This window comes from Triturus cristatus, chromosome 9 (assembly GCF_964204655.1).
Source record: "Triturus cristatus chromosome 9, aTriCri1.1, whole genome shotgun sequence".
NCBI classification, from domain to species: Eukaryota; Metazoa; Chordata; class Amphibia; order Caudata; family Salamandridae; genus Triturus; species Triturus cristatus.
In genome coordinates, this window is record NC_140592.1 from 148,267,296 (window position 1) to 148,555,653 (window position 288,358).

Consider the following 288,358-nt stretch of genomic DNA (forward strand, 5'->3'; position numbering starts at 1 on the left):
CAATTTAAACTTACCATCTCCTCCAGTCCTGTGTCTCCTCTCTCCTCTCCATACAGGAAGCAGCCAGTCTCCCTCCCCTCCCCTAATCCAATCACAGTGCTGCAATGGCAACATTGTGATTGGCTAGGACGCCAACCCCACAGGTATCTATGGTGAGGCCATTTTCTCTATGTAGGCTGCATGCAGCCTACATAGAGAAAATGCAGATCATGCATGACTGATTTAGTTGGCCCTGGGGCTGACCAAACAGTCAGTGCCCACAACAGGGAATTAGCCACTCCTCCCATGCCTGGGGCAGGACCGCCCACTGACCGCCCCCCAACCAAACCCTGCCTTCTGCTTTCTCAAAGTGTGAGAAGCAGAACCATAAAATGGTATTTAAAATACCATTTAATGTTTCTGCTTCTCGCACTGCAAGCAAGCAGTGGGGCAACACTCCTCTGCCCACATGGAGGAGCCACCCCTGAAGACCCCACAGCAAAGCATAAACAGGTAGCAGCGAACAAGACTTCATCATACCACAGAAGGTGTTGCAAGACAAAAAACTCAACAGTAGAGTGCTAAGCACAGGGGACTCAACAGCAGAATCTGGTAAAAAGCCCAAGCCTGCTCAGGTCTACACTTGCTGTGAGAGAGGAGCTTCTGCTCACTGCCCACAATCAGCAAAAAAGAGCATTACATCCCCCCTCCTCCAGTGAATGAGCAGGACATCCTTGATGTTCAGTGCCATCACCTTTGGGTCCAAGTGCTTCACAACCCGGACTGTGGACAGTTTTGAGGAACAAAAATGTCAAGCTTCCGAGGTGTCTATTCTCAGCACGTTTAATTGTGGTCTTGGAGTTATTGCACAGTCACTTGGTAATATGGTTAAATGCTGCCAAGCACCCTGCACTCTTTTCATTCATTTTGTGTTTAAAATAGGGCATCGAGTAGTTCCCTTTATCATTTCCTCAGTATGAGGTATACAAAAGTCGCATGCAAGTCTTGTTCTTAGATATGGCATGAATAGCTTCAGTCCATTTCCCCGTTTACTACCCTCTTTGAGTGAGTTTTGGAGGCAGGGGTGGGTTGCCTGGTCATCAAGTCCAGTTTGAGGATATGTCTTACCATGCATTCACTCACTCTACATCTGTGCATTCCCTCATTTGTTAGTAGTGCAAGCTTGCATGAGTGGTCGGTGCCTGCCTGCATTCATGCATTCATACACTGTATTTACTAAATAAGCACGCCCAGCCTGCCAACATTGACTCACTCATCTGACTTTCCAACTGACAACTTTTCTTTGCAGTTCTCAAGTAGCTCCTGAGGCTGCCCTGATAATGCCCCTCAAGGATGCACTGCTATGATGGGGGGAGGGGATGGGTACAAAGAAACATTTGTTCCCAGGAAGAGGAGAGTGCAGGCTACCCCTGCACTGTGCTGTCCCAGAGGATGATGGGTAGACTCGTGGACCTAGCAACTCGGTGGCTTGTGTGAAAAACAAGAGGACCTCTGTGCGCCAAGCGTACAGGGTGAGTACTCATGTAGCATTTGATTGCACACAGGACATCGGTATGTGCACACTATACAAAGTTACATCTCTGATTATAATACCTCTATCGGCTTCATCCCAATTATTTTCAGGGAGAAAAATTGAGGTATTCCTGATGCTGGGCTTACATCCCCCCACTCACCAAAAAAAGTAACATAATGGGGAGCTGCGGCCAACGGCCAATAGTTTAAGAGACCATCGGGCCGAAAATGTTTGGGAAACCACGGGCGTATAATAAATTTGCTTCAGCTAAAAGGTTTGCAGTTGGATTTTGGGATCAAGCTGGTGGTCTAACATGTGACAAGCTACCTCCTGTCCCAGTCCCTGTATTTTGGCACACCCCTGAATACTCTTGATAGGATGTGCTGGGGGTCCAAAGTGTTTACTTTGCAAAAATGACAGTCTGCAAATCTGAAACTTAATGGAATTGACTAAGGGAAACCACCAGCAGTGGAACCTTCGGTTTAATTTGACTCCAATATAAACCTCAACTTGTCCAGACATGGAAAGGATTGGCAGATTGGTAGCTCTTTCTCGATTCTGGAGGTGGTGGTACATGGCTGCTCCTAATTGGTGGAGCAATTAATCTGGTTAATTTTGATAATAATTGAGACTGCTCTGTGCTAACTACATATGTGACACCCAGGGGTAGGAGTTTAACTTCTTAGTGGGATAAGTGGCATTCAGTGAACAAGGGGGTGTGCAGTTCCTTGAGAGTTCAAAGGGAGAAAGAGACAGTGGAGTTTTTTCTTTGTGTTCCAGTATGGAGGGAATGCTCCATGTAGGAGCAGGTGCCCTCACACACCCCGGATGGTGTCATGCTACATCATTGGGTTTGCTCCTCATCAGGCCAGCGCTGCAATGCCTGATGGCCACTCACAAAGGGGCTCTTTGCCGGAGATCTTTTAAGAAGCCTTCTAATGAAGTGGGGGTGTGAGGGTTTTTGTTCATAGTGTGTGTAAAGTGATGTTTTTTACAAAACGTTAAATAAAATAGGTTAAGGGATGTTCCTGATCTAGTAGGTTTATTGATTGAGCTCACTAACCTAAATAAATAATGTGGTGCCCAGTTAAGGTGCAATGGTCCTAATAAGCCTCATAAATATTTCATTTAAAAGTAAATGGGGAACATGTTTCTCGCCTTTAACTGTCCACTCAGATCAGGCGGCGATTTTTCAGGACCTAATGATGAAAACTGCACTACTCAACGACTGGATTCCTCAATATTTGCATTGTGATTATGGTAATCAGTCATGCAACAGGTCACACAGGTAATACATTGTACCTTGACCTGGATCAGAAGAACTGGAACACAAGAGGACAAAACATTACACAGAAGATACATGTGGAGGCCAACTCCCAGAGTTGAAGCCTGAATGGGTGCTGAGTCGTCTCGTTGTGTGGGTGGTGGCGAGGCAGCGTTGCCTTCTTCCCCTCTCTCCTACACCAGCAGGTGGGTGAATGTTGAAAAAGTTGCCTGTGGCTCTTTGCAGTGGATCACCAAGCTTGAGTGCCAATGAAGAACACAGATAGTTGAGAGAACTAGCGTGAATTTCAGAACACATTGATCAGTGACACTTTAAATGTACCTTGCGGCCCCATATTCCTCCCGGGGATTCACCTGTCTGAGGGTCACTTGAACGCCAATCACTCTGGGGCTCTCCCAGGGTACAGATGTCACAGTGGGCTCCTCTCCCTTCATCCCCACCAAGGTCAGACCCTTATTGGCTATTGTAGGACACCCCAGCCCTGGCACTGAGGTACGCTGCCAGTGCACCTGGTCTTCCCGCCTTGGTGAGTCGGGCAGGTGATCGGTCTGTTACAGGCATAAAAAATCTGGGTGCCTAGCTGCATGCTATGCATGTTTTGTTGTAATGTCCCCAATTATCTGTGTGTGCTTCCTCAGGCACCCACTTCTATGGATAGGGCTGGGACGGCTTCCTGCCTGCCTGGATGTGCCAGCTTTGAAGCTAGCCAACCAGTACCGTAAGGGAAATTTGAAAATAACTTTAAAAAGAAGGTTCAAGAGGCTGTGAAACCATCCAGATGTAAACATATGGGGTCCATGCAGTTCACCCTGAGGCGATGGTGCACTCTACCCATTTCCCTACACTGGGAGTGGGGCCAGTGCTCTGCCTCAGCTGGTGCCTAGCAGCTGATGTAGAATTGGTGTGGAACAGGGAAATCTAACTGTTTAATCAAAAGAATGCATTGTGAAGGTCCGAGGTGAGTGTTGAGACAATGGGATGTCTGCCCAGTGCTCTGAATGTCAAAGTGAAGAAATTGAGGGAAGTGCAGGCAGATGGCTGGAATAACTATGACTCAATTGCCTTGTCATCTAATTAGTGACACACATGAATGGATGAATGATATTTCTGCTGTCCCCACCTTATATCTAGCGAAATCACAGCCAATTTAATGGGTGTGGCAGAATTTGCAGGAAGAGAATACCCTTTTGAGCTTGGCTCCAGTCCAGCAGTGTGAAGAGACATGAGAGATGTATGATAAGTGGCAGGCCCCGGGGCCGTCTGTGAAATACCATTACTCTTACTTTTTACTTACCCGGTGAGGAAGAGGGGCCATTCCCATGGGATTCTTGCTTCTGGCTCCAAACACCCATCGCCCACTGGGCATGACCCGCTCTGAGTAGTGGCCGGTGGGGAGTTGAACTGAGGTGGTACACCTATCAAATGATAATGCAGGTGTCCCAAGATGAACTCGGGGGAGAGAAACCTCAACTGGAGCAAAAGGGCAAAGTTTGCTTGACTTTCAGTATGTATACAGATCGTGAAAGCTGAACCTCAAGATCCTTCTGGCTTTTTGGACTCAAGCAGGAGGTGTCAGGAAAGTTACCATAGGGATAACTGGCTTGTGGTGGCCAGGTGTTCATAGCAGCGTCACTTTTTGATTCTTTAATGTAAGCTCTTCCTGTCATTGTGAAGCAGAATTCACCAAGCATTAGATTGTTCACCTACTAGTAGGGAACATGAGCTGGGTTTAGACCATCATAAGACAGGTTAGTTTTACTCTACTGATGATGTTTTGTTGCAATAGTAATCCTGCTCAATATGAGATGAACTGCAGGTTCAGACATTTGGTATATGTACTTGTCTGAGGAACCAATGGGGTGAAGCTTTAGGATTATGACTGAACGACTCTAAGTCAGAATCCCACCTAAACCTTAACAGTACCTCAGTGCTGTGGAGCCTCAGTTGGCCTGGGATATCTGGCCACTGGTCCAGTGTGTAGAATGAGTGCTTGAGAACCGCAGCATGCATTGAATGTGGCTGCCTCCATCACCTTTAGAGCACTACATGTTCATGCAGCACCCAGTGCTAAATCATTTGTAGAAAACCTGATTCTGGATTAGGGTTTCCTATGTTTGCTGTGATCTACTAAAAGTCATTGTCTGAGCCAAGCTTTTGTCTCTATCTGGTGGCCTGTGGGAGGGATGGATCGCTGCCCACTGGAGACTGCTTCCACCACATGCTGTGCGGTATGGGGCTTCCATCTCCCACCCTGCAGCACCGGGTGCAGGGTCGAGGGCATGCTCCTTTGCAGGTCAGCAGGATGACCAGATGGTCAAATCAGACAACAGTGGAGTCGCCGGGAGGTTAGCTGGAGGGTGACTCTCTGAACGGCCTCCTGAGCATTGTTCTTCACTTGCATGACTACTCTAGTCGTGTCTGCCATGGGCCCGGGGCACTCTGGTTGCCCAGTGGGCCTGGGCCATCTGGTCAGTGACTGGCCTAACAAATGGCTAGAGGGCCGGCCAGTGAGGCTAACTCTGACTTGTGTCTCCGCCCAGTTTCTGTAAATTCACACTTTATGGTGGTTTAATACTCCAGTGAAAACCACTTTCTGGGCAGGCCAAAGGGGAGAGTAGGGTTGGCTGGGGGCTTAACCTCCACTGCACCTCAGGCCTGGGCCCTAGGAAGGTTGAAGGCATCAACCCTGGGCACCCTGAGCTGATTGACTGGGGTGACAGTCCCTGGCCAGCGCAGGGTGGCTGCAGACTGCGGGTAACTCTCATGTCACTTTAAGGCGTGAGTAGAGACTGGACCTCTGTGAAAGGCCCTATCACTGGGCAGATCCACCTAACTTGACTAGTGCAGGTTGGAATCAGACCAGGGAGGAGTTTGGGGGTCCGGTGGGCTGAACAGTCCCAGTAATTCCAAGTGAGAGGTATGCAAAGCCAGGGCTTTTACTTGGGAGGCCTGATTCCCACAGGCCAGGATTCCATTCACCAGGCATGGCCACTTTCCCTACTCGGGGCTGGGTGGTGTTGGACCCTGGAGGAGTCCCAGTCTCTGGCGATCTGAACAGTTCCAGTAATCCCCAATGAGAGGCAGGTGAAGCCATGTCTTTCACCTGGAAGGCCAGGTCCCCACAGGACATACGCCAGCCAGCATGCAGATCCTATTAGCCTGCAACAGCAGGGTGGCATCAGACTGGAGAGGAGTCCAGAGACTTCATTGCAAAGTAATCAGCAAGTGTTTCTCTTAGTAGTTCCGAAAGGGACAGTGCTTGGTTCTCGATCTCTGAAATTATCCTCAACAGTTCAATGGTAGTCAGGATGTCAATGAGTGACTCTTGGGATAGTGGAATCCAGCATCCCTTACACTTTGCATGTAGGGCTGTTTACACGTTAGATACATTACCTGATTGGAGGACCAGAAGTTCAGTTTGGCATTTTAAGCAATGCCAACTCATCGTCATGCCTTGTGCAGGCTCTCTGGTCCTCAGAGGAGAGAATGTCTTCTTCTTCATAAGCTGCAATGACCTTGCGTTTCTCAGAGAGCCCCTTGTAAAAGGTACAGGCAGAAAAGTATAGGTGTGCAAACCTTTATTGGGGAGATGTAGCGTCGACGAGGACTTAAAGGTGGGGTCTCTATGTTCTTCTAAATATGTCTTTAGTGAAGGGAGAGTGTTCTATGGATGGGCCTGTGGTGAGCAGGGAGTATGATGCTGAAGGTGATGGTGTGCTGGTTGCTCCAAGCAAGAAGAAAGTGGGCCTCAGAAACATCAAGAATTCCATTTTGTTCAAAGTTGTTATCATTAGCCTGGAGTCTAGAGTGTGTAGGTTTCAGATTGATGACGTAATGATGATTGCAAGTTCCTGAACTACATTTCATCAACACCGTTCTGACAAACTACCAGAGTAAAATAGGAGGAAATGTATACAATGATGCACTTAGCAAAAGTAGGTCTACATTTGTACATTTCTTCCAATGAAAGGTATGTATGTCTCTTTTATTGCGTGCTTACAGAAGTGTTTACTTAACAGCTTCTTCAGTTTGGCATTTCAGTTTAATATGTGCTCAAGATACTCGCGTCTGGAAGGGCCTCTTTCCACAAGAAACCGCCCTGCAGAACAATGTTGCAAATTGATTTTGTAAGTGGTACACCAGGAGGCACTTGGCAAACACCATTTTAACAAAATCTACTTAATGGCAATAGTTTTCCATCTTTAATATATATATTTTGGTAATACAGAAATAAAGTCGCAACATAGCTACATAACAATGTCACGGAATGGACCTCATAAGTTGCGTTTATTCGCATAAACCGCAATATTAGTTGCTTTCGCTTGCTGCATAACATAATAAACCCTGCACATAAAGTGGTTATCTATTGTCAGACAAAAGTTCCAATGCCTCTCTTGATAAGATCTGAGCTGTCACTATTGCCCCAGGTTGTTATATGTAATATCCAGGTATGAAATAGTTATTAACTTTTGTGAATTGCGGTATATATATTTATGTTTGTGATGTGCCTATATTTTGCATTCACATGCACAACAGTGAGAATATATAAAGCATTTAACAAAATCAAAAAATGAACTGCAAACTTCATACATCATTTTTTTGTTCTCTGTACTGACCTTTTTTCCTTCATCAGTGTACAGTGCAGTACCCTCATTGAGACAATAGGTGGCGCGGACGTTCTGTGTATGAGATACAGCCATTCTTCCAGGATGCACATGTTGTTATGAAGAAGCGAGCATATTTCGATTATGTAAAAACTAAACCTGCATCAACAAAGCAAAATGGAGACAACTTTATCCTCGATAATAAGGAACGGCTGGACCCCAGGCCACAGCACCCTTTGCCGTTTGGCTTCTTGTACAGTTGTGTTGTGAAACAAATTAATAATCATTATGTTTAGCATGGTGTTCATTAGCAGTTCATACCCGAGCAGGTGTCGCCCTGCCTTGGAGATGGGCAGACCCGACGAGCAAAGTCTGCACGAGGAGAAAACATGTCGGCTGCTAGCTACAATAATTCAGTATTAATATTTGGCATTTAGACAAAATTTACCACAAAATACAACTATAATGTATGCCATAAAGGGGAAGCCACAATGTTTGTAACTGCCAGCACGCACGACATAGAGGACAAAACAAGGGACATTTACCTGACGGTATTATATTATTTGTTTTGAGGTTTTCTACGGCGGAAGCATAGGAGCGCGGTCAAATGAACAACTATTACATACAACATCAGAGGAAACATCCGCTTTCAGCAGATAAGACACACCCAAAGAGTAATCATGTCAATGGAATGAGCAAAATGCTGCAAACGGCCGGATTGGCCACTCTGGCACTCTGGCATTTGCCCAGTGGGTAGCAGGCTAAGGGGCTGCTTTCAGAGCCGGATGGGTTTCCATGAAGCAGACATTAGAGCCGTTATAGACCCTTTCAGGACACATCGTGCAATAAACCACACTCTAAGCCATGTAAGCGTAAAAGGCCATTTATTAGGACAAGGTTGCACATAACTAAATAAACGTATTACTGTTAAACACAATTCAAGTTGACATCTTAACATAAACCGTTACTATCTCAGTCTCCCCATGCCATTCGCATCTCACCATCTCGTCATCATCACCCCTCTTCATTTCACACTGACCTTGTTCCATATAACCCAAACTCTCCTTTAACCGTCCTCCAATTGTCCAATCATTCACCCTTGAAGCTCCTTCCATTGCTCATTGCATCCCCCCATCATTCACCTGTGCACTCACCCCCCCCCCCCCAGGGGTGGATCTGCCCGTCTGTGATTCACCACCCCTCCAAAGTACTGCCTAACCTGCAACATTTCCTAAACTGGCACACTATAACCGACCTTACCCATATCCCCACTCCTGCAGTCTGTAGGGTGGGTGGGAGGACTAACTTTTTTCTACCCCAGACACAGCCCATCACAGTGCTGTTCGGTGTCAGTAAGAGGCCGGATCCTCCTCTCTTGCCACATATATAGCCTACCTTAAACCCTCCCCTTCCGCTAACTAGCCCTATCCCTGCCTTGTCCTTCCGGCCCTTGCATAAGGCACCCCAAGGGAAAGACTGGTCTGCGACCTTCACTTCCCCCGGGTGCCAACAGTCTCCTTCAGTGCGTGGCTGGTGTGAACATATTTGCTCTGGTAGATTTTGGTTTCCTTTTGGGCTCTGGTTATGATTGGAAAGATATAATCTGAACAGCAGCGGCGGCCAATACAATGAAGAGGTGGTGAGGTGGTTGGAGGGGGTGCGGAAGAGTGCGGGTGGTTAATAATAAAAAAAATCACTTACCTGGAGCTGCCAGCTGCCTCCCGCCTCCCACATTGCGCCTCGGTCTTCCTGGTCCCAGCAGGCCCTGTGGCACCATCAGACTCCCTGTGCAATCCCCGTGCCACTCTCATACTATTAGAGCAGTGCAGGGATTGGCCTGAGTGGGCTAAAAAAAATGGTCCGCTCAGGACAGGAAGTCTGTGCGGTATCTCCAGACTGGCTGCTCAATACAGCCAGGCTGGAGAAACCTAAGAGCGCATAGAACTCCTGCTCCCCCTCCCATGCCCCGACCTGCACACGTTGGCTCAGAGCTGACAAATTATTATAGTATATGTTTTTATTTTTCACCTGCTGGCTCTGAGCCAGTGGGGCGACCCTCCTCCTGCATTGAGGAGGAGCCGCCTCTGCTGAACAGTTGGGTCTTTAACTATCAAGAGATGGGGCCAAGGAAAAGACAATAAATTGGGCGGTTCAATCTCAGGCCACTAGGAAAAGAGTTACAGAAGGTGGTGAGAGGGTGGCCACCAGTGCTTAATTTGAGCTGGTGGTTAATTGTCGCACCAGCACTGCCACACGTTGCCGGTGTCTGGCTAATTTAGAGATGACCAAAATTAATTCAACATACATTAAAACTGACTATTACCTGCCATCCAAGCCATTCTCATAGCTTTGGGGCATGAAATAGTCTGAATTGTCACACTTGTATCAGTGGCATAACACAGGCCCCCGCAGCCCCTGTGCTAAGGGCCCCCCCCCCCCCCAAGTTCCAGGGGGAAGCCTCAGCACAGTAATCTGGCAGGAGAGCACCCGATTGAGTCCAGAGGGGGCCCCTCCACCTACTGTGCAGGGGGGCCACCTCAAGTCAGTGACTTGTAGGAGTGTGATGGTTAGTAGTTGTGTTGTCACTATCATTGGCAGCATGACAGGGGCAATGTGTGGTGCAAGCTGCAGTGGCCTCCTAATGAGAGCCCTGGCACTTATGTATTTTTTTACAAATTAAGCACTGGTGCCACTCACCTGTAGATTTCATGGCCCATCAGTTATTTATGACTTAAGTCCATTACCTGTGATTATCCCTTTTACAGATGCCTTTTGTCCACAATTATAGATAATTGCAGTGAGCAGTGGTAGGCCTGGCACCCGTCAGACCTTTGAACAACCACGCAGTGCCCACTGCTTAGAGGAGAAAAGGGGCATGCATGCAGTGTCCTGCTGGACATGTTTGAGTGTCTCAGCAGAACTAGTCTTCCAGCCACTCCCGTAAACGCTGGCCATACACACACCCCACACCCATCCACCACAGGTGTCACGAGTGACGTGGGCCTGTTAATTAAATGGCCCGAGTGCATGTGCTTGTGGCCAGTTCCATGTACCATACACACGGTGTCTGTGTCCTTATTTATAAAGTATGTGAGCCCAGGGCATGCCCGAGTGCAGCTGCTCCTGTGCAACAAGCTTTGGAGCTGCGCCATGATCAACAGCGTTTTTCTGCTGCAAGACTAGCATTCAAACGCATGGGAACTATAAACAGAATTGAGGTGAGGGTTGGGGTCAGAGTAGGGCTCAAATGATCAAGATACATGAAACAGTTTGGACATTCATCTAAATACAATACAAACAGCTTAAATGAAAAGTAAATATGTTAAATTAATCTCTCGGAAATGCTTTCTACTAGTATTAATTAGGGGCCGACTGCAAGTTTGGTGGCTATAGTACTCCATTGCAATGGCAGAGGAGTACTTTCTTCAGAAAACTTAAGGTCATTTATAGATAGGCGGACCTTTTTTATGTTGACAGCGGTTACTACTCTGTCTCTGCCCCTGACAAACCTGCAATGGCCTAAAAGAGTAGGTGCCATGTGTCTGCCTACCCGATTTAGAGTGGGCGAACATATGGCCAGTTTTCACGGTCTGTCACTGCCATATAATATCTAGCGGTGCAGGCAGTAAAATCCCCTTCATTATGGATGAAAACTCTCATGGTGAGGGGGGCATTGTGTTTTTTTATTTCCCAAAACCAAATCCCACTTTGGGTTTTGTTTTGGAAACTAAAAAAAATGTTTAGTACGCCAGTGGTCTGTCAAACTTACAATGCATTGACAGGAGCCGGTATGACGGGGGTTCCTGCTAATGTTGGAGATGTTTGCTGGGCTGGCGGACATCTCAGAATTTGGCAGACAGGGACTCATTCAGGGGGAAAAGAGGACATATGTACAAGGAAATGGTACAGTGCAGTACTGCTGCGAATTTCGCACCGACGCTCCATTTCCAAAACGTAGGGATGTGCGCATTTACAAGAACGCAGCGCACCCCTGTGTTTTCCCTAGTGCTGTCGCTAAAAATAGCTGCCTAGTGCCAACTCAGACACCCTAGCACCATAGTGCAAGGTTGCCTGCATTGCAGGGATGATTGTTTAAGTGACACCTTCATACACAAAAACAATCATTAATGGCATTATGCTGTTTCTATGTGTGCTGCAGATTGCAACACACATAGAAAAAGCAAAAACGAGGAGAAATTAAAGTATGTCTCTTTTTTGCGCCAATCTAGCGCCTGCTCTTGCATGGTGTTAGTTTATGGTGCTGCCTCAGGTTTACAGATCAACATCAATACCTGTTGCACGCCCCTTTCATGCAGATACCTACCTTCAAGGGTACCATATTTACAAAGGGGCGTTAAGCCACAAAAAGTGGCTTATCACCACTTTGTAAATATGGAGCATGGCATTGTGCAACAAAACGTTGGTAAAAGTGACATTCCGGAGGTGCAATCCCTTCTACATATGCCCCAAAACACATTTCTCTGTTGCCCTGATGGAGTCCATACCCATCAGACAAACTCTAAATCAGGCTACTAATTGGTTGAAGCAATCACTTCAGATGTTTGTGTGTTAAACCCGAGGGTCACTGATTGAAATCCTGCTTGGTGCACTGAAGAATAAAGACTTGAACATAGTGCTATTAAGGACCAATATGTGACAAAAACCACAGGAATGTGCATATAAATAATGGGGCAGATTTATGAGGCCCGTTGCGCCATCGGAACGTCACTTTTTGTGACGTTCCGTGGTGCAGAATCCTGCGTGATATTTATCAGGCAGCACTGAGCCACTTTTTGTGGCTTAATGCTGCCTCATAAATGTCAGTCCCTTCAACGCAGTGTTCTGCGTTAAAGGGGCGTGCAATGGGTGTTGCTGGGGGCGTTCCCAGCAACATCCATGGCCTTTTGACACTGCCCCAGATTTACGAGAAATCGTAAATCTGAGGCAGCGCCAAAAGCTTCCGCCTCCCCAGGGGAGGCGTAAGGGAGACGCAACGGGGAGAAATATCTTTATTTCTCCTCGTTTTTCCTTTTTCTATGTGTGCTGCATTCTGCAGCACCCATACAAAGAGGAAAAACCTCTTGTGATTATTTTTGTACAGAAAGGTTTCCCTTCCTATACAAAAATATTCATCCCCGCAACGCAGGCACCCTTGCACCATGGTGCAGTGGTGCCTGCGTTGGCGCAGGCAGCCCATTGTGCGCTGGCGCAGGGGAAAAGGACAGGAATGCGCCGCATTTTATAGATACGGCGCATCCCTGCCCTTTTCTTTTGCCGTAGGGAAGCGCAGCAGGAAGGCCTGCTGCGCTTCCCTACGGCAAAACCTCATAAATCTGCCCTAATGTTTTTTAGTTTTCAAAGAATTACACTCAATATGAGTTAGTCAGTTGCAGTATAATAAAAATGAAGAAAAAAAACATTTATTACACGCTCTCTCCCTTCTCCCCGTCTCCTTCTCCCTCTCTCCCCTCTGTTTCACACACAGTCTTCCTGTGCCCTTCTAGCACTTTCGTTCACTTTCTCTCTGTCTGAATATGCTCTCCATCCCTCAGTCCCAGGTGGTAGGTGTAGCTGGAACAACCTCTGGTGATGCTAAAGTGCCCTCTTGTCCATCAGCCACTCACCTATCACAGTCCTCTGTGCACATCTTATCTTGGACATATCCACAGATTGGATGAAAAAACGAGGTGCTCTTTTGTTTTTGTTTTCTAGTGTTTTATATAGCATGAACTCGACCCGAAGATATCAGGTATCGGAGTGCTTTACATGAGCACCAGTTTTGTTTCAGATGGACACATTCATTAGGTCTTGCCTAGGCATCGCATGTGTTGTCTCTCCGAGACATCAAGTATTCTATATGTTGGGTGAAACTCCTCCTATTGCCGGGTAATATCTCCTGCTGCTCGCCATTTGTTTAACATTGGCATACCTCTTGTTAGCTGGGTTTTTACTGGCTGTTGATCTGATACTAACTACTGTTTTTGGCCGCTTTTGTGTTTGATGTGTGTTTGAGGGGAACTTTCTTTTACGTGTCCTTAATGCTTTTCACCCTTGGCGGAGCCCTCTCACTCCCACAGCGCAGCATTAGCTTTACACACAGCTGTACATATTAATTGCTTAGCTGCTTTTAAAGGCCACCACTTTCCCTAAGTCCCAGTTATTTCCTATAATTGCCTCGGGTGTCCCGCCGCTCATCAGTGCTTATTTGTTTGTTTAATAACACTGCGCACCCTTAACAATGGCACCTTCCACACGCAGCCCCCTCCGGCGTTGTGCTTTTATGCTTGCCCGTGACTTGAGTTCCTCGGTCTATATAAGGATAACATGCTTCGTAATTGTTGCTGGATGTTACACGCTGCTACCTTGGGGCACGGGTTAGCAGTTTTCCCCGTTAGTCTTGAAAAGTGGTGGTTTCAGGGCTTTTCTTAATGGTATGTAAGCAAATTGTTTGCAACTTCAGAGGCGATGCAAATGTTTCACACATTTCATTTGTTATTTTGTCTGAATTATGTATACGAAGGATTGAGGCATTACATACCCCAGAATTCCTTTCCATGGTTGCTGTGATTGGTGGATTATTCCCAGGATTTCAGTCATGTGCCTCGGGCGTCCCGCCGCTCATTAGTGCTTATTTGTTTAATAACACTGTGCACCCTTAACAATGGTGCCTGCCGTATGCACCCCCCTCCGGCACTGTGCTTTTATGCTTGCCCGTAACTTGAGTTCTTCTGTCTATATGAGGATAACATGCTTCGGAATGGTTGCTGGATGTTACACGCTCCTATCTCGGTGCACGGGTTAGGAGTTTTAAACTTCAGAGGCGATGCAAATATTTCACACATTATATTTGTTATTTGGTCTGAATTATGTATACGTAGTATTGAGGCATTACATACCCCAGGATTCCTTTCCATGGTTGCCGAGATTGGTGGATTAGTCCAAGGATTTCAGTCATGTATATAAAGTATGGAGGCACTACAATTCCCATAATTTCCCACCATAATTGCTGCAATTGGTTGATTAGCTTGACCGAGTCCGTTACCTGGTTACTTAAATAGGCCTGTGTTTTTTAGATGCTGTTTGGACGGGTGGACTTGCGGGATATTTCACCAACTGTGACCATTTATTTGGGTTCTCAAGTAAGGAACACATATGTAAATTTGAATGTGGTGTGGCTCACTGGTTAGAGGCGGCAGACCCGGAAGCAGAGGTCGGTCAGGGACCAGGGTTCGATTCCCGATGCGGCAGGGTCTTGGGCCAAGGTCAGCGGACTCGATAATTCTCGCCTCGGTGCCTACTCTAATCATGGATCACACTCCGCAACTCTGGGCAATAGCTTGCTTAATCTCCACTAACAGCCCCATCAGCGCCGGGGATGCTTGGTCTTCACCTTGGAGATGCCCAGTAAGGGACCATCTCACAGGGAAAGCCAGGATGGGTTCCCCAGCAGTACACAGCGCTGGGACACTCTGCTCGAGTAGCTGAGCGCTCAATAAAACACCAGATAACATAACATAATGTGTTTGTTGCTTTCCTATTTTTATAGGAACTCCGAGGATATATTCCTCACCTTTTGGGTCAGCCATAGTTTTCTATTTCCATATCGTAACTGTTTTGGCGCATTTACTGCAATGTTTGTTTTAATTACTATTCACTAAAGGATTGTACTTTTTGCTTCCTCCTTCCACTTCATCATAAGCCTCCCTATCCTCTAAGGACAAGCGCACCGCTTCCCTACATTAGAATGCTCTGCTTCCCTCAAAAAAATTAGGGCCGCTTATTTTGACTTTCACATACACAGGACGGCACCATGTGAACTGCAGTCCACATGAAAGGGGTGTACTGTGCGTAAGCATAAAGAGGGAGGACTAGCCTAATGTCTAAACCCTCTCATCTTACCGGAGTGTTGGAGCTGATGCACCTTGAAATGTCACAGGATTATGGCAGCTTAAAGGTACCAGTTCCACAAAACTCATTTACGCGACTTTACGCTATTGGCGTTGTAAATGACAATGCGTTTTATTTGTTGGTTTTGAAAACAGATAAATGAAAGGCGCTGTCATTTACAATGCCAATAGCTTAAAATTTCGCAAATGCGAGACCTATTGCATTGCAAATGCTTGTTTTTGTTAGGCACGGGGAGATTAAGTGATTTTCCCAGAATCACAGGATGTTGAGCATCATTGCTGAGACTCGAACCTGGTTCCCCAGCTTCGAGGTCGACCACTCTAACCTTAAGGCCACATCCTATGTGCTCTGAATACTGAGTTTCAGCATTCCACCTAGCAGGCTGGGCATGATTGTGTGAGTATTTTAATGCCGAGGGAAAGGGCCAACAGGTTTATGTTCTCCAGCACACTTACAAGTATACAATCAAACCTGCACTCTCACACCAAGCAGCCCCGGCCTCATGCAGCTAAGAGCGGTGGGGCCAGGTGGGGGGGATTTCAACATATGAACGCAAGGGAAAATTAAATAAATAATTAATTTCCCCACATGGTCGTATGTCGAAATACCCCCCTGCCCCCCACCGGTCCCCACCGCTCTTACCTGCACAGGAAATACTTTGCTATACGCATGAGGATCTAATGATCATTGGTAAGCAACCCATTCTTAGACGGGAATGTACTATTGAGAACCGTAATGGCAAGACATCCCCAAAGGCCAGACTAACCTGTGGTCTGCTGAATGGTAGATCTCTTCCTAAACACGTGGAAGAATTCAACATATTGCTTGATACTGGGAAGTTTCATGTATTGTTCATTACAGAATCTTGGCCTACAGGGGACTCTCTCTCTGACCTCAATAAGGCATGTCCAGATGGGTTCAAGGGGTTCCACAAGCCACGAGTTGGCAAAAAGGGGGGGGGGGGGGAGGGATTAGGCATTCTCAATAGAGACAGTTGGGACTTTGATATTTTTCCCATAGATGAAGTAGAGGGTTTAGAAATGCTAGAATTTCAGTTAAAGGCCCAAAAGGAAAACATGGCCACAGGGATTCCATGTTATAAGCCACCCACAACTGGAAGTTCTTACCTTCCCGCTTTCCTAGATAATAGCTCTAACCTGTGGATCACACACAATCATTTTTTTCTGTTGGCAGATTTTAATTTCTGGGCAGAAGAAGGCCTAGCGACAGCATATAAGGAGCTGCGTAGTACCTGTGAAACAATTGGCCTTAAGCAGCAAGTCCATGGCCCCACACACATAGAGGGCCACACCTTGGACCTCATTTTCTACCCAGAAAACCTAACTTCAGTAGAGGAAATTACCCCTCTCTACTGGACCGACCACTCATTGATTACCTTTTACCTGCAGCTGGTTAAGAGTTGTTCCCCTGTCGAGCCAGTAGCATATCCACCAGAAGGCAGAGCATGGAAAAAGCTCCCTAAAGCTAAATTCAAACGTTTCATCAATAACATATTTCTCTCCAGCAGATTCTGCAGAGGTGAATTACAATGGATTTGAAAGGGAAATTTAAAGAATTTTAGATTAAACTATACCCCGGACTACCCTGAAGAATCAAAAAAGGTCTCAGCTCCTTGGTACGACCTCACGCTGAGAAATGCCAAACTAAAATGTAGGCAACTGGAGAGTAAATGGAGGTGCCATTACCATGAAGCAGATAAGTTCAACTTAAAAAACGCGTTAAGTGAATATAAAAACAAGTTAAGGAAAGTGAGAGCTAACTACTATTACGAGCAGATCACACCAGCTCCTAACAAAACAAGCAGAATATTTGAAATTCTTAAAGAATCTACCAACCCATCTCGCTTTGAGCGAGAGATCAAACCATCACAGGCATTATGTGACAATCTGTCGGAATACTTCGACAGTAATATCAAAACAATTTTGGAGGGGATTGACAAATCTACCACAGTTAAACACTCTAGCACACACTCTAACAGCCCCGCTCAATCTGGACTGCCTCCCCTCTCAGATCTCTTCCCTTTAGACCTTTCCCCCGTGACACTTACTTCGTTGGATCCTATCTCTGGCGAGGCCGTCAAAACCTTGTAAAGGGCCATAAAATCAGAGTCGCCATTGGACCCTATGCCACCAAAGCAATGGCTAATATGGGAAGATGAGCTTACAGGCCCTTTCGGACAACTTTGCAATCACTCTCTTGAAACCGAGAAGGTGCCTGACTGCTGGAAGAAAGACATAGGTAAGCCATTGCTAAAAAAAAGCACTGTCTGACCCCACCGATCTAGCCAACTTTATACCTATTTCCCTTCTCCCTTTTCTAATAAAAATTTTAGAACGCCACATAAGTTCATTATTGTCGCACTATCTAGAGGATTCCGCATGGCTTGGGGAAGAGCAATTTGGATTCCGTCCTGGCCATGGAACTGAGACCGCCCTTATTTGCGCTACCGATGAATTGCGAAGGACTATTGACAATAGACAATCGATTTTACATGTCCTCTTAGATTTATCGGCTGCGTTTGACACGGTGGACCACCACACTCTTCTGTCCAGAGTTATGGCAGTGGGTGTGGGGGGGGCCGATGTTAAACTGACTAAAATCCTACCTGTCTGGTCGCAGTCAGGCCGTATCGCTCCCCCCTTTTCTATCCAAATTTAGAAAGACAACAAATGGTGTCCCTTAGGGCTCTTCCCTTAGCCCAATCTTATTTAATATCTATATCAAACCCCTTATGTTACTTATACAAACTCACAATATTAAGTTAATCAACTATGCAGATGACACTCAATGAATTCTGTCACTGAACAATAATCAGGAGGACACCATAGGTAACTTCCACGCATGCATTCTTGACAACTTTGACTGGATGAATGCAAAATCACTTAAGATGAATGGAAACAAAACTGAACTCCTCTGTTGCCCTTGCAACAAAAGTCCGGTATCCTTATCACCTAACTTCTGGCCACTACCCATGGAAAGCCACTGGGCAACCCTGCGGCGGTACGAAACTTAGGCGTGATCACTGACCAAGGTTTGTCTCTGGAAAATCAAGTCAATGGACTTACCAGGACCTGTTTTGCACTGATCCGGGCCCTTAGGAAGCTATATCCTCTGCTTGATCTACCAGCCATATCACTGATTTCCAGGGGGGTAATACTAAGTGGGCTAGACTATTGCAACGCCCTGTTGCTAGGAGCCCCTAACTACTTGCTAAAGAAGCTAGAACGCATCCAGACAATCACTGCTAAACTAACACTGAACAAGCCTCGATATTCATCTGCTGCAGAGGCCTTGAAGGGGCTCCACTGGCTGCCTATCAAGCCGAGAATAATCTTTAAAACTCTCTGTATTGTCGATAAGGGATTAAAAACAAAAAGGACCAAAACTCATCCAAAACAAACTAAAAGAATATACTCCTGGCAGAAACCTCCGATCTACTACAGACAACTATGTCCAAGAACTTAGATTTCAAAAAGTCAGACAAGGAGGATGTACCTTTACTGTCAATGCAGCCCGGATATGGAATAAACTACCAGCTCCCTTAGTTACGATCTCCTTCTGACTTACTAAAATTCAGGAAAGCAAGGAAAAAACCTGGTTATTTCCCCACTAGCGACTTGCTTCTCGGTTTCTTTGATCTGCTGTTTCCTTACATTGTGGTTTTAGCGTCAGGATACCATTTTTGGTCACAGTGCGCTCTACAAACAACCCTTACATTACATTACATTACATTACGGACCGCGGCAGACACCAAGCACACTCCCACAGTGAGAGACACTCTGGATGTAAGTGCTTTAAATGTTGCATATTGTGCTGGGCACTCTCACACCCAACAATGTCACACAAAGTACTGTTACAGCAACAGCATGTTCGACCATACACTACTTTCAGACCACTAGAGCGCTCCGGCGCCCAACACTCTTGCCACACCTAAAACGCATGCACTTTTTTGCATTCAACAAGCTCAAAACAGCTGCACTTTCCCAACACCATCAATCTATTGCAACGACCACGCTCAAAACACCTGAACTCTCTGCCACACAACTTCTCTTGGGAGCAAAGAATGTGTTATTCTGTCAACTATGATAAATTAAAATTAAAGCTAGTAGTGCTAATGCCTTTCATTCATGGCATGAGGGTGGAATTGGGCCAACTGATGTCGACTGCTAAGTTCTGCTTGGAGTGTGTATTTTTGCTTGTTTTTTCATTGTTAAATAAGGCAAGCTATATGTGAATATTCACTTAATACTCCTATGTAATATACAAAACAAAAAACATAAACCTATTTTGTTTTGTACTTCAGTTGGATGTCGAAATTAGAATTGGGAAGCCTACTTAGATGTGTCCAGTAAATTGGCGCTTTCTTCTGAATTTGTGTCCTCAGTTTTGTCCTTCTGTCCTGAATTTTTACACTAACTTCCCAAAATGTGCCTTCTTGACAGATAGTGACCCTAAGTGTAATGCAGAGAGGATGGTGAAGATGCTATCATACTTTTTCAATGTGGATAGTAGTCTGGCTGAGCATGGAAGGCGGCTTTCAATGGAATGAGTGAGAATTGTGGCAGGAATGCGTTGCCAAATTCCATTTTCAATACTATCAGTGTGTGCAGCAGATTTGAGCTGAGCCAGTGCCACAATAGGTTTCATTTTCTTTCGCACCTGCAGCTGGAAGTTCGCATCTGTTGAGATTCTATTTATATGAGGAACCCTGGAGAGTGAAATTTCAGGAGTGAATCACAAAGAATTTGTAGAGGGAGCGAGAACAAGAATGAAGTCTGTTCATGTTAGATCCTTGACGTTCAGAATCAAAGCAGTTTTTGAAAGTAGATGAGAACATAATAAACTCTTTTGAGATCGAGTTGTAGGTAGTTGTTTGCCGTCCATGTATGCAGCTTGGTAAGGACTAAGGGGCATATTTATCATATCGGACATGTTGCATCAGAATTAATCGTGCCGTGCTGCGGCAGATTCCTGCGCCATGGATGCACCATATTTATCATACGGCACGCCATGGCACAGGGTCCCGAGATGCATCACGCATCGTGATTAAGGGTGGGCGTAGTGGGCGTAGTGGGGCTACGTGAAGCAGCACGTAGTGTGCCCAAATCTACGCACACTACGCGCTTCGCGTAGCCCCACTACGTGCCACCCACCTCCCGCCCGCCCTTCTTTTAAATAATATAAGCATTGAAAAATAAATTAAAATAAGTCGACTTACCCGTAAGCGCGGCGTCTCCGGGGCTCCCTCTTTCTGTTTCTAATTTCTTCTGGCAAATGCGCATGCGCGGACGCCCGCGCATGCGCATTTCTCGCGAGAAATGCGCATGCGCGGGTGTCCGCGCATGCGCATTTGCCAGAAGAAATTAGAAACAGAAAGAAGGAGCCCCGGAGACGCCGCGCTTACGGGTAAGTCGACTTATTTTAATTTATTTTTCAATGCTTATATTATTTAAAAGAAGGGCGGGCGGGAGGTGGGTGGCGGGTGGCAAGCAGCTACGCTTCGCCCTCGGCGTGTGCGTAGCGCTGCCCTGCTTCGCCTACTTCGGAAAGTGCGAAGCAGGCAGCGCTACGTACACTACGTGGGCGAAGCGTAGTGCTACGCCCGGGGTTAATCGTGATGCAAAATAGTTGATTTATGCCGCAAAGTGCCATAACGCAACTACTACCTATGTGACGCAAAGTTGAATTGCATGACGTAAAACACCTTTACGTGCCACAAATCTGCATTGTATCACGCAGGAGGGCATTGCATTCTGGGAACGCTTGAAAAGAGTAAAATGTGCAATGCAATTCCCACTACTAACACCCGCAACTGTCTACAAACATGGAAGGTGCCTCAGGAAGCCAGGAGGGCAACAACCCTAACTATGAAGAATTGCCAACAACCCAGGGGAAGAGGAAGTCAAAATTATCTGAGGAGGAAAATCAAATACTGATCAATGAGGTGAACAAGAATGGGCATCTTTTACTTGTCACCTCCAAGTTGCCATTAGCAAAGAAGGATGTTATAATCTATATTGGACAAGATCCACTACATTGCTCAAACCGGAAAAACTGAAGTGAAGTGTAAGAAGAGGTGGTTCAACTACAAACACCGGACAAAACAAAAACTAGCCAGGAACCTATTTCAGCCATGAGGGCTGGAGAAGGACCTGATGTTCAGAAGGATTTGGACCCATTGGAGGAGCAAGTGGCATCCCTCATTGCAACAGTTGGTAGCCGGAGTGGAACAATACTGACATAGAGGACCAGCAAGGAGTACAAGGTGTGTAATGCCATAGAGAAGTGTACAAGGACAATCTTATCAATTATCAAATGAGGGGCAGATAATTAGAAATTCCATTGGACTGCTGGGACAACAACCTGGGGGGCAAATATACACAAATAGCATGCAAGACAGTGTGGCAAGACATCTTGCTGCAGTGTGCGGCGTGAAAGGTAGAGGGCAGGAATGTGGGGTTATCTAACATTATAGAGCACATTCCTACAGTCTACATGCACTGGTGCTCACACTGCTGCCTAGTGCCAATGAAGGCACCGTGCATCATAGTGCAAGGGTGCAGGTGTAGTATGTAGGATTTTGTTTTGAGGAAGGGACACATTTCTGCACAAAAACAATCCTAAAAGGCATTTTTGCTCTTTATACGTATGATGCACAATGCAGCACACTTAGAAAGAGGAAAACATGAGGAGAGAGAAATATTTTTATCCTCGTTGCCCCTTTGGTGGAGATGTGTAAAGTTTTGACGTGTTCCCAGGGCTACCAGCGTTGGTAAATCAGGGAATGTGTCAGAATGTATGTGTGGGTGCATGGGAACAGCGACGCTCCAACCATGGCTCGCCTCACTGCCACAGAGTAATGCAAGGCAGAGATTAGTGCTACCTTGTGTTATTCTTGATTTATCAAACCATGCCGGCACATGCAAGTTGGCCTCGGTTTTTGCGTCACCCTTGCATCCCCTTGTATGGTGCAGGGGTTTTGAAAAACCTTAATAAATATGGGCTTTAATTAGTTTATTTGTTAATGTAATTGTGTCTGAATGTGTGAATACTACTCTATCACTTATAAACATCAATACGCTCTTTAACTGTAATTCCCTACCTAACCCTGGGTATAGTGGATGTAGCGGGTCTACGTGGAGGTCCACGGAGTTGCAAACAAACTCCGCTCCCCTCTGCCACCCGCCTCCACCCCCCTATATTAGCAAGTAATTCTAGATTACAAAAAAGTAAATTAAAATCACTTACCTGCACTGCGGCGTCCCCGGGTTGCTCTCCTCCTCTTCCCCGCTGCCTGGATTAACCTTGAGAAAACTGTGCATGCGCACACGCCCGTGCATGTGCATTTCTCGCAAGAAGCTCCCGTCCAGCCATAACCAACCTGCTCTGCTTCAGCTAGCGAGAGATGAAAATGCTCTTGCTTGCTGAAAGCAGAGCAGTGTCTTTTTCCCTGCTCGCTGTGAAGAGAACAGGTAAACAGACATTGCTTTGGGATCTGATCCCAAAGCAAGGGAGAGATGCCAGGGACCGCAGGGGTGTTCAGGCTCCCCCTGCGGTCCTCAATGGAGATGCCCAGGCCCCAGGGGATGGGGTTCCCAGGGCCAAAGTTGACACAGGAAGGAGGGCCGGCCCCCTTCTGCTTTTTTTAGTTAAATAAATGTAAAAACGGCAGGCCCAGGGGGATTGGGTCACCTGGGCTCAAAATGGTTCAGGGATGGGGGCCAAACATGGACCCCCTTTCAGAAAAAAGAAAAAAGAAAAAAAAAGCCGGCAGCTTACCAAAGGCCCGCCCCCTTTCTCCATCACTCTGCAAGCACGCCTCTTGGTACACTGTTGGTTGGGGGACTTCATCCCCCAACTAGTAGTGTGCCAGGAGGCGTGCTTGCAGAGTGGTGGAGAAAGGGAGCTTGGCCACAGAAAATCTCTCAGCAAACCCACTGTCTGGGACATGCTGGAGGTAACAGGAGGGGCAGTTGGCCCCCAAGGACCCACAACAGCCAAGGGGACCTCATCCCCCTACTAGTAGTGCACCAGGAGGCTTGTTTACAGAATGGTGGAGAAAAGCGCATGGCCTCTTATCAGGTCCAGGCAATTCTGCTGTGTGGGACTTACTGGAGGTAATAGGAGAGGTAGTTGGCCCCCAATCTCAGCTAACAATAACTGCTGAATTTCTCTGGTTTTGTATGAATGAAACCTGAGCCTAACGTTAACGTCTCTGTAACCTTTGGATTTTTCAGTGAATTTCTAAGGTTTTTTAAATTCCATTTCCTAACTATAACGTCCCTGTAACCTTTGTCTTTTTTCAGTGCCACTGTCCACCTACAGCATGCAAACGCTTACATGCTAGTGATTATAGCAGGAGCATACTGAAAGTAGAAATACTCACATTTCTTCTTTATACTCTTAGAGTATTTAGGTCAACATTGCGCTATACTTATGATAACTACTACTTTGCTCACATTTCCGCATTGGCATAACATAGGCCACAGCAGCGGCACAGCCCTCAGCTCCAGGGGCCCCCTCAGTGCACAGTACACCACACTGTCAGCAGGGTCCGCTGAGATGTAGTTTTAAAATTACGCTTAAGTCCCCTCATAATAAAGTAAATAGTAGGTGGTGCGCCATGTGCGGCGCGCAGCTTCGTGGTCTTCAGCCAGGGTGGGGCCTACATAGGGTTAGGCAGAGCTGGACTGGAATTTTCATGCGCAGTGTAAACTACACATGAGACTGCAGTTTGCCTTGGTCAAATTTGATGTAGCCGAACCTGTTGATAAAGTGGGTGATGGTTAAAGTGTGGCCTGTGTGGGAAGTATTCGGTTTATGTGTACGGTTTTGAGAGGAGCTCCAAATTTGTTACTTCGACCTATTGCTGCACAAATGCATGCTTACATCGCAAGTAGGAGAAACGTAGATAGAACTGGCCATTTCTTTATTTAATACATAGCCCAATCGATCCAAAATTGCATGGGATGTGGCACTGGGTAGCGCGAGACCCAACTCGATGCTCTCACTCCCATACACTAACTAAAGATGATCTTGTCATTATCAACTCTCTCAGTACCATGTGTATGAGGCAAACCCCTCCCTACCATCTCCCACCCAAACCATTTCTCTCAATGCTTTCTTTCAATCAAAAGAACCCAAAAAGAAAAAAACGACATTGGCAAAGAAAATAGGTCTGGTATTTGCTGTCAGCCTTTTGGATTTGTCAATGATTTGTCGGCGAACCAACAAATTAACGGGGGCAGCCGAGACAGTGACGAGCCAAGGATCTAGATTGGATCCTTGGGACCCGGCGTGAGTTGGGCCCTGGAAATGTTTGCTGTGTAAATCACGAGCCAAACAGCACTTAAAATATGCTTCAGTGGCGTAACATAAGCACAAAAGCCCCCGTGGTGCAGGGGGTTGAGCTCCTGGTGGCCCCCTCTGGCACTGTGCATGGGTGGGCGCCTCCGGCCTGAGCTCTCCTGACTGGGTCCGGAGGGAGGGGGGCCCCCTCCATGTACTTTGCAGGGGGGCCCCCTCAAGTTTCGTTATGCCAGTGACACAGAAACTAAGTGATGATACTGTGCTGTTTTTCAGTATCATAGAGCTAAAATGTGTAAACCTGTTTTTTTTGCAGTAGATTGAAAAGATATGAGTAGATGATCTAAACCACAGAACTTCATCCTAGTTTCAGGAGGCCCACAGTCATACTACATATTTAGAATAAGCAATACATAAAAAATTTCCATTTAGATTAATTGTATGTAAAATAATCTTACGTGGTTGTACTGGAAATTTGAAATAAGTCCCTCCCTCCTGGACCTATGTAGGACACTACAGATCTTAGAAACAATTAAAAAATAAATACTGTAAAAAAGAGGGTCCTTCTGTTGTAAACTATTTGCCATTAAATTAATGAGCATCATCAATTTCTGGAGCATCTCAAGTACTACCATGGATACAAGCATTCAAGGGAAGAGACCAAAATCCGCCATTTTGAAAAGATATGCTTTGAACATCAGCCTGAGGGTCAGTACATCATTTTGTGCTCAGCAACTATTTGGTAAATCATTCCACCTCTTAGTAAATTGCAAAAGGCTCTGCCCCACTCCTCTATCCCTTCTGATTTTGGGACCAGGAGCAAGACATACTGCATAAGGAGGAAACATCCTCCTATTTTCTGGAAGAGGTAGAAAGACTCCTTGCCTCACCTGGACATCTGGAGCATGCTGTCAAAGTGTGGGATGTCAATAGGCTGATGCTGGGTGTTAGTATGCTGATCACAGCAAGCAGCCTGATGACATTACTGCACCACAGCAGCCACATACATTTCATTTACGATGGCCAGAAATGTGCTCTTTTGGACTGGGGTGGAGGAACATATCAGAAGCCTCCGACCATCCTCTAAAACGGTCAGTTTGGGGATAGCAAGGGCGACCCTCAGATTTCGTTGTGGCCAAGAAGTCAGTAACAGTTGAGTCACCTGGTAGCATCAACTCTGCTGGGATATGAAAAACACATTTTTGCCACTATCTTCAACTTTTGAATGTTATGAATATTCTGTAATTTCGAGGCCGAGACACACTAGGTCCTACACATCTGGGTTGATCATTCAAGAAGTTATCATTGCTAGCTTCATCTTGATCTATGGTCAAGTTCAGGAGCTGCCGATGCTGACTTCAATCACATGCAATTGTGAACAGTAACCAGTTGCTCGCGGCAAATTGCTTTAAATGGCTTTAAGCAAGGAAGAATATTAGCCTGTACTGGCTCAGCTATATATGTATGGCTGAGACAAGTTTCAAACCCATGTTTTGAATACGTGTGCCTTTATGTCCCATTTCCAAGATATTTTTTACAAATTTTAGGGGAGCATTTCAATGAATATGTATTACATTTAGCACCGTGGTACTCTTGTGGGAGTTTGTTATTGCACTTTATAAACGCTTTTAACATAACATAACATACAATAAGTACAGCCAGGAAGTGCAACAAGGCCCAGTAGGAGGAACATGTCTCTTAGTCTCATGCAATGTATTACACTGAGACTGGCCTACTCTCTACCTCTTCAGTATGAGGATTAATTTATGGATAATGTCCATTCTACAATAACATAATAAAGCAATAGGGTCCTCGTGTACAAAAGGAAAAGGCACCTATAGTAAGTGCAAATTACACACTGACATTTTGAGACCTGTCTTTCATTATATGATGTGAGTTATACATTAATAGATCACTTCGCAAAATGTCAAGCCACAGGAGTTTGCAGAATAACCTGCCTAATGAATGTTTCGTGGATAGGTCGCTATTTGCGACCACCTTTGTTTGGCTATAAACACATGTAAGGTGGCTTGCAAGGAACCTGTTTTAGCAGCCCGTGTTCCATGAAAAAACCTGTGCTGCTTTTAAAAAAATGTATCCTGTTTGGGAAGATATTAGAACGAGCAGGCAGTAGTCCAGTGGCCTACCTGGACAGGATTGATTTGATTTGATTTGTCAACTTCTAGAGCGCACGAATGCCCGTGGGCGTCTTGGCGCTATGACAGATCCTCATCTCATAGGAACGGTTTCTAGAGTTATGCAGAGAAAAGCCAGGTTTTTACTTCCTTTCTGAAGGATTTCAGAGATGGGCAAGTTTTTATGGCAAGAGGCAGCTGATTCCAGGTTCGTGCTGCATGTACAAGGAAGCTTCTTCCACCCCAGTTAGCTCGCCTGAATCTGGGGACACTAATTAGTTTTAATTGGCCGGATCTGAGATGTCTCGTTGGTTCATATATTTTTAAATGAGAACTTAGAAATTTTGATCCTGTTCCCTGAAGTAACTTGTAGGTCAGGCAGAGTGATTTAAATTTCACCCTTTTTTCAATTGGCAGCCAATGCAGGGTTTTTAGTTTGTGACTGATTGGTTCAAACTTAGGTATGCCTAAAACCAATCTGGCTGCTGCGTTTTGTAGGCGTTGTAGTTTAGCTATGATTTTATTCGTAGCTCAGGCATATAAACCATTTCCGTAATCCAGTCTTGACAGAGCTAAGGCTGTCACTGCTGTCTTACGCGAATCCTGTGGTAGATAAGGCAGTATCTTTTTTATCATTTTAAAAATATACCAGAGTGTTGATGACAGCTTGCTGGCTTGGGCTTCAAAAGATAGATTGGTGTCAAGGGTGACGCCCAGATTCTTCACTTTTTCTGATGAGCTTGGGCATCTACCCAAGTCATTAGGCCACCAAGCGGGCGACCAGATGTTTGTGTCACCCCCTAATATCATCACCTCACTTTTGTCTCCATTAAGCTTCAGACAATTTCTTTCCATCCATTGGCTCACCTGTATCATACATAATTGAAATTTTTCTGCTGTGTCCTCCACATCCTTGCTGATGGACACCACAATTTGGGTGTCGTCAGCATAGGATATTGGAGTGAAACCACAGCTTCTTATGATTTCTGCAAGGGGGGCCACGTACAAGTTAAAAAGGGTGGGACTCAGCGAGGACCCTTGTGGGACCCCGCATGGTGAATTAAAGGATTTAGATTTTGCTTCTCCTACTTCTACCGAAAAAGTTCTGTTTACTAGGTAGGATGCAATGAGGGTGCATGCTGAATCGTGTATTTTTGCATTTTTCAAACGAGTTAGGAGAATCTCGTGACTGACCGTATCGAAGGCCGCCGATAGGTCGAGTAATATCAAGCCGGCCTTCGTTCCGTTATCCAGCAGTTTCCTAAGCTCTTCCACAGCTGTAATTAAGGCGGTTTCTGTTCCATGTCCTTCACGGAAACCAAACTGAGAGTGGTCTAACCAGTTTCCATCCATCAGATAACGGGATAGCTGTTTGTTTAAAAGTTTCTCTAAAATCTTTGCAGAAAAAGGTATTCTAGCTATAGGTCTGTAATTACTTGGTTCTTCACAGTCCAGATTTGATTTTTTTTAAAGTGGTCTGATTGATATCTTTTTCCAGTCGTCTGGAAAGGTATTAGTTCCAAGTATTTGAGCGAATAATTTTTCTAATAGCAGGCTCAATTGTTCTGCACAGATTTGCATTATTTTGGGTGGACAAGGGTCCAATGGGCTACCTGAGTTAGTGGTGAGTAATTCCTTCTGGATTTGATCTACTGTTGGATTACTAAATTGGAACAATGTAGATTGAGCTGATTGTTCCCCTGATTTTATAAGTTGTGAGGTAGCCTGATCAGCCTGATCTGCCATGTCTGTGTTATGGCTTTTGAAAGATTCGTAAACTGAAGATACTTTGTTTACAAAGAAATCACCTAGTGTGTTACAGAAATCTGATGACATTTCTTGTAACGTACTGTTTTCAATTTTTGAAAGTTTTTTAACAGTAGAGAAGAGGGTTTTACTGGAGTTTTTTGACTCGTTAATTTTTTGGACCAAGTATTTGCTTTTCTCTGTTTTTATTAATTTTCTATAGCTGGTTAGGGCTGCTTTATAATAATTTTTTTGCCGGGCGTCGTAGTTGGATCTCCACTTTTTTTCTGCTCTTCTACACGACTGTTTTTGTTCCTTCAGAACTTCAGAGTACCATGGTTGTGAGGGGGTCTTTCTTTTAAACGTGACTTTCTTTTGTGGGACAGTAAGACGGACTGCGCCCTCCAACCACTCGTTGAATTGTTTACAGGCTTTGTTGCTGTCTGCATCGAGAGTTGGATAGGATGAGCAGAGGGTGTCAATAAAGGCTTGGGGTTGAACCTTGGACCAGTCCGGATATGTTTTTTTTTTTATGGCTTCGATGGGTCTTCCTGTCTCTTGTGCGACTTCTAATGAAAAGGAGACCATCTTGAGATCTGACCATGGGATCATGAGCGTATAAATGTTATTTAGGTTCTGAAATGATGTAAAGATCCCGTCTAAGGTATGGCCTGCACAGTATGTATTTAAATGTACTTTTTGTTCTAAATCAAAGTTTGCCATTTCATCTTTAAATGAGATTACCTTGGGGTCGTAACTTTTCTCCAAGTGTATATTGAAGTCTCCTAAAATTGTATAGTCAAGGTTCGAGACGCTTGATTCTAAAAATGGGCTTAATAGCTCAATTAAAGGCGTCTTGGCATTAGGTGGTCTATATATTAGTAGGCCGTTAAACGTATAATTGTTCGTAATCTTAATTTGAAAGGTCAATGTTTCACAATCCGGGTTGCTTCCTTTATCGGAACTTTTAATTTTGAATTCTTCTTTAGCTATGATTGCTAATCCTCCCCCGCGCTTCATTTTTCTGTCGGCTCTAAAGATGGAAAAGCCCTCGGGAATCGCAAGGGTCAGATCAGCGTCAGACGCTTCGTCTGCCCACGTCTCGGTGACAAATAGAAGATCGATATTTTGGCTTTCAATTAACTCAGCTGTGTGGATATTGTGTTTGACCATAGACCTGACATTAATTAGACCTGCTTTAATAGAGGAGTTTCTATAGCTTGGTATCTTAGGTTGGTTTAGGGGCATATTAAAAGCTCTAATCCGTAAAAAAGCGAAAACATGTGAGCAAGATGGACAATTTTTACCTTCCTTATGTAGATCGATCGGAGTACATGTGACGCAAGGTCTTAGTTATAGGAGTTCCTGGCTGGTGTAGGTCCGATTTCTTCTATCAGTATGATTCTGGACAAGGGGTATGGCCCTGGGCCCGGTCCCGGCGCGGACGGGTTTGCCTAAGGCGCGCAGACGGCGCGCCCGCTGCGCTCGTCTGCTGCGCATCCTGGTTATGCACATAGTTTATAGGAAAGGGGGAGCGTGGGGAGGGGGCGTGGCCTCAGGTAGTGGGCGTGGCCTGACGGCTCACTGGAAATGGCGGCAACAAGTTTTGTATCCCGTGGCAGCGCTAAAATCCGCTGCTCGGGGATGTCTACTTCGTGATTTCAAAAAGTAAATGCCCTGGGAAAGGAATCGGGTAAGTAAAATCACAGTATCACATTAAATTGTTAAAAAGTTAAAACGAGCGTCTCCCGGCTTCCGCCTCAGGAGATGAGTGTCTTCTGACTGGCACTTGTAATCAGTGCGTCTTTAAATACCTTCGGCGGGGGGGCGTGGCCTCAGGTAGTGGGCGTGGCCTGAGGGCTCACTGGAAATGGCGGCAACAAGTTTTGTATCCTGCGGCAGCGCTAAAATCCGCTGCGCGGGGATGTCTACTTCGTGATTTCAAAGAGTAAATGCCCTGGGAGAGGAATCGGGTAAGTAAAATCACAGTATCACATTAAATTGTTAAAAAGTTAAAACGAGCGTCTCCCGGCTTCCGCCTCAGGAGATGAGTGTCTTCTGAAAGGATTCCCTTTCCAAATGGATTTCCACCTACTTTGAGGTGTTTGTAACTGTTAAATGGCTTTCAAAGTTAGTTGCTGTGGCAATCCATGGGGAAAGCTCATTTAAATGCACAATTCGGAGGGCACAACCCCTTTCACATCCCTTCCTAATGGGAATTCAGAATGAGTCACAAAACCCGTTTTTCTATTTGGAAAAGCATTTGCGAATCAAAAAATGGCAATGGCACAGTAAGAATTGTCATTCTGCAGCCGCAAACCCTGCGATTTTACAAAATCTGTAACTGCAGAATAATTTCCTACACCAGCCCCATGGTAATAAACAATCAGTACTTTAAGTGGCTCTGAGTTTAGTCTTCATTTTAAGGAAATTGTGGTTACTTGGTGAGCTGTTTGAAATGTCAAGCCCTCTGAAAACACAGGAGATTTTTCTCTCATTTTCATGGATCTGTTGAAGTATTTTAACCAAATCTGGCCGGTGTTAAACTTTTTTGTTCATTTACATTTGTATGCATTATTAACAACGTGTAGAATGTTAATTTACCCTCAATTATATATACATATATATATTTATATATACACACACACACACACCTATATATATACACACACACACACACACCTATATATATATATACACACACACACACTAAAATAGTACTGTTCCGTTTGAAACAGAATTCCTATGACTAATAGAACTGTTTTGTTAGTCCTTCAGTAGCGGCCGGTGGTGGAAGTGATGCGGGGCGGTGGGCAGGGCGGGGGTGGAGCAGGGTGGGGGGTAGTAAACTATGGAATATGGCCCAACGGAGATAAGTAAACAAATAAGTAAATAAAACAAATTTCTTTGCGCACGCTGCATTGCCAAATGCGATGCAGCGCGCGCAACAAAATTTCTTTTAGTTATATATTTATTTATTTACTTACCTCACTTGGGCCGTATTCCATAGTTTACTACCCCCCACCCTGCTCCACCCCTGATCCGGCTCACCGCCCACAGCACTCCCACCACCGGCCGCTACTGTCCTTGTTAACCAGGCCTCCATTTAGGCCCGGTCGCCATTTTTTCAAAATGGGTGTCTCCAATGCTTTTGCCCTAGAATATTTCATTGCTTATGTTTTCTGCAGTACACAGTAAAGCTGATCTGTGTTTGTTTATTTCAATTGATGTTGTTTTTTAATGAAAAACATTCCAGTATTATCACAGTAATGTAACATTTCATGGAGCTTCCACTAGCTCTCTGTTCTGTAGTCATTCATCATAGTTTGCTGTTCTGCATGTAATTAGTTTGAACATAACAAAGGAAAACCCTCTAATCCCCTATACTTTAATGATAACAGTAGGTTAAAGAAAATTATTCAATACGTAAAAAATGTGTAAAGCCCAAAAGGAAACCTCCAAATTGAGAACGTAATGCATTTATTAAATCACCATTCCAAATTTACATATATATAAACAAGATATTAGTACATGTATTTTGAAGCAGATTCCCTGCCACCCCTGGGTAAGGTGGGCGGTGGGTGGCAGGGAATCTATTTCAAAATTCTGTACTAATATATGTTCTTTATATCATGACACTGAGAGAATGTATATGATTTGATTTATTTGTTTATATAGCGCATTAAATCACCCTCGGAAGGGTATCTCAGCGCCCTGGAGTTGCAGTGAAGCATTCAGGCTAGAAACAGGGCAGTTTTCAGGGTTTTCCTGAACTTCCAGTGGTCAGGGCATTGTCTTAAGGCGAGCGGGAGTTGATTCCATATGAATATGATATGATATGAATATATTTGTAGGAAAGTCAATATTAAATTTGCAGTGACAATTTATTAAATGCATTATGTTTTGAATTTGGAGGTTTCGTTTTGGGCTTCATATATTCTTTGTTTTAGGGGGGAAAATTGTCCTTAAACTACAGGTATCATAGGGGGTTGGTGGGTTTTCCTTAACTTTGTTTTCCCCATCCCGCACCCCATATTAGTTATCAGGGGCCCTCTGTGTTTGCTTGCTCCTGTTACTAGATTGTCCTGCCATCTGCAGATGATATTAGAATAGAGTTTGCAGTATCAATATCGAGGTACTGGGATGGTGCTGAGGCAATATCATGTTAAACAAAACTGTGCTCTAATTTGCCAATAATGTGATACGTTTGCTCACGCCCTGCTGAATCTTCACCTTCTATTGTTTTCAATGAGAAGATTTACTATATAAACTCTTGATTTGGAGGATGTGCCAGAAGACTTTCCGATGCTACAATGGACGCAGTCTGTTTCTCCATTGATTTTGCTCTTCACTTGGGAATTAGAATAATTTTAATTTTCCACTACCTTGAAATACTTTATTTGCTAAGAGCCTTTATGGTAGTCTTATGCAGATTTTTAAATCTTATCTTTTGAATGTTTGTAATAAATGTTCTAAATTTACTCGCCCAATGTAGAACTCAATCATTGACTGGGACTTTACTCAATTTTTTTTTTTTTGATGTGGTAGGAGGTACTTTACCTTGAAGACCCATTGCCTCATGAAATTCAGGTTTAACACCATCTCTGGTGTTTCAATCCATGGATTGAGGTACATTTTGAGGTGTTCAAATGGAGAGGTTCCCCTGCACCCACAAAGGGATCATTTACAGCAATTAGATATGCAAATAAAATAATTTTTTTCTTTTACAAAATGTAATCGGATAGAAGCGTAGAACTATACATAAGAAAACTTTATTGTAATTCTCTCATGTTCCAGTGTACAAAAATATGTTTTCCTCATTTTAAAAATATTAACATATGCTGAACAGAATCTTTAATTGTCAGTTACAGTACATTCACGTGTTTCTTAAATCTTTGATTTTACATCAAGCAAATAGATCAATGGCTATTTTTCAATATATATACAATATTTGTTCATACATAATTCTCTGAGATCACCATTCCGAGCACAGATTATATAATAATTTCATTTAAATGCCAATGTCAAATATTTTACATAAAATCTGCAAGCATTGTTTCAGTTACAATCTTCTGATAACAAAAAAGTTTGATGACCTACTCAAAGAATAATTTCTTTATGTATCACATTGAAGGCACTTCTCTTTCAGCGTCATTGTTCCATTTTGGTCCTTTCGGAGGTTGGTTGTGGTTTTCACACAACATATGACTAGCCAGGCAGATATAAGTCATAAGCCTGTGGGGCACCTCTACGTTGCCCATAGACCTCTACCACATGAATGCCGCTCACTGTGGGTACTGTGCTCGGACATGTTGGCATTCGTTGTTTGTCAACTGGTCCAGTGTTTTGGCTTGGTTTGACTTGATGGTTATTGTGCCTGGCACAAGAAACGGTGTTTTCCACTGACCTGCAAATGATAGAAAATAGGTAATTTGTATGTATTCTGTGGCATTGAATTGTAAATATTTCATTTCATGTATCCATCAATGACCAGTTATCTCTGTATTAAGTGTAAGTGGTTGCTTTTCTTGGTGGCACTATGTTATCTAACAGAACTATAAAAGTTTATTTTTCTCAGTGGCGGCCGGCATGGCTCGCGGGTTGCGGGCGGGCGCGGGGGTCGCGTGGGGGGAGTCACTATTGCAGGAGGGTATGCATAATAAAAAAAATAAAAAAAATATGAACTTACCTTGCTACCAGGTCCCATGTCTCTGCTCGTGCTCTCCTTGAGGAACAGGAAGCACAGCTAGGCACCACTGACCAATCACAACACGTTGTGATTGGTAGGCACCCCGGCTCCCCTAACCCTGCAGGGTGTAATGCAGCCTGAATGGAGAACAGGAGAAATGTGCATGACTGGATTGGATGGCCCGAGAGGGCCGTCCAAACTGTCATTACGCACTGAGGAGTGGGCAAAGCACTTCTCCCCTGCCCTGCTCCTGGAGCAGAGCAGAACCGCCCACCCGCCCGACCGCAAGGCAGCACAAACATAAAATGATAATAACTGAAAGTTATGATCATTTTATGTCTCTACTTCTCACACTGCTTGAAACCAGTGCGGTGACACTCCTCTGCCATAGCTGAGGAACCGCCACTGATTTTTCTTGCATATGGAGTTATAATGTTCATAATTCCTGCCAAGCATACGACCAATATTTTAATGATTTTAACAATGCTATTTACATTAGTTACATCGCCTTTAAAAAGTCATAACTGCATTCCAGTGTTTTAACTTTATAAAGCTTACATCCATTTAAGACTTTGACAGTAACCTGCAATAAGATGATCTGAATTTCAGCAGAATGAAGGGGTCTCAAGACCAATGGCGACTCCTCCGCTATGGCGGAGGAGAGTCGCCCCACTGCTTTCAAGCAGTGCGAGAAGTAGTTATTGTAATTTAATATTTGTGCTGCTTTGCGGGCGGGTGGGCAGGGCAGCCCTGCTCTCGGATAGGGGAGGAGTGGTTTGCATAATGGCTGCATTACAGCCTGCGTGGAGAATATGCCCAGGCCCCAATTCCATGATTGAGTGTTGAACCAGGACACTCAAAACCAATTGCAATGCTGCATTGCAGAGTAATGATAGGTTAGGGGAGCATGGGTGCCTACCAATCACATTGCTGCTTTGCAGCATTGTGATTGATCAATGGGGCCTGGCTGTGCTTCCTGTTCCTCGAGAAGAGCAGGAGCAGAAACGTGGGGCCCAGTGGCAAGGTAAGTTAATGTTTGTTTTACTTTTTTTATCGTGTGACCCTCCCGTAAACACGACCCCCGTGAACTCTGCGACCTCCGCACCTGCCCCCACCCCGCAACCTGCGAGTTATGCCAGTGTTACCAGTGATTCACTTCGAGGAAAACATTGGCTTCTAGAGTAGGGCAAGATATTGATTTGGCCATGTTTGTTCCGGTGCTGCTCAATTCTGCCAGTTGTACTGCTCAATGTTGCCAAGTACAATACCCAACTAGACAACTTTTTCAAATCAATTGAGCCTCGAGCGAAGCTTTATTATGCCTGTTTTGCAATTCAGCTATGCCAGTAGTGCTTCTTAATTATGTCTGCGGATCAGCTCACTTTTGGGCTTAGTACTACTCCAATACACCCTATTTCTGCATATGTGGCATACGTGCACCCTTCTCTGCAAACATTTTCAGTGGTTTTTTTCACAAATGCCTTGATCCTGCAAACATACTGGTCATTGGTAAAGCATGATGGTCCATAACAAACATTAGTGTACAAAAATGTTTTCCTTCATTTAAAAATATTAACGTATGTTGAACTGAGTCTTCAGTTATAATTGTACGTTCACATGTTTCTTAAATCTTTGGCTTTACATCAAGCAAATATATCTATGACTATTATTTCAATATGTATAAAATATTTTTTGATAGTTTACTGTGATCACAATTCCGAGCAAGATTATATAATAATTTCATTTCATTGTCAAATATTTATTCATTGAGTCTGGGAGCATTTTTTCTGCAATTGCAAACTTCTGCTAAAAATGTTCAAAGGCCTACTAACAGTAATATATTATAGCCTTATAGCCCGCCGTAGCGGGCTATACCGGCTATTAAAGGCCCGCTGCAGCGTTAAAGGCCCGAGCCGAAGGCCTTTAACAAAGCAGAGGGTCTTTAAAAGCCGGTATAGCCCTGCTACGAAGGGCTATAAGGCTATTAGAACATTCTGCCACTAGAGGGCAGAATGTTCTAACAAATAAAACAAAGCCTTCAGGGAGCGCGAGGGGATTGAAATCCCCTCAGGCTCCCTGAAGCCTTTGTTCACAGCCACAGCTGTGAACAAAGACACATTGGAATTTTAGAGCTCCGGGCCATTATAAGCCTGGAGCACTCCATTGTTTTCAATGGAGCTTCCAACATTCCAAAGTTCTATTTTTTTATATATTTCACAATAAAGGCACTCTGCTTTTGCCATCAATGTTCCATTTTGGTTCTTTTAAAGGCTGGTTGCAATTGTCACACAACATATGGCTACTCGTGTAGATACAATTCATATGTCTTTGGGGCAACTATAGTTGAAGGGATCAACTTATTTATGAGTATCAAGAGGGGGCTTGAAAAGGATATTCCTGCTTAACTGCAACATTAGTAAGTTATTATCTTTAAAAGAATTACATACTAAATTTAAAATAGATTATTATTGCTGAAGCATTTTTTTTTCTACATTAATACAAATTAATATATACAATTCATTTCCAACATTTAACATAAAAATATTTGTACATACTTTTGATGTTTAATAGACTGTTTTACTTTTTTGTATACTTTACCACAGGGGGATCTGTGCACCGACGGGCTAAGATATAAGGTGGACGGGATATATGTATCATTTATGATGGAGTAATCCATCGACCAAACTCTAAATCAAGCCTTTTGTCACAAGCTCGTCTTCGAGGAAATGTGACATTGTCAATACAGCAAAAATAGCACTTTGCAGCTAGCAGGGCTTTAAGAGGGATAACAAATCAGGGACTGTCCAAACCGAAGCCTGGACAAAGAGCCTTCATCAGGAGTCCTTTACAAGGGGTAAGAACCATGTAATTAAGGGCACGGCCTAGGTCAAGTGAAGCTGTGCCTCACAAATTGTTTAAGTCTGCATGTTGCCTGAGAGACTGGAAGATGCAAGGAGACCAGGGCACATGACATCAAATGAACACAAGGCTGAAAGATAATCTGGGTGCCAAATGCTTTGCAGGCAGTAGCAGTGTACTTGTCTTTCACATATCCTTAGCTGAGCACAAATATCTATGTTTGTATGCCTGGCGGTTGCATGTTATTCAAAAAGAACAAGATGAACCCCACTCTCCTATTTCTTCCTTGTCTCTTTTTCTTTGTTGTTCTGACCTGTCAGATGGGAATATGTGAGATTTGTTGTCAAAGGATACAGTTTTACGCTAATCGAGCAAAGTTCAATAGGGCGGTGCTATGGTTTCCCTTTTCTCTGCTAAGGTACAATTTCAATTCTTCAAAAAACAGGTCCAGAAGGTCTGGCGTGTAAAAATGTGTGAAGGTGTTCCATTTTTAAATTCACAAGCTTTGTAAACTTTGAAAAAACTGCAAAATCACAAAGAAAACACAACAGTGGGAGAAAACTCCTCCTCGTTGTAGGTTTGCGAGAGAAAAAGGTCTGCAAGATTGTTCTTTCCCCAAATGGTTTTTGAAAGAATATTCTCTCACAAAATGTCTCCGGCAAGCAGCGATTGAAGAAAGGTATGGGTACTGTGATCTTGAGTGCAATGGGGGCGTGGCCAGTGAGTGAGGGAGTGGGGTTAGAGATGTGCCCTTTGACATAAAAGGTAACTGCATCTAAAATATAATGCACACACCTAAATGAAAAAATAATGCATCTTAAAATCTTCCATGAGAAATGCATTTTTCTAGTAGGACAGGCCAGTTGGTTAATGTAAATATCTGTGGGTATACCTAGATGGTCACTGATTTGAATCCTATTCGGTGCCCTGTGGGAAACAGTAATGTGTATATATATTATGCTAAAAGGTCCAAGCCTGTGACAGAAAGCACAGTGAACTACGTAAGTCATTAGTGTGAAACATGTATTGCACACCATATAAAATACACAGGCTGTCGCAAAATGTGCAAAAATGGTTTTCTCTAAATGTTGATAGTGCTTTTAAAAGTTATGTTCTTACTAATGTGCTGATTGTAGCTAGTGTAGTTTTTTGTTTTATTATTGGTGTACTTTAAAAGGACAAATTCTATCAATCAATTAAAACATATATTGGGCCCCAAGCAACCTTCAGATTTGCCAATGAACCAATTGCACACATTTACATTTCTTTCAGGTACTGGGCACCCTAGAGAGATGGCTTGTTTCTTCTCTAACTGCCTCTCCATTCACTCACTGAAAGTAGACTGTTCTTCTCCACTTTCATCTTGCGGGTGATCAAATTGATAAGCTTACGAACGTCGTTTGCGGCAGCTCCTCCGCTAAGGCAGAGTAGCATCGCCCCACTGCTTTTTTGCAGTGACACAACAGGAAAATAAAAGGATATAACTGGTGTTATTATCATTTTATTTTCTCCTGCTTTCGCCCGATTGGCGCTAGGGGGCAGGGGAGGACTGGCAGCACCCTTCGAATGTTCGCAGTGACAGCTTGGCCGGCAGTCTCGGGCCACCCAAAACAGTCTTGAGCACTTCGCATGTTCACCATGCAGGCTGCATCGCAGCCTACGTGGAGAACATGCCCAGGCCTCCAGTCAGCATCTGAGCGCTGAAACACGGTGCTCATACCAATCACCATGCTGCTAAGGCAGAGTTGTAACTGGCTGACTGGTCACCTGTGCGCGCTTCCGGTAAGGCCGAGTGAGGGAGGACTACAGAGGCGAGGAAGCGGCGAGAAGGTACGTTTTTATTTATTTTTTTACTCCGGCTTCCCCCATGTCCTCCACCCCCTCCCACCCCTGCCCTTCTACCTCCCTCTTCCTCTCGCCCTCCCGCCCCCTACCCATAGCTGCCAAGGTTTCAGATTGCTGTGTGTGACATTTTCATAAAATCAGTGTAATTATGTGTGACATTTCAACAACTATGAGTGACACTTTGTCACAACCAAAATCAAGCAATGAAAACCAGGAAAACATATAAATATGAGCAGTTAAACCCGTTTGAGCAACAAGACATTCTAAGAAGATGATACAACTGCTGGAAAGCAAAGCACCAGAAACTGAAGCACCTAGTTCTCTTCTAAGCTGATCAACAAAACGAGGACTCAGGTCTGCCCCGGTCATTTACAGTGTGCGCCGAGCCACTGCAAACAAAAGAATGTTTCTGTAAATTTAGATGTCAGGTATTGTAATAGAGTTAGATTATTAGGGGATGCCTGGTTTCACCTTGGAGATACCCTGGAGGGACCATCTCACAGGGATAGCCAGGACGGGTTCCCCAGCGGTCTACAGCGCCAGGACGCCTCAGGGCAGCAGTGCGCTTTACAAGACACATACATTTACATTTACATTTACATTATGTTTTTCAAAAAACGGCGCAGTTTGCTTGCCACATGCTCACCTCAAGTACAGAGAACAACATGACTGCTGTAGTGGGGGATAAATAAAAAGAGAGGGAGGCGGATACGGACTGTATCCCATGGGTCTCCTCACTTGAAAGCACACATCAATGTTCGCTGGGGTATGGAATCTAGCCACGGTGCACTGCTGACTCCACCACCGACATTTTGAGCAGGTTTTCTTCTTTAATTTCTGACTAACGGCAAAATAACAAGCTTTACCTAATTGCTTTCTCGACTGCTCGGACGTTATAAATCTGGCCTAATCAAATGAGTAAAGGGACATCCGTTTTATTTAAGAACACTGATAGTTTTACGAGTTCAGAGTTTTCACTTACTTCAAATCGAGGCAGGCGACGAGCGAAGACCGTGCCATGGCAATAGGTGCCTTCCCCCGGGCTGGGACATGCTCTCACAGCTGCAGGCAGCAGCCCCCCAGCAGGCTCCGGTCGGGCCCGAGTTGGTTGACCTCTAGTCCAGGGGATCATGATTTTACTGATTGTACGGGCCGAAAGTGGCGAGCAGCAGTTATCTCTGCTACAGGGCGGCAGCAGGCTCACAACTGAGTCAGCTGCCGCCAACGCTGGTGGGGCCTGGTGAGCCTCAGGAGACCGAGGCAAGCCTGCGGTGGTGAGAGCGTTCACGGCGTGGGTCACGGTGGCTTGCGTATAACCTCAGCTGCCTCTACCAAGACTCAGCGTGAACCCATCACACTGTCCAGTGAACGCCGGCGCCAATTATGGAGGAGACACCAAAAGAATTATTGCGTCGTGGCGGGCAGCAAACTAAAAAAACCATAACTGCTGCACACTCAGAGAGATTATGGATACACTGTTGCAATCACGTGACCACGTCACATGACTGCCATGCCCCCCCCCCCCCAGAGCACCCCTCCTTGCCCCCCCTGTGGACACCCATGCTTTTACGGATGCCTTTTGCCTGTAATTTTGGACGCTGCAGGGAGCAGAGCTGTTCCCTGCCAGAGGCCTCAACTATCTGATGGGGCGCCTTGCACACCTCCTCGCAGCCCATTGTCATTCTGTCTGTGGCTGATTATCACATACAGAATGAAAATTGCCAGTTTGAGCTGCGAAAGCATACATCCCACCCTGAACCAATGAGGCAGCTCAGCAGGTTGGGTATGCGCTGCCGAGACCAGTGGACACAGAGCAGTGTTGTGTGTGCCATGATCGGGTTTTTCTCCCTAAGGCCATGAAACGGAACAGGGTCTGCCTCGAGTGCCACTTGACATCACCACAGCTAGAGGTGGTGCGGAAATACACCCACCCCCTTCAAACTCGTGCTCAATGGCATTCTGGCTCGTGCAGTCCTTTCCTTAATCAGCCATAAGTGAAAGTGCAGGCTGCATCCTAAGGGGAAGTGGCAAACTAGGTCTGGACACCAAGACATCCTTTTAACACTGTGTAGCCTGAGAGCAAGGGGTCTTCTGAATGAAGTTCGGGGGTGGGGGTCGATGCATTATCCTCCCAAGTCAAAAATTGAGGTTTCAGCATAGCCCGGATTTCAGATCCCACTAAAACGTACACAGTCACGTGTCAATAACATATCTATCTGCCAGTCTGCACCCTATCATGTCTGGCAGGACGTCCCGACCCTGTGTTTCACTGCCTTTTATCCTTCTGTACCCCACTCCCGGCGCTCACTGCCTAAAATCACTCTTACCCCACACCTCTCGCTCACTGCCTTATATCCCTCTGTACCCCACACCTCCCACTCACTGCCACAACATATCCCTCTGTACCCCACACCTCGCGCTCACTGCCACAACATATCCCTCTTTACCCCACACCTCTCGCTCACTGCCTTATATCCCTCTGTACCCCACACCTTGCGCTCACTGCCTTATATCCCTCTGTACCCCACACCTCGTACTCACTGCCACAACATATCCCTCTGTACCCCACACCTCGCGCTCACTGCAACAACATATCCCTCTGTACCCAACACCTCTCGCTCACTGCCTTATATCCCTCTGTACCCCACACCTCGCGCTCACTGCCTTATATCCCTCTGTACCCCACATCTTGCGCTCACTGCCACATATCCCTCTGTATCACACTCCTCACACTCACTGCCTGATCGCTCACTTTACCCTGCCATTCATCTTCTACGTGTTCTCTCCCCTTTCACTCGTTCTACCTCTGTTCACCCCCTTACTTCTTTTAGTACCTTACTCCTTTCTCAATACCTCTACTTCTTTTCCTCTTCAGTAACATCTCTCGGACACATCTCTGCACTTCCTTTATATCAACGCACCCCTCTACCTCACCTGTCTACCTCAGTCTTTATTATTCCCTCTTCCTCGGCTGTCTCTACCTGTCTCTGACACACCTCACCCTCTCTCTACCTGGCCCTCTCACGTTCTACGACTGCATTATTCTTCCCTCTCCAACTTTGATTTACCTGTCTCTGCTCCTGAATCTTTTTCTTCTACACCTCACTTCTTTGTCTACCCTTCACCCCTCGCTACCCTTCTGTTTGCCTCACTACGGTCTTTACCCGACCCACCTTTCAGTGCCTCTTCCCATTTCGCCTCCCTCCCTCACAGCGCTCTCCTAGCATGCATCTGTTTCTCCCCTCACCACCATGCCTGCCTCTACTCCTCCTTGCCTTTCTAACCAGCCTAACTTTCTAGCTTCCTGTTATTCATGGTAGTGAACCTTTCATTTCACGCCTCTGGTTGTATTACCTACGCATTCAAATTGAGTAGGCCATTGCTGTGCTCCCAACCCGACATCGAGACCCAGTCCCCTAGCCTCTCAGCATGCCCAGATATAACAACAAGCATTGGCATAGCCAATAGGTCCCGCCTTTGGGACCTGCTGCATAACTAGATACTTATAAGGTCCCAAAGGCGAGACCTATTGGCTATGCCAGTGCTTGTTTTACTCAGCTTGGCCTGAGCATTACCCGATCCTGATTGTCTGCCATTTTAGCCCCGCCCCTATTGATTAACATTAGCCACGCCCCTTCATTTGCTAGGTTAGCTCCCCCCCCGCCCCCCCCTCATCCCCCCCACCACCCGAAAAATTTCTGCGGACGCCCATGCTTGGTGAACTTTGTAAATTGTGCAAAGTGCGCGCTTGCGAAAACTGCAAAGATGATTACTTTGCCACCCCCGTGAAAAGTGAATCATTCATGGGGTCCTTAAGCCGCCACCGAAAAAAACTACACGTGCGTCATCACGGCAGCGGTTCTGCTCCGAGGGTTCGCTCAGTGACAGGAAGCGCTGCGTCTCAGATATGTACGTGGAAAACAGTGCGCAGTCACGCGCGAGAACAATCAAAGTTGAAGCGAAGCCTGTTTCTCTGAACTCCAGCAGCAGAAATTAGAATGAAACCCAACTTATTCAATTTCTGTATTTCTGAAACTGATCTCTCCATGAAATCACTGCACGTCAGCAGAATGCTGGGAGGCTGGGAGTTCATTTGCTCCGTGTTCAATGCTGCAGAAACGCTGACTTTGCAGTACCTCTTAACTTAGTTTATGGCGGCTTTTTCCTGACCTTTATTTCAGTCAAAAGTGTAATAGCGAACTACTTGTTTGCACACCATCCAAGCATGACACCAATGCAATTGTGCTCATTGTGATAAAGGTTAACATGCCCTTCCTGACACACAAGTTTGCATTTTACTGAATGAAAATTAACTTACTTTCTGCCACTCCTGGAACTCCACTGCAAGCAAGCACGTGCCACCCACCAACCCGCCGTGCTTGCTCTCGGTTGCACCTGGGGTTATTTGTATTGATTCAAGTTCCTTCCCCCTGGTTTTCCCCCATATTCACAGGGGCGGCTGGTGACATTTGGAAATGGTAGGGCGTAAAATAATTGTCATACTTCACCGCAGCGAGCGAGCGCAGCGAACGAGCTGGACCAACCTATGGGGGATTCGGGGGAAAAGTTTGAAAAAAGAGTGGACAAATGGTGCATTTTCAAGCAAATTTGAGAAAGCAGGAAGGTCCATCTGGATTTCCTAATTCTATCAGCAGCTAGGTCGCAAAGCAGTAGTAAGGAGCTTTTAACAACTTAAGCATTTTTCATGCTTTTTTTTAAATTCAAATTAGAGAGTTTCAATATGATTTAAAAAGAAGACTCCTAAAAAACACTGTTGCTGCACCCTGTAAGAGACAAGGTAGTATAGAAACTTACACTACTTGCTATGAGTAGTACCTGAGAGGACGTGAAGAAAGAGATATGACATGAAATAGGCAAACACGTTTTAGTGATTGACCGTCACTAGAACAAAGGTCCTTAAATGCACTTAAAAGGGGTGGTGCAGGCTCCGGAGTAACATTAAGAAATATTTTTCTGGCTGACGTTTCAAGTCTCCCCGAACTTGCAGTCTTTCTATAATATGCCAACAACCGACCTCCCTGATGATGCTTTTACACCTTAGTTTCACGAAATGGCAAATGAACTTTAGAATGAGAAACACGTGTGATATTGAATAGATGCTTATGTTTTGTGCCTAAACCTACATCTGCATATTTTTTTCACCTTGCCATCGCCGAACAAACTAACGTAGAGCAGTAATGGGATTATCCAGCCAAACCTGTCAGTATGCAATTACTTTAGAAACACCCATGGCTTCACCTGCATTATGTATTTGGATGCGCTATACCCTGAATTAAAGCGAACACTGTACATAAAGTACAGGTTAGGTATCCTGCCAACCAGGGATTACCTAACCCAAAGATTCAGGCTCACTGCGGGATTCGAGTGCTTTGATTGTCAACAAATATGAGTTTGGTTCATTTATAGCCTAAAAGTTACGCTTGTTTACTAATCGCCAGATTCCAAATTTGAAGCAAGAGCAGGACATGTAACTAACAGATCGAACTAATTCTTTTCTTTTTTGCATTTTATACAAAGTCAGAAATTCATTTTCTCTACGTTTGAATCATAAACGAATTGCAGTATAGCCCATGCCGGATAAAATATCAGTCAGAGCAGCATATCCGGTATCAATGTCCGATGCATAAATTTAGAGGTGGGTTCCCGTCATGATGTTTAAATTTCTATTTGTAAATCATGACACCGTCTATTGCAAATGTCACCCTCCTCTACAGATATGCTCAGTGTAGTTCCTCCCGTGGGAACATCAATATGTTCAGTGCAAATCTTTTACTTTGAATAACCTTCCCCCCTTATGTCATCAGACCGCCTTCGACCTGTGGTTCCTTAACCTGACCAACCCCAACCCAGCCAAACCACCCTAAAATTAAAAAACACTTACCTGACCGGTGACTGCCTCTTCTCCTGGCCCGCGTTGGCGCCTCTCTGCCCCTTCAAACGGTCCGGAACACCACGTCCACGTGACGTGACGCAAGTGACTGCAACCCGGCCCTCAGCCAATCCTGGCGCTGCAGCAGCGCCAGGATTGGCTGACGGCACAGCCTACTCCTCGCCCGCCGCCCGCCCATTAGGAGACCGAGGGGCTCCTAATGGGCATGCGCAAGGCAGCAAAAACACAAGTACGCATGACTGGGCACGGAGTAAAATAATAAGCTCCATGCCCACTCATGCGCACTTGTGCTGCCTTTCCCAACGGCGTCTGACAATGATGTCAGTCAACATGACGCCGGTCCGACGTCATGCTGACTGACATTCACAGAGGAGGGACTCGGGAGCTGCGGACATTCACAGAGGAGAGAGCTGCGGGGGCGGGCGCGGGCGGGGGGGCTACGCCCCCACGCCCCAATGGACGCACCGCGCCTGCATATTCAGTCGCCTGTTGTGATCGCTCCATTCCACTCCCTGTTTCTAACACTGCCCCTGCTGTCCATTCGTCTGTCCTCATCACCCACTCCCAGCGTTTTCTTTTCAGTAGCCCTCAAGATGGCTAATGGGCTCATTCTGGGTCCCGTTGTAATGCCAATTTGGTTGGAATCAGAAGTTTCCAGCCAAGTTGGGATCACAAATTGTGCATAAAAAATACATGAACCGTGCAAATTTCCCCATTTGGATTTCAACAGGCGAAAAGTCAGTGGACACAGAAAACTGAGCAGAAAGAGGAGAAATGTGGAAATTGGTGCAGAATTCATAGTATTTGGATGTGCGTCTTAATTCCAAATTTAAAAAGTCATAATGAAACAGTAGTGCAACAGCTTGTAAATGGAACAACCCATGATATTAGTAATGCATCATTGTACCAGGTGGCCTGTCTGTCCAGTATGGGTGCCGCAGATGGAGAGCTGCAGATTGCACGCACCTCAATATCAGGCAATGAATGGTGCACCCCAAAAAGCAGGGGAGGCTGTTGGTACACATCCCAGCATGGGGGCTGCAGATTATGGCAGCCCATTATGAGGATGCTGCAGATTATGCAGAGCACAGTATGGGTGCTGCGGATGTAGGCAGCCAAGTGTGGGCGGAAGTGCTGCAGATCGCAACACTCCAGTATGAGATTTGCAGATGACATACAGCCAGAGATGGGGGTGCAGATAGCACCTAGCAGAGTACAGGAGTGGCAGATCATACAGGCAGCAGACTGTGAAAGCGAGGATAAAGGGGCTCCCACTACGTGATACACATTTATTTATTTACAACGTTTTCTATAGCGCGAACATGACCCCGAAGGGTATCAGAGCGCTTCACAGTAATGGAAGGGGAAGCAAAGTAGAGGAACGTTGAGGTAAGAGAGGCTAACATGTTTAGCTCATAAAATTGTACAGAAATGCAAGCAAAATATACCTTAATAAGGGAACTCAAAACGTTACTTCATAGGTAAGGCAAAGAATCATAGACATTAACAGTTGATAGGAAAAAATAAATAAATACATAAAACCGGACATTTCGAAAACAGACGAGCCATGAACCAGTTAAGGCAGGAACTTGTTCATTAGGATTGTTTTTACTTCCTGTTTGAAAGCCACCGTGTAGGGGATTCTGCGAAATTCCGGCGGGAGAGAGTTCCAGATCTTGGGTGCCGCCCCCAAAAAGGCTCTGAGTCTTGTTTTCTTTTTGCGAAAAGTCTGCGGTTTGAGTAGCAATGAGTTAGCACTTCTGGAAGGTCTGCTACCACCTGATAATTCCAGTTTTTGAGCCAGGTATCCACGTGTTTTGAAGTGGAGGGCTTTGTGCCTCAGACAAGCAATCTTTAATTGTATTCTTGCTTCGTAGGGTAACCACTTTAGAGATCTTAAGGCTGGGAAATGTGCTCATTTCTTTTAGTGTCAGTGATCAGTCTAGCAGCGGCATTCAATGATGCCCTCAGTGGGGCTAAGGTAAATTTGAGGAGTCCACAGAGCGTTTTATGGAGCCACAGTATGCGATTGCACAGCATGGGACCTGCAGACTGTGCCCATCACAGTGTAGCTTCTCCAGATTGGCAAGGGCAGTATGAGCCAGTAGATTGTGCAAGTCCGTCACGGAGAATTAGTGCTTAATTTGAGCCAGTGCTTAATTGTGTCAGTTGCTCTGCACCGGCACTTTAATGTCAGCATTAGCTGCCATATAGTGGTGTTGTCTGCCTAACTAGGGATGAGAACAGCAACAGCTGTTTATTAATTTAATACACATTAACAATGACTAATGACTGCTACCCATGCCATTCTTATAGCTTTGGAGGCCTGGAATACTTGTTAGAGTGTGATGATTAGTTGTTGAGTTGGTATTATAATAGGCAGCGCTGGCATGGACAATGGATGGTGCAAGCTGCAGTGGCCTCCTGACAAGGGCCCTGGCTCTTAATTCTTTACAAGTTAAGTACTGCGGAGAATGGATAAGGAACGAGATAGTGGAATGCCCTACAGTGTCGGACAGGTCTTTCATTCCACTGGACATTTCCATGGTGGGCTGGTGACATTGGAAGCCTGTTTTAAAAGTCCAGAGCTGCTGGTGGTGCTTTTATCACTTTCCCCAGATCCGAAAAAGTTAACTGCAGAAGTTTCAGGGGGGCTGAGAGAAAGAGAGAGAGAGAGAGAGAGAGAGAGAGAGAGAGAGAGAGAGAAAGAGACAAGGGAGGCGGAGAGAAACTTCAGAAAGGGAGAAGAGATAGACGAGTGAAGTAGAGCAAGAGAGAAAGAATGGATGGATTGACGGCTAGAGAAAAAGCAAGGGAAGTAAGAGGGTGGGGCTGTTTTGAACATTTTTGCCAGGGTTGTTTTTGGTTCCTCAGTTCAGGCCTGATGCCTTATTCATATATGGTTTTTATATTTAACACTTCCCAAGCCAGCTTCATATCCAGTATTTTCAAAAAAATTGTAATTACTTTTTATCAAAGAGGACAATGTGTATCAATAGACTTTAAGATACACACCTGTACATTGAAAACATTTTTACATCCAGGATATGCCTGAAGGCAATCTGTGTAGAGTGTTCTGTTCATAAAAATTGTTCAATTTGCTGCATTTGCTATTTATCTATATCTGTATTAATCTAATGCTGTCTCATAAAAGAACTTGTTTTCAATACAGCTCAAAAATAACTACCTACAGGGTAATAAAAACAAATTGTTAATTCCATTTTATGGTCAATCATACGGGGAGACGAAGGCGCTAGGGGGCGCGTGACCAAGATGGCCGCTCGTAGCTGAGGCTCTGGCAGTCCAGACCGCAAACAATTGACTAATATGCAGTATCACTAATAAATAGTGTCCCTAGTACGCCGGAACCAGTGTCGGAACAACACAGAATCCTTCCGACGCTCTGCAAAGTATTGGCAGTTGCAGTGGGATGGGGAAAAGACTACTGCAAGTACGAGCGTATGCAGCAGTGTGCAATATGGAAGTTCGAGGCGGGCGCTCCGACTAATTAAGCCCGCGGTTGTACACGAGGAGCAGGCTGAGTTCACCACGAGTCCTCCACTCCGCGATCTGCAGGAGGTGCCCACGGGCCGCGAGACCCTGACTGAGTGGATCGGGCCTTGGTGTGCCCCCCCCTGCTGCTAAACAAGGTGAGGGGGAGTTTTTTTGAGGCTCAGGAGGGAAGACCTGTAGACCACAAGGCAGCAGTTCGTGGCGGACAGCACTCCCCCCCTCTGGGCCGGGAGATTGGGTACTGCCATGAGACTGGCTCGGCTCCCTCAGCTCCTGCAATACAACTGGCGTGCACACTAGTGAGCCCCCCCCTATAAGTTGAACCAGCAGAGAAACTGCCACTCGGGGATCTAGCCACGAGTAACAGCAGTGCCTACTGTGTCTCCTTGGGACCACTTGCAGAGTCAGGAGGATAGCGGTTGGTCACCACTGACCCTCTGGGGGAAAAGCAGAGCGATGGGAGGTGGGGACTGGTGTGCCGAATCATGGCTGGACTGGGTATCCAGGGCCTGAAGCCGACCATGCGGCAGACCTGAAAAGAAGGCCACAACTTATTGCCACAACAGAACATTCCCGCCTGACCCAGATCTGCGCAAATAAGATATTGAGGTGCTGTGCCCCCACATATTGGGGCGAACGCGGTCAGGTGGAATGAGCCTCACCCACAGACCATAGTTGGAAGGTGGTCTAGTGCTGCCCTCCCTACAATGGGGCCCCCCAGGATCGTGGCAGCCCCCATAATGCTACTGTGGCTGCAAAGGCACAGCCAGAAATTAACTTAATTGGCATAGAGCTACACCACGGAGAAACAGAATCAATTCTCAGAAGAGTATATTGCACGAATAGTGGATCCCCGATGTTGGACTGGGTAGTCACTTGGTAGGCACCGCTGAAAGGACTTATCACCTTGCGTGTTGGGCTAACACAGAGAGGATGGGGTGAACAGATGGCAAACAGTCGAAGTTGCCATTCGAGGCCCGCAAAACAGCACATTTGCAGCAAGAGGAGCAGTCCTAAGCAGGGCCCCCTCCTGATGATTAGAAAGATGACTGGAAAGCAATACTCCTCACCATGAGGAGTAGCTTGACCTCCATTGAATCCAAAATGAATACAATCGTCCAGAAGATCAAAAAACATGACCACAGGATCAAGGAAGCAGAGACCAGAATCTCAGACCTGGAAGACAACACGACCAGTCAGATCTCTCAGATGGATCGACTGCTGAGGGTAATTGACTCTAAACATTAAGCCTTAGAGGCGCGTTCATGCCGAAACAATGTACGTGTGCTAGGCCTGCCTGAATCGACAAACACAGGTCGTATGCAGGAATACATAGAGGGGCTACACTGCGACGTGTTTCATACAGAAGCTTTCTCTAAACACTTGGTGGTTAAAAGGGCGCACAGAACATTGGGGACGAGACCGCCCCCGGGAGCACCACCAAGGCCCATCGTTGTAAGATTCCTCAACTAACACGACAGAGACACAGTGCTGAGGCTGGCCCATGAAAAAAGAAGGTAGAATACGAGAACAACACCCTCAGCTTCTATCCGGATTTCACCCAAGCTGTTCAAGAAGCACGAAGGAAATTCACAGTGGTCAAAAAATCTTCAGCAGGACCACTTAGAGGACACCCAGCGCGACTGCGTGTTGGTCACAAGGGGAAACAACATTTCTTCCAGAACCCACAGCAGATTGAGGACTTTCTGAAACAGAATCACCGCTCTATGCCTAGCGATGCCCACAGCCGATCCAGGTCCCGATCTTCATCACCATTAGCTAAACTCGAATGAACTCAAGGATGGCCTATAGAGCAAAGACGATATGTACTGCACTATTCCTCACTTTACCCTAATCGCGAGTTGTTGTAAACTCCAGACCAACATGGGACTTCTAAATATAATAGAGGGGATCCAGCTGGCGTGGCCTGACAGACGGCAAAGGGCATGGAACTCTCTGAATTGAGCAGAGTGCCCCTGCTCTCTCCCTCTCTTTTTGCTATATTCTTACTGTAATATGTTTTTTTTATTCCTTTGTCATTAAGTGGTACAAATTTGTACTAATGGTCCGGATGCCCCTCCCTCACTCCCACATACCTCCACTAGCTGGAGGTTACTCTCCCTGGTCCTCGGGCATACTGAGATAGAGGGCTATCGCAACCCTCCTAGTGGCACCTCTGCGGGAGATCCCCCTGAACAACCTCTTCGTTATCAGCACAGTCAGTAACGAAGACTGAGCATAAGAAGTTAGGTTTCAAATTTTATTTTCAGATTGGGAATGGATGGGGCATGCATACCCGACAAGTTGGGGATATTGGTGTGGGACGGGGTGGGAAGGAGAACACAGTCACTGCAGATCAGTACCCCTCGATAGAGGTCCAGACCAGGGCATGTTTTTCAAACTGCATAGTGAGATAAAAACACACCCATCCTTTCTCGCCAACATTAAGGGACAATGAGTAACGCTAGAACACCGGTCAAAATCCACTGCATTTCCTGACATGTAAGGGGGTTAAATAACCTTCGTAAAAGGCGGCACATTTTAGCATATCTGGATAAACACCAAATTCAAATAACACTTTTACAGGAGACCCATTTTGAACCAGCTACGCAGCCAAGCTTCGCTGGGAATCGTACCGCTACTTTTCATCATATTCTACATATGCACTTGGGGTGGTGATCCTCATTCGGAAAAACACATTATTTTTACCCGGGGGATCAATAACGGACCAACAGAGCCGATACTGTATGGTGTTGGTGTAGGGCCGCCTAGGTTCACATGTAGTTATCATCGCCGACTGTAACGGCCCTAACGTAGATGGCCCCCATTTTTTTTCAACCACGTGGGGAAAAGTGTTCTCCATAGGAACAACTTATGTTCTTTGGGGAGGCGATTTCAACAGAGCACTCTCGCCCCCCATGGATAGATCACACCCAACTGCGCAGCACCACACTGCTGCACAGTGTTAACTAGCAGGGATCATCACAGATAATTACCTTCTTGATGCATGGAGCTACCTATACCCCACCAAGAAGGAAGGGACTCACTTCTCAGCAGTGCACTCAACATAGTCGAGAATCGACTACTGGTTAATCACAAGAGGAATGGGTCGCTGGGTAGAACAGATTGAACACCTAGCGAGAACACATTCCGATCATTCCCCAGTGAAAATGACACTTTCTGTCCCAGGGTGCAAACCTCCATATAGTAAATTGTATCTAAGCCGGGCGATTCTATTAGACCCAGTTTTTAAAGAAGAAATAGGACAAGAGACACAAGAATTTGTTTAGCGCAATATTGACACTGTCCCCAAAATCACCACGGTGTGGGAAGCATTTAAATTCACCATACAAGGACTCTGTATTACGAAGGGAGGGGGGATACTAAGAGATATCCGTACACAACTCAACAAACTGGAGAAGGACATACAAGAACTAGAACCAAAAGCAAGTGAACCAAATAGTGGGGGACACATGAAAGAAACTTTGCGAGACAACCTTGAAGAGTACAAGGACACAGCTGACTGAGAGTGTGGATTTAGAAGTAAATACCATAGAGCCAGGGCTTATGGAGAAGTGGATCACCCAAGAAAGGTCATTGCTGACTGCATAAGACAATCTAGGTTTTCCAACTTTGTCACAGAACTATACGACCCTGAAGGAAACATTCACAGGGAAGCCGCTGACTTATTAAATATATTTGCAACATATTACTCCACTCTATACACATCACAGAGGGGGCGCAACCTCTAGACCTTTCGCACTACCTCGCAGACACCGCACTGGCATGGCTGGGGAACTCCCAAAGGGACTTTCTCGCAGCCGAGCTTGAAGAGGACGAAATCACGACAGCTATCATGCAGACGGGGGGCGGTCCCCCGGATCAGATGGGCTGCTGGTTGAATTTTACAGGACATACAATACACAATTAGCCCCCATGCCCAAGAAGGTTTTCGAGGAAGCGGATTAAGATGGGCTACTTCCATTGACAATGAGGGAGGCGATGATCACATCTCTGCTCAAGCCGGGTAAGCCGACTGAGCATTGTGAATCATTCAAATCACTCTCGTTGATAAACTGCAATACCAAAATTCTTGCTAAGGTCCTATAAAACAGGCTGAACCTACTGATGGACAGACTGGTTCTGCCCGATCAGGTTGGGTTTACACCAGGTACAGCGACATCACACAACCTTAGAACGCTGTTTGCGGTCTTGCAGGATATAGACCCAGACATTGCTGCGGTGGCAGTATTTCTTGACGCCACAAAACCATTTGACTCTGTGGAGTGGGACTTTCTCAGCTGAATACTGCAGCACAAGGGAATGCTACTGGGTTTTTAAGATGGGTAGAGCTTCTATATTGGAAACCTCTGTCCACAAATGGTGGGCTCTCCCCTGTAGGCCTCTCCAATTATGGCTATACTGGGATATTCAGATGAGGCTGAAACTCCGCACAAGAAGTTTCTAGCACTAGGTCTACTGATTGCAAAACGCAAAATTTCCTGCAAGTGGGGCGGGGTAGAGCCCCTAAATTCAAAGATTGGCTTTCAGATATGACAACATGGCACGAACAAGCCCTCATATATGCAGAATTGCTTCCACTCACGTCGAAACCTAAAGACATATGGGAACCCCTTAAAACCTATCTTCTCTCTATTTCAGAAACCGTATCAAACACTCCAGAGAGGCAAGAGACGGAAGGGCAGAAAGGGATACAACAAAGGGCGTAGGCAGATCAATATTCTATGGGGCCACTGTAGAGGTTGAGTCCTTCTCGGACTTAGCAAGAGTAGATAGAGTTGATGCAGGGCGCTGCTCGACCACGCCATAGGTAGCCTCACAAGGATATTATGTACCCGCATCTACTGTACAAAGTGCAGACCTTTACATAAATAACCAGGATATGACCAACAATCAAGGCCGTTGCTTATACTTCATTTTTCTTTCTCGTCTACTCCTTTTCCTTGTGATGAAAATATAACACATCTATGCTAACATGCACTGAATGTAAGATGTAGTGCAAAGACTGAAGTAATTTCTCTTCATATTATGTTATTACTTGATGCACCGGTTTCGACATAAGCTGTACTGATTATACTAAAATATCCCAAAAATAAAGTTTTAAAACAAAGGTTCTAAAAAAATCATGGGGGAGACATTAACCTTACACTGAATGCTACAAATTCGATACTTTTTGTGTAGCAGTCTCAAGGCACTGAATCAACTCTTGATAGCTGAGAAATGCTGGTCAAAAGTATGAAGCCCAACAAAACGCATGTTGGAATTCTGCACCTGTAGAATTTGGAGCTTCAATAGGTGCAGATTTGGGACTTTTTGGAGCTCACACAGGCTTCCAAAGGTATACAGGGAATCTGCAGCAGTTGCTGTAAACTTTTTTGTATCCCTAATTTTTTCCATGTGCTCATATACGGAGACATTTTCACATGCTCATTTGCACATAGAATAGAAACGTGAATGGAAGAATATCTGTCCTTGAGTATGAGTGCATTTATTCCTCTTTTCACAGAAAACAATTTTTCCAGTGGAAAATCCCCTTCCCCCAAACCCTTCAATAGTTTTAGGGATGTTCAATCTCCATTCCCACCCAAGAACAGGATGTACCCCTGCCCTTGACTGAAATAAATGTATCCTTTCCATGCACCCATTCTCACTCTGACAAAGGATATACTGTCGCCGTTTTATAGCAGTAAATCTCCAACCTTTTCCAGAGTGGGAGTAGGTCACAAAGAAGTGTGTAAATACAACAAAATGTGTCATTTTGTTGGTGTGCGCAGGATTCCACATTCAGGGCCAGATTTGCTATTCTCTGATGCAATGCAAAGCTGCACCAAAGTTGCTGCGATGCCCTCTGTCACAGGGAAAGAGATAAAAATGTGCCAAATCTAATAAGATTTGGTGCATTTCTCCCCCCCCCAACGCTGTCACACTTTTGACATGAATGCATAAATGCACACACCCTTGTGCCATAGTGCAAAGGTGTGTGTGTTCTCTGAAGCATAGGTTTTGTACTGTAAAGGGTCGATTCCAGAACATAAACAATGCTTGAAGTCTTTTCCCACTTTTTTATGTGTGCTGTACAATGCAACATACAAAGTTGGAAAAACGAGGAGAAATAAAAACATTTCTCCTCATTCCACCTGCCTCGAGGAGGTTATGATTTTGGCATGAATCTCTGTCTTCAAGAGGATCACCAATATTAGAGATAAACTGGTTCATACTAGACCAAGAACCAAGAACCAAGAAACCACCCGCCCAAGATACACTGTTGGGCTTTCCAGCAATCAGGGGACATTTTCCATGTGGCACATGCGCTGTTCGTCCACAAACTAGTCCCACTACCTCCATAGGTAACCATGGATATTATCTCGCCAAACTAATTGTAACAGAGACCGCCTTATCTATTTGGTGACATGCCCGTGTGGTCTCCGGTATGTGGGTATGACCACACGCGAAATAAAAATAAGAACAATGGAGCATAAAAGTACCATCCGGTGCAGGAAACAAGCATCTAAGCTCACAAATCACTTCCTTGAGAATAATCATGCAGCAGAAGAATTGTCCTGGACAGTTCTTGAACAACCCTTCATCCCTGCCCATATATCTAATGTAGCCAACTATCTGTTTATCAAAGAACAACGATGGGTAAACAAATTAGCAGGGTCTCAATGAAGACATTCCATGGACTGCTTTGTGATCTACAGTCGCACGTGAACTCACAATAGCCCTCCGCTTACTTGTCCAGACAACAATGGAGACACACACTTCATTGCGAAATCACTTCAAAATAGAACTCTAACTTGAGGGCTTCTTTGCTACTGTTACTGAAGTGGCAATCACAAGTAGCATTACTCTTAAATTTGTTCACCTCTGATGACTCACCACTCCCCAGTTTTTGCTGTGTCCTTCTAGCAGTAGTTTTGATCCAGGAATGGGTGAACAGTGTTTTCTAGCTTACATCATCAGATTTGTCTGGCAAATAATACTAAGTGACTTGTCCCTCAATCGGTCATCACTTGTCATTGTTTTTTCAATTCCTTTTTTTCAACTTTTCATTTTTGTATGTTGAACGAAGGATGAGTGTTCTGGGCAATATTACCAGCTTACTATAAATCGCCCAATGAGATTAATCAGGCTGATCACTCATTTTCCTATCATTAAAACATATACAGAAAGCAGTTTTCCACCAAAGAGCATTTTGCTGCTTTTGGAGGACTACATATCCCAACATTCCTTCCTGCCTCCAACATCCTGTGAGGGAGCGTGACGCGATCGCGTCACATGACACAGGTGATTGTGATAAAAATCACCCGCTTGGGACCGGCAAGCACCTCCAGGTTCCAGCTCCGTGAGAAGTCTGGGGTACCGACGGAAAGGTAAGCGGCCCAATTGTGTTCCGTATTACTTCGATACATTCAGTCTGATACTTGCAAAAAATATACGTGCTAAGTTACACACATAGACCGACTGACTAAATGTGCCTATGTTCGCATGTTTGTCCGGACCAGTTTCGCATTAACATGCCTCTTTTTAAGTGATTTTTAATCGTCTTTAAAGCAATAGCACACTGAAGCTTAGATATAAAAAAATTTCTTTGCTCAGCTGAGCCATTTTTGAGCTGCACCCCCTCCGTGCTGAGTTACACGCATAGCCCAATTGACTAAATGTGCCTATGTTCGCATGCTTGTCCAGACTAGTTTCGGAGGAACATACCTGGCGGACGGACGCTCTGCTGCGCACCTCTGCATACCTGGGGAGTGGAAGCGCTGTGGTCTCCCTCGCCGCCATTTCTCTTGCTGGCCGCCGTGTGGGGGGACTACAGCCCCCAGAGTTCCAAGCGCCACCTCCCGCTTCCGCTTCCTGCTCGCCCGGAGGCGCTTAAAACTGCGAGGCTCCCTCGGTGGAGCGGGGGGCATTTCGGAGGAACATACCTGGCGGACGGACGCTCTGCTGCGCACCTCTGCATACCTGGGGAGTGGAAGCGCTGTGGTCTCCCTCGCCGCCATTTCTCTTGCTGGCCGCCGTGTGGGGGGACTACAGCCCCCAGAGTTCCAAGCGCCACCTCCCGCTTCCGCTTCCTGCGCGCCCGGAGGCGCTTAAAACTGCGAGGCTCCCTCGGTGGAGCGGGGGGCATTTCGGAGGAACATACCTGGTGGACGGACGCTCTGCTGCGCACCTCTGCATACCTGGGGAGTGGAAGCGCTGTGGTCTCCCTCGCCACCATTTCTCTTGCTGGCCGCCGTGTGGGGGGACTACAGCCCCCAGAGTTCCAAGCGCCACCTCCCGCTTCCGCTTCCTGCGCGCCCGGAGGCGCTTAAAACTGCGAGGCTCCCTCGGTGGAGCGGGGGGCATTTCGGAGGAACATACCTGGCGGACGGACGCTCTGCTGCGCACCTCTGCATACCTGGGGAGTGGAAGCGCTGTGGTCTCCCTCGCCGCCATTTCTCTTGCTGGCCGCCGTGTGGGGGGACTACAGCCCCCAGAGTTCCAAGCGCCACCTCCCGCTTCCGCTTCCTGCACGCCCGGAGGCGCTTAAAACTGCGAGGCTCCCTCGGTGGAGCAGGGGGCATTTCGGAGGAACATACCTGGCGGACGGACGCTCTGCTGCGCACCTCTGCATACCTGGGGAGTGGAAGCGCTGTGGTCTCCCTCGCCGCCATTTCTCTTGCTGGCCGCCGTGTGGGGGGACTACAGCCCCCAGAGTTCCAAGCGCCACCTCCCGCTTCCTGCGCGCCAGGAGGCGCTTAAAACTGCGAGGCTCCCTCGGTGGAGCGAGGGGCATTTCGGAGGAACATACCTGGCGGACGGACGCTCTGCTGCGCACCTCTGCATACCTGGGGAGTGGAAGCGCTGTGGTCTCCCTCGCCGCCATTTCTCTTGCTGGCCGCCGTGTGGGGGGACTACAGCCCCCAGAGTTCCAAGCGCCACCTCCCGCTTCCGCTTCCTGCGCGCCCGGAGGCGCTTAAAACTGCGAGGCTCCCTCCGCGTCGCGGGACGCGCGCGGGCGGCGCCGGGCTAAGCCCGGGCAAAGGGCGGGCCCTCTGTGGCCCTCAGAGGCCAGAAGAGACTGGGCTGGGCCAGAGACGCTGTTTATGAACATATTTGGTATATAAAGTACCGGGTGTGACATTTAGTAGGTTGCCAAGACTTGGCTATTGTTTTAAAGTTTTTGTTTTATTTTATAGTACAAATAGAAGACGGGCAAAACGTTATAACAATTCAATAGGCTTTAGAAGGGGCTGTGCCTGTTTATAATATGTCGAGATCTAAGCCCCCTTCTGGGCCACGCACTATGGATAATTATTTGGTCCAGAAGGTTAGTAAGATAAACTCTGAAAGGCGACAGTCGCTAGGGAAAATTAGTACCCCGCAATCAGAGAGCCCTGTAAGGGGTTCATCAGCTTCTAGTATAGAGGATGCGAACAATCATTCTGACATTATTATTCCGGAAGTGGTAGAGATGGTAGAGATGGGACAGCTCGAGTCTGAACAAACCACCCCCAATGAGTTAGGAACAGGAGACTGTCCTGATATGGTAGAACAATGTTTACCGACTCCGAAAGCACGGGCAGTTAGAACCTGTAGGAAATTCCCTATTAAGAAGGGGGCATTGTGTAGTGTGCGGAAACGAGCAGCCTCACCAGATAAAGTCCTTGAAACGAATGTAATGAGTAAATCTAAAAAGGTTGGAGTAGAGGATGATATAGTAACTAACCTAGAGGAGATTATTGGTTTAAAGATTAGAGGCATTATAGATCCTTTGGTTTCAAAAATTGAGGAATTAACAAAAGAGGTTGTTAGATTGGGTGGTTTGCTTAGTAAGGCCTTGGACAAACCAGGAGAGGTATCTACTGTCACTACTGTCACAGCTGCTGCAACTGACACAACTAGCAATCAATGTAAGCAGTATGTACAGGGAGACCCTTCTAAGGAAGCCATAGGAAATAAAGGAAATGATAGTGTTAACCCCATAACACCCCAAAGGAGCATGCACTTAAGCAGCAAGGCTTTGCCTGCCATAGAAAATATAAATGGATGGGAGGAAACTAACAAAAAGTATGCTATTAATCTCCCACCTGAGTGTGCTCCTTATGTGGTGGTACTAACAAATGTACCGCCGCTTGATAATAGGGGTCATCAAGAAACCCACGATTCCTTAAAAAATAAATGTCTATCCTGGCTAAATAGACAGTGTGGTTTCCCATTGAATTTCTCTGATAATGTTTTGACTACCAGGAGAGTTAATTGGATAGGGAGTGCTAGGAAAAGCTCAAAGGGGGACTGTGTAATCATAAATTTCAAACATCCACAGCATGTTACTACTGTCCTCCTAAGAGCTGCATCTCTCCCAATTTCCGATGGCAATGTATGCGCCCGAGCACTAGGTTACTTTTATAATCACCTTAATGCCAACCGAAGGGACAATACTAGAATCTCTACTTACCCGCCCACCTCTAAACCTTATTTTGATATCGCTACACAGAATAGATTTCATGCACTTAGCTCCCTGGACTCTAATGATTGACGCATACAAGAGACGGAGATATGTTCAGAAAGGGAAGAGGGTCCCGATAGGGATGAACATATGTACGACTGTGTACCTGAAATAACATCTATGGGCTCAGGATATGCGCCTAATCAGAACGAGGCAGAGAATATTCATGAGGGAAGTGTGAATATATGCGATATGGGCCAAACAAGTGGGGCTGGCAACGTGGAGGGAAATTTCCGAGGCTCTGCCATTGGGATTACCGCCAGAATAGGTACATGTTCCAGACTGGTGTGCTGGAATGTAGCTGGTCTGAAATCTAAAAGCAGAGACCCTGGCTGGGAAACTTTTATTAATAGGTACGATATTTTATGTTTCCAGGAAACCTGGTGCAAAAGTAATATTGACTATGAGGGATTTGTTTCATATAATTTACCAGCATATGGAGAGGGTCCGGGAAGAGCTAAGGGGGGCTTACTCACCCTTGTATCGGTCCACCGCCAAATGCTGGTGATAAAATATGTGCCGGTGGGTGATGTAGTACAGATGATCTGGATTCGTGAAGGCAAAAGCCGTAACATCCTTCTGATCAATTATTATAACAATATTTTTGATAGCACCAGGGGCAGAATAATAACCGATTTGGCCAATGCTATTGATACCCTAAGTCTGGATTCCAATGTAGTATTTGATATTATCTGGTGTGGGGATTTTAATACCTCATTATGTGAATTATTATCTACAAAGGCCTGTGGGGTCACGAATAATGCCGGATGGGAGGTCCCACACTTTGGTCACGATTTGTATGGGGAAAATGTGAATGCATTAATGGGGTGCCTTGACCTGGAAATTATGGATTGCTGTAGGGACAGTAATGGTTCACCTGTCCCCACATTCAGGAATTGGCGCTCTAAATCCGTGATTGATCATGTGTTGGTATCCTCTAGTATTGTCGACTGTTTTGGCCCACTGGAAATGGAAATAATGGACACTAGTGATCATAACTGTATTATTGTGACCATGACTCTGTGGGAGGAGAATGATAGAGAGATAGGGACCACAGTTGAAAATATCGAAGCCCACCGGGCTAATGGGGTAAGGCTGAGGTGGATAGGTGCAAAAGCATCCGAACTGACTGCATCCATTATTATGAAGAATTTAGCAGACATTGTTTTTATTTTAGAAAATAGATTGGATCATGAGCGGGTCTTATCTAGTTTTATAGGAATCAACAATGCCATTAACGCAAAGTTCACAAGTGGTAGCAGGGGTGGTACAAAACCTGGTTTTGTCTGGTTTGATAAAACCTGTTCTGCTGCTCTGACTGATCTTAAGCAGGCCCTAGCAATAAGGCCTAGGGATAAAAAATTAGTAACAAATCTGAGGCTAGAATATAAAAATGCCATTAAAGCTAGGAAGATGGTTTTACAGCATCAGGCCTGGGATTCTCTTAACCAAGCGGCAGAACTCACTAATGCCACGTTATTTTGGGCAACAGTCAACTCCCCATTCCTTAAGGAGACAAATACACCTGAGTTAACAGCAAATGTCTCCTGTGAAGGTTGGATTACCCATTTTTCAACTATCTTTGATTCTGGTAAAAATATTAATGTTGGATCAGATAGATGGCCTATATTACCACTTGAAATCACTGTGGAAGAAGTTGAAAGGGGGATTAGGGCAAGTAAGGGAGGAAAGGCCCAAGGCCCGGACGGGGTTCCAAGTGATGTGTACAAGGAAGCACCGGAAGTATGGGGCCCCTTGTTGGCTGCTGTTTTCAATGCCGCGGTTTGTACAGATCCTCCGCCGACCTGGGAGGAGTCTATTATTGTACCAATATACAAGAAAGGATCCAGGTCTGATGCTAAAAACTACCGACCAGTTTCATTACTGGATGCTTCCGTAAAAGTTATGAGCAGGATTATGCTGGTAAGATTGGAAGAATGGGCAGAACAGGATGGAATTTTGGCAGATAGCCAATATGGTTTTAGGAAAGGTAGGGGTACGCTCGATCAATGCATTAATTTAGAATTATTGATCGGGAAGTATAGTGAAGCCAAACCTGGCCATATATACTTGTGCTTTGCTGATTTAAGCAGCGCTTTCGACATGGTTGACCACTCTATTTTGTGGTCAACCCTGTTGAAATTGGGTGCGCCAGAGGGCATAATTTATTTTCTTGCCAGGATGTATGAGAGATTAAAAACATGTGTACGTTTCGGTAGGAAGGGAGAATGTACCCCGAACTTTAGCGTAAAACGAGGTATAAGGCAGGGTTGTGTTTTAGCTCCTCTTTTATTTATTTTATTTATAAATGGTATTGATGCAATTTTAAAGGAAGTACCCGCAGATGCTCCCATGATCAATGGTGTTTCAGTACCGGTGTTACTATACGCCGATGATGCTGTGTTGTTGTCAAGAACTCCGATAGGGTTGCAACGATTGATGGATAGCTTTGCCTCCTTTATAACGACAAAAAATTAGTCATTAACAAAAGTAAAACGTACACTATGATCTGTGGCCCAAAAAAATCTAAACATGCAGTGAAAGGGTTTTTTATTGACAAGTCAAAAGTACAGCAAGTGGACAAATTCTGTTATTTAGGTATAACTTTTTCTAATGACAAAAAGTGGACACATGAATTTAATAACATACGCAATAAAATGGCTAGAAATGCCCATGGAATTTTTAGATTTGCTCAGAAAATTGGGGATCGTAGGACCAGAGATATGATAAAAATTTATCAGGCTAGATGTGTATCAATTGCATTGTATGGGGCAGGAATCTGGGGTTATTGCTGCGCATATGAATTGCAACTGGAAGAGAATTTTTTCCTTAAAAAACTTTTATGTTTACCCACATCGGCCTCTAATGCTCTATGTCATCAGGAACTATCTGTGAACTACCTACTTGACCTTTTGTCACTTAGACCTCTGATGGTTTGGCGGTCTATTTGGTTGAATGAGGAGAAGTCCTTTACCAGGTCTATCATCCAGGATTGTTTGCGATTAGATAAAGCCATAGCAATACCCTGGATTAAATACATTATTGTGTGTTTTTCAGATATTTTTAACCTGAATATTGTAACTGATCCGAACGCTGTTTTACTGATCCCCAAGGTTGAGTTAAAAAGGGTCTTCCTAACTTTTGTTGAGAGGAAGAGAACTGTTATTGCTGGTACTTTGTCCACTGTTATGTTTTATAACAGATATTTGGCCATGGATGGATTTCCTGTCTATTTAACCCTTGTCACCAGGCCGACACATAAATTTGTGCTGACCAGACTGAGATTTGGAATAGTGCACCACTTGGTGGCCCATCCGATAATGAAAAAACATCCATTAGGACCTTGTAGATGTGACGGGATTTCCAAGCAGAGCACAATGCATTTTTTATTATTCTGTAAGCTGTACTCTAATTTTCGTATTGCCCTGCTTAAACCCATGTTTGTTAAATACGGAACACGTACGGTTGAGCACGCAATGAAATTGATTTTTAACTTACAATCTGCGGATATTTGTTTTTATACTGCTACTTTTTTAAACAAATGCATCAATTCTAGGAAAAGCATGTGTTTTTAGATGTTGAAATGTAATTTTTAAATGTGTAAATTAATTCATTGTTTTAACTAATCATAGTGTTTTTTAAATGTATGATTATGTCTGCTATAAGTCGTTCATATTTTGTATATTTTGATTTTGTGATTGTGTATGCTTTTATGGTCATTAATTTGTACCGAATAAAGCTGAATTGAATTGAATTGACATGCCCTTCCTCTTTAGCGACTTAATTGTTTTTAAAGCAATAGCACACTGAAACCTAGATGTAACAATTGTTCTTTGCTCAGCTGAGCTATTTTTGAGCTGCACCCCCTCCGGTAACAAATACAAGTAGACGTGCTGCCTGCACATGATCTTGAGACATGCTTGTAACGCTGCTAATGCTTTGTAAATAACCTAGCCCAGTTGCAATATGTGCAGTGTATCGGAAACTGTTTCGAGCAGTGGTTTCCGTGATCCCAGTTGCAATTGTTTGCCCTTCCGGAATACTATCCAGGGAAAAGCTTGTTACGCTGTGTATGTTCTTGATAGATCTGCTAAGCATACGCCTAGTTGTCAATGCTCATGTAACTAGGTTGCGCAATCTTTGCAACATCTAATGCAAATATATTATGTGCACAGTCCACACTGTAATCATATTTTCGAAATCTAACAGGTAATCATTGGGGAACTATGTCTTCACTCCCGGCCTGGTTGCTGATTGACTTGTGAACAGTTTAATATTTAATTTCTAATTTTTTAATTTCTATTTTTTGGAGCTGTGTTGAAATAATTACTATGAATGTATTACACTTTCTGACACAGTTATCACCCCCACTCTTTTCAGAGTGGTGCCTCTCCCCTATGCTGTTGCCACGTTGAGGTGAAGTGTCTTATCCGTACATGACGGGAAAGCTACTATTCTACTTTACTTTGCCTCTGTTGATTCTAACATGTTCAAACCAAGGATGGGAACAGAGTCCTACATGGTTGCGTTAACATTCCTTCTTGCCTGTTTCAAGAGGCATATGCATTATTGATTTCCTCTGTTGTTTCTGTCATTCACTGGTACTACCAGTAAATTGAATACACCAAGCGTGGGATTACTGGTTTTGTATTTTGTATTTGTTTTCACATTTTTTTACAAAATCTTTTATCGCAGTAGCACTAATATTCTTTGGTCCTGACGAAAGCCGCGATACCTTGTAGGGTCCCTGAGGCTGAAACATGTAGACCCTTTCACGTCCACCACATGCAGTTATTATTTCAAACTGCAGGTACTCTGTTTTTAATCCTGACACTAGGGATGAACCAATAAAGTCTGTTTCGCTCCTGGTAGTTAGTTTTAACATCACTTCTTTCACATTATAATTTTGGTTTTGCACTGCGCCCGTTACCCAATCAGTTAAGTGACTTCTTCTCTGAAGGATTTATTATGTCCTCAACAACGTAGGAATAAAAACATCCCTAAGCTCCTCCCTCACAGAGAAGGGGTTGTAGCCGTTGGCGGGGCTAGGGGTCACCATCAAGAGGAGAATCCCAGATGAAGAAGCATGACACCTTGGTGGGTGATGGGATTACATCCTAATTAAGAGACTCCTCTACTAACATAGTGAAATCATTCTTTGCCGTCTCCTTTTCCGGCACACGTGTTTTCTTAGACCAGAGAATTTCATGTGTTTGATGAATCTCTGTCCAGCAGTGTTTGTAGATCGAGTTTAGCGTTAAAAGCCAGGGGTTATTCCATGTAAATGCCTATGCACCATCCATGGAATACCCCCTTGACACAAAGTACTGCAAAGCAGCGCATATCAAAAGCTTGCAACGCTTTGCAATACTATCTGCGTTGGATAGTTAATCCCAGCCTACCACTATGCACCGGGTTTGCATCACAAAAGTCGCAACGCATTAGAAAATCTGGGCTCCAATCCGTACTTCTGGGAGTAAATTTTCTCAAGCAAAAATCTTCATCTGAGTAAATCCTTTTATCAGATTAAACCCAAATTTTGCACATTTCAAAGTACTTTTACATTCTTCAAAAAGGCTTTTGTGCATGTAAGATAAATTTACACATGCATATCATAACTCCTACTGTACTATATTTGTCATGGAAGCAGAGTCCAAGAAGACCAATGCAACCTATACTGTGCCCATTTGTTAATCTCTGTTGGGTACTGTTGGCTAATGATATTGTGCCCTCATGTGCACCTGCCATTACAAACTAATAGGGTAACCCAGTGCACCTCAGGCCTGGGTAGCAATTAATACAAAAAGAAAGCCCTGTCCATACCAACAAAACATTTTCTGGGGGACCTATATTTCTTTATGGGACCCAAGAGCATAGTACAATAACTTTTCCAAACAAACAAAAACAAATAAATAAGACACATAACCCGGATGAACATTACTGTTCACAGCATGTATTAGGTTAAAAGTACATGGAATCAATGTAGATGTAAATGATTGGTTGCTGCAGACTGTGCATATGTGTGACAAGAGTGCTTGTGCAGAATGACTTGTGACAAAAGGAAGTGACTGAGGATAGTAGTAGTAGTCAAACTTTATTTTTGTTTACCAAGGCAAACATAAAAGTACAATACAAGAGTTAAAACACAATGTTAAAACATTAATACACAGGATTAAAAAGCACCACAAGCAACAAAACATAGGGCCTGCTAGACAAATGTTCATTCACCATTGAGTCGTCAAGCAAATATATCGACCCGCATCGAGAGGCACCTACACACTGCTATGCTGCTGAACATATAAAGTGCAATTGATAGATTTAAAACACCATTAGATTCCTTCGATTGACAGCGCATTTAAAAAAAGAACATATTTTAACACAGATGGAGTATCCGGCATCTGCAGATATTACATTGCCTTCTTCGACATATGATGCCACGTTTCCTTAAAATTGGGCGTAAAAACTGATTGCTAAAATCACAATACAAGTTACAAAAGAACGTGAAATGAAACAGACTCTGGGGAGAGGATTCATCACAAGGACACAACATCGTTTTTGAGGGGGAGAATTGGCCCAAGGGAAACCCATGGTGCCATCGCGCAAAACCCAATCTGAAACGGGTGAGTAACATTATGTCCCAAGAGCGATTAAACCACTTCAGATACAATTCCACACAGGGGGTGCACTATAGCGAGGCATCTTCCCTGAAAGAGATGTTAGTAAATTCAATGGTCTCACTTTGGTGAAGACTGTATGATCTAAAAGAGGTTTTTACCCGTGCCATGTCTTGTTTAGTCATGGACATCTACAACGTATTCAACCCCGAGCTCTTGATGCAAGATAAAGGTTGAGCTCGCTGGTGGAACACCCAACCATCTCCTCTGCACTCTATTTTGTTCTCCTTTAAACAGGTTTGGATTGATATAACCCCAAATACCTGAATGATTCAGTAAGGTGGGGAGGCATCTTCTATAAATCTCCAACATAGGACCCACAGATTGTTTGCCAATGCGTCTACCAAGATTAAAGATATATCCAACCGAGCTGGTGAATTTCTGGCACACTTTAGCAGTGCAAGGGCCCCAGTTGCCCTTAGCATCAAAAACAACACCCAAATAGGGAAAATCCTGCGCAAGGGCAACAGGGTGGCCAAGGTCATCACTGGGTGGGCAAGGGGACAACCGCTCCCTTCCCTCGATCAGGGGTCTTGGCTTATGTGAAGGTCTAGAAAACCTATTCTCACAACGGCATGGCACAGTTTACTGTCCATGGATTTTGACTTACCCTCAATACAACCCCAGGAGGTGATATAACCCTGATAACTTGAATTCAATGAGGTCCACGATCTCCTTGCAAAATTTGTAAGCAGTCCCAGAATGACCTTGTTACATTTTAGATGATCATGAAGTAAAGGGGACTCTATTGGCTCAGACCTGCTTAAATCAACAGATTTCTTTGAGGGCAGACCCTCTTTTACTTTTGTTTTGCGGGGCAAGCCTCGGTTGACTGGTTGAATAGAAGGGGGGACACACTTTTATCAGGCTGGGTTCTGCCCACTCATTCCTATCCAGTAGCATTAGTTACACATTCAGTTTGTGGTGAGGGCAGGGAGAGCAGTCTCTCAGTGACAAGAATTTCTTCATCTTATGCGCCCACTGCCTTTTCAATATATCCGTCAAGAGTGCCCATGTTCTTGGTGGCAGCCCTTTCCAAGTTAGAACCAAGCTTGCATTTAGCCATCTAAAATAATTCACAGTTCACAAAACCCAACAACAAACAATAAAAGGGTAAATCAGGAAATAAACAGATAAAAATCAGCTATACGTTTAATGTATTGGACACAGGAAGAAGTTGGGGCAACAATTGCAGTGAGGTAGTGCAATATCTCTGCAGATCGAAATCATGGAGAAGAGTTGGAACCCAGTCTCAATCCACTGAACACAGGGCAAACCAAGATCTTATGCACGCTATGTGCACTGTGTCCTCTTCACAAGGTCTGAAAGCACTAGAAGGTAGATAGTCACCCCAACAGATGGTTAACTAAGCTTTTTGGGCTGGCACAATTGTATGGTAATGCCAAATATGGCAAGTCTCGATATCCTTAGGAGTGCCTGGCAGCTTCTCCTCACCACTCAGGTAGGTAAGGGTACAAGCTACCATCCTATGGCAGGCCGTGTGGAGAATGTGGAATAGGACTAGGAAGGCCACACAGTCAGTAAGAGGCCAAACCTCAAGAGTATTTCCCAAGGCACCCGATTGACCTTCCTCTTAGGTGCAAGGCTCAGAGATAGCGGACAAACCAGCAGAGGTGCAGGCAAACATTGCAGGAAAAGCCTGAGAGTGTTTACAGATCTTACCACTGATGACCAAAGTTGCCAGGCCATGGAGCCAAGGGAGGTGGCCCTGCCCTGCCTCTTCCTGGTGCTGACGGGTGCAGGACAGGCTCATCGTTGGCATGGGCTTTGCCGGGTGTGTCCCCTGTGCGTCCTGTGCAGCAGGGCTGCATCGCCGCTATGTAGCGTGATGTGTAGGCATGGCCTGTTGGGTGTCTGGGACTCGTAGTCCTCTGGGACTTACTCAGCGGTCAAAATGACTCATCCAATAAAGGGAAAGGAGGGAACAAAGATGATTTTTAAAAGTGTAAGGCAAAAAGGGTCATGAGAAAGTAAAGTGCCAATTAGTAAGTACTGTTCATGGTTAACCGGGATCATAGCGCAATTTCAAGCCGTCTGCGAGTATAGATTGGATGCAGCAAGCAGGTCGTCAAAGGACAAAGTTTTTACCTTCTGACTTAGTGTTTTTTTCATGGAAGTTGAAACCCGCTAGCAGGGAAAGTTTGCCACTGAATGAGCGCTTTTTGAACCTGTTCGTTTTTGCAAAGAAAAGCTCAGAGTAGGAAACATTACAATTTGCACCCACAGGGCAGTTACTATTCACACCTTCACCCAGTCAAAAGTTTTATCTATGGACTTAGTCTCTTTTTTGAATCTCAAAATGTTCTAGTGTGTCAAGCATGAAACTGTATCTGATGAAGTTTTTCTGAAATTGGGAACCTTTGAGCAAAGTCCACATTTTTCAGACATTCTGGGGCAGTTACTCTTAGCCACTTCTAAGGTTCCCTGGATATTAAGGAAAACACTTCAGGCCAGAACCTACTCCAACAGAGGTCATCCTCAAAGCCCAGCCCAATTCCAGTTGTAACTGGTAAACTGGTTACACAGGAAAGAGGTATTTTGCAGCTTTTGATGCCCCTTTAGCCACAAAGGAAGTCAGTAAACTGACCCTTGAAGTTCAGTTCTTAGTCCTGGTACAAGTGGGAGCAGATCCATCCTTTCAGGACTTCATACATGGTTATATTCAGTAGGCTCGATTCTTTTCTGTTCTCTCATAGGTCCAGTCAGTGCTCTGAGGGTTTGGCTGGGATGCTATGTTTGTTACATTCTCCAGCCAGTAGTGGGCTTGCAGTGTCCTTGTATTGCAAAAGGATTCAAGGCAACAAGCCTTTAACTGGAAGTTACCAAGCCACGCAAAGTCACCTTGCTTGGCTCTGCATAGTTTAGTAAATCCAAAGAAACGCAAGGCAGCGTATTTCCCTGCCTTGCGTTACTTTGTGGCAAGAAGGCGATCCATAGGTGAAGTGTAGCCAATCTCATGCATCCTTCACAGGTTTTTCACACAATCCAAGATGTACAAAGGTCTGTACACCTGGTATTGCACCAAAATAGTGCACCTCCCTGAACTTGGCATAACGAGTAGAGATATCTTTCATTGCAATCAGAAACACACACACACAAAGAGGGTTCAGGGTTGTTTCAGGATTGTTTTTGTGCAGGAAGGTGCTCCTTCCTCTGCTTAAACATTTCTGATTGAAATACAGGCACCCTTGGGCATGGCGCAAGGGTGCATGCATTTGCACGAGGCAGCCATAGCATACAGAAGAAATGTGCCATATCTTACTAAATATGGTGAATTTATGCTCTCGCCCTTTCCCCCATGCAGCACAGCAAGTTGCCTTACTGCGTTGCATTGCATAAAATATTGGTAAATCTGCTTCGGCTGACCAATTGGCAAAGAGTTCCCAAGGGCAAACCTTCCCACTTTTGCAATACATCCTTTTGCCTCACTGAAAAGTAAAATTCATCATGTCAGAATCGTTCTGCCCCTGTAGGGAGCATGTGAGACTCTAAGGGGCGTAATTAAGTTAATGAACAGTCCCTTCTCTTTCAGACACCGCAAACTGGTTGTGGGGACAGCTTCCTCCTCCCCTCGGGCTAAAGCCAGGAGGCTAAAGTTCATTTTAAGATCGAAATACCCCTCTTACCCATGGTTTCCTTATCACTAAACTTTATAAGTATAGGTCTACCACTGGGTTCTTATAACTTAGTGAAGCTTTGGAACACTGCTAAACTGCAATGTTTAGATTAAGTGGGATCACATTCTTCCTCAGAGCCATTCTGTCAGAGCCAGGGAAAGTATAACTTTTTAAACATTACTTATTTGAAACCAAATATATGCGGTTAACACATTAACTGTACTGAATCAGCTACAGCCCAAACAGTAAAAATAGGTTTTGGAGGCTACTCAGTGCAGGAACATATAAACATTGAAGTCTTACATGTTCCGTGTTTAAAATTCACACACTGTAATGCAGGAACTTAGTAGGGAACATATGTTTAAAGCAGTTGCTTATCACCTATCCTAACTCTGTATTCAATGTGTCACCAAAAGTGTGATGTTTATGTGTAAGTGTGTTAGAAATGGGATTCTTGGTTCAATGAGGTATGCACCCAGACCAGACAGGAACCACCACTCTGTCAGGGTAAGCTAGATACACACTAAAAGATAACCTGTGCTCTCCCTCAGATAGCTTGGCACAGAGCAGTCAGGCTTATCTAAAGAAGCAATGTGTAAAGTATTTGTGCAACACACACATATACAGTAACACAATGTATACTCCACGAAAAGACTCCACACAAGTGTATGAAAATAGATTATTGTATTATAAACAAAAGAAGACCAAAATGACAAAAATCCAATGTATAGAGGTTGAGATATCGAATTTTAAAGGAATGAATGCAGTTAAGCACTTAGAAGCAAGTAGCTCTAAAAAGGTTACTTTAGGTCGCACTGGGCTGGGGCAAAGTCAAAGTTTGGGGCGACCATGATTGAGTGTCGGCTGTCAACAGGACTCACATAGGCCCCAGTGAACAAAGTACCTTTCCTGGTCGCAAACAATGAGATGCGTCAATCTTCTCCTCGCAGTGTAGGTGATGAGTCAGTTCTGAGGACAGGTGCCGAAGTCAAGAGGCGTCCCAGAGTCGAGAGGTGTTGAGAGACGTTCCGGATTCTGCCAAGCAGTCAATGGGATGCGTTGATCTCACCAAGCTGCAGCAGTGGTGATACACTGGCCATTACATCAATCTCGGGAGGCAAAGCACTGGCTCCGATGCACTGATTTTACTCCTGCAACCAGGTCAAGGAACCGGTTCTGCTACACCGAGACAGAAGATGGGTCAACATCTGTGTTGCAAGTATCTGGGCCACTTCAAGTGAGCCAAGCACAGGAGCAGGGGTAGAGACTTTGATAGCCCTGAGCTCAAGCAACAGGTGGCAAGCCAACAAGCCCTTTGAGATCATTTGGAGTAAGAGCAGAGTCCAGCTCTTCTTCAACACAGAGATTCAGAGAGCAGCAGGCAGCAAGCAAACACAAGAGAAAAGCAGGCCTTCGAAGTCTGCAGCCCAAAGACAGGTCCTTTAAGCAGCACAGTAGCCCTTCTGACAGAGGTTTAGTTCAAGATCCAAAAGTGCCTGATTTTAGGGGGTCAGAGACCCACTACTTATACCCAAAAGTGCCTTTGATGTGGGGGTGACTTCAAAGCAATTCTCTGAAATGCACAAGTATCCCTTTCAACCCAGTCCTGTCTGCCAGGCTATCTGTGGGGAGTTATCAGTCCTTTGTGTGGACACAGCCTATTCAAGTGGAGGCTTAGCCCCTCCCTCCCTTCCATCCTGCACAGGCAAGGCAAATAGAATGCAGATGTATGTAGATGGGTACGCAGACACACCTACTACACATATGTTGCGGCTGTCTAGAGGGAATGAACAAAGTGTAATTGTCACCCACCCCAGATGTTTATTGGAGACAGGTTGTCAGGCACACAGAGCAGTAAGTGCAGAGAAATGTCCACTCCATTTTTTAAAAGTGGTATTTATAAAACAATAATGTTAAATTCAACTTCACACGTAAGGATCATTTATCATTACCATTCCAAACATTTGAAACATGAAAAAGCTACTCCACTCTGATCAGGAATTACAGCTTAAAAGTATATTAGGGAATTCCCAATGCTAACCTATGAGAGGGGTATGCCTCACAGTAGTGAAAAACGAATGTGGGTGTTTGTCACTATCAGGATATGTAAAGAATAAACAGACATGTCCTTCCTTTTACTTACATGGCACCCTGCCCTTTAGGGTTACTTAGGGCCTACCTTAGGGCTGACTTATATGTCATAAAAGGGGAGTCTGAGGCTTGGCAAGTAGTTTTAAATGCCAAGCTGAAGTGGCAGTAAACTGCACACACAGGCCATGCAGTGGCAAGCCAGAGACAGGTTTCAAAGGCTACTTGTGTGGGTGGCACAATCAGTGTTGTAAGGCCCACTAGTAGCATTTTAATTACTGGCCCTGGGTATATGTTATACCACTTTACAAGGGACTTCTCTGTAAATCAAATATGCCAATCAGGTATACACCAATGTCACCATGTTTAGGGGAGAAGCACATGCACTTTAGCACTGGTTAGCAGTGGTAAAGTGCTCTGACTCCTATGGCCAACAAAAAGAATCAGCAAAAACAGAATGTAAAGGGCAAAAAGTCTGGGGAAAGACCACCCTAAGGATGACAGGTCTAACAAAATGGAATGTATTTTGCTGTAAAAACATGTTCAGCAGACCGAACTCAAGCCTTATTTGTGCAAGGGGCAGACACTTAGGACGAAAAATATGTTTAAGGCAGTTGCTCATTGCTTTTTCTAACACTATATTCAAAGTGCCCTCAAAAATGGTATGTAACTGTGTTCCAGACGAGGTGTTCAATGGCTCTTATAAAGGTTTCTGGAATGCCCATTTGGTGAGTTTCCACGACAGCAGCCCACAATTTACCATATCAAATGCTGAAGTAAAATATAAAAACATGCATAGAATGTGCCTTGAAGGTTCCAAACCGCCCTCTGGGCTAATATGTTTATGAAAAATATGTTGGTTTCAGACCCATTCCTAAATCCTACATAGTAGATTGACAACGATTTGGGTGCTCACTTCTCAACATAGTGGCACAGCAGTGCAAAGGGAATAGATCTGATCTAGTGGTTGAGCTACTGCTTTTAAACATGGGGGACTAGACTCTAATTCTGGCTTTGGATCTTGATTGAAAATTTTGTCATCAAGGCCAAAGTACTTTGGGGCATATTTATCATACTTTCACACACCGCAACGCAGCAACCCACCTTGCTGTGCAGCGTGAAAGAGCAGGAATGCGCTGTATTTAACATCATTAGGCGCATTCCTGTCCTTTCTTTGCGCTGGCACACCTCAGTCAACGAATCGCCAATGCAGGCACCCTTTCATTATGGTGCAAGGGGGCCTACGTTTCAAGGAGAACTGTTTTTGTGCAGGAAAGGAAGCCTTCCTGCACAAAAGCAATCATTTTCCTCTTTCTATGTATGCAGAGAGATTGCAGCACACATGGAAAGAGGAAATAACGAGGAGAAAAAAATATTTTTCTCTTTATGTCATTCTCTGCAAGGCGTAGCAATTTCATGCATTTCCAGGCTGGAAACCTTTGTGAATCAGGGATTGCGTGAAATCCATGGGTGGATGCATAGGAACACCCATGTTTCACCCATGGAACACAGAATAAAATGTAACACAATGCAGTGCAAGCCGCCGCATTGTGTTATTTTTTTAAAAAGGCACACAAGATGGCGCTAATCACCAATTGCCTGGCTTTGTAAATATATACTAGCATTTCACGTCACGGATGCGCCACAAAAGTGCTACAACCACGACACAAAATGTTAGTAAATATGGCCCTTACTTTCCCTCTGTCTAATATTGTACATTTATGAAAATGGAATGCATCTCTAAAAGGGTAACATAACTATGCAATTAAAATATCTCATACCCTATTGCACATGACCTTGCAACATCTTCCCATACCCAGTGTTTAATTTGAGCCAGTGATTTCCGGTGCTCAGCACTGGCACTTAATCATCAACACTGGTGCTTATTGAGCGAACTCGACCCAAAACGCTTTTCAAGAGCACCAGTTAAGGACACATTAATTTTTGGTAGGCACAGGGAGATTAATTGATTGCCCAGAGTCACAGGATGTTGAGCTGCTGCCAACACTCAAAGCTGGTTGCCCAGCTTCGAAGTCAGAAGCTCTGGCCATTACGGCATATCCTCTCCCCACTTGTAGGGTTTCATGGTTAGTAAGTTGGTTCTGTTTTAGGCAGCGCCAACAGGAGAAATGAGCTGGTGCAAAATCCCTCCTGACAAGAGCCCTGGCACATATTTACAAATTAACCATTGTCCACACCACTGATAATGTCCAGCACTGCGCTCCCCCTAGTTTGGTTCATGCTATACAAGTACCACTATATACGTCCATAGACTCGAGAGATTTGCCTACCATAGATGTTCCTGGCATAAAGCACCCAACCCATGACCTCCTGAAATATATGTCACTGAAATTGTCTATCAAGTTTACTACAGCCTCAGCCATTGGGATATTATTCTCCATGTTACATATACACTCATTTCCAAAACCCTGTCTTTTTACAGGGGTATCCAACTTCAGTATTCGGAGTCCATATCACTCTACGTTTGGATTATAACCACTATGTACAGTATTCATTTTTTGAATCTTAGTATATAAATCTATCTTGTGTTAGGATCCCAAACATCTGGCACGGCACCAGGCCTCAAGCTCTAGATTTGGACTCTCCTGTTCTAAATAAAAGAATCAGAGACCTAGAAAGTTTAATATGAGCCTAAATTGCATGGGCTGTCAATCAGATTGATTGCTTAGAAGTGATCATCCCAAGTGTGTGATCTTCTAAGGAATACTAGAACTCGGCTAAATTATATATAATATTAAAAACAAAAGTGTGCAATCACACTATTGCTGTTTACTTCTTCAATATCATTTATATGTGAAAAATAACAGGTTCATAGTATTAAGATGTGTATTGTATAAAATAACATCATTTTTTATGTGGTCCCCCAACAAATTTCTATATAGATTTAGTGGCACCAGGATTCTGTGTGCTATGATGGTGCTAAATAGAGTTACTGAGTGTGAGCTTTTCCACTTAAACGTTTTCCTATGCACTGATTTCACCTAACTGGCTTATTTATCTTTCCAGTAAGGCCATGGTATATGGTGCAAGAAGCGCATCAGTGAAGGTTAAATGCCATATTTGGACTGCTGTGTGCATTACACCACCGACATTTATCACAAGATATCATCTTTGTGCTCTCACTGGGCTGCAGTTTAAAAGTACTATAGTGTCACTTGGCAAGGGGAAGTGCTTGTGTCATGTAGAAAATCCTACATTCACATTTTAACTAAGAGATCCACTAATGTATTCCCAGTATGCCCCAAGAGGGTGAGGACCTATATATATATATATATAAAAGAGGATATTCTATTTATTTGAAAAAGTTTGCCTCACAAAGTATGCCTTCCAAAAACAGTTTGACACTGTATATGTAAGGCTCTATTATAAAAGGATAGGCCTGGTTATAGATAAAGCAATTATTTCCTACGACAGAGCAGTATTTTCCTCTTAGTTTTCAAAATGTAATTCCATGATGAAATGTATTTTTGCTAACTTTATAAACTTGTACTCTCTGCTGATTGAGATAGGCCCTAGTTTGCCTTACAGCCTAGCTCCAGAACCTGAATACACAGTTAATGACACCCCCTCCAGGAAGATAATGGATTGGTCTCTGCCAGCAGGAAGGTAGTGGTGATGTTCACCATAAGCACATAGCAGGAATTAACCTGAGCGGGTTGTTTGGCCTGTCAAACCTCTGGTCCATGGTAGTCAGCCTGGAATTGTACCTAGGTCCCGGTCAACTATGTACAATAACTTCTGATCGGAGCTTTGTTTTTTATAGACACTTTTTTGCCTTGAAACTTCGAAAAATCATATATTTGGTTCCCTTTTTCTGATGTTGATCCTTTTCACACCCTTTTGGCTTATTAAATTATTTTTCTTTATTTTTCCACATTGGTTTGGGAATTTTAGTCTGTTGTTTTCTTGGCTTTAACATTCTTTGTTTCTCCTTGAACTTAACATGTATTCCTGCCAAATTAATAACTGAATATCTAAAACACACAACTTCTTATTGTGCTGAACATGGCTTTGTGGTTGGCATTTGTATTTTGGGGCCATGGGTGTTGGTTGTGGAGAGGCTACTCCCGCATGGAGCATACTTTTCGAGCTACCTATTTACTAAACTTGTTTTCACATCAATGTTGATTTCCTAGTTATAAAGTGTAACAAACGCTAGCCACATTTCGGACAAACAATGCAATCCTTTCTCAAATGTAATGCTTAGGCGTTCAATGTGAGTAAGTTTCTCTAAATCATCAAACTTTTATGACACCAATTAATTTATACTGCCAAAGTGTTATTCTAAACACATTCATCAACTCTAATATCGTGTCCTTTTATTGAAGCCAACTTAAATTCTGACACAAAAATAAAAATGGTTGTTTTTCTTGTTACTGTGAGTTGCAGAAGACAGCTCTGGTATCCAGAGTGGGGTTACTTTGCCGCGGACATACCTGCAGAAACCTTCATTATCGTATGCCATATTCTCCCATTCATCAAATGGTAGTTTATTCCTGAGTTGCTTGTTATTATTATTGTTCCTGCTTTTGTAACCATAATAGGCAGCTTGCATGGTTTCCAATTCTTCAAATTCTCGTTGATGCCAAAATTGAGTTTCCCTGCAGAAAAAGATTGAGAGAAATTGACATTCAAAGTAAACAGGAAATTGTTAAAGTTTTAAACTTTTGTAGTGTGGAATGAAATGTTTATTGACACCTCAAAACACTGTCAGCTGACCACCCCTATGTCTCTGGGCTACCTTGTGCGTCCCTATGAGATCTTTGTCCGACCAAGTACTATACTGTAAATATGTGCACGCTTGTGAACATGCTCTGCATGTACTATGGACATGTATTAATAAAGCTATGCATTAATAGGTACTGAGTGACTGTATATGTATAACTATAGTTATGAAGAATGTTCCACTGAGTGCTCGACAGTCTATGAGATATAAATGCCTACAACTATTATTATGTGTCAGCCAGGCATCAGTGAATGGGCATGCAACCCAAATCTAAGACATTTATGACAAAAAGGTGTTACAGTATCCCGGAGAGAGGCAATAAAGCTACAACTTTGCGGCAAACACTCATTACGTCGTCAGGTTTTTAGCTCTCCCACAGATTCATGAAACCCTATGGGCCAGATGCACAAAGTAATTTATTGCCATACACCTCCACTTACAGACAGCAATTGCTTCATTTATTATACATGACATTTATTCACAAACGGATACCTATCAAGCGTAAAGGATTTTACTGTTGCTCCCATTGAAATCAATGGAGGCAGCACATAACACTAACAAATAGAGAAACATAAAATGCATTACATTCAATGGCATTTTCAATTAATATTTATTCAAATCATTAATGTTATTCATTTTTTATTTTTTTTAATGTAAACTCTTTAACCATATAGCATACGTGGAAGAAATTGTGTGGTATGTTGACTGGGGTGTGAGCACTGGTCAAGTAGCAACGACAATCTTTTTCAGAGTGAGGTACAAGCCAACTCTAAATTAACCTGTGCTAAACCCTCCGGTACCTTTGCACAGAGCAGTCAGGCTTCACTTGACAATGTGTAAAAAATTTGTGCAACACTTCAAACAGTAATAAAGTTAAAAACACTACACAAAAAAGATCCCACAATAAATTAGAAAAATAGAGATTTCTTTAATAAGTATAACAAGACCAAAATGACAAAATCCAATCAGTAGAACCGGGGGAAGTATACAGCCTATTTAAGTGTAAGTGGGGCTGTGCCCAGCTCCTCCTTACCATCCTGCCAATGGTGGCCCATCCAGAAACACTTAGTCCCTAATTGTGTGTGACTGTCTCGGAGAAATAATTAAAGCTCAAGTGTCAACTACACCCTGGCATGTGACCCAGAGGTAGGGTGCAGGCTCCAAACGGCTAAGGCATAAAATGACAACTTTCTAAAAGAGGCATTTTCAAAATTTTAATGTAAAATCCAATTTCACCATCAATTAAAATTTGTCATTTCAATTCTAAAGAAACCAAACATGAAAAGTTACATGCTCCCATTTGGAATTTACAGTTTATTAAAGGTAGTTATGTAACCCCAATATCGGCCTATGCGAGAGGTATGCCTTGCAATAGTGAAAAACACCTCTTTCAGTTTTTCACTACCAGGACATGTAAAACTAAAGGGTACATGTCCAGCGTTTTAAATACACTGCACTCTGCCCTCTGGGCTGTCCAGGCGTACCCTAGGGGTGACTTACATGTATTAAATGAAAGGTTTGGGCCTGGCAAAAGGTTTATTTTGCCAGGTCAAAATTGCAGTTTGAAACTGTACACACAGACTGCAATGGCAGGCCTGAGACATGCTACTTAAGTAGGTGGTGCAATCAGTGCTGAAGGCCCACTAGTAGCATTTAATTTATAGGCCCTAGAGACAGGTATTAGACTGTACCAGAGACTTACAAGTAAATAAAAAATGCCTATTGGGTATAAGCCAATTCTACCCTGTTTGGTACTGCTTAGTAGTGGTGAAGTGTGCAGAGTCCTAAGGCCAGCAAAAACAAAGTCAGCCAACTAGGATGAAGGTAAAACGTTAAGCTGGTCTGAGAATATGTTTTCAATGAATTACATTTCAAACGATAGTTTCTTTAATTTAAATTTAAATCACAATAAAGCAATTCAGAACTTTCATCCAAGATTGTGATACATTTAACACAAATCATACTGGTACGAGTGGATGGAGGAAAATTGACATCTTATTTTAATGGAAAAACACTTTTAACAAAAATTTCAAAAACGTTATTTAAAATTGAATATTATTCAAAATTCCACTGGTGATGTATTGTCCCCTGCTGCTGTGGTAGTCCTAGGTGATTGGGAGTTCTGGAAATGTGTTATATTTTTAAGTATAGAAATTTACAATTATTTCCCTTGAAGTTCCCTCTTACATTTTGTAGGGAGATCTCTGCCTCACCACTGGATAGCTTTATAAACAGCGGGAAGGTTACTATTACTTTCTTTTCTGTCGTAAATTCAGTTGTAGGCATTCTGCCCCCTCAGCTGAGAGGGTGGAGACTCGCACGTCTACATCTAGGTGTAAATTTACACATGTAAATAGTAAATTCCATCCTTGGGGAGATTTACACCTAGGTGTAGGTGTGCACCTGAGGAGATCTACACATGCAAAGTTACCTTTATGAATGGTGTCTAATGCAGTAAGATTTAATATTCCCTTTGTGAATCGAACCCAATATGTCAAGCTGAGTAATACGGAGTCCTGATTGCTTCCTCTTCGGTTGTAAATTAGTTATAATTCTGGTTCAAGAAGGATTACGAAATTCCCAAGGTAAAAGTGATGTGCAGCTGTATTAGGGGATCAAAATGCCATAGGAGCCGGAAGCCATGTATGCGAGTCATCCTTGGCATTTAAGGGCCTCAACCCAACAGCCTCTTCAGCTTTTTTCTACACACCATGGGCTCTAGATAAAGTGTCAGGAGAATACCACATATATATGTGCACAATAGAATCCCTTGTACTCTTTAACATTATATTTTATCTGTACCATGAGCAGCTATGCTTTTTAGTTACCTATTGAATGACAGGTATTTGGTCCTCACAGTCGCTATGTATGTTATTACTCATCCCCTTTCCATTTTTCTTAAGTCTCTTTCCTCTGGCTACCACACAGGTCGGAAACGTATCTGCCCCTTGAGCACCCATGCTCAGGACAGCGGAGGTATGACACCCGACTGCGGATAAGTGTCTATTTCAGATAACTAATATAGTGGTCTGATGACTGGGATTCACTTTTTGTGTTTCTCTATTGCCAAAGTTTGACTTGGTGGTATTGATTATCTACATATAAAGAATTACATTTTGTGACGATTCAGTTTGATCGCACGCTTGAATAATAGGCTTGTGTTGATATCTAATCACCACTCTCCTTAAAACTCTACACAATTTGCTGTCTGATTTTCATGTCTTCTCACAGGTACTACCAGTGAATCCACTACTTCCAGAAATCTATAGATCACTGGTTTTGTATATAGAAATGTAAATATCACAGCAGTAGCACCTTTTAGATCCTGAAGAAGGCCACAACGGGGTCATTGGCCGAAACATGATGATCTTTAAGACACACGAGCAGGTCTAATGTCTCCCGCCATGTTTTATGCTTTAAATCCTAGCACAGGGTTGCTTGAAAAAAGGAATGTGGCGAACCCTGTAGCTAGTCTTAATTCACTTCACTGTTTGAACTGCTTCCCTCACCACACTCTCAGACTCTTATTGGGTAGTTAGTATATACCCTTTTAGTATACAAAACATCCCTGATCTCCTCCCTCTCAGTGAGGGGGCTGTAGTTCCATCATGACTAGGCTTTGTGGTATGAGGAGGTTCCCCAATGATGAAGCAATGCACCTCTGGTGGGTGAGAGAAATCGTCCTTTAAAGGGATGCCTTTTGAGACTGGTGTTGATTCCTTTAGCCACATTACAATGTTTTGACCTGAGGGCACATTTTGTTTGAATGTGAACAAGTAGTAAACATAAACACATGACAAGAATCTCAGCAGGAATTTCAATATTTTAGATTGTGAGAAAAACATCCTGCCTTCCACCCTGCTCCTAGGCAACCATTATCTGTTCAATATATTACAAATATGCTGAGCTTCAAAGCAGTGATGCTTTCCACATTCAATAGATCTGACTAGGAGCTCTATTTAAACACTCATTCTGGAGCAAATGAATGGCTTCATAAAAACCTATAAAAAGTATGCAATTAAATCACTTGGAATATGGGCTTATTGTAAATATTTGCAGTTCTTGAAAGGAGAATTGGTTGCATACTCTGGCAAAATACTAGACACATGACCGTGGAAAGATCAACCTTGACCAGTGATTGTCGTGCAGTCATAAACTTACAGTTTTGGGAAACAGTGTTCGTTTTCAAAGGGCAATCACAGAGTAAAAATCTGTCCTTCCTTACCCTAGATCCAGCAGCGTCTGTGCAGGTAAGAGGGGTTGGGTGGTGGGGCCGGGTGGGGGTGGGAGGGATTTAGACAGACAAGGGGAAATATATTATTTATTTAATGTTCCCTCGTGGTCATCTGTCCGGCCCCACTGCTCTTACCTGCACAGGCTGCTCCTGGCCTAGATCCCTACTGTTGTAATATGAAAAAGAAGATCTCAGTGGGATAAAAGGCTGAGTGGAGCCACTGGGATTTGAACCTGTAACCTTCATGTCAAACACAGATCTTTGCAGTGACTCCGTTAGCCCCAGCTGGATGCCTGCACATTTATCACCCTTACCTGATTTACTCATAAACAATATATTGTGACTGTAACATACAACCCAAAAACCACAGGAAATGATGGACGGAGTGTTGAACATTGCAAGCACTCACCCCCAGTCAACTGATCTGGGTTTAATCCATCACCGTTCTTTAGCCCACTCTGCCACCCCAGTTCAGACATGGCCATATGCAAATCAGTCTGACCCTGTGCCTCATGGGAACAGTGCAGCCCGAACTGCCAAGCCATGTCTTCCCTGGACCGGAAACAAGCTTCCTAGGACCGGTTTCTGGCATTTCAGCCGTCTTCAGCCAGGCTTGCTTGAATAGAGTGGCAAAGTGAGCAAGACCACGATGGAGCACTGGTCAGATACAGGGACCAGATTCGTCCCACTTGAAAGTGTACCATTATGACTTTAAAATGTTTATGAAGATAAAGAGGCCATTGACAAGTCAGCAGTGGTGAAAGTTGCTGACTGGATCCAAAGTAGAGTTTTAGGCCTATGTCCACTGTTTGTGAGTAATACACATCTCATCACAAGGGAGCCATCAGCGGTCAGGTGCAAGCTGACACTGGCGGGAAAACCCTTTGGTTTAAGGAAGGAAAATTAAAACTTTCTAAAAGAATAGGTTCCAAAATAGTAATATAAAATCCGACTTGACCATTAAGTTGGACTTTAAATCATTATTAACATAAATCCTTAAACTATTTTTCTAGCTGCTCCAAAACTGAACTTATCACTTATTAAATATAAACACAGTGTTAACCTATGGAAGAGTCAGTCTTGCCACAGTGAAAAACTAGTTTGGAGGCTTTTTACTGCCGGACATGTAAAACATGTAATATACATTTCCTACTTTTTAATACCATGCACCTTGCCCTATGGACTTTTAAGGCCTACCTTAGCAGTGACTAATTATTAGACAGGAACGTTCAGGCCTGCCCAAAAGTTTATTTTGCCAGGTCGAAGTGGCAGTCTAAAACTCCACACCCAGGCTGCAGTGGCAGGCCCAGAGGCATGTTGTACAATGCTAGAGTAGTGGGCCGCACACGAGTGCTGCAGCCACCAGTAGCACTTAATTTGTTGTCTCTGGTTACAGATAGTACAAGATACTAGGGAGTTCCAAGCTAAGTAAATGTTCCATTCAGGTGTATACCAATTGTGACAGGTCTGAAAGGGAGGGCACAAGCATAGAGTCCTGAGGCCATCAAAAATGGATTCAGTAGCATAAGGCACAAATCTGGGGGAATATCATGCAAAAGATGGTAATTTCCACCACCAAGGCTTTCTAGTCTTGATTTCAACTCTTCCACCACCCTACACTTCCCGTCGCTGTAATTCATTCAGGTTCTTTTTCACCCTGCTTTTACTCCCTTAATCACTGTTTTGCATCCATTCTCTTCCTGCTTTCTATATTGGCTGTCTCTCTCTTGCGTACAATCTAGATCCGATGATGAAAAATAAGTCCTGGTCCCCAGAAAAAAGTGATGAAACTCATCATCTTCAACCACTAGCACAAACTAAGCAACCACCAGCACAAGTTAAGCACTGATTATTGTATCTAATTGAAAGCTCAAGGTAATATCAATTCAAACAGCTAAACCAAGGCTCTGCATGACGTTCTAAAATAAACTCTAGGTTCAGCTGTCTCCACCACTGAAAGACGTATGTCCACGTATCTAGTTGGCTTAATTGTGTCAAGCTTATCAGATTTCTAATTGATTCCAGAATCTCCATGGAAACTAAATAACAGGATCGAAAGACGAAGGACAAAGCAGACCTAGCAGCCTTTGGGTTTTTTTGTGTGATGCTACATGTTGCACAAGAGTTCTGCAGCATATCTGAACAATGTGCTGGAAATACTAAACATGTTTTGGAAGACAAATAAGCGCACATGTTGATGAACCTTCATGGGTTCACAGATGTCTCAGCAGCAGAAGCCACTGGCATAGGGCATGGAGTGCAGTAGGATGAGGTAACAGAGCCTGCAAAAGTAAAGTGGGAAGGAGAAGGGCCTATTAGCCTTTTATCAAACAGTTTGCCTCATTGACGATAGAGGGCTACAAGAGCTTTCCTTTTACCCTCAGAGGAAGGCTGGTCCTTGCAGTTGTTTCCTTCATTCGTAACGTCTCCGAAATGAAGCAGCCAAGCTCCCATAGAGCTCTGGTACCAATAACAGCTGTTCCTACTACTGGAAATAATCAGCATGCACCAAATGCAACCCTGAGCCACCTACTACTTGATGTGTGATAGTTGGATGATGCTCATCGAGTACAAAGAGTCTCAGCTTCCATTACACTGCTTCAAATCAGGGCAACAGATACCTCTGACAGGCCAAGGCACATCCTGCCCCTGCTACACCTGGTTGTATCAGGTTGGGGGCAAATAGCAGCTGTTCTGTGAAGGAGAGGAAGAAGAGGCAGCTAAGAATGGGACATATGATCCCTCTTCTAACTGACTCTTGATGACCAAAGCCATAGAGCTGGCAAGGTGCTTGGGTGCTTCAGCATGCACCATATGGTTTAAGCGCTGGGGATCTTTTTGATAGGAGTTTTGCTTACCAGTCTTTGGAGAAAACCAGTCAGATTGTCATAAACCTGCCTAGTTCTGGGCAAACCAGGGGATGGGAAGGAGTCAACCCCGTATACTTGTAATAAATTCCTAGGCAGCATGTCATGACCAGACCGGGCTGGAAAGGATAGAGTCTACGGCTGAAGTACTTTGTAGCAGCCACTGCCCATGCAGGTAAGCGCGATGGTGCGGTGGGGCTGGGTGGGGGTTATTTCGAGAGACGATGACGAGGGAACATTCATTATTTATTTAATTTTCCCACATTGTTCTCTGTTGAATCCCTCCCCAACCAAGGACCACCGCCCACCGCTCTTACCTGCACAGGCCGTGGCTGCTTTGTAGACCTTGGGCCTGTCAGGCAGGCCATTGTACAGAGCATTTTTTGCTGTCAAAAATTACATTAACTCCGCATATTCTTTCAGAACTTTTCACATAGCTCGTAAACAGTGCTATGGCATTTTCAGTTAATGATTCAAAAACTACTTTAAATATTACATATTTTTTTTCAAAAGAAAACTAGTGAACAAACCTATACCAAACTAAAAAAGAGCCTGAGCTCTGCTAAAACCATCTTCCTTCAAATTCTGACGTATACTTGGCAACAAGTTTTTGCTCAGCAAAATGCCAGCGAAAATTCCTATGGGATTTTGATTGGCAGATGCTAGTTATATAGCCCGATGCTCAAGCTACAATAAACCCTGTAGGAAAGTTGCAAGATGTAAATACTGCTCTGGAGAAATGATCACAGTCTTATCAAGCAGGCTAACAATATAAGTTATTAGAGAGACATTTCCTTTTAAATTTTAATTAATAACTACATCTGCACTACCCATGTCTGTGTAATACACAACCACACAAAAATGCGCTCACATATATATTACATGCTGTAAAATATGAAAAATATTTCATAATTCCCTGTGAAATATGGATTATATCATAATAATGACAGCCACTAAACTGCAGAGCTTTACCATCGGCAGGGCTACTGGGATTATGCAGTTTGGATGACCAAATGATAATTTTGCATCACGGTCATGTAAATTATATGGCAAAAATGAATTACACAGCAGTATTTTTATCCAGTTGAGATAGATATTTTTTGTGATATTTGAAAATGATGTAAATTATGTGGCAAATGACATAAATACTTAATTATGTAGTAAATGCTGCTGATACAGAAACACACAAATCTACTGTCCCTCACCACTTTCTACAATGTATTGAAAGTTAAACAAATCCTAAGCATTCTAATTCCAATCAGTTCTCATTATTAGTTATAATTTGATGAAAACATCTTTTTCAAGTGAACTACCTAACCTGTTATTATGTCCAGTATGGGAAGGGTTCTGACCTCCTGGTTTATGATGTAACCAGAAACCCTCAGTAGAAATATTGGACCATCTTACATGGTGACCCATCCTTGCGCATATATATATATATATAAGCGTAAGAAGAATAAACCCAAGCTGGATAGCGAAAGCATTCTCCTGTGTCGGTGTCCGATTTTTATTGAAGTCAGGATTGGATGCAATATATATATATATATATATATATATATATATATATATATATATATATATATATAAGCAGTTTTGCCGAAGCAGAAAAGGATCGCACTCACTCAGGATTCCAGTTTATGGCGATTTATTAGTGCAAGAAGGCTATTGGGCATGGCAATAGCCCTCTTGCACTAATAGATCGCCATAAACTGGAATCGTGAGTGAGTGCGATCCTTTTCTGCTTCGCCAAAACTGCATGCATTGTCACCGATGTGGCCCTGCCGGATAAAAACGCACCGCCCCCCAACAAGCAGCGCCGGCGTCCAATCTTGGGCTGCACACGGATATATATATATATATTATATATATATATATATATATATATGTATGTATGTGTATGTATATATATATATATATATAATTCACTGAAAAAACCATAGGTTTCACACATGTTATAGTTAGCTGTACATTTTACTGATAAAAAACCAATGAAATTCCCCCGTTATAGTTACTGTAGGCAACTATAACTCACGCGACCGTAATCCTCTGCTGATGCTAATACTGTATTTAGACACTTATTTGCCCATGTCTTCTTCCATTAAATCTTAGCTATACATATATTACAAATATTTTTTTTTCATAAAGACACATATGTCATCAGCAGAGGATTACGGTCGCGTGAGTTATAGTTGCCTACAGTAACTATAACGGGGGAATTTCATTGTTTTTTTATCAGTAAAATGTACAGCTAACTATAACATGTGTGAAACCTATGGTTTTTTCTGTGAATTTGCAAGGTTTTTTAAATGCTAATTCCTAACTATAACGTGTGTGAAACCTATGGTTTTTTCAGTGAATTTGTACGGTTTTTTAAATGCTAACTTACTTTACGCCCAGTTAACGCAGTTCGTTCCGTGCGCGCACGGTGGTCACGCGGTGCGCTGCGCGCACCGCGTGCCCACATTATGCGAGATGGGCCACCGTGCGCACATGGGGGACATATTATGCGCATCGTTGTGAAATGTTTTGTTTATTGTTTTCAGTAATTTGATAAGCCATGCACAAATGGTGCCCTTCGGGCTACATTTGCACATGGGGTGGTGACAGTGTGGATACTTTTTAAAAAAAAAAAAAATGTTACCGTACGCGTACGGTAAGCGTAATCGGCGATTTTTCGAAAAAAAAAAAATTTTTTTTTTGGCCTTGTGGGTTGTTTGGGGGCCCGTATATCATTGCTGGGTGATTATTATCTCAATATACTGCCCCTTTACACATTTTTGGGCTTCATTTATGCTGCCCCACTCAGAGTGCGAGAGAGAAAATGGCGGCCGCCGCTTCCTGGTTTCGGCCGATTCGAATGTTTACTAAGATCTAAGAGCCAATCAGAATCGCGCTCGCGCACGTCACCGTACGCGTACGGTAAGCGCACCGTAAGCGCACCGTAAGCTGGCTCAGATATATATATTGATTTAAAGGCTATTTTCTCAGAATCTACTGAACAGATTTACACCAAACCTACAAAAGGCACTTCCTTGACCTGAGGACTACCTCTCTGCCAAATTTCAAGTAATTCTGTTCAGCCGTTCGGGCTGTAGCTGTGTCTAAAGGTCCTATGGAAAAATGCATGGGAAAAACGCGTTTTGGGACCCCCCTTTTATCTTAGCCCCCGCTTGAAGAAACCCCCCGAGACTTTCAGGGTAGGAGCGGAGCGTAGCGCCCCACCTATTTTGAAAAATTCGCGAGGATTCATCGACCGGCGCAAAAGTTATTCAAAATAGAATGTTGCGGATTTCCTATGGAAACGTGGTCCTAACTATAACTACCTACTGGCGACCGCCAGTAGGTAATATATATATATATATATATATATATATATATATATATATATATATATATATATATATGTATGTGTATATATATTATCTACTGGCGGTCGCCAGTAGATAGTTATAGTTAGGACCGAGTTCCCATAGGAAATCTGAAAATTCTATTTTGAATAACTTTGGCGCCGGTTGACAAATCCTCGCGAAATTTCCAAAACTAATGGGGCACTCCGCTCAGCTCCTACCCTGAAAGTCTCGGGGTGATTGGTCAAGCGGGGGCTGAGAAAAAAGGGGGTCCCAAAACGCATTTTCCCATAGGACCTTTAGTCGAAGGTACAGCCCGAACGGCTGAACAGAATTACTTGAAATTTCGCAAAGAGGTAGTCCTCAGGTCAGGCATGTGCCTTTTGCATATATGGTGTCAATCTGTTCAGTAGTTCCTGAGAAAATTGCAGTTAAAAGTACATAAATATCTATATGCGTGCACGGTGCGCGCACCAAATGTCCGCGAGCGTAATTCTGATGATGATGTCAGTCAACATTCCAATCGGTCGAAATCAGGAAGTGTCGGACGCCATTTTGTGTGTGACAGTGAAAAAGAAAGGTGGAGAACGTGAAAAGGGGGCAGGGTAGAGAGTTCCTGACCCCCTAGCCTTCTTTAGGAGGTCCCTGAAGGACCCCGAAGGGTGAAAAAAACATTTTATTTGTTTTCAAAAAATCGCAAGGTGCGCGCACGGTGCGTGCACCGTGAAAAACCCTTAAAAAAAAATAAAACATTTTAAAATGTTTATAAGTTTATAGAAGATATTAACTATGCTGTTCAACTTTATCCAAATTAAAAAAAAAAGAGCTGAGCCATTCCATATTACAGGATACAGTCAATCTATAACTATATACATAGGTAGTTTATTGTAAAATAAATATATAAAAAATATAATAATACATACATAAATTAGCATTTAAAAAACCTTACAAATTCACAAAAAAAAACATAGGTTTCACACACGTTATAGTTAGAAATTAGCATTTAAAAAAACCTTGCAAATTCACTTAAAAAACCATAGGTTTCACACACGTTATAGTTAGGAATTAGCATTTAAAAAACCTTGCAAATTCACTGAAAAAAACATAGGTTTCATACACGTTATAGTTAGGAATTAACATTTAAAAAACCTTGCAAATTCACTGAAAAAACCATAGGTTTCACACACGTTATAGTTAGGAATTAGCATTTAAAAAACCTTGCAAATTCACTGAAAAAACCATAGGTTTCACACATGTTATAGTTAGCTGGACATTTCACTCGTAAAAAACCATTGAATTTCCCCGTTATAGTTAGTTCAGCTAACTATAACTCGCGCGACCGCAATCCACTGCTGATGACGTCACATATTACATTACAACACTGTATTCACTAAGATACTGTTAATAAGTCAGTTATACAATTAATTTTACCAAAAAAAAATCCATTTAGACACTTATTTACCCATTTATTCTTCCATTAACCCTTAGATATACATATATAAAAAATATTTATTTTTCAGAAAGACACATATTCACTGGATGATGTCATCAGTGATGTCACTGACCATGTCATGAGTGATGTAATATGTGACGTCATCAGCAGTGGATTGCGGTCGCGCGAGTTATAGTTAGCTGAACTAATTATAACGGGGGAATTTCAATGGTTTTTTACGAGTGAAATGTCCAGCTAACTATAACATGCGTGAAACCTATGGTTTTTTCAGTATATATATATATATATATATATATATATATATATATATATATATATATATATATTCTTGGTATGCGTGCATGGACTGCACAACGCGGCGCCCCCCCGACCTGGACTCTGCTTAAGGTATCGGGGAGAGGGAGCAGATTCACTGCTAAATGGGCTAACCAACAACGATGTAGTCCCCCAGGACGTTCCCCACATTTTTAGGAGCTGGCTGACCAAGACGCATTATCGTATGCGAGAGCGGGTCACTGTACCTGGCTTTGGATCATGGACTGTCCTGTTTCCTTAAGGGGGACGCTCTGCACGGCGAACGAGGATCTTTGGTTGGAAAGAGGCTGGTACTAACTATGAGGAACTTTCCCTGTCCTCTTTCTGTGTTTACACTCTACAGCCAATGGGAACTCTCGGAATGGCCTTTTAACAAACCCCCGCGAAAACCTACCATTTTGAACTTTCAGCTAAACGCCCGGCATTGAGAAAGGCATCCGCCGAAACGCGTCTGCCAGGGGCTGATGGCGTGGACATCGCGTTGATTTTATGTGCATCCTGGAGGCATTAAATTGTGTTGGCCAGCCCAAGCATGTGTCAGACCCGTTTTTACAGAAAGCGGGATTGGAGGTATATATATATATATATATATATATATATATATATATATATATATTACCTACTGGCGGTCGCCAGTAGGTAGTTATTGTTAGGACCCTGTTTCCATAGGAAAACTGCAACATTCTATTTTGAATAACTTTAGCGCCGGTCGACGAATCCTTGCAAAATTTTCAAAATAGGTGGGGCGCTACGCTACGCTCCTACCCTGAAAGTCTCGGGGGGATTCGTCAAGCGGGGGCTGAGATAAAAGGGGGGTCCCAAAACGCGTTTTTCCCATGCATTTTTCCATAGGACCTTTAGACACAGCTACAGCCCGAACGGCTGAACAGAGTTACTTGAAATTTGGCAGAGAGGTAGTCCTCAGGTCAAGGAAGTGCCTTTTGTAGGTTTGGTGTAAATCTGTTCAGTAGATTCTGAGAAAATAGCCTTTAAATCAATATATATATCTGAGCCAGCTTACGGTGCGCTTACGGTGCGCTTACCGTACGCGTACGGTGACGTGCGCGAGCGCGATTCTGATTGGCTGTTAGATCTTAGTAAACATTTGAATCGTCCGAAACCAGGAAGCGGCGGCCGCCATTTTCTCTCTCGCACTCTTAAGCGGAGAGGGAAAACAAAGGCAAAAAACATCTAAAGGGACTATTTAGACAGCTCCTTACCACCTAGCCTTGACTAATGGGTCCCCACAATTACCCCAAGGTCAAAAATTCATTTTATTTTTTTTACGAAAAATCGCCGATTACGCTTACTGTACGCGTACGCTTACTGTACGCGTGCACGGAACGAACTGCGTTAAGTGTGCGCCACCCCGTGTGCAAATGGTCCCCGAAGGGCACCATTTGTGCTTGGCATATTAATGTTGTAGACAATGTAAAAGCTTACCTTTCACAGCGAAGCGCATAATATGTCCTCCATGTGCGCACGGTGCGCGAAGCGCATCGTGCATACATGGCCCATCCACGGCACTAACTGCGTAAAGTGGGCGCGCGGTGCGCGAAGCGCACCGCGTGCTCACTGTGCGCGCACGGTGCGCGCACGGAACGAACTGCGTTAAGTGGGCGCGCACGCCACGAATGGCGTAAAGTAACTTAGCATTTAAAAAAACGTACAAATTCACTGAAAAAACCATAGGTTTCACACACGTTATAGTTAGGAATTAGCATTTAAAAAACCTTGCAAATTCACTGAAAAAACCATAGGTTTCACACATGTTATAGTTAGCTGGACATTTTACTGATAAAAAACCAATGAAATTCCCCCGTTATAGTTAGTGCAGGCAACTATAACTCACGCGACCGCAATCCTCTGCTGATGACATATGTGTCTTTATGAAAAAAAAATATTTGTAATATATGTATAGCTAAAATTTAATGGAAGAAGACATGGGCAAATAAGTGTCTAAATACAGTATTAGCATCAGCAGAGGATTGCGGTCGCGTGAGTTATAGTTGCCTGCACTAACTATAACGGGGGAATTTCATTGGTTTTTTATCAGTAAAATGTCCAGCTAACTATAACATGTGTGAAACCTATGGTTTTTTCAGTGAATATATATATATATGTGATTGACATCAGCTAGTGAAAGGTATGTCCGGTACAAAATAGAGAACTTTCCAAAGACACCTTCAAGACCTATGGCTAACTCTTCCCATGCATGCGAACCTATGAGTATAGGAAGTAGGCTAGTGTAGGAGTTTTGTGACTTGAATTTGAGTATTGCTACTGTGATTGTTGACTATGTTTTTTAGGATGCCGTATACAAATTAAAAAAAATATACAACCTCCGTGCCCAAAAAGGACTCTGTGGTCAGAGTCTGTTACACATGGGAGTTGACCTTACTCAGGTCTTCGGGGCCAGCATTGCTGGGCATGGGGCACGACTAAAGACCATGACGTGCCATTTATAGCCACGATATTGAGGTCATTAATATTGACCTGCACATATACCGACCCCATAATACTGGTTAGCCTTCTTTTGTCAAGGAAAGCATATATAGAGAGCTATAGATTTACTATTCTAACTCCACATCTACTTACCTTATCGATATGGTGCAAGTAAATACTGTTGAGTCAATTTGTCTGGAGACTGATCAGGGCCAATGGAAGTATATGATTCTGCAGCCATTTCCCGATAATTGTGGATATGGCACATTTACCACAAAATCCATTATCTACTGCATGATCATTAGACTTTAACAAAAAAACACATCGTTTCTGGCTCAAACAGTGTGAATGTTGTTAAAACATGGCAACATGTGCTCTATCACAGTGGAAGGCCACTTAAAATTTTTGACTGCTCGTCTTTCAGTTGCCTATTGCTCTAGCTGGTTGTTAAAATGCTACTAATGAGGTGAAATCTTCGCCCAGACAGTGCTACAGCAGGTCAAAATGTCAAAATAATAAAGTAAAACAATCATAAAATGTGCTTGCTTCTACTGCATTAGTTTGCCTTTCCTTGTCACATAATTTGGTACTGCCAACCGCATAATTTCATCCACTCCTGCGCATTATTCCGGTGGCCTGAGATTGATATTAAAACTAAAATTAATGTGGCCCCATGACCATATGTACATAGCCTGCTGTGCATGGTGAAATGCTACGCATTTAGGATCAGGGGCAGAGTAATAGCACTATTCAACTAATGACGTACACAATAAAAGGCAAATTTGTTGGCTTTATCAATGCTAGTTCGGTACTATATGACCCCATTCTAATAAAACATCCATATAAGTACTTTTTAGAATATTATTATCCTCAATTATTCTACGTGAAATATATACCCGATGATTCATGTTTATAACTTTCCACGACCTTAAGTTGGAAACAGGGCTCTACTGAAATGAAGTACGTGTCGCTCCAGACACATAAATGGAAATTATTTGAACATATTATCGGAAACACAGATATCGTGGGACAGAATATTGTGTCAAAAGTATCAACAACAAGAATATTGTTTAGGTTATTTTCTTTGGGTGAGTAAAGTTTTACTATATATATAACTCCATATATAAATGTACCTTGACAATATATACATCTTGAAGGTAAGTAGATCTGAGGCCATATTATGGTATGGGTGCATTTTCGTGGTTTGCACTGGGTGCACCTTTAAAAAGGTGCGCCCAGTGCTAAACCTGGAAAATGCAGTGCATTATAGTGAATGCGCTGCCACCAGGGTAGCCACGAGCTTGTGGTGCCCTGGGGGCAGCGCATTCAGGTGAAAATGGAGCGGCTGTTTTGAAGCCGCTCCTAGTTTCACAGTGGAGGCGGCAACCCGCTTGCACTTTGAAGGGGTATTAGAGATCACCTTGTAAGGGGGTATAGTGAGTGACTGCACACGCCTGCAAGGGGATGTCTGGAGGGTCCCTGGGACCCCCTTCCCTCCTCCAGAGGGCTGCTTACTGGGCTTACTGTGTACTGACAGTGCGCCACCTTTTAGGTGGCACACTCTCACTGAGCCTCCCGTCAGCTTCTTTGCCTCTGTGCCCACATATGGTGCGGGCGCAGTGGCAAAGGGATTCCCTCATTTGCATGGGCCCACGACACCATGTAAATGAGGCAAAGCCCTCTGATGATAGCGCTGCTGCTATATGTACTGCAGCGCTATCTGTATTACAGAAGGGGACACACAAGTGTCTATAGCCCCTTCATAATACCAAAGAGCCCTGGGGTTGCGCAAAGCGGGCGCAAACGCCCCTTGCGCACCCAGGGCTCTTGGGTAATACGGCCCCTGGAGTTAAGGATAGTAAATTTATACTTTCTATTTGCACTTACCTTCTCAGTAGTCTTCTCTTCGATATTTTTGACATGATATTCTGTCCATACGATATTTGCGTTTCTGATATCCTGTCACTTATCCAAATGTAAATGTGTGTATAAACTAAAGTAAAGTCATGTACACATAAGACTCACATAGTTCTAAAAAAAAACTGAATTAGCCACGTTACAAAATGTAAGAAAGCATTTCAATATCTCATCTCATTCAGGACTCTTGAAATCTTGCATTTAGCTGTGGAATAATGTGGCATATTTTAAGAGATGTAGATTCAATCCGGACTGCTTACCTTTCGGGACGCCGTCTGCCATTCTTTTTAACAATTTTCATAAGGCAACAGGTTAAAAAAGCCATCGACATCAATAGAATTATGGCACTGCTGATGATGGAAGCGATCACAGCCACCTTAAATCCGAAAGTCTCATATTTCGACATAGCTACAATAAAAGAATAAATATGGAGACACTTACAAGATTGAATGAACAATGTGATGTTTAACGCATATTCTAAAGGCTGTCTTCCAGAGGTCCACCAGGGCCAGTTGCATGCAAAACAGATTTAAATAGGATTGGTAGGTTTTCACCTGAAAGTTTACTCCTAACTTCAAATTACACATTTCAAATGTTTGGAATTAAAAGTGATCCTGGATATCTGTCAGTCGCTCTTTTCCAGCAGTACTGCTAAAAAGTATTTGTGAATATACATATTTCCTGATTTGTAACTATACTTTATGAACAATTGTCCATGTGAATTTCTTACATGTTTGTAATTGCATGCCACAGCTTTTTCCATTTAGAGAAATTCCTTCCCTACAAATCCACCAATTTGTGAAGTTGCTCCCTTCCCATTTCCACCCTAGGAAAAGATTTCTCATGCACCTGCAAACATGTCTGTGGGTGTTCCCAAACTTTCTGGTCACTGCGCGGACACCGCACAGCAACCAAAGATGCTGCTCTGTGTTGCGGAAGAGGTTTAGAGCAGCGCAGAGCATATTTATTAACTAGGGCCTGCTGATGCTCTCTTCCACTGCACTGGTGCGCTAGAGGCTGCCTTACGACACACAAACACCTTTACACTATAGTGCACAAGTGGTGGTGTACTGAAAGAGTACATAGTTTTTGTATTGAAAGAATATCCTTCCAGTTCAAAATCCTATCCCTAGAAAACAATTTAAACATTTCGGCCCAGACTTACCAAGGCTTTGCATTGCTCTTGTGTCGCCACGGTGAAGCAGGGCAATGCAAAGGATTTAATAAGATTTACAAAGCCAAGCAAGGGGCTATTTGCACTGCCATGCGCAACCTTGTAAAGAAATGTAATGCAATGGAGTGGCCTGCGCCGTGCTGTGTTACAATTTATTGTAGTAGGCATTCCATGGGTGGAGCACTGGCATTTCTATGCATCCACCCATGGAATTTGACGCAACCCAGATTTACTAAAGGCAGTAAACATAGAATTGCACCAAATTCCTGCACCCTGCAGAGAAACGAGTGACATGGAAAAATCTCTTTATATCTCCTATTTACTTCCTCTCTCTGTGTGATGCATTCTGCATCATGCATAAACAAGCATTGGCATAGCTAATAAGTCTCGCTTTTTGGACCTTATAAGTATTTAGGTATGCAGCAGAATATCTTTGGGGCAACAACATTAACTTGTGCATGGTTAAACACTTATAAGGTCCCAAAGGCGAGACCTATTGGCTATGCCAATGCTTGTTGTGACTTGAGGGGCAGCTTATGCTCAAGACAGAAGGACTGATTTTTGTGACTTGAGGGGCAGCTTATGCTCAAGACAGAAGGACTGCTTTTTGTGACTTGAGGGGCAGCTTATGCTCAACACAGAGGGACAGATTTGACTATGACGACAAGCCACTGATAAAGGCTATAGGCCTGATATGCTTATTTTGAAAAGTCATGATTAAGGCAGTAGGACTGACTTAGTTATTGTGAGAATGACATTCTAAAGCCAAGTGGTGTTTTGATGAATTGTCATTACCTTTTCTTAAGGCACGTAGGCAGATATTGTGTTACTGGGAACCTCAGACTACCATAGTAGTAGGAAAGTACTTTGCTGCAAACAAAAAATCTATTTAAAAAATGATCATTTATAATGCCAATTGCTCTACCTTTTACAAATGCGAGACCCACTGCGTTGCAAATGCTTGTTACATTTTGGACACGCACTGCTATCACTGTCTGCTTTTGAGCTCACGGACAGCGTGGCTGCCTGTTTCCTTGATTCAGCGCCTGTTTTCCGCTACACATCTCTGGTTTCAGAAAGATTTATAGGGTACCAGAAAGACAGAGGGCCCTCACCCAACAGGGGCGTCATGTGGGGCCGCTACTTGGACTTTACATTCCGGGACAATAACACTGCAAATTAGAAATATGATACATATTCACCAACACTCCGCCCGGTGAGATTGAACAACCAATGAATAATTGACTCCCAGACGGACATCAAATATTTAGTCGCTGCTACAACTTTTATCGAAGCACCAGAATAGGACAACTGTCCAAAATCGTGTGGTTGCCGCACGTGAGAGAGTCGCGGGGCATGCTGGGCTGTTTGATGGCTAATAATGCTCTTACAATAAAAGGACACAGGGAGGCGGTGCCTGCGGGCCTCCGGGTTCACAAGAAATTCACAGGTCTTAGAAGGGGTCACCTCCTTTAGTGCGAGTCCCTTTCCTGTTATGTCAAACGCATAAAGTATGGCCTTCCAAGCTACCGTACTCGGTACTTTTTAATTATTTACCTGAGAAGGACGCCGAGAGTTGCCTCTCTCATCCCGAGTTCCACCACACCCTTCTCCCCGTCTAGATTTACATTTCAAGTTAGCACGCAGCTGAAATAATTTCTAAATGGCACCATTTGGTTTGAGATCTCTCTCTTTTTGTTTCATTTGGTGTATTCGCTTTTTTTGTTCATACCCCACTGAGGAATCGGAAAGTTTAACGTTTTGTATCCAAGTATTGTAACGACGACTCTGCAAATGTCGACAAATTATTATCATTTGCGACGACTAGCAGTCAAAACTTACAAATCATTGTCCTGTCTCGTAATCAGGCACTTGCCGTTATTCCACTCCGTTGAACAGAATGAACAAGATAAGCCCGGCGGAGCGTGGCGCGCGCGCTTGGCGGGGGAGCGCATTCCAGGCGGGGGAGCGGACCCTTTGAAGTGCGATGCCAAACGGATTGCATGGCGGCACGATGCGTGTGATTGTGCACGTGCTCGCCATGCAATCCGCTTTTCGGAGCACTTTTGGGAGCCCCTTACAATAGTCTCGCTTTGCAATCGCTTACGCGATAGCAAGGCGAGACCTAAAAAGGCAATTGCCCCTAAGAATTGCTTTTGTGTAGGAAGGTATGCCTTCCTGCAGAAAAAGAATCCTGCCAGTAATGATGATACCTTTGCAGCGTACTGCAAGGATGCCTGCATTGGCACTAGGCAATCACAAGTGCGCCAGCGCAGGAAGAGGGCTGAAGAGTGCCATATCTTTGTAAATATGCTGTGGTTCAGATCTCTCCCATTCACGTAACACAGGGTAGCAGCTTTCCTTGCTCCGATGTGTGCGTGAAATATTCGTAAATATGCCCCTGCACTCACTGGATGTGTGCCACACAGTGCAGGACACGTGCAATCTGTGATCTTTTTCAAAAAATAAATGTATTTCTCTAGCTTTGCGCCGTCTTCAAGGAAGCATTATTTTTTTCCTGCAAAGCCCGGCATTTGTAGTAGACAGGGCTTTATGGCAAATACAAGGGGGCTTCTGCTGGAATGCGCAAGTACTACTCATGGAACGCCCCTTGGTGGAAAGTGAAGCAAAGTAACACAACCCAGCACAAACTGCTATTTATGATGAAAAAGGTCACTTTTCCAATACATAAAAAGAGTTTTGCACTGGGAAAGTGAATACATGTTCAAGTCTCTGTGCCACTTTGCGTCACTTTGCCTTACATTGCAGCAGTGCATAAATCGGCCCCAACCATTTAACATTTCAGAAAATCTTTTTTTTTTAAATGTAAACCTGAATTGAAACCAATACCTGCTTTTTCATTGGATTTTCTATAAAACTCAATAAAAATGTATGAAGAAAATTTAAACCGCAGCAGGCGAATAACAAAAGTGGATTTAGATTTGTAAAAACACACATTATTTGCACATGTAAGTTCAACTTACTAGAATAACAGGGCCACTCAGAAGTAAATGGGAATTATTTCCACAGTCAGTGGTTCACATGAAACTCTGGGCTGGATCTTGCCCTCCTAAGCAGGATTGGGTGCCCATGCTCCAAAGCGTATGTTCATTGAGAGATAATAACCTCTTGCTTGCATTAATGGAAGTAATGCTATTACCTAGTTTGCAAAATGGCACTTTTGAAATGTTGGGCTTGTTCCAAGACTACAATATCTTCAAGTGGGCTATTAACCATTCTTGCATTTATAATGCATTAGTGAATGACTCGCTGGTTACTTGTCAAAGCAATTCATCAGAAACCGCAGCTTCAAGTGAAGCAATAAGGGGAAAGCGGCGACCATGCTGATATTCAGTCACAGCAGCCATGGCAAACACATCTCAGGGCCAGGAAAATACACGGGAAGGCGAGGCAGAGATTGGGAAGGGCGTGTAGGCTTGTGTTCTAACAGAAGGGACTTTTGACATTGATATTAACAGCGCTCTAGGGAGCATACTGTCAATCCATAACGCTAGGAAATAGTTATCTTGATTTATAACCTTGACCTAGACGGTGGAAATATATTGTAGGATTCCTGAAGAGTGAGTGATCACTTGGTAGTAAGCGAGGTACTTGTATATCCTTTTTCAAAAGGACTGACAGAGTTAATAGATTTGTCTTTGTGTGATGCATGCACGTAGAAGCACACAGCACACGGTAGTCACACAAAGGTTCACACACACTCACAGAGACCACCTCACCTTCAGACACCCATTTTCACAAAGTAAAACATACACAGATGAACCCATGCACGAGGTCCAACAAACATACAAGTATCGATGCACACAGATCAGCAGTCACAGATGACTGCTCAGCTGGGAGAACAACGGGGTGTGCATCAGCTGAGCACAGGGTGAAACAGAGCAGTGGGCACAAGATGATGGGCATCAAGGGGCACATACAGCATAATGTATGAGGTATGATGGAAGCACATGCTGTTATTCACCAAGGGACCACGATGCACATCAGGGGAGTACTGTTTGATGTGCACCTAGGGAGCTTTAATTGCTGTGCCTCATACGAGTAATGGCTGACGTGCCATACAGAGCACACAATGGTGTATTTCATTAAGACACTAGGTACTGTTCGCGGGGAGAAGGATTTGGGACATTCCTCATAGGCACAGTTAATATTTTCAAATGAAGTTTGCAACCTCTGGGCAATTCCGTATTGCAGAAGAGGTGAGTGCAGCTTGTGTGACACCTACTGTAACATGCACTGCATGGGCACATATTTAGCCACTTTGGGATTTCTCACCATATTATAACTGGCATATAGTTTGTGTGGCCCCTTGATGGGTGCTTTTTAGAGAGGAGGCATGAGAGTCTGCAGGGCCACCCTGGCAAGCCATTGCAGGCAGGTGCAGTCACATACTGCACTTGCCTGGTAGACAGCAGCAGCTGGCGCAGGTAAGTGCTGTGGGGCGGGGTTGAGTGTGAGCGGTAAGTTGGCAGACACAGAATAGGTAAAATTAAATAAATAAATACAATCTATTTCATTGTCTGTCGACTTATGCCCCGCTCCACCTACCCACCGCGCTTACCTTCACTGGCTGCGACTGCTGGTAGGGGTAGGTACTGACTATTCCCAGTTGTCAGGCTGGTTCACCTGCTGGGAAGTCAGAGTTATGGTCGACAGAGTTCACGCCTGTGCTGGAGAGAGCACATTTTCATTGTAATTGGGCAGAGTATCCTGGTTTGCACATATTCCCTCAGTCTATCCTTAGGGAGTAGGGGATAGCCTTGCAACTAGGTTTGTGTCTGAATGGATGTCATCTTAAAATAACTTCAAAATGCTGGGGTATAAAGAAAGGAAAATGAGCAAAGCAAAAACAGTACACAAGAAAAGAAATAGGCCATTATAGTCTGGCATTCTTTGATCAAGGACCTACAGAAGACTTCAGGAAAATTATTTATTGAAAAAATATGTTGGAATCAGAGATAGTCTGTGTAAGCTCTGCATTGCTCATAAGGGCATTCCCTAATTTAGAATTCATCCCTCCCAACAAGCATCCATCATATTTCTTCCATTTAAAGGATGCACAGGGATCAGATACACAGTTGCTGATTGAGGGTTCTTAGGAGGGATGTAGTCTGGCGCTAGCTGTTGCAAATCTGCTGCCCCTTTTTTATGTATAAAGAACAATGGTTCCCTTGGTAGAAACAATGCGTATTGCGGTTAGCCGTAGTTACTTCAGCATAACATATGATACATTTTTGAAAGCCAGAACATTTCTTAAGCAAATGGGGGAAGGAACAAGAACACAGGAAAAGGGTTTTTCATTAATTTATGTATCAGAATTGATAGCATTCGTTATGCGAACCAAATTACATACAACAAAAATACATTGAAGAATTTTTGCACTTCAAAATTCATACAGTGATACACAATGGTGAGATAGTAGTGCTCAGTGGTGATATAGATACACAGTGCAGTGAGGTGGTAGTGGGGGGATGCGGTTTGTTTTGGAGGGCCAAATTCAAGAAGCAGTGACAAGTACGTTAAGCAAATTATATAGTTGATAGCGACTATGTCCTGCAATCTGTGCCAAAATAGATCGTCGACGTTTCAACCCTATGGGCGCTTGGTGGAGTGTCACAAGCGGGTCTTCATCAGGACTGTGGAGGAGGAGAGGCCGCCCTAGAATTTCAAGGGCGGTCAAGGCAATTGATTGAAGGGTTTGGTTTATTCTAGCAACATGTCAACTGTGATATGAATTTCACAGAAGATCAAAAAATGATTGTATTCTGGTAAAACAGAGTCCTCACGAAACACTGCTTACAGAAAGCAGTGTTTCGAGAGGACTCCGATCAATTGCCTTGACCGCCCTTGAAATTCAGCAGAATAAACACAATTAATGAGGAACAACTCAGTCCTGAAGGATAGAGAAAAATAAAACCTAATCTACTGCAGAAAATCATTGGTAAGTACCACAATTCCTCTGTATTGTTGTGTCTAGGGGAGTGATTCTGAAACTAGATGGTACAGATAAGAAATTATGTGAAGCACCCTGATACCTTCGGCTCTAGCTAGCCCTATATAAAAATAAAAATAATAATTGGAATTTCTTGCCATTTTAATAAAAGTATCCCTAATCTGAGTTTGGGGTAACCTAGCAGCATCAATCAAGGCACTCACTTACTCATTTGTCTACTAATCCATACATGCACTGACATATTTAACCATTTGTCCATGCACACACCTGTCAATTTTTGCACTCAACCATAAATTATCCATGCACACAGTCCCTCACCCATTGATCATTCAATGCACTTACTAATTCATTCAATCACTGATTCTTTCTCGCATTCGTCCATCCACCTTTCCACACACACACACACACACACACACACAAGCAATCCCATGTCTAGCACAAATGGACGTTTACACACAACATGGGGTTGTAACTTGGATGTTAACGTGCACCTGCGGGTCTTTTTCTGTTTGGTTTTCATCAGGTGAAATTTACAGGAAAATATTGCACCTTTCGGTTTTGTGCTGCTCCGAAGAGGAGAAACATGCAAAATTAGAGCTTTATCCCCCAAAGGTCAAAAACATAGAAATGTTCCAGAAATTGCACACCTGTTGAATCTCATACCTGCCTGTAATGGTATTTCCCGGGTGCGTAATTTCTACCATGATTTTTGCCGCCTTCAGAACGAGACTCTTATTTGCGGTTCAGTGAAAAAGCAGTGTCACTTTCAAAACAGCCAGTGCTACTGGCTTTGCCAGTGCTTGTCTTGCTTGCTAAGTATATCCATCCCGAAGGCATGATTCTCACCCAGAGAAGGTAATTGATAAGTTCGAAGCACCTGAGGACGGAAGCAGGTGGCGGTCTGCTGTTTCCTTGGAGTGGGGATCCTATGATTACACGGTAGTAAATTATAGTCCAATGGCGTTTGGTTCTTGTGGTGACAAATTGTGCTGCACCTTGAAAAGGCCTCCACTGGGTGATCGCTCAGAAATGTGCAGGCGGCTATCTTTGCAACGAAAGGAAGCATGGATGATTTACACCCAGCAGGCTGCAGATCTTATCCTTCACATCCTCGCGCCTCCGCGCGAGACATTCTGTAGATGACACGCGCATACCAGATGTGCTGGCACAGCAATGCCCGTCTTTACAGTTGCAGAATATACACTTTCATTGCCTTACATCCATCCTCTCCGCATGGAAGCCGTGTACACCTAGGAAGTTAGGTTAAGGGATGCAGTGGAATTTCTTTTTTGAAATGACACTTGTGGGAATGAATTTAGGCCCTATCGTTTCTATTATTTAATTTTGAAATTGGCCATATATAAAACATGGTCGAGAAAATGAATACTGATAAAATATACGAATGAGCTATTGTTTTCCTACATGACCTAATCTCAGGTGTGGTAATGGAGAAATTATGAGCCCCCTAGCAGGTAAGTGCAGCTTGTGTTTATTTCATTTGTTTTCTATTTCAAGCACATACGGATTTTTTAGCACTAATGTATACAGCTGTCATATTTTGAAAAAAGAAAAAGGGTCACCTGCTCTGTTTTCTTATACCTCAATCCATCAGCGTAGCCAGTGAATCATGGACCCTGGTGCAAGGTAGTAAATGCCCCCCCGGCTACTATTAGAATTATACAATACAGCAATAAGAAAGATTCGGTGGGCACTTAGGCCTCTGTACTAGGGTGTCACTGTAGCTGCTCCACCAATGGACGCGAGCCCCCTGCCTCAACCACGTTGAAAAAGCTGATGGATCTCGGGTAAAGTTTGGAATTATTCTAAGGCGTAGGAAATAAAGTTGACTTTCTACTTCCTCAACCAATGAGCTGGATCACAAGTAAAGACTTATTGCCCATCATCAGCAGGTGTAAGTTTCCTATAATTATAGTGGAGAAGAAACATTCAAAGTACAAACGAACTAGTAACTTTCACGTCCCCGCCTACCAGACAGCACAGCTGGTATGTCAAAGACATCTTGGAAACGTTTCGAAAGTTGACCTGAGAATGCATTCTGCCAATGGCTTGATATTATCTTTGTGGTATGTAACTCATGTTTTCTGGCTTTTGATTCGCTGGCTTTATTTGGTTTAGGCTGTGCAGTTTGAGTTCGCACCTCCGCATGCTAAAGCCGTGTTTACAGCATTCTTCCAAGAACTTCTTTTCTGTAATAAACAGGCCTTTAAATCTTGTTCTTATCTCGACACATTTGCTGGGCATTCAAAGACTGAGTCACATGTCAAGCTGTGTTTTCGGGGAAGCCTGGTGTTTATTTTGCTTTCGGCTGACTTCAAAGTGAGAGTATTTATAGGAAAGAGGAATGCAGCGTACTTTCTTCATGGAACCTGCGTGAACCCTTTATTAACATTTTATTTTAGTCATAGCCATCTCAAAAGATATCTCGCTCTTCTTCTGCACAAAACATTTGCACATTTTTTGCAAAATTCCTCTTCTTTGCTGAGATTTGTGAAACTGTCTTTTTAGGAACAAAGTAAAAAAATGCATTTCTATTTCAGCGTCAGTCTAATACATGGTTATCTTGGTCAAATTACTCTGTATATGGCCCATTCACTGTCAAGCACAGGATAAGATCTTTTCACAGGAAAGAACCAGCCACATTGTAAAAGAATTTAACTATGCCTGGTTTTCACTATGATATGCTTTATTTATGACATCTGTGGCAACTCGTTTTTGGAGAGTTGGATAAGTTTAAATGCACTTTTTATGAAATCTTTGGTGTTTATGTTTAGCTACACAATAATGATGTATTCCATCGACAATTGTGCCTTTTCAGAACACATATTATAAACGATTTCCTCATTTGTCCTTGCAGGCACTATGGTCATGATATCAATGGTGCAGCAGGTGCGCGGACAACTCTGGCTGTAGTATACAGCTTTTTTACATTACTTTCAGCCACTTTCAACACAGCCAAAAAACATTAGCAAAACCAATACATCTCACATAGGCAAGATCTATTGGCTTTGCCAATGCTTTTTTCCTGATCCTCATATGAGACAAGGGGCGAGGAAGCTACTGTAAGAAATCACCAGGCCCCCACCCTATTGTGGGCACCAACTCCTAAACACAGCCTTGTGGCTTTGCCAATGCTTGTTATGACTAGAGCTTACCCCAACAGGAAATGTGTATTGGTGAACAGGAAGGGGTCCTTGGCAAACCACTACATATTGGCTTGAGGCAGGTGGGGGTTCGAGGTGAAGTAAATGACCGCTATGTGGTCTCGTTCATCCTTCTATGTCAGAGGTGGTTACAACCCTTTGCTGACAACCCTCATCACTAGAATTGGTAACTTACTTTGCAACAATAATGTCTCTAGTAGAACTTCTATTCCTTACTGGCTCCTTGCGTTGCCTCTACTGTCAGTACAGTGCATTACACGGCTCTCTAGAAGTTAATGCAATAAAAAATATCAATAACGTGAACAGTTTCAGCTTCGGTACGGTTAAACCCTTTGGCGCTGCGTGAATTCTCCCACTGTGCGAGCGAATTAATAAGTGGGCGGGATTTGGACATGCTCAGCACATGCGCACCGTGACATCGGATGGCCGGGGGCCGTCTTGAGCACTGAAGAGGTTAAGAAGCACCACATTTGCCATTAATGGTCAGGAGCAATGCACAAAACGTTTGCCCTGTCAAACTACTCCAAAAGGGCATAACAATGAGTGAAAAAACACTAGAAGTAAAATACAAATTTGGGTTGAGGTGGGGATAGAAGTAGCAGTGGCTGAATGCCAAGTACTGAAAAGAATTATAAATAGAAGACGAAAGAAGATTGAGAGTAGAGAATGAATGGATCTATCACAGTCGAGAAAATAAGGTGAGGTTTATTCCTAACCTCTTCAGAGATTGTCAGTCACAGTCTTGGCTTCCATATAAAGGTTAAAGGCACTCACATAAAAGTGAGTATCCACTGACCTAGTGCTCATCTGTACATCATGGAATTAGTATCTGGACGATCAGAAGTGAATGCACCAACAGTTCCTGTATCCCAATGCCTCAAACATGCATAAACCCCTCCCGGTCAAGTGTCTGTTCTCCATTGGCTTCTTTCAAAATTAACTATCATTGGACACAGACTAATCTCTCATCCCTCAGGTCAACAATGTCACCTAGAACACCTGCTACTACCATTGCACAGTCCTTGTAATGTTGCACCCTGCTCACACTGCCTCAAAACACCATGCCTCTCCTCACAATGGTAATTTGCTGCATGGACAAGTTGAATTAAAGACTTTCTGCCTAGTGAACCAAGATGTTCATGGCCAGATGTTCAGTTATGTCACCACCTCGCTACCTCCCCAAAGCTATACCAACTAACCAGATGCCCATTGTCAGCTGCCAAGATCAGACTCTTCATCTAGCTAGCAAGACAAAAATGCTTTGGTCACAGCGGTCTTTATATACAAGACCCCACTCTTCACAAAGAAAGAAACTCTAACACGTGCACAGACTATACCCCATACATACTAATCATTTGAAGCATTATGTGATGTAGACAATCACCCTCACCTATCCATCAATCTTCTACCCTAGACTACAGCTAGACTGTTTGTTTCCTAAATGTAAGCATGTTATTTTGTGAACGATTGGCCTTGCATCTCTCGCTTTTCCCACCTCGTCCCAAAAAGGAGCACGGCAGTGGTCACACGTTAGCACTGAGTGCTAGACAAAAACAATACAATTAAAAAACGACCTACAACATGTCATATTCAGGATTCATCCTACAGTATGTTGCTTTACTGAAAAGTAATGCTCAGTAACACCGTGGTGACTTAGCCTTTCACCCTCAAGGCCACTGGAATTAAGGGACTCTGTGGTTGGGAAATTTTTCTCATAATTATGGATTTGCCGTATTCGCCACATAATCCATCATTTGCTGTAGAGTTTAACAAAAAAAATTCTAGGTCAAACGGATCAAAAGTTACTAAAAAAAAAAGTGCCAACGTGTTCCCGCAGAGTAAAATAAGACCCTTTGGAAAGGTAAACTGGTCATCTTTCAGTTTCTTATTTCTGTATTTGGTTGCTAAACTGGTAGTAATGAGGGGAAATCTTTGCCCAGGCAGTATTACCATGTGTAAAAATTGCTAAATAATGAAGTAATACTATCAGAAAATGTGCTGCATTATGCCACATAATTTGCCTTTTCTTGCCCCATAATTTGCTGCTGCCCTTCCACGTAATTCCAGTGGCCCTGCCTATAACATGGGCCCCACTGAGAAGGGTAACAAGAAACAGGGCTGTCACCATCCCCAACAGGCTGGCTCGTGGTGTAAAGTCTCTCCATAAAACAGGTTTCCCTGGTATATAGATCCCATCCAAGCATACACCTTACGTTTACAGGTCGGTATTCCTGCTGTCCAGGCGGTGGTGTTCCCCCTCCACACACAGGTGACTATCCCCGCTCCCAGAAGATGATGCTTAGAGGAGCACTGGAACAAGATCTCCGTCCCCACGGTGGTCCCGTTCCCTTGGAGGATCTGGAGCGTGCCGGAGTCAGGCGGGAAGATTCTGCTGCACTGACCTAGACAAACCACAAGAGCGACGTCAGACCATGAAAGCAATTTCCTGCTTCCAATTATTCTTTCACTTCCGGTAATAATCATGCAGCCATGTTTTGCTACAATGTAATCCTGTTCAAACTCTCAAGAGACCACACAAATAAGAGACGTTTAAAGGCCAGCTCATAAAACGTATTTCATGGGAAAATAGTATTTATTCATTTATTTATTCAGGCTTATATAAGCAGTTTTTTTCGCACGTCGGTTGCACAGCCCGATGAACCTTGTGTGTCTGATAATTTGCTTATCTTTAAGGCTCATAGTTTTCAATTTTTACTTAATTTACAGTTGATTACAGAGACAAAAACATACATTCTTCTGCTGTAAGTATTTTCAAGATATGGAAAAAACAGTAATTGTGAACTGCCATTGCAAAGATTGTGCAGACTGAAATGCAGGGAAATTAGAAAAAATAAGAGAAGCGGTTTTCTGGTGACAATGTAAACAACTGCAGATATGCAGGTGTTTGTACAACAATGCGGATATTCACTCAGGAGAGTATTGGCTATGAGTGATGCTTTATATATGGCTTCCAATTGCATTAAAACCCATCAACCATCCATGTATACGTTCACTTTTTGACAGTTAAATAAATGTGGAACATTGGAGTTGCATATATGGACAAGTACAGACGGAAATGCCTAAAAAATAAGTACCATAAAACCAAAAGCCCTAGGTATATTGTGTGTTGAATTAGCAGATTGTGTGTTGAATTAGCCTCCCACAACTTGGATTATAATCACTTAACTTGATCATAGTCTTGGATTGGCCATTTGATCAACTGGACCAGTGCTACAACTGGCGATTACTTCGACAAAGAATAATATGACTCACACAAAATAATGATTACATTTTTACTGTGATATACTTGTTTGCAAGCAAAGTTGTCTTCTTGTGCTAAATTTCCAAGTAATGGAGTTAAGATGATTTTTGAAGGCTCAGTCAAGGACTTACTTATGATCATCACTGAAACAACTTCAAGAATAATTGTATTGCCACTACCACCACGATTACCAATTGATATATGTTTCTAGTAGAGGTTACCTGGTAGAATTCTGTATGTCGTAGTGAGGTATTGCTAGGCCATGGACCATGCCTGAATCATATATCTGCTAGAGGTATGAATGGTGTGTTGTGATGGAATTATGCTTGAAATGGTCTCAATGATTATCATGAGTAAGACAATCATAGGATTCATCCGTACAATAACAACTCAGTTCAGTAAGTTAGAAATAGGTTACAATTCTCCTTGATTATGGAAGGCAAATATATGTTTACCATACTTAACAAAGAATGTGGCAAAAGATGCAGTTTTACAAGAGTCATGTTGAACGTATAGCACTGTAGAACTGATAACGTTCGCGGTTTGTGGCACTGGTTTCTTAGTTGACACCCGTATGCATATGTTGATATATTTGGGAGATAGAAGACTTAGATAGCATGATTTACCTGGCGAAGAGGAGAGTATGTTACAAATTGGTGACTGGTAGTTCAGGAGATAGGGATTCTTGTTTTAGCACTAATTCAGTGGATTCATGGCTTGTCTATGTGGTCCTCAGCTGGTGCCTTATTGGAGTTCCAATGGACTGAAGGACTGTGAGAAATGATGAGCTTTTAGTGGATTCCTGAATTCAGTCAGATATGGTAGGCCAAGCAAGGCATGGTAGTTGCTCAGGGCCTCATTTATGAGGCCCCTTGCGCCATCGGAATGTCACTTTTTGTGACGTTCCGTGGCGCAGGAGCATGCTCCATATTTACGAGGCAGCACTAAGCCACTTTTTTTAGCTTAATGCTGCCTCGTAAATATTGTCCTCTTTTACGCAGTTTTCTGTGTTAACCTCTTCGGTGCCCGTGACGAGCTGGACTCGTCATGGGCCGCGGTGGCGCTGTGCCCATGACGAGTCCAGCTCGTCACAAACCCCGCCCGCTAATGTAACGGCCGGCACAGGGCGGGGAAAGGGGCGGGCACCGAAGGGGTTAAAGGGGTGTGCAATGGGTGTTGCTGGGGGTGTTCCCAGCAACATCCATGACATTTTGACAGTTCCCCAGATTTACGAGAAATTGTAAATCTGAGCCAGCGCCTAAAACGTAGCCTCCCCAGGGGAGGCGTATGGGAGGCACAACGAAGAGAAATATCTTTATTTTTGCTTGTTTTCCCTTTTTCTATGTGTGCTACATTCTGCCTCTTGCGATTGTTTTTGTGCAGGAAGATTTCCCTTCCTGTACAAAAATAATCATCCCCATAACTCTGGCACTCTTGCATCATGGTGCAAAGGTGACTGCGTTGGCACACAGCAGCCCAATGTGCGCCAGCGCAGGGAAAAAGGACAGGGATGTGCCGTATCTCCCTATTCTTTTACCGTAGGGCAGCGCAGCAGGGAGGCCTGCAGAGCTGCCCTACAGTAAAACCTCATAAATGAGCCCCTCAGTGTTTGAGAGGTAATATGTTTTGCATTAAGTGTAAATTACTCTGACTGGCATTTGCAGCTGGAGTGTTTCTGTTTAGAGACTGTCAGCATCGTCTGCTGATCCTGGTCGGGTGTTTCTAAGGTGTGGGGTTAGGATGTGTATAAGGCAACCTGTGTTCGTCTGTGTGAAATTATAGATAAGGGGTTCAACTCTGAGATGTCTTCCAGGGACAACACATGGATGGTGCCATTTGGTCTAAGCTGGATTTGTGGTGACTCAACATCCAAGGGTAGAAGTTCCATGCTGGTAAGTAGCATGACAATAGCAAACCAGGAAATTGCAGGCTTCTTGATTTAAGGGGCAAAAGATACTTATGTCTTCAACAGGATTCACTGCAGCTGCACAGGCTGATTTCTGCTTAGGGGGAAATGTGAGCATTCATTCAAAAGGTTGTTGGTTGTGAGTGCCTTGTCTTTTGTCCAATTTAGATGGATGACAGTTTAGGTGTTGATAAGACCTACAACCTAGTGCCTGAATACTTTAATAGGTTAGACAACTGGCAGCATATTTTCCACAGAGCCCCTTATCTGCTCAGTGCCACTTGTTGGGCATGGATATAGTTTACGGGTCAGCATAGGTTTCACCTGTGACCTCTGACTTGCCCCTTGCGACCCCTGGCACTTCTTTTGTTACCCTTGGCCTCAGAGGTGTTAAGATTTGTGCCTGGCACACATTTTCAGGTCGACCTTATGGACCCCAATTTTCTATTACATTAATAGTGAATTTCATCACATTATTCACTATCAGTTTAATAAAATTGGAGTACAATTAGCTGGGATATGACCTTCCCTGGCAGCTGCCATAAGTAAAAATAAATGCTTTTAAATGTATGTTGTGTGCGTGCTTGAGAGTGAGAGTTTCTTTATTTGAGACAGTGCGTGTGTGTTGGAAATGGCTCTTCCTAGATTGCTTTCCCTCAACATTTTGCTTTCCAGCTTCCCGGTTTTTCACTGATTTCGGTGCTAGCCTTAGGAGTTTGAGTACGTTTTACACTGCCATTCAGTGTCAAAGTGCTGTGCTTGTCATATACATACTGGTGATTGGTGTATACATGATTGGCTGATTTGAGTTAGCTGTAAGTCCCTTACCTAGGGGTAAGGCATATACCCAGGACATGTACCTCAAATGCTCTTCTGTGGAGCCTGACACACTAGTTGTGCCATCCATGGAGGTAGCTCAATGATCGTGCCATAGGTTTGCCCTGGTGGGGCCTGTGTGCGTAGGTTACTGTTACTCGACTTGGCATTTTAAAAACTACGTGCCAAGGTTCTGCATGTCTCTTGCTTTATCAGAGTTTTTCCTGGGGACAGGGTGCAGTGTTGTCAAGAGGTAGGGCATGTGCATGTGTGCGTTACATGCAAGGGTCGTGAATGGCACCATATGGCATGTTCGGTACAACGGGGCTTGCTTCTCGCATTGGATTAGCATGGGGGAATCTAGGGAAAGGCTATTGAGCAGTATTTCCTACGTGCAGAATAGTAGCAGTATGGTGTTTGATATCGATGAGTTCACAATGGCGAGTCCTCTCCGATAGAGCAAGCTGATCTGACACTACGTATGTTGAAATGTCACTTTGGGAAAGTGGACATTTCAATGCTCGTGGTTCTGTGTGTCTGTATGCCTGTCTCCAATCCACATCTGGGTGCTGGGGCATCAGATACATCTGTGCATTTCTGATAGAAGGCCATAAACCAGGGGCTCTAGGGAAACGGCAGACCTCTTACTCTGGGGGGACTTTCTGGGATGGTTATGTGGGGGTGGAATTGGGACCTGCATTCCAAAGGGCAGAGTCTTTGCCCCACTTAAGATAGTGATCAAACATCTCGGGGTAGGATGGCAGACACGACAAGATTTAGAAAGGGCCTGTGCATTTCAAAAGTGGCCTTTTTAACTGATTACATCTTCAAAGGCCATTGTGGGTATAACTACTGGGACTCTGGCCTCAGAAGATAGAGATGCTTTTGGATTTGGAACCACACTACACTGGTTTGACACCGGGACATGGACACAAGTCACACAAGAAATCATTAGGACAGAAGGGACTGCTTGGATTGTTTGGAGACTTGTGGTGGCCTGGGACTATCACTTGGTGGATTTTGCCTGGGTGTTGCTGGCCTGCAGCAAAGTGGCAACTCTCATGGCCCAGTCCCTAAGTACTCTCCAAGGGCCGATTGGCTGGCCTCCTGTCCATGAGATCCCTGGGACACAAAGGCTCTCCATGTTTTCAAGAGATCGTAAGGACTGCGTGGGGTGCAGTGGAAACAGGTGGAAGTGATCGCCAGTTGGGACAAGGACCGTCCTAACGTACACCGTCATCACTCATGCAGAGAAGTGTGCTTGTAAAGATCAGCAGACCACCTGGGGTGCCAGGACATGAGGAGTTCAAGGAGTGCAGGGAAGCTGGCACAGTCTGAGGGACCTGTGCTTGCAACCCGAAGCTTACACTCCGGAGTGTGTAGTGTCCGAGGGGTGTTGGGGGACCTGAGCTGGGAGCTGAGACTTTCTTGGGCCTCGAAATGGGTAGGACGACAGTGCCTTACATCGCAGCCTCCATCCGAGGTCGCTGACTCCCTCTCCCTGGACCCACACCACAAGGTACTTTGTTGTGGAGAACATTGTGACGGGCCAGAGGGGTTTCTTTGTGCCTTGAGGGCACCTATGGCTGGCTGTGGGGAGCTATGGCAGCTCCCACCTCCACTTGAGGGGAAACATTTCTCCAGACTTGGAAGGGCATCAGCTTCCTGGGTCACAACATTTTGTCTATGGGGGGATAGCGACTCTGCACTAGTGCAGATGGCCGGGGTGCCTGGAGGTCTAACCTGGATTGATGAAACTACGTAACTCTTTTTTTCCGTTTTAGGTGATTATGACAATCTAATCAATGTGGCACCAGCAGGGGCAAAGTGTATTGGTGGCTTGTGTAGTTGAGTGACTGAGGGGCTGGGTCACAAGAAGTAGTCAAAGACCTGTGATTGCTTGACCATTAGAACTGTTGGGGGTATGTGATATTGGGGAAGGTTGTGTTGGATGAATACCTCTGATTAGGGCATGTATGTTCACTGTTTCATACATATGGTGTGGAGTCTTTTTGTGGCATGCACAGTGTGTTGCAAGGGTAGTGTTGTGCCAATACTTCACACTTGGGCCCTGAGGATAAGACTGATCGCTCGCTGACAGGTTACCCAAGTATGAGCACAGGTTATCGAACATGTGTATCGTACTCATGCTATCTCAGATGGTGGATTCTGACTGGCAGCGATGCGTCCCAGATAGCCGGAAAATCCGGGTCTTACAGTGTGTATGTGTGCATTTGTGTATATATGTTAGCATGTGTGTGTGTGTGTGTGAAAGTGAAGATCAAAGGGCTTTTGATGTTACTTTAGCTACCCCTCGATTTTTGGTGATTTGAATCCCATGTTGTTTTGTGTGTCCACGATGTGTTACTGGTGCCCAAATGTAAATACAAATGCATTAAAGAGGAAAAGAATTGAAGAGGGGTACTGTCCTTGTTATACTCTGCAGATCAGCGTTAGCGTTTTAGATTGCCTACCTTTATGTTCATAAGTAAACAATAGTCATTCTGAGTTTATACTATGTGAAACATGTTGGACCATGTAGTAACTTCTGTTTTATTCACGACTGAGTGGGGGAGCTGGGCTTTATGTTGTATTTCTATTACAGAATATCTATATCAAGTCAATAATGGATAATATGGCTGTGATAAACTGCATGGCAGGACAAAGAGGAAACAGTTGGTTGCAGCATTGACATGTATTCTAGCCAAGCTCCCTCAATGCCTATATCCAGGGTTTTCAATTAAAAAAAACCTTTAAGGGCTATTCCTGTGATCACAACTGAATTGTGCACACAAGTAGATGAGGCATACTGCTGCAGAAGTACTGCTCGGGTGCAGAAATTAGCAATCAAAACTAATTTAACAAGCCCTGGCAAATCCAATATGTGTGGCTAGCATGTAGAATCCTGACCATACCATTTTAAAAAGCTTGCCGCAATGAAAAAAAAAAGCAATGGCGTCCTGTTTACGATGTATCTATGCGATAAAAAAAGTGTAAAGTGTTATAATGCAGTGTACTTTTGGAATGTAACAAAGCATCATATGCATTGCAAGGCAAGCTTTCTATAAGAGGTGGAATAAAGCACCAAGTAGCCAATTGCTTAGCGTGAGAGAGTAATACTGCTATCAGGTAGAGCGCACTATGTATATATGTTAAATTAAAGAGCTGGTTACAATAGGTGTCGCATACAGCTGTGCTGTAAAGCCAGAAATAAAAAAGCAAGGACTTTATGTTTATAACACTGAACACATTAAAATGTTATACACAAATGAAAATGAAAATCAGTGGTCTTCATATATTCCAATGAAAGTCAATGGGGATTATTGTTTATCAGCAAAGTCAATAGTTTCATTAAAATTTGTGGGACATGGACAGCAAGCCAGGTCAAAGTGGGGCATGAGTGGGCCTACACAGTAAGGATACCTTCACATATAATGAATTTCCTGGCAGTCATTGTACTCTAGCGATGGTGGAATTACCACTGTGTCTATGAACATAGCTCAGAAAGGCTGGAAGTGCAGAAGAAGAATTCATCTTGGGTTCATCTCATCACAGATTCTCTAGGCTCTTCTGCCACATGGTACTAGTACCTGCAGTTGAGCAGTGAAGGGAGTTGTGAGCATCACTCTCTGGGCCTGTCCTTTATTGGGTCTTTCTGTAGAAAGTGATGCTCATGGCAACTTAGATCTCTTGCATTTGGGTATTTTTGCGGAGATTCAAGAGAGAGGGACATGCTTCTTATATTTACTTGAATTTCTGCTATAGGTCCTTGTTGCTCCAAAAGATAAACACTGTGCCTTGTGCCCTAGCTACGTAGAGCAACGCTTATTCAAGTTTTTTTATATGAAATACAACAAAACAGGAACCTTTGAGCATTAAATGGTTAATCCTTTCTCAACTGGATATTGAACTGTCCTCTGGCACGAATGGAGCTAAAAAAGACTTGTTTTTGCAATATTTACTGGCTCACCTCAATGTTTGACTCACTTAAGCTATATGAGCTGCAAGCTCCAGCAGTGTATTGATAATATTCATAAGCCTGGCGTTCACAGCCTGGCCCCAGCCGCCAGTCTGCCTTCATTTATTGAACCAAGCAACACAAACATCCTTCCTGTAAGTAGGACACATCTAATCCCAGGAGCCACTTATTGTCAGCAAGGGGCTTGCAAAGTCTTTGCAGAGAAACAAAGAAACCTGTTTACTGGCTCGGACAAACAATCATCTTTGGAAATTGAAAACAGAGAACTGAAACAGTACACACTAACAGACCTGTAATTGGTTGCACCAGATCTGAGCACTCCGGGTTATCTTCAAAGCCTATTTATTTGTTATTGCATTTGGAGACAAAGCAGTGCTGACTAAGAATTATTCCATCCATTTCCCAGAAGTGTCTTCCATACACAGAACACAACACCTAACAACTTTGTTGACTTGCCATAAAATTAATCATAGAAAACACAAGGAGATGATGGACGGAGCACTGAAACTTTTCAGATTCTCACCCCCAGTCACAGATCTGGGTTGAATCCATCATTGTTCTTTAGCTCACTTCGCCACCCCAGTTCAGACACAGCTATATGCAAATCCGTCTTGACCCTGTGCCTCATGGGAACAATCCAGACCATTGGGTGCAGGGTAAAGACTGATTTGCATATGGCTCTGTTCAAACTGGAATGGCATGGTGAACAAAAAAACAATGAATTTAGGCCCAGATCTCTGTACTAGGGTGAATATATGACATTGTTCTGCATTCTGTCCATCAATTGTTGTTTTTGCATTTGTCACCCCGAGTGGGACGGGTATGCCCAGATGTGGGTCCCGTGCTCTCCATGCCAATGGAGTCAAGCTATCCTGGCTGATGAGGAGTGAAACCCCAAAACCGGTCCTAGGATGCTTGTTTCCAGTCCGGGGAGGACCTGGCCTGGCAGTTCGGGCTGGACTGTTTCCATTTGGGTGCAGGGTCAAGACTGATTTGCATGGGGCTGGGTTCAAACTGGAATGGCATGGTGAGCAAAAAAACAATATATTTAGGCCCAGATCTCTGTACTGGGGTGAATGTATGACATTGTTCTGCATTCTGTCCATCAATTGTTGTTTTTGCATAAATGTAATCATAGCAGCTAGTCTCACCTGGACCATGATAATGTGCACACCATGTCCCTCAATGTTCTTTGTCAACAGGTTATGACTTTGTACTATATACAGTGCATACAGTTAACTAAGGGTCTTCTTATGAATTTGGGACTGCCCGCACCTGCACCGCCAAACTGGTGTATGAACCACCTGCCAGGTCAGGAGTTTTCGCCTGGTCTGGCGGGCGGTTCTATGGTGTTTCCAGGGCGATGTCTATGAAATAGGCAGCACAATGGGAACATCAAAGGCAGTACCTGCACACCATGGACAGCCGCAGTCCATGCTGTGCAGGTGCTGGGCTGCATGCACTCAGGGGGGCACATGTTGTGCCCTCCTGTGTGCATCAACACGGCATGAGGCACCACAGGGCTAGGGGCCCCTTTTTTTCTGTCTGCCATTGTTTTCATGGTGGGCTCACCACCATGAAAACCATGGTGGAGAGGAAACGCGTAAAATGCTTGGTGGGACAGCGGCGGTCCCGCCAAGCATATTGCGGCCTCAGGACCACCACGCAATCGCCAAGGAACAGTGGTTCCCTGGTGGTTGCGGCAGTCCCAGGGTGACCCGACTGCCCTAGTCATAATAGGGCAGTCGGTAGCCTGCCTCAGTGAGTCTGGCAGTCCATGGACTGCCAGACTCATAATAAGGCCCTAAGTCTAGATACTTGTGTTATTGGAAACCTTCTTAAGACTCTGCCAGGCTTCCCATTCTTGAATGAGGGCATGGATGACATGATATGTACTATGTGCAGCCTGTACCCACTTGCACCAATCAACAATTGTGTTTACATCTAGACCCTAATTACGAGCTGGGGGTAAAGTTCCGATACCAGGGAAATCAAACATTTGCAAAGGAGTCAGAAGTCTGAAATTTGAGATGAGTTTCACAACTGTCTGTTTTCCCCTGCTAGGACTTCATTGTGAACGGTTGATACTTATGTCAGTTTTCCCCATCCAAGTGGAGAATAACATGTAGAAGATTTTGATGGTTTCCATCAAAATCCACATGTCCTAGAGTTTATTGGACATTTTTAAATTGTACATTTTCGGAAGGTTTGATTTGTTAAATCTAATCCTGGAGTCAGGCATGAAAACTCATGATAGGAGAGGAGTTGGCCTAAGGGCTAGAGTGGTCGACCTTGAATCTGGGGAACTAGGTTCGAGTCTCAGCAATGACGCTGATCATCCTGTTATTCTGGGCAAATCACTTAATCTCCCATTGCCCAACCAAAATGAATGTGTGTCCTCATGTTATGTAACTGGTGCTATGTAAAGCGCTCTGGTACCCGATTTGGGTCAAGTTCGCTTTATAAAAAACTCTGCAAAAAAAAAAAAAAGGTAGCTATGACACCCGGTAAATAACTAGCCATTAAGTAAAGGTATTTAGACAGTGTGGTAAATACCTCACCCTATGACTTAAAAGCATGGTCTTTGTGTTTAAGGAGTCAATAAACTACATCTTTGTACAGACTCCAGTCTCTAAAATTAGCACAGAGATTTGTGCTTGGGTCCCTAACTCTGTAGTTGGGTGTTTATATGGGTGGAGTGGACTACATTTTCATAGGAGAAAAGCATGAAGGTCACATGTTGGGTGATGAGCACCCCACAGCAATAAAGATACCACCAAGCTTTTGCCACTGCCAGGCAGTACTTGGTAAAACAGTATATTCTTATGCCGATCATGTAAGCCAGTGATTAGACTTCAAATGGCCAGATATTCTCTTAAGGCCTGAGCATCCCTGATTTGATCAACTATAAGTAATGAAGTTGCAAAAATTGTTGACTTACGGTTACAGAAGTCGCATTATTTGTACTATCAGCAATCGAAAGTCCTCCCAGCTCCGGATCTAAGCACTGCTAATGCTGTGGTGGTACTACTGAGAGAGCTACTGATTCATTGCAAATCAGGAAGTAAATAAATATTCTGGCCTTTTACAGGCTGGTTCTTCCCTCTGAATATCTGATCTAATTGTAATCTTATATTTCTTAGACTTCCTCCTGTGTGCCCCCTTCATATACATGTGTGCTTTAGTCACGTCATTGACAGATTTGAGGGAATTTGTTTAACTACCAGTGCCTTAAAAGATTGCTCTGTAATTTTGGGCAGTCCATGGCATTCACAAATTATGATTTTAACCTCTTCCTTATTTACAGATGGGAGGTATAAGATACTACCAAATAGCACATACCAATTCTACTCATACAGCATGGCAGTCAAGACAAAAGTATTTCAGATTGCAATCTTCATGGTCTCATTACAATGAACAAATCATCCCATATCTCCCAATGTTCCCTTCGGTGTGACTTCTTTCCCCGTTCCTTTAAGTACCCCATTTTCATTTTGAAATATCTTTGTGCAAAGAGAGATGCCACAAGAAAGCAGAGAGAGTTGACTTTTGTAAAGTACACTGACCATCAGGTTACTGGGCAAATTGATTGAGAGCCAGAAACGTTTTAAATCATGAGTGCTTTACTAGGTAACATTTGCCGACCTTTTCTGTGGTGGATAACTACTGATTGTTAGAAGTGTTTAAAGACAAGAATTTAGAATATAGCAGATCACTTTTATAGGGTCCTAGATGATTTCTCAGAAGAAGTAAAACAATTTCATATCTATGAATCTCCTCAACTGTTTCATGTGACATTCTTTTTGTCAACAACTTGCACCCAAAAAATGTTAAACCTCTCACCTAATGAATAACAAAATAATTGTAAAAAATCTCCCTCACGTCTTCTTCTGTAGCACTTCAATCTACAAGCAAACCATTACAACGTTGTCCTATATTCTTTTGTTTTTTTGTGTAAATGGTTTCTCATGATATATTTGTGTACATTCATCAGGGTTATAGGATTCATTTCATACCTTCTGGATGCTAGGACTGGTCCTTATCATGCTATATCCACATCCTACTGATCAGAAAGACTCAAACACTTTTAACTTCCTTCTAACTTCCTCTGGACAAATCTGGTGCACCAATCAATCTCTTCATTCATCAGGAATACCGATGCACAATATCTGCAGATCATTCCGCTATGGACATGAAGTAGTGTAATATACAAATTTTCCAATTATGTACATTATGCAATATGGTTGTGAAGCTTCTGCCATCAAATTCAAAGTAAACCTAGAATTCTTCCAAAGTACAATATCAATTAGCAAACTGACCAAATTCATCTGAGTTCTAATACATTTCCTCAATTACCTTAGCTTGATCATCATTATTTCGCTGTTTATGGGCAACCTCAATTTATGGACTCACAGGTAACATCAAGAAAAAGCAGCCGGTACAAACAATGGAATTCCTTAATCTTCCTTAAGTCCTGTAGATAAATTTTCTATGAACAAACATCTGTCACCCTCTGTAGTTTGTTACACCTGAAACACCTCCTATTTTTCATCCCAATGTAATGTACCAACCACATGATCAACTTGAATTCATCTACTGTTACTGGATGTAATTTGAAAAACTACAAACTTCACTTTTATATATGTTGAACCTCTTATATACTGCTCTTTAATTCCAGAATAGAATCATATTGGGAACACTAAACATGCTATCCCTCAGAGACCTATCAGTCAGCGGCGGTTCCTGGCTTAGGGCATCGGCCCATGACCATCCAGTTATCTGGGTTATGTGGATGGTATTTGCTGATATCAATTGCCATCCACTTAACACTTAATAAAAAATCTAAAGATTGTGCAGCCCTCTTATGACTCATTCTGCCTAACAGGAGAGTCAGGTAGGCAGGCACACTTCAGATTGACCCCCTTGTGCCCCCATTTCGCCTTCTGTGACCCCCTCACGCTCCCCCCTTCGTGTTTCCCGCCGCTGCGTCCCCATGCGTCCCCGCAGCCCTGCTTCCCATTTGCCGCCCGCTCCTGCCTCCCAGCTGCTCCTCCCTCCCACATTCCCTAATATGGAGGCCGCGCAGCGGTAGAGAGAGCGACCCTTGACCCTGTCACCAGGCAGGTCACTCCCCTCACTGCCACGCAGCCCCCTTGTGTGCCCTGAGCCCGCTGCTGCTGCCGCTCACATTTTGTTGTGTCCCGCTCTTCATCTGCCTGTATTCTGATCTGCTGTTATTACTGTGTTTTTCTGTTGTCTTGCCCGTGTCCCTGATTGTCACCAGCACTGTTGCCCTTCACCCTTGTGCCCCCATTTTGCCTTCTGTGACCCCCGCCCGCTTCCCTCTTATGACTCATTCTGCCTAACAGGAGAGTCAGGCAGCCAGGCACATTTCAGATTGACCCCCTTGTGCCCCCATTTCGCCTTCTGTGACCCCGCCTGCTCCCCCCTTCGTGTTTCCCGCCGCTGCGTCCCCATGCGTCCCCGCAGCCCTGATTCCCATTTGTCGCCCGCTCCTGCCTCCCAGCTGCTCCTCCCTCCCACATTCCCTAATATTACTGTGTTTTTCTGTTGTCTTGCCCGTGTCCCTGATTGTCACCAGCACCGTTGCCCTTCACCCTTGTGCCCCCATTTTGCCTTCTGTGACCCCCGCCCGCTCCCCGCGCCGAAGGCACACTTAAGGCAAGCCTGTCTGCGCCCATCCGCACCGCTTTATCCCCTGCGGCCCCGCCCCCTGCTTCCCATTTGCCGCCCGCTCCCGCCTCCCAGCTGCTCCTTCCTCCCACATCCCCTCATATGGAGGCCGTACACGGCCGCGCAACGGGCGCAGGCAGCAGGCGCACCGTTGGTGTGCCGAAGGCACACTTAAGGCAAGCCTGTCTGCGCCCATCCGCGCCTGGACCGCACCCAGCACCAGGACCCCTGGCCCCTGCGAACGCCACGACGCCCGCCTCTGCTACGACTCCAGCACCCTCCACGCACTCAACGCAGCACAATCACGCACCTGGTGCCTGGCCGCCCCGAAACGCACCCATGGACCATTCTCCTGCCGGAACTGCAGCTACACCAGCATCCGGCCCGCAAACCCACCTACCGACGAACCCAACTTCCTCAGATGCATCCTGCTCAACACCCACTCCACCCGCAAAACGCCGTAGAACTCTGGGACCTACTCGACACCATCGCCCCAGATGTCGCCTTGGCTGAACCACTCCTCGGCACCCGACATCGCCATAGCCATCCCAGAAGACTACAAAATCACCCGCAAGGACCGCACCAACGGAGTAGGAGGAGGAATTGCCATCGTTCACAGAAACACTCTCAAAATCTCGACAGACACCGATGACACCCTCAGCACCGCCAAACACCTGCACTTTCAGATCCACACCGACCCCAACACCACCATCAGAGGTACCCCCGTCTACAGACCCCCTGGACCCCGACCGCAGTTCAGCGACTCCATCGCCGACTTCATCAGCACACAAGCCCTCACCTCCACGGACTACATCCTCCTCGGGGACCTGAACTTCCACCTCAAGAACAACAACGACTACAACTCTTCCACCTTGATCGACAACCTCGCCAACCTTGGACTCAGACAACTCGTCACAACACCCACCCACTCTGCCGGCCAAACGCTTGACCCCATCTTCTCAGCAAGCTCCCACATCTTCTTCAACCGCACCACCGAACTCCACTGGACCGACCACCGCTGCATCCACTTCACCTTCCGGAAACCCACCGCATCCAGCAGATGCCTCGCTGCCACTGGAGCAAGGTCACGAGGACCAGCTAACCACCGCCCTCACCCAGAGCCCACCCGCAGACCCGACCAACCCCGATGCCGCAGCCCGCAGCCTCAGACAATGGATCGACGACTGTGCCATCACCCTCGCCCCGCTCAAGAAGCCCTCCAATACCCACACCAGCAAGAGAGCCGGCCGGTTCACTGATGAACACCAGGCCTCCAGGCCTCCAAGCGAACCTGCTGAAAACTGGAAAAAAATTGGATACGTGAACGAACACCGGAAAGCTACGCACCCCACAAGAACGCCAACCGCAGACACCACCACCTTATCAGATCCGCCAAAAGGACCTCCTTCAAAGACCACCTACACAACAACGCACACAACAGCAAAGAGCTCTTCAACATCGTGAAGGAACTCTCCAAATCCCAGCTCCAACATCAACGACATCCCACCGTCACAAGACCTGTGCGACTCGCTGGCCACCTTCTTCCATTGCAAGATCGCAGACATCCACGACAGCTTCGACGCCATCACCACCCCGGCAATCGCTGAGACCCCCGCTCCCACGACCACCACCCACCTGCTCGCCTGGACCAACATCAACGATGACGACACCAAGATCATGAACACCATCCACTCAGGATCCCGGAAGACCCCTGCCCACACCACATCTTCAACAAAGACAGCAGCACCATCACACCTCATCTCCGGAAAACCATCAACATCTCCTTCGAGACAGCGACCTTTCCGGAGAGCTAGAAGCATGCAGAGATCAGCGCCCTATTCGAGAAACCCAAGGCGGACCGCAAGGACCTCTAGAACTTCCGACCCATCTCCCTGCTCCCGTTCCCGGCGAAGGTCATCGAAAAGGCTGTCAACAAACAACTGACCAGCTTCCTCGAGGAGAACAGCATCCTGGACCCATCTCAGTCCGGGTTCCGCAGCAACCACAGCACCGAAACTGCCCTCATCGCCGCCACCGACAACATCAGGACCCTGCTGGACAACGGAGAAACAGCGGCCCTCATCCTCCTGGGCCTGTCAGCCGCCTCTGACACGGTCTGCCACCGCACTCTACGAACACGCCTCCACGACGCCGGAATCCAAGAGAAGGCCCTGGACTGGACCCCCTCCTTCCTCTCTGGCAGAACACAGAGCGTCCGCCTCCCCCCCTTCCGCTCCGAAGCCACTGAGATCATCTACGGCGTACCCCAAGGCTCATCTCTCAGCCCAATGCTGTTCAACGTCTACATCGCACCACTCGCCCACGTCGCACAACGGCACCCAGCTGATCCTCTCCCTCACCAAAGACCCCCACACCGCCAAAACCAACCTCCATGAAGGAATGAAGGCCGCCGCCGACTGGATGAGAAACAGCCGACTGAAGCTGAACTCGGACAAGACGGAGGTCCTCATCCTCGGACCCACCCCCTCGGCCTGGGACGACTCCTGGTGGCCAACTGCACTAGGTGCTCCCCCTACACGCACCAACCACGCATGCAACCTAGGAGTCATCCTCGACTCCACCCTTTCCATGACGAAGCAGGTCAACGTAATTTCCTCCTCCTGCTTCAACAACCTCTGCATGCTTCGCAGGATCTTCAAGTGAATCCCCACCAAAACTAGAAGAATGGTCATCCAGGCCCTCGTCAGCAGTAGACTGGATTACGGCAACGCACTGTACGCAGGAGCCCCGGCCAAGCTCCTGAAACGGCTCCAATGCATCCAGAACGCCTCCGCACTCCTGATCCTCGACATCCCTCGCCGTAGCCACATCACACCCCACCTGAGAGACCTGCACTGGCTCCCCATCAACAAGAGGATACCCTTCAAACTCCTCACCCACGCACACAAGGCACTCCACAACCCGGGCCAGCGTCCCTCAACAGCCGACTCAGCCTCTACACCCCCACCCGCCAGCTTCACTCTGCAGACCGCGCCCTCGCCACCGTCCCCTGCATCCGAAGAGTGACCGCCGGCAGCAGATTGTTCTCCCACCTCGCCGCCAAGACATCCAACACCCTCCCCATCCGCCTGCGGCAGACCGAAGACCTCCTAACCTTCAGGAGACTCCTCAAGACCTGGCTCTTCAAACAGTAGCAGCGTCCTCCCCCAGCACGTTGAGACCCTCACGGGTATGTAGTGCACTTTATAAATGCTATGATTGATGATTGATTGATTGATTGATTGACGAGTGCTTGTGCACCCGTGCCCGATTGAATTTGCTAATTTAATTAATGCAGACTACGGGCTGACCTAGCATCAACATCAACATCAACCCTGGCCTACAATCTCAGGGGTCTGAAGAGACCACCCACTTATGATGCGGAGCAGCGTCCTATTTTCCAAGCAGCCCGGGCATGTAGGGCTCCAGTCCTCTATTTACTAGGGCTGCCTGTCAATCACTACACAGGGCAGCAACACCATGTCCTGACTCACCACAGTGACAAGTTGGAATTGGATGGGGTTACAATGTGCTGCCTGTGAGTGATGTTTTAGTGATGAAAAGTCCCCCTTGCTGTTCATTACGGAGCTTCAGACTTTAGCACATAAAATGTAATTGGTAGGTCACTGCAAAATTAAAGCCAAGGAATCCTTTTTGAAATAAGTATTTTAGATGCGCCTCTCTTCTACATATGAGTCCCAAGGCATCCATTATATATTCCCACTTGCACTGTACTTCTGACAGTAGACCAAAAACCGAAAACGGAGACATCATGGAAACAAGTTCTAGAATTCAAATGATCTGTCCCCACATGGACTCAATTTGGACTAAAATAATGAAATCATCCAGGACCACAAACACAAAGCAAACATTATTTTAAATTTATAATACATTACTCTTCACCCCTTTATGTTTAAACAAAATAAATCCAGATAGAGCAGATACTTGCTGGACATGTTCAATGCAACACGCTGACCTAAAACACCTACTTTTCTTATGCCCTTCTGTCTCCGATTTTTGGTTGAACGATTGGAAGAAAATTAGTTCAATCTTTGATTCACATGTGCCTTTCTCCTTATCTAATGTTTTGTTGGGGAATGTCTCAGATGACTGGGCGGATGTTTTATAAATGTTGGGATATTTGACTTGTTATTAGCAGTGGCTTTCCAGCAGATCACAGCACATTGGAAAGATCTCACTCAATTATCATTCAAAGCATAGTGGAATCCAGTCTGTCAGAATCACAGACTAGACACAGCATATATGCAGCCTTTATTGCTTGTCTTAAAACAAAAAGAGTTATGGAGTCCGGTTACATCTTTCTTCAACAAATCTGCCAAGGCATCAAACTCAGCTACACCTGATGCACAAGTTCTTCAACCTCCTTGATCTACTATGTTTGAAAAATATTTACTATTATTGACTATATTATTAGCTTCTTTGCATAATTTTGTCAAACAGTAGTTCATATCAACAGTGTATATCCCCCCCAACCCTTTTTTCTTTTCCCTTTTTTATGTATTTGTGCTGACATTACATTTCAATGTAAATTATTACTTAATTATTGATAATTCTATGGTTATATTTTATGTTTATAATACACTTTTACGTTAAAACTTAGATGTGCAGGAAGGGCACACTCCAGTTCAAATGAATGGGTGTGCCAATCTGTAATTGAGTTTTACTGTAGTTATGGTACCAAACGAGGCCTGGGTGATAAGGGTTAATTTCTTTTTAATGTCCATCTGGAAAGTGCTGCATTCTTTCATCGTGCGCCAGCTGCCAAATTGGGTATAGCAGGAAAGAAGAGCAAAAAGTCCAAAAAGGCACTTGGCTTGCTGGAAGTGAGTACACATTGACCAAAAGGCATTGCCAAGCCTGCACAGTGATTTAACTGCTTCCCAACACAGGTTTAAAAGAGCAGCCCACTCACATTTCAATACCAGGCACAGGTATGGAAGCTGTTCAAATAGCAAACAAGTAATGAGATGTCGAAGTTATCTTACAGGTGAGGCCTGGTCAAGTGGGGGTGCACAGAAGTGGCCAATGGTGGTTAGTTCCATTACAGCTCAGTGTTTCATTTCCCTTCCGTTTTGGAGAGTGTAAATGCCTAAGAGTTTCTCACATGTAATGCACTTACACTTAAGGTCTATGAAGTTTTGGGACAGGTTATAGCATAAATGTGGTGCAAACAATAACCTGTAAATTTGTTTGAAAGTGGAGGCCAATTATATGTTTTCCTTGTGAAACTGTTGCATGCTTCCATACTGTCTCAAAATAGAGAGTGCAAGTGTCTGTCTTCGGATAGAACGGGAGAGAAAAAGCTGGGTCAGCAAGACTTCCATTGCTTAAACACATAAAGTATATATCTGTGATTTTCATAGTGTGCCAACCAACCGATACGCTATTACCTATCTGGGTTTTGGGTTCTTGCACCCAGATATATAACACGACAACTGACATACACCAAAAATCAGCCATCACGTTTGGCTTTGTCAGTGGCCGTTAACTGTGTAAGAGAAATAAGTAACGACACATTTGTTGTGAATAATTAGTATTTGAAATATTATCTGAAATGATCAGACTGTGATTTAAACATTACTGACGCCCGTGGGATGAGTAGTGGTCTTCAAAGTGTCTCAATCACTTTATGTTCACTCTGTATGACGCCCTTTTTCTTGCCACATCTCATTGGTCTACATGTCCTACATGTCATCTCTTTACTCTTCAGCATCCTGGCTTCACTCTCTTGTGAATGCACTTCCTCGCATGTCCCTCAATTCACCACTCCCCAAAACAGCAACGCACCCACTCACCTCTAAGCACTACACTGATTTTTATTTTTTCACCTTGTTAATATTTTGGCAGCTGTATACTTTTCTCATATACATTTTCACAGAAACACAATTGAAAATGGAATGTGTCACCATCGCTCTGGACACTCCGCAAAGAGGCCAAGGAGAGGATGAGCATGCATTCTGGAAACCTCTCTGACCCACTGACAGGTACTCTGAGAACCTTGCACTGCCTTTAGCCTCAACTCCACAGCTCTCAATCGTGGCGCGTTATAAACAACAGCAAGAGTAATATGCTACACAAACAAAAGGTAAAAATAAAATAAGTGGTTTCCTTCATAAATGCGTTTTGTCCATTTGTCACATAAATAGTACTGTACATTGCACCTATATACACTAGTTTTAAAAAAAGTATCAGGGAAGAACACCCCCAACCCCCCAAACCCCATGAGGAACGTCTGGCTTGCTGGTTTCACCTACACATGATTAAATAAATAACTTGGTCTTGTGCCTCACCACTTTCAAATTTCACCAGCCGCCACTGCTATCAATATACAAATTTTAAAATGTGGTCACAATGCAGTTCATCCTTACTTTCAAATCACAGCTCGGAAAATGGAAAAAAAAAATGGCTGCATTTAAAAACTCATTAGGACTTTAAACCCTAAGGGGAATAAAGTATAATCACAGATCACAACACTCTTCCACAATAACCTCTAATCATGCAAATAAATATTTTCACAGATTTAGATATAGCACCCCATGTTAACTGACAAGATGGCTCGTTGAATTCTATGCTCAGTGCTATCATCTGGAGCAAAGTCAGTCTTCCATCCTTCAGAGGTTGATAAATCCAGTTCATTAAAACACCATTATTAACCGTGCATGAGGGGTAGACGTGCGGTATGTTGCTCCAGAGGTGTACAAAATATTTGTATTATTTTCATTCCTCTGCCTTCACCACTCTACACCCCTGTCAAAGAAGCCTTTCCTGTAATCCAGCTTTCATTGGAGAGGCAACAGCAAAATTAAACCCACATAGGTAGAAAAAGTTTCAACATTTGAAATTTCATCTCATCAAGACATACACTACTCTCCCCACGTAGCACAATTCCTGCAAAACATAAAGGCAATGTTCCTTTAATTTTCATTCTAAAATCAGCTTTCAATCCATCACTATGATTTCTGCTATAAAACACTTATTCCCCAAGCATGCGCTAGGCTTCCAAAATGACTAGGAATGGCTCTTCTGTGATTCGTTATGCAAATGTGTTCAGTGGCTGGGAAAGACAAAATATAGTCTTTCATCCTAAAAAAAGATCTTTCCATAGCTTTGGATATTCTGGGCCATGAAACCATTCTGTTTAGGCTTTCAGAGTTTTCAGTAGCATCCCCTGGATGTATGATAGAGGCACGCATGGCTAATCCATGTGTGCCTCTACAATGCTGCCCTAATAACGAATGCATCTGAGCAATGCATTCCTTTACCATGCATGCCCTTACCATGCAATTTTGTGGAAAAAGGCATGACTGGCAAAGGGATATGTGTGGTAAAAGCATTTACCCTAGCCCTCCACCTAAACCCTAAAAACTACCGACTCCCCCCAACCCTAAAAACTACCCTGCCCCCCCCGAGACTTAAAAACGAACCCAACCCCTACTGAGCCCTATAAACTACCCCATCCCCCCTGAGCCCTAAAAACTACCCCGATCCCCCAACCCTAAAAATCTTCTGTGACCCCCGAGCCCAAAAAACTTCCCCGACCCCCCCCTGAGCCCTGAAAGCGACACCGACCCTGAGCCCTAAAAACTACTCCCCTTCCCGAGTCCTGAAAGTACCCGGTCCCCTCCAGCCTTAAAAACTACCCCAACCACCCCATTAGCCCTAAAACCTACCCTGACCCCTCCTGAGCACTAATATCTTCCCTGACAGCCCTGAAAACAACCCCGACACCTTTGCCCTAAAAACTACCCCCAACCCCTAAAAACTACCAGCACCCCACAAAACCTGGCCCCAGCCCCACTTACCTCACTGGGTCATCTCCAGATCCTTCCTGTTCCCGGGTCCACCCTTTCAAGCATCTAGACCACGGGTATGCCTTAACCACTCACATGTGTGGTCAAGGCAATCGTGGTTGCGATTGCGTGGAAACAGCTCGCATAGCTTAGCCCACATTGTAAAGGCTGTTTCCCGCATCCTCGCAATCCCTTTTATCTGGCACTATGCTGAACGTTCCTAAGCACATATGCCCACAACACCAACTCATATCAATATCTATTGCAAGGGAAAGCCATTAATGTTATTCCGACTGGAGTGTCAGTCAAGAATATCACTATATCAGTAGCAGCTGCAAACCTCATATGCAACAAGTCAGGATCACAACACTTTGAAAGGAGATGGAAAGGGCACCATTGCCCGCACAAAAAGAGCTTTACAAGTTAAAAACTGTTACTTATGGTATCCAGACTTCTAACAGATGTGGACTTTGCGAAGTACAGCTGCAACAAATTCATATATAATTCATTAATTCTCCTAAAGTCAAGTAGCTACCTATAGAGACCAGGATTCCCATGAAGGTCTGTAATTCAAATGCATGCGTGCTTCAAAAAAGAGAATTCTTCCACAGTGGACCTAACTTCCACAATTGCCATGGCATCTAAAATAGGACACCTATGGAGTGCATTATCGATCATCTGAATAACAAGTGTAGAACGATTTAACAAACCTGCTAATCATGAGAGATAATAGACCCCTATAGCCCTATCATTGGCCCAAGATGGCGACCCTCTCCGCATCACATGACACATGGCTTTCATTCATGGGGGTGAGAGCAGAATTGGGATTTATGGGAAAACGTGGACTACAGCCCCTGCCATGCTGTATGACAAGGGAGCAGGAGTGACTCGTGGAGCACAATACTACTCTTCAAAGCATGACAGACGGACAATTGCGGAAGAACTTCATTACAACAGAGAGATTTGTGATCCATTCGAAACTCAGATTAGTGACCAAGGGGCATATCATCAAGGACCGGCGATAATTATCGCTAAGCGCACTTAGCGCTAGGATGATTATTGCCGGGTAATGTGGAATTTTATCGCTGCGATAGCGTGCTATTAGCAACGCTTATCTAAAAAGCGATAAAATTCCAAGCGATAACTGCCAAATGTGAGATTGTCGCTGGAAATCCAGTGATAATCTCACAAAGTTTGGCGATAGCTTGTTGATAGGGCAGGGCAGACTTAGACATGATATCCACCTTACATAGGATATTATGGCTAAGTCAGTTTTGAAGCAGGCGTAAGGAAAGTAGTGATAACAGAGGTTATCGCTACTTTGCGTGTCGCTCTGCAGGTTAGCATGCCCATTGATAATTGGAGAAATGTCACTTAGCGACATTTCTCCAGTTATGTCAGGGCAGGAACGCCCACTTTGCATCTCATTAGAGATGCAAAGATGGGCATTGGGGGAAAGGGTGATAATGCAAGGATTGACGCGATAGCGTGACCTCGCTGATTAGGCGATAAAATTATCGCCGCTTTTCGTCCAAAAACGGACGCAAAAGCGGCGATAATTTTATATCGCCTACTTGATGATATGCCCACAAGAGCGAGAGAGAGTTTTTGGTAACTTTTCTTTGGGTTACACACTATAGTTTTACAAGGTGACATTGCCATAGAATGCGTGGATCCTCAATATGACTTGTGTTGAGGTCGTTAGTCCTATGACGTCACAGTGGGGAGTATTCGCGTCATTAAGAAGTGAGTGCAATGTTTTATAAGTCAATATAAATGAAGGGTCGCTCTAATCAAGGGAAGGGTGCAATGAATGACAAACAAAGAGTGAAATAATACTTGTGTTGTTAATATGAATATATAAATGTGTTCATTCCCACTGCAGCATTGGTTTAATAGCTGTGCCGCTGTTGTGTTTGTTTCACAGAATGATTTGCTCAGCCCCCTGACAAAGGTATCCCCGAAATGCATTGGGGCATCACAAATTGCACATTTCTCACAGCCATTGTTCAGACACAGTATGAAGGAATAGAGTATTTCCAATCTATTGATTGAATGTGTTTTGGTTACATTTGGAGATATTAATCGGTGTAATAAGTCTTCCGACATGAATCAGAAATTGTGCTGGGGAGATAACCTAACTAAACTCTGCAGTGTTAGGCCTGCAGAGGTAACTGAAGAGACTGGCAGAATGCTCAGCCAGCAACAACCCAGAGATAGAAATGGAAACAACAAAAGTTATGATTACAGCCAAACAAATCAAGAAAAAATGAGATTGAGAGAGGTGTGGTGTAGCGCCCAGAGCAGAGGGAGAGGTGTGGACCAGCGGACAGAGCAGCTCACTTCACATTTCGATCTCGGTAGCAGCTCAGCTCAGCATCATGTGACTCTTCACATCTAACCTGGGCTTCAATTGGAATTCCATAAAGCATATTATCAAGCCCATTATCGCCGTTTTAGCGGCAGTTTTCTGCCGCTAAAGCGGCGATAATTTTATCGCCTGTCTTGATAATATGCCCCTAAATCTCCCTGGCAGTCCCTCGGCGCCTGGATATCCGGAGGTGTGATAAGTTTGCACTTTTCAAATGTGGAATTATTATTATTACCTTCGGGTAGTGTAATCAGTTTAATCAGGAGAGTTAAAGAGTACAAATACCTGGGGGTAACATCTGACTCGAGAGTATCTTTCCTCCCACATAAACAATTTATTAAAGCTAAAGCCTGTGCATTGATGGTAGCATTCACCATGCTATATTAATTGTTAGGGGGTCCTTCCCTAGATCCAGTGTTAAAACCATCACGGTTAAAATATCACCTACCATTTCCTATGCAGCGAGGACTCACGTGGAAGGGACGCAACAATGTTGGATATTATTATTTCCAAAGCATATAAACATCTGTTCGATTTGCCATAACTGGCTTCACTGGCAGAAGGTTGACCTGAATCTCGTATTATAAAGCAGACCCTAGCAAGACAAGGGGCAGTCGCAAGATGCTGCCAGAAGCTCAGAGCCGCAGCAGAGGACTCCATCAATTTACTCCTTTGATTTGAAATAAACAATGGTGCTGCGACCCCTCATGCAAGAACTTACCTTAAAAACTCTTTGAGGAATCTTCAGTTATAAACACTGAAATGCACCAGTCACTTTTGATACCTTCAGAAATACCTTGAAATCCAGCCTGAGGAAACGTTCTCTATTACAGGACTCTCTTGGTACATTTAAATAACTACTCTGCTTACAAAGTCAGCCATACCTAACAGCTGAGAATTCAATTTTTCATAAACAAAATTTTAAGTATATCTATTTGGTGGCCTGGCATCACTTGATTACATTCCGACGTGGGCTAAAGCATCAACTGTAGTCCCTGCGGATGATGGGGCACTGCAAAAGAGTACATGATCCACTAATCGTGTATCTACACGGTCCTGCAAGAAAGTAGAAATTGACACTGGCAGCCCTTGAATCTCTGGAACATCATGCCATGCAGTCATATCGCCATGGCTTGCTTTGACTCTACAGATGCCACCTTGGGTGTTTGATTTGTAAGTTTTCTGCTTATGACTGAAACACATTTGAAGGCATACTCCCCCCCCCCCCACCCCACCCGTGGGTATAATTTACTGTATTATGTTTTTATTCTTTTATTCTCTCATTAACATTTTTTTTACAGTACATGGTGCACAAGTAATATCATATATTCATCAGATGCAATGATTCGAATTAACCAAACGTGAATAAAAGCAAAAAATCAACCCAAAGGAAGTTTGTCCCACTGTGGAAGATTCCTGTCACCCACTCCGAGGAGGGGATTACCGAGCACACCAAAGCAGTGAACTATGGACCATATCATATATTTTTTACAGGTCATCCTGCACGCATTGTGAGCCTTTGTTTTTAATTTTATACTGAATTCTTTTAGTTCCTATGGTTAAGGTCATCCAGATTTCACAAATTTCATACTATGAACACAGCTCTTTCGCTTGTTGTGTTGTTGTGTACAGTTTGCTGCCTTTTTGTGCACCATTTGTTTGTACGGCTCTATCTTATTTGAAGACAGTCAAAAGTGCTAAATAATGATTAAAATGACTTTCGTTCTCCCAAATGATTTTAGTTGTTAGATCAAAGAGACAAATAATATTAAAGATTGATGCAATCGTGTGCGAGTGATGGTTGGGTTGGGCACCCCTTTCAATCAGTCGTGCAGACAAGCTAAGACTTCTTAAGGAATTTCTAAGTGCTTCTTGTTGCATATTAATTACATGGTTTTATTGGTTAATTTGGGATAACAGGAGCAGAAATTCCAGGATCAAGTAGACCCAACTACACAGCAGGATAACAGTAGAATTTAACAGAGATGTTGCAGCAGGTATTCAGTAACTGTGTGGCTGAGCACCTCAGTGAATCAGTAAAAGGTGGCATATGAGACGGCAAATACAAAAGCTAACTGTAAGTTTACACAATGCTTAAGAAATGAATACAACCAAATAAATATATAATAAAACAAATAATAAATAAAAAAAGCATGCATACATACACACATAAATCAAGAAAGAAAACCCAACATAAACAAACTATCTGCAAGTTTGAAATAAGAAAATATATTTCTTGGGTTTTAGGCAAATATCATTTGCATTTTTTGTCTTTTTTTGCAATTAATTAGTAGTCCGTTTGTAAGTGTTTATTAGTTTTCGGCCACAATTTAAGTTTTAACATAAATAAAGCTCCTTGTTTTCTGTTTTTACGGATTTTTACAGATAAATATAGACAGAAAACATTGTGTTTTCTGTCTCTATTTATTTTTAAAAGTTGATAAATACAGAAAATGGTGCTTCTCTAAAGTAACCCTCCCTGCTGTCTTTCATGAACTGTAGCCTAACAGCTGAGCAGATAAACAGCATGGGAAACTTAACAAGCATTGGCATAGCCAATAGGTCTCGCCTTTGGGACCTTATAAGTGTTTAGCCATGTAACAGTTGCATAACTAAATACTTATAAGTTCCCAAAAGCGAGACCTATTGGCTATGCCAAGCGGCCGTGCGGCCATGAAAGTTAAAGTGATCGCGATCACGATCAAACATCAAATCAAAAGTGAAAGTAATCGCGGTAAAGCGCGGCGCGCGCGCCTGCGCACATGCACTGTAGCTCTAGGCTGGCCTGGTAGCACTTTTTGGAGCCCTCTCAATAAGTCTCGCCAGACCAGTGCATGCGCTGGGTCAGGCGAGACCTAAAAAAGAAGTGGGGGGATGCTGACGTCACGACAGGAAGTGACGTCACAAAAGGTGGCTTGCACCATCAGACTCATTGCCTCCCCTCGCTCACCCCTTAGGTGCGATTGCATCAGAGAAGCCAGCACGTGAGCAGCATTCTGAATGAGCTCCGATCTCGCCCCAGAGAGGCCAAAGAGTGAATGTGTGGCTCCATTTGCTCCAGTTATCGAGCTCCGGGTAAAATAAGTGGGGGGACGCCGTCCACAAGCGTGGTACCACAACTCGAGCTCTGATAATAAGCATTGGCAAATCAAATAAGTCTCATCACTTGGCTTTACTAATGAAGAAAGAAAGAACGAACGATGCCGAGCAATGTATTTTCAGGTAGTAATACATGGTATGTGTTCAGAATTGAATATGCCATGTTAAAACAAAAAGTGTTTGCTTCATTTCAGCTTTTCACACCTGTGTTACAAGACCCGTTTCAAAGGCACCATTCTTTGTTAGTAGGTATCCAGTTGTTTGAAGGAGGTATGAGGGATGAAGCAGGGCAGTAATTGACGGGCCTCAGTCCCGGTGTCCAGCCCTTATCTGGGAGAAACGGGATGAGAGTAGCACGTGCACCTGGAGGCCAGCACCCGCCCCACTTGCCGCAGAGATTATGGATAAAGACACTGAAGTGGGAAATGGCAAATTGTGTCTAGTGTGTAGTTGGTGCTGTTGTTGGTGGGTGTGGGGGCACTGGTGTGGGGCTATCAAGCAATGAAACTCTCGGAAAGCAGAAGAAAATGTCAATAAAGCCTGTGAACGTTCTAGTTGAAACGTTTGACACGGTTTCAACCATGTTGCTTTGGAAAGGCAGATTACAACTGCTTTAGTTTGGTGTTTGATATAGCTCCAATATAGACATATTGATCACGAGGTGCTGTATCTATAGACATTTGGTGTGTGGGGCTATTACAGACCGGATTACTGGCACTGCTGGTTATGGCGTGAGGACAACCAATAAATGATGTACTTCGCATTGCATAGTAAAATATATTTGCATGTTTGGTGCACGGAAAGATGTTTTTTTAGTGTCGACGTCAAATTAAATGCTGAACGACGCTTCGTGCTGATTTCAGAACCTTGTTTATATTTTGGGTCAGCCAGTGCCCCGCCCCACCGGAGAGCTCCTAGCTGAGAGTGACTTCTGGGCACAATGTCGGTTACCAAAAGGACACACACATTTGCTGACATAGGGTCATCTATAGACGGGGTCGCCGCGCGTGACTGTCTTCTGTTTACATCCCCCAAAATTCTGCAGAACGGATCTTGGAATGCATCTCAGACACCGGAGCACCGTACCCCCGTGAATCCGTCTAGGTCTGTTGGCGATGAAACTCTTTCTTACAGTGTGCTGTTATGCAAGACAAGTTCACAGAGGCACCACGGTGAGTATAATGAGTGAATGAATTAGTGAATTGATTGCAGATTCCCCTAGCGGCCGCGAAAGTTAAAGTGATCGCTATCGCGATCACGATCAAACATCAAAGCGGCCGTAGCACTGTAGCTCTAGGCTGGCCTGGTAGCACTTTTTGGAGCCCTCTCAATAAGTCTCGCCAGACCAGCGCATGCGCTGGGTCAGGCGAGACCTAAAAAACAGGATGAAATTTCTTTAAATAATGACGTATGCGAACATACATTTTTTGTATAACGCTAATATTTAGTGGATGTATTGTTACGTAGTATTTTGGCAGCTTAAATAGGTAAATCACGACAGGAGTGCATGTCCTATTAGTTAAATAAATATGGAAATGTACAGTTTTGCAACTTCATTTGTACACAAAACACAAAATCAATGTGGATAAATACAGAAAAAATGGCCAAACAATAAATAGGGATAAATACAGACGGAAATGTTAAAAAACATAAATACCATAAAACCGGGAGACCTAAACATAATATAACACAAAAGACAAAAACACCACATGCCAACCATCCAGACTTTGGAAAAGTTTACATACATAGACAATTTTCTAGGATTTGCCACTTGCTGTATTGTGAACATAAAATACCAGTTATGTGCTTTTTAGAAAACACATGTGAATGTTAAACTGAGCCCTAATTAGTACAATTTTTGTAATCCAACGTAAGGTGAGGATTAGGTCAGCTAAAACCTTTCCTTATTTCGAGGAAATTGAAGTTCAGATTATTATGTGCTACATAAAACTGTCTGCAATCAAATCCATCTAACCAAATGAGCCCTGCTACAGTACTTAACATTTTGAAATGTAAATCAGGTTAAAGCTAAGTAGAGTAAAAATCTGAGTCAGAGGGAAAGGAAAGTTTGTGTGAAATTGTAACTTCCATGGCACCTAAAACTTAACAGACAATTGAAGTTTGAAATCAAAAGGAGTTTACATTTAAACTTCATGTTATGCCCGATGTAAACATTCTTTAAAATGGTCCTACAGTGTCATGTGTGATTATGTTCTTCTGGTTATAGCAAGGCATAAAAATAAATTCTGTGATTCTGAGGGATAAAAGATAGCTTGCAGAGGCTCTACATATTATAGAAAATAGGGCAAAGCGTTGCATTCCCTTTTATGAGTTTCGAAGAACAGCATCTGCCATGTCTTGTGGTTAAAAGTCTTGTTTTTAAGGGATGTGTTACTTTAGAGTGTTCTAAATTTGCTATAGGCAAGGAGTCTGATAATATATCTAGGCAGGGGCAGCTCCCCCGTTATAGCTGAGGAGCCCCGCCCCACTTAAATGCCCTCCAGAGATGAAAAATAAAATGGTAATTAAGTTAATTTTATTGATCGTCACACGGACACTGCACGGACACTGCAGGACATGCTGAATGGCAGCAGCAGCAGGTAGGAGGGTGGGCTGCCTTTGCCCTTGTTTAAAGTGCGCATGTCTCTTTGTACGGCCGTCTTGCGATGGCTAGCCACACAATCGCACTTCAAAACTCTCTAGCCCAGCTGTCTCAAGACAGCTGGGTTAGAGAAATCAACAGCCTCCAGTGTTCTTGTGAGCGCTGATAGAGTCCGCTCCCACTAATCCTGGTGCTGCTCTGATGCTGGTTAACACCCCAAAGCAGCACCAGGATTGCTTAACAGAGTTCGATGGGGCCCTGGAGTCATGAGGGAAGAAGACAGGAGAGAGGAGGATGCAGTAGCAACCATGGTAAGAACATTTTTATTTTATTTACTTCATTGTTTTTATTTTATAAAACCACGCACCCACCACCCATTTGCCCGCCCCTCTACTCGCTGAAGTTGGCAGTCGCCACTGATCTAGGGCTGAGTGAAATGTCCACATTCAAGATCTGATAGACGGAGTTACTGAACGGGATGGCGTTTCGTCACCTCTTAGGATTCTGTCAGGCAATCAATGATGTTGCATGGTTCATTATGTGTTTTGATTTGAAATTCCGTACTTTGGCCTCTGCTGTGAGTTGAGGCTTCTCAAACAGGCCACAGCCCCAAGTGTGCTGTAGAAATTCTATCCTTGTCTTTCCCATGAAGTTTTCTAACTGTGGGTCTTTATAATGTTGACAAGACACTAGGGCACTGATTTAGACTTTGGCAGACAGTTATATGTCAGCCAGAGCGACAGGGTAAAATACCCCTTCACTCTGATGCACATGCTGCACACTAGAGATGTCGACCAACCCTGCAAGCATCTCTTAACATTAGAAGGAAGCACCGTTACAGTGGTTCCTGTCAGTGTTGTAAAAGTTTGACAGAGGGTTGTGTCAAACATGACAGCCCTCTGTGAAATTTTCCAAAGTTTTACATTTTTCCCAAAGCAAACTCCCAAAGAGGGAGCTTGCTGTTGAAAAAAGTAAAACTAATCGCCCCCACACCATGAAAGTTTTCTAACCATCAGATGAACTGTACTCTACGCCAAACTCTAACTCAGGACCTAGGTTGTCACACCTTCCTATCCTCTGAAAATATTGATGACCTACTTATGTAAATCGGCAGTGCTATTCTGGGGAAACTTATATAATTTCAATGGGGATAGGTATGAAAGTCTGAGTTAGGATATTTCATCCCTTCACCTTCTCCTCAATCTGAATCAACAGCTTTTGGCTACAGGGACATGTCTTTCGAATAAAACTGTTAGTCCACCATTGAAGTCGAGTTCAGGATTTTAAATACTCCATACAACAAAATTTTATCATTCAAGCGATTTGACCTTCTGGACTCAAATTTATAATCAGATCTGGGTGCAAATTTAGTGTTTAGACTTCTCAGACATGCTATACTTTGTGTTATATGCTGTGTGTCTATTCCAACTACAGCACAGTGACATGTAAACTTTTGCTAAATCTATTGGATTAAGGGTGGGCGGGGGGAGTCCAGATGTGTTCTCCTACTAGAAAGGTTTGAAAAATAGAGGGCCAAACTGGGCATTTTAAAGAAAAAATTTAAAACAAGTTAGGTTAAAAAACGAATACGATTTCTAAGGCAAATCAGAAGATGTATATTTGAAATATTTAAAAACTTCAAATAGTTCTAACAATGTTGGACTGCCCAGAGCAAAACACAAGGCAGTCTGACATGTGCAGTTCAGTTGCACAGTGTCTGATCAGCTGACCGTCCCAGTCAATCACATGCAAGCCAACACCTGCCCACTTCTTCACCAGAAGAAAGAGCTCCATGGCCTGTTCCATTTAGAAAGGAAAATAACCGACAGTAAGTGGGTCAGGATTTTACGTTGGTAAAACTATGTCTTAATAACATGTCTGGAATGTGGTTGCTCACAGAGGGGGCTGTGGGGGCGGCAAATCTCAAACAAACCCATTGATGAGCCATCACTGACTATACTTGGGTTTGGGTTATATTAGCACATCCTGGTTAGCTGTGACCAAATAGATCTCATTGGCCTCTGAGCACTTCTGCCCACTACTGTGCTTTTTGCTGATTTTAGAGTATAAATACTCTGGGAGAATGTGTGTCCTTCTAGGCACTGGACCTCCACTGCTCAGAAGTAAACATGGGAGTGTGGGTCTATGAAAAACTCTAATAGGCTAGTTTAGTCAGTTGCCCAGCAAGGGAACCTTGGAAGATTTCTCTGCCTCTCGACAATTATTTTGGTGTCGAGAACTTTGGTCTGTAACTGGATGAGGAAGTTTCCTGATCTGGCCCAAAGGGTTATTTTACTGCTCTTGCTGAAATGTCTGCCTGCTGGAAGAGTCTGCTCTAAGACGCAGAGGGTTAAAAGCTGGACATCATGGAATCAGACCACAGAATGATGACACAAATGGACTAACTTTGCCACAAACAGTCTTGTAGCTCTTCATCGGAACTATAGTCCTTTACAACTGCTTCATTTCTTTCAAACCAGTAACAACCAGTTTTTAGCAGAGGACTCACAAAAATTCCTTCTACAGGTCAATATTTTTCCTCTGCCTCAACAGAAATCCCAAAAAGCCAAAAATGTCTACGGGCCTGATTATGACTTTGGCTGTCCTACTGCGGGGGCGGTAACACACCGTCCCCTGTAGGATTGCCAAAGCCATGGTGCGACTTTACACCAGATTAGGAGATAAATTCTGGTCAGGTGGGCGGTTCTGCAGCGGTCTGACGGTGGCTGCTGTTAGACTCATAGAAGAACCTAACGTGCAGACTGGCCAGTGGCGTAACACAGACCCCCGTAGCCCCCGGGGTCCCAACTCAGCACAGTACTCTGGCCGAGAGTACCTGATTGATTTTGGAGGGGGCCCCTCCACGTACCTTGCAGGAGTGTCCCCTCAGGTTTCGTTACGCCAGTCAGACCGCCACTGTCTGAGCGCCAACTGTACCTTCCTGCATGGTGTAGCATATATGCCACACAGTGCAGGAACTGGGGATGCAAATCCAGGGAGGCACTACATATGCCTCCCTGCATGCCCCCCAGGCCCAGGAGTGGCAGGGGGCCCTGTTAGGGCCACCTTAGTTACTTCTCTGCCACCCTTTTCATGACGGGCTCACCCCCAATAAAATGGTAGGTGATCAGGCAACTTGAAATATGTTTGGCCATGCTGCAGTGGCACCTCCTGCATATTGCTGCATCACAGGTCGGTGGTCTTGTGGCGGCCCGACCACCTCACTCAAAATACTGCAGGCGGACCCGCACTGTGGCAGTCATTGGACTGCCATCAGGAGTACGGCGGTCCTGTGGACCACCGTACTCGTAATCAGGCCCTAAATTACAAATCTATGACATCTGTAACAGTGGAAGTTATACAAGCTTACACTTTACGGCAAATGTATAATATATGCTCTTGATGAATCTGAGTAAGTGTGTGGTGTTGCTCATATCACGGGGACATCATCAAGAATAAACGGGAAAATAAAACGAGTATGAAAGGTAATGCAATGCAAATATCATGTATATGCCGATAAAACTGTACAGTTCAGCCAAAGATTTTGAAAAGCTTTTGCTATATTTATGCTGGGAAGTAACACTCTTAAGTGGATCTGATGGGGGTTGAGAAAATGTGTATGTAGGATGTAGTGTTATAATGTAGGAAAGATATTACATTGAACATAGAGGAGTAGAATGTAAACAACAATATTTACAAATGCTGTTTACATGAGTTTCACGCACAAATTTTGTTTATCACATTATAGAGACTACCCTTCATACCTTGCAGTTATTCTTATGAATAAAGAAGAATTTGCTCCACTAAATTCTCGGCGATTTACCACACTACCCTAGTGGCTTTAACAGGAAAAGTAGCAAAAAAGGATTGCTTTCTGCATAGAATACATTTAAGGGATAAAGAATTGAACGTCACAAACAGAATGATGATTGAAAGTAATTATCAGATGTAAAATAGCCCCTCCATTCATTTTCGTAGAAGGATTTCGTAGAAAGTTGAATAATATACCAAACAGCGGATTAGCATAAGGTGAGATGGTAATTGTCCTCTGGATGGAGTTAAGCCCACTCTATGTATACTTCAATGTAACAGTAGGTCATGCACACAGCTGTGCTGTCGAGTTCGACCGAAAAAACGCAATAAAGGTGAAATTAATTGATTTCTGTAACCCTAAGCTAGTGTAGAATACTCATTGAATAAACTATCCGTCAGTCCAGTTTCACACATTGTAAGCTAGCTTCAGTGTGAACAGAAGACCGTTCAGGATATTTTGTTTATAGCAGTGTTTATGTCAGACACATATACATATTGTGCACACAGAAATGTCAATGAATTTGGAAAAAAAACAGTCATGCCTGACTCCTTCTATGAGTATGAAATGGCCCAAATACATAGTTTTTTGGCCCAACAATAAGATTCACCCACAAGAGGAAAACATTCCCTCAATGTATCTTTTTTTGGGTGCCTGCTGCCCTTTCCTCTGAATTTACGCATTAGTTTGGGATGAGCGTAGTCTCCTCTGTGGCCAGTGGGAGCCTGGAGACCCTGAGCCATTATCCAGAAAAAAACTTCTTTGGCCCTACTCTATAATTTTGTTTAATTTTGTAGGTCCCTGTGCCCTGTTTGACTTCTTTGTGTTTTTTACGTAGGACTGTTCCTGACAGCAGCTTCTTGTCTGATTTCTTCTACCACAGGATCTACCCATCTGTGATCTTGCTTCGCTTCATTGCTTTACCTCTCACTTCATGACTTTATCTTATTTTTACATTTGTTTCTTTTTCTTTAACAGACATGTCCTGCATATCCTAAGTTGACCTTGACGCCTTGGTCTGCTTTCTCCACCAGACAGTAATTATTACAGCAGTGTGGCACTATCTGGGAGGGTGTGTGGGCATATAAGGCAAACACTTGGAAATGGACACTGGCAGGCTAAAATCTGGAAATAATCACACTTGTGGTTAGGTGCACCTATTCTACAAGCAGTACTGGAAATAAAGATGTTCTTTAGTTGTGGAGAATAGCCTGGGGTGATCGAACTTAGGTCATCATTATGAGTGCCATTCCTCAATCAGCCGGTAACTACTGTTCCTCGTGGAACTGGTGATTACTGCGCACAAAATGACCATGGATGCTTCTGAGCAAATTTGCTTAGTCAAACATGGAGGAATTTGTCCCTGAAAATAGTCAGATATGTAGGCATGAAATTGTATATGATTCTGTATTCTGTAGAGACTGCTTGGAATGTTCTGCTATTTTCTCATCACAGAATAACTTGTCTACCCATCATTGACAATTCGGGGTGAGAAAATACCCATCTGAATTACAAATGCACTGATAATGACGGTGTGAGTCCTGTAGGTGGGCTATCACATTTTACATCAAGGAGCTACATATGTGTGTTAACAGTATAAGAAAGCATTGATTTGGATCAGCTTAGACCGACACATTGGGTCTGAATGTTCATGATATGTAATAACGTCACATGAGCTCACTTATAACGTTTTGAGGGGGCCTGTGAATCATATAAGAATGTATAAGTGGAGGGTCACACATGGAGAGTAAGTCCTCTCAGGATTCATTGGTAATGACAATGGTTCTTTAGATCAAAAACTAGATCTTCCAATGCCGCTGGAAATTTCTTTTGAAGTGGACTCCTGCAATTTTACACTATTCCATATTGTGTTCCTTGTGTTCTTAAATAAACTTTGCCCAGGAAGAAAACAAAACTTTATTGCACTCAATATACAGGACACTTGTAACAATTATATTTAAACATAGGTGGGTGTAATTTGGATTTTGAGTATCTAATATTTTTTACTGTAAACCCTCTTTCTTTCCTTCTTTCGTTCTTTCCTTATTTTCTTTCCTTTTTCCTTTTCTTCTTTTTCCTGCTCTCTTTTTTTGCCATTTCTTGTACTTATTTCCTTCTTTCCTTTTGCTGTCTTTTTCCTGCTCTCTTTCTTTTTTTCTTTTTTGCCTTCTTTCATTGTTTTTCCTTCTTTCTTTTTTCCTTCTTTCGTTCCCTTTCTCCTTCCTTTTGTTTTTTGCCTTCTTTCCTTCTTTTGTTCCTTCTTTCTTTTTTGCCTTTCCCCTTATCTTTCCTACTTTTCTTCTGTCTTTCTTTTTGCCTTTTTTCTTCCATTCATTCAATCTTTCTTCATTCTTTCATTTTCTTCTTTCTTTCTCTTTTGTCCTCTTGAATTTTTTTCCTTCACTCTTTTTTGCCTTCTTTCCTTTTCCTTCCCTTCTTTCTTTCCTTTTTGCATCATTATTTCATGCCTTCTTTTCCTTTTTCTTCCCTTCTTTTCTAATTATATTTTTCCATCATGCTTTCCTTCTTTCTTTTTTTGCCTTCTTACTTTCTTTGTGCCTTCTTTCTCTCCCTCTTTCTTTTTGCTTTCTTTCTTTCTTTTATGCTTTCTTTCTTTCTTTCCTACTTTCTTTCTTTCTATGTTTCTTTCCATCTTTTGTTCTTATCTCCTTCCCTTTTTTCTTATCTCCTTTATTTATTTAATTTTCTTTCCTACTTTCTTCCAATCTTTCCTTCTTTATCTCTTCTTCCTTTTTTCTGCATTCTTTCTTTATTCCCTCCTTTCTATCTTCATTTTTTCTTTCTTATCCTTCTTTTTGCCTTCTTTCTCCCTACCTTTCTTTCCCTTTTTCTTTCTTTTTTGCTCTTTCTTCTTTTTTCATTTTGCCTTTTCTCCCTTTTTTCCTGCCTTTTTTCATTTTTCTTTCCTTTTTCCCTCTGTTTGATTTCTTTCATTCCTTCCCTTATTTCTTCCTTCCTTTTTTGCCTTTCTTTCTTCTTTTTTTGTCTGCCTTCCTTCCTTTTTCCTTCCTTCCTTCCTTTTTCCCTTCTTTTTTGCTTTCTTTCTCAAAGGCGAATATAGCAGCTAATGCCAGACTGATTGCTTTTTTAGGTCTGTCTTAGCCAAGACCTTTTGATTTAATTAAAAGTATGTATGACATAGTTAATTATAGGGGTTTATAGCCAGACTTCATCCATAGTCTGTGACTGTGTCATTCGCATGTTCTTTCACCTACTCTAGCATGCAGCAAGGGGCAATGTTAGTTCACTCCATCCAAAAACTAAACTATGAGTTACAACATGGTACCCTTTCACAAGGAGCACATCCTCATGGAAGGTATTCCCTTCAGTGCAGGTGTACCATAGTAATGTGCACTTTTTTGAGACCAGAAGAAGACTTCTGCTATTAGCCAATGTTTTTTTCTTAAATTGATGAGGGCCAGCAACTTTGCAAACAATAATGTTTTGCAAAAACCAGGACAAAGGAATTGCCGAAAGGCTGGTGCCCAATGCCCGAGCTATTGGCTTTGCCAATGCTTGTTTATAACTATGGTCATCTGCCATCTGTGCATGCCCCTTTTGTTTGAGTTCCAGTAATAAAAAACTAGCCATATACGTTTCAGAGAATTATAAAGAGTATCAAAGAAATTGGATTATAGTACATCTGGGTATGAGATCTTGGGCTGCTTTTGAAAGATGTTATCATTTGGAAGTGAATTCAAATGATATTTCTTGTTCATCGTCTATGCATGCTTTTGACTTTGCTTTTCGTTTCACATTATCAGTGAAACTCTCAGATGGAAAGACCATCAACAGTGTTTCTTCTAAATTGCGTGGGCAGTGAGTACAACCGAGGAATGTCCCTATTGACTTTCTGCTCTAATCTGCAAGCTTACATGTCTTTATCACACAATCTCTTACCTTTGTCTAATGATGACTGTGTGCTCTGCTTATCTTGTCACTTGTGGATGGTTAATCATCTGAGTATTTAGTCTGCTGCTTTCATTATATATCCCCCCAAGCAGCCTTGCTATGCTATCAGTGCAGATGCCCTGACTGATCTTGGACAGATATTGTCAAACTCCATTTCATTGCATACCACCTATCTTAGCTAAGGAGTCGCTGTGCATTAAACCGATAGGAGGAGGAACAAAACGACATTTTTTATTTAGGATTCGTTAGTTAAACAAGAGCAGAGCCTTCACACAAATCACGGGGCATATTATCAAGACCGGCGATAGAATTATCGCCGCTTTAGCGGCAGTTAACGGCGATAATGGGCTTGATAATATGCTCTATGGAATTCCAATTGAAGCTCAGGTTAGATGTCCTTCACATCTAACCTGAGCTTCAATTGGAATTCCATAGAGCATATTATCAAGCCCATTATCGCCGTTTTAGCGGCAGTTTTCTACCGCTAAAGCGGCGATAATTTTATCGCCTGTCTTGATAATATGCCTTCAAGTAATTTGGTCCATGTAAAAATCTGTCTCGTTACATCAAGCTACCTTTTTATCAGAAACATTACATTTCCAGTTGCAAATGACATTTACAGGACCCACTTGTGTTATATCATTCGTACATACTGGTACTTGGTTCAACACAAAGGGCAAGGAACATTCTCCTGGAAAAACAAAAATGCCACGTGAAGTCAATAAACACAGTTCTGCCCCCTTCTCCCTCCAAACCAGTTCTAAGATGCAACTGGAATCATCCGAAATTGCCCTGAATGTAGCTCATCTAATGTTCAGAAACCCATATGCTAGGATCTGTATCCAATAAAAGTCAGTTGTAGGTGGTCAGATGGAATCAATATCTGAATTATGAAAAAAAATATTTGCATTTTAAAGAGAAAGAATTAACTGTAAACAAGAACGTCATATTAGGCAGGAGATACATTCAAATAGCGACAATAGTAGGATCTCAGTTCCCTTTTCTACTGTCTCTGGGAATTCTACAAGTTCACTCTCATGTGAAGCACTGCGTTAAAAAATTGCAGTGTACAAAATGATTTTACGGTACCCTGATATTTTACAGAATGAGGCAGAAATACATATTTTTTTAACCCTGGGCGTAGTTTGCGTAGTTGCGCTACGCTACGCGAAGTGCACTTTGCACTATGCCGCGCTACGCGTAGCTACGCGAACTGCGTAGTGCGGTAGGGAAATGCTGTTCGCAATGATTGCACAGTGCCGGATGCTTGTCCGCACTGTGCAATCATTGCGAACGGCATCATGCAGAGTGCAAGCAGTCGTTTTCTAGCGCTCGAGTAGATTTGTACTTGAGCGGCAGCTTTCTCAACGCGGACTGGTAGTTTCTCATCGCGAGCATATGCGACCACTCGCAATGAGAAACCTGACCGTCCCGCATTGAGAATCTCGCCGGGAGGTTTATTTTCCACGATCGCGATTGGCAACTTGATGTTGCCGATCGTGAACGAGGAAAAAGTCTCGCCGGGATGTTGATTTTGTTCGTTCGCGGTCGCCAACTTGACATTGAGGACCGCGAGCGAGCAAAAAATGACCGATACGCTACGTGTTTTTGCACTGTGCTACGTGCGATTTGTGTAGTGTGTAGTTGCGCTCGCTATGCACAATCCGCAAGCGTGGCGTAGTTTTCCGCCCAGGGTTAATTTTTTAGAGATTAATGGGTGCCCAAGGGGCATATCAGAATGTTGAGCTATGGCAAGGTTTGAGTATCACTAGTTGGTATCTTTGCAATGCAGAAGAGAGCATGTGATGCAACTATATTGGCTACATTTGTATATCACTAGTTAGTATCTTTACTCTGCTATTAAGAATGACATGACATATTTACTTCCACTCAGCTAAATGTGCTTAAAAACAGTGCCGGCGACCAGCTATAAAATATTGTGGGGCGTGATGGTGCCAAACTCAACAAAAATGCTGCATTTCTCCCCGGCGTCCACGAGCAAAAATGGAAGGACTTCCTTCCTGTTCAGTGGAATATGAATCCAACCAATCCTCATCAGCATGAGAGCAGCTCCAAGATTGGTGGGAGCAGGCTAACACCACCACTCATTTTGAGGCTGGGGCCTTTGTCAGCAATCCCCCAGTTGTGAATGCTGGGTCTACAGTGCTCATGTCGGGCTGGTCATAGGTAGCCAGCCCACATGTGCACTGAAATGGGCAGCAGTAATCCCACAGTAGAAGGTGACAAATTATGTTTATGCCCTATGACCTACCTAGGGACTACCATAGGAGTGACTTATATGTATTAAAATGGGAGTTTAAGGCTTGGGAAGGGGGTTTTAATGCCATGCCGACATGCCACTTTAAAACTACATTCAGGCTGCAATGGCAAGCCAATCCACTGCTTGTAACCAAAACCGCACTCCATCATATTTTTTGATTCTTTTTTGATTATGACCAAGTCTGGCGTGACTAGATGACCGCTGTTGGTGAATTGATCTTTTAGGCACTACTTTTCACTAAAAACATATAAAATTCATAACTCTGGTATTACTGATTTTGCCATTTTGGATTTTTCTTGTATTGTGTTTGCACTTTATTTCTGTTCTGTTTGTGTGCTGCATAAATACTTGACAAGTTTCTAAGTTAAGCCTGAATGCTTTTTGTGCTGAGCTACCCAGGGTTACGCACAGGTTAATTTAGTGACTTTGTGTGGGTCACCCTGCAAGGGATTGTGGCTGTTGTTTGACCAGGGTTTACACCTCAGTCAACCAACAACCCAATTTCTCACAATCCAGAAACTAGCATGTCTGATTTGCCATGTGAATCAAAAAGATCTCATCAGAAAATATATGTAGTTGAAATTAGGTGGTAAATAATCTTATAACACTACAAACACTCTAGATTTATGTAGAAGATATACGATGGGTAGATAACATAATCTAGAGATATTTCAAAAGAAACAGATCTGGGATACACAAAACAATGTCCATGATGCGAGATGGTTTTAAAACAATATGTATATATGCACACACTTACAAATGCTTACACATACATGTGCACACACACACACACATGGATATTTTTCTAGGGGTCACCAGGGGTTGCAGCTGCAACACCTGGCTTACCCCTTGTACCCCCTGGCTTTGCCTTTGCGACCCCTGGACTCAGAGGTGGCCAAATCAGTTCCAAGAACACAGGTCCAGCTCTGCATTCCTTATTTTCTGCCCATTTTTCATAAAACTAATAAGAAATATTATTCTATTATTCACTATTAGTGTAATAAAAAAATTAAGTGGTAGATATGGTATGTAAAAACAGTTTTAATTTATGTTTTGTACGTGCATGCAGGTGAGAGTGTGTTTATGTGAAACAGCACACGTGTGTGTGTGACCATGTGTGTGTGAGTGAGAGTTAGTCACAGGTAGTGATTGAGATGGAGGCCCAGATTTACTATCTTTTACGCAAGGTAAGGCTGCATCAACTTTGCTGCACTGCCTTGTATCAAAGGGAGAGAGAAAAAATGCAAAATATCTTCTAAGATATAGCACATTTTTTCTCTCCCTGTGAGTTGGTGCACTTTTGGTTGCTAAGCACCTATGGACACAACGTTGCCCCATAGTGCAATGGGGCGCACATTTTCTGAAGCATAGCTCTTATACTGTACAGAGCAGCACACATGCAAAATGGAAAAATTCTGAGAAATGAAAACATTTCTCTTATTAACGCATGCCTCAAGGAATCCACCCATGGAATTCTCCCTTGACGCAAAATTACAAAACAGAGCATATCACAATTTTGCGTTAAACTGGGATGCTATCCAATGCAAATTAGGATTTGAGTTGGAGAGTAAATCCTTCTCTAACACTTTTTGCCAGGTTTGTGTCATACAAGTGCAGCAAACCGTGCAAAGCATTAATAAACCTGGGTCTGAGTGTCAGTAAGTTTGTGACTATGAGTGAGACTAAGAGCAAATGCAAGTGTGTGAGTGAGAAAGAAAATAAGAATAAGTGTTAAGGAGTGTAAGAGAGTGTGAGTGTGATGTTAACTTCATGTGATATACCTTCTTGGAAAAAATCAGGGTCAAGGTCCATATGATGTCATTAAGGTCATAGAGTATGTGATGTCACATCTGCTACCCCTAGCACTTCCACATGGAGCTCACAACAAAACCATAGTGACTGCGAATAGATCCGTGGATAAAACCTAAATGAAAGATGGCATTCATTCTGGCATTGAATAAGTTTGGTGTATGAATCTAAAAATCAGCATTAATCATGCAATAGCAACAATAGGACCAGTTAGCACATTTTTGAAGGAAAGATTTCAGATGATGAGACAACACCCCTAATGCAGATAATTGAATGTCCCTTTAGTTCAACTTAATCCTCTCTATGGGGTGAAGGGAATTCAGCAATGCTTTGCCCAAGGTTTCATTATCACATATGGACACTATTTTGTCAAACCTCTAGTCCTCTTAAATTTGCTACTGTCAGGGAGGTGTGACAACAGTCATGAGAAAATGAGTGAAGAAATACTAATGAAGCACACCTTCACATGCTACATACATATTAAGGCATAAGGAGAGTGGAGGTTGAGCAAAACAAGTTTCAGAAGACAGAGATTACTAGAAAAAGTACCTTTAAATTTGTTTCTAAATGCAGTGGCCTAACAATAGCCCCCGCAGCCCCCATGGTGTGGTTGGCCCCCGAGTTCCGGCACTGTGCACGGGTAGCAGGGCCCTGGCCTGAGGGCCCCCTCCATGTACTCTGCAGGGAGCGCTCAAGTTTTGTTACGTCACTGCCCAAATGAAAGGTGATTCAGTATTTTCTGATGTTATATGGAAGGGTGCTCCATAACATTAGAGCTAAACTGGAATGGTTCAGCGCCCTCTGCAGGTGTGCCTGAATCTGGGAGTTAGCAGACGATGCTCGGATTAGGATCGAAGAGCACGAGAAGGAAGATCTAGGTCCGTATCACCTCAATAATGCCCCGGACCCCCTTGAAACACTTCGACTTCACTGGGAAAGAGACGTTTCAGAACAGAAGAGTGGCAAGAAGCGTTGGCCTCCCCTAAGGAGGTTGCAATCTCCGCCCGCCTAGCTCAAGATTGTACATAGGGCTTTATCACCTAAACAGAGCACTGAATATGCTAATTTAAGACAGGTCTCTGCAACAGTTTTGGGCTGACTGGTGTCTTTATTAATTGAAGAGCTGGAACAGTGGTCTTTTACCACTGTAGACAGTGATGTATGGTGATTTGAAAATGGAACGGTAAAGGAATGTGCTGCTTTTCACTGGAAATGTAGGATTTTCTGATATCAACAATACAACACAGTAACGTTGCATACATCAAAATAATAACACAACAAAAACATGATAAGGCACAACAAAACAGTCAAAACAGCATGCAGAACAGCAACAACAGTACAACACATGAATAACACAATGCAACAATGCTATACAAAAGCATATTAGCACAAAAAGCAACACAAAGCATCACCCCAACAAACAAATGCAGAACAATAAATATGCAAAAATATTACTGCCACATTACCACCCCTGGAAATCCGCTTTCATAATAAAATGCGTTTGCAGCAAGCATTGCCTCAGTTGACACTAAAAATATCCATTAATGCCAGTCAAAAACGTTCTGTGATCCAGTCTTTGGAGTTAGTTTTTCCTCCATAAGAGTGGTTGATGGGGTGAAGACACATATGACCCACGAAAAGGGTCTTAGAAGGTCCATTCATTGTAGGAAAAACATTTTTCGTTACCCAGTCCTGGGATAACAATCACAAAAAACAGGCATTCCAGAATGTTGCTTCATTGGAAGGCACCCGCTTGCCTTCTGAGGTGTATCGTGACTTCATTCACCGCATGGCCCCTTTAACTTTTATGCTGTGTATTCTTATAATGAAATAATGATGGATGTGTGACACTGAGAGTAGATAGTGTAATATACTGTGTAATATCTGTACATATCATTGCAGTAAAAGAAACAAGGCTAATTAACAGCAACGGGCAAAAATATGAGAATAGTTGTATACTTTTCCATTCCTTTAATTATTCATGATTGATCGGCATAAAAGTTGATGTATTGCTGCGTATATCCTTTTTATGAAATCAGGATGTGAAATAAAGATTTACGACACAGTAAGAAAGCAACAAAGGGCTCAGTGGAGCCCAATCTCCTGAGTGACCACACCCCAGGACACAAGGGCTCGCACCGGAGAAATGAGCTGTCTGTCAGCCGGGCAGAGATCCAGCTCGCATCGGAGGTCTGTCGGTGGCAGTCAAAAGGGAACTGTGGGCTATGAATAGAAGCAAATCCTTAGTGCTTGCTTGTGGTGATGCACAAATGCAAACACATGCCAGGCTCATTCAAAGAGCAGGCGCCCCTCTAACACGATTATTACCACATCAACTATCCCTGCCTGAAAACAACCTCAGCAGAAGGCACATTTCATCATTTAGAGAGCATTCCCACCGCAGCATTTCAACTTTCAGATTGTTTTCTGCAGAAATGCACGCCGATTGGTCGTCTGCCATTCGTCTTCATGAGATTTCTGAGCTGTGAGGTCCCACATCCATCACCTAACCACTGTCCTTTGAGCCAGCGTTGGGAAAGGTACCTCAACAGGCAGATAATCTCTTTCTGTAAGATGCTTGAACTGCATTTCAACCCATGCAGTGGGCTTGATCTGTATTCTCATTAGTAAGAGTGCCTTTTGAGAGGATTAACTAAGGAAGTGTTTAGTCAAGCCTGGTCTGTTGGCTGAGTGGACCCATGCAGTCAAACATCATCGAAAATTCTTTATTCGATGATTTTAAAACCATAAAAGTTGCTGTGAATAAAAACAAACAGTACAATGAAACGACTACACTCAGCGAACACAGAGTGAAGGAACAGAGAGTGAAGGTTAAAACAAAAGATGTCTCCATCGATACAGAGAGTAAATAGCAATCTAAGGTAAAAGTATTTAAACCATAAAATCTGCTCCAGGTTTAACCAGCAATCGAATGACTGGTTTCAACACCGCCGTCTGCGCCTGACCGCCCCGGCTAGAAAACTAGCCTCATTACAACAAGCGCATTCATTGGGCAACACTCCACGGGCTGCAGTCCTGAATATCAAGCATAACAATATCGCCCTGCAATAATACTATCGAGGTCAAAATATCGACGACCTGATATCAACTTTACTATACTTTTAATTAAAGTAACATAAATATGGATTCCAACAGACCGCCATTCAAAAACTGCAAAAGGTAAACACTATTTACTACCGAAATATAGAGTAGAATAATATTGAGTTTTAAGAACTCCATTCCAACAGATATTGGTGTTAATACGTATAATTGGGGTAGGAAAATGTACTATTCTAATGGCAGTCTACAAACTTTGAGGTCATTGTATAAAACTTGAGTTGTGGTGACATTATTACTCCTACAAACGCATTTAATTAGGAAGGAGAAATATTTACTATTCTAAGTCCAGTTTTACAAAGAGTGTGTAAGTGCATAATATTGGGGAATAGGCTTATTTTCTATTCTAACTCTAGTCCTATAAACATTGGGGTAAATGCATATAATTTGGGTCAGCATACTTACTATTCTACCTCTAGTCTACAACTTTGAGGAATGTGTTTGCAATTGGGAGATGCAGGCATAACCACTCCTACAGAGACAATGCATATGATTAGGGAGGGGACATATTTACTATTCTAATACAAGTCCTAAGAAGAGTAGTGTAAGTGTATTTGATTAGGGAGGGGACATATTTACTATTCTAACTCTAGTCTGACAAACATTGGGGTAGGTGCAAACAATTGGGAGGAAGAGTTACTGCAGTGAAACAAACTTTGGACTGTGTGCTTAAATTTATCAATGTCACAAGAATTAAAAAAATGGTATGGCCAAAATATAATTTTTATGAACATATATTTTTTAGCTTCAATTTATAAATGCAAAATCCAATTTCACACACTTTTAAAAAATGTACAAAAATATGAAAATGTAACTAACATAATAAAACAAGTTTAAATAGCAATAATGACAAAACACCTGTATTAAAATACTTATATTTAACATTTTGGTAATCACAGATTTTTTTATTTCAATTGAATAAATATAATTACATGCATAATTTAATTTTTTTAAAACATATTTCATACTTAGACCATTCATGGCCATCACAAAGATAGGGGCAGGAATAGTGTCAAGGCCCAGGGTCACATGCTCCTATACCAAAGCAATTCAAAGCAAACCTGATGTTATTTTTAAAAATGAGGCAGCTTACTTTGTCATAGTACTAGATGGTGCCATGTGCCGCAGCTTTGATATCTTCTTTTTCCCCAGAGGACTTGCATGTTTATATATATTTTAACCATAGTTAGAATTAAGTGCTCATGGCACCTAACAGGAAAGGAGGAATGTCGAGTGGAACCAGCATCACGCAGTTGACTCAGATTCCTAAAAACTTCAGACAATCCTGGTACGAGGGCCGGCTTTTGTGCTGGTGGCACCCAGTGCGACAATCATTTTTGGCACCCCAACACCATGACCTCCTCCTTGGATTCTCTCATCTCTCTAATCATAAGTTATTGCTAAATGCAGCACCCCTCTCTCCACGAGGTCAGCGCCCCCTCCACAGGTGAGCGCCCAGTACGGCAGCAACAGTCGTACTGCCCTAAAGCCGGCCCTGCCTGGTACCATTGAAGAGGGCAACAGTGAGGCATCTCTTATTCAGACTTTGACCTGCGTCACTCTTCCCGACAGGCATTTTGCCGCCTGCACTGCTCCGCCTAATTAAACAGTGCTGCAGTTGTAGGTGGCAAGATGGCCGTTGGCCAGGTGGGGAGAAGAGCAGGGGCGGGGGCACCCCGCATAAAAAAGACAGAAAGCAGCAATCACTGCAGGGCAAACACTGGCATCAAGAGTGAGTCTGTGTTTGTCCTGCGGTGAAATGTCTGCGAATCGTTATTCAGCACCCAGAGGCTCCTGGGCTGAATGAGCATTTTACAAATGTGCGTTATGCTATGTTTTAAAATAAACATTTAAGTGCATCTGTTTTTAGGTCACGTTCTGTAAGGAGACCACATGTTTCCAGTGGTGGTTTATGCATGATTTTTTTTTTAAAACAAATTAATTGTTTACCCTGCTCAATTAAGTTAAGAGCTGTCTCAAGTGATTTTGTTAATTACGGTAAAGTTTTATCATTTCATCATACATAGTCAGCATATTTTATCATTTATTAATGAGTGGTGTAAAGTGTATGCATTTGCTTATCAGCAGTTTCAATACATTTTATGTGATGCCCTTTTACACATTTAATTGAATTCTTACTACTGATTCCTGTTGGTTTGACATTTCAAATAATTTTATTTTGACGTCATATAAGCACTTTTATTCAGTAGTCGGAGTGGGCGTGCCCTTACATTTTAATTTGCGAATAACAGTTCCCATACTTTTTGTGACAAGATAATCGTCCCGGGATGGTTGATTCCGAGAGTTTAAGTGCTTCAGCTGAAGTGTTAGGCAGGTAGCCTTCTGTGCTGTGAAACCGAGCGAGGGGCAGAAAGCTAAACAAACCACCTTGCCAGGGTACCAGTTTACCAAAAAGAAATGTAAATGTGCAGCAACTGGTCAATCTGCAAATCTAAAGGGTGCTTCAAAGCCAGTATTGACTTTATTTGATGGAATCACTTGACGCTTCGTGAAAACAGAGATCTATTCTAATTGAGTGGTAATTCAAGGGAGTTACCAGCTGAGCTGTGAAATGTGGGCTTTTAAAGGACAGTTATATAAAAAAAAAAGATTTCACTTCATACAGTCTGGGCATTACTAACATTTATATTGTGGAAATTCCTTTTTTATCATAAACATTTTTGCTCATAGCAGCCTATCTTCTACTCTGTGCAATGCCTGAATAATAGAATGCGTTACATATTCACAGCACTTGTGTCACAGATCTCGTAGCACTAAACATACACAGGTCACTATTCTCCACTACACCAACCAGGATTCAATTCTGTGGCTCTCTGGTTACAGACACAGACCACTTTAGTGCATTAACTAATAGAGGTTTCATAATGTACAATAGTGCATTTTCGACTGATTGACTTAACTTGTATTCATTTTTAATTTAAGCTGTGCGTTATTTTATATGTAGTTACCTGGAGGTGAAAGATCTAAATAATTATAGAATATTTAGTTTTTTAAGCCACGCCTTTGACCCCGCCCCACGGTCACTCACCCCGCCCCCATTTGGGCACAGCATCACAGTTCTCATACTATTTTAATGTACTTCGACCACTGCTTTTATTGCAATATGTTCCAGTTTTTCTTTGGTAGGGATCTCGTGGAAACTTTGAAGAACTAGATTACGTCAACAACCATGTGTGGCGCTATCCTTTTCCTTGTCCTAAATGCTTCAAGGGTGATAGCTTGTCTCCTATTGTTCCCTTCTGATAATATTGCTAACTAGCATTGGCCTGTTTTGGCTCATAATACCTTTCAAAAGTAACTGCGCTTAAAGTTAAAATAGTTGGAGTAGAACATTCAGTGTATTATTTGTACTCCAAAGTGCAACTCTACAAACACTAGAAAGCGATTGTTCACACATTTAATAAGTGCTTATGGATTTTAATAAATAAAAAAAATTGGATATTTAAAATAGTTATATAGCTTAAAAAACATCTAGCAATGTTAGACACGGCAGGAATATTTCAGGCGGACACTGTGGAGATGATCCTCATGAGTTCCACATGCCTTGCTCTTTCCTAATTTGCCAGATACAAAGTCTACAAAGACACAGAGGCAAGGAGCCCTAGGCAGAATTTCTCCTCTTCTACATGCACATGTTAAAGTGTGCCAATCACACAACCCATGTCATGGAGCCTCTGCAGTTTTTCCCTCTTCTGTGAGCTGATACCTGTTGCCATCCTTAGCCACTATATACTCTGTGAGAACTGGCTATCGCTTCATCACTGTCTAGCCCCTACTTCAATGGAACCTACCTGGCATTTCGTTCTGTGACCAAGATGAAACAAGGATTTGTAAAGAATGAACAACTAACACATTAAAAGGAGGGGTAGGAGGAACTTGAATAATGTGACTCTGCACAATCCTGCAGCGTTACAAAAAAAACACTGCAAGGTGCTGCAGAGTGCTGCCAATGGCCGGAAATAGGCATGTCGCACTGCTAGTGCTCTGATTTAGTGGTGGGAGTGCATTCTGCGTGGACATTGGGATTGAGTCTACTCAACCATGGATTGTCTGCATGCGTTGTTCACTCTCATCCAAGCAAAAATGCCTAATGCCTACCTTAAACTGAACTATAACAAAGCTGAATTCCTTAAATCCCAGATCCTCAATTGGATCTCCCAAATGAAAGAACTGACTTCGCAACTCACCCCATGAAAAAACTGTAGATTTCATTATAAGCAGAAGACTATCCTTCAACAACCCATCACCAAGATGGCACACACTGTCTGATACAAACGCTGAGTCTTACTAAACATAATACCATACATATTAAAACTCCTTCGCAACAGCCATCCAATCCTTGATCCTCTGCCACCTAGAGTGTAGAATCACCACAGTCCTGATACCCACCAGTCTTCACCTGGTTCAGATGAAATAATGCAATAGTTTTTTTTGTTACTTCCCATCAAGTAGATCAGTGAATTTGTCAAACTCATACTGCACGTTTTATTGTTTGAAGACATGACAATGTGAATACTTAATCCATTATTGATCATGTCCATTATTTTCCCTATGAGGCTGCCTTGCTTTTCAATATTTTAATTTTATACTGTGCGAAAATAGTGCATATATAGTTTGCAGTTGTATAATTCACTTTATTTAAAGATAATGATGTGTAATTATTGTATTGACAGATTGCTTGTGTGTGTATGCAGGTAGATAAAGACGTAGCCATGCGTAAGTTGAACTTCCTCTGTTTATGACCTTTATTTCTGTTCTTTTGATGAATGTGTAGCATAGAATAATCTTCAAACTTCCTGCTAGAAATCTACTTATCATGTTTCCCATATATTTTACATTGCATTCAATATAACTTGTCAAGTTCCTACATGCACTTTCCTAATTTGTGAGAGGATGAAAATGATAAATGTGGTGAGATTATATTAGGTCAAAAAAAATTAAAGTGGTTCATTAATGCTAGTTTTTTACACTAGTAAGGCACATTATGAGGTAATTGCTTTGATGTACATTAAATTAACCAAATCAAGTCTCCTGAGGCCACTACTGTGCAGGGTCATACAGGGATAGAAAATATGCCCGGACGCCAAAATTAAAGTGTCCCCCATTAGTGAATTAGAAAGCTAAAAATGTGGCCAATGTTTGCAGATTGGGGCTGTTTTGACACACTGTATAATTGTTTTGCAAGGTATGAAAGACTGCATGGATTTTAGCTTGCCACAGGCAATGCTTGTTTTAATATCAGGGAAATCAACAGTACAAACCAGCCAAGCAGATCAAATAAACAGGCCCTCAAACAGCCAAAAATACTGGTCCACACACTGACCTCTCAGACCAGCCCATCAGGCACTGTCTGATTGCCCTGTAGGACAGTTTGACCACTCTACTGTGTGCCCCGAAAATATCATGTCATGAGTTATTTATTTATTAGCATTTTCCTATGGTGTGGATAAAACCCAATGGGGGAACAGTGCATAACAAAGGAACAGTTTCTGACAAAAACCAGTTGAGAAAAATGAGGAGGATACAATAGAGTAACATAACAACAAAAGGTCAATGAACCTCAAGCTTGGACATGGCACTAAAAAAGTAGGTTATTTAGCTCTTTCTTGAAGACGTCATAGAACACCATGGGTCTGGTACCTGGTGGAATAGAGTTCCACACCCTAAGAACACTTCCAGAGAAGGACTTTTTCTGTGTCTTGTCTTTCCTGAATCCTGGAATTTCCAGCAGGAGCTTGTCCTTGGCTCAGAGGATTTGTTGCACATCTGAATTTGGCAAACTTTGTGTAAGGTTTCTAGGAAATGTCAGACATACAGCTCTATGTGCAATGCAGGTCAGTTTGTAGATATTCTTTGCCTCAATAGGCAGAACTTTCTACTAGATCAGATTTTTTTCACTCATGTGGCCATTCAATCAGTGGCATGTGGAGTTACCTAGCCTTGAGGGGAGTTAAGTGCAGTTTTGGAACAGCTGTGAGTATATACTTGCTGTAATCAAGCTTTGAATAAATAAATGTTTGGATATCTGGCTTAAATTCTGGCTCAGGCACTTTGGAGTCAGAGTTGCAGTTGGGCTCCTCCCATCATGGGACTGATGCTTGCTAGCAGGCTATGGTTTGTGTCCAAAAAAAAATCCACTGTTTTTGGTAGACTCCACAATTACAGGGTCACAGTTTAGTATTGAAACTGAGTCCAGTCATGTTTGAAACTGATTCAAGGATTTTTGGAAAATAAAGGAAGAACCCAGTCTTAAGCAGGGAACAATTTTAGTGGACATCCAGTCTTGAGTAAACTAGAGCGCTTTGGACAAGGATTTTATGTGCTTGCAGGATGAGACTTTTAGACACAGATGAGAAGCTTCTGCTTACATTTGATAGATGTTAGTAAGGGTGAGTGTGGTAGCTAGAGGTCCCCTGTAAAGGCTGAAAACAGTGGGGTACATGATCGAGCCTTAAGGCACTCCTTGATGTATCATGACAGTGTTAGCGAGCAGAAGGTAATTGTTATGAATTGATACTGACTGTTCAAACAGAACATGAGCCAGCTGTGGACCATGCCATTCTGTCCACCAGAGTAGATATGAGATTGCAATGGTTTGCTATGTCAAAGACAGCTAAGAGATCTGGAAGGATTAGGATATTGTATTGACCATCATCGATAATGTTAGGAATCGCCATTTCAGTAGTGCTGTATGACCTGAAGCAGGACTGTACACAGCTCTCTATGACCCTTGTCTGAAATGAAAGACTAAAGACCAGAGGAAAGTATTGCCGTTTTGATGGTTTTTTTGGGTGGGTGAGACTGGAGGCCAGTACTACATTTCTTTTTTATTTCATTATTTGGTGCTCATTATGAGGAAGGACATTTCTATGCGTTTTAATATATTTCAGCTTAGTTATTTGTAGGGAAAAGAGACGGGTCTTGTACTTGTATCAGAGTAGAAAGAGGAATTATTAAAATATTCTTGATTTAACACAGATCCTTGTGACTGGGGGTGAATGTTTGCATTGTCCAGCTTCCGTCCATCAATTGTTTCTTTTGCATATGTCGCCCTAAGTGGGAAGGGTAGGCCCAGACGTGGATCCGTGCTCACTACACCACTGGATTCAAGCTAGCCTGACTGATGAAGGGTGATGCCCTAAAAACCAGTCCTAGGATGCTTATTTCCGGTCCAGGGAGGTCCTAGCTTGGCAGTTCGGGCTGGACTGTTCCCACAAGGAACAGGGTCAAGACTGATATGCATATGGCTGGGTCCAAACTGGGGTAGTGTAGTGAGCAAAAGAATGATGGATTTAACCCAGATCCTTTTGACTGGGGGTGAATATTTGTATCGTCCAGCATTCCATCCATTAATTGTTTCTTTTGCATATGTCGCCCTAAGTGGGAGGGTTATGCCCAGATGTGGGTCCTATGTTCAATACACCACTGGATTCAAGCTAGCCTGGCTGATGAAGGGTGATGCCCTGAAACCAGTCCTAGGATGCATGTTTCCGGTCCAGGGAGGACCTGGCTTGGTAGTTGAAAATACCACTTGTAGAAATTGGCAACACAAAAAGATGATGGACGGAAAGCTGAACATTGTCAAACATTGACCCCCAGTCTCAGATCTGGGTCAAAGTCCATCTTTTTTTCTAACCACACAATTCCAATTTGGACCCAGCCATATGCAAATCAGTCTTAACCCTGCTTCCCATGGGAACACGTCCAACCCGAACTGCCAGGCCAGGTTCTCCCTGGATCAGAAAACAAGCATCCTCGGACTGGTTTCGGGATGTCAATCCTCATCAGCCAGGCAAGCTTGAATCTGGTAACGGCACGAGCACAGGTTCCACATCTGGGCATACCAATTTCACGAGCACAGGACCCACATCTTGGCATACCCATTTCACTTAGGGCAAAAATTTCAACACAAAAACATGTTGAACAGAATGCCGAACATTGTAAAACGTTCACCCCCAGGCTCACATCCAGGCTTAAATACATATTTTTGTTGCGCGCCACGCAATTCAAGTTTGGACCCAGCCATATGCAAATCAGTCTTGAGCCTGCTGCCCCTGGGAACAGTTCAGCCTGAATTGCCAGGCCAGGTTCTCCCTGGACAGGAAAACAAGCATCCTGGGACCAGTTTCGGGGTATCACCCCTCATCAACCAGGCTAGCTTGCATCCGGTGGCAAAACAAGCACAGGCATATCTATCCCACTTAAAGAATATGGAATACGAAACGCTAAACATTGTCAAACATTCACCACCAGTCTCAGATCTAGGCCTAAATTCATTGTTTTTTGCTCACCATGTCATTCTACTTTGGACCCAGCAATATGCAAATCATGTGAACAGTCCAGCCCGAACTGCCAGGCCAGGTCCTCCCTGGACAGGAAAACAAGCATCTTGGGACCGGTTTTAGGGTATCACCCCTCATCAGCCAGGTTAGCTTGAACCTGGTGGTGTAGCAAGCACGGGACCCAAGTCTGGGCATACCCATCCCACTTAAAGCAAAAATTGCAACACAAAAAGACGATGGACGGAATGCTGAACGTTGTCAAACATGTCTCAGTTCTGGGCCTAAATCCATTGTTTTTTGCCACGCCATTCCAGTTGCAACCCAGCCATTTTCAAATCAGTCTTGACCCTGCTCCCTATGGTAACAGTTCGGCCAGAACTGCCAGGTCCTCCCTGGACCAGAAATTAAGTATCCTGGGACCAGTATCGAGGTATCACCGCTCATCAGCCAGGCTAGCTTGAATCCGGTGGTGTAGCGAGACCTGGACCCACGTCTGGATATACCCTTCCCACTTTGGGCAACAAATGCAAAAAGAACAGATGATGGACAGAGTGCTGTGCCAAAAAACATTCACCCCCAGTCATAGATCTGGGTTAAATCCATTGTTTGTTTGCATGCCACGCCACTCAGGTTTAGACCCAGCCATATGCCAATCAGTCTCGACCCTGCTCCCCCAGGGACCACTCCAGGCTGAACTGCAAGACCAGGTCCTTATTGGACCGGAAAACAATGTTCAGCATTCCGTCCATCATCTTTTTGCGTTGCTATAATTGCCCTAAGCGGGAAGGGTATGCCCAGAAGTGGGTCCCATGCTCACAATGCCACTGGATTAAAGCTAACTTGGCTAACAGTAATATCCCAAAAAGGGCCCAGAACGCTTGCTTTCTGGTACAGGGAGGACCTGGCCTAGCAGTTTGGACTGGGTTGTTCCCATGGGGAGCAGGTTCAAGACCGTTTTGCATATAGCTGGGTTCAAACTGTGATGACATGGTGAGCAAAAAAAGATGGATTTAACCTATATCTGTGACTGAAGGTGAATATTTGACAATGATCAGCCTTCCGTCCATCATTCTTTTGTGTTGCTATAGTTACCCTAAGTCTGAAGGGTATACCCAGATGTGGGTCCCTTGCTCACTATGAAACTGGATTTAAGCTAGCCTGGCTGATGAGGGGTGATACCCTGTATCCAATCCCAGGGTGCTTGTTTTCTGGTCCAGGGAGGCCCTGGCCAGGTAGTTCGAGCTGGGCTGTTACCATGGGAAACAGGATCAAGACTGATTTGCATATGGCTGGGTCCAAACTGGGGTGGCTAGCTGAAAAAAGAAAATATGGATTTAACACAAATCTGTGACAGGGGGTGAATGTTTGAAAATATTCAGCTTTCCGTTCATCATCTATTTGTGTTGTTATTGTTGCCCTAAGTGGGAATGGTATGCCTAAACGTGGGTCCCGTGCGCACTATGCCACTGGATTCAAGCTAGGCTGGCTATTGAGTGGTGATACCCCAAAACTGGTCCTGGGATGCTTGTTTTCTGGTTCAGGGAGGACCTGACCTGGCTGGGGTCAAGACTGATATGCATATTTCTGGGTCCAAACTGGGGTGGCAAGGTGAACCAAAAAATGATGTATTTAACCCAGATCTGTGACTGGGGTGAATGTTGGAAAACATTCAGCTTTCCGTTCATCATCTTTTTTATTGTTATAGTTGCCCTTAGTGGGAACGGTATGCCTAAACGTGGGTCCCATGCGCACTATGCCACTGGATTCAAGCTAGGCTGGCTGATGAGTGGTGATACCCCGAAACTGGTCCTGGAATGCTTGTTTTCTAGTCCAAGGAGGACTTGACCTGACAGTTCAGGCCAGGGTCAAGATTGATTTGAATATAACTGTGTTCAAACTGGGGTGGCAATTTCTTTGCCAAAATAATTATAGATTTAACCCAGATCTGTGACTGGAGGTGAATGTTTGACAATGTTCAGCATTCCGTCTATCATCTTTTTGTGTTACTTTTAGAAAGTTGGCATTTTTCTGCATTAGCCATTTAGTGCCTGAACCTTGTCTTTGGGTCACATGACTTACTGTAGTTGGGAGTTGGCCTTTGTATATTCCTCTTAGACCGTCACACACAATAGAGAGCTTAGGTGTGAGTGTGTGGGCCATCACTGACAGATTGGGAGGGTGGAGCTGGGCACTTGCACCTGAATAAGCTGTGTCCTGCCATCAGGCTAAGGACTGAATACCCCCTGTACTTATTCTGGAGTCAGGGCAGGGAAGACAGGAAACCTGTGCACTTCAAAGGGAACCCTCTAGAAGATCCTCCCACTTCAATAAAGGCACCAGGTATAAATATTGGACCTTTTTTTCTTTTTAGAGTTTTATATAGTGCGAACTAGACATCAGGTATCAGAGCGCTTTACACGAGCACCAGTTTTGTTACAGATGAACACATTCACTTTTTTTTGTGTTAGGCAAGGGGAGATTAAGTGATTTGCCCCGAATCACAGCATGTTGAGCATCGTTGCCGAGGCTCGAACCCGGTTCCCCAGCTTTGAGGTTGACCGCTCTAGCCGTAAGGCTACATCCTCTCCCCTCATAAATGTAAATGTAAATATCATGGTACTTATAGAGCGCACTGTCACCAGGCGGCCACCTTGCGGTGTCGCCTATCGGTTTCCTGGCGCTGATACTCATACCGCTGTGGAACCCCTCCTGGCTTTCCCTGTGAAGTGTCCACTCCTGGGCACCCCCAGGGTGAAGCCAGGCATCCTTAGCGCTGTTGGGGCCGGTGTGGAGGCTAAGCAAGCTATTGCCCAGAGTTGCAGCGTGGGGCCCGTGATTAGAATAGGCACCGAGGCGAGAATAGACAGGTCCGAGGAAATTGAGCCCGAGCCCCGCCGAGGCGGAAATCAAACCCTGGTCCCTGGCCAGAACTCTGCATCAGGGTCTGCCGCTCTAACCATTGAGCCACACTCATACACCAACTCCTCAGTACACTTCTGGACCTGTGGACTCTGCCAGGAAGAGGGACTGCTGTGCTGCTGAAAGTACTGCCACTCTGCTTGACTTTTGCCCTGAAGGAATGCTGCCCTACTGTGCAGGCATGCTGCTCTTCTGCCCTCTGCCTGGGTGGAAAGGACTGGACCTGCATATATAAACCCAGGATCCCTGAGTGACTGCAAGAGCTAATTGGCTGGCATCCTGATCTGAATAGACCTCCAACAACCTTGAACCCAGCACCCTGATTCTGCCATCTTAGAGGCCTGCCCCCCCAAGTGAATCCAACTCAGGCCTGAACCCTTGGGAGTGAGGCTGAAGGTGCTGTGTCTGCCTATCCGTTTATTCTGCAGAACTGATGCATCTCTGCCATGGCCCTGCACATCTTCTGCATAACTGGCACATTGCCTCTGCTGCTCACTCTATGCATCGCCCTCAGAACCAATGCATCATCTCTGATGCACGGACTTCCCAATGCAAGGACTTTGCATCGGCCATCGCAACTTATCGGAATCGCCTCTGCACGCCGCATCTTACCGCAAGGACATTGCCCGCCCAATGCAGCCCATCAGAACGGCAGCTGCATGACGCATCTACCCACAAGGACATCGCATCACACTTTGTCGCTTCCCGGAAGAGCTGCTGCACAACACATCTCCTCGCATTAGACCTTACATTGCATCTGATGCATCTTCAATGCAGGACTCTGCATCTCTTCGCAACCAGCATTAAGGTACTGTGTTCAACAGACCTTAGTGGGTCCCTGAAGCAGGCCCGTGATTCATCATGTTTGGCCTAAACTTGTGACTTTGCCCCAGTCTGGTGCGATCAGATACCCACGGTTGACACTTAGTGTTTTTTTGGCTCTATTTTCACTAAAAACCTTAAACTTGCATATCTCCAGTTCTACTATTTGGATATTTGCTGTTTTAGTCTTGATTTATCAATTAAAATGTACTCTATTCTTCTAATGTGGTGCCAGATTCCCCCTGTGTTGGGTTTTCACATTATTACTGTTTGAAGTATTGCATAAATACTTTACACGTTGCCTCATAGTTAAGCCTGACTGCTCTGTGCCAAGATGCCACAGGGTTGAGCATAGACTCTTTTAGGGTTTGACTCTGACTTCACACTGACAAGGATTGTGGTTGCTGCTTGAGTAGGGTTTCAACCCCCTCAACCGGTAAACCCAGTTTCTTACAGCAAATTTAAGGTGTGCATTTGTATACAAGTAAAAGGTGCTGGGCAGAGAGCCCAGGACTAAAGTCCTGCACAGGAGTGTTAGTTAGGTTTACTATAACCTAACGCAAAACATTGCAGTAACCAAAGATGCTGCACTGAGTTGTGTGTGTGAGACAGAAAGAGCAGGATAGCCCATATCTACGCTTTGTAAAAGTAAACTTAAACTTAAGATTTGGCACTGTCTTCCTCTCTTCCTAGCGCTGGCACACAATCAGGCTGACTAGCGAAATGCACACACCTTTGCACCATAGTGCAAGGGTTTCTGCTTCATGTCTAGCTTAGGTGTTGTACTGAAAGGGTAAACTTTCAGTACAAAATACCATAGCGAGACACATTTCAAATCTGTTCCCACTTTCAATCAGTGCTACAGAGGGCAGCACATATCCAAAGTCGGAAAAGTTTGGAGAAAAAAAAGTTTCTCCTTTTTAACACCTGCCTCAAAGAGGTGTTATGTTTTGTCACAAAGCCATGTGTGCTATTGTTAGTAGGTAGAGCTTTGCATGTAAAACAATGGGTAGTTGGATAGAAAACCCCATGTCCCATCCCTAGAGTGCACCCTTGGCACAAAGTAGTGAAAATCTGCAGAAAGCGCTGCTGTTCATTAACTTCATTTAACTTCTGAGTGCAATTCAGGTTTTGCGCTGGAAGGTAAATTCCAAATAACAATTTTGTGCTTCTTTCCATCAATTTTGTAATGTATTACTGGTGCAAAATGTGAGCAAATATGCCCCAAATTGTGAGCAGAGACTTCTTGCTTCGGGTCCATCCAGTCTTTGGCCTCCTTGTTGAGCCTGCCTGCAGATGTATGGATATTAGTGGACCTTTCCAGCCATCAGCGTATAGTTCATTTCTTCTAAAGTCACTTGTATATGCAAAGGACTAATACAAATCTACATATTAATCTTTACCAATTTTGGATCTTAATTTATTTGTTGACATCAAGCCTCTACTCCCCTGTGAAGGTATAACTGTAGTGCCATGCCACTCTCTGATAGGAATGGGCACAAAGTGCTGCGAAGGCCTATTTCTTCTTCCCCTTACCACTGGGGACAGCTTTACAGTATTCACTAGTTTGCATTAGTCAAGTGACTGTCACTGAAGAAGGGCTGCACCCTTATGGTCAACACAGCTATAATTTTAGGGTTACTGCACCATTACTTGTAAAGTGCCCAGCAGCCTCAGGTGTCCAGTTTAGTAACTGCTCATTGTGCTGGGGCTCAAAGTGGAATAGGTCTCCAGGGTAATTGTTGTTTCTGAGAACAGAAAGACTCTAGAGTTTGCACAAAGGCTTGCACAGTAAGGGCAGCAAAGCTGAACTCCAAGTGGTACAATGGAAATGGTTAGAAAGCCTCCTGGCCAGAACACCAAATTGCAACAGCAAGTGCTTATTACAATGAAAAGCACATAAATATGATGGACTCAACCAGGAGTGAGCTAGTGCCCTATGAGCTAGTTTAGTACCTAGCTTGATGTGCAGCTTGGTGTGCCTTTGATCTCTGCAAATCAGACCATGAAAGTACTGGTGCATTTCATGAGTGCCCTTCCAAAGCCTATTGCTTCTTAGCAAATTCAAGTGAGATTGTACTTTAAAAAGCACTACTTGACTCAAATTTCTTTTTTTTAAAGTTCTTGTAGTCAGGAACTCTTCTTCAGGAATGCGAGCAAGTGTGCTATTTGCACTCAAGCTTTGCGTAGTGTCCTTGCGTGCAGTGAGCAATGGCAGTGGGAAGATTTCAGAAGTGTTGGTACTAGGCAGGGCCAATGAGGTAAGTGGGTGGTGCTATTCTGGGCACTTGCACCCATTTTTCTTTTTTTTTTTGCTAATTAAGCACAGATATGACTAGGATTTTTCAATTTATCACAATTGCTCCTACATTTAATTATACATAGTGGCAGGGAATGCCACAGAAAGTCTGAAAAGATGCATGAAACATGGTTGAAAAATCAAGGAATATCCTCAGAGAAAATGAGGGGGCAGTATCACGTAATGCAGCAAGACAACTTGCTGCTTTGCTTGACAGGGAAAGAGCAGAAAAACTCCATATCTACTAAGATATGACACATTTATGCTCGCTCTATGAGCTGGTGCACTGTGTGCTGCCTACTGCCAAGACAGGCACTGTTGCGCCATGGGATACCTTCCTGCACAAAAACAATCCTTAGAGGCATTTTCCTCTTCCTATGTGCGCTGCAGGATGCAGCACGCGTGGAAAGAGAAAATAATGAGGAGAAATAAAGATATTTCTTCTTGTTACGCCTCACTTGGGAAGGCGTACCATTTTGACGCATTCCCAGATTTACCTACCTTAGTAAATCTGGGATTCCATAAAAATCATCCCTGGGTGGATGCACGGATACATCCATGCCCCACTCATGGAGCGACTTCTCAACGCAGAGTAATGCAAGGAATCAATTTGCGCTGCCTTGAGTTATTCTGGACTTACTAAACCATGCAGAGCCACGCAAGGTGGCTTTGCATGGCTCAGCAAATCCTAATTAAGGGCATACATTGCCTTGTGTCACCCTGCAAGAGCAATGCAAGCCCTTAGTAAATTTGCCCCAAAATGTACAAAGGACCATGGAGGAAGTATCAAGGAACATTCTCAATGAGAAAGAAAAATACAAGGGACAATGGGCGAAGTATCAAGGAATATTCTCTGGGAGAAGGGCAGGACAAGGGACCATGGATGCCGTGTTGAGGAATATCCTCAGTGAGGAAACGTACAGGGGAGCAGGAATCAAATATCGAGGAATATTCTCAGTGAAGGAAAGGAAAGGTACACAAGGTGGGAGAAGAGTTGGCCTAACGGTTAGGGTGCTCGACCTCGGACCTGGGAGAACTGGGTTTGAGTCTCTGTAACGATGCCAAACCTCCTGTGATTCTGGGCAAATCACTTAATCTCCCCGTGCCCAATAAAAATGAATGTGTGTCCTCATGTAACGTAACTGGTGCTATGTAAAGCGCTCTGATACCTGATTGGATTCGGGTCAAGTTCGCGCTATATAAAACTCTGCTAAAAAAAAAAAAAAAGTGAACTTGTATTTATGTTGATTGTAAAAGTGTTGGCCATTGCTTCTAAACAGGCCACAGGAAATTCAAACATTCCTGCTGATATCATTCATGTGTGTAATCTTTGATTTTTGGCTATTGTTTTGTAGAGGAAAATAATTAAAACTATTTAAGAAAGCCATATGCTAGACTGTAACCTCCCCTGCTGTTCATTCATGTTGTGGGGACACTGAAGAGAAAATCATGAAAATGAAGTGTATTCTTGGAAAGTCTTGACATATTAACATTTGCTGGTGCTCCATTCTCCTGCTGTGCCCAATGGAGTTCGCCTTTGCACAAATACCTACTCAGTGCAGCCTTTGGATGTGAGAGGAACATGGCAGCTCGAAAGGAAATATACAAAATCTTCAAACAAACGGGACATAGGTGTATGGATTACTTTGGTCATTGGAATCCCTGAAAATTACATTCATATTTTTAATTGATCATAATAGTAAGTTAAATGTGATGAATCCGTTTCACAAAAAAGCATATGACAATGGTGTAAGAACTTGTAGTTTTCCCTATTTTAGGAGATCAGACACTGTAATGTTTGTCCAACTGTTGTAGTTTTAATTTACTAGAATGTTATTTGCGAATACACAAGAAGTTACAACTTTGTTTGAGTCCTCCACATTTTCAATGAAAACTCCCACATCAATCCCATTGAAATACACATTCCCCTAAACCCCACCTTACATGTATAACTGTAGAACACTGGGCCTCCTGGTGCATTTTCTGCAGTAAGTGCCAACTGCGACCGGAGGAGGAGATCTTTATTACATGAACTAGGATGTGAGGTTTTCTGTCGCCGATGTCAACTTCTGTGTAGGTAAGAGTGAAGTAAGATTGCAAATCAGCTTCAAGGACACTGGGTGGCCTGCTCATCATCACCCAGCATGCACTGCAGCTTACTATGCAAGGCCTCAACTCATTCATCTAAACCATTAGATTTCCTGTTATGATTCTTTACGTGTTTGTAAAGTGTTATGTTTATGCATAATTCAGAAGACAACGAACGAATGGGGCGTAAAGTATTTCCCTCTAGACTATCAGAGACAAAATATATATATATATAAATATATATATATATTCCAAGAACATCACGTTCTGAACAAAGACAACGTGCAGCGCACTCCCGGCTCAATCAAAAACTCACTTTATTTGTTTCCGTGAAAACTAACACGCGCGTTCCGGCACCCTGGCCTTCGTCAGTGTCAGTTTGTTTACTCAATAAACACACTTAAATAACAAGTTACCTCATTGGACAGTAGGGCTGGCAAGCAAAATAGACAGAGGACTTGCCGTTACTCATGAAAATCGACGTTACCACAGTGGCCATTTTAGCCTACTTCCTCAACAAGAATTTATAATGAAAATTCATTACAGAGAGATAACGGCATTTCCAAGTACACTGTCATGTAAATAAAATCAAATACAAAATATAAATGATGAATTATAAGAACGCAATTTCCCAACGCTCTCTAATGAGCATGTCAGCATGGCATATTTATACCCACTTATGCGTTTCATTCTTGCAAAATTGAGCCCACCAATGGCTGTTATCCCGCAGAAGTCGTTATGCAGGCAATGCCATAACGGATAGATTGCATAAAACATATGTATATATAAGAAATGCGCCCAACAAAATTGTGTGTACAGAAAAAGAGGGAGGTTCATCAGATCCGCACATATTATTATATACATTTGTATCAAAGCAGAATAGAAAACATAGTCTCAAGTGACCAATGGTTTAACCAATGAAGGACCACAATTCCTCCTCCATGTTCAGTCCCCCCAGGGGTGCGTGTTTGGAGCTCGATAATAAAACGGGCTTCCAATTGACGCAACTCCTTCACCCTGTCTCCTCCTCTTTCAGTCACGGGGACATGATCTAAGCAAAAATAACTAAGTCTGTCACTTCGAGATTCATGTTTTTCTGCGAAATGCCTTGCTACTGGGTAGGTTGCATCATGATTGGTGATTGCCCGTGTGTGCTCCAATATTCGCTTCTTAGCGGGATGGATGGTACTCCCGATGTATTGAAGACCACACGGGCATATCAAACAGTAGATGACAAAGCTAGTATTGCAATTCATGAACTTGTTGATGGTGCATGTCCCCTTCCTACCAGGAACAACATATTCTTTTACTTTTTTGCTGTTCTTACATGCCTTGCACGAGGCACAGGGATAGAAACCAACTAGAGTCACTCATTCATGCACCTATGCACTACGTAATACCCCCCACCGAACCATGCAGACACTCAGACTGATACTCAAAAACACCAACTAATAACCTATATAGACACCCATGTAGCTACTCACCAACGCATGCAGCCACTTATACACAAAGTGAGAGACTGATACAGATATTTACATATTTAAACATTACTCACTAAGCCATGTATTCACTATGATACACTTAATCAGTCAGTTACACAATCAATTTTTCAAAAACAAATCATCCATGTAGACACTTATATACCCATTTATTCTTCCATCGACCTTGAGATATACATATATAAAACATATTTAATTTTCAGAAAAACACACATTCACTGGATGATGTCATCAGTGATGTCATCAGTGATGTCATTTGAGATGTCATCAGTGATGTCATGAGTGATGTCACTGACCATGTCATGAGTGATGTAATATGTGACGTCATCAGCAGTGCATTGCGGGCGCGTGATATATAGTTAGCTGAGCTAACTATAACGGGGAAATTTCAATGGTTTTGTACAAGTGAAAAGTCCAGCTAACTATAACACCCCTGAAACCTATGGTTTTTTCAGTGAATTTCTGAGGTTTTTTAAATGCTAATTCCTAACTATAACGTGCCTGAAACCTATGTTTTTTTCTGTGAATATATATATATATATATATATATATATATATATATATATATATATATATATGTATATATGTATAGATAGATATATAATACACGCTACATGCACCTGATCAAGGAGACCTACAGCATCTGGAGACATTATACTAAATGCTACTATCTTATACCATGGCAGGCAAAAATAAATCCAGTTTATTGCTCCTCGGCTGACCTTAGATGGTGACTAATGTTACAGCAACAGTTATGCAGTTCAGATCAAATAATTGAATGTTTTTTTGTCAGTTTTGATTAAAAATTATTTTCGATTTCTATTTAGGTTTAGTTATACAGTCTGGAATATACAGAAAACAGAGTTATGAGGCTGTTCAGAAAATCTATTATTGCCAGAATTTACCTTCCCTTTCAATGAATCTGAGTCACGGTTCCAACTGTACCAAGAGCTATTTTTGTACAATTAAATATGTTGTTTCTCTAAGCTTGTTATTTAGGTCAGCACTTTTCCTGAAATCTAAATTTACATCCGTACGTTGACGTTTTTAGACTCAAGTGGGTGTAGAAGCCATGCATGCAATGATTCCCACAAATTGTATTTTAAAAAGCAGACAATTTCCCATTTGCAATCAAGCATGGAACTGTGTTCAGACCTATTATTTTGATTCACAAGTTAGCAGTAGGGAGAGAGCTGAGAATCAATTGTAATATACCATTTCTATTCGCAAAGAATAGATGTGTTTTGTCACAGCTGCCAAGTGGCCATAGTTACCTGTGACACACTCATGTAGCCTTGGCCTTTGGGCTGAGTGCTTTGCATGCTGTTTTTTTTAGCTGTACTTACAAGGGGAAACAATAGTTGATAAAGCCAATAGGTTTGATGGTCACACTCGAGTGCTGACAAAAGCAATAAACAATGCGTTGTACAGTGAATATACAATGCGTGAAATGTGTGAGGACAACGTCTACACTTCAGATGTAAACTAGTCCCTCATGAATTCCACTAGAGTCATAAGAACAGACCACACGGGCAGGTGGACAAACCCACAGAAAAAGGTGTGATAAAAAGACTCTTGTTGGGTGTTAGACTTGACATCTTTTGCCGGGTTTCCCCTGTCATTTTGCTTTCTGACCTCCTGGTTTTGACTTTGTTTTTGCTGGTTTAGTGTCTCTGCACACATTCTCACTGCTGTTCAGTGTTAAAGTGCAAGTGCTCCTGTTGTAAATTGTGTTATGGATTGGTGTTTCCATCATTGGCATATTGGATTTACTGGTAAGTCCCTAGTAAAATGCACTGAGAGTGCCAGGGCCTGCAAATCCAACGCTACTGTGGGCTCGCAGTGCAGGTTGTACCACCCACAGAAGTAGCCGGTAAAAAGATAACTCAGACCTTCCACCGCAGAGTCTGAGTGCAGTTTGTAACTGCCATGTCGACCTTGCAAGTGCACCCACTTGCCAGGCCCTAAACCTTCCCTTTTCTACATGTTAGTCACCCCTAAGGTAGGCCTAATGTACCCCTGTGGGTAGGGTGCAGTGTATGTGAAAGGTAGGACATGCCCTGGTGTGTGCGGCATGTTCTGATAATGAATTACTGCCAACTTTCGTTTTTGACTATTGCAAGGCTACCTGTTCCCATAGGAGAAAATGGGGAGCTTGTTTATAACATCTTATAAACATAACTGGCCCTGGGAAATAGGTTGGCAAATAATGTTTAGTATGCCTGAACACTGAATCTAAAGATGCATTTTTTATTAAAGGTGATTTTTACATTCTGTGTTTGAAAATACCACTTTTAGAAAGTAGGTATGTTCTTGCTCAGCCATCCAGTAGGCCTCTGCTAGGTTGTGGATTGACTGTCTGGGGTTTGGATGACAGGGGCTGGAAAGGGGCAGTGGCTCCAGATAGTCTAGGTGGGTCAGGAAAGGGATGAATAGACCTGGGCTGCATTTAGAGTAGGGGGGAGGAGATTTCCTTTCACCTGAATGGGCTTGGTCTGCCTCTGACAATGCCGTCTCCACCTCCTGCCAGGCAGCCACACCAGAGAGGGCAGAACTGGTTCTGGCTGGGCACAGACACTCGCTGCCTGAGAGGACAAAGGATTTTGGGCTATAAAAAGTGGGGCCCAAACCCCTGAACTTTAGAACTCCTTTGGACCAAGAAGACATCCAAGAAGAAGAGCTGGGGAAGCTGTGAGGAGGAACTACCACTTTGCTGAGTGCTTTGCTGTGTTGGCCTGCAGTGGCTGCTTATGTCTTGGGCAGTGAAAAGACTGGACTGAACTTTCTGCAATCTATTTTTGTGAGTTTCTCCAAGGGCTTGAGGTAGAGCTTACCCCCTGTTCAAGAAGTCTCAGGAACAGCAAAGACTTCAAGTTCTTCTACCCTCAGCACTGGGGACTGTGTGTTTTGTGCTGTAACAGAAGACAAAGCAACCCGACGCCATCTATGATGCCACTGCCGACTCCGTGTCCTGAAGGCACCGCAGAGGGAACCGCTGCAACACCATGCTGCGACCCTGGTCTCACCGGCAATGCCTGCTAACACCACCACTGAGCCGCTGCTCGCACCATGATCTGTGGGCACTGCACTCCACATCGCCTAGCTTTACGGCGCCGCCTTGGTATCCCCGAAGACGATGCTCCACACTGATATTGACGCCGCTGCTTGTACCGTGGTTCGAGGGCACTGCTCGTAAGGTTACACGACACACCGCCCTCATCCCACATCGCAGCCTTGGCCTACAGATGCCGGCGCCATCGACTCCAGTTCGGCAGCCCACGACAGCGCTGCAACAATGGCGACGCCGCTGCTTGCACCGTGACCTACCAGCACCGCGACGAGCACCGCATCACTTCGCATCGCGACCCTGGTCTCACCGGCGATACCATCTGACGCCGTCACCGAGCCACTCTTCGCACCGCCACCTGAGGGCATCGCACGCCACAGCACCTCACACCGCAGCACCCAACACCTGCCGACGCTAGCGCTCCTGACTTCAACCGCGAGGAGTGCGATCTGCAACACGTGTGAATTCGAGGGCCCGATGACTCCTGCACCGACCTCTGGAACCAACGCCTGCAGGCACCGTGCTTTTGGAAGCTCAACGCGAGGTCGCCGATGCCCTGCATTTCTAAAGGTACTGTTTTGCGAGTCTTCCCGACTCCGTGGCTGGCCCGCACCTCCGCGGTCATCCAGAACTGTTTGGATTTGTTTGTTCACGACACCGTGATAGCCCCGGACGGAGGTATCGACTTCAAGGAACTCTATTTCAAAGTTATTTTGATAAATGAAGATTTCTAAGTACTGTATTGTGGATTTTCATCGTTTTTGGTCTTGTCGAGTATATAAAAATATTGGATATTTTTCTATACTGGTGTGGTGTACTTTTGTAGTGCTTACACTGTATTACTGTTGGTTATGTGCAAATGCTTTACAGACTACTTCTAAGATATGCCTGACTGCTCGTGCCAAGCTACCAAGGGGGTGAGCAGGGGTCATTTTAGGAGTGTAACTCCCTTATCCCGACTAGGAAGAAGGGTCCCAATTTGGACAAAGGTACCTACCTCTGCCAACTAGAGACCCCCCATTTCTAACATTGGGTGATCCAAGTTGTGTCTAACATCACTAGCCAATAACTGAATCCCCCTGAGCCAAAGAAACCAATAGTTGAGGGAGTCTGAACTGCAAGCCCTTTAAGGTATTTAAAGGGTTAGACATGAATATCACAAGTAGCATTACACATCACGCCTGTTGTGTTTAGCAGTGCCTTTTGGCTGATACTGCACAGCATCGGTAAAAATGCTTTTTGCCAATGCAGTGCAGCATCAGCCAAAATAAAAAAAGAAAGAAAAACTGGTGGACTCATCATTCTATAGGTGCACGTGTGTGTGATGGAAGTATGCACGTCAATGCATCATCAGACAAGCCAGCCCATAAACAGATGCTGCAATTTATTTTTACTGACCAATCTAAGCTGGCCCAGTAAATTTAAAAACACTACAATGATAGTAACATTAATGCTTTTTTATTAATTTGCAGTTTTATATAGCAAGAACTCAACCTGAATGATTTGGAGTGCATTACATGAGCACCAATTTTATTATATATAAACAAAGAGAGAGAGAGAGAGACAGAGAGAGAGAGAGAGAGAGAGAGAGAGAAGCATGAGTGCAGACTTGTTCGCCTTCATAGCCAATCAATAAATTAACACAATTAGAACAAGTCTTAAGGGTGAACCTGGAGACAGTCCACAAAATGCGGGACTACCGGGTTTGTGCAAATACAACAGAGTTTGAGGTACCACGATAATGGGGGGAGCGTAACGCTTTGATGTAGCGAAAAATACCATTTTTAAATAACCATTTGTAATAACTTCTATCTCTTTACAAACCATAGAGTAGGACTACAAAGACCACCCACTTGGAGTTTTCCAAGTAGTAACTACACTAAAAATTAGTTTTTCTCCTTTTATTCACATACAAGAGTTATGAAAAGATCTGTAATTTGTATGCATGAACCTATGGGTTCAAATCTTAGAATTACTTTCAGATGCCGGTGATAAGCGTAGTCAGCTTTTCGATTCTAAACAAATAAAAAACATGCACTGCATGCGATCTGGCACCCGCGCATGCAGTGGCGAATAGCGCATTCCGCCAGTTTGGAAAAGGCAAAATGGGCCCCTTCTTTTTACATGCGCATCAGGTGCACTAGAGAAATTTGCATGAGATGATTGACAGCGGCAAGGGTGGTAAAAGGCTGGCGGTTGCCTTTATGTTTGTGCCAGACATCCCCACTTACTGAAAAAATAAGATAAATATGATTAATGTCTCGATATCTGTCTTGTATGTGTTCAAGTATATGTGATAATCTGGTGACATGAAATTGTGTCACAAGGTATGATACCAAATGCGATAACTGGTCATGGTAAGGAAACAGAAAGAAAGGAACTTATCAGGTGTCACACATAACCTACCTCTCTGTCTGCAATGCCACTTTCTCCCAATTCTATTTTTTACAGGATGAAACACAAGAGGAATTGTCTTCGCAACGCCTCAGGTTTGTAAGTACAAACCACGCACACATTTATGCATGCCTTAGGGCTCATGCGATTTCTCTGTTTCTGGTCCTGACGAAAGCCACACTGACCCTGAGAGGCAACAAAAGATGGCTGAAACATGTAGACCGCACCTAGGATACGCGGGATCAACTAATTATCCCACACTGATTCACCATTGCTTTTAACATTGACCGAGACTTCCACTAAGAAATTCAGGAGTAGTGATAGGAAATCTCAAACCAATTTTATACATCAACCTTCACTGACATACACACAGTCACAGATCACCCCCCCAAAAAACCCAGCTCTGATGTAATCAGGCATCACAGTCTATGATGAAGCATGTCACCTACCAGGTAAGTGAGTTAAATAGGTAGGAGACTCACTCTAATTTTGTTAATTCACCAATCATATTACACATTCAGTTTTGTTTGTATAGGTATGGGGAATTTAAGTGATTTGCCCAGAATCACAGGGTGTTGAACCAATGACGGGACTCAAACCTGGTTCCTAAGTTAGCAACTCTGGTCGTTATGCCATATCCTCTCTTTTTTTGTACAGCGGAAAAGCAAGCAGCAATTTGCTGCTGTGCCGTCCCAAAAACACAATTACAAATAAAAATAAAAATTGACTGTTGGGGGTATGGAGTAGCGAATGGGGGGAAGCAATGGGGACTGAGCGGTGGGAATAAATAAATATTAAAGTCAGTGGGGAGGAAGGGAAAAGAGATACACGATGAAAAAAGTAATGTGGTGGGGGGAAGCACACAAGGGAGAGAGCAACACAGAGCGTGAGGGGGCCAAATGAGAAGTGCACAAGAGAGATAGTGAATTACACAAAGAAGACAGCAACATAGAGTACAGAGCGTGTATTTGTTAGGGCATATGAAGAAAACGAGGGAGAAAGCTGAAAACACATACATTCTCTTTGAGTGCAAAAAAAAAAAGAAAAAGGAGATTGTTAAAAGTGAGCAGTGGAGGAATACAAGTCAGCTAGTGAAAAGGAAGGTAAAGAGGCTGTGCTCCAGGGGAGGGATGAACAAAAGATGTACAGGATGGTACAAGGAGAGCTACTGAATAAGAAGCAAGCACATGAGAGTGAAAATAAAGCTAACCAATGATAAACAATGGGTGGTCTGTAAGCCAAGTTCTTGGTAAGTTAGCAATAGGTACTTTTCAACCATTTGACTTGCGCTATGTGGTAGGCAAGACCTAACTAGAGAAACAATAAGTTCCAAAATGGAGCTTGATGCCGCTAAAAGGCAAGAACTGTCTGAATAGCCACAACTGCAATGTGCCCACATGAAGAGATGCATGTTAAAAAGTCAGAATGTACTTCAAGAGGCCTTGGCCATTCCAATATATGCAAGTGGAATAAAATATTAACAGAGTGAAATGTTTAAATAAGCAGTATCCCATTACAAATATATGCAATACATTAAATTTAAAAAAACAAGAATGAAGAGAAGGTGTCACAATACAATTGGAAATAATTACCAAAATAAACAACATAGGCATTTTAAAAACAGTAGTAATCTTAATTAGTGAACAGTGCTAAGAGTATTCCTACCTTTATCTTGCACAATTGCTCCAAACATGGATACTAATTAGTCTAGCAATAGATGTATTAAATCGAATTCCCTCTGGTCCGTTTTTGTCTAGCTGTGCTATCCATGTCTTATGTAATTTTATGCCTTTCAAAATGTGTGTGGTGCTCTGGCTGTTTCGGCACTGTGCCTATCAGGTATTATTCCATCCATCCAACTGACACTTAATTTATTTAACTCAAGAGGATGAACCGCTGGGCTGGTCCTGCTGAGATTGAAACTTTTGACCTACAGCTCACACACACATATCAGCATCCACACAGACCGATCCACCACTGTTCAAGTAGACTCAATGGTCTCTTGTAGTCATCCAGTAACCGTCGGGGTCCCTCAGGGCTCCATTCTCAGACCCATGTTGTTTAATCTATATCTAACACCTCTAGCGGGTATCATCAGATCGTACGGCTTTGAGACTGTGTCTTATGCCGACTATACCCACTGCGTGTTACATGTGGCTCTGATTACGTTGGCACACTATCTCGAGCTGTATGGTGCAAATTAACAACTGGATGAGTTTAAATAAACTACAACTAAATGGTAGCAAGACTGAGATTATCCTATTTGGTAGAGCTGAACAATTCTGGGCGCAAGATCTCTGTCCATGAAAACCCATGTTAACCAGATCTTAGGCGTCTGCTATGGGATTATGCGTAATCTCTGCAAAATCTTTAAGTGGCTACCCATTGAAGCGAGGAAACCCTTGGTGCATGGTCTTGTTATTAGCCATCTTGATTATGGAAACGCTTTGTTTACGGCATGTAATGAGGACCTGCTTTCCAAACTCCAGATTCTTCAAAATACCACAGCCAGACTTATTCTTAATCTTCCCCCTAGATCTCCTTCTGCCCCTCGTCTTAAAACCCTCCACTGGCTTCCGGTGCGACAAAGAGGCCATTTCAAAATCCTAAGTCTTACACACAAGATCATGTATGTTACTGGTCCAATCTATTTAGCAAAAAAACTCCAATGGTATGTACCAAGAAGATCTTTAAGGTCTGATACTAAATCATACCTTGTTCAGCCTCACATTCGAACCTCTCGAAATGGTGGCTGTTCATTTTCTTACCTTGCCCCCACGCTATGGAACAAATTACCACCACACCCTTCATCCATAGTTGATCACAAATGCTTTCATAGAAAGCTGAAAACTTGGCTCTTTCCCCAATAAGTTTGCTTTCAGGCATCAGGTTGCTGTCTGTTTCACTGTCATTCTGCTGCTAGCGCCATGAGACCCCTCGGTGAAGTGTGCGCTTTACAAGAATATTTGACATTGACATTGACATCATTGAGAAAAATACAGTGGAGGAAGAGGATGGTTAAAATTAAGCTGCCTTTCTCGCTTGAACTTTTAGATCCTCATTATTCTGGGTGCACAAATCCAGTTTCAGGTGCAAACTCCTGTTTGTGTCACAATCAGGAATCTGACTGAGGGCCAATTACAACCTCATTGTTGCACCTATTGGAAATGCTGAGGGCTGCCCAAGGCTCTACCCATCCCTTGTGATCATTGTGATGGATCCATTAAGTGTGATGGTTATACGTAAATATGGGTCCTATGGTCACTGTGCCACAGGACTCAAGTGGCACCTCACTCATAAGGCCACATATGTTGACACCGGTCTGGGTTGCTTGTGTTTCTGTCTGGGAAATTTGGCCCAACACTAAACATGGAGGGGGGGCCTCCGTGTTTCGAGTGGCATATTTGCCAAAAATACCAGTTGTATGGAACATGCTCCTAAGTGATTGTAAGTGTCTATGATTTTTTAGAGCACTTCACCCAGGAGGAACTTGCTTGCTCACCTGTCCCCAGAAAAAAAAAGCTTACTTGTGGAATAATTGATGAATGGGTGACTACCTGACGGAATTTAAAAATTGATATACTGATGGAAGAGGCAACGCAAACGACAGATCCTATTTCACATAAGCCAGTTACACAGATTTTTCGGGAAGCATCAAAAGAGTGCCATTTACAAATGTGAACATGAACAAAGCAGTAACTTTGTCAGTACTCTCAAAGACTTCTCAATATAGTTGCACATATTAACTTATACTGATGATACATTCAGTATGGGGAATGTTCTTAATATTGCAGTGTTTGCGAGGGAGGCAAAGAGGGCACCTTCCATGAGCAAACATTATTTCAACTGTAAAAAAAAGTAAAGAAAAAAGGTATTTACACATTTCCATTAACCCTATTACTGTAGAATTTACACATTCCAGACAATCCAGTAATGTGCATGTGTAAATCATAAGCATTCGATTTTGTGGAGATTTCCATTTTCTGGGAATTGGTGGTGTTATCATTTAGACATATAAATCTAAACTTGGACTTTGATTGCATGAGTACCCAAATCATTTGTTTACTCCTATTTCCTTGTCCCTCCAAACACCGTCACAGACACATTAACAGAATGAGATCGTGGGTGACTGTTGCGGGATTCTTTATGAATGATCAACTGCACGGACTCGGCCTTCCTAGGGAGCAACCGGACAAGCCACATGCCCACAAGGAATGTATGGTCACCCAACCATACCTCACTGGGTACATCATGCAGCATCCACATTCTTACTACTCCCCTTTGTTGATCTCCATCATTGGGACGCCCTACCTCCTACCAAAAAAAAACCCGCCTCTCACTCAATGAGTTTAAAGCGAGTCTAAAGAGCCATCTCATGAGATCAGAGAAAAGGAGTAACTAAGTACACATTGCGTCAAACTGTAAATATGTCTGTCCTATAACCACACAATGTGAAACTTAATTTATATGTTCTTTGTTTCCATTTTTCATAAAATAGCACCACTGTACAAGACCTCAATCCCCCTCTATGTTACCGACCCATCTTACTATGTATATCGAAATGCCAGGTTGCTCATGTCAAGTAGAAAAGATAAACTAAAAAAGGAGGCGTGATGGTGCACAAGGCAAACATTTAACTTGTTATTGAGGTGGGCATTTGAGAGTTTTTAGTCAAAGAGGCTAACAAGAGATTTTGTTTTGTGTTTTTAAGTATGGTATCTGGCTATACGCTAACTTTGTGTTTTTACAGTGCTTCTGTCAAACTTTTAGTTTACCTCTTTGCCCCCATACAATGAAAAGGCAATTTTTGGGCTTAAATTTTAATTTACGGTTGTTCTATTACCTTACCACCACCCTGTGCGAACAGTTGTAATGGAGCAGGAGTGTGACTATTGAAGAGCCCTTGATTTCAGCAATAGTTGTTTTTGAGCCTCTGACTCCAAACTCAGCCAGTTTACGCACCTTCTAGCCCTGGTATGCCAAATGTGAATTTAGATGTTAGTATACAGGGCACAAGAAAGTTCTAGAGAACATTAGAGAGAGAGAGAGTCTTATGGCACTCCACATATTAGTGGTTTCCCATTGGATCAATATTTCTCAGTGGTTCTTGCTTGTTCTTTAGAGTATGACTTAGAACAAAGTGATACATGGTGTCAAATTCGGTATGCCCCCTGAATATTGAAGCTAGAATATCAAGGTACACAAATATCAAAGATAAAATATTGAATTAAAATTTTTGAAAGGTAAGTAAGCATTTATTTTCCCTACCTGACTCCACATATATGTACTTTGGGGATATATATATTTTCAGGGTGCACCTGTGGAGCTAGAAATAGTAAATTAATATTTCCTCTGTTTGCAGGTACCTTTCGATATGTCCTAGAAATTTTATCCATGATATTCTTGTATCTCAATATTCTTAGCCTAGTCCCCTGTCCGTGCCTGGACCGCGTCCACTGCCAGGAACCCAGGACTCATGACCATCCAACGCAACACCACAACCACAGCCTCCACCGGAGCCAACGAACGCCACCACTACTCCTCTGCCATCTCCATGCCGCAGCCTGCATTAAGTAGGTCCTGTGATGGGTGGGGCTTCTGTTGGCGGAAGGAACGGTGAGTGGCAAAACCCGGGCAGCATCTGTGTCACTTAGTCAAAAGGCGGCAGCTGGAACAGGCTGGAACCAGCAGGAACCGGAGGCTACTGACAAGTGGCAAGCTAGGTGTCCAGGTGCCTACACAGGGATCAGTGAGCTGCTACTGCTGGACCCTTGTTGTTTTTATCTGGGTTTCCTTTCTACGAACATGAATGGCAAAATATGGAGCAAACATAGGCCCTGATTTAGATCTTGGTGGACAGGTTACTCTGTCACAACGGTGATGGATCTCCCTTCCACCTCAATATAAACCCCATAGGATATAATGGGATTTATATGTCAGTGGACACGATATCCATCACAGTTGTGATGGAGTAACCAGTCCGCCAAGATCTAAATCAGGCCCATAGTTCTAGACCTTTCGAAGCAGGTACCCCACTTGTAAGCATCTGAAAACTGATTTTGATGCCAATGTGTTTTCTCCTGAACTGTTGTTAAGAGCAGAGTTAAAAAGTGCAAATAAAGATCTTTAACAAAAAGAGAAGGTCCTGACTAGAGTCAGGCACGAATATCACTTGTTACTTAGCATGCGTTTATTACGCATGCCATTACAACGCGGTCATTAGTACGACCGCGTTGTTAGTTCGCATACCTTTACTACGCAATTCGGAACAACGAATTGCAGTAGGGGGGTGCTGGATGTTGGAATAGTATAATTTACTATTCCAACTCCAGTCTATGCGGTCACTAGGGAAGGTGTTGGATTTTAAATCCAACACCTTCTCCCCCCTAACGCAAGTCGCTGTTCCGACTTGCGTAGTAAAGGTTTGCAAAGTAACAACGCGGTCGTACTAACGTCTGCGTTGTAATGGCATGCGAAGTATCGCATGCGAAGTAAACGCTGTTTACCGTCAGGCACACGTCTCAGCATGGGGTAAGTAATTCATCTTCACTTCTGGCAACACCTAGCATAAGTGGTTTTATAACCAAAGCCTGGGACACAAGAGGACGGTGCCACAGAAAAAAAGGAACATCTTCCAGTGTAGTGCATTGTAGTGATTCAGTTAAGTGCGCGATGAAAGGCTGCAGTGTTCTGTTTACCTGAGACCGAGCCAGGGCCTTAAGTGGGTCGGTCCTGCCAGGTCTCAGGCCTGACAGCAATTAAATACCGACTTTAAAACGGGTCCCATTCAGACTCTTTTTTCATGTCCTTACCATTACTGGCAAAAATACTAATCTATTTCTCAAAAATGACTGCAAAAAACCGTAAGGTATTCCGAGTCAATGATGCGATTCCTTTTTATATTTCACTTTCCTTGTTTCATCTTGCATTCCCTAAGGATATTTGCTTTTCAAGATATTTTATTTTTCTGAATTTATTTTCATGCAATATATGACTCTGCTGTTGAGGCTCAAGGCGGTGCAAGTTTCTCACAGTGCCTGTCATAAAGCTTTGCCAACTGCATGCACATTCAGTCCTTGGCCTCTCTGCAGAGTCCACAGAGCAAGATGTTGCATTGTGGGAAAGTCGGAGGTATGCTGATGAAGGTTTTCAGAAAGATGTAGGTACAAAAATGTACTTCTACACAGAGTTTTTGAAACAAATACATTTACTCGGACTGCTATTATTTTCTCACCATTAACACATGATACGAAGGGTATCAGCCTTATATATAGATTAGGACGATTTGCTCACTAAGCCTCGAGGAAGTCCATAGGATGAGACAGGTGTTGGCTGTTATTGACCATTTGGAAAGGCTGTTAGGCTGTAAAGTATTAACAGGAACCACTACAAAATAATAATATGAACCTTTCGAATGCAACATGCTGTAGACCAGTAACCTTTCCACAGACTTTAGTAAATTTTAATTCATCGTATCATCTTTTCAGAATTGATTATTGTTGTTATCATTCGAGATTGCTTAAAGAGGCTATTTAAACTGTATGAAATTACCGCAGATTAAAAGAAGGACTGACCTATGGCTGATATCAGCGCCTAATATTAATAGGAGCCAGAGGTTTAAAAGAGCAGGACATGCATAGTGATTAAATAATGGTGAACAACAGAGAGACTTGAAATGGTAGTAGTCTTGAAAAAGATGGAATATTAACAAGAAACCATCGAAACGCGTCAACGCATTTTTGTGGCATAATCTACGGGAATACTTTGCCCTGTATATGGTGTAAAATTCAGTATACCCAGGCTAAGTTAGCAAATTGCCCCAAGTGATATGCTTTATCAATGACAAATCTTAGTGTCTAACGTACTTTTTCTCTCTTTGTTTATGTAATTTTGCTTTGGATAATGTTTTAAATGTATTGTTTTTTATATGCATTGAATTTTTATTATAAAAGATTGTGTCACATATTTTATGTGACTTTTATATGTTTATAATTGTATACAATTAGTTTTAATAAAATAACTGCTATGATTTAATTGGAGTTAGAATAGAGATAATTACTAAAAACAAAACAGGGTGTATATAAGACATAAAATAAGGATGGGATTTATTTAAATAATTGTATTGCTCTAATTAGATACCAAGGGACAATCTGTTTCTAATCACTTTATTAGATACAGGTAACAAGCATTGCTTGTTTTAGGTGTATGTCTGGTCTGGATGCAATAACAGAAACTCACAAACAGGTACCCAGATACTGGTCAGGCGGCACGCCGTGTGAAGCATAGGATTTGAGTTTACATGTTTTAAGCCATGTCTTTAATTACTTATGCGAGGCCTCCTGGAAAGGAGTGTTAGTTAAATGTATTAGGCCACGCCCCTTTTACAGACCCTGCACCACGTTTTCATGCCACTTAAAGCACTGGTGCGTGTCAACATTGATAACGGGTCTTTTTAAGTCTACTCAATCAACAAGTCATCCTCACTGACAAGTCCAACACTCAAGCGGACCAGTAGTCAGACTCTTCGTTCATTTATTCAATTCCGTTTATTGTTCGTAAACAGTGCTTTTCATCAAAGGACCCGGCAATGAAACTAAATGGCAGAAAGGAAATTAATCTAGACATGATAAAGCTCTGAGAGTAGATGAGGAGGCTTCAAGTCCCCTCTAGAGGTAAATGAAAGGAATAAAATGGCAGTAGCAAGTGGAGACCATGAGATACTGTCCATGCTTGGGGCCTTGGGTTGGGGTAATGAGATGAAGTTGGGGTGCAGAACTTTACAACCTCCAGGACAATGAAATGTGATGGAGAGAATTTAATCCATGGGGAGTCCATGTATACCTTTACTCGTCACACAACATTCTAACATTCTCAAAAAAGTTACTCTGAAAGGCGAGGATACAAGCATCATGGAAAGCAAGCATCAAGTGAGGGATTACTGCGTGTACAGACCCTAACAAGCTTCATTAGTGGTAAGCAATATGAGCCACAGTGTGTGAGTGATTGATTATGCATTAGGATGAAGGATAGCTGAGTTAATGTTCTGGAGCACAAATTTACTTGATAAACTGGTACCCTGGTAGGCAAATCTGTTCTGAAGATACTGGAGCAGGCATAACCTTGTGCACAAGGATAGGGAATAAACTATGGAGACCTGGGATAGGCATCCCCATATATCTACTCCGGCTCGCCTTCAGACCACCTGCCCTCCACACCACCCTTTAAGCTTTCAATCTTCCTGCTACTACCTCTTGCTCCATTAATGCTGCCTATTATTACTAACCTGGCAACTTCCCCAAGTTGCCACTACATTGTATATAGTTAGGCCCATTACTGGGTTATGGACCATTGCAATAGCAGAACATGAACCATGATGTTGGGTCGTTTGGTTCCTTTTTGCCACACATAACTCGAGCATCACACAGGTGCAGATCCTCTGGTCATTTCTAAGGCTTTCATGCATCTTACCTTTTGTTTTTTTACCTCGAATTCATTTTAATGAGCTTTACTTGTATTTTGTTTCTTTGCTTCATTCGTAAAAATGTGCCTAGAAATAAAGCGCTTATTGAAGCCAGTCTTGCTGTTTCATTCTCTTAGCAGGATACAAATCATTCATTTAAACTTTGCAATATTTGTCATGCAATTTGTTCCTGCACATTTTCTAACTCAGATCCAAAGGCTGAGTTGTTGTCCTGCGCAAAAGTCATTCCAAAGGTGGCCACCAGATATTAGGTTGGAATCCGTCTGTCTCATGCAATTTATGTATTTTTTGTAATTCTTTACAAAATTGTGTGACATGCATGTGAGAGCACTCATATTGAGGTCATCTGTTTTGAAACATTGTCACATAATAAACATAATTTACTTTGGTTTTATTCAATCATCGCATCAACATTGATCTCGGCGAATCCAAATGCAGTGGAACGCAGCATCCGGTGCACCGAGACCAGCTCCCCTCTGGACTTGACAAGCACATCTGACGCGCTTGTCCCATCTGGGGTTTTAATGAAGCTGTCCTGGGCTCTCTCTCTCCGCGATGCCTCATTTTAAACCTGTGGGAACACTAAAAGAGTCGCAGCCAACCTATTTGAACAGTTAATATTTTCTTTGATGTAAAATGCATGAGATGTGAAAAAAAGACTCCGCAATGTCCCTTTGATTATTAAAATCATGTTTAGGGAATATGGCTGATGGCATTTTGAGACGTCTTTAGTTACATACATCGGCCAGTTAAAAGCAACTAATTTACATATCCAAGATCCAAGCTATTTAATTCAGCCATCAGACAATTGCTGAGTAGACAGAGTAAAAAAAATATTTAATTAACTGCCGGCATTTATTCCACCTCTCTGTTAAAGCAACTGTGCAGATTTTTTACACTATTCAATGTCTAGAGAACCAAATTCAGTTAGTATCCTGCAAATCAACAGAAGTAGAATTAATTCATATAAAAACCCGAAATAAAAGCAGAGCTACAACAAAAATCAAAATGTGAAGCTGGCCTCACTTTGCTCTCCCCTTCATTCCTAGGGTTTTGGGGGCATATTTACGTGTCGCAAGTTTCCGGGAGCATCCCTGCTGATTTGCAGGGATGCGCCAGGAAACTTGCGACACGCATCTCAATCCTTGCGCCACCACGGACGCGCCGCATTTACAATGCGGCGCATCACGGTGCAAGGAAATGCAGATGCGTGTCGTATCTGCTGCCGTAACGTTGGCGCAGTGCTGGAGTTGTGTCACGGGAGTGACGCAACTCCAGCACTGTGCCAACCCTGCCTATGTCTAACATGGTGCGTCAAGCCTTTTGCCTGCGTCAAGCAGGCGCAAGGTTTTGACGCAGTGGGGTCGGAAAAGTGACTGAGTGAAATCTTGTAGATTTCACTCAGCCACTTTTCCGAGGCGTTCCCGCACGGAACGCCCCCCCTGCGCCAAGACGTCCACACGAAACCTGACGCAGGTTTCATGTGGCGCAGGGCTTTACAACGTGACGCATCTCCCTAGATGCGTCACGTTGTAAATACCCCGCAGCATGGTGCTGGCTTTATGCCGCTGCTGCATCACAGAAGTGATGCAACGGCGGCGCAAAAGTGGCATACGGGGCTTGTAAATCTGCCCCTTGGTGTCTCTCACGGACAATTCGATTCTCTTTTACTGCCAACTCCTTTCACCATTACCCCTCTGCTCATAGTCAAGAGGTTGGAGGCCAATCCACTGTGGTAGTTCAGTTTGAAGAGCATGTGTTAAATGGCAGGACATAACATACCCTAATGTAAGAGGGTTCAACATATATAACTTCTTTATTCCACTTCATGTCCTTCTTTGCTTTCTTTTCATTGTCATTTTCGTGCTCTTTTCCTGGACCACATTGTGAAATCTTTTCATCTACTCGGGCTGTGAATGAGGCCCTCGTACTAACTTTACCCAGGGGCGTAGCTTTGGCAGGGGGGCAGTGATTGGGTGTAATACCCCTTTAAAAAATTCTTCTGTAGTAAATAGTTGGGTACAAGTGCTCTCAGTCGGGTATGGTGAGGTGTCGGTCGGAATTCACCTGGGATTTTCACATACACACACACATTCACACACACTTTCTCTCTTGTCTCTGTTTTGAAGGTCTTAAAGCATGTTGGTTAAATTGAACAATATTGTGTTTTAGGTACTCCTAACGCACTGCCCCTTCAGCCCCCTGATGCCCTGCTCTCATATAATGTATTTTCACTAGCTACGCCAGTATATTGTTGGGAATTTTGAAGTTCACCCCACCCAATCTTACTGACCAAGCTACGTTCCTGGCTTTACCCCAGAATAATACAGTGTATAATTAACCTCTTGTAGATTCCCCTAGATGGAACTGAGAAAAAAGCCAAATTTAGCGACATTTTGGGATTTATGGGAAAAATGGGGAAAAGTGCTGGGCTAGAGTGTGTTTTTCTGTATGTTTTGCTTCATAAAAATGGCATCAACAAAAGGTTTGCTGCTCAAGGATGACCATCTTCCCAGCTATCAGCAACAAGGAGAATTCTATCAAAAAATAATTTTTCCACCATTTTTGCACTTTTGCAAGAGCTAGTCCTTTTCTCCTAATTTTTGTGGTTTCAACCTAAGTTTATAGTAGAAATAGGTCTGAAACCCATGGGTGATCTCGAAAAGCTATACATTCCTGAAACATATTCTGAATTCAGCACAGGATCTTATGTGTAGATGCCTCTAAAGTTTCTAAAAGAAAATAATCATCAAATAAAATAATAATTAAAACAAGAAGGAAATAATTGCCATTTGCGACGTTTTCATCTGTAATTTTTGGTCACAATGGTGGATTTACATAAGCAATATATTGTTATTTCCCTCAGACCCTTTTGGTTGTGGATATATACAGGATTTGTAGGGTCTCCAAAAACACGTGATACGCAGAGGCAACATTTGAGCTGCACCAATGATTTTTCATTGTGTGCTAACTATATAGCAATACATAAGGCAAGATATAAGGAAAGAAACATGGGTATTCGAAACAGTGGTTATTTGTAGGCCTCTGAATTTGCGGTGACTCATACTATCGTGAGATGCACAGGGCATTTTGCTTATTTCTTGTACACTGGTTTACATTTGGAAGCCATGAATGCAAAGAAATCAAATAAGCAATAACAAATGTTCTACTATTCCGTGTTGCCCCACTTGTCCCGATAAAAATGCTACCCCACTTTTGTGGCTGGGACTAGTGCCTGTAGTAGGAATAGACCCAACTAGGTACAAAGGGAATCAACTCTTAAGTTACAAGGCCCAAGTTTGGAAAACACTCTATTTTATGCTGCCCATCTCTTTCAATGAAATATTGCACTTAATGTTTGCTTTTGACTCTAGCCCACTTTGCCGAGGAGAGGCCATATACAGCGTAGCATAGGTACACACCCTACACCCTTTCACAAATGGTTCATAGGGTGTGCTAGCTGTCACCAGTTACTTATACATGTCCAAGCATGACTGGTGTATGTAACATCTGATAATAGAGACTTGAGACAGGCCTATTCCCTGGAAAACAAAATTGATCAGCCTTTAACTTGAAATCTACATTCATGTATGCATGTGTATAATATTTCCATGGTGCAAACTGATCCAAAAGGCAATGGACTGCTGTACAGGGTCAAAGCATGACGTGTGCATTGTTGCAAGGGTGCTGGTTAGGTGGTTACCTTAAGCATGAGGGAGGTGGACCCTGTTTGTTCACTTCTTCACAAGATAAGTTAATCAAATTTGTTCTGGACACAATGCTCAAGGAACGGGGAATACATTTTTTGTTCCCCTGAACAGGTTAGTGTGCTGCCAGCCTTTGCAATGTGGATTGCTCCGCTGTGAAGAAATTACATATTCACAACCCTATATTTCAGGAAACAATATAATCTAGAATTATCCTACATATATTATCTAAAAATCAATGTAATGTAATTCTAGTTGTGTGCATGTTTAACTTCCTTTTACTAGATCTGTAAATCTTTAGATGCTTATAAGTAAATCCAGTAAATGCTTCATTAAACAGCAATGACAGAACAATTTCTCTTTTGTATGCAATACATTTTCTAAAATATCCTAAATATTTAAATCTTAAAAATGTAGAAATTGTTGGCAAACTTATGAAAATGTGAGAAAACCCTTTCATTCTACCTAAGCATCATTTACAGTTTCCATTTTCTACAATTGATAATTAACACGCATCTTGCTTCTGGTACCTTTTACTAACCATTTTTCATAACTAAGGCAAAGCTAGTAGGCCTCAGCATTAAATATCAGAGTTATTGACTTTGCCAATGCTTGCATACACAGGCATGCGAATGGTTGCATGATGCATGAACACACATGTCTGGCAATCTTGGAGTGGACTTCTCATTAAAGAAAACCCATTCCAAGATGAGCTCCATGCATCATAACACAGCCACAATGTCCATTCTTTCAATTTACTGTTCCGAGATGGAGGATGCCCATCCTGGAGAAGTAACTTGAAAAATGAAATCAAAATGAGACAGTGCTTTTAAAGAAATGAGTGGCCCACAACAAATTGTAGCTCCCGGCTACCCCAAAGAAAAGAAAATATATATATTTTTTTTAAATACATGAGACGGAGTGGAACTGGGGCAAGGTGTAACAGGAAGGGGATGGGGAAAAGAAAATAACGCCGGATGGGGAGAGAAGGTGGGGGGATAGAGGAGTTGGTAGGGAACTGTAGTCCTTAAGCAGACTGAGATGGAGGGACCAGGAGAAGCACAATACACTCTTGGGGAGTGTAATATATGGGGGAAGGAGCACACTGGGAGGACAGCAGCAAAATTCTTGCATTGACATGGAGTACTGAAAATGCATTTTTAAAAGGAGGCCCCTAAACTAAGTAGTGGAATATACAACTATTCCAATCAGAACAATGTGAGACCATAATACCCCAGTGTGGCACAACCACACGAATAGGGAGGAAATCAGGAGCAGGGAGGTAAGACAGACACCAAAGCCATCCAATCATGAACAAGGGCCTGGCCCAAAGCCCACTCTGTGTATTTTGGAAACAACAGGCCTGACAGACAGACAGCTAGAGCGACCTGTAGCCAAAGCAAAAAAAAAAAGTTCTCCATTTGTAGGATAACCCTCAATTTTAAAGGCTTCATTGTCACTTCCTTTTACATTCTGAGAGCCAGTCCTGGGGCATACCAGCCACATCAGAATTTGGAGTTCTGCAGGAACACTGTGGTTCTGATGTCTTTCACTGGGAGACTCCACCAGATAAAAGCTGGTAGAGATTCTGGTTAAAATACCAGATGCAAAACGAGGAATAACCAGGATAATCAAGATCTGAGCTATTCTTCTTATTCACTCAACTGCACATTTTTTCTGCATTTTACAATAAAGCCTGATACTGGCATTGTCTCATTCTTAAGTATGTTAACCAGCACAAAGCAAATACACCAAAAAGCAAATAAATATTAGAGAAATCATACAGCGTATTCTTTGTTCTAATCACTGGCTGATTTGTGAGAGTAAATGTAAAGAAATGTAGGCAAATCCGTATTTGTAAAGCACGAACTACTCACCCTTACGGATCTCAAGGCGCTGGGGGCCCTCGTGGAAATTAAGTGAGCTATTGCCCAGAGTCACATGGTGCTGAGCTGCCGCCGGAGCCGGGGATTGAACTGTGAACCCTGTGTTCCGAAGTCAGCTGACCTGGCCGCTGCACCACACCTCTCCAGAGTAGTTGCTGATGCAAGGTAATGGATGGAATGATTTAATTAATCTCAGTCACTGGCAATTGCTCAGGTCCGCATACCAATCCATTGTATTTCGCATACCCTACCACTTCAGTTTGTACCTAGGCATATGCATATCAGTCTTGACTCTACTCCAATAGGAGCAGCTTGAGTTGCCAGGCCAGGTCCTCCCTTAACTGAAACACAAGTAACCCCAGACTAGGGGTCCTGATTGAGGCTCATCAGTCAGGTATAGCTTGGTCCCAGTGGCACAGCGACAACGGGACCCATGTCTGGGCATACCCGTCACACTTAGGGTGTCAACTGTAACAACAATAAGGTGTTAGATGGAATGTTTGAATTAATTTAAGCCACTGGTAATTGCTCGGGCTGAATCCGAGTCCATAATTTCTACCCACCATGCCACCTGAGTTTGACCCAGCCATATGCAAATCAGTCTTGACCCTGCTTCAATTAGAACAGTCCAGTCCAAACTGCCAGGGCTTCCCTGAAGCGGAGCACAAGTAACCCGCCCCAGTGATGACGGAGGCTGGCTAGATGGACCAATAAACCACTCACATAGTTTGGTATGGTACACACGGCGGAATCAGGGCAAGCTGCAGTGTGTTGCTTGTTTGCCACCTCACAAACATGTTTAACAGTGCTGACAGCCCTGATAAAGCTGTGGTGGCCGGTGCCCCTTTATGTTGAGAGAGAGATTTAAAACAATACTAGGCGTTAAACAAACTTCCATGACAGGACTGTCTCTAGCATCCAGTTCCCTTTCTTCACAGTCTGGGACCTGACGGTTCTGTTTTCCTATCTTAATTAGGAAAGCACAAGTCCTAGAATGCAGAACATATTTGATAGGTTTGCAACATTTTCTCATGTCTGATTAAGGATCCCCAAAGACATGTATGAGAGTATCTTTAGCATATACACCTCTTACAATAGAGAAAATATCGTATCCCCTTTTGTGTATTTAAAAGAATATTGCAAGTCATCTTGGTGTTCTGTGACTTTATAAAAGCCCTGGGCCTGCAACCTTGTGCCCCAACATGGTCAGGTACCTCCTCAGTGACTTGCAATATCAATAATGTACAGCTGAAGGTATTTTATCCAATAGATATTTACTGAGTGTTGTTAATGCGAAAATTCCCTAGTAACTTCACCCAGGTAGGGGAATATACCAATACTATCATCTTTAATATTGTTGGATTCAACCCTACAGATTGTAATTTATGCAAAAGAATTTATGTTTTGACTGTAAATTGAACATATCTATAGCTCGATCAGTCTTTCAGATCACATCTATCTTTTAACAATGAGTGGATTCATGCACTTTTCAATATGTTTGTGAAGCTGCATGCTTTCAATGTTACAATAAAGAATGAGGGAATAGGCAGTGCTTAATTTGAGCCTGTGGGTGCTGGCGAAGGCCACTGGCACTCATTTTTGGGGCCTGTCATTAATTTTAAAGCATTAGCCATTTATAGGCACAAGAGAGGAAAAAGCATACAATGTTGAAATGGCGGAGTAAGATAAAGATGGAAAAACCGTCGCAAAAGGAGAAAAGCAGGATCCTGCAAGAGTGAGATAAAAGGTTAGGGAATTTCTGTTAGCGGGTTAAAAAGGCATGAGGCGCATTAAAGACTATGCAGCCTTGGGATTCGGTGCGCTGACATTTGATCGCTCTGGGCTTCGGAGCAGCGCCCTGGGCAACGGCACTCTTTTTTTTCTTCAAGTTAAGCACTGATAATAGGACACCGCATTTTAAAACATTAGTGTCCCACAAGTTCTTCAAAAGTCTGTTTCACTTTTTGTTTCTTTTAATGTGTACTACACAAATCTGGCAGGTGTGTGACCAAACTGGACTTTGCAACTTTACTGTACACTTTATGTGCAACTTCGTTGCGTCTTTCCCTCCCATTTTCCAGAGCACTTGCATGTCATTGCTTTGGATGCCTTGTTGTCCTTTCCTCCTTCGTGTTATTATATTTCCCTTTCTAATATGCACATTTTGCAGGCTCGGGCCTCACTGTGATATATCTCAACACTTTTCATTATTATTTTGGGCTGCTCCTCAGGGTCTTTTTTTTTTTTGCTTCATTGCAACATCGGTCATTTAAACATTTACAACACAACAGAGTTGTCACAAACTACTGTCCCCAAAATAATCTAATATGAACTCAAAACTTCGATATAAGTCCCTGTGTTCCAGCCTCTTGTGGTTTAAGGTTCTCATAATCTTCTATATAACTAGAGTCTTCCCGAAGACCACTGATTCTTATTTCTATATGTTATTTCACCTTAAAAGTATTCAGATAATTTTGAATAATTGAGAATGGCCTACTGACGTTTCTCTGCACATCTGAGTCTGCTATTAAAACCCCCATTTCAGCAGCAAAACATTTATTAGTTGCTGACTTTGCTAATTCCCTTAGCCAGGTCCACATGAGCTGATTGGCCATCTATGTATGTTTATGATCATTCAATATACATTTCTTCCCCATGTATTCATTTATTTTTCTATCAGAGATGGGCATTTAAATTCTAATTACATTTCATAATATCCAATTAATGCTCCCTTCTCTTTTAGACGAGCAATTTTGAAACGCAATCTACATTAAAAATAATTTTGGAAATAATAACACTGCCCATGAAGTCTTTGATAGAAGCTATGTCATTGTATTGCATCATGTGTACAGCCTCAATATTTCAGGAGGTAGGAATACTTTCACAAATAAAATATCTTCCTCACTTTCTATGAATGGGAGTATTCGAAGTGGCATACAGTATTCACAATTGGTAAAGTGTCTGTGTGGTGAAGTGTTCATTGCATGACTCTTTTCACTGAGGGGGGCCCGTATTTTGCTTCTGCCCCCTTCTGGTTTTGTATTTACTCCTGTGTGTTTATATGTGGTGGATTTTCCACTTCATAAGGCCTTCATACTTAAAGCCTTTTGTTGTGTCTCCCGCAGTCACCCCTTTTATCAGCATTCCATTAGGGCCTCTTTGGCATTCCCTTCACTACTACCCCTCAACTATGTCTCTGACATTCTCTGATTTACCGTTCATTTCACGCTACTTCTCTGGTATAGTCACCTCTCTTCTCCTCTCGGTAATCCTTTGTGAACTATGTGAAAAGACTATTGTGGTCACAGTCCACCCGATTGTGTTTATAGTCTACCAACTGTGTTCATAAACTACCCTTTACAAAGGGTGTGTGATCTATTCTGCCCCACCAGCGGAATTAACAGAATTTTGGCCACTCCGTATTACGTTAGTAACACACAGTTCCAGCCAAATTCGCCAACCGCCACGTGGCAGAGAGTTTTCTCGCTCTGTAAGTTGGCAGTGTGAGCGAGATTTAGCGTCCCCTAGCACGATTTTAGGTCGCTAGGATGGCACCTGGTGAGATTTCTCCAGCGAGGGCGGTCGCAACCATTCGTGGTCAGAAAGCTGCTGATCGAGTAGAAAATTTACTAGAGCTGTAGCAAAATCAACTCAAGAATCTTGGCCCTCTGGTGCGCTGTATGGTGCCATTCACACTGATTTTTCAGCACGGTACGAGCTCCTGACACTAAATCAAAGCGCGAGCAGTGCAACCTGCCTTTTTCTGCCCATTTACTGAATTCAGCTGCTTTTTTGTAACTCCGCGGAATTCTGCGGAGTGAAACTCTACGAGTTCCACCCAGACCTACCCTTTGCATGCAACTAATGTAATCATAAATCATAACACTGATGGTGCCTCGTGAGCACTTATTATAACTCTTTATAAAGCCTTAAGCATTGAGAAAAACCCTGTTTGTAGTGATGGAGCGGTGCGCCTGGACTGTAGATGTTTACATATTTGAGCTTTAGCTTTGTTCCATACATGGGGGGGGATAGGTAAAGATAGAGCAAGAGAGTGAATGAGAGAGAGTGAAAGAGATAATGTATTCTTGGTAGAGGCCATAACCTAAAGCAAAGCCTAGAGGTGTAAAATATCCGATCAAATGTAGAAAAATCAATACATAGGGCATGGATATAGGCTTTCTCTCAATAGTACAACTGGTTTCGCATCCTTAATGCTTCAATAGAAATTCATTATTAAAAGAATTAATTAATTAATTCATGAATTAATTTGATGTGCTTTAATGCAACATTAAATCATATGAAGGAAACGTTTGACGTGCAACTCGTTATCACTCGCTGGTGGGTGCGACTAAGTAAGAACTACCATCCACGACTGAGGCAGGCAGGCGAGCGAAAGCGTAACAAGCATATTAAAAAATTGTTCAAACACCACTATCAAAATCTGTGTTGGGAAAAACTAATGGGCAGTCCGAGGAGGTGCAGTATTTGCCATGTCTTAAGATAGGAGAAGGTAGATAAGAGCAGGCTTGTCAATCAAAGGCTAATCCAACATCAGGAAAATGTGGAAGAGACTCTCTGTAGATTAGAGCTCAGATAAAATGGCAGCTAAAAGGATTATGGAGCCTGATCAGGATTGGAAATCTGCTCTCATGGACATCTGTAAATGAGTCACCATCTTCAGGAAAGCAATGGAGACTGAGCCAGGTGTCCTTCTGTGCCCTTGAGATCTGTGCTGAGGACTGTGCAAACAGAAAGTTGTAATTACTCCATGATTTGAGACAGAGAAATTGTGCCCTTGAGAGTGATAGCAATGTTAGATGACCCAGGAATGTCACTACGGTCGTGTGTTTAATTATAATACAGAGCTCTACAACATTTGTGAGAGATACTCCATCCTCTAAACACTTCATAATATTTCAATCAAACACTTTTGCAATTTTGAAAAACTCTGACTTGTGATACAGCAGATACAACACTGTTGGGAAATATCCCTCTGATATCGAGGACGAAAATATATTGAATTGTAAGTACAGTTCATTCCGTTTCTTTTGTAGATGAGCAACAGAAGTGACCAGATTTCGCTTTTTAACCATATTTGCGTTTTTCTAAGTATTTTCTAATAGAGTCTTTCTAGCGTAATTGCAGATGTCTGTTCCTGTGACGCCATGTTCTGAAGGCCTCTACATAGTGAGTTCCTTTTAAGGTGTGGTTGCAAATTTCAACAATAAGGACAGGAAAACGCTATAGGTTATTAAAGAGAAATTACATTGTTTGACACCCAAAGTTCTTTAGGGTAAGCAGGGTAAAATATTCCTGGCTCTGAAATTACCGAAACCCCAGTTATTGGTAATTCCCAGATATGGAATATCTAGTTATTCCGAGTTGCAACCTGAATGTCCCAGGGAAATGGGCAATTGCGGTCAGCATGGGTGTTCCACACCCAGTATGTGTATTTGCTCACTATTTTGTCCGTTGTTTACTAGTTTCCTACTCGGACATTAAAGGCTTTTTTAGCTAGCGACATGTTTGCATGGGGGAGGTGCTTATGGAAACAAGCATTTGCAATGCAATCAGTCTCGCCTTTGGGACCTTATATGTATTTAGTAATGCAGCACATTAGCATGGGTGCTGAAACATCTACTGTTCTTTAACACAGAGGTAAAGTAAGCACCAAACTGCGTGACATGCCAGGTATGGGAACACATGGAGAGAAATATTGCCTTCCAGCGGGAAATGGTATAGTCCAAAGCTCTGTTTTTAATATAAAATCAGGGCCTTCGCTGGTCATATCACTGAAAATACAAGATTTCAAAAAAATATTATTGTCTATGGGTGCTCGTGGAAGACAATTTCTATGGAGTGGAATCTAGAGAATGCTAAAGTGATTCTAGTATTTTACTGACCTCTGCTGGTTGTTTTCTATCAAGAAAGTTAAATAGAAGCAGTTGCCAGAAAAATTACAAAAAGACTGTCCCTCAGCAGAAAGCAATTCTGGTATTTTACCGACTTCGACTGGTTGTTTTCTATCAAGACAGTTAAATAGAGGCAGTTGAACAGACAAAAAAAGTCCCTAAGCAGAAGCAGACAAGTCCTAGGGCTAAACTTTAGAGCCCACAAAGTACATACACCTATAAGTATATACTAAAGTATATACAAGAGGTCTCGAATGCTAGACCTAAAAAGAGGACACTGGGAATGCGTTTTTTTACGTGACTTGTAATTCCAGATTCGGCCAGCATTTCCTGTTTCCATGTAAATAGAGAAATACCAGCCACTCTGAAGAGTCTTTATCCCATCAGTCTGAAGTGATTCCAAGAGGTACGAAGTGTCTGTTGTGGCTGGTGCAGGCTTAAGCTCTGCTGTACAGATTCAAACACTAGTGTCCCCCTTCGAAAAGCCCACGCTTTGATGTAAAAGTTCAAAATGGTGCATTATATTGTTTAAATTAGGACTCAAACATTTCTTTGATTTCTGCCCACTGCCCCTTTTAATGCAATAGCTTCAAGAAGTATACTCCTTGAGTGCTGACTATTCGTCTACTTATTGCAGAGTGGAGCTCTTCTTGTGCATCATCATCGGGTGGATTTAAAGGTTGGCTTGTCCAACCATTGGGTGTAAAATCCATCCAGGTTTACCTAATAGCCGCAATCATTGGCTATGAGGTCAACTTGCCTGACTGGAATTCACTTTTTAGGTTGCTTGACAAACCCACCCATAGATAGAAGATGGGTGTCTGTGTTAAACTCCTTCCGCCCTGCTGTATCCCAAGATGTACCATTTCTTTTGAGCCTTACACTTGGACCACTGCTAACCAGATCTCACAGATGCTGTGCCTCAGGTGACGTCTTTCTTTTTTAAGGGCAGCTCTCTATGACTCCATGACATGAAGTGAATGACTTCAGGCGAACATTGAGCAGTGTTAACCATTAATAGCTTATTCAGACTCCCTGGTTATGTTGCATTTGGACCACCCTGTAGCTAGAGAGATGCAAAGGCTGAGTGGCATGCATCAGGGTGTTCTGCAGGAACTCAACTCTGTCACAAGAGAAACAAAAAAGCCAAACCAAAATTAGGAATTAGGAATTGGGCTCCAGTGAATACGGGGCAACTGCTTATGGGGTATAAGATAACAAAATCTGTAGCCTTATTGGACATGTTAGTGTGTACGCTTTTATGTCTGGCTAATGTGGCAATGCTAATATTATACACTATCAGATTATTGTTTTGGGAATACAGAAAATACACTCTCACTTCCCCTGCCCTGACATTCCATGCATGGCTAAAGAATTTCAAAGAGATTAGGCAATGTAGTGGGGGGGGGGGGGCACATATTTATGGATCTGTTGATATAAGTGACTTTGGCTACCAGTTGTTCAGACCACAGACCATTGGGCTGCATTAGTTCCTGAGATGCGCTCCTCAGTACATAAATGCACTTTAAGTACATTGGCAAAGCCAATAGGTCATGCATTTGGGACCTACTGGCTTTGTCATACTGGGCGGCATCCTCAATGTTCTGCAGCATAGCTTTTAATAAAGAAAAAAGCCTACAGGGCCAGCCCCGTCATTTTGTAGGCATGCACATCATGCATGTTCCTGCCTACAAAATGGCACAAGTCTTTTTTTTCTTTTTATTTGTCGATCTGAGTTGGATTGGTAAACAAAAAGATAAGAACGTAGTGTGGGTGGAGAAAAGCAAAAATGGAGGGGGTGTGCGGAATCAAGGAGTGTTCAGGAAGCAACAGGGGGGCAGGGGACGAAGCAACATGGGGCGCTGGTGGAGGAAGCATCACTGAGGTTGCGGGTGAGGGGAAAGAACACCGTGAAACCGCAATGTGGAGGGAGCAAACGGATGAGAGAGAGGATAAGTGGGGGTGCTAAAATACACAGTGAAAAAAGAAATACAGTGGCATAAGCACACAATGGAATCATGGAGGACAGCAGTGGAGAAGCTGACGTGTTTGACAGCATTTCCCGTGTGATCTCGATGGAAAAGTACCCTCAGATTTACTGCAATGGTCCTGCTACTGGCAAAGAGAGAGAAATCACTGAACTGGGGCAATGGGACCCGTCCCTCTATCAAGCTTGGCTAAACAGTATGACATATTGCAATATGACAAGCGAAGTGTACGCCACGCTGCAGTTACCCACGTCAAGACCCAAGGATATCCGGCAACCTCTCAGTGACTACTTACTGTCTTTAGACTCAGACGCCCAGATTGCGAACTCTGAATCGCCTCTATATGAACACTCCCCGAGGCCCGCTGTCTACGGCCCCACTTCGTAGTATCGGTCCTACTATGATTTATCTGTAATGCAACCGGTCACGCTACCCATGGTCGCTTTGAAATGTGCAAGCATGTACCACCCCTAATTTATGCAATCTCTTCCGTTTGTAAATTGATGTAATACTAATTGTAATGTGTTACACCAATGTGTGGTTTATTGATGTGCTTGTTAATTTTGTTGCAGAAAATGGTGTAGTCTGCTGAGGAAGGAACTTTGGGTTACATGCACGACAGAGACATATTGCAAGTTCCTAATAGCGACTCGCAATTAGTACTCTTTAGCAGTCGCAAACGGCCCGATTCATCGTTTGTGACCACTGAAACTGTGGCCCTTTATCCCTAGATAAGGTCGCAGGAAGCACTAATGCAAGCTTGTGAAAAGATTCAGAGTTGAATGAAGGTTGGAAAATGTTGTACCAGTTGTGTGGAGAGATTTGGTATACAGAGGACTATAGGGCTCTGGAGGAGAATTGCTTCTAACATGTCTAGAAGGTAAGGAGATAGTGCTATAGTTTAAACCGTTAAGAAGCTCAAAGAATCTCAGTCAAATGGTGTTCTTAAATTATCTTCTTGTTGGCTCCAAGTAGAAAACTGCATAGGAAACTTTGTACCACTGAACTGGTGCCATGGGAACTAGTTCTGGAGGAAGTAATCTATAACTTCCTGCAGGGGCATGAGCATGCCAGGCCCTATGAGTAATACCCGTGCACACTCATGCCCCGTGCACAGTTCCTAAATATAATGTTCCTGTATGTCATTGCCAAGGGTCATGTTTTATGTGCTGTACATTTGCCGACACATCTCACAGTATAGCCATTAGTAGCAACGATTAGTAGCACTGTCTTCTTTATCTGCAGTATTCATAAGACGCGGGTTATGCCCTAATCATCCCAACACATCTGGGCAAAAGCATACAGGTGCAAAAAGAGAATGATGTCTGGGAATTGATATATAGCAGTTATTTCAACTAGGGAAGAAATATATTATTTCCTTGCGTGGGAGCCTGGTCCCCAAGTGTAACTCATAAACAATTTGCACACTCACTTAGTCTTTCTCAATTCTTTCACGTCTTTTTAATCTATTTTTTGTTATAAATATATATGAATTTTTGCCACACAAAAAAACATTGTACATACAAAACTTCAACAAAATGCTCCTAAACCTTTCTGTACCCATCCATTTTCACTCGGTTGCAATAAAATACATATATGTAAGCAATCCGAGTGGAGGTAATCCTTTACACCCAGAGAAACAGAGGGAAACTCCTCCTCGGTTTAGTCCATGTATTGTGTGTGTTGTCAGGTTCCTATATACACATTTTAATTCAATGGACTCCTCCTCTTCTTCTGGTCGACACGTTTTGGCCCACTGAGTCAGGCCTCATCAGGACATGGGTAACACAACACAACTAAAACCCACCTACTCACGAGTGATCTTGCCACAACCCTGGGCATGGGGACTTAGACTCATCAACTCGTCTGCATCTTCAATCTATCCCCTGCAATATGTCCCCAATTCCACCTATCTGCGAGCTGCAGTAAACTTCGGGTTGCAGAAATAAGCACCTTTCGTTCCTACTGGTCTTCACCAAAGCATTCTACTTTCCTCTACTTACCTCCTGTAGCACCGCGGATGGAATCCTCCTCGTGGCTTTATCTGCAAGGCATGATCTAAGGGTATTTTCTGCAGGTAGTGGCATTTCTTCTGACCCTGCCTTTTCTGTATAACACATGCCCACATTACCTTCAATGCACGATGTGTGACTATGACATTTAGGCAATGGAGACACAGTATTATTTTTGGTTTTCTGTCATTCTCTGTTGCCAGTAATCATTTGCACTTCATTTTTGTCAAATGTTTATAAATGTCTACAGACCCAAACCGAGGTTGTGATGCTCAGGAAGGATGTAGTTTACAAACACCATAAATGTAAAAGGGTGACCTAAACGGTGACCTAAAATGTGCATGGGATCAGTGAACTGCAGTTTGAGGTTTGTTGATCCAGCATCAAAAAAATTTTTTTTTACTAAATAAAAGGGAGTTTGTTTGCATTCCTTCATGGCTGCACCCTGCTTGTTCAAAGATCGGGGTGTGATCACTCGGCTGTCTCTAGGCACAACAGCATGTCTATGATGCATGAGACTGGTGATTCAGCTTGCCAGTCAAGAAAAAAGTGCCAGGGAAGGAGAAATTGCTCTGCCGCCCATAGTGTCCTAGGGGACTGTAAGTCATGAAACACCACAGTAAAATGATGTACCCGGAGGGGTCAAAAATATACAGCTGCCCCTCCCTGGACTGCTCACTTCATATGGGGGAACTGAAAGATTTCCAGACTTGGCTAAATAGATGAGTTGGGCTTCTTCTGCAGCAGATAACCCCCTCCCCTCCCCCTCCCCAACACACCTTTCCTTCTAAACAACAGAATAGTGATGGGGTAATCTCAAAAATGAAGGCGGCTCCTTCCTTCTCCATGGTAAAGGGAGGAGGTTAGCATGAATGTGTTTGTCAGATATTTTTTTGCCTGGGATACTGCAATGTCACTTCAAGGTCAAACCTAAGACATCTCAACCATTGGTTAATTTTATCTTTAAAACCCCTCTTCCCAGAGAAGTGTAGGACAAACTCAGTTGAAGAACTTTTCCATTTCAAAAGAATTTTATTAATTTAAAAGCGCAAATATGACACATAAGATATAAACCAAAGTGATACAATTGATATCAGACAATAAGATAATAAATACATTAATATAAAATTAATTGGTAGGAGAGCAATTCATTGTCATTCATTAATCTGCAGACATCAGATAAATAAATAGTTAAGGAGGGAAGACCCAAAATGATGTCTGGCAAAGATATATATCAAAAGTATCACCTACAGATGGCAAATTAGGGAGAAGAGGAAAGAGAAGAAAGGAAGAAAGAAAAGACGGAAAGAATAGGAAAGAGAAGAGGAAAGAAAAGGAGAGACAGAGAGAAGGAAAGGAAGAAGAGAGGATTTCCAGAGGAATCACCCAACACACAAGACAACACTAACCAGACAAATCAAAGGGATATTGCTCCACCACCCCTTCAGAGGCCAACTTCATGTATGAATCTAGGGCTTCCCATACACCAGAGGAAATAGAAGGAGAAAGATGAGCATGATCCACTGACGTATGAGCACTTCGTAGAAAGGAAACCCAGGCCCACCAAGTATGGTAAGAGACAGACGAAAAGGATTTCCACTCCATGAGAATTATCTTGACTGCAATAGTTAACAAGAGGTCCAGCAACTGGAGCTCCATGGGATCTAAAGGCGGAGGGACTGGGGCCGCCAACGGACCTAAGAGAATTAATGGAAGAGACAGTTGGAATTTGATGTTAAAGATGAGCATAAGGTGTTTGTGAACTAAATCCCAAAAGGGTTGGAGAAGGGAACAATCAAGGAACATATGTTGAAAATCGCCTGGTAGAAGCCCACAACTCCAGCATAAATTGTCATCCTTGAGATTAAGTGAATACAGACGACTGGGAGTCCAATGAAGAAGATTAATAGAGAAATACTTAGACTGCGTTAGAGAGGGGGCAATTTTGTTACGAAGAGAAAATTTACCAATATCTTGCCAGGTATCAGAAGAGATATGGGCAGTAACAGTATGATCAAAATGATGTAACCATTTTTGCTGTGTGACAGTATGGGAAGGGAGTGTAGAGGACGATAAAAATTTATAAATCCGAGACGCAACATGACCAGTCCTGATCCAAAGCTGAAAGAGCGTAATCAGCGGGGAAGAAGGATGAAGGTGTACTTTAGCAAGTGCAACCTTAATCTTAAGAAAAGTATAAAAATCTAAGTTAGATAAAGAAAAATGTTGAGCAAGGGATGAGAAAGGGGAAGGATCATTGTTGGAATCATAGAGATGTTTAACAAGTGAGACACCTTTCCCAGCCCAGTAAGACATCAACTCAGGGTCAATATTAATTTTGATTTTAGAATTGCGCCAAATAGACGACCATCTAGTTTTATGTATTGGAACTGCTACCCTCTTATCAACCTTACGAACCGCAGCAATAGTGTCTAAAATAATAGAGCGAGAGAATGGAATAGAAAGGGTGTTTGTGGTCAAAAAAGATGCAGTCGGAAGAGGGGAGGCCAGTTCCTGTTCTATTGTCAACCAAGCTGGAGCATGAATAGATGGGGAAGAAAACCAAAGGGCACCCTGGGACGCCAGAAAAGCAGTTTGATATTTCCCCCAATCAGGAAAATTACAGCCCCCCATATCATAAGATTTCCGTAAAAATGTATAAGCAATCCTAGCCCTCCTATCATTCCATAAAAATTTAGAAGTGAGCAGATCAAGTTCATGGAAGAAGGAATCAGAAAACCTTACTGGAAGCATAGAGGAAACAAAATTAATAATAGGAGTGATCATCATTTTTAGAGTCTGCATCCGGCCCCACCAAGAAATATGCTTCGGAGACCAATTGTCTAAAAGACGTCTCACCTTAAGAATAGTTTGGGATTCATTATAAGAAGCCGTAGCATATAGGGTGGAACAAAAATAGATACCCAGATACTTTAAGTGTTGGGATTGCCATTTAAAGCCCGCCGAGCCCATATGAGAGGAGAAGCAGTAAGCATTTAAAGGAAACATCTCTGTCTTATCTTTGTTCAGAGTGTATCCTGAAACTTTTGAAAAAAGAGCAATCGTGTCCGAAATAGCAGGGATGGCCAGAGCAATATCATCAGAAAAAATGAGAACATCATCTGCATATGCCGCAGTTTTTATCTGATGAGACCCAAAAGAGAACCCTTTAATATCTGGATGCGAGTAAATCATTCTGAGGAGAGGATCAATGGACAACAAAAATAGGAGAGGGGACAAAGGACAACCTTGTCTAGTGCCCTGACACAGGTTAAAAAAGGAAGACGTAGCACCGTTCACCCGTATATTAGCTCTAGGTCGGGAGTAAAGAGACATAACCATACGAATAAAGGAATCACCAAGATTATGTGCACATAGAACCGCTCGTAGAAAAGGCCAAGAGACCTTATCAAAGGCCTTTTCAGCGTCAAGGGCCAAGGCTGCCGCCGGAAGAATAGATCGTTTAGCGGCGCCAAGAATATGACAAAAAGTACGTATATTATCCCGTGCAAGACGTCCCTTTACGAAACCTGTTTGGGAGGGATGAACCAAGTGAGGAATAAAGGACTCTAATCGTTTAGCTAAAATTTTAGCAAAGATCTTGGCTTCCATGTTAAGGAGGGATATGGGACGAAAATTTTTGGGATCTGCGTGATCCTTCCCTTCTTTGGGGATAACTACAATAGTAGCATCCGCCGCAGAACCAGACACAGAGCCATCCTTAATAAACGCATCAAAAACGGCTTGGAGTTTCGGGACAATCACGGGAATAAAGGTTTTATAAAACGCAATAGGATATCCATCAGGACCAGGAGCTTTACCAGACCGAGTAGCTTTAATCGCGGAAATGATTTCATCAGCAGTAATCGGGCAATTTAATGATTGATTATCTTCCTCCGAAACAACTTTCAAAGGAACCGACTTCAAGAACTCCTGACATTGTTCAAAAGAAGCTTGAGCCGACGGGGTATATAAATTGTTATAAAAATCGCGGAACACCTCAAGGATTTCTGTAGTTTGAAATTTTTTCCTACCAAGCTGGTCAGTAATAGAAGGAATTTGGAAAGTGTTACAAGAAGATTCCTGGAACTTTAAAGTGGCAGCAAGAATCTTGCCCGCACGATTTTTTAACAGCAGTCTCTTAGATTTCTGAGCCTGCAGGCCAATATGAGCTCTCTTAGTGACTATAGTATTGTATGAATATTTTAGATTTTTAATAGATTGGAGGCAGGTCTTGTTCTGAGAGTGGCGGAAAAGGGATTCCTGACGTTTGATCTCATCTGCTAAGTCCGTGAGTTCCTTTTTAATGGCTGCGTTTCTCTTTGACATACATTTAATGACCTGACCACGAAAAAGTACATTTAAAAGAGTCCCAGAGAACAACAGGGGAGCTGACTGACCCAACATTCTCAATAAAAAAAGTCTCAATGTCATTGGAAAACTCTCGCACCAAGGACTCATCATGTAAAATTTCTGTGTTGAGTCTCCACGAGCGAGCTCGTGCCCTAGGGACAAAGGAGGTAAGAGTGAATGTGACTGCGGCGTGGTCAGAAACTAAAATAGGGTAAATAAGCGGAGAAGAAGAAAATTGAACCAGCGAAGAATGAACCAAAAGATAGTCAATGCGTGAAAAGGACGAATGAGGGGAAGAAAAAAAGGAAAAGTCACTACCAGTGGGATTATGAAGACGCCATACATCCTGAAGATGGGTAAGAGAGCACATATTAATCATTTGTTTGTGTGCTTTAGGGGGACGAAAGTTAAAGGCAGAATTCCTATCCAAGATAGGATCCATTGGCAAGTTAAAGTCACCACCTACAATAAGATTACCAGAGTGAGGAGTATCCTCGAGCTTTTTGGTAATCGCATTCCAAAAGGCCGGGTCATCCTTATTGGGGGCATAAATATTCATGACAAATAAGTCAGCATTACCATCGGACAACTTAGATAGTAACCAACGCCCCTCCGTATCCTGTTCAGAGGAAACGATAGATAAGCCAGAGTGTCTAGAAACTAAGGTAATTACTCCATTCCTTTTACCACAAGCATCTGAACAAGCAACATCAAAGACCCACTCTTTCTTCAGAAACAACGCCTCCTTGGCAGAGAGCTTTGTCTCCTGAAAAAGGACGAGATCCGAAGAAAGAGATTTACAGTAATCCAAAATCTTTGACCTTTTGACTGGATGATTTAACCCCTTAACATTAAGGGAAAGTATATTTAGTCCAGACATAGAACCATTATCAGGAAAAAAAGATATTCCATATGTGGCAAATGAAGCGCAACAACCAGGAGGGCTAACCAGCAGACATCAACAGCCAGCACAACACAGGGTGAGACCAAAGAGGAAATCCGAAGAGAAGAAAGGAAAGAAGAGGAAAAAGAAAGCAGGAGAGTACAGAGAAAGAGAGCGAGAAGAGCCAATCCGGCAGGTCTGAAAAAGACCAAATTCATACAAGGGGGGACATGGAAGAAAGAGAGAGGGACCAACAGGAGAAATAACAACAACAGCATAAAAAGCCCCAGAGCAGTGCATAACCGGTTATACATTTAAAAGGAGAGCACTATCTAGAAGCTAAGAACCGGAGATAATTATCACATATTAGAAGACAAAGCGAAATGAGAAACTGTAAAGGCAACACATTTGACCAAATTAATGTATATATAACAACTAAAATAAATCATAGAGAACGGTAGGAGCAGAAAAGAGAGAAAAAGAAAGCACGATCAGGCATTAAGAGCTGGTGGAAAGAGAACTAAGAGAGAACAATAATATTAGGTAGAACCAGACCAAAGCGGACTCCAACAAAAGAAAAAGGACCATAATGAAGAGAAAAGAAGAAATACACTCTAAAGCATACTGTATGATATAATATGGGAAAAATACGTGAAATATAATAAAAAACGGTAAATAGCATCCTATCAATATAGCAATCAGTGAATCCCTCTGGCAATTAAATAAGAGGCCTAATACTATATATAGATATGTAAAGTCTATATACAAACTCATAGATGACTTGGCATGAATAAATAAGGCCATATACACGCAAACTGGTAGAATAAATATGCTTGGCTAAGTAAGTAAACATGTAGATAAGAGAGGCATAAATCTATCAAGAACAAAGCATCTCTAAAACAAACTAACCTACTCGAAAAAAAAACAGGTAATGACACAATGTAATCAAATCACGCAATGAGAAAGTCAATAAAGGAGGTATCTATATGAAACAATATGGGAAAAATAAGTGAAACATAATAAAAAACGGTAGGTAGCATCTTATCATATAACAGTCAGAGAAACCCTTATGGCAGCTAGATAAGAGACCTAATACTATATATAAATATGTAAAATCTATATACAAACTTAAAGATAACTGGCCATGAATAAATAAAGCCATATACACACAAACTGGCAAGATAAATATGCATGCCTAAGAAAATGAACATGTAGGTAAGAGGGGCATATGACTGCCAAGTACAAAGCATCTATAAAAACTAACCTACTCGAAAGAAAAACAAATAGTAACACAACGTAAACAAATCACTCAATGAAAAAAACAATAAAGTAGGTATAACTAGCAACTATATGAACGACCTATATAGACTCTAAGTATAGCCATAAATAAACACTTAATAAACATATATGAATAAAACACCTGGACGAACCAAGCAACAACACGATGAGAAAGCAAAGGAACAAGCAATGACCTACTCCATAAAGTACGAAATAACAAAAAACAAACATGAAGCAAAAGGAACGACCACAACAAAATACGATAAACCAAATTTCACCACAAAAATCGACGCACATACCGAAGACACACCCCTGGAAGGAAAAGGACCGTGACCTAATACGTCGAAAGACAAACTGGGGAGGCAATGAATAACAGGACGCTACGCGGACAAAAGTGAAGTCACGCCAACAAGAGAAGTTACCACAAAAAATTGAAAAGTTTATACACTAAAACTAACAACACTAAAGACCAAAACGCCATAACGATACTAAGGGAGCACCAAGAGACGACAAAAATACGTCAAGACCAATGGACATAAAGACCACTACGCAGATCTAAAAGCAGCTAGACCTAATAGGTCTGACAGAGACTAAAGACAATGCATTATGTATAGCCGCCTCAGGTGCCAGAAGAACCAGGAGCATGTGAAGCCCCCGTTTGAAGATCCATCTGTAGCTCCATTTGATTATCCAGAAACGAGGCCAAATCCGCAGGTTCGTCAAAAATTCTGACACGACCCTTGAAAGTAATGCGGAATTTTGAGGGACCAGCAAAGGAGAAGGGGATATTCATTTCAGACAAACGCTTCCGGAGATTAAGAAAGCCTTTCCTCCTCATCACCGTGTCTCTGGCAAAGTCTTGAGAAATTGAAATACGATGGCCATTCCAAGAGACAGCTCTAACCTTCCGCATATGCGCCAAAATCTGCTCTGTATGTTGGTGACGCAGCGGCTTAAAGATTATCGCTCTTGGTTGCGTAGCAGACTTGGGGCGAAAGGAGGGGACACGGTGTGCCCGTTCCAGTTCAAACTCTTTGTGGAAAGAAATTTGTAGTGTTGACGGAATCCATTGATAAAGAAACTCAATCATAGAAGATGCATCTTTCTCAACATCTTCAGGAAGACCAAAAATACGCAGATTGGATCTACGATTACGATCCTCTTGTTCAGTGAGGTCTTTCCTCAATGCTGCCATGGAACGCTCTATCTGCGTGAGAGATCTAGAGTGCTTTTGCATGGTATCCTCTGCGCCACTAATCCGTGCTTCTGTACCTGAGACACGAAGGGAAAGGGTCTTGAAATCATTTCTGATGGCTAACACCTCCACTTGCAGTAAATCTGTATTAGTCTTAGAAGATTGCGCAATCTCATAAACCTCATTAAGGCGCGTCAGAATGGACTCAAGAGTCGAATTAGTGTCTTTAGGAGCAGACTCAGGTGTTGGGGATACCTGTTTGGACCTCTTAAGAGATGTTTTTGATTCCTTAACGTCTTTGGCATTCGGTGAAGGGGCCATATTTTCAGCCATAGGGCAGACCACCTCAGCAGAAACAAAATACACCTCCTCAGATAGAGTGAGAACAAGGAATGCCAGGGGTTGAAAAACCCTCAATGTGTGAGAGGAAAAATGGGCAGGAAGGAATCATGCACTTGCATCAGAAAGAGCCGGGCAGAAAATATCCCAGACGATCCCAGTCAGAAAAAACACCTCACGAAAAGAAGCATGTGCTACAGGCGCCAGTAGTCAAGCACCGACTACGAAAACCACCAGGATCAAGCCAAGAACAAAAAAGCCTCACATAAGGAAGTGGCAGTGCGTTTGACGACGAGAAAAAAAAAACAGAAACCTCAAAAAGTTCACACAGTGGGTCTCTCAGCAATAGGCGATAGAAAAAAAGAACAAAATAAGCTCAAGAAAAGTGAAAAAACGTCACCAGCTCCTGAATGCCTCCATTCCTGACAGGATAGACCAGTAGCGTCGTCTTGTAGAAGCGAGAGAAAAACTCCCTCACAGAAGAAACAAAATGGCGGCCACTCGTGAAAGCCTGAAGCGTCACTTAAAATGCCGATAAATGGACTCTGGCCGCTCTTCACCACCAGAGACCTCCATCGTAGCGTGCACGGCAGTTTCCCATGAAAGATAACATCTTCTGCGCAGAGCGGGGCAATATTGAGCGTCAGCAATGCCTCCGTCGGCCCTCTCTCTTTACGGAGCTCAAGCGCGATCCGCCATCTCGCAGCGGCGCGCAAGCCACGCCCCCCAGTTGAAGAACTTTTCAAAGAATTGTGGAAAAAGGGAGATAAAGCCTGCAAGTGTCAGTAAAGTATAAAGTATTCCTGTCTAAGAACAAGGATGTTTATTTTTAAGAAAGTGTAAAGGGGGAAGGTGTACTTGCCCATCTCTCTTCGACCCAAGTGCATTGATCCAGCCACGGCCAGGCTGCCAGAAGAGAGTGTTCAAATCTGAGTGCGCAGTGTTCTAGCTAGACTATTACATTTTGTGACAAGTCAACCATGAAATGCCAATTTTCTAGTCTGTGTCAAGCCGAGAAGCACAGTAAATTCAGGTGAGAGAAAGAGAACTGGAAACAGAAAAGGAGTGCGAGAGAGAGAGAGAACCGAGGACAGAAAGATGGCTCTAATCCCTCCACCACGAGCAAGGCTGTGTCTTGTCTGCACTGAATGTATTTCATGTGTTGTTTGCTTGACACTCTCTGTAAAATCATTCAGATCTCTCAAAATGTAAAGCTTACATCATCTCCTGTGTCACTGTTCCGAATCTCTCTTCGTATGAGCTGAGTTTTTTTGTTTTTTAACATAGGGGGAAGGAGAGCAGAAGCTAGGGTTACAATAAAAACAAGCACTGGCAAAAACAACATGTCTGGCTTTAATGTACCAACTCACATATAAACAAGTATTCAGAACTGCTGCTTACATGTGTTGCATGCACAAATGCTGTCACATTAAACACATTAATGCCGGAAAGTGTAGTAAGAATATATGAAGGAGTCTCTGAATTCTGGAAACATAAAATGTGTCAGAATATTGGGAGGAGGTTCACACTGCTGAAATTCTGTGATCCTGGGAGGCACGTCTGAGAGAAAACATACCCTGTTGTAATCTTACAGAACTGATAGAAAGCTGCAGGGAGGGGTATACACTTTTAGGAAACTGCTGACTTGGCAGGAAGCTTCTGATAACGCTCTACGCTAGAGTCTTTCGTCACAGACCGGGCACTGCTGGTGAAGATAACACTGCTGGATCTGTAAGTCACTAGTGTGAAGACTCGGCCAGCTGCTACTACTGCTCGGGCGCTACTCAACTAGTAAGGCGCACGGCAATAGAAAATGCACACTGCTGGGCTCTATAGCACGCGCACACACATGCAAAAGCTGCGTCTTCACTTTCCACAATCACACAATTTAAATCAGCACAATTGTCTCACATAAAAAGATTTACACAAAACATTTGTACAAGCACATGCCCAAAACATGTATTTACACCATGTGAGAGGGTGCAACTGCCCCAACACTCATCACACACACACTGGCCAAAGTTAATACAGCTGTTGACTTTAAAAAAATATCAATTATTTAGAAAAGGCCCCCAACACTTTGGGTTTTGCTATTTGGATATTTTGTTTTATATGAACAAAAAATGCTTATTAGTTTTTTTATAATTAGTTCTCTTAAAAATGGATATTTTTGGAAATCTCTGCAGGCGCAGTTTTACAAATGTTCTGTTTTACTCATTTTTGTCAAGGAGTACTGGAAAGATGAGAGAAGAAGCAGCCAGTTCCACTTAGCACTGGCCCATAGCACAGACAACATTTTTTTACATACAAATATCCATAGGGGCTTTAAAAACATATCTCTATTTCTGTCAAATTCTCAGGGGCATCATGATCCTGTCTCCTCTAACAGTTGTTTACTTGACGGTGTCACTATTGACAGGGATCTGCTGAGCTCCCAAGCCGTACTTTTCCTGCCTTGCATTGAAACCCTACGCTGGGTCAAAGTATAGATTTAATTATTGGATTTATATTGTGCTTTACATTATCTATTATGATTTATACGCCGGCTGGTGGTGTCTTTGTAGCCTTGTAATAGAGATGCAGAGGGACTTACATGGAGGTCAGGGCGGGAACATGCAACCTTCAATTGAGGCCATAAAGTCTTGTTAATTCACTCCCAAAGGGCATTCAGGTTGATGTAGCCTAGAGATCAGTCAGACCAGATATAGATTCTGACCTTTCCTGAGTCTCAGGGAGTCTGATTTGAGGTGGAGCGTGTTTGGACTTAGTTTCAGAGTTTGGAGCCGTGTGCTCAGCTCCCTTGGAATAATCAAGTCTACGCCATTGCGAACTGACATGTTCCATTATTACCAAAAGTCATGAATCTGTGATAAATAATAGTCCTTCTTCCTCACTTTCAAAGTGTTTTGACTGAGGAAAAGCTCTATCTTCTGTGGTACGGTGCCCACACACGATTTCGTAGGGTGGAAACAAGAAAAGAGAGGGCGATCCAAGTATACCTTTCTCCAGAGCTGATTTTATGACAACGCAAAACTGTAGGCACCACAATACTGCGTAAACCTTCTGCACAAGGATGAGAGTACCCAGCAATGGAATATAATACTCACACATTGCCCTGCTGTAATCAGTTAATATAGAGTGCTTCGGCTCTCGGGTACCAGAGCCATTCTGACTATATTGGACCAGAGTGGACTTCTTGCTTGCCTTACAAAGGACCTGTGACTATCTCAAATGTTTCTGTGTAATTTCCATCCAAGAATAGTACCTGCCTTGCGTTTTGCTTTGCATGTTTTTGCAGAACAGGCCCTGAAACACAAGTAACAAGAAGAAAAGGTGCTCAGAGTCTTTTGAAGACAGAAGTAGAGAGGTGACTTGTTTTAGCATTGGCAGGAAATGCACAGGAATTCTACTGAGGAGCGAGCCAATCAAATAATCAATCTTATTGTTAGATAGTGCTTAAGTCATATAAAACTTCACTGCAGGGGCCCAAAGTTTTCTTAGAAGCCTGCTGCTAGCACTGCCGCACCCAGGGATGCCAAACAAGAAGTGTTGATTCCGCCAGATGCCCCTTTATACTACCTGCCTCTGCTTCATGTCGGAAACGGCCTTTTCAATGCAGGCTCTCCTTTTCCCCACAAGCATATCACTGCTTGCCTTAACCACGCTTATGCCTTAACCACACATGTGCATGGATAAGGCACTCGGTGTTCAAGCTGTCCGAGTGGATGGGCGGGGGGAGGAACCGGAAGCATTGCGGCAAGAAGAAGGTCCAGGACGTGACTTGGTAAGTTGTGCTGGGGCGGGGGCCTAGGGAGGGGGGTTGTAAGTTTTAGGGGTGGGGTGGTTTTAGGGCTGATGTCGGGGAGCTGGGGTCGGGGTAGTTTTAAGGGCAGGGGGTGAATTTTAGGGCTCAGGGAGGGGGAAGGAGCAATTGTCAGGGCTGGGGACAGTTTGTAGGGCTCAGGGTGGGGGTGTTGGGGTGGGGTAGTTTCTTAGGGATCGGGGGCCGGGTTTTAGGGCTCAGGGTAGGGGTTCAGGGAAATTATAGGGCTGGGACAGTTAGATTACAACTCAGGAGGGCAGAATTTTTGAGTTCAGGGCAGGGGGGCTGGGGTGGGATCTTTACCGAACATATACCTTTACCAATCATGCCTTTACAACAAAATTCTTTGTAAAGGCATGCATGGTAATGATGCGGTTGTTGTAAAGACCACGTGGTTAAGGCAAGTGTTGTTTAGGCATGTGTGGTTGTGTCATGTCGCTTCATCTCACTCTTACAGGTTCATTTATTTACATCACTGCTTTCTTCCTTTGTCATTGTTTTTCTGTCTTTCTCTTGCACCCATTTTTTGGCTTTTGCTCTCCTTTAGCTCCTTTGGTCAAATTCTGATGAGGTAAAATAAGCCCGGTCATCAAAAATGAGTGCTAGTACCCACACCTGCAATCAGCTGTACACATCAAGCATTGGTGCAATAGAACACATCTGGCACACTCTGGGGAACTCCCAGAAGTTAGGTGGCACCCTTTTAAAAACCTGAGGAAAAAACACACTTTTTTGTGGGAACTCACTCTGTGCGTCCCTCACTTAAACCAAACAGCTTTGCCAACCAGCTCTGAGAGGCTGTTGGAGATGATCTTATGAATGTATCTTGGCAACTTTGTTACTTTACTGACTATGCGCAAAATCTACAAATGACGTGTATGAGGGTTGCCTTCAGGATGACCACGTCCCTCCAGGTCAATAAAAACACTGCTTCCAGTTCAAGGCTTTCGCTTGCCAACCTAATAGATTCTGAGTGTTGCAGACTTTTTTACTTGGATTGAACTAATTAGACTAACACACCTGAAAACAATGTTTTGTAGGTGCAAATTTCAGGACTGGAGAAAGCGGTTGTAAGGACCTGGAGTGAAGTGGTCACCTTACATTCATTCAGCAATGAAAATAAAACACTTAACAGACACAAAATGTCTCATTATTCAGTAAAATATGCAATAGTCAGTGCATTTTGAAAGAGTGTGTGCTCAATTGTCTGTGGATTTATTTAGACATTGGATGTACCAACTGGGGATGAAAATTGAGTTGATGTTTTTTTTGTTTGCCATGAACCTTACATGAAGCCCATCTGTCAAATAATTCCCACAAGACAATATAAAACAGGAAGTATTGGTAGAATATTAAAATTTTACACATCATGACCCTTATTAACCCTTTCGATGCTTGTGACGGAGCGGTTCGTCATGCGCGTCGGTTGCGCTGTGGGGATGACGGAACCGCTCCGTCACGGCCCGGCCCGCGCACGAACCCTTCAGCACAGCGGGGTAATCCGCGCCGCGCTGAAGGGGTTAAGTGACAATACACTTCTCCAAAAAAGGACTACATTTTACTCTCCCAGATTGTTATGCCTTCTGAGAATAGAAGGGGCAGAAGAATAAAAAGAAGTCTGGGTTGAGAGAACGGTTTTCATATCTACCCACTGAGACATATTTAGATGGCTGTCCATCAGGGCCCGACTGGGAACCAAAACCGGCCCTGGCAAAGTGCTCGTTCGCCCCCCCCGGGGGGGGTTGGAGGTGCCGCCGAGCTCTTTGCCAGGGCCGGTTTTCGGCCGATTTTGTTACAGGGCCAATTTTGCATCAAAACCGGCCCCCACCCGTGCGGCCCACCGGGGGATTGTCCGATGCCTGCTACTGCCAGTCCAGCCCTGCTGCCCATAGAAGCATCAGTGGTAAATAACTCTGTGGCTGATGACACCCACACATGCATTTATGAGCACATGAACTAGGACTCCTGTCATACTATTTCACTTCCTCTTAAATGCATTTGTGAATTGGCTCCAAACAACTAAAATGGGAATATTAGGGAACATTCATATCTGACCAGTACACATAGAGAGGACTGTGGCCGCTTTGCAATTTTACTAATAGGAATTTTAACATTTTGGGACCAATTCATGAAGCCTTCATGAGAGAGTGAAGGAGCATGCTGTAGGTCTATATCACATGTTCATAAAAGCTTTCTTGTGAATTGGCCCTCAGTGAAGAAGATGTTCTGCATGGAAAAGGTGGAATATGGATGGTGTTTATATCCATTCCAATGCACCATGCAGCAGAATGTATGTCATCGATGAAAAGTGTACTGGTAATCAGTTGTCCGCTGATGGGAAAAGCCCACACTGGAAGAGCCATTGAGCAATGAAACCACTCCCTGATGATGATAAGGCATCTGTTGCGTCAGGCTCAGTGGTGCGACAAAGAGCTGGACATGTGAACTCACTTTATGGAGTGGCAGGAAGACTTGAAGTTATGGACTCAGGAAAAAAAGCACATCAGTGATTCATTAGCCTTGACAATACTCACAGTGAATTAAAAGCAAGCAGCAATAATTTTAGTTGGAACGTATATATGAAATAGTCCATAACAACTTTACAAACTGCGAATCCATATCTGGATCTAAAAAATGTGGATGACAAAGTCTCCTAGCAATCTTCAAATTTCCCAGATCTCCCCAGCTAATACACCTTCGAACTTTGGGGTGAATAAAGAATTGAATGGGGTTCCAGCTGTTCATGCAGCAGCTGTTGGCATGCAAGTAATCCTTGAACAGTTAGGCACTGTTCATGTGGATCAGAGAGGGTGCAGAAAGATCACAGGCCTCGCTCACGTAAGGGTGTGCAATGGCAGGGGCCTCTGTGTGGGCTCAGATAAGTACAGTTGCGGCTCTTCTGCTAAGGTGGAGGGGCGTCGCCCCACTGTGTGGCAGCAGTGTAGTGAAGGAAAAATAAAATGATAATAACTTGATGTTATTATCATTTTATTTTTTCCTGCTGCTGCAGTTTTGCGGGTGGTGTGGGGTGGAGCGGGGCTGCTCTGCTCTCAGAGCAGGGGAAGGAGTAGTGAGTGCACTCTGTAAATTGCGCATGAATGTTTGGCCAACATTCATGCGCACTTCGCATGTGCTCCACCCAGGCTGTATTACAGCCTGGGTGGAGAACATGTCCAGGCTCCCACTGCCTGTCTGAGTACCTAACCACAGTGCTCAGACCAATTACAACGCTGCATTGCAGTGTTGTGATTGGCTTAGGGGAGCCTGTGTGCGTTTCTTGTTCCAGACGGAGCGAGAGACTATGAAAGAGAGACATGGCAAGTAAGCAGCTTTCTTTTTTATTTATACACTACCCCCCACCACCCTCGATCCATGCAGGCCACTACTGGATAAGCATTGTCTGTTTCAGACACCATCAAGCAATGAAGCAGCAACCGGAGAAGGATCGTGGCCTGAGGAGTGAAAGCCCATCACCATGTCTTTCCGCTCCTAAAAGTCTCCAAGAGTGCCCTGGGATCCATGTCAGAGGATTTCTAAAGGCCCTCCTTTTCTTAGAGTCAATTGAGTCCAGTGAGCCCCTGAATGTAGGGGCAGCTTTAACAAAGGGAGCTTATGATCACCTCAAAAAGTGTCCACCTCTTAACTGGCCTGTGACCGTAATGTCATGCACACCATAGGACCGTAGAAACCAGTGGTTGGCTCACTCCTGCCCTCTCTTCATAACCAATACATTTCTTCTGTCTTATAAAAAGTGTTAACTGAGGTTCACCAATATAAGCTAGCCTTGGACCAGGAACTAAAATAGTGAAGCCACACAGGATCCTGTTGCAACTGGTAGCAGAGGTATCCCTGCACAAGTGGACAATCAGACCTCACCCGCCCTCCATATCTAGTGTGACTTGTGCTGTGGAAGTGCATAATTCCACAGGGTGTACCCTCAACCACTTTGGCCTGTCCAGGAACAGCAGCAATTATCTTTGGTTCCTTTGGGTTCCGAATCCACACACTCCTTCCCATTTAATTATAACAACTGAAGTGTTGGCACCTACCAAATACTTTTGAAGGAACCAGGCATGGCACTGGAAATGTCACAATGTACTATAACCTGCAATGCTTAGTGTGACCCAGAAAGCGCTGGAGTAAAGTTGGAGTAAATGTGTCAAGTTGCAGGCTGATGTGATGCTCCCAATCTCTCCTGCAGCTCAGCTGTTAGACCTGACATATTTGGAGTGGTTTTCCCCAAATCTTTTTGCCTTCACTCCTCCTGTTTTGCTGAATTTATTTGTGTTGGCTTTAGGACTCACTACTAACCAGTTCCAAAGTGCTTGTGTTCCATCCTTAAACATTGTAAAAGTGGCTTACACACAATTAGCACATTTATTTACTTATACGTCCCTAGAAAAGTGGTACTATATGTTCCCAAGTCCTGTAAATTAAACGCAGCACTTATTGTGCCACCCAATTAAATAGCTGTTTAAAAAATGTCTCAGGTCTGCCATTGCATTCTGTTTGTGCAGTTTTAAACTGCCACTTTGACCTGGCTAAATAAACATTTTGCCAGACCAAAACCTTCCTTTTTAATGGATATAAGTCACCCATAGTGTAGGCCCTAAACAGCCCAGAGGGCATGGTGCATTGTATTTAAAAAGTTGGACATATACTTTTACGTGTTACATGTCCTGGTGGTGTTCAACTTTCAAATTAGTTTTTCACTATTGAGGGTGTACCTCTCCCATAAGATTACATAAGGCTACCTTATTACATTTAAAAAGTGATACCTTTTGTGTGGGAGCAGGTAGGAACGTTATGTTTTATGTCTGAGGAATTGTAATTTAAAACTCTCTTTAATGTTAAAGTCAGATTTTTATTCACAATTATGAAATTGCTCATTTTAGGAAGAAGGTGTTTACTTGTCCTAACCATTTGGTGCCTGCATCCTGTTTCTGGGTGACATAACTAGCTGCAGTTGGCAGTTGACCTTTGCGTGTTCCACCAAGACAGAATTACAATAGAGGGCTTGGATGTTGGCAGGATGGGCCCTCCTGACTTTGTGTGGGGCTGTCACACTTGCCCTTCAAAGACACTGCCTCAGCTCACTCACAAAGAACTTCACGATAGACTATTGTCCCAGGGACGACCGACAATGCCAAACTGCACTTTGCACAACAGTATCGACAGCCTGCGGTGACCGCCAACGTGAAGCACCAGCAACAACCATCTGATACTCCTGACAGGATCTTTGCACTACAGCAACTACCATCAGGGACGCCCGGCATGCTCTTCATGCTATAGAGATAACCATTGGTGACGCTCTCCCTGCTCCTCACAGCCTCCTGCTCCGTGAACTGGACTCTTAGCACCTGACTTTGAGAATGTTAATTTTTCAGCGGGACTAACCTTGTCCCTGTATCCAGCCTGCGCTCCATCAAGCCAGCCCGAACTTGTGACTTTCACCCTTTCTCACACTTACAGATAACCTCCAGTGGTGCATTGTGCTTTTAGGTGCAATACTAACCTTAAATCTTTGAAATTGCATAACTCCGGTTCTACCGATTGGATTTTTATCATGTTGGTGTCAATTTATTAAATGTTACTCGATTTTTCCAAATTGTTGTGGGATTTTCCTTATGTTGTATTTTCACTTTATTGATGTTTGACTGATGCATAAATAATTTACAGATAGCCTCTAAATTAAGCCTGAGTTACTTTGTGCCAAGCTACCAGAGGGTTAAGCACAGGTTAATTTTGTGACTTTTTAGTGATTCACCCTAACAGGGATTGTGGCTGCTGCTTGAAAACGACTCACACCTTCGCCAACAGCAACCCAATTGCTCAAATCAGCTTTCAGAGGTGCTGTACTGAAGGCCCTTCTCCCCGTCCTCCCCCCACATCCCATGGGCCGTCACGTTAGTTTGTGCCTATGATTAAGAGGTGAGTGGGGTGCTGCAGTGGCTGTGAGGGTGCACTTTAAACATAAGAGTATTAGAGCAAGGAAAACCTCTCTCAAAAATGTTAAACTACCACAGACATGCAATGTTATGTTTGAGGGTCAACTGTGCAGTGTAGCTGACACGCTTTGTTAGACCTGGCGATTTCCGGTTGGCTAAAGCTTGCGCCAAAGTCAGGCAGAAACCACCAGTCTAGTCAGGGCAAGGAAGTTACACGCCAAAGATAACCCCTGCTCACCCCCTTGGTAGCTTGGCACGAGCAGTCAGGCTTATCTCTGAGGCGATGTGTAAAGCGTTTGCGCGCGCACCCAGCAACAACACCCAAGGCCCACCACAAAGGAAACTCCACACAAGGTATTCTATAAAAATAACCTTTGTATTATAATAAAACACATTAGATAAAAACACACACTTTACAATGTGCCAACAGGCACGGGCAGAATTTACAAGGGATTATGTACAAGACAGGGCCACCTGGACCACTGTCAGGAATTAGCACTTTTTAGATATTTAGCACATAAAATATATAAAATCACTGTAGCACAAAAATAATATGTATAGCACACAACCAGTACTTACTGGTATCGGGGAAGTACCACCTACGTAACCCTAACTACTTTAGGAGACTGTCACGCAGGGAACTAGAACCTCACTAGCACCACCTGTACTAGGAGAAAGCAACAACCACCTACGTATAACAATACCTGTAGGGGTAAGAGAACGTTACACATGATGCAGGAAAACATTCAGAGGTGCAGAGCAAAGGAAACACATGATGCCTAAAAACATTCAGAGGTGTACGGAAGGAACACACATGATGCATACAACATTCAGAGGTGTAAAAGCAATGGCACATGATGCGTCAACACACATTCAGAGGTGCAGGTAGGAACACAATTGCGCAAAACTCCTATGCCACCACCTGTGGCAGTCCCTGGGCCAACTGGCCTGGAAGGGGCTAGGACGCCCTGCGTTCAACAAAGTCAGGCTGCGCCAGCTGCGCAGACCAAAACAAGAATGGTCCCCCACCTAAACGTGGCAGCTGCCCACTAAGTGCTGGGCAGCTGGAAAGCGAACTTCAGGCACTCTGCGTGCCTCTGGAGCCCCTCTGGGCTCTGATCATTAAAAATGTGCCCCCTAGAGCCTTCGTGGCTCTGCACAACGTTGGAGCCTCACTGGGCTCGAGAAGCGATACTTTGCCCCTCCGGTGGAGCCTCACGGGGCTCGTAGATACCGCACCGACTGCCTTTGAGAGCCTCACAGGCTCGGGAAATACTGTCTCCCCGGGTTGGAGCCTCACGGGGCTCGTGAGCACTGCCACCCGTTGGAGCCTCACTGGGCTCGTGAGCGCTGCCTCCGCCCTCCCCAGCACGTGCGCGGAGTCCCCCAGCCCTCGCAATCACTCACCAGGCTGTCTGCAGGGGACTCCCGCGTTGGCTGCTCTCTCTCTCTGCTCAGGCGGACGGGAGGACTCTCCTCCACGCGGAGGGGCAGGCACCGACAATGTGCCTCGCGCCCCCTCCGCACCGACTCCGGCCGCCGTACTCCTCTTCTCAGTCCAGCGCGGGGTGGGCTCCCGCCTGGATCGTACTTTTGGTCAGACCACACCGGGGCGCAGGGTAGGCTCCTGCCTGCTCCGGGGCCCGGAGCAGCCGCGACGCTGCAGTAGGAGGCGGGGTAGGCTCCCGCCCTCCTTTCCTAAGTTCCGGTTGTCCCGGGGGCCCGCCCTCAGCCGCCTGACTTCCGGTTTCAGCCCGGGCTGCAGCGGTGATTATTCCGGCCGTAAGAGGGGTAGGCTCCCTCGAAATACACGCAAATCAGCGGGGTGGGCACCCGCAAGCTGAATCAAACACGGCAGAATCGCGGGGTGGGCACCCGCTATCAGGGTCACAGCGCGCTTAGCGCTATAAAGCAAACCAGCGCTCCCAGCGCTATGAAGGTGGCTAAGTCCAGGAAAACAGCGCGCACAGCGCTACGAAGTCCAGGGAGCGCTCCCAGGCGCCACAAGCAATGTCCAGCCACCAACAAGGTCCTTCAGAGAGCAGGGGGCAAAGGCTGGGCCCAGAGCCAGCTCACAGGGCCCTCCAGCAGGGAGGCAGTCCCCAGTGGCGGTCTCTCCTGGCGCCCAGCAGCAGCAGGCCCCCCCTCAAGTGGATCCTGCAAGAGAACAACTTCTGTGGGGACACAGCCCCATTTTTATACAGTCAAATCCTTTGTCTAAGGTGCAGGGAAGGGGCGAACCAGTTCCAGCAGGTTCCTGAGCACTTTGTTTTGCTCAGCCCCTCTCCCTATTCACTGGCAGGGCTAGGGTCATTAGACGCACCACAGGGGCCGGCGCCAGCATTGTGTGGGGGAATCCCTGTCCTATTCAGGACCCAGGTGCACTCCTCCCCAGCCATCAACCTGCTAACTCCCCATTCACCACTGGGTGACTCCTCCTGACTCTGGGGAATTCCCTAGTCCGTCACCTGACCTCACCAGCCAATCGCCAGCCAAGCCACACATTTCAGACTGCACACTGAAGTGCCCACTTCTAGAAGTGGCACTTCCACACCAGGTACCTGCACGCCGCACACATCAACGCGCAGCATTCACTCCCACGAGTCCGCACATACCAAACACGGGCCTGCACACCCCACGCATCAGGAACTACCGGGACACATACATTCCCCCATGCATTCCTATGGGAGGGCAGGCCACCCTCACAACACGCACGCACTTTACCCTGGGACACAGCGGTAAAGTGCGCCGAAGTCAATAAAATCACTAAACCAAGTCACAATATTAAGCAAAAAGTTTCGGGGTGAACCGGCCAGAAGGGCCAAGTCCAACACAACCCCCTTCCAGCCAAAACGCAGGGTAGACCAATCACCACCGTGATGGACTTCCCTGCTTGGGGCGATAGAACACGGACGCGGGCCCGCCACTGCCGGGACACCCTCCTGTTCTACGCCACGGTGAACCCCTGGGGTTTCTTCTCAAACCACTCTCCGGACCAACTGGGCTACCCCACTGGTACTCCCAAGCTGTCCGCGGCCAAGACCAGGCCCTAGGCCACCCAGGTGCCACTGGTCCTTGCCTAACCACAGAGTGGGGGGTAGTAACCCCTGGCACATAGCAGCCATTCTCCACTCTACCCTTCATCAGGGCAGTTCTAAACTGCCACTGATCTTCCAGCCTAGGGTCTGTACCCTCAGACTGACCAAAAGTCACGGGTGAGGCTCTCCTCCCCCTACCTCTTCTCCTAGGGTTCCGCCCTCTCCTCCTTTGAGAGGCACCCTCGTAACATACCTCACCAACCAGCTCAGGACCCCTCCCTGAGAGCTGGTCTACCAACCTAGGGTTTAACCCCTCAGGTTGCACCGGGGTCAGAGGTGGGCTCTCCCACCCTCTGCACCCCCTTCCAGAGTCCTGCTCCCTACCAACTGGGGCGGCCCCTCTGGAAGAAGAACCGGTCAGGACACTGGTTACAGTAGTCAGACCCTTCAGGTCAGGCTGCTCCTGAACCTGGCCTTCCAACCTCCGGTCTAAAACCTTCGGTGGAATAATTGCCTGGCACTCCAGGACTTCTGGGGATTTACACACCATCCCCCCGAGGCTGACACATGACCCATGTGTCGTGTGACTGTCTGTCTGGCGCAGATCTCCCGTCCCCTGTCCACCTGACAGTGCGCAAAGATCCCCCAGAACAGAAGTGGCGCCACCCGGGTCCCCCCAAGAAGATCTAGCCCAACTGGCTAGTCCCTGGTCCACTGGCGCATCCACTGGGAAACTCATCCCCCAACCACTCCTCACGCTGGACTCCTGTACCCTCCCTACCGGAGCGGTACTGCCAGCCTCTAGAACCACAGGAGCCCTGCTTACAGGCGCTCCAGGTCCTCTACTCACTATGTGATCCTCCTCAAATGGGCTAACAGGACAGCCTAGGTCCCCAACTGGGTGTTCCCTCCTGAAACCACCCAAGTCCCGAGGCAGGGTTTCGTACGTCTGGGGACCCTCGGTCACCCACTTACCCCCGCTCCACTGAGCCAGGCCGTAAGCCCCTACACCCTCCTCGCGACTCTGGGACCTAGCTGGGCTACACGGAGCCTCTTCCACCACGCTGGGCTGGAAGGTACCTGAACCACAACTTGAGTCACTAGTGTGGGAAGAACTATCCCATTCCTCATCATAACTGGGGGCCTGTTCCCATCGGTCTGCTTCCGCTGCCAGCTCCCACGGATCAGTGTGCCCCCATGCTAACAGGTGTTGGCGCAACTCGGGATAAAAACTACTGGATAGCTGCTCTCTGACGAGCAGATCATACAGTTTTTCAAAATCCTCCTTCGTGCTACCCCATACCCAATCAAACAGTGCATCCTCGCATTCCTCCACAAACTTCTCCCAAGACTGGTGAGGCAGCTTCTTCCTGCCCCTGAACTTCAACCTACATTCCTCCTCCCGGGAACTAGGTACCATACTGGGGGAACTGGGAATGGGACTCTCTGCACTGGTCTCTCTATTGCTGCCACCACTGGACTCAACCCTCCCTGGGGAGCCCAGAAAACTACCACTGCGCTCTGGGGACAACTTACCCTCTAGAGCTAATCTCTCCCTGGCGAAGGCCCTCTCAGCCTCCGCCATCCTCTCCTGCGCTAAGACCCTCTCGGTCTCCAGCTTTTTCTCTGCCATAGTCAGCTGCGCCATCCCCCGGGCATGCTCCAACCTGAGCTTCTCCATGGCCAGCTGATGCTCCCTCTCTTCCCTCCTATCCACCCACTCCTCTGGGGACAGGGAAAGGGATGGGGTGCTGCTCCTGACACTGGACCCAGCAAGGGACTCCCTATCTATGGGGTCTCCACTCTCTACTGACGTCCCTGTCAGGTAACCTTCCTCCTCCTCAGATTCCTCAGGGCTCTCCTCAGGCCCACCACCCTCTCGGCGTGCGGCCCGGGCCCTATCTTCCTCGCTGCGCTCCCGCTCCCACTCCTCCTTTTGCCAAAGGATCAGGTTGTCCCTCAGTTTGGACTGGGTATCTAACTCACCCACCTCTATGTCTCTCTCCTCACAGAACCTTACCAGCTCCAACCTACTGTACCTAAACAGACTACAGAAGTTAAAAGCAGGCTCCATTTTGGCGGACGTTCCTGAGAAGAGTTCAACACAAGGAACCTGGGGGTCGGAGCTACACAGGAGTACACAATTCACAAAAGGTTTCAGTGAGCTCTCTATCCTGGAGAACTCACACTCACTGTCTAGTGCCCCACACACCATCCACACACAACCCTCCCCTCGGACTGGTAAGGCCGTTTCTACCACCCCTGATCCCTCAACCTGACCACCACGTGACACAGGTACCAAACTCTGGGCGCAGGGCGGGGGACAAATGTACTGGACACAATTACACAATGATACCTTCAGGAGAAGAAATAAAGGAACTTCAAAACAATAATCCCTAAAATGTGGTTATCTAATGCAGAGTTTTGCAGTGTGGCCAGTCGCTGCTGCGGTACAGCGCAAACGCAAGTCCAAATCCCACCGCTGAACACCAATGTTAGACCTGGCGATTTCCGGTTGGCTAAAGCTTGCGCCAAAGTCAGGCAGAAACCACCAGTCTAGTCAGGGCAAGGAAGTTACACGCCAAAGATAACCCCTGCTCACCCCCTTGGTAGCTTGGCACGAGCAGTCAGGCTTATCTCTGAGGCGATGTGTAAAGCGTTTGCGCGCGCACCCAGCAACAACACCCAAGGCCCACCACAAAGGAAACTCCACACAAGGTATTCTATAAAAATAACCTTTGTATTATAATAAAACACATTAGATAAAAACACACACTTTACAATGTGCCAACAGGCACGGGCAGAATTTACAAGGGATTATGTACAAGACAGGGCCACCTGGACCACTGTCAGGAATTAGCACTTTTTAGATATTTAGCACATAAAATATATAAAATCACTGTAGCACAAAAATAATATGTATAGCACACAACCAGTACTTACTGGTATCGGGGAAGTACCACCTACGTAACCCTAACTACTTTAGGAGACTGTCACGCAGGGAACTAGAACCTCACTAGCACCACCTGTACTAGGAGAAAGCAACAACCACCTACGTATAACAATACCTGTAGGGGTAAGAGAACGTTACACATGATGCAGGAAAACATTCAGAGGTGCAGAGCAAAGGAAACACATGATGCCTAAAAACATTCAGAGGTGTACGGAAGGAACACACATGATGCATACAACATTCAGAGGTGTAAAAGCAATGGCACATGATGCGTCAACACACATTCAGAGGTGCAGGTAGGAACACAATTGCGCAAAACTCCTATGCCACCACCTGTGGCAGTCCCTGGGCCAACTGGCCTGGAAGGGGCTAGGACGCCCTGCGTTCAACAAAGTCAGGCTGCGCCAGCTGCGCAGACCAAAACAAGAATGGTCCCCCACCTAAACGTGGCAGCTGCCCACTAAGTGCTGGGCAGCTGGAAAGCGAACTTCAGGCACTCTGCGTGCCTCTGGAGCCCCTCTGGGCTCTGATCATTAAAAATGTGCCCCCTAGAGCCTTCGTGGCTCTGCACAACGTTGGAGCCTCACTGGGCTCGAGAAGCGATACTTTGCCCCTCCGGTGGAGCCTCACGGGGCTCGTAGATACCGCACCGACTGCCTTTGAGAGCCTCACAGGCTCGGGAAATACTGTCTCCCCGGGTTGGAGCCTCACGGGGCTCGTGAGCACTGCCACCCGTTGGAGCCTCACTGGGCTCGTGAGCGCTGCCTCCGCCCTCCCCAGCACGTGCGCGGAGTCCCCCAGCCCTCGCAATCACTCACCAGGCTGTCTGCAGGGGACTCCCGCGTTGGCTGCTCTCTCTCTCTGCTCAGGCGGACGGGAGGACTCTCCTCCACGCGGAGGGGCAGGCACCGACAATGTGCCTCGCGCCCCCTCCGCACCGACTCCGGCCGCCGTACTCCTCTTCTCAGTCCAGCGCGGGGTGGGCTCCCGCCTGGATCGTACTTTTGGTCAGACCACACCGGGGCGCAGGGTAGGCTCCTGCCTGCTCCGGGGCCCGGAGCAGCCGCGACGCTGCAGTAGGAGGCGGGGTAGGCTCCCGCCCTCCTTTCCTAAGTTCCGGTTGTCCCGGGGGCCCGCCCTCAGCCGCCTGACTTCCGGTTTCAGCCCGGGCTGCAGCGGTGATTATTCCGGCCGTAAGAGGGGTAGGCTCCCTCGAAATACACGCAAATCAGCGGGGTGGGCACCCGCAAGCTGAATCAAACACGGCAGAATCGCGGGGTGGGCACCCGCTATCAGGGTCACAGCGCGCTTAGCGCTATAAAGCAAACCAGCGCTCCCAGCGCTATGAAGGTGGCTAAGTCCAGGAAAACAGCGCGCACAGCGCTACGAAGTCCAGGGAGCGCTCCCAGGCGCCACAAGCAATGTCCAGCCACCAACAAGGTCCTTCAGAGAGCAGGGGGCAAAGGCTGGGCCCAGAGCCAGCTCACAGGGCCCTCCAGCAGGGAGGCAGTCCCCAGTGGCGGTCTCTCCTGGCGCCCAGCAGCAGCAGGCCCCCCCTCAAGTGGATCCTGCAAGAGAACAACTTCTGTGGGGACACAGCCCCATTTTTATACAGTCAAATCCTTTGTCTAAGGTGCAGGGAAGGGGCGAACCAGTTCCAGCAGGTTCCTGAGCACTTTGTTTTGCTCAGCCCCTCTCCCTATTCACTGGCAGGGCTAGGGTCATTAGACGCACCACAGGGGCCGGCGCCAGCATTGTGTGGGGGAATCCCTGTCCTATTCAGGACCCAGGTGCACTCCTCCCCAGCCATCAACCTGCTAACTCCCCATTCACCACTGGGTGACTCCTCCTGACTCTGGGGAATTCCCTAGTCCGTCACCTGACCTCACCAGCCAATCGCCAGACAAGCCACACATTTCAGACTGCACACTGAAGTGCCCACTTCTAGAAGTGGCACTTCCACACCAGGTACCTGCACGCCGCACACATCAACGCGCAGCATTCACTCCCACGAGTCCGCACATACCAAACACGGGCCTGCACACCCCACGCATCAGGAACTACCGGGACACATACATTCCCCCATGCATTCCTATGGGAGGGCAGGCCACCCTCACAACACGCACGCACTTTACCCTGGGACACAGCGGTAAAGTGCGCCGAAGTCAATAAAATCACTAAACCAAGTCACAATATTAAGCAAAAAGTTTCGGGGTGAACCGGCCAGAAGGGCCAAGTCCAACACGCTTTAACAATGATGAATCCTGGTAGGTGTATCACACTTCGTTTCCCCCGCAAACTATACATTTCTGCAACTTTCGCTGTTCCGTGATATTTGGTCTAATCCCCCAAAACGTCTACAGGCGACACTACAGGTGAGTAGAAAACTCCAGGGTCTATACATTTACCAATGAACGTTATAATGGATGCTTCCCACCCTCGAGACCCCTCTTCTGCTTTTCAGTGAACTGTTCACGGAGGATGCCAGGCACAGCTATTATAAACCTTTGCATGATGGTACTGTGTAAAAAATGCATATATAAAATCAAAAGCAATGGAAAGCAGTGTGGCCACTCACAGTTCTTATGGAAACCACAATGGCAATGTAGCTCCTTGGCGCCCGAGGGTTTACTCTGGCAGCGCTGTACAGGTTGTTAAAATAGAAGGGGGTGGACAAAAGCCGAGCGGTTTCCTCCCTTGGACACATCGGCGGCCCCAGCAACAGTTTCGATGCTGACTGGCTTCAGAATTGTATATAAATCACATTTATTGCGTATGCACCGCGCTTGGCTTCGATAGACTAGCTTCGCCTGGTAGTGCTTCTCTGCCCCTTCCTTTCCTTCCCTACTGTGGTAACGGAGCCACCCGGCCCGTTCCAACACGACGTTCACGCATCCACGCACCCGGAGGGCGGGCACGCCCGACGGTATAAATAAAGGGGCGCGAGACCGCTCGTGGTCTTCGGCCCACACAGCAACCCCGGCTGGCGTGTCCTTATTTCGCTACCTGCCCCTAGGCCTCCCATATCCCCACGTGTCCCCAAAGAACACTACATTGGCGACGAGGGCGGAGCCTACCCGCGCCTCGCCTCTCCAGCACCAACAACTTGCCTGGGGGGGTGCTCGGCGCTCTCCGCAGAGGCGGAACGAGGAGGACCTCGCCGCGCGCGTCCTCGCGCTGAAGGGCAGCTGGCGCTCTGCAGGTGAGCTCGTGGCTGGCTCTGGGTCTGCCGGGGAAGGCCCCGAAGGCAGTGTGTAGCAGAGGCGTCCTCGGCGGTGCCTGAGGGGAGTAATACAACCGAAGCCCAGCTCAGAAGAGAGGAAAAAAAAAAAAAGGGAACCGGCAGGTCTCGCCTACGCGCAGCATCCAAGGGGGAGAGAGACCAATAAAGCACTGCACAAGAAAAAAAAATACCCGGCAGGTCTCGCCTACGCGCAGCATCCCGAGCAGCGCAGGTCTCGCCCACGCACAGCTCCAGCAGCGGCAGAGGTCTCGCCTGGACACCTGCCACGCAGCGACGGTCTGGGGGCGCGAGCAGTGAAGGACGACGAACATGACGACCCCGGCCCCCAGCGGAAGTGGCACTGCGCAGCAGCCTCCGCCGGCAGCCGCCGCGCAGCCCGCGGCCGCCGCGCCTGGACACAGCGCGGTAGCCCCGCTGCCGCCATTCAGCGGATTGTCGGACCCCGCCACGGCGGCGGTGCGGTGGCGGTCATGGATCGGACGGCTGGAGCACTATTTTGTCGGAGTGCGGGAGACGGACAACACGGTCAAACGATCGCTCCTCATGTGCTACGGGGGTGAAGAGCTGTACGACCTCTTCGAAACTCTGCCGGACCGGGGGAACGACGACGACTATGCGGGCGCCCTAAGGGCCCTGAACCGCCATTTTGATCCCCAAACGAACCCGGATTTCGAATGGTTCAAGCTTCGCCAGGCGCGACAGGAAGAAAACGAAAGCATTGACGTCTTCTATGCACGCCTGCGGAAACTCTCGCTGTCCTGTGTGCTGCCTGACCAGAGGGCAGAGATTCGGGCGCAACTCATACAGGGGTGCAGGTCGGTCCCGTTGCGACGTCTCATCCTGCGGGAGCCAGGTATCACCCTTGAAAACATCCTGGTACTTGGCCGGTCTCACGAGCTGTCTAATGCTCGGGCGGATGCGATGGAGGCGGCCCTCAATCGGCCGACGACTGCCCCGAAACCGCCAGTGGTCAAGGAAGAGAGAGTGGACGCGCTGCAGAAGCGACCGGGTCAACAGCGAGGAGCCGCGAGAGCTCCACAGGGCAGCACGTGCGGCAACTGCGGCCTGGGTCACCCACCTGGCGGCCGGTGCGTCGCGATGGGACAGACATGCCTGAAGTGTGGCCGAGCGAACCACTTTGCGAAGGTCTGCAGAGGTGGCCGAAGGGGGCGCGGTGGTGCATCCGGCCCACGGGGAGCAACGGCGCGTGTACACCAGCTGACCGCGGAGGAATCCGCCGCCCTGCGTGAAAACTCTAAGCCAGAGTTCGATGAAGAGGGAGAAGAAGAGGAAGTCTTCTTCGTGTCGTTCGTAGGCCGAGAAGGCACGAGGAGAAGACCGCCGCCCATGTGTGACATCATGGTGGCCGGGTCCCCGGTGAGTGCTCTCATTGACACGGGGGCGTCGGTGAACGTCATGGACAGCTGCCAGTATGAGAGGTTGTCGCCACGCCCACCCCTGAGACCCTCCAAAGCCCAAATTTTCACGTACGACAGTGACCGGCCACTGTCTCTGCGAGGGGTGATCGACGTCGAAGTCGTCAGCGAAGGCCGGAAGTTGGCCACGACATTCCACGTGGCGGAAGGCAAGAGGGGCACCCTGCTGAGCTGCCACACCGCCGAAGATCTGGCGCTGGTATGCTTCGCAAATCAGGTGCACGAGCTACATGCAAGGGAGATACTGAAGGACTTTCCGATGCTGTTTCAAGGTCTAGGGTGCCTACGCGGAAAGCAGTTCAGACTACACGTGGACCCGACGGTCCGGCCCATGGCGCTGCGTCACCGGAGAATACCATTCCTCCTGCGACCACAGGTAGAAGAGGAGTTGCAAAAATTGGAAGACTTGGGGGTGATTGAGAAGGTATCGGGTCCGACCCCGTGGGTGTCCCCCCTGGTCGTGGCGCCCAAACCCAAGCAACCAGGCGCCATCCGACTCTGTGTGGACATGCGCCTCCCGAACAAGGCGGTCAAGCGCGAAAGACACCTCACGCCCACCATGGACGATATTGTGGCCGACCTCAACGGCGCACAGTGGTTCACGAAATTGGACCTCAACGCGGGGTACCACCAGCTTGAGCTCCACCCCGACAGCCGCAACATTACCACCTTCTCCACCCACGTTGGCCTGCGGAGGTATAAGCGGCTGAGCTTCGGAATTTCGTCAGCGGCCGAAGTTTTCCAAAACGCCATTCGGGAGACTCTCTCAGGTCTCCAGGGAGTCATCAACCTGAGTGACGACATTCTAGTGTTCTCACGAACTCTGGAAGAACACCATCGACATCTGCGCGACACGCTGCAGCGGCTGGCGGATAGTGGACTCACCCTTCATGAGGCCAAGTGCTCCTTCTACCAGGAGTCGGTCGAATTCTTCGGCTACATCTTCTCGAGGGAAGGCCTGAGAGTGGATCCGAAGAAGGCGGCAGCGATCCGCGCTGCCCCGAGGCCCACATCTGCCACCGAGGTCAGGAGCTTCCTGGGGATGGCAACCTACTGCGGGCGGTTCATTCCCAATCTGGCGTCCCTGTCGGAGCCGCTCCGGCTTCTCACGAAGAGTGGGCATCCGTGGACCTGGACGGCCAAGGAAGATATGGCGTTCCAAGCGGTCAAGGACGCGCTGATCGATGACAAGGTGATGGCGTACTTCAGGCCCCACCGGCGGACAGAGGTGGTGGTGGACGCGAGCCCCGTGGGGCTGGGCGCAGTCCTGATGCAGGAGACGGAGGCGAAGGAATGGGTCCCGACCGCGTATGCCAGCAGGGCTCTGACGGCTACGGAGATGAGGTACGCGCAGATCGAGCGCGAGGCGCTGGCCATCAAGTGGGCCTGCCAGCATTTCCATCTCTACCTGTATGGGCACGACTTTCGGGTGGTCACCGACCACAAGCCCCTGGTTCCGCTCTTCGCTGGCACTGCGAGGCTAGGGCCCCCGAGGATCGAAAGATGGGCGGTCCAGTTACAAGCGTACCGATTTGAGGTCGTGTTCCGACCAGGAGCCAGCAACCCGGCGGACTTCCTGTCCCGCCACCCGGAGCCGGCGCGCCCCGATCAGGCGGAGGAGGCGGAGACGGAGGAGTTCGTCCGCCTAGTGTCGCAAGCCGCGTGCCCGGTGGCACTCACGTTGGAAGACATCGGCAAAGCCACGGAACTGGACGACTGCCTCGTGAAGGTGAAGCGCACGCTGGCGACCCACCACTGGCGGAACTTCCTGGATGGAGTGCAGGCCCTCACCGAAGAGGAGAAAGTGTATCGACAGCAGGTGTGGAACGCGCGGAGTGAGCTCAGCGAGGGGCCGCACGGGGTGGTCCTGCGAGGAGCAACTCTCGTCATTCCGATGAGTCTCCAAGGAGAGGTGGTCAGGTTGGCACATCAAGGGCACCAAGGCATCTCCAAGACCAAGGCAAGGCTGCGGAGCAAGGTGTGGTTCCCGCGGATGGACGCGCTGGTTGAGGAAGCCATCCGCAGCTGTCACTCGTGCAACATCACGGGGGGGGAACCGACGCCTCACCCAGTGATCACGGAGGAACCCTGTCTGGAACCCTGGTCCAAACTGAGTATAGACTTTGGTTCGTTCCCGGATGGGCGACACACCTTAGTGGTGGTGGACTCACACTCCAAGTTCCCGGTGGTGGAAGTAGTGTCATCGACGGCGTTCAGCCAGGTGCGAGCGGCGCTAGATCGCATATTTGCCATGATGGGCCTGCCAGAGGAAGTCCGATCGGACAACGGGCCCCCGTTCCAAGGGCGGGAGTTCCAGGAATACCTTGCGGCTCGAGGGGTCAGACACAGGAAAATTACCCCGCAGTGGCCCCAGGCGAATGGGGAAGTGGAGCGTTTCATGCGCACGATGAACCGGGCGCTGAGAATTGGAGTCGAGCAAGGAGAAGACGCAGATCAGTGCCTCTCGCAGTTCCTAAGTGCCTACCGGCGGACCCCCCACTGTACAACCAGGTGTGCGCCAGCGCACCTTCTGTTCAAGAAGGCCCCCAGGGACAATATCCCGGCGAGTCATGCGTGGCTGCCCACGCCGCTAGACCAAGAGGAGGCGCAAGGAAGAAGGAGGACCTCCAACGAGAAAGCCAGTCTGAAGAGGAGAGCCCGGGGGAGGAGTCTCCAGGTGGGAGACAGGGTCATCCTGAAAGACCGGTACCCGAATTGGAAGTATCGTACCCCATTCGAACCGGAGGTGTGGGAAGTGACTGGAGTGCGCGGCACCATGGTGTCAGCCAGGAGAGGGACGCGGACGGTAACGCGAAATGCATCTTGGTTCAAACGAATAACATCTGGCGTCCCCGAGACTGACCAGGAGGAGGAAGAGTTTGAGGCCCCGGAGGGGGGCGGCTCACCAGGATTGCCGGCAAGCCCGTCACAGAATGCACCCCCACTGCCCGGGGCGAACGAGAGAGAAGGCGGGGCCCCCGCCGCGGCCGAGGCGCCCAATGGCCGAGGAGATGTTCCACGGAGTCGGCCGTATGGACTTCGGCCAAACCCGGCCCCTAGTAAGAGACTGAGAGACTTTGCGTGGTGTGCGCAGGAACTGGACTGTCCAGCGAGAAATGATCTCTGTATCTGAAAGATTGGAGGGATGTGGTAACGGAGCCACCCGGCCCGTTCCAACACGACGTTCACGCATCCACGCACCCGGAGGGCGGGCACGCCCGACGGTATAAATAAAGGGGCGCGAGACCGCTCGTGGTCTTCGGCCCACACAGCAACCCCGGCTGGCGTGTCCTTATTTCGCTACCTGCCCCTAGGCCTCCCATATCCCCACGTGTCCCCAAAGAACACTACACCTACGAGACTTTTTTCCTGGAACCTCTGCGCCTTCCCACCCTAACGTGGTATTTAATTTGCTGAGCGCTACAGAACATGCACGAGGCCTGGTGCAGTCGTCCACGCCGGTTTCTTACACTACGAGGCGCGCGCAGATACGAGGCGCGCGTGTCCTCTCTACTCAAACATCGCCGTCTACACTTCCTTCCTGTGAGCACGAGTTCAGCATTGAGAACGACCGCGATGTGGACATCTCGGTATCTCAAGACACATTTACCTGAAACAACACTTTTACGTAGATCATTTGTAATATCTGAACTTGCTTTCCTACTTAAGGTTACTCATCACCTCAAAGAACGCAGCATCAGCTCCAATTTGGGGAAGGGAGGTGCTGGGAGGGGGAGGCTGGTACTCGAATAGTGCTGTGAAACATGCTTCTGGTCTCTCGTTTCTGGATGACATATATCCTGTGATTGGGAAGATGTTAAGAAACGAAATGACAGACAGACAGACAGACAGACAGACAGACAGACAGACAGACAGACAGACAGACAGATAGATAGATAGATAGATAGATAGATAGATAGATAGATAATTTGACCCTTTTCATTTGCTTATAATGGGCGCATGTTCCATGTTCTAACTAAAAAATATATTTTAAAAACTGTATTCACAAATACTATGATTACTGACGCTCTGTGCACTGGCTGTATGTTGCATTATACTTAGACATATTTAATGACCTCTGTGGAATGCCAACCAATCGAGATACGATTTAAAACAAGCACAGACACATGAGAGCACATTTCCTTCCTTCCTCCTATCTCCCCCTCCACCCGACCATCAGACAAGCCCCACAATAACAAAAATATATATATAAAGAATAAAATAACAAATCTCGAATGCCTGTGTTTAGGGCAGCTGGCTCGCGAAGCGCCTCTGAATGAAAAGCAGCCAGCCAGCAGTACACGAAAGATCTGCGCCGTCCTTACCTGCACGGCTGTGGACATCACCCCCAGTGTCCGCCACCAGGACTGTCCTTGAAATGTCGGCTACCGATGCCGTGGCCGTTTGCATAGTTGCCCGTGTTCTCTGTGCCGGTAAGATGCCCGGTACAGCAGAGACTGGAGAGAGCAGCCGCCCGAGCAGGTGAGGCGGGGACCCCGAGGCCGGCTGTCCGCGCCGGGCACTACTTCACGCCGCCTGCCTGGCAGGACCCACAGCCATCCGGGGCACTCTACCGAGCCATCCTCAGCCCTCTCTCCCCCCAGCAGGGGCGTGCGTCCCCGGGGCAAGCCCGCCTATCGCATGGCTCGGGCGTGAAGCGGTCACAAGTTCCCGGGGAGTGAGATGTCTGCTGTCAGCCGCGGCCGGCAGTGCGCGGGTTGGGGGTGAGGTGCCGGCGTGATGTCTGGTGCGAGGTGCAGGTGGGCGTGAGGGGTGAGTACAGAGCTGCAAAGCTGCTCCTGCCGCCTGTCAGGCAGGACTGTCTTTCGCAGCTTTACTCTCCCAGCTCAACCCATCCCCCCCCACCTCTCGGGGGTTTGGCTAGAAAAAGCCCGCCCTTCCCCCACCCAGTTTCTCTCACAAGTGTCGGAAAGTTGCAACCATAACTGTTCTCTCACTTCTGCATTCTTTTTCCGAGGAGCTCATTCAAGCGCCTCACCTGCTGCTGTTCGGTGCCCTCGCTGCACCACTCAACAGCTGCTGGAAGATTGGTACTTCCCCAGAAACGGCAAATTCTGCTTTATTAAGCCTCCATAAACACAAAAACATAAGCCTGTAATATTCATTTTTTAATATTCAGAAATATCCATAACAGGAACGGAGAAAATGCACATTATTATGTTTTACCTAGCGCCTACGTCTCCCACAGACGCATTCAAAGCACTGTGGCATATCTGACTCATTGAAATTGTCTGAGTATGGCATATTCATTGCAGTGTTATGCTGACTTTACTTCAGGGGCAACAATAGCGAGGCTGATAATAACAACTACCTTTCAATGTGTGCTCTAAGGTGGCATTGGAGAGTTACAAAACACTTTATAGAAACAAATACATGCATACATTAAATGTTGCTGCTCCGAAAACGTATGCTATGGGGACGTCTTCTGACCGGAGCTGCAACGTGGAGCTGATCCCTAGTGTAACCAAACAAGCACTTCCACGGGAAATACTCATCTCTGAAGAGCAGAGACACATATGCATGCTCGCGCTCTCTAGAAGATTCTCAGATGCTTCTGTGTTGAAAAACGAGACCACAAGTCATGGTCTGGCTTGACACCGCAGTTGTCACCAGACAATAATGTGAGACACACCAGAAGGGGGGCTCTGGCTTTGCCTAAATGTTGGGAAGCAAGAGTACATGTTTTGACTGGGCAAAAACTATGTAGTTTCACAAAAAAGAGCCCTCCACACAGCTGTGATCATTTTGTTTATTTATCAGGCTGCCTGAGCTTGAACTTTCTGGGGCACACACGTGATAGTGTGATACAATTAGTGTCTTAGATAACTAGATCATTGATGGTGTTTTTCTGGGGCACAGATGGGAGTAGGGCAGTCATTAACGTATATGGATTTGAAGTTTTAGATCTTCCTTCACAGTGCATTCACAAGCCAGACCTACTGGCGTTGCCAATGCTTGCTTTTCTGTTGTGCTTTGCATTTAGCCTCCAAGGTGCAAATTCTGTACCTGTTTACTAGTGACAAGCAGACTACAAATTATTTGGGTTACAGAGTGCAAAATGCGCCCTAGCTAAACACCAGGGGGCATTTGCACATTGAGTTCATGCAACTCAGGTGCTGTCCTGTGTTGCGTCAACAGAAGAGAGAAGAACTGTGCCATACCTTCTTATCTACTATCGTCAGAATGCAGCACACATTCAAAGAGGAAAAAATGAGGAGAATTGAAAACATTTCTTCTTGTTACACCTGCCTCAGGGAGGTGCAGGATTTTGGTGCAAATCCCTGTTTACAGTCCTGTGTAGATGGGGATTTGATTCGGAACTCAAGGGTGGATGCATGGAAACGGCCAAACATCACCTATGTAACGCCCCCTTGATTAAAAGTCATGCACTGCAGGGCATTGCACTGATTAACATTATGTTTGGGTTACAAATCAACGCAAAACGTTATATGAGTTGGTTTGTAAATCTCAGTTTAAAACATTGCATCGTGTTGCATTAAAAAGTGACACAAATCCGATGCAAACTCTTGTAAATTTGGGTCCAATTGCTTGCCATTCTATATTTAAGCTATATTCAATTTGAGCCTGATGGAGTAAGACATTCACTAATAGTGCATGTTATCCCCGTTCTGAAGTGCACGAATGCTGCAAGTGCACTATCTGCCCAGGCCCGACCAGGCCAAACCCACCCTGGCAAAATACCCTCAAAATGGGAAATTTGCATCCAGATTAATAAGGAGACAGATTCAAATGGAATCTTGTGTCAAACTCGGTATTAACTCAACATTCAGGATCAGGACCTCTGTATTTCACAGGTGAGTCACACTCCTTAGGAAAAAGAACAGGTCAAAAAAGCTCCCCACATCCCAGGATAGTGTCGTCACCAAGCTCCCTCAACCGATTTAACCACTGGACTTGAGTAACAAAACTTAAGGGGACCCCCCTGCAAAGTACATGGAGGCCCCCCCTCCCGTACTCGCTCAGGAGCTCTCAGGTCAGGGTACTGTGCTGAAGGGACCTCCTGAAGCTCAGGGACCCCCCCATCACTGCAGGGGCTGTAGGGGTCTTTGTTACGCCACTGGATCTAACCTTTCAATTCAGTGAGGAGTTTTCAGTGCAGATACACGCAGCTTCACTGCAAAAGGCCTACTTTAACGGTTTGCAGTTAAGCGTGGCAGTTGCATCACATACACAACACCAGCCGCCACCTATGAGCCCAGCCTTTCTCTCAAAGCAGATCCCGCCTGCTGGCGGGAGCAGGTTTGTGAAAAAATGTCAGTGGTGACAGGACCACCATGCCAAGGCGGCAAAGTGGAACTGCTGGCTCATATCGTTGCTCAAAATGTACCCCCTCGGAGGAGGCACATTTACAGTACCTATATTAAAGGTTGCCTCACATGTGGACATTTTTCTCCCTGCATGTCAAGGACGTTTTTACAATTTTATGTGCCGGAGGTATGCATGGTACTCTTGCACCGAACTGATGCTGCCAGAAATGGAGATAGGCCAGCCACATCGAACTGGGCCACCAGCACGAAACAGTTTCTGCTAGTGTCATGGATGCAAGAGGCCTCTCTGTGGCAGAGCAGGTAGCAGCATTACCAGCAGAAATAATGCCTTCCCCTCTTCTATAAATGTGGGGGGATTGCCAAGAAGGGGGGACGGAACAGCTCCCTTTTTTTCCCATATGTCCTGCTATCGCCCTACTCTCAATTCGGGCCATGGACATCACTGTCGAGATACATCTCTATAGCTGACAAAAAGTTAATTTAATTTAGAATCATAATGTGGTAGTCAAAGCCCTTCTCAAAAAACCACAATTGGACCCCGCCGATTTGGCCAACTACAGGCCAATCTCACTCCTTCCGGGCATCAGCAAAATCGCTGAAAAACTAGTTAACGCCCAGTTGTCCCAGTTTCTGGAATCTAACAATCTGCTTCGACGTTCCCAAACGGGGTTTCGCCCTGGCCAAGGCACGGATACTGCTCTCCTCGCTGTCATCGAGGAGGCAAGGTGCATTTTGGACTCGGGGGGATCAGTGGCAGTGATCCTCCTGGACCTTAGTGCAGCCTTTGACACGGTGAACCACCGTGTCTTGCTCCACCGGCTGGCCAGGGCAGGACTTGGGGGCACCGCCCTGGCCTGGATAGAGTCTTTCCTCTTGGATCGCTCGTTCCAGGTCTGGGATGGCAACTCCCGCTCTGTCTCCCTTCCTCTGACAAGTGGGGTTCCCCAGGGTTCCTCACTTAGCCCCACCCTCTTTAATGCATATATGGCCCCTTTGGAGGACGTAGTCACCCCCTTCGGCATTAAGATTATGAGCTATGCGGACGACACGCAATTGGTCGTCTCGCTCTCTCATCTTGAGCAATGCCCAGATAACCTTCTGCACTGCCTCCAGAAAATTCATCTCTGGATGTGCGAGTCCCCACTGAAACTTAACGGGTCCAAAACGGAAGTTATGCTGATGGGGAAGAAGTGGTCAGCAATTCCACCATCTGTCTGGCCCGACATCCTGGGTGAGGTTCCGGCCCAAAAAAAAGAAATTAAGAGTCTTGGGGTCTGGCTCGAAGCGGGCCTCTCCATGAAGACCCAGGCGACTAAAACAGCGGGAACCTGCTTTGGACTTATGAGGTCAGTCCGCAAGATCCTTCCTCTGCTTCCCCCTCAATCCAGGAAACTCCTGGTTCAAGGACTGGTCCTGGCACGATTGGACTTCAGTAATGCTGTCTATTTAGGAGCCCCTGAAGCCACTCTGGGCAAGCTTCAACGAACCCAAAACGCGGCGGCCCGGATGCTGATGGGTCTCCCCTCCAGAACCCCCGCCAGACCTGCGCTCAAGGCTCTGCATTGGCTACCAGTCCGAGAAAGGATCGAATTTAAGGCAATGTGCATTGCACACAAGCTTCTCAACGGACAAGGTCCTTTGATCCTGGGAGACATGATATCCCCTTATAAAGCTCCGAGATCTCTGCGCTCAGACAGTGAGGGTCTGGTGACTGTCCCCAGGTTTAGTAGGGTGCGTGCTGGAGGCCGTCGTTTCTCCGTCAAGGCGTCCACTCGCTGGAACTCGCTGGAACTCGCTCCCCCGCAGTCTGCGTCTGGAACCCTGCCACCTGCGTTTCCGCAAACAACTTAAAACTTTGCTCTTCCCAAAGTAAGTTCTCTCTCCCCCTCCTGACTAACTTAGCTCTCACAGCGCGGGGATGCCTTCGGGTCACCAGGCGCTTTACAAATCCATAAATAAATAAATAAATAAATATAATCCTCCCAATTATACTCAGTATTTTTCAGTTGTGTTGTACCATTAAACTACACATTCAATGACCCAAAAAAACAATTCATTCAATAAATCTAGTGCACTTGCCCAGCAAGCTAAGCTGCCAGCAGAGTGACTGGCAACCAATCCCTACTTCCAGCCACTAAGATACCCAGATTCAGTCAATGAGTGGAATGTGATTCCTGGCAGTGGAGCACAGGAAAGTCAGCAGAAGTACTTGAACTCTTCTGGAAGTTAAGGCTGCAAAAAGTATGATGTTTAAAATCTACCTTCCCACCACAGATACCAAAGATCAACTTTTACAACTGAATCAGATTTGTAATACATTAGAAAAGCAATTTTTTATGGAGGTTCCACTATGTTTTAGGCAAAATTGTAAAAACAGACATTTATTTACTATCAGATGCTCTAATGAAAATTGCAACTTTCCCTACACACCAACAAACAGCATTTGTTGGCTGTTCACTGGAGGGGCATATTTTTCTTTAATATTTCCAAGGTCCCTCTATTACATGTTAAGTAGCCAAGCAACACTGTAAGACTCACTGGGGACACTTATGGGGTGATTATCTAATCTATAAAAGTAGGTTTTTCCACATGGCAGAGCACTTTCCTCTAACATGCGTTACTGTAGTATTTAAATTGTAGGCAGCCAGGACACAAAAGTGTCATATATTTTTAACCATTCATGTGGGTGGTGTTCATATACAACTCATATACAGAATTTAACTTCCATGCTACTAGTCTTTTTACTGTGCACATTTATTATGACTTTACTGGAAAGTCAAATAAGCAAATTAGGGGTGACCAATTTTAGTTAAATTTATAGGGAAAGAACTGATAGAGCACGGGTCACCAGCTCGGTTTAAACACACACATACCTAAATATTCACCTGGGCCCAAATCATTCACGCAAATGAGCTAGCAAACCCCGTTGATATCAATTTTTGAGTCTACCTGTAATTTAATTTCACCTTTACCAAGTCTTAAAGATTTGATCTCCTTAATAATTCTTTCTCGATGAATCTGGTTTCTAAGATAGTTTAAGGTAGAAAATGACATTTAACTTAAATTTGAAATAACCACAAACTCAAAAAAGTTTTAAGAACTTAATCTAAATCAATAATTTTGTGAGTCAGAATCAATTACAGCTTATACACATTCTTTCAAGAAGCAAATTAAAGTCAAATAAAACAAAGTCATAATAATGATCTGTGAGAAGTTGGCCTGGCATATGCTGTCTCCTAGTTATAGGGGACACCTTGCACCAGTCCAATTCGACTCTTATTGATGATAGGTTTAAGACAACCTTTAAAGAAAGCTATCCTAGTGGTAGCTGTGGAGAGCAGCCTTCAGGCTAAGTCTTGAAGGAGTGTTAAGCTTATTGTTTCAACATAGATAACCTCTTGAATGACCAAATGAAAGAGTAGTCCACACAGGTATATATATAAAATATATGTATTTATTCTAGACAGAATCCCACAAGTCTCTTTATGAGGCTGAGGCAAAGTTACAATTCAAACAAGCATTGATAGATACAATAAATAGCACTGGAATCATAGGGCCCCAGGGGGGGACCAAACCATATATTAAAAAAGTGGTATAAGAACCACGACAATTCTACAGACAATTCCTAGGGCATTTAGGATCGCTGGCCCCTTAAGAATCCACCCCAGGTTATGAGGAAGGGGAAAGGAAAAAAGAAGAGTGAAAAGGTGGTGTGTGAGTGAGAAACAAAAGCCCAATTCACGTAGTGAGAGGGCAATCCCTTTTAAGGACGTAATCCCTCACTCACCCTGGGTGACATGCTTCATCATATGGGATTCTCCTCCCAGAGAAAAATCCTAGGATTCTCTTGTAGGCAATGGTGCTATACAATAAACAAAGGTGACCTTTGTTTATTGTATAGCACCATTGCCTACATTTGTCTAGTGGTGTTCACATTTTTAATCTAGCTTCGGTACGGTTGTGTCAAGAGAATCCTCCTTGCCGTCCCGTGACTAGTTTTATATACCCTCACTGCACTATCATTTTACTAGCACTGCACCCCTCACTCACACTTAGCTCTTCATATGTGGATTTAGTCTATCCTTTAGTGCACAATTAAAACATCCCTGAGCTCCTCCCTCTCATAGAGGGGGTTGTAGCCCCCAGAGAAACTAGGATTTTTCTCTGGGAGGAGAATCCCATATGATGAAGCATGTCACCCAGGGTGAGTGAGGGATTACGTCCTTAAAAGTGATTGCCCTCTCACTACGTGAATTGGGCTTTTGTTTCTCACTCACACACCACCTTTTCACTCTTCTTTTTTCCTTTCTGGTAATTTCAGACCTCAGGGTTCTTAGTGTTTACAATACTTTAACTGGGGATCTAACCCTGTGTGGTCTTAAAAATGTTCCCTTGGACCCTCCGGTATTGAACCGTTCTGTAGTAAGTATGAGGAAGGGGACCCACGGGAGGCGCGTGCAGTGGAAATAGCTGCTATCGGGATCTCTATTAAAGCCTATGGAGAATGTTGCGGTTTGATTTAAACAGATTAAAGACACTTCTAGCAGGAGTTCAAAGTTAAAAACGTAGAGTTAAGCTTTTGAGGAGCCCACTACCACGGGAGTACCGAGGTACCACTGTTACCTGCCCCAGGGAAGCCGGTGCATAGGTCGTTTTCGATGTCGGGTCGCGGGCTGATTTTCAATGGGAAAATGTACAAAACTGCTGCTAGCCAAAAGCGTCGATGATGCCGTGAAGATTGAAGATGTAGATCTTGTAGAGAAGAACCTGAAAGCAGAGGGGACAGAGTCTGGGTCACGGCACAGTGACCAGGGAGCACAAAGGAAAGAGCCCTTCAATGTCGGGTGCTTCAAGTGGAAAGAGGTGTAGCTTGGATCTGCAGCCACGGGCTCCGGGAGGCTTCAAGGAAGGCCAGCTTCTGGAGGGCAACTGTCTCACGTTGGGTGAGGGTTGCTGCGGTGTTAGTGTCCGGATTGGATCCACTAAGCCTTGGCAACCGCAACCCACGCAAGATGAACAAATCAGCTACTGGTGCAGACCCATGAGGTCTGTGAGAGGTCTCCTTTGGAGAGACTATAGAACAGGCCTGGGGCAACCAGGGGAACTCTTGGAAGTTGAGATTGTCCTCCGCTAGGGCCCACAAGTCGAGAGACAAGGGACCACGAAAGGCAGCAAAATGGAGTGCGTAAAAGGGAGCCCATGGGCCACCGGAGGGTGCTAGGGCGCTGATCTTTGGCACAATTGCTGCTGGGTGGTTGGCTCAATAATGGGCCAAAGCACAACTTCCCCACTAGTCAGGGTCGTGTGCTATGCAAGAGGTGGCTGGTGTCCTGGGGTATGGGGAATCTCAGCACCCACGTGGTCCACGGTGCTCAGACTTGCTGTGCGCACTCACTGGCCTCTGGGATGCTTAGGAAACCCACCTCAAGGGTGCTGGGAGTCGACAAAGTCCATAGGAGCAGCGAAGTTCCAACCAGGTCACTTGCAGTGTTTCAGGTGCCTGCCAAGCAGGGGGCTAACTTCTTTACCCCAAGGGAGATTTCTTCAGTCAGCTGGGCAGCAGCTCATCGAAGGTCAAGTCTGTGAAGTCCAAGATTAATCCGAGACTCTGGGGACACAGTATTCACCTTTATCCCCAAGATTAGGGGAGGGTCCAGATCAGAGCCTACCAATGAGAGTTGAGGCGGGAAAGATCGGCTACACCCACTCCCCTTTGTGTGTTTCCCGCCTGGGCGATGGGCAGGATGCCCCTGAACCGGTTCCAGGCGGTGTATGCAGAATGTAGGTGTTGTAGCAGCCTACGTCCAACTCTGAAAGGCAACATATGGTGCACCCACCCACTTCCAATACACATATCCTGTCTGGGGAGGTGCTAGCACCTCCCTGCCACAGGAGCCCTATTGTCCAGCTGGCGAGGCTGGGATTTTCCCCAGCAACAGCCAGCCAGAGTTGTGTGGGTGGCGGGTAGTAGCCCTTTTGTACTACGTGTGCACTTTTAAATTGGTGTCTAAATTCTGCCGCTTTTCCCATATCGCCCCTCTAGCAGGGGGGAATCGTGCCCTCATGCCCATGGCTGGACTGGGGATAGGATTCCTACATGTTTGACACCAAACACGATATGGGTCTGTGTAGCCATTCTCAAGTTATCACGCTATCGCGATAGACTTATAATGCGGTTAAGAGTATATGGTATGGCTACACTACAAACAACCCAGCAATGATATTACAAAGGTTGCAGAAAGGCCTACTCAGGTAGGGGTCTCCCCTCACACATACCTCAGCACCCTGCCTCGTAGGATTAGCAAGGCCTGCTATAGGGGTGACCTATGCGAGTAAATGTGTTGTAATGGGGTGGGATATAGGGTACCTATATCCCTGTAAGGGGAGCTAGCACCACCTTACCCAGACTACAGTAGTGGTCTGGTGGTGTCAGTTTGTATGGCTGTCCCAGGGTGGCACAATAAGTGCTGCAGCCCTGGTAGGCCTACTGAGGGACCCATGCCCTGGGTACCTAGGGTACCATCTACAAGGGACTGTCAGGGCATCCTCAGTATCCAATTGGTTGGTACCTAGGGTACTCACATCAGTTTTAAGGAGAAAGCAGATAGGCTGGGGTCCTGGATAGCAGGATCCCAGCCAGACTAGTCAAAAACCACTCAAATACCAGGCAAAAAGTTGGGGGCAACCATTAGTCAGATTCCACCTTCCTACATACCCCCCCCCCCAAACGAAAGGAGATAAGGCTAACCTTTTTTTTTTTTTATTTTTTTTTTATAAAACCTTTATTGAGCATGAAAAAACAGTACACAGCTGTACGCCTACATCCTGAATGATCAGGCCGGCAGCGACAACATGCAGTGGGGGCATCGATGAACACGTTTCGGAAAGCAATCTCTGGTTTACACAGCATGTCGCCTACAACCCAAACGGGCCGGCCGCGTAGCATAGGAACTAGAACTGTGTAGGCATGTAGTAGTGGACAATCAGAGCTGCATGAAGTGATCCAGTATGAGGAACATGAGGTTTCATTCAACTTTAATAACGGAACCAAACAAGTGCTACATAAACTGTGCCCTTCCAGCAGAGATCCAGCACATCCAGCCCAAGGCATCCATGGCAATGTGTCGCTTGGCTTTACGGATCGCGTATCATGCAATGGCGCGCAGGCATCAACCAGGGTGCCGACGTCCCGCGCCCCAAGGCACTGTCTAGTTAGCTGGGAGGGCATGGCAATGGCCCTATTAGAGAGCATGACATGATGCTGCTTCCTGTAGTGTCGTGCATGCTATGCCGTAGTGGGGTGGGGGGGTGGGGGGGGGGACACAATAAGCTCGCGGCTTCCTTCGCCCGCTTATCCCGTGAGTGTTAGGTGATTCCACGGGACGCATGAAGCCCAGCCGAGTGTAGCGAGAGCGCCGGCGAAGCATGTATGGGGAACTAAAGGAGTGCGGGAGGGGAGGGGGCCAAATCGGTGTCAGCTGGTAGTGGATTAGGTGCTGGAGCCGGCGAGGTAGACCGACCCTCCACTGGCTCATCCCCACTCGCGCCTGTCGTGGGCTCGTCTGGGAACTGTATTTTTAGAAGATACGCAGTGAGGGGACCCCAAAGGTCCTTGGGGCGCGATTTGTGAGGTAGAAGGTCCGAATAGTTGTGCAGTTGTTCCTGCCAAGTTGTCATCGTATCCAGCCAGGTTTTGAATTTAGGCGCTCGTCCTCGCCCCCACCTGCAAGCGACATGGCGCTTTGCCAACAGAAGGCCCATCGCGAAGAATTTCCGGTGCGCCTTGACCGCGTGGTTGGAGAGGCCCAGCAGGGCAATCTTAGGACAAGGAGCAATGCTTACCCCAATCATTTCAGTGAGAGCTGTAAACACCTCCCCCCAATAGGCGGCAACGGCCTGGCAGGACCACGCCAGATGCATGAAGTCCGCCCCTGGCCTTCTGCAGCGCAGGCAGCAATCATTGTCCCGGAGTCCGAAGCGGTGTAATTTAGCGGGTGTAAAGTAGAGGCGATGCAGAAATTTAAAATGAACCAGGCGGAGGCGGGCATTTCCCGTCACCGCGCTGGTATGGGAGCAGCTCTCCTCCCACTGGGCGTCCGACAGTGGTTCCCCCAGATCGCAATCCCAGTCATTACGCGCTCGGAGAGTGGGGGGGGACGGGGCAGCCTGCGCGTGGGTATATAACATGGAGACCACATGTGTCGGAGTCCCCTTCTGCAGTAGGGCATGTAGGGGCGCCATGGTATCAGGCTCGCTCGGAAAGTCGGGGGTGACTGCCTTGATATTTTGCCGGAGCCGAATGTAGAGAAAGGTATCCATAACGGAAGGAGTGGTGTCCCTGAAGAAGTGTGTAGCCGTACGGAAACTCCCCTGGTGGTACAGATCTCCCCAGGTGTGCACCGCAAGCTTTGCGAGCATTCTACGGCCAATTTCCTCACGGGCCACACTCACCCTTGGATCGTGGGCCAAGGCCATACGTGGGGAGTATAGGAATTTCACTTCCATGTGGTCCGCTAGTCGTTTCCAGGCACTGACAGTGCAGTCGACCGTGGTGGGGTCTCTATGTTCTATTCGGGCTGACGTGTACAAGTATCCGGAAGGTTGTTCCGGCCTCATATACCCATCTTCGACTGCCAAGTGAGCCATAAAGGGGGAGGGGGTGAAGCCAATAAGCGGCAAAGTGACCTTGTGCGCAATCATAATATCGCTGGAAATTGGGGACATCAAACCCCCCTTGGTGGTAAGGTAGCATAAGGGTTCGCAGCCCGAGTCGGGCCTGCTTGCCTCCCCAGATAAGTCGAGATAGCTGGGAGTTGAGGGCGCGGAAGAAATAAGCGCCAGGACTGTATGGTATGTTTGTAAAGAGATACAGCAGCTTGGGGAGGACCACCATTTTAATCAGTGAGATCCGTCCCGCCATTGACAATGGGAGACGGATCCATTGGGAAACTTTGTCCGTGATTTTATCCACAACAGTCCCGTAGTTGGCTCTAATCAGGGCTTCCCGATTTCTAGTCACCTGGATGCCCAGGTATTTGATCTCCTCTTGCTCCCACACTAGGGGATAATCAAGAGGGAACCGTGTAGTGTTGTCCTTCAAGGGGAACAAGGCAGACTTCGTCCAGTTTATCTGAATCCCCGAGATGGCCCCGAATTTAGTGACTTCCCGCAGCAAAGGGTTCAAGTTTTCGCGCGGCTTATGCACATAAAGAGTCATGTCGTCGGCATATAGTGCAATGAGCAGTTGGCGCTCAGGGTAGATAAGAGATCGGTGATTATGATGCTGCCGAAGCTTGGCTGCTAAGGGCTCTATGGCAAGTGCGAACAGCACCGGGGAGAGGGGACAACCCTGTCGGGTCCCCCTGTGAATCGCGAAGGGGGGGAGCGGGCACCATTAAGCAGCACCATTGCTTGAGGCCGGCAGTACAACAGTCGGATCCAGTCCAGGAAATTGAAGGGCATGCCCATCCGTTCCAGCAAGGCCAGGAGGTAATCCCACTCAAGGGAATCGAACGCCTTAGTGGCGTCGAGAAAGACCGCGGCCGCCTCGCTCTTCGGGTCAATATCCTGTATCACCGCCTGGAGAGTGCGCAAATTATGAGAAGTTGCACGGTTGGGAACAAACCCGGCTTGGTCTGGGAGCACGAGGCGCTCCATCAGGAGATTAAGGCGAGTAGCCAGGACCTTCGCTAATATTTTAACGTCTGTATTTAACAGCGAGAGGGGCCTGTAGGAGTCGCAATATTCCGGCGACTTACCAGGTTTTAACAAAGACGTTATGAGGGCCTCTCGCATCGTGGCAGGCAGGGATCCCTCCTCTAATGAAGAGTAGTACACCTGCTGTAGAATGGGGGCCAGCACATGCTTGAAGGCTTTGTAGAAGTCGATCGGTAACCCGTCCGACCCTGGCGCCTTTCCCGACTTCATGGACATAATTGCGTCCGTTATCTCATCTAGTTCCAGTGTATGATGGAGGAACTGCTGCTGTGTGGGGCCCAGCCATGCAAGCGCGGTGTCATCAAGGTAATCATGCAACACTATCGGAGCGGTCCTGTGGGAGGAGTATAGCCTAGTGTAGTGATCCGTGAGGACCTTGAGTTGGTCAGCAAGATCCCGCTGCGGGGTACCATGCTCATCCAGCAAGGCAGCAACATAGTTGCTATACCTAGGGGAACGAGTCGCGGAGGCTAATGCCCTGCCAGGTCTGTCGCCCTCGCCGTACACTCGGGAGACATAGGGTCTCCCCAGAAACTTACTCTCCTTGGCTGCGGCTTCCGTGTACTCATTTAGCTTCTCTCGCATCTGCGCCGCTGTGCCGGGCTCTCGCCCATTTCGCTCCATTTCGTTCTCCAACTGACGGAGTTCAGCCTCGAGCCTGCTTAAATCTCCGCGTAGAAACTTAAGGACCCCACCTCCCTTAGCTATGCACCATCCTCTCACGGTAACTTTGAACGCCTCCCAGACTGTAGTAAGGCTGGAAACGGAATCTATATTTCGCTCAAAAAAGTCCTTTATGTCTTGCTCAAGTTCCGCTTGAAACACCGAGTCTGTGAGGTGTGCAGGATTCAGTCGCCAACTCAGGTATGGGGAGACCGTGAGGGGAATACGCAGGGACAGAAGGACCGGAGAGTGGTCAGAGAATGTGCGAGCAAGATGGAGTGCTCCACTCAACCAAGGGGAGAGGCCAGATGAAAGGAATACGTAGTCAATACGCGCCCAGGTGGAATGTACTGCGGAGTGGTGGGTGCCCTGCCGGAGCGTGGAGTGAAAGTGCCTCCAAGCATCAATTAAGCGGTGCTCGTCCACTATGTTCAACAACGCGCGTTGTGTGTGCGTGTAGTGCGACGCCTGCGGGTGTGACCTGTCCATCCCAGGCCTGAGTGCAGTGTTGAAGTCGCCCCCCAATATAATGTGGGAAATACCTAGGGACTGAATCTTACCCCACATAGTGAGGAGTGCAGAAGGGTCATCCGTGTTGGGGCCGTAGTAACAGGCAAACAATATCGTATGCGAGTGTAGTGTACCCCAAGCCATGCAGTACCGACCCCCAGAGTCCACCTCAGTACCCGCCAATGTAAACCCCATCCCCCGTCTCACTAGTATGGTCACCCCTCTCGCGTAACTCGAGTATGACGAGAACACCCTGTTCGTAGCCCACCGTGACGCAAATGGGGGGGTCATCCCCGGTTGTAGGTGCGTTTCCTGGAGCATGGCAACGGACACTCCCTGCCGAGTCAGGTAGCTAAGGACTTGCCTCTTCTTCCTTGGGTTGTTTAACCCGCGCACATTCCATGAAAGCAACTGAAAGTTCTGCGCAGGGCGCTTATCAGTTAAGTCCCCCATTCCCCCGTGTAAAGGCATAAGTGGCATGTTCTCACAGCTTGCAATTGCTCGTAGCACTTAGTAACGAACTCCATAACAAAACCCCATTGAACTACCCCCCCCACCCATCCCCCCGCATCTTGCACTGAGGAGGCAGCTAATCCAGATGCGGATTGAAGTATTCGACCACCCACGCCGGCTACCCCAACTGGCCGGGTAAACAGTACCCACCCATCCCCTCCCCCTCCTATCAAACCCAACCCAACAAACAGAAGAAATACAGCAACTACCCCTGCCTTGATGAGGAAAGGGGTACTTTGGGGTGCGCCCATTGGGGGGATCGTACTCTAGGGGCGCCAGACCTGCCAACCACCTCCCTACTTGCACCCACGGGGACCCAGAGTCACACTAGGCCCTCAAAGTGGGACGGAGGTGGGCGACCGGGCACAAAATATAACAACGACCAAGCCAAGTGATATTGTCATGAAGCAAAGAGAGGTACCTCACCAGGAGTGACGTTGATCCAGTCGGGCAAGTGCTGCCCCAACAGCAGTGCGAGTTAGAGGGGGGAACAGCATCCCCGATATGTTCAGTCCTGCTGCTCCATCGGTGAGGGCGACGGTGTCCGAGAGGGCCGCGGCCCAGCAGCCCCCCCAGCCGAATCTCCACGCTGCCGCCTGAGGAAGTCCTCCACCTGCTGCGGCTGCTGAAAAAACAATTGTTTGCCCTGGTGTGAGATCTTCAGTTTAGCAGGGTAAAGCATTGCATACGGAATCTCCCGGGCCTGCAGCTTCTTTTTTACCCCAGCAAATTTCCGACGGGCCTCCTGCACCGATGCAGTGAAATCGGGGAAGAAGGACAGCGTAGTGTTGCAGTAGAGCACTGTTCCCATCTCCCGCGCACGTCTGAGCACCACATCCCGGAAACGATAATTAAGGAAGCGTGCAATTATGGGCCGGGGCTGGCCGCCAGGGGGGGGGCGGGCAGCAAGGGACCTGTGGGCTCTCTCCACAATGAAGTGAGGGGAGAAGGATTCCCGCCCGAACAGGTCGGCCAACAGGTTCTCGATGAAGACCTCCATTTTCCCGGTGTTGGTGGTCTCCGCAAGGCCCAGGATGCGGACGTTGTTGCGACGGGACCTCGCTTCTAGGTCCTCATTCTTATCCGCAATGATCTTAAGGAGACGATCCATTTGGGAAACATGTCGGCCTGAAGAGGCGGCGCCGTCTTCCAGTGTGGAGATCCTGTACTCCGTCTCTTTGATGCGGGTATCGTGCCGCTCCAGTTTGGCCACTACGCCATCCAGCCTGGTAGTGATGGTGTCAATTTTAGAGTCTATGGTTGTTAGGCTTTGTTTTAATCCCAGCAGGAGAGATTTCCAGTCTTCGTCAGGAGGGTGGGCCAGGCTCGGACGCCGGCGCGGGGGCCTTCTTGGCATCAAATGGTAGCTTGGACTGTCGCGCGTCGTTGCGCCCCATGGCGCACGGCGGACGAACCCGCCCAGGTCACCCCGCCAGCAGTCCAGGCGAGGCAGGGGGCTCTGTCCAAGCCAGGCCGCAACACCGCGAGTGGACAGGGGTGGCACGCCTCGAGGATCGCTGAAGTGAGGGAGGCGGCCAGTTCAGGGGCAGCCCCCAAGCGAGCGGGCGACCAGGGAGGCCGGTAACGGGGGGGGGGGGGGGGGTGGCAGCAGTCTCCGGGCCTCGCACTCACAGGATAGCAGATAGTGGGCCACAATCCGCCCAGTGGAGGCCAGCAGCAAGGAATGGCCGGTCAAGCTTGGACGCGGTCTCTGTAGTATATGGCGGGTCAAGGGTTCCAAGCAGCCTCCGTCCTCGGAGCCGCAAACCCCCCACGCCCGCAGCCACAGTCGCCGAGGAGGGGGGAGCAGACGTCACGGCCCCTCAGACTGCGCAGCCGGTCAATGCAGGACAGCACGCGCCGACGGGGCCGCGCTCCGAAGCCCCCCTCGGCGCGATCCGGCAGCCAGGCCCCGGGTAGGTGTCTCTCCTCACGAAGATGCGTGTGGGGGAGGGGCAGGATAGCCCCCAAGCCAGTGCTCGGATATCCAAAGTGGGGTCGGCGGCAGCCTGCGAGCGTAAGCCTCGGGTGTAGGCCTCAGCCAGCGGAGGCCAAGCGGGCGAAGGGCACCCCGGTTCGGCCCAGCCTCGGAGATGTCGCCGCACGCCTGCTGCGAAGCAACTGTCCCAGGTAGGGATTGCCGCCGATCCTCCGGCGTCTTTTGCAGCCCCACCAATCGGAGCTGTCCAGAGTCGCGAAGGCCCCGGAGCCCCGGGCTTTCGTGGATCGTGCCTCCCGCAGCTCGCCGGCCGCAGATGAGCCCTCACCCTCGGCCGCGGGAACTCCAGCGAGTATCTCCGCACTCCGGCAGGCTCCAGAGACGTGGAGGGTATCGGGGAGCAGCGTCGGTCACTGTGGATACAGCCGTGGAGGTGAGGCAGAGGATAGCCTGGTCAGGATGGCAGAAAGGATCTTGAAAGTGCCCGGTCTGGCGGGAGCCTCACTCTTGTGCGGCCATCTTGGTTCGGCGCCCTCTAGCGCCCCTGGAGATAAGGCTAACCTTGTCCAGATAAGCCTTTATTTCCTGAGTGGCCATATAAGGAAGAACCTGCACTAGCATGGTTGCTCCCTGTCTCATGGTCCACTCGGGAAATCCTACCCCATGGGGTTTTAGAGTTTCTCCAAAGTCTAGGGAAATTACCTGTATTGGTTTTTGGTACATAATCAGGCTGATGAGGTGTCTGAGTCTGGAAGTGAGGCCCTATTTGGGGTGGTCTCAACCTCCCCAGAACACTGGTCACCTTGGAAGCCTTTCTGTCCATGACTGTGTCGTATCTGGCCCTAAGGGTCAACCTCTGGCTGCCTCCAGCTGGGGGTTGGGTCCCTCTGGTTGGAATAGTGGAGGGCACTGGAATGTTTGGGGCATCTATGCCCCAGGTTTCCCTGTGCCCAACAGAGTCCATCTGGGGGTACCTGTACCTAGGGGTAAGGGGGATCCCTCAGTTTGTAGAGGAATATTCACCTGGCTAGAACTACTCTGCTGGGTGTCCCTAATCTTCTGATGAGGGGGTTCCTCTGGACAGGGGCCCATCAAGGGTCCACTGACCTCCCTGACCTCTGCAGCCCTGGGCTGACTGAGGCAGGGTAGAGAGGGGCAGGATACCTGCTCCAGACTGGGTGCCATCTTGGAAGGATCCCCTGCCATCAGAGCTGTGGTCAGTCCAGGCCTGTCCACTTCTGGGGCAGTTACTTCACAAGGGGCAGGATCAGTTCCCTTAGAAACTTGACCCTCACCTTTAGTCTGGTGGGGGGAGGACTGTTCCTCTCCCCCTATGCTCTCTGTTTGGGTGGAGCGATCCATAGTTTCAGGCTTCACTCCTTTTACTTTCTCCTGGGGTGGAGTTGAGGCCTTCAAGGTCTTATCCACTCTCAGGGATGCCTAACATTTTCAAATGGGCCTTGTGGTCTACTTCAGCCCAGGCTGAGATTTTCAGATCATTCCCCAGTAGACAATCTACAGGCAAGGTTGAGGACACTGCCATTCTCTTCGGGCCAGTGACCCCTCCCCAGCTGAGATTTACCAATGCCATGGGATGGTCTGTCCTAATTCCATCTATATTGGTCACCTGGTAGCTAAACTCAGGTAAAAGCTGTTCTAGGGGCACTAGTCTCTTGGTCACCATGGTGACACTAGCCCCTGTGTCCTTGTAGGCTACAGCCGTCTGACCATTGATCATGGGCTCTTGTCTGTACCTGCCCAGGATATTGGGACTCATTGTAAAGTTGGCAAACCCCATGCCACCATCACAGACTAGAGTTGCTTGTGTAGGGGACCTGGTTAGGCCAGAGTCCACCTGAGTTCCCCAAGAAAGCCCAACTAAATTTTTGGGTGCACTCCCACCACCTGGGGGATTACTACTAGTAGTAACAAGAGGTGTTGGAGCGGCAATGGGAGGAACATTTTCTTTATTGCCATTCTTTGGACAACTGGAGTCAGTTTTCCAGTGACCAGGTTGCTTACACACATGGCAATATGGTTTCTGGTTAGAAGAGGAAGGATTTTGGGACCCACCCCCAGCACTGGGTTTTTGGGGCCCTTCAGAGGACAATCCTCTGTTTTATTATCCCCACCTTTCTCTTTGGGCTTAGTGGAATCTTTCTTCTGGTCACCACCTTGGTTCTTGGGCCTGATCCTGGTTCTGACCCATTTGTCTGCCTTCTTTCCCAATTCTTGGGGAGAGGTCAGATCAGAGTCCACCAGGTGCTGGTGTAAGAGTTGGTTCTGACAACTATTAAGAATCTGCTCCCTCATGATGAGATTGTACAATCCTTTGTCATCATTTACTTTACTGCCAGTTAACCAACCTTCGAATGCCTTGGTAGCACAATCCACAAAGTCTACCCAATCTTGATCCTGTGCTTTCTGGGTGTCTCTGAACTTTAATCTATATTGATCAGTGGTTAAGCCAAACCCATCTATTAAAGCATCTCTCAAGATATAGTAATCATCTGCATCCTCTTCTCTTACAGAGAGGAGCTTATCTCTTCCTTTGTCTGCAAAGGAGAGCCACAGGATTGCTGCCCACTGCTCTACTGGGACCCTTTGTACTTTACAGGCCCTCTCAAGAGCAGTGATCCATTTGTGGATTTCATCCCCTGTCTGATAGGGGGGCACAATCTTGTGGAGGTTCCTATTGTCAGGGACTTTCTCTCTAACTTTAGGGGTTTCATTACTGCCACCAGGGGTCTCTAGACCCCACTTTCTTGAAGCTTTCTGAAGCTCCAGGGACTCCCTGTCTAATGCTAACTGTTCTCTCCTGAGCTGAAGCTTTGCCTGCTCAAACTGGAGCAATCTGCATTTCCTCTCTTGGGAGGATTCTCTCCTCTGAGGAGAGGCAGAGGTCCTTTTGGATCTCCTAGACTGGTTGGACCCCCCTGAGGGGGATCTGTTCCTTCTATTTGGACCCACCACCCTCCCATTAGGGATGGAGAGAGTGCCTCTTGGGCCATCACCTCCATGTTGTGAGTGGTCTGGTTCTTCCAGGTCAGGATCATTTTCCTCTTCCTGGTCCTCATCAGAGTCCACTCTGGGAGTGTCCTCTTCTGAGGGATGCCCACCCGACCTGCCTACCCCATCAGACACTAAAGTCTGCTATGAGCAGGATTTCCCTGAGGCGTTGGGTGTTGGCACCTTTGGTTGTCTTTAGTTTCCTAGAGGTGCACATCTCCCTAAGCTCAGCAACGGAGAGAACATCATATTTGTTGACTGGGATCCTTGGGGATCCATCCAAAGCCTTATGGGCACCTCCATTTAAAGACATTTTCTAGTGTAGTGGTACTGGTGTATCTACCTACACTAGGTGTGGCCTACTGAACCCTTTCTTGAGTTGTAGTCAAGGTGTGCTAAACCCTCTACACACAACTCCTAAGTTCAGTAGAACTTATTATATTCTAAGCTTGAATTTATATGTACCTTTGGTACCAAGTGGCTTTCACTTTAGAAATTCAATTTGTTATCTGGTAAAACAATGGCAAGCTTGAATCCAACCGCTGCACACCAATGTGAGAAGTTGGCCTGGCATATGCTGTCTCCTAGTTATAGGGGACACCTTGCACCAGTCCAACTCGACTCTTATTGATGATAGGTTTAAGACAACCTTTAAAGAAAGCTATCCTAGTGGTAGCTGTGGAGAGCAGCCTTCAGGCTTAGTCTTGAAGGAGTGTTAAGCTTATTGTTTCACCATAGATAACCTCTTGAATGACCAAATGAAAGAGTAGTCCACACAGGTATATATATATAAAATATATGTATTTGTTCTAGACAGAATCCCACAAGTCTCTTTATGAGGCTGAGGCAAAGTTACAATTCAAAGAAGCATTGATAGATACAATAAATAGCACTGGAATCATAGGGCCCCAGGGGGGGACCAAACCATATATTAAAAAAGTGGTATAAGAACCACGACAATTCTACAGACAATTCCTAGGGCATTTAGGATCGCTGGCCCCTTAAGAATCCACCCCAGGTTATGAGGAAGGGGACCCACGGGAGGCGCGTGTAGTGGAAATAGCTGCTATCGGGATCTCTATTAAAGCCTATGGAGAATGTCGCGGTTTTATTTAAACAGATTAAAGACACTTCTAGCAGGAGTTCAAAGTTAAAAACTTAGAGTTAAGCTTTTGAGGAGCCCACTACCACGGGAGTACCGAGGTACCACTGTTACCTGCGCCAGGGAAGCCGGGTGCATAGGTCGTTTTCGATGTCGGGTCGCGGGCTGATTTTCAATGGGAAAATGTAGAAAACTGCTGCTAGCCAAAAGCATTGATGATGCCGTGAAGATTGAAGATGTAGATCTTGTAGAGAAGAACCTGAAAGCAGAGGGGACAGAGTCTGGGTCACGGCACAGTGACCAGGGAGCTCAAAGGAAAGAGCCCTTCAATGTCGGGTACTTCAAGTGGAAAGAGGTGTAGCTTGGATCTGCATCCACGGGCTCCAGGAGGCTTCAAGGAAAGCCAGCTTCTGGAGGGCAACTGTCCTTTGTTGGATGAGGGTTGCTGCAGTGTTAGTGTCCGGATTGGATCCACTAAGCCTTGGCAACTGCAACCCACGCAAGATGAACAAATCAGCTACTGGTGCAGACCCATGAGGTCTGTGAGAGGTCTCCTTTGGAGAGACTGTAGAGCAGGCTTGGAGCAATCAGGGAAACTCTTGGAAGTTGAGATTGTTCTCTGCTAGGGCCCACAAGTTGAGAGACAAGGGACCACAGAAGGCAGCAAAATGGAGTGCATAAAAGGGAGCCCACGGGCCACCCGAGGGGGCTAGGGCACTGATCTTTAGCACAATTGCTGCTGGGTGGTTGGCTCAATAATGGGCCAAAGCACAACTTCCCCACTGGTCAGGGTCGTGTGCTATGCAAGAGGTGGCCGGTGTCCTGGGGTATAGGGAATATCAGCACCCACGCAGTCCATGGTGCTCAGACTTGCTGTGCACACTCACTGGCCTCTGGGATGCTTAGGAAACCCACCTCAAGGTTGCTGGGAGTCGACAAAGTCCATAGGAGTAGCAAAGTTCCAACTGGGTCACTTGCAGTGTTTCAGGTGCCTGCCAAGCAGGGGGGTAACTCCTTTACCCCAAGGGAGAATTCTTCAGTCAGCTGGGCAGCGGCTTTTGGAAGGTCAAGTCTGTGAAGTCCAAGATTAATCCGAGACTCTGGGGACACAGTATTCACCTTTATCCCCAAGATTAGGGGAGGGTCCAGATCAGAGCCTACCAATGAGAGTTGAGGCGGGAAAGGGTGGCTACACCCACTCCCCTTTGTGTGTTTCCTGCCTGGGCGATGGGCAGGATGCCCCTGAACCGGTTCCAGGCGGTGTATGCAGAATGTAGGTGCTGTAGCAGCCTACGTGCAACTCTGAAAGGCAACATATGGTGCACCCACCCAGTTCCAATCCACATATCCTGTCTGGGGCCACAGGAGCCCTATTGTCCAGCTGGCGAGGCTGGGATTTTCCCCAGCAACAGCCAGCCAGAGTCGTGTGGGTGGCGGGTAGTAGCCATTTTGTACTACGTGTGCACTTTTAAATTGGTGTCTAAATTCTGCCGCTTTTCACATATCGCCCCTCTAGCAGGGGGGAATTGTGCCCTCATGCCCATGGCTGGACTGGGGGTAAGATTCCCACATGTTTGACACCAAACACGAAATGGTTCTGTGTAGCCATTCTCAAGTTATCACGCTATCGCGATAGACTTATAATGCGGTTAAGAGTATATGGTATGGCTACACTACAAACAACCCAGCAATGATTTTACGAAGGTTGCAGAGAGGCCCTACTCAGGTAGGGGTCTCCCCTCACACATACCTCAGCACCCTGCCTCGTAGGATTAGCAAGGCCTGCTATAGGGTTGATCTATGAGAGTATATGTGTTGTAATGGGTTGGGATATAGGGTACCTATATCCCTGTAAGGGGTGCTAGCACCACCTTACCCAGACTACAGTAGTGGTCTGGTGGTGTCAGTTTGTATGACTGTCCCAGGGTGGCACAATAAGTGCTGCAGCCCTGGTAGGCCTACTGAGGGACCCATGCCCTGGGTACCTAGGGTACCATCTACAAGGGACTGTCAGGGCATCCTCAGTATCCAATTGGTTTGTACCTAGGGTACTCACATCAGTTTTAAGGAGAAAGCAGATAGGCTGGGGTCCTGGATAGCAGGATCCCAGCCAGACTAGTCAAAAACCACTCAAATACCAGGCAAAAAGTTGGGGGCAACCATTAGTCAGAATCCACCTTCCTACATGATTAATGAAGACTGTACCTGGAAAAGGGAAAAGAGAGATCAGGTACAATGACAGTTTTCACAGAATTATATTTACCTAAGGTGATAGACAAACCCAACTCTTTGAAGATAGACCAGATAGAATCTGCCAGAACAGGATGCAGACAGAAGATTGGACAGGTTCGGATCTGGGAAGGTGACCTCTTCTAAGTGTAAAGCCAGCATCGCACCCCTCTCTGATACTACTCTTCTCGGGTGTCCCTCTTCCGAAATCCCCTTCTAGATGATTAGATTAGCGATCAGTATCTCAATTTCTCGAACAAAGTTTCTGGCAGCAGCAGGGTCTGAGACAGCGTCTCGGACAGAGTAGCAGCACACGCATTGGGTCGGTGACGAGTCGGAATGGCGGATCTGACAAGTCTGAGAAAATTTCTAGTTAACTTACCTCAATTATACTATTCTGTATTCGTGTACCACCCCCCATAATTGAAAAAATTGTGTTTACCCCTATTCTGATTGGTCAGGGCGAGGAGGTGAGTTCATCACACCATATTAAAAGTAATAATTTTACTGTGGACTATTTTTCTATGTTTCCGCCCCTTAATTTACTTTCCCGTAACTTTATTCCCACCCGCATTTCACATTATGATCATTATAAGTTATACATTTTATCCAAAATTGTTGCTTTTGTCCGGTTCAGGGGTTTACTTTCCCAGGCATCTTCGGCTAATATGGCCTTGGCTGTGATTCAAGTGTGTCATTCGAGTTTCTGGCAAGTTTCTATGCGCATGCGCGTGGGTCAAGTGAGGTAGGAATTTCAGTCACCCTCAGAGGCCCAAACGTGAACTAATAATAAAGTCAGAAAAAGACACGTTAGAATGTGACAATAAATGATTTCACTGTATACCACTTATTTCTACTCTATCCCCATTTACTTATTTTATTATTTTGCATTAGTGTTTATTAGAACTTACGAGTTTTAGTTCAAGCAGTAGCATATGCGTTAACATGTGAGTTTCAAGCGGCCATTTTTAGTGCTATTGCGCAGCTGCAAAGTTTTCCCACCAAGCAAAAGAATGCGTCATACTACGTAGATGCAGCAGACGCATGAGCAGTGAAGTTCCCGCGTTTTTGGCGGACTTTTTCAAGACACTCAGGTTACTTGTTAGTAATACACATAGGAAAGCTTCCCCTGCATACTGTATGTCATGTATAATGCTCCATCGGAACACACTATGGCAATGAACAGCATTGTCACGGTTCAAAGAGGTAATATGGCAACAAAGATCAGTCCATAAAATGCAACACATCTAGGGAGACCAAGCAGAAAAGGCAACATTGCTACAACTCCCTGTACCCACACTCACATCAAAGGTACACAAGCACACATCTCACTGCTGTTCGTCAAATAAAAAATAACCTCAACCTCATTCCACTCCCACACAATAACTAGAGTACAAACCCAACAACTCATGCTAATCAAAACACTTTCTGAAGTCATACACTGTCTTGACATGGTTTATATATTTACGTAAAATATTCTAGATGCACACTCTGTTACAGAAATATGGTTCACACCCACCCCAGCACCTATTCCTGACATCCTCATCTCTGCAGTGTTCAACATCCAGCATATGGACCTCATTCAACTGACACTTTACAACTTGCAAAATGGCACTAACATTTAACTTAAGGAACTTTTCTGCTCTCTTCCTAAATCCACTTTTAGCCAGTACTGAAGTTTACAATATTCCTTTGTGATCATACATTCCTTCACCATACTGAGAAACATTGACATTATTACCTAACAGGTATCATCCGTCATCTGTTGACAGAACTCTACCCATTGAAAAAACAAGTGGAACTCTATGCAACATTGAAAATCTGCTTACCCAAGCCTAAGCCCTCTGTGATTTGGTACATTCAAAACTCTAAAAGAAGTGCAGCATATAAAAAAGAAAAACACGTGATGAAGATGAAGCAATTGATTATACTACAAAGCACAAAGCCTTTTGGTCATCCACCAGATGCCTCGTCAACTCATCCAAAACTTCCTTTTACAAAAGTACCATCAACAAAGCAACCAACGATAAAAATAGCTTTCCTCAAGGCAGTCAGGCACTGCATCAGCTCACTCCTAGACACTACAATCCCACAAATAGTCAACAAGTGCAACACTATCAATCACTTCTTATCCGAGAAGATAAGCAAACCCGACCCTATGCTAGAAGCATGAAGCAAGCATCCACTTCTTCTACAATCTCACAACACTTGATCCCCAAGAGTCCTCTCCCATTATGAAGTAATCAACATCCTTAAGGCACTCACTGCCACCTTCTATGAAGATGGCATTCTACTATCATACAAAATAAAATCTCTTCACAGTGATTCCTGAACACCTCCCTTCAACATTGCCAAGGCCTTTCTCAGTATATGGAAATTCTCCAGGCAAGTCCAAAACCGGACAAACCAGATCCCTAAAGAAAAAATCTACCTGGGACCCGGAAGACCTTGCCAACTGCACACAGAGCCCCTTTTTTCCTTTTTGGAAAAATCATTGAGGAATTAGTCTTCATCCAACTACTGGATCAGATAATCGAGTAACACTTCCCACTAGTGTAGTAATCGGGCTTCAGCCCATGCTACAGTACGGAGAAAGCTACATTACAAGTAGTTGACTGTGCCCTTCTTTCTACAACAAGAATAGCTCCATCATCTGATCCTGCTCAATCTTTCAGTTGTGTTCGACCATCAGTCACTGATCAACAACATGAAAACATACATCGTGCTGGCTTTATCACAGTTAACCACTACTCACTGATTAACACTCTAACACATACGTCGGGTGCTGACATGGGCTCACAATCATTCAGCTCTTTCCGCAAGAAAAACACAAAGTTCATGATTGGAATGCTTGCAAAAGCCACAGAGACTGTCAATCACTCAGGACCATATTCTAGTCTATTGTGTTTTTTTTTTACACATTCTAGTACTTCAGAGAGAGACCCGCCATATGCAAATGAGCCAAGGTCCTGCTGTAAAAGGAGCAGCTGTCAAGGACTGGACACTTGAACTTTACGTTGAGTCTCCTTATCACTGCCTGAAGAAAGGGCAAATCCTCCCAGTAGATGAAGTGCCAGGCCCCACAGAATATTATATATAAAAAGTGTCAAGTGTCTCCAAAAGAGGGTCTCAAATTGAATGAAAAATCCTCAATGGGGTGAAAACCTCCTTGGCAATCCTATGCACCCTTGATTGAAGATGAAGATTGGAAATGAAGAGAAAAACAAGCACAAAACCCCTCCCGAAGGAACAAAATACAGAAAAGAGATAGGCTAAATTCCAGATGCATAAATCAGTTGAAAGGGACAGCTGCAAGGAGGAACAGTAGGAAGAAAATGGAAGTAAAGGGACGAAGAACATAAGGAAAAATAAGAGAACAAAACTGCCTCGCTTATAAATGGTTCTAACAAGAAATGACATTACAGCGAAAATACCTTATTACATCTTATGGGCAAACTAACATGTCAGAAAGGGCACGTTATAAGGCATAATCATGTCCTCATTTTGGAAAGCATGGCAATAATTTTGGAGTCAAAGAAGAAGGCCTAATTTGGCATCCTTCACAGAGTGCTGCACTCCTCAATCCAGCGAAGGCCATTTTCCCACTGTACTCCAGACAGTTTGTAAAATACCTTTGTGAAATACCCGAATGGGTGGATGCAATGGTGGAAAAACCATGGTGTACCTGTCAGTTTAGCCGCTCAGCCATACTCTCAGCATGGCATCTCAGAACATGCTACCTGACAACACAATCAGTGCTTCTTCCTCTTCGACCTGCATGGGGCCTCCAGTGACGTATCAGCTATATTATCAGTACAGCTATAATAAAAGTCCAGCTGGAACTGTCAGGCCAGGTCCTATCTGAACAGGAACTCAAGCAACCGCAGACCAGCTCTTACTTTACCAACCACACTTGCAACCTCAGACCAGCTCTTACTTTACCAACCGCACTTGCCAGTCAGTCAGTAAATTAGTCTTTATTCGATTCACATCATAAAAGACACTGTACACATAATAAAAACAATTCATATAAAAATAATTCATATTACAATACAAGATAAAACTTCTAAAAGCTTAAAATATTACATTTATATGCTAATAAGTCATAGGTAGTCACTGAAATAATAAAATACAGTGAGGGACACACCAATTAACCTGATAGTCCATAATATAGTGCTTGATAATAACAACTAAAGCCTTATAAACACAAATCATGACTTAAGTTTCCGTGCCCTAAGGATCCATGCCCAGCTAATAAATTTGGCAACACCTATAACTACAGGTTTTGTTGTATCTGTTTTCAAGATTCTACTAGCAACCTGTGCAGAGCGGATGCTCATTAGTCTGCAAACAGGTCGAAGCCAAACACGTCGAGGTAGTAGGTAGGTTGGGCAACAGAAAAGGAAATGGTCCATGGATTCAATCATATCTACACAGAAGGGGCACTTATCGCTACCAAGAGGACTCCAGCTTTTGGTGAGACCTCGCACTTGCTTGTTCTAGGTCCCAGAAACATCCAATCTCCAGTGGAGTTCCCAAGGGATCCATCTTCTTTCCCTCCAGATTATACAATGAACCCACAGGTGCATTGCTATCCAACAATAAAAGAATCCACCAATGTTACAACAAAACACAACTCTGCCATATATCTTCTCAGTGACACCATTCTATGACTAAAAACATAGCTCAGAGTTGGATGATAAACACTTATCTTATAACTCACTCCATCAAAGACTGAATTTCTCCTGATTTACAAAAGTGTTAAAGAGCCTCTTGTTCAAGCCTGTCTACCAGACATGATCTTTGAAGGCTTCTTCCCCTGGCAGACAGCAAATTGATATTCACTCTCAACATAGACCTTTCCGTCAAGGAAGTCACTGCTAAGAAAACCAATTCAGCAAGTTACAGCATCTGCCTTCTGAAAAAAGTGAGAGACCTACTTCAAATCTATAGTTCAATCACTGTTCCTCTTCCGGTGAAATAGACCGTGTTCTATTCCATGGTCTACAGGACTCTAAATGCCTGAAAGGAACTGTACATGTTGCAGCTCATCTCTTCAAGGACCTGAAAAAAGAAACTTTACTGGTTTCGCCTCAAGACCCAAATCATATTCAAGACCACCTGCGTTGTCTACACAGTCCTCAGAAACAAAGCCCTAGCACACAAAGCTGAACAAAATTGCACATAAGGAGCCAAGATAGTGCAAAACTCTAAATAAGAAAATGCACGAAAGAAAAGAAGACAACGCATCTCAGTTTATGCATTCATAATCTGTAGCAACATACTCATCTGCATAACAAATGCTCCTACCCTCCTCCAACCCTAAGAGAAATGAAAAACTGACATGCTCAGTGAATTTAATCATCATTCCTATCAGGGGCCCACCTTCTGTCTGCCTCTCTGTTAACATTTTTACATATGTATTGTGAGCCTTCACCTTCCTCTTTAGTGCTACGTGCATTCTAATTGAGGTTGTGCTATACAAGTATGCCCTACATATTTACATACAATGATTTGTGAGATTTATTTAACATTGCCCCAGATAGGACTTTCTTGAAGTGGAAAGGTAAATATCAACAGTAGAGTCTAAGGGCCTGATTCACAAAGGTAAACTGAGACGAAAGTCTAACGTTCGGTATTCACAAAGGGCATTTACGAGTAGTAAAGTTAGACTTTTGTCTCAGTTAAACGCAAGTTTTGGTCTTAAGTTTAACTTAGAACAAAACTGAGCCAAAAGTCTAACTTTACTATTCGTAAATGCCCTTTGTGAATACCGAAAGTTGTAAAGTTAGACTTTCATCTCAGTTTACCTTTGTGAATCCGGACCCTAAGGGTCTAATTGAGAGTTTGGTGGATGGGATGCGCCTATTGAATATAATGCACCTGTAATACGGCAAACAGAATACCCTTCATATTTGTGGTGGAGTATCCCATCCGCCAAACTCTAAATCAGGCCATGAATGTTGGATAAAATCTTTTCTGTGGTTACTTTCCCTTTATTTGTGGTCCAAACCCCATGATTTACAGTGACGTACATTTATTTAACAGCAGTATTGCATTTTGTGTGACACAGAGCCTGATTTAGAGTTTGGTAGGCAGGATACTCCGTCACAAAAGTGACAGAGTACCTTGCCCGCCAAACCCTTGTTCCCCCTGCCTCATTAAGACATGGGCGGCCCTTATGTATTCAGTTGCTGAAGCCCCCATTGGCTCTGTCAATGGAATACTTACCCAGGCAGCCCAACATAATAGGCACCGACTGAGGAAAGACATTACACTGCAGATACAAAACATTATCCCCCACACACTTTGAAAAAACTCCCAGGGTGTGGGGCACCAGTTTTTTTGTTTCTAAGAAACAAACTCACACTTTCAGTGTTTGTATTTTTTATAAAACCAAAAAAGGTCAAACGTTTGGTAGATGGCTGTCAAAACTGACAGCAACCATCGCCCAAACCTTTACTACATTGAAAGGAACCACCATAGCAGTGGTTCCTGCAATGTACAGAGGTGACCACTAACCTACCGTCATCTCTATATTTGGCAGTTGGAGTGCGGTTGAGATGGAGGAGGTAATGTCTTCCCCAACCCAACGGACACTACTCATCTGCCAAACGATAAATAAGGCCCATTGTCACTTGTGTGGTCATGGGATAAAGCATTTAGGGCCTCATTATGATGACGGACGGACTTCAGTCTATCCGACATCGTCTCCTATCTGGGACCGCCTGCTAACCGTGCGGCAGTCCCACAATAGGAATTAGGATGCGACTGCCACAGTGGCGGTTGCATCACCCACCTTTAACATTGAGGCGGGTGCTGTTGGCTGCAGCACCCGCAGCAATGTTAAAAGGGGATGTTGTACACATCCCTGTACTACGTGACAAGCACCATGCGGTGCCTGTCACTTGGTCCAGGGTTATTGAGGGGGGCACAATAGGTGCTCTCCAAAACCCAAAGGTAGGGTCCAGGGGGAAGGGTTGAACCACAATGGAAAGGCTGGCGTGGATTGACATCCTAATCTGACCGGCGGTGCCGGTTAGGGCTATGCGAGCGGTCCGACTGGCGGTCGGATTCCATCTGACTGTCAGAACCGTGGCGGTTGGATTTTCCGACCACCACTGAACTGACTTCCATCGTAACGTGGCGGTCTGATCGGACCTTACGATTGGCGGGGGGACTACCAACGATGGGCTGATGGTGTTGGTCCTCCCGCTATCGTAATAAGCCCCTTAATTCTTAGCAAAGTTGTATGAGCTCGGCAATAAATAGGGAAAACTATACTTTCTCTTCCTTTAGTCTGAATCAAGTTTCAATCTGTCCAAGGAATTCTGACATCTAGCGTAGGTTGTCAGAACAATTTAGAGCTGATATTGAAGAATGAGTTAGTAGGCAGGGACTTTAGTTTAGTTCCAGATCATATTTTAAGTCAGAAGTAGGGCAGTTGGGGAACTGAAAGCATTGTAATGCATTAAACCAAGCGAAAGCTAATCTAGGTCTAGAAGATATTTGGAGGAATCTGGCTCCTACTTCTATATAATATTCTTTTTTCACATGTAAATTGGATTTTCAAAAACAGATTTATTTGCATTTGCTATATATTTTTTGAAGTGCATTAGACTTTAAAATTCTAAGTCGGACCATGCTGCACTTCATTAATTAATTTTCGGTGAGCTTGAACTTCTGAAAAAACCTGTAAAATAGAGAATACATATATGATATATGTAATGTCAGAGAAAGAGGATAAAGAGTATATTTGCAAACAGTTAAAGGAATTTGGATCTCAAAAAGGAGTTTCAATAGGTCTCATATGTTGCAACAGCCTGCTAAGACATATGTGATAGGCGGACTGAGAAGTTATTTTTGATGCGAATAAAGAAAACAACAAAGTTAAGCTGAAAATACTAGAATCTCCTGTCAAGCAGAAAAAGATCTATTGAATAATAAACATTATGATTTAGAGACACTAATTCCAAAAGGGAAACAACCTTTACAACGCAGTCATTACATCGCACTACCTTTACATAGCAGTCATTACATCGCAACATCCTTTACATCGCATGTCATTACAACGCAGCCATTACATCGCATTTCACTACAACGCATGTCATTACAACGCATGTCAATACAACGCAGGCATTACATCGCAAGTCATTACAATGCATACCAGTACAACGCACAGTACCCTTACACTATCCAACACTTACCCTACTGTTGCACTCACTGGAGTTAGAATAGTAATTTTTACCTCTACACTATCCAATACTAACCCCACTGTTGCATTCACTGGTGTTAGAATAGTAATTATTACCCCTATACTATCCAACACTTACCTTAAATGCGATGTAATGGTATGAATTGTAATGGTATGCGTTGTGAAGGTATAATGCGATGTAATGGAATGCGTCGTAAAGGTAGTTTCTGAAAATGCTATGTAATGGCATGCAATGTAAAATAATGCATTGTAAAGGATGTTGCGATGTAAAAACTGCGTTGTAAAGGCATGCGTTGTAAATGTATGCGTTGTAACATCATACATTCATTACAAAAATATTAATATAAGTTAATGCATCACCAACAATTAACGATTCCATGTTTTAAATCAGGCAGTAGTTTTGGGAAGCCGGTGAAAAAAAGCATGTTCCTAGGATATAGTTAAAAAAATTAAAAGCCAGATAAACAAGTTTAAAAAAAAATTTGCAAACCCTTCATAAAATGGTAACCATTAAATAGACCTTCTTTGATGTATCAGGAGTTGGAAATGTAGGTTCACTAAAATTGCATAGTGAACGTAATACATTCTGATTTCTTATTTAGCAATTGTTTTTTACATTTATTACTTTGTGAATCTCAATGAATTGCAAATTGAATCAAGAATAATCACACAAAAAAATCAAATTACATCTGCAATTTAACCCCAACTTGAACCTTGTGCTAACCAGTCACAATGCATAAAAGCTCATCTAAAGTACATTGCAATCTTTAATAATGGCAGCATTGTATGCAATGGCAAGGAGAATGCACATTTTAGGAGTCCAACAGAGGAGAAGACAGAGGATTGTAAGGGAGAGTGTCACTTTTGTGAAGAAACAGAAGAGGAGGTGTATAGAGGAAAAGGTTTAGCGCCTCATCAGGACTTTGGTGGTCCTACAGCAGACAGTGCAACGCTCCATCCCCTGTAGGACCAACATAGCCATGATGCTGCCACCTGCCAGATTAGGAGTTCAATCCTGGTGGGAGGTGCTTCGACGGTCTAAGGTGGCAGTCTGCCAGGCTCATTGAAGAGCCTGACAAGCAGACCGCAGTTCTCAGAGAACCGACTGCACCTTCCTTTACGGTGTGACATACACATTCCACAATGGGCAGGAACTATGGGTTCAAAAACCAGAGGGGCCCAGAAGCAGCAGGTGCCGTGTTAGGGCCCTCTTTGTTGCCTCTCCACCACCCTTTTAATAGAAGGCTCACCACCACGAAAAGGGAAGTAGACAGGCTACTCCTAATATGCTTGACGGTGCCGCAGTGTCACTACCAGCATATTAGTGCTACTGACAGCTGCACGACCGCCACAGGATCCTTGATGCCCAGCGGTCGCAGCGGTCATGTGGCGGTCTGACCACCGCACTCATAATATTGCGGGCAGGCCCGTAGTGTGGTGATGGTCGGACTGCCACCACAGGTTTAGCGGTCCTATGGACCGCCAAACTCATAATAAGGTCCTTAGTAAGAAGGTGATTTTAAGTTTAGTTTCAGAGTTGGAGTCTGTTTTAGGACGGTCCACCCAGCGTAGTGTGCCAATCCCTGCATATATACAAGTTTTATCTAACCTTCACCTGTTTGCATCTGGAACTTTTCAGCACACATTAGTAGTTGCTGAGGGCATGTCACAGAGCACCCTTTATAGAATATTCTAGGTCTTTCAGGATGGTATGCTAAGCAAAATAAATGCCCGTATATGTTTTCCTCATACCTTGACTGAAGTGCAAACCACAAAGGTGGCTTTGTATTCTATTGCCAACTCCGTAAATATCATAGGATGTGTGGATTTGTCGACCTTCCAAAACAGACTATATTTATAGGATTATGAAAAGTCACCACTCTCTAAATATTCAGGTGGATTGCAATGAGTCATGCATCATCTCAGACATTGTAGCTTGCTTTTCAGGAAGCACATAAATCATACATTTTTAAACATTATGCTTTATAAAACAGGCTGGCTTTATGACAATTTAGATTTTATGTCTACAACATATTGCAAAACAATAGTCACATTACCATGTTGCATGATATAGCAATTAGACAAAGCATGCTATCCAATATCATTTCTGATGAATCCAATGATGAGGATAAAATTATGATTGGACCTCAGCCCCAAGACATGGTGCCTACAGAGTTGCTGAAAGGCATGCATGTGGGACTGAATTCACAAATACTTGATTTTGAAGTAAGAAAAATAAGCACATTTTTGTAATGTCAATGTTTAATTATTGCAATTTTTAAACTAAAGTCAATGTACAATTAATGTACTATGAAAAAATATGTAATTTCTGTGTCTATGTACACATTTTTTGAAAGGAAAATCTTTCCTGTACATGAATATGCAACATGTTTAACCAATATTTATAACTTATTTACACTTTGAACTTTTAGTAGTAGACTCCTCAAATGTTGTTACAGTTAACGCTCCCTTCACACTTTGACGTCTGGTTGTTCTACTAGTGTAAGGGTCAATGTTAAAAACTACCAACAGCAGACCCTTCTTCAGTTTCTGGTTTGCCAACAGTAAATCAGATGAATGACATTAGCTGTTTGAATTTCTTACATAGTGTTTGTGTTTTGAGATTGAGTTCTGACTACTTTGAGACACCTTTTCTACCTGCATATTAGATGTGCATTTGCACATTGTAGTAGTATCAGATGCAAATCTCTCTACAGATCACCTTAAAGCCTATTGGCGCATATCTGTATGTCTGTGTCTGTGCCTATTTGCGCCCTTCAGCCTGTATGTATTTCCTGACATAGGTTCTTCACTGCTTGACTAATATTAGGCATATTAGCCCTAAATTTAGTCTAGGATTCAGATATGTGTGTTAACCCCTTTCCAACCATTCGACTGAGCTCACGTATCCCTATGTTTAATGAGTAAAACTCGGATGCCAATGAAGTACCATCTGGTATGTGTTCTAATGATGCAGAACCTGTTTGCCTAGAAGCATCACCCTCTCTGACTTCAGACTCATGTCTGGAGATACCTCCAGCACTTTGCATTGTGGATTCTGTGATAATAGCAGGTAATACAATGGAAGTTGTAATCAGTACAGTAAGAGATGTCATGATTGTTTCCATTTCTTCAAGTCAAATTCTCTGGTGTTAGGAGAAACATCTACGGTCCCAGGTTCTGCAGCATCAAGTTCTCCTAATACTGTTGGTTCATCAGATGTTTGGGTCACTGTTTTCTATGATGGCAGATCTGTTTGAGCAGTGCTTTAAATGGGCCGGTACACACCGGTACTGAGTACCGGCACTTCTCTATAGCCAGGGAGAGTACCGGTACCCTGATCCACAGCACGCCAGGCGCAGGTTAGGTTTCTCCTTCAGGGCAGATACCGCTCTGCTTCGGAGGAGCATGTAATTATGTGTAGTGGGTTAATCTGTTTTAGTGCCATAAGCGCATTTCTCGTGTGTTTTGACATGTGCTGCATCTGCTACAGAAGTCATTAGGTACGGTCATATATTGCTCTTTGCCCCGCCCACTTGCCACGCCTCTATTCTAATGAGTACCTGCACTTATTTTTTCCCATTTAAAGCACTGTGTTTGAGGATATATAATTCTTAAAAGTGTGTTGTGGCCATGCATTTATCTAATTAATTTAATGAATAAAATAATGTTATACTGTTATTTTCTATAACATTAACGTTTTTTCTGGATGACTTCAGGAATAAAATGTGAAAGTTTTATTTGAGAAATGCAAATGGACTACATTACCCATATCCTTTAAATTGATATTAAGCCTGATATTTGTACTATGTTAAAAGATATTAATTATTATTTAATTCTAAGTTTGCTATATCATGAAAATAGAAATAGAAAATTCAATACCTGTAGTTTTCTTTCTGGTAAGGGAAGAGTGTTTAGATGTTTCTAGTGTGAAGCCGCCATTTTGAAAGTTAGTGCTCTAGCAGTTGTGTGTGTCCAACTGCCAATGAGTGCTTTCTCTTTAAACTAGGCCGCAGCGCAAACAGTACAAAAAAAGTTAGGGTTCAATTGCTTTTATAATTTATTTATATTTATATTGCTGCTACTACCATGCTCAATACTCTGTTGGCAATTTTCTTTTTGTAAAGACAACTCTGAAAATCGTTTTTGTAGTAAAATGAACTCTGATCTACAAATGTCAACTTAGTTGATAAACATTGGTATACGTTAACTTCACTCTTTGGTCCCACGAGAACCCGCAGTTTAAGCTATTAGCTATTCAGTATTCCACTGCGTAACAATGAACTATTCTAAAGGCAGGAACGTTCTAGTTGTATCCTACAATATTAAGTTGTGAGATTCACGTCTTCATGTAAGCATTATTGTTTCAATACGCTATTCAGCATTGTGAATTTGAGGCAGCTAAACTAACTAAATACGATGAGAACATATAGCTTAGGAAAGGAAGAAATACATTTTTAAAGTAAGCACATTCTACAGAGATGACACGTTTAAACAAGTCAAGTGTGAATAATTTATCAAATCATGTTGAATAGTTCAGCATTTCCTAAAAGCAATTATTTATCAAAGAAGAAAATTAACTGAGAGATAGAAAATGGAAGAAGCCTAGTCTTCCTAGTTGTGTAGTAATTACAATAGGAATGAGTCCTTACAGCAAAAATATGTTAAGTTTGCACATTTGAGAAAAGGCACAGTTTCCTACGTTTCATATTATTAAGCATTTTCGTGTTAATGTCTACTGTAAATGATGGCATTTATTTAAGCTAAATTCTTCCACTTTATCAATCCCACCATCTGATGGCTATCTTAACCAACACACAAATTCATTTCCCATGTGAGTTCATATCAAAGTGCACATTTATCATCCTTTTCTGACCTCTAAATTTCAGTGACTTCATGTAATCATCATTCATGATTCCCCTCAAACCTAAATCGTTTCCATATAAATTTCCTTGCATCCTTTCCTGTCTTTTGCATAAAATACATCTACAGCTCACAAACAAAACATAGAGAAATATTAGTCAAAGCCCTTTAAATATTATTGGCATTAGAATAGCTTTAAAAATACCCTTTCTTGCCATTGAAACCCAATTTCCGATTGTGTAAACTCCATTCTCCAAGTTTTCAAAAACACTTGGGGGCATATTTACACTAAAGTGGCAAAGTGTGTCAGTAAGCCAAAAAGCTAACGACGCGCTCCGTCAATTAGAAACGCAGGGCAGCACCATATTTACAAGATCATGGGACAGACCTGCGTTACCCCTGCACTGGCGCTAAATTTAGCAGCCTTGCGCCAACACAGGCATCTATGCACCACAGTGCAAGGGTGTCTGCATTGAGGGGAAGATAGTTTATGTGCAGGAAGGTCTCCCTTCCGGAACATAAACAATCTTGAAATTGCATTTTGTAACTTTTATATGTGCAGCTTAATGCAGCACACATAGAAGTTACAAAATTTCATATTTTAATGATTGTTTATGTGTAGGAAGGGAGACCTTCCTGCATTTATGTGCAGGAAGGTCTCCCTTCCTACACATAAACAATCATTAAAGAAAATTACATTTTGTAACTTTTATGTGTACCATTGGCATTTTTCTGTTTTAATGTGTGCTGTACAAAGCAGCACACATGGAAACAGCAAAAACGAGGAGCAACAAAGCATTTCTGCCTGTTTAAGACCAGGTTTTCCCTGGTCTTAATTTTGGTGCTGCCTCCTATTTACACCACCCTTGTAAATAAGGGGTAGCTTCAAAATCAATAGGTGTTGCGGTGAAACGCCCACCACAACACCCATTGCCCTCCCCTTTCATGCTAAGTACAGCGTGAAAGGGTGCCTTATTTACAAAGCAGCGTTAAGCCACGTTAAGTTTTTAAACGCCGCTTTGTGAATAAGGTGACGCCACTATTGCAACCACAACGTCACTAAAAGTGATGTTGTGGAGGCGAAAGGGGCGTGTAAATATGCCCCTTGGTGTTTCCAAATTCATGTAATTCGGATTCTAAACCTGAAATGTTCTTTGCATAGCCTTCTATTTCTTTACTTCCATCAGGTATGAATGAACACCAGTGAGGTAATTTAGCATTTTGCAGGCTCCGCCATTCTCTGCAAGTAAAATGTCTAGTGCAAGTTGGTCTTGAAGTACCAATGAGAGTATAGCAATTAAAATAGAGTTAATTATGAGCAAAGCCCTAGATGGGCTTGTTGCCATCTTGTCAACAACGGTAGCCACATTTCTGAATTTTTCGTCATTTAAAATGATAGTGGAATGTTTGCTCCAAATATGTCTCCTACTAAGCCTGTTCCAGTTTCAGCATTACGCTTCTGTCTATGTGGAGGCATCATTGTTAATGTGTCTAAGCTTTGCACGTGATACATCTTTTTAAGGAATAGTATACCTAAATAACAAATACCCTCTCAATCAGTTGGCAATAAGAAATAAGCTTTTACTCCACAGATAAAGTCAAGTCCAAGAATTGCATTCTATTCTCCTTGCAAAGTTTCCCAAGTTTATCTTGTCAATTCAAAGGTGTGTTCACAACTACTAATTCCTCCATATTTGTTTCATTTAGGTGTCATTCTTTAAGCGCATAATTTTCCTTTGTGTTGGCTTTCTAATCTTAATTTTGGGTGCACGATTTTCTTTCTAAATTCATTCTCTTCCTTTTTCCAAACATTTTGTAATGCTTCACTATCTTTATCGCTAGTTCATGTCATCAAGAGGACAGACCAACGGCAGACTATGAGAGCTGCACCTCACTGCTAAGTTCCTCCTGTGATAGTTTATTAAAGTAGTCTATAAAAGTGTGCACAAACAACTCCTGCACCTGCCACTGTTGGGTGCAAATGGCAACAATGTGATTTCATTCAAATAAAGGAAAATAAACACAAAGGAATATTTGTCCGTCTATATCTTTTGGAAGAGACAACTCAGTGTTGCACCTCTCCATAATTACTCACGCTAGTTTATGTCATGTTAGTGTACATTTCTTCTAGGGCCATTATGTATATCTTCTCCATTGGTTGCATTAAGCATGTTAGATTATTATTACACGCGTTAACACCATCTGTAGGTCTGTGTGGAAAAAATAATACCAAGCTGAATCCATTCATTATGTTTGTGGATGTAAATTTATGTTTTCTACCAAAGGAGCTCTAGAAAGTATTAGATCATAGTTAGAATTGAATTATTGGAAATGTCCTCATTTATAAATGAATGAAAGTAAGATGCTTCTGAAATTGCTTAAGATTAAGGCGTGTGGCAATGTGTTACTTCTTCTGAAAAAGAAGTTGGTAAGTGTGTGCAGGCATTCCAGGTGTTTGCGTCCATGGCATTAGTGCATTCTTGTATTAACCTAGAGTAAACATTAGTAGAAAAATCATCTTTCTTATAGCTCACAAAAAGAATATTTAAATGTATCTTCTTCGCTAAGGTATGTATTTGGTTTAGTACAATTCTTTGCTTGTGTACGTGTTTTAGTAGCATTCTTTGCTTTGGGCTCTGTCTTTGGCGTTAAGTAGAATCCTATTAGTCCTATAGAAATCATCGTTAATGTTCTCACAAAAATTGAACACATGATATATTTACACTTATTTCTAATGCAACACATTTTTCCTTGAGTCCGTTTCAGTGCATCTTGAATTCAGCAGTTCTTTGTTTTCTCAGGTTACTTTTGACAATGTTAGTCTTCAGAAGTTCAGTTACTAATTAAATAATCCTTAACCATACTCTGTGTTCTTCCATAATGTTATCCCTAGTCTTCTACTGCTCACTTGGCCTTAGGTTGATCTTCTGCAAATTAAAAGACTAAAACAACAAAGGTTTAATTGAAAAATGTGTTTTATCCATGAGTTCTTTTAGCATTTCTTCTTTTGGTTCTTTCAAATCTTTTCCCCATAAATTTTCAGATTGCTCTCAAGGGGATTCTAGCAGTTCAGAATTCACTTTGCACAAGTCTTTCAAAGTGACATTCAAAGCTGTGCTTAGATAGTATGACCACTCAGGTGCTCAGTATGTGGGACAAGGCACCCTCGCTCTTTTGTATCATCTCAGAGTTTGTTGATTAAGCTCTATGCCACTTTCATTGCTGGACTCAGTTTCTTCAGGTATAATTTCGGGTATTTGAACTATTGACAAGCTTCTTCTCAGGTTTCTGTGTTCATAGCCTTGTGGCTATTCAGCTTGTCGATTTACTCTCCACAATTTCAGTGACACTTCCGTTCTGAGGATTAGTCTCTGCTGCTTTTTCTTTAAATACTTTGACTCCACTCTGTGTAACTTCAGGCACATGAATTTCTCGTTCAGCTTGTTGATCTTCACCCCTCTCTTCCTCTTGATGTTTCACAAGCAACGGTGCTGCTCGTCTGGGTGGTCTTGTGGGTGTAGAGACTTCGACCACACTCTGTGTAACTCCAGGCACTTGAGTTTCTCATTCAGCATGTTGATCTTCACCCCTCTCTTCCTCTTGCTGTTGTACAGGCAACGGTGCTGCTGTCTGGGTGGTCTCGTGGGTGGTGCAGTCGCCAATGTTCTTTGTTCAGGATCATTGACCACTATTGCTCCCTCTGGATTTCAAACTTTCTTAGTGTGTTAGGTATGGATCCAGTAGGTAATGTCTAGTGTAAATTATGGCATTTATTTAAGCCAAATTCTTCTACTCTATCAATCCCCCATCATTAGCGCTCTAGCAGTTGGGGGTGTCCAAATGGCTACGAGTGCTTTCTATTCAAGCAGGGCAGCAGTGCGGATGCAAGTCAAAGAGTAAGGGTTCACTTGATTTTATCTTGCTACTATTATTGTGCTTGGTAGTTTTGGGAACTATTTTTGGTAAAGACAACTCTGAACCTTTTTAACCTTTTTATCGATGGAGGGTCTGAACACATATACATTTTGTTATTATTTATGAGTCATAGAACTTGTATCGGTGATAGGTCTGATTTTCGTTTTTCTAGGAGAAGAAGTTGGTTTCTGGGGGTGTTCTTTAATTTCTAATCAACTCTTTCCTTATGATTGAAGTACTGCTTCTGTGCTTTTTTTGGGACTCCATTTTTCCTCCTTTCTAGTGTGAAGCCGTCATGTTGGATATTAGTGTCCTAGCAGTATGGTGTGTCCAACTATCTATGAGCACTTCCTATTTAAACAGGGCCGCAGCTGAGAAGTGACTAAAGAATTAAGGGTTTGATTGCTATTATGTTGCTGGTAATATTGTGGTTAACATGGTATTGTTTTTGCAAAGACACTTCTGAAATCTGACTTTCAGGAACATGCTCAAAACCTGGCTGTTTACAGTGTTTTATGTGGGCTAGTCAACTTTTAGGGAGTTAATCAACTCTTAGACAGGCATTTACATGCTAGTTTGACATTTCTAGTCATTTTTCGTTCTTTTATTCTCAAAGCAGTGAGAAACAGCTGGTGAACCTGAATTTTAGCAAGTATTATTAACATAAAATAACATCATCCTCCTGAGACTGCCTCAGACTGAAGAGTTGATTCTATTAGTTTCTCTAAAGGTGAATCAGTTTCCTTGGAGCTGGGTCCTTAACTGTTGTAGCCGACTCCTTCCTCTTGTTGTCTAGTTTTTCCTCTATTCTTGATCTAAGGTCGTGCCATCTTTTTCTAATTTCCTACACACTTCTATTTGCCACAATAATATCATTAATTCTAGTTTGAAATCTTTACCAAATTTGTTTTTGGTGACTTCTGGTACTGTTAGTGATGCCTTTCCACATCGCATCTCAATTCCTGCCTCACATTTTTCTACCAAGCTTTTCAACTCCTTGTCATTATGTTTTCTTCTCTTTTCCCTGGAAACCTCTCCTGTGACTATTGTGTTGCCATCTTCTTTGGTTTACAATTATTTGAAAAAATCATAATGTGTGATAAGTTCACAAACAATGATTTTTAAATATTTCCTGGATGTGTGATGTCATCAGTCGCTGCCACAGCAACTTTCGCAATTTGAAAATGAAATTTCGTTACTTGTTAACACTAAATCGCTATTAAGACATTGTTAGTTATAAATAGCAAATAATAAGAGAGGGAAATCTTTACCACCTATTTAATCCACCTGGATTTTTTCTTTTTTAAGACTCACTCACTCACTCTTGTGAGTGAGTGAGAGAGTCTCAGTACCTGGGCTCTGTAATAAAGGATTGGGGGTGCTAACCACAAGTGTCTGCCTTTTAAGATTATTTCAGGTTCTGCGCAGCTAACATACGAAGATCTTGGTTGGTTGCACATAAACACATATACACATGCATGTGCATGTGTGTGCAGGCTGAAAGAGTGAGACTACGTCTAGGTCGGCCCAGTATCTGCGCACAGGTAACTTATCGTAGAGGGAATACTTCAGGCATTGTTGCTCACCTAGATGGGACTTATGTTGTGGAAGGGCATTAATAGTGTGAATATGTACATCTGTCGTGATTACTGAAAAGTCTGTGTGTCTATCCTATGAGTGAGATGTACACTAAACTACAGGTTTGCTATGGATAGGCATAGCGACTCTATTGACGTACCAATATTATGGTAGATCATGATCCCAAATCCAGGTTTGACATAAATTTCCATGTATCTGCACTCCTTGTGACACTTCAAGACGTATCTTTTTTCTACGGCTCAAACCTCCTTTCCGAGGGAAAATGTGAGGTCACTAAAGTGGCTTGTTTATCCAAGTCAAGAAAGCTTTATTCGACGATTGTCATAAAAGCATACCGATTCCATACATTTACAAAACAATACATTTTAAATATTTTGGAATAGTTTAAAACAATAAATAAATAGAGATATTTACAGAATAATTGAGCAATTCAAGGGAAGGGAAATTAATCAGGACAACATTTTGCTCCTAATCACCCATGCCCTTCCAAGAAACTTTGCAACAGATATGTAAACAAGTGAAATTTCAGCAGACCGTAAAATACGAACTGCCACCTTGGTATTTCTAGTACCCAAGGTCCGGCACATTGGTTTAAGCCAGGTCTGTCGAGGAATTACATAGGAAGGGCATTGGAACAAAAAGTGATTAACAGATTCGATAGGTGCAGTACAACCGGGACAATTAAGCACATTTTCTGTGGACCATCTAGATGAAAACTCTCTTACTGGGAGACTACCAACTCTGAACTGAAAATAAAGCTTCCTGTCCAAGGGATTGGTAATATCGTCCCAAAAGGGTGCCAAGGAAATAGTGTCCTTAAAGTCCAAGAAGATGCCAGATAGTGAAAGCGGTGCTGTAGATCTGAAAACTCGGGAAGCTACCATTTCCCAGTACAAAGCCTTCAGTACTTGTTTAGTGGGGAAGCAAGCATTTTGAGGATCCTCCCACAGGTTTTTTAAGCCCAGGTCCCGAAGCGACTCATAGATCCTGCGGAGCCACTTGACCTTGCGACAAATGTCCAATTTAATAATGTCCATGAGGCCAAGTGCAAAAAGCCTAAGTTCGGGGGTGACCCATAGACGCCGCCAGTATAGGATGGGGCGGAATGAGGCAATTAATGCTATTGGTCTCATACCAAGGTCATAAAACAGGGGACAAAGGGGAGTACTCTGAGGTAGTTTGGTTAGATTTCGAAAGAAATTATTTTCAGAGGAAGATAGTTTATGTACATTTTCAAATCCCCACAGCTCAACTCCGTAAAGTGCAGCTCCAACCACTTTGGCATCATACACCCGAAGTGCAGGATCAATAGGTTTAGTCAAAGATTTAGCATGTTCTTTGCTTAATGCACCAGAGAGTTGGGAGTGCTAAAGAGATGCCAGGTTTACCTGCTTTTTCCAACCCAGATCATGCTGAATACAAATGCCCAAATAGGTAAAATCTTGGACCTGGTCCAGTAACAAATTATTCATAAATATCTTACATTTGGTAGATTTTGGCTGATTAAAAGACATAAATTTGGATTTTAAAACATTAATTTCGAGCCCACGGGCTAGACAAAACTCCTCGAACAAACCTAGGGACCTCTGTAGGCCGCTCGGGGTTTTAGAAATTATAAGGCAATCGTCGGCAAACATTAAAATAGGGATTTTCGCACCTGCCAGAGAGGGGGCATCCACATTCGCGTCTATTAATAGTTTTGCTACGTCATTAATATACAGAGAAAATAAGGTTGGTGCAAGGACGCAGCCCTGCCTGACCCCCTTCTGGATAGGGAACTGCCTGGTCACTTGTCCAACACCACCCCATCTAATCTGCGCAAAATTGTCTACATGGAGTCTAGCAATTAGAGAAACTAGAACAGCTGGCATCCCCAAGTTGTCTAGGACAACCCATAGGGTTTTCCGAGGGACTAGATCAAAGGCTGCCCTAAGATCAATAAAGGCAGCATATAGGCTGCCTCCCCCCAAGTAAACCACCTTCCAATAGAGCATAGAAAAATGCAGCACCTGGTTGATGGTGCTTATTCTTGCTCTAAAGCCAGCTTGTGGGTGTGAAAGGATTGCATTGTCTAGGGCCCAATCCAGCACTTTGTTCAAGATCAACCTGCCTAGGATCTTTTGTGTGGTATCAATCAGGCTGATTGGACGATAGTTTACAGGGAGAGACTTATCCCCCTTCTTGAACACTGGAATAATTTCTGCTCCTTTCCAGGACGTGGGAACCGGGGCGCCTCTAGCAATCAAATTGGCTAAGATTAAGATATAGTTACCCCATGACTCGCTGTTACACAAGAAAATATCAACAGGAACTCCATCCATCCCTGGAGCCCTTCCAGGAACCAACGACTTGAGGGCAGTGAGAACATCACCCAAAGTAAAGGCGTCTTTGTTGTAGAAAATACATTGATAATTTGAAGATGGGCACATGTTTTCGTCAATGGCATATAGAGATTCAAAATGCTTGACCCAATCATCTTGTGAAACCCAGTTTTGTGGTTTATCAGGGTTACCTCCAACCCCCCATTTAAAAACAGACCAGAATCGTCTCATGTCCTTATGGGCACCTGCTTCCCTAAGTTCCTGCCATCTTTGGAAGTCCCACGCTCTCTTAGCTTTAAAGATAGCTTGCTTGTAAGCATATCTAGCAGGACGAACTAAGGAGTTATCACCGGATTTCAGTGCGGTGCCCAGATTAACACGAGCATCTCTGCAATCAGTAGAATACCACCGTAGTGAGGAGTCGTAAATGTGTTTAGTTTTTTTTGTTTTTTTTTTGTTTTTTTTGTTTGCGGGGTCTTACAAAGATATCTTTAAGTTCTGAGAAGAAGGATTCATGGATCGAGGTTCCAAGTTTACAATGCGATGCCAAGGGGCACTGGGTAAGTACAGCCCCTATATCCTGGGTGGCAAGCACTAATCTGTTAAAAATATAAGTAAGACATTCTTGACTTTGAGCAACCTTTGCCCACTTTACATGACGCATATCATTAGAAATTGCTACATCTTGATGGAGCTGTAGAGAAAAATTACTATGGGCAATGGGAGTCACCCAAAACGAGGAAGTTAGAGAGAGAGGGTTGTGATCACTCTCCAATCTGGCTATGACTTTCATGCCCTTCAGGGTTTCCCATAGATCTAAAGATAATAGGATATAATCTATCCTGCTGGTACGGGAGCCACTTTTAAAGGTGATTGATCCGGTTTTATCTTGTTCAGACCTGCCGTTAGTGGCACGAAGCCCCTTGTTCAAACAAAGGGCGTTGATCTGGATTGCCAGTTCAGACCAACGAATGACAGGTTCAAGATCTAAGCATGGAACACCCCATAAACCATCCTCAGCCTCCGAGATACTCCAATCTATACCAGAAAGGGGTTCAAAGGTTACGTTAAAATGACCACCTAGAATTACATGAGAGTGCTGGGAGTAAAGAAGCAACAATTCATCCAAACGTGCTATGATATCAGACTTCTTGCCCCAGTACTTCTAGCGTAGATATTATAGATATCCAGCAGTTTGCCATCTCTAAACTTAAGCTTAAGTAGCTGGATATCTAGGTGTGAAGTGGGGAGCTCCTTAACAACAATACCTAGGTCCTGTCTAATCCAGATGGTGAGACCACCTGAGGGACGCCCCTTTTTGCCCTTTACGGCCAAAACGTTAAAATTCAAAAAACCCGCTAAGAACTGAGCCTCAAGTAGCCAGGTCTCCTGGAATAAGCAAATATCATAAGAATTGATAAATAGTACCCAGTTTGGATCATTCAATTTAGATTTCAATCCTGCGATATTCCAGGACAGGAGTGTACCAAACTCAGGGAGGGTTACACTGTCTTCTTGGGTGATCTCCGGGATGCCATTCAGTGGAGTGATCCTTATCGGATCTACGGAAAGACATTGCTTATCCATACTAACCAGGGTACCAATGTTAGGGACTTTGTTAATCTACGGGATACGATTCAGTGAGGTAATCCTGGCAGGGTCTATGGAAGCGTATTGCTTATCCATACTAGCCGGGGAACCGATATTAGGGACTTTATTGGGCAAAAAAGAGGAAACAGAGGAAGCCACTAGGCTATCCTCTTTACAAAGTCAATCATTTAGTTCTAGGCAGGACTCTCCCAAGAACTGCTGGCGAGCACCACCTGGGCAAGAAGATTGAATAGGGGAAGACTTGATTTGGATTGTGGAATAGTCAGGAGGGCAACTTCTAAACTCCAGATTGATTAGGTTATCTGCTATGGTGGGATCATGAAAAATGACCTCTATATGGTCCATCCCTTTACCATGCTGAGAAATCCTGCTGGCTCCCGCTATATCAGCTCTGATTACAGAGCAGCAACCCATTACATGTCTGAACCAGTGTATAACCTTGTTAATCAGAGATTCACTGGATTCATAATCGGACCCAGAGGACAATCTGGGGACATTTATCATAAAGACTTTTCGTGAATGAAAAATACGACTGTATGACCCATGTGATTGTATTTGATGGTAGGGATTACCTCTAGGATTGATTTCAGTTCTCTCATTTATAAGGGGAGGTCTTCCAGCACGTGACAAAACCTGACACGTACCAGGATAGGCTCTAGTAGGATGTCTAACAAGAGGTGGGGTGCAGGCAGCGGGATAGTCAACCCTTGATGAAGCTAGGAGATGAGACTGAATATTCAGGGGGTGAGAAACATGGGACAGAATCATAGCATTATCATTAGATGGCTCAGGTGGCCTATCTGGCGCCTCTGAAGGGGCCTTGGCCAAAGCCCCCTCTGAGCTGGCAGAGTTTAGCTTAGAATGAATATCAGTAACCAACTTAGATTTATCCAACTTCATAACAGTGGTTGATAATATATCAATCTTAGATTGCATAGACTCAATCAAGGAGCACAAGTTTTTCACTAATACCAACAAAGATTTTATATCATGGTTGCAAGATTCAATCCCTATAAATCCCTCAGGCAGATTAATGGTAGGGCTATCTTGAGATAGAAGAGGACCTATATTTGCATCCAAACGTGCAGGAGAAGGCAGAGCTGAACAACTGGCATCAGTATCAACTTCACTCAGAATTGAAAACCTATTGCTACAAGCAATACCCGGAGAGCAATTAGAAACGGAAAGGGATTTACCAGAGTGATCTTGACTCGCAGCCACTGATACTGTAGGGGTAGTAGGTACTGAAACTTTGTCCCTTACCCCTTTTGTTTGTTCCTCCCCACCCTTTTTCGAGAAGAACATATCCGGAACTGTAACAACACCTTTGGTAGATACACTTCTCCCACCAATAGCCGGCAAGGGGGTGGCTTTAAGTAGTTCCCCGCATTCATCGACTATAACATCAATGCGGTCCATTACACAGTTACTGGCTGCATGTTGACGAGCTTTCTTTGGTTTGGTCTTCCTTATCTTGGATTTCACAGGCAGGGAACGTGAAGAGTCAGATTCACCCTCAGGATTTTTCCTTTTACCCATAGCTGTAAGAGTTGCTGAAGAATATAAGGACCTTGGTGAACCAGGCACACGTTGTCAGGGACCAGGCCGACCCGACCCTGGTCGACCCTGGATGGCCACAGACGGCCCGCCCTCTGCCCGGGCTCAGCCCGGCGCCGCCCACGCGCGTCCTGTGACGCGGAGGGAGCCTCGTTCTATGTAGCGCCTCCGGGCGCGTTGTCCGGCGGATGTGGGCGTGGCGGAGAGGGATGCTGGGGCCTGTAGTTTCCACCCAACTGCGGCCTCGGGTGGAAGGAGGCGGCGGGGAAAACTCGTGGCCAGAAGATTGTGCAGGCTGCTGTCGGGAGCTCAGGTAGGTGCGGCGCTGCGTCCACGATGACTGGTTTTGCTGCTTCTAAAGTCACACCTACTGGTCGTACCAATATTATGGTAGATCATGATCCCAAATCCAGGTTTGACATAAATTTCCATGTATCTGCACTCCTTGTGACACTTCAAGACGTATCTTTTTTCTACGGCTCAAACCTCCTTTCCGAGGGAAAATGTGAGGTCACTAAAGTGGCTTGTTTATCCATTATTGTGTAGATAAATGCATTTTTCATCAGAATGTGAAAAATTGGAGAATTTGTGGCCATGCTAGTCCTAGTGCTGACAAAATGTGGGGTCTTGGGGCCCTTCCCCACTGGCTGAGATTAATTCAAGCATTCAACACATCACTTTATTTCTAAGTGAGATGTCCTTAGTATGAAGGGTATTCCCAGACATAGTTCCTGCGTTCACTGCACCACTGGGCTTAAGCTGCACCTCTCTGACTAGGCCTTCATAGACATGTCTGCTATTTATTGCACTATTCCACTGTTCATTGCACGGGGATCATACATTCAATGGCATTATTGTTTTCTCAAGCACCTGTATGTAGTGAATTTTGAACAAAAAGGTGTCATCCTGATTGGTATTGTTTGTTGAGGAGAAAGTCTCAATCTTGGAGTGGCGAAAATGATAACTGTGGAAGAGAGGATGAAGAGTCACAAAATGCCACAACTTTATCTTTATGAGTAACACACAATTAAATCATTTAAAATTATTTTATATGATACGACTTGCTTTGCTTTTCACTTTGTAAATCTGAGTTTAAACTCATTTTATCAAATGAAAAGGATTGTAAGTTTGCTAAATTGTGCTTTCATCAGCATTTAGCAGGTAATATCTATTGCTTTCTAACAATGCTGGTAATTTGTTGTTTGACCTGTGTCACATAGGGACAAATTTTAACTTTAAAAAAACTTGCCTCTTCTGTCCTTAATATAAAGGATTTATTGTATCCACGCCCAGTAAATCTTATTTCTATTTCTCAAAGACCTATGTGTAGTAACCAGGTTCAGAACTTCAAAATCGAGAAGTAAAATGTACTGATGAATATGGTTGCCATACATCAATTATCCAAAAACCCTAAAATATTTGCCAACAGATCAGCCCAGACCCTCCTGCTTTAATATGCATTCTCAGCACACAGCCACAATCTGCAAAAAAGTCCCAAAACATTCATATTTGCTTTATTTTGAACCGGCCCCACATGCTTATTTACATGTACGTTCAATCACTGCCGTCAGAACAACCAGTGTATCAGAAAATATTCTGAGTATAGGTTGGAGTCTAAAAATGGAAAACTCCATTGGGGGAACCAGGTAGATGTTGCAAGCTATGGCAGCCCCTACAGTGCTGATGAACCAGCAGTCTCAAGCACATTTGTTCTCATGATGGGCATATATGATGACGCTGCCGAAGTGGTAAGACTTACAATGGAACATGTGCTTCAGGAGTTTAGCAGACACCTTTGTGATTCACTTTTTCTGGGCAACACTGCTGGTTGCATGGGTTCACTATGCTTGAGTAGTTTACACCTAAGTTCAGTCCCACTCTTTTCTTGTGTTGCTCCCATTTGGTTTATTATGTTTTTGTGCAGCTTCTTCCTCAGATCTCCTGAGACTGACCCTCCAGCCTGCTGTGTATAAACCACTTTACCAGTCATAAAAGGCTGAATGCTATCTGAATGTCTGGCCAAGCAGCTCTTACTCTACTCACAGCTGAGTCCTGTCTGAACGTCTCGTCAAGCAGTCGTGTTCTTACTTGACTATAAGCTGAACGCTGTCTGAACCTTGGGTCAAGCAGTTGTGTTCCTTCTCGACTATAAGTTGAACCCTGTCTGAACATCTGATCAAGCATATTCCAGGGGTCTGGTGTGTCCTGCCCTTACCTTTCTTCCTGTGTCTTCTCCATTCTATCTATGTATGCACTGTGTGGTGCCATGCATTAACAGCTACTTCCTTCCTTAGGATTATCCTTGTGGCAGCCAGTTCCTTCAAGGTGATCCTGCTTTTCAGTGTGTTTCCCACTCCTTCTTTTAATTCTTTATTTCCCCAATTGTCTTTAGTGATGATTGGTCCTTGGTTCTCCTCTTAGCAGATGGGATGGATGCTTTCAGATTGGGCGCAATTGCGTCACGTAGCTTGACAATCCTGACACCATCTACCTAAAGTATCAAAATTTATTGAAATACAAATGATTCTCTATGTGCACATCAATATACCTTGTCATGCATCTTTCAACATAATTGTCACATGTACATACATTTTCTTTTTTTTTTTCTCCCCCACCCCACCACCCAGACCAAAGGCGCTACATCACATAAAGAAGCTTATCAGGAACATAAATGCTGTATATTTTTTCAAAAAAAAAAATAAAAAAAAACGCAGTAAGATAACAGCAAACTTTTTAGGTCACAAAACAAAATCATAGTTAAGTGTGTATCCATGACAGTAGAGGTTCCCAGATTGTCATGCCTCTTGTTCTTTTATTACACCCTTAAAAAAAAAAAAAAAAAATGATTATCATATCGGTAGTGTGATTGGCTGTATCTGGGGTGTTGTAAAAGAGCACACAGGGTTGGAAGTATGGCGCAGTGGGCAGAGCGGCTGATTCCCCGCTCATGGTTTGATCTCCACTGTTGGCAGCTGCCCAGCTCAGCATCATGTAACTCTTGGCATACCCTTAGGGGTAATACGTTCGCGCTTTACAAATGTGGAATTATTATTATATTTTTAAGGATTCTTTGGGGAGTTTTATCCAAGGACTGGTGTGTTAGTTACAAAGTCAGTAGTGATGCTTAGAAGAAAGACTGCTGTATCCTGACAGTGTAATATAACCCACCACAGAAACAACAAATCAGAGTAGAGGGATCGGGAAATATTTCTGGGGCTTTATATAGCATGTGATGTCGATCCATGGCTGAAAGAAAATCTAATTTGCATATTTTGCTATCAGTTTGAGGTTGCATAGGAAAGTATACACTAGTTTGGTGGTCCACTGTCTTAGAAGGGTGATGTAGTCAATAGCACACTAAATAATACAGAGGACGGAAAATATACCACAGTTCGACAGAGTACCACATCCACCAAACTTAAACATTCTCTTAAGTGGCAATTGTATTGTGTGTTAATCATATTCAAGTGGTTGTGAAACCAGGGCGGCCGAGCTGTTATTTTCAGTAAAGTATTTATTAGAAAAAAAAGATTTGACATCACAATCACACATAACAATGAACATTCCACAAAACGAAAAAAAAAATGTTGCGAATACTTAAAACAGCCAGCAATTTCTAGCAAAAAGTTATTCCAACAGGCTGACATGGTTCAACCTATGAACTAATGTCTAGGGACAGCCAAGGAACAAATGGCGCGCTCCACTCAGCCTGGCGTTTGACAACACTTGACAAACAGACAAATTATATTGTCACGTACTGAAGCTGTTCTGTTTTCACTGTTGAACATGTGTCTCTACAGAGATATGGTTCATTGTTGGCTGGCAGGCGCATGGTGACCCCGTCATCGTTGGTTGCCTTGGGAGTGGGGCGAGTCTCTGTGGGTGCGTGGTCCTCTCAGATAGCACGTGCCTTGTCATACTACGTGCTCTCTGTACACACCCCTTTTACAACTCGGCTCAGAAGCATGTTCAGGAGTGGTGATCGGGCAAAATGAACGTATTAAGGAAGCACACAAAAAAAAAACTATCCTAGCATAAGGCAAAACGTGGCACAAACAGAACACAACAATGTGATAACACAAGATAATAACACAGTATTCGAAGCAAGTCACATACCGCAGACTATAATAAAACAACTTACAACGACATATTAATGAAAAATAAACTAATATACCACAACTAAACCCCTATCCCAGCAAAAAAAACGTAACGCAACAAACAACACAATAGCAGTACCAAGTGGCATAACAAATATTTTAATAAAATAACACAAACACATATTTACATAAAAATATACGATACCGTAACATAGCGTGAAGGAACACAGCACAATGGCTGTTCTGAACACAGCACGCACACATCTGTAGCTCTGAAGTACATTGCACCCATTTATATCTAAGTTCATGGAGTTGAGGGTGGCAGTGTTTTCTGCCAAAGCTGCATTGTTCGAATGACGAGCATTTTCTAGCCAAATTGGGGCAGGCGCTGCGAATAAGTATTTTTGCGAGTCTGAATTCAAATAAATACACATAGAATAGGCCTCGGAGCGGCGGCGCGGAGGGTGTGCGAGTTCTGTTCCAGTCAGTCCTTGTGAGGGTCGCTGTGCTCTGTTGTTCCGCGCCGGGTATTGTTCGCATTGTTATTTTCCGCGCTCCTCTGAGAACAAACCTGGGAAGGCACGTGACCCGACGGGGCCTGTTTGCCAGTACCGCAGGTACAAAGGCGCGTGCCGCTTTGGCGCCCTTTCCTTTTGCTCAAGGAACACGTTTGTTCTTTCGTTTTGTACCTCTTTTAGGCGGATATAAATGCGGGGAATAGTCGCGTTTGAATTGAAGGTTATAGGGGTGAGCAAGTCCTTAATCTCTCTGTCATTAGTAATATTGCTGGAGACGAGTGCAGTAATGCTCTGACTGCGCTGAAGGGCGAGTGTGTGTGTGTGTGTGTGCGTGTGTTGGTGGGGTGGGGGGGAGTCGCCAGTTTTACCCACCTGCTAATAGTAGTGGTTGATGCCTTTTCCCTTTGCATGCTAGTCCATATGAAACAAACAATGATTTAGAGGATCCACGGGGCATATTATCAAGCACGGCGTTAAAATTATCACCACTTTAGCGGCCCTGCAGCTAAAGCGGCGATAATAGGCTTGATAATATGCCGCAGAGAATTCCAATAGAAGCCCATGTTGACACCAGAACATGGGCTTCTATGGGAATTCTCATGGGCATATTATCAAGCTCATCTTCGCCGCTTTAGCGGTAGTTTTCTGCCACTAAAGCGGCGATAATTTTAACGCCGTTTCTTGATAATATGCCCCCACATTCTTTAGTTTTCTTTAAATAGACAAAACAGCCTTTCTTACATCTAAAGGTTGCCAGTAGTTTGACAAACAGGAAGAATAATGTCTTGTGTAGAATGAAAAAGAAAATGGGCTTTTGGTGTAAACATAGGGTCCAGCCGGAGGACAACTTTATTTGGGAAAAAATCAGATGAGAGTATGAAATCAGCAAGAAGTTCAGCTCCTTTGCCTAAGTAATAACAACTAGGAAACAAACTTGGGCAGCTGCCCAAGAAATATCTAAAGGCTCAAACAGCTCTTTATGTAGCCCTTCTAAAACCGTTGAGAGATCCAGAAATGGAATTGGAGGAGATACTGCTGTTTTAGTTTCTTTCAGAAACCCTTTAGAAGCACTTAACCAAGGGAAGAACTGGTAATGAATCCCAGCCTGATTCTCTGAAAGAGCTTATCGCTGCCCACTGGGAACATGGGATGGAAGAGGCTAGACATTTAGCAAGCCTGACCCTTAAGAAATCTAGAATTTTGAATGGGTCAGATAGAACTGGATCTAGATTAAGGACTGTGCACCAAGGGCAAAAATTCTTCCAATGCTTAGCATAAGCCTCAAGTGTGGAGTTTTAAATCACAGTCTGTATACCACAAGCTATTTCCCTTGAGCAGCCTAGACATTGCAACCCAGTCCTTTCAACCTCCAAGCCATCAGTCTTATCTGACATATCTGTGTAGGTAGCAAGATTAGAAATTGAAGTTGAATTGAATATAATGGAAGAGGGGGAGAAGGGTGAGTTGCTAACTGAGTCAACAGAGGGAACCACAGTCTTCCCAATTAAAAAGGATCTGTAAGGATTACCAGGCGGGCTCAAAGCAGAGTGGAGGACACCAGGCAGCTTGCACTTCTTCTCACCAGGCAAACCGGGGACTACATCCCCCATTATCCTCAGCACCATCAGTCAAGAGCCGGAGGCGCTTAAAACCACTCTCGGGCTACCGCGGCGTGGGGGCTCGAAGCGGAGGACACAGGGCAGCTTGCACTTCTGCTCACCAGGCAAACCAGGGACTACATCCCCCATTATCCTCAGCGCCAGGAGGCCCCAGCGCCATCACTCACACGCCGGTGGCGCTTAAAATCACTCTCGGGCTCCCGCGGTGCGGGGGCTCGAAGCAGAGTGGAGGACACCGGGCAGCTTGCACTTCTGCTCACCAGGCAAACCGGGGACTGCAGCTCCCATTATCCTCAGCGCCAGGAGGCGCCAGCGCCATCACTCATGCGTCAGAGGTGCTTAAAATCATTCTCGGGCTCCCACGGCACGGGCGCGCCCAGGCAAAGCCAGGTCCATGGGCGGGCCCATCTGCGTCTATCCGAGACCAGAGGAGGTTGGGCTGGGCCACCCCCTTTAAAAGTGACATTGGAGACTGGTGACAGATATTACGGGTGAGTGATCTGCCTACCCCCTATAAAGCCTATAGGCGATCTCCTGAAATTGATATTATCTCAGTTTATTTATGTGTCACTATTATGGGAAAAAATACTTTGCTACCACCCGCACGCACTATAACTGCTAGCATTAACAGCATGCTTGAGAGGGTGGTTAATATTGTCTCGGGTGAAATCGAACTCACGGAGCGGTGTATGTCAATGGGTATCGAGGGGAGTGCGGACACTGTAAATTTCAGAGGTACACTAACTGATCACACCCAAGACTCACCCTCGCCTCAGCTTCAGAGATCTGGAACTGGAATTCACAAATACCCAATTGCAAGTGGAAGCACAAGCCGGCTGGATATAACCGAGCTAGCTGAGCCACAGTCAGACATTGATATTGTGCCACCTGCGGGAATCCCAGCCGTTAAATGGAAGAGGAAGGGAGGGAAACCGATTTGTACAAAAAGGAAGCAGCCCACACGTACCGCCCCCATTCGAACATGCCTCTCTGTTTGAATACAGCCACCGCCAGGCACGGAATCCCTTGAAATCCCTGATTCTCCAGTGATAACACCGATAACATCGAACAGGAAACAGAGTTGTTCAATCAGCACACAGACTGAGGCAACATCATACCTCGAGAACACTGGGAACACTATTGGGGACACTATTGCTAATATTGCTGCTGCGATGGTGACCAAACAAATCAATGAACTCCTAGATATAAAGTTTGCTTTACTACAGGGGCGCCGGTCAACCAGCAGGGAATGTACTAATTGTAGCCATTGAAGGGGAAGGCAGAGGGAGAGGGGGATGGCAATGTGCAATAACGAGCATTCCCAACCATGAAACCCAAACCCCCACTGTTAGAGCCACTGCCCCTGTAAGTATTCCACATATGACACACGGACAAACTAGGGGTTGTTCCCAATTGCCCTTTAATAGGCATGGCACTACATTCATTGCTGATCCAGCTACCATTGCACACCCTCACTCCATTCAGGATAGCGCCAATAGAGCAAACAGATTCAACTGTGCATCTCAGAACACCTCCTGGACGCCAGAGTAGTAATGCCCGAGCCACTACCGGCTGTAACTCCCCGACTGCAAATCAAGATGTCTTGAGTTTGCCACCCACCGCCTGCCCTTATATGCTGGTGCTGGTGCTGGCAGGTGTACCACCCCTAAAGAGGGACCAGCACAAGTTTTGGGTCCAATTATGTAATACATGCGTGGATTGGTTATCGAGGCATAGGAGGTTCCACCCATCCGAGATGAATGACATTATTATGGTGCGCAGAGTTGGGTGGGTTGGTGCATCCACAAAGAACATTGAAAGGACTGTATTGTTATTAATTTTCGTAGACTATCTTTGGTGAGACAGTTATTAAGAACATGTGAGACTACTATATTTAATAGCACAAACATATGTGCATTACCTCTTGGTTACTTCTGCAAACCGATTCACGGCCCCTGCCCCAATGAGACCCCCCACCTCTAATAGGTTTCAGGCCCTGTCAGGACTGGATACTCAAGACTGACTATTGCCTTCTGTGAAACCCCCTGCCATCGTTGATGGGCCAGTGTTTCCCCCCCAGCAAACAAGCACACTAGCTCACAGACATCAATGAAGGTTTTATCCAGCCCAGACCTTCGCATCCATCAACCCGATTGGTTACACCTTATCAGAAAGCAGGATATTCTCCTGTTCCAAGAAACATGGGCCACACAAGATTTATCTATCGAGGGGTTCGAATGTCATAACATTCTAGCAACATCCCCCAAGTATGGTCGACCATCTGGGGGACTATCTATTTGGGTTAACATCGCTGCAGGTGGCACCATTAAAACTATATGTACAAATAATAATAATTACCAAGCTATAATGTTTAATAGGGGGGTTTCTTTTTTCTTAATCAACTTTTATAATAATGATTTCCATTGCATAACAAATGGGAACTTTATAAATGCATTTAGTTTTATTGCGTCCATCCAAAAATCCAAAGACTGTTTTAAATCAACTGGAATCTGCCTTGGTGGCGATTTTAATGCCAAGTTGCCTCATTGTGGCCAAGCAAACAGCCACATAGCAGCGGGCAAAAATTTAACAGGGGTATGGAGTTAGTGGACCACTTGAATAATCATAATTTAACTAATGTTATGGAGATTGCTGCCACTACAAAAGACAACGCTCCCCCAGAACCGACATTTAGAGGGAGGGGCTGCTCATCTACAATCAATTATGTTTTTCTCTTACCAGTTTTGGAAGCCAGCCTGCTGAAAAGCAGAAACCATGGCCACAATCTTTGAGGGCCAAAACCCAATTCAAATAGTATTAAGATTATCCCCCACCCCAATACCTAATATAGAATGTGGTGTTAGGAATTTAACACCTTCCACGGATAACCTCAGACTAGTATGGCAGGTTGTTAATAATACTGAGCTATTTGGCACAATGGTTAGGGAAAGCCTGAGCATCATTAATCTCTGTTTGGAGGCTCAGGACCCACACCCTGAGGCAATTACTGCCTTCATTAAACTTTTTGGAGCCATTAAATCTTTGCTGTCCAAACCTATCACCCAAGCACAACGGGAACCTAGATGGTTTAACCATGAGTGCTCAGAGGCCAACAGAAAGCTACGCAAGGCCCTGTCACATAGCCCAAGGATCAACCCATTGGTAAAGTCCATAAGGCTGACGTATAAGCGGGCTATCACCAAAAGGAAGGAAGAATTACTAAGCGAGCACTGGGATGCGCTTGTTAATACCGCTAGCTCAAAAAATGGGAACATGTTTTGGACAGCAGTTAAAGATCTAAGAACAATGGGGCAGTCATTAACCTCCACAAGCTGCAATATAACCAGTACAACCTGGGAAAGTCACTTTTCAAAAATGTATTTAGAGCCAGCTTTGGAAATTGACCCTTTTAACCACACAGTTCCATCTGGGGTTCCAATATCGATAATAGAGGTCGAGGAGGCCATACGCCAGAGTGCGGTCAATAAAGCCCCTGGCCCAGATGGGCTACCTATTGACCCCATTAAATACAAACCCGACTTTTGGGCCCCATTGTTGCTAAATGTTTTTAATAAATTAGTCAACGTCCCATTGCCAAAGTCGTGGACCAGTAGCATAATCGTCCCAATTTTTAAAAAGGGTGATCGCTCACAACCTAGCTGTTATAGGCCGATCTCTTTAATAGACAACACCCTTAAAATTTTGGGCAGAGTCTTATACAATAAAATTTTAACTTGGGCTCAGGACAATCACATTTTAGAACAATGCCAACTAGGCTTTAGGAGCAAAGTTGGCACTAATGAGCAGTGTCTAAGGGCCTCATGTAGGTAGCCTAACATTTACCACTTCATAAATACCGAATGTTACCGATTCGGTATTTATGAAGTGGTAAATGCTATGTAGGTAATCCGTCGGTAATAATTACCGAATCGGAATGGGTCGGTATTTTAGAATCGGTAATTACCGATTTGGTAATGGTAACTGGCTTCCCATTGATTCCTATGGGCCAGGAGGCCCATAGGAATCAATGGGGAGCCAGTTACCATTACCGAATCGGTAATTACCGATTCGGTAATGGGGGGAGCACAATCAAGGGTGGCAGGGTGTCACATTGACACCCTGTTGCACCCCTGATTCCTGCATGTGTGCACATGTGGCACACATACATGCCCTAAGGGCATGTATGTCTGCCACATTGCACACTTCTAAGCGCTTTAAAATGCTTAAACACATCCATTCTTTATTTACCACCAACTATTAGTTGGTGGTAAATACCGACTCCAGACAACACCCACACACTCCCCCTACATCTCATTTCTGTATTCGGAATTTACCGAATCGGTAAAATTACCGATTCGGTAATTTTACTGATTCGGTAAATTACCGAATACAGAAATGATCCCCCTACATAGCAAAAGCCTAAATACCGGTCGGTAACGGTATAATTACCGAAAATCGTCCGTTACCGACCGGTATTAGGCTACCTACATGAGGCCCTTAATCTTAATTTGATCATTGGGAAGTGTACAATAGCACAGCACTTGCCACTTTATTTAGCTTTTATGGACCTGACCTCCGCCTTCGACTTTGTCAATAGGTCTAGTCTATGGTCCATCCTCCTAGCCTATGGCTTGGGTGAGGCCCTTGTTCACTTTTTGGCCTACCTGCACAGGGACCTGAAGTTGCGGGTCAGGATCGGTGGCGGAGGTAAGGTGTCCAACTATATCAGTGCTGGCAAAGGGGTTAGGCAAGGATGCATCCTAGCCCACCTCCTGTTTATTATCTAC

The 288,358-nt window shown here is 44.5% G+C and overlaps 1 protein-coding gene and 2 pseudogenes across 1 annotated transcript; 2 read left to right on the forward strand and 1 right to left on the reverse strand.

The window, feature by feature from the left end:
- Positions 1 to 3,011: 3,011 nt before the first annotated feature.
- Positions 3,012 to 3,165, forward strand: LOC146797543 (5.8S ribosomal RNA; annotated as a pseudogene).
- A 336-nt stretch (positions 3,166 to 3,501) lies between these two features.
- Positions 3,502 to 4,954, forward strand: LOC146797544 (28S ribosomal RNA; annotated as a pseudogene).
- Positions 4,955 to 33,274: 28,320 nt separating this feature from the next.
- SUSD3 (sushi domain containing 3) lies at positions 33,275 to 231,127 on the reverse strand. The gene is made up of 5 exons (XM_085624595.1): positions 230,590 to 231,127; positions 105,117 to 105,305; positions 92,834 to 92,981; positions 75,706 to 75,870; positions 33,275 to 33,925 (listed from the first exon to the last, which is right to left on the reverse strand). The coding sequence occupies exons 1-5, from the start codon at positions 230,672 to 230,674 to the stop codon at positions 33,727 to 33,729; spliced, it is 786 nt and encodes a 261-aa protein (XP_085480721.1). The 5' UTR covers positions 230,675 to 231,127; the 3' UTR covers positions 33,275 to 33,726.
- Positions 231,128 to 288,358: the final 57,231 nt, after the last annotated feature.

Coding starts and splice junctions, on each gene's coding strand:
- SUSD3 (XM_085624595.1), bottom strand. CDS start 230,674: ATGCAAACGGCCACGGCATCGGTAGCCGACATTTCAAGGACAGTCCTG. Junction 105,306..230,589: donor TGATGTCCACAGCCGTGCAG/GTAAGGACGGCG, acceptor TGGTTTGTCTAG/GTCAGTGCAGCAGAATCTTC. Junction 75,871..92,833: donor GGCAGACGGCGTCCCGAAAG/GTAAGCAGTCCG, acceptor CTTTTTCTGCAG/GGAAACTCAATTTTGGCATC.